Below are 257,010 nucleotides of genomic sequence, written 5' to 3' on the forward strand. Positions count from 1 at the left end.
AACAGAAGGCACTCCTACACCTGGTGGTCACAATTTTGAGACCTGGGGAACTGACTCACAGACTCTTTCATCCCCAAAGTCCTCCTTCTTCTCATGAGCCCCCCAAGTCCTGATGCTGTGAACCTTTTAATACCTCCTTACCACGCTTCTCCCTCTCTGGTGGACAGAATTGCACGTCCGAGTGGAAGCACCAGCCATCAGCTGCCACAGCTGTACCGCATTTGCACAGGAAATCAGTCTCAGCAAAAAGAAGCTACCTTGTGCCAGAAGATGACTATTCCCCCAGGGCAAGCCATCCAGTGGCTGAGGAACATGAAAACAGAAATGCTTAAAGCCTTGCTCTAGGACAGCTTAGTGAAGACAGCTGAGATGTTCCTGAGATTGGATGTTGCACATGCTCAGCTCTTTCTTCCTCTCAGGCCCCCACAAGTGTTCTGAAGAGTACTTCCCAGTAAACTTGTCACAGAGGAGTCTGAATTTCAGAGTTTGCTTTCCTGAAGCCTGAACTACAATGCTCTCCTATCAATGACATAGAGTTTACCATGGTGATAATTTGATTTATCCATCCTAAAAATCACTTCATATACAAACATACCGCTATCTGTCCCTTTTAGTGAGGATGAAGGTTTTCCGCATTGCTTCTGTGTCACAGGGATTGCTGCTGATAGCATCAGTCTTCATCTTTTCTTGAACAAACCAAAGTTTCTCCAAGAGGAGGAGCTTCAGACTCAAAAAGCCTGTAGACCTCCAGTTTCACAGTTTACTAAGTATAATAAGTCTTTCTCTGTCCTGCGAGCTCTCAATAATGGCAAAGAAACTTCTTATAAGGAAAGCTCAGCCTTAACTTAGGCTTGTTTTTAACTAGCTCTAATAACTTAAATTAACCCATTTCTATTCAGCTACATGCAGTCTTGTGGCTTCTGGCTTTTACCTCTCCTCTTGCATGTCCTGTTTCATCTGTGTCCAGCTGGCCATACCCCTTTCTCCTTCCCAGAGCTTTTCTCTGTTCAGAAGTCCCGCCTGTACCTCCTGCCTAGCTACTGGCCAGTTAGCTTTTTATTAAACCAGTCACAGTGACATATCTTTACACAGAGTAATCAAGTATCTCACAACAACCAAGTTGCTCATTGAAGCTGCATTATCTACCTGCCCTCCACAAAACACACTACATCATGTAGGAGCCCCGTTCCAACAAGGTCAGCTAGGGTTCCTGGATAGGGGATTCTCAAGGCCAAAGAACAGTCAGAAGAAACAGAAAACAGGATAGACTCAGGAGGTCTGTCTGGTCATGCTAAAGCAACCAAACAACCCAGAGTTTATTTTAGAACTTGCTTATATACAAAAGCAGAACAAAGCACAGCACAGAAGGTCAGTCAGTATCTAACCACAAGACCATTCCTGTCCTTGAGTGAGCAGCCTCCTCTCCAACATGTGATTCTCCTCGGAAGCAGCCTTACTTCTATCTTGATGTTCCTGAGGTTTGTTGTCAGCAAACTGTCTACTAGTTAGAGTGTTTTTTTTCTCATTGGGCTAAATCAGAAGTCTCTCAGAGCCCTCAAGATTATAAGAAAACATAGAGCAAGCAGGTTTGAACTCAAATGACTTCTTTAAGTCAGAAATGACTCCAGATGGAGACTGAGTCACAAGTGCGCTCCCACACCATCAGAGAGCTGCTTGTTACCTCTGGACTTCTAAGTGCCAAGAGGATGATGGGAAGCAAGTGGAACTTGCCATTTTCATTGTGATGGCTTTGGTGACCAGCACTGTTTTAGCTTTGTGGGAGGTGGGAACAGTTTTCCCATGGGAATTGCCTTGCCCATTCTTATCTGAGGTTGTTTGGGATTCTTACTTATGTGAAGAATCATGTGTATTGTGTCATTCTCTCCCTTTCTCTAGCTTCCTTGTTAGTTGACACTTTCATATCTGTCAGGATGGCATGGACCTACTCATATGGACTATCTTAATGTCAAAGAATTAAGTAATCACATCCTGTGTTGGGACAGACAACTAAGCTTGTCAGTCACTTGGAGCAACCTCCAAGTCTCTGACCCTCAGACATGTGGAAATAAGCTCACACTTTGGGCCCTCCCTTTTTATTTTAATAAAGCCTGTGCTTCTGCAACAGGACAGATGATCATGTTTGTCTTAGGTGAACACTTTCCCATTTCCCAGACTTACCTGTCTTTGGTACATGTATTCTAATTATTCATATCCATGTCTTAGGTGCCTGGGAAGAAAAAGATCTAGCCCGTCTATGACTGCCGACCTCTTTAAGCAAAGGGTTAAGGGAGGAAATACCTCTGGGCTCTGTGTCTCTGAGCCAATTTTTTGTCGAGAGAGCTCATCTGCACGTAGATAACGTTTTGTGAATAATCACCTTCCTAATGACTACAGTCTCCTAATTAAAGGAGAGGAGGGTCACCAGAATTGGGAATGCACGTTTTAATTGGTCTAGAGTATTCCTTAACAATTTTTAGTTGTATCAGCATCTAAATATTTCATCAAACATGTCAAATTTAAGCACTCATAAGGAATGTCAAATTTTTTCTTACTGTCTTATGGTGAACCAAAGCAGTTACAAACATTAACTGGTCAATACCATAATTCTAGAGTGGAAATTAACAACAAACACACAATTTGTCAAACAGGAAAGGTTTCTCTGAGGAGTCAGAGTCCAGTCAGCCCCACTGCTGCTTTTAAGTAATTGTCCCAGTCTCTGAGGCACAGCAAAAAACCCTCCGTGTTTGAAGAGGGGCTTCAGTCACCGCTTGTAACCGAGATCTTTTTTCCCCTTCTCAGGCTCTCTGTATATTTCAACAGCAGATTGAATACCATACTGGCACAATGAGTTTTCTGTCTCACAGATTAAAACAATCAACTGTTCAGTTAGTGTTTCTGGTCAGGCTTCAAGGTAAACAGGACTTACTAGGTCTGGAAGTCTGTGTGGCAAGTCCATCAAGAGGCTGGAAATCACCAGTCATCACCGCAATCTTCTTTCCCTTGTCAGACTGCAGCAAACTGTTGTCAGGGTCCTCGGTTCAGGTACCCCATTCATCAGCCTGCAGCACGGTGGGATGAGGAAGTCGGGATCATGGATTCAGGAACCTCTTTCTGCTTCTCCTATGGAGTCATCAGCGGCTACAATATCATCAGGGCTGGCATTTTTCTGTTGGATATACAGTCATCTCATACAGCTTTATTGTTTTCCTGTGAAAAAAACATTAGCATATTCTTGACCCCAAATTGATACAGGGTCAGATCTTTTCCAAAATCCAGTGAAAGGGTTTTGTTTGTTTTGTTTTTTTTTTTACCTTGCCTTAGCAAAGGTCACCTTGGTGTCATCATGCCAAAATCTGTCTGAAGCAGATTGCTGGTGGGCATCCATAAAAGGTGTATAACTTAAGGCATTATGTGGCAATTTTTAATTTTTTTGTTTTTATCCTTTTAAGTTGTTTTCAAGGAGCCATGGCCATGCTCCACAATTTCTTTTTACCATTAACAACATATGCTGTTCTTTTATTGGAAGAACCAGCTGTAAAATTTAGCATAACATCTTTTCAGGGATCTTTTGCTACAACTTTAGAAAAAATAAAGGAATGTATTTGTGCAAATTGTGGCAACAGATCATCTGGAAAAAGATTATTTATCTGGCCTTTAAACTGAGCAAACACAATTGCCCAAGAATTACTATTTTGAAATAACCAATCAATCTGTTGTTTAGTATATGGAGCATTTATCATAGTTGGTTCTCTGCCAAAATATCTCTTAGATTTTGTTTCTTTTATGTGTGTGTGTTAAAGCAAGTTGCTGCTTCAAAATAAGGGCTTAATACCTTAATTGGTGAAACAGGAAGGTGCAGACATAGAAGCCGGCCATTTGCCCTAACACTGCTGTAGGAATAAGTTTTGTAGGTAATATACACGCTTGTCAAGGCTGACCATAACTAATATAATGTTTTTGCTGTTTCTGTATAGTATACTCTACCTGGGTAAGTACCTGTCTGGCAGCTTCTGTAAGCTGTCTACTGGAATTTGGAACACTGATCCCTTTAAGAATTTTACTTAGTGACCCAAGGTCTCCTATAGGACATTTTAAATAAGGTTTTTAAATCATTGGATGTTTTATTAAAAGTTTGTAACCTATCTTTCTAATCCAAGTTGTAAGTCTGCCTTGCTGACAGGAAAATGGGAAAAAGGAAGCATTTTCAACAAATGATGTTGGTGTAATTGGATATTAACATTAGAAGAATGAAAATAGATCCATATCTATTGCTATGCACAAAAGTTAAGTCCAAATGGATCAAAGATCTCAACATAAAACCAACCACACTGAACCTCACAGAAGAGAAAGTGGGAAGTACACTTGAACACTTTGGCACAGAAGACCACTTCCTAAATATAACCCCAGTAGCACAGACACTGAGAGCAAAAATTAATAAATGGGACCTCCTGAAACTGAAAAGCTTCTGTAAAGCAAAGGACATGGTCAATAAGAAAAAACAGCAGCCTGTTTGTGTGGCAAAATATTCATTCTAGGATATTACCTTCTCTCTGTATAAGAATTCCTGTGGGAGAATGAGTATATGGCAAAATAACTAAAATACAATCAAGCAATAAATAAATAACTAAAATACAATCAAGCTTTGGATCTAAGTGAACCACATGTGCATCCTTTAATTTCTGCACTGCAGAGCCAATTCTCTCTCAGACCCAGCTGATAATTTTCTTTGACTATTTACATCCTTTTGTAAGGTTTGAAATAAATTACTTAGTTCTTGAGTTGTTACTCCAATTGTAGGACATAGCAAGTTACTATCTCCCAGAAATTTTTGAAAATCATTAAGAGTTCATAATTGAGCTCTTGATTTGTACTTTTGATTGTTGATTTTTCTGAAAACCTATCTTATATCCTAAATAATTAACAGACTCTCCTCTGTGCTTTTTTTTTTTTCAGGAACAATTTGTAATCGCTAGCAAGGTAAATTTTTCTTTACCTCTTCAAATATTTTTTCTAATGTATCTGAGTCTGGATCAGCCAGTAAGATATCATCCATATAATGGTAAATTATAGATTCAGGGAACTGTTTACAATTTTCGTTGTTGTTATTATTATTATCGTTTTTCGAGACAGGGTTTCTCTGTGTTCTAGCTGTCCTGGAACTAGCTCTTGTAGACCAGGCTGGCCTCGAGTTCACAGAGATTGGCCTGCTTCTGCCTCCCGAGTGCTGGGATTAAAGGCGTGCACCACCACCGCCTGGCTTACAAATTAATTATAATGGATGTTGGTGTTGTATAAAATATTGACAAAAGGTGGGGCTATTTAACATTCCTTGTGGAAGAATATTCTAATGGCATCTTTTAACAGGCTGGGAATTTATTATAAGTAGCAACTGTGAAGGCAAACTTTCTTCTGTCCTGTTCTTGTATAGTTATAGTAAAAAAAGGAAGCAATCTTTTAAATAAATCATTATAATAGACCATCCCTTAGATAATAAAGAATGCAAGGGAATTCTAGCCCATTGGCTGAACCACCTTAGTTTTGGCTCTTAAATATGTAAACATTCTCCATTTTTCTGCTATTTTTATAACAAATGTAGGAAAATTTCAAGGACTGGTCAATTCTTCAGTATGTTGATCATTTAACTGCTCTTGTACCAGCTGTTCTAGTGTCTGTAATTTTTCTGATGTCAAATGCCATTGTTTCACCTTCACAGGTTTGTCAGCTAACCATTTTAAAGTTAGGAGTATTCATAACTTTGAAAGACTAAGAGCTGCTGTACCCTGCTTATGTACAACTTGAATAGTCTGTGGCCATTCTTGATAATATCTTTTACTATTTCCTTAGAAGCATTTCCTACTTTATAGTTTGTTTCTGAGATTGGGGAAATGTTAACTGTGTTTTCCACTGTTGCAACAACTCAATTCTCCATCATTTAATTGTTATCTTAGCCATACTTGGTTTTAACTATACACTCAACCTGCCTTGCACTTTGTTTTACTTAAGACAAACTGCCAGTCCCTAGAAGCTGAACATTGACTTCCTGTACGCCTACACAGAATTCTGTACCCAGATTCTAGGCTCCTACAGTTTAGAATGCTGGAAGTGCCTCTCTCCCTGTCTTTCTCTTCTCTCTCTACCCTCTGTCCTCTATGTCTTTGCTCTCTCTCTCTCCTTCCATTGTCTTCCCTCTCTCCACCCTCACCTCTATTACCTCTTTCTCTCCATCTCTCCCACACTCTTCTCTCCTCTCTCTCACTTCTCTTCATTTCTCTCATAACTTTCTATCCTTTCTCTCATCTGTCGCTCTCCCTGGTGACTCTCTCCTCTCCACTTTCTCCCCCTCTGCCTCACGTTTTTCTCTATACTCTCTCAACATGATCCCTCACCTCTCATTGGTCTTTCCTCTCTCTGTCTCTGTCTATTTCCCTCTGTCTCTCTGTCTCTCTGTCTCTCTCTCTCTTTCCCCTTTTACTCTCTTCCATCTGTCTGGTCTTATTGTCTCATCACTTTCCTTTCTCTTCTTCCTTACCCCTTTCTTCTCTTTCTTGACTTCATCTCTCATCCCTCTTTTCTCTCTTACTCTCCCTGTATTTTCTCTGTCTCTCATTTTCTCTTTCTTCTCTCTCATTTGTCTATCTCCCCTTCTCTTTTTCCCTTCTTTTCCATCTCATCTCTCTCATTCCTCTATTGTGGATTATTCCTTTACAGTCTGTGAATATGTGTCACTGTGATTGGTTTAATAAAGAGCCTATGGCAATTAGGTGAGCAGAAATAGGTTGGGTTGGACTTCTGGGGACAGAGAGCTCTGAGAAGAAGAAAGGAGGAGACATCAATGGAGACAGAGGGAGCAGATGGATGTGCAGGAAGAAAAGTAAAAGCTGTTAGTCACATGGCAACACATCGGTGTATAGAAATGAATTAATTTAAGTTATAAAAGCTAATGAGACAAATCTAAGTTAGAGGCTGAGTTTTCATAATTAATAAGTCTTTGTGTCATTTCTTATGAGCTGGCAGCCCAAAGAAAAATTTATTTACACCTCTCTGTCCCCGTCTCCTCTCTCTATCCCCTCTCCCACATCACTGTCCTCTCACCATCACCTTTCTGTGTCCCATCTCTCTTCTTTCTCTCTTCTGTGACCTTCCTCATGCTCCTGTCCCGTCTCTTCTCTCTCCCCTCTCTCTTTCTTTGTCATTATTGTTGTTGTACCATAATCTCTATTTACACTGTGTACTTGAATATTCCAGGGAACTACACTATTCAAAAAATGTGACCTGATGTTCTACCTCATGTATTTGCAGATCTGTACAAGTATATCCTTCTGCTATGTTATCAATGCACATTAGATAGAGGGGATAGAAAGAGAGAGAGAGAGAGAGAGAGAGAGAGAGAGAGAGAGAGAGAGAAAGGAGAGGGAGAGGAGATAGAATAGCAGCAAGAGAGGGGAAACAAGAGGGGTGATATAGGAGAGAGAAAGAGGGGAGAAAGAGAGGAGAGATACAGGAAAGGAAACAGAAACAGGAGAAGAGAAAGGGAAGCATACGATATAAGTGAGAGACAGTTGAAATAAGAGATGAGGAGAGAAGGGTTGAGGGTAAGGGCAGAGAAAGGTAATAGGGAACACAGTGAGAGGTGAAAGAGGGGTGGGAGGCAGGAGAATGGAGTAGGAGAGGAGGAAAATGGGGGATTGAGGAGAGAGTGTGTGAGAGAGGGAAAGAGAAGAGAGTACAGAGGGAACAATAATGAGAGAGTGAAAAGAAAATATGAGGGGAGAGATGGGAGAGAGTGAGGAGCTAGAGAGGAAAGTGGAGAGGAAGAAGATGTGAGATAAGGGAGAGAAAGTAGAGGCAAGAGGGAGGATTAAAGGGAGGGGGACTACAGAGAAGAAGGCAGGGAGAGATGAGGTATGCATAAGAGGAGGAGGGAGGGAAGAGAGAAAAAGGTAGAGAGTGAAGATAAATGGGGAAAGAGAGTGGAGACAAAGGAGACAGAGGGGAAGGAGAAAAGAGAAAAAGATGAGAATGTGATGAGGAAGGAGTGAGAAGGAAAGATAGAGAGGAGAGACAGGGAAGAGATGATACAGAGAGGGAGACAAGGCAGAGAGCAAAGTGGGAGAGAAGAGGAAGGAGAGTTTGGAGACAGAGAAAGGGGAAGTGGAATGTAAGGAAGAGAGAAAAGAGTCGGGAGCGAGAGAAGGAGTGGGGGTAACGGTAGAGAGAGGAGAATAAAATGGGAGAAAGGGGGAATAAGAGGAAATAGAAGAGAGAAAGGAAAGAGATGGGAGAGAGGAGAGAGAAAGAAGGAGAGAGTAGAGGGGGAAAAGAGGAAGAAATGGAAGAGGAGAAAGAGCAGAGAAAGGGAAGGGGGAGTGCAGAGGGAGAAAGGGGACAGACAGGAAAGAGGCAAGAATAGAGAGAGAAGACAGAATGAGAGAGTGAGGAGAAAAGATGAGGGAGAGAGGGTGAGGAGATAGAGGGGAGAGATACAGAAGAGAGAAGAAAGGAGAGTGAGAGATAAAAGGGATAGAAGGAAGGTAGGAGAGGAAGAGAGGGGAAAGAGATAGAGATGGGAGGGACATAGGAAAGTGAGAGAAAGAATAGAAAGGAGGAGGGGAGAGACAAGGGCGGAAGAAGACAGATGAGCAGAAAGAATGAGAGGTTGAGGAGTGAGAGGATGTAAGAGCTAGGAGAGAGAAAGGGCATGCAGTGTTTCTGAGGATGACATCAGGCTAACCTCTGGATGCCTGCAATGCATGTGCACACAGATGCAAGCACACAACATGCACACAAAAGCTTTGAAAAACCCAATAGAAAGCCAACCTGACAAAGTAACATACTCATCTCTATTCTTTAATTTTTTTCCCAGACAGGATTTCTCTGTAGTTTTGGAGCCTGTCCTGGAACTTGCTCTGTAGACAAGGATGGCCTTGAACTCACAGAGATCCTCCCAAGTGCTAGGATTAAAGGTGTGCACCACCAACTGCTTGGCTATTAATCTCCATTCTTGCTGAGTGTTCTTAGACTGCATGCAAATGCTCTTATTACACTAGTTTGTTGCGGGGGGGGGGGGGGACATTTCCCAACATTTGAAAAGGGTTGCTTGCTGGAGTTTGTTGATCTAAAGAAAGGCCTTATAGCAAGTGTTTTCTAAACCAGTTGATTGAGCAAGCTTTCTGTAGGCCATTTCACTGTATTGGACTTCAATGGAATAAATGTTTGAAATATAATCTTCATGGGTCAGTCAGGTCGCAAATGCTGATCATACCTCTGGGTGGTCCTTCATAGGTCCTGTGTGGGTGCTGGCCGTGCCACTGGGTGTTCCTTCTCAATGTCGGGTGAAGACTCTACCATGTCGCCAGGCACCATCAGCGAAGGACCACAGGTTTTACTTCACTTACGACCTCCCCCCTCACTGAAGACAAACATAAAGTCCTGCGGCATTATGCTGTTTTTCCTGATGTTTATGTTGTAAGTATGGATATCATCTGATGTGGAGGGGTTATCATCAATAATAATTAAAACGAGCATCCCTCATAGTTAGAACTATCAATCGGTTCTCTGTCTTTATTGTTCATTCATTGTTTTTACATAAGTGATCCATGACAAGACTATTCATGCTGGAGCAACTTTTTAACTGTCAAGTATTAGATAATTTTCTCCATTAAAATGTGAAGTAGAAGTTGGATGGCGTTGAAAAAAAATGTATTAAACAAAACAAGCATATCTTATAATGAAAATAATTCTTAAAATAAAAAGACGTTTCACAAAATTTTTCTTAAAGAATTGTAGTCAAATAGTTTATGAATGAGAATTTATAGGGTATTTGGATTAAGATTTGAGTTTTGCTTTCCCTGATGAGGCTTTTATTTTATTTTATTTGTTGTTGTTTTGCTTTGATTTTAGCAGATTGCAGCTCTCCGAAGCATATGATGTCATTAGAAACAACCCCTAAGTTCTTAAAGTTTTTATGTCACTATCAACAAGACTGATGAATTACAATTCATGGACCAATAACTAAAATTATTTTGTAAAAACACATTTGTTACCCTTCAAAGAAAAAAGTTTTTTTTTTTTTAAACTAAAACCTTCTTGACGCCAAGAATGAAATGGTCATAATATGGAACCACAAAGCTCTGGGCATTTCTCTGGCATTCTGTTTCCCAGTGATGTCATAATGTCCTACTGAGTCTTTGGGCCTCCTGGGCCACGAGAAGGAAACCCTGAGGAGACAGTAGATTGCTGGATCAATCACATCTATTTCCCAATGTATTTTTTATTGTTTATCTTTTTATTTGAGGTTTTTCTCCCAGACATAAGCAATCTACAGCTCAGTGCAGGACGTAAGTAAAAAAAAAACAAACCACACACACACAAAACTTTAAAATTAGCAAATTAGCCAATCAGAAGGTTGATCCTCAATTACAGAAAGTCAGAAAATGGCCGTTTTTTTGCAGGAGGATTGAAAGTTGGAGGTGTACTATAATTTAACTTTTAAATCTCATTTGTCCCATGGCGTGTCCTGTCTTTTGTATCAGAGGACCTTGACGATACGCCGTCAGATGAAGAACAATATTACTCAGATGATGAAAATCTGAGCAACAATGACCCTGGACATGAAGATGACAAAAATGCAGAATCTAATCCTGTCATACACAAACTAAAAGAAAATGAAGGTGACATTTCTGCTAACGAGAAAAATGAAAAATACTTTAAAGATGTGAAACAATGTAAGTTTTTAAAGCTCTGATTGCACGGGTTTGGTTTTTCTTAGTCCTGTCTTTTAATCTCTCGTCATCATTTTATTTCCCAGTTTTGAAACTCTAATTTACTTTGTAGACACTTCAGTGTGTAAAATTACAGTCTTATTTCTTACAACTTTTCGCGTGAGACATTACAAAATTGCATAAGACTATCTTTGCTACTAATTCTGTCTACTGTGGTCCATCACGGCACTGTGATACACTCGCTTTAGTAAAAACTAATCTAATTTGATGGTAACTAGCCAAAACTTATTTTGAGGTGTGGATCCATTTCTTAAAGCTTCTGAAACAAATTAGGAGCATAAAAACAATAGAACACTATTTTCCTATAGCTCTAGGGGCTGGAAGTCTAAAAGCACAGAAGAACCAATCAAGTCAGGGCTCCATCCAAAGCAAAGGTCAAGAACCTTTCCTGCTTCCCTCAGCTGTGGTGGATTGGGTTTGCTTTCACTTGTGGAAGCCTGTTTGTGCCCTCCCCCTCTTCATGTAATATCCTTCCTGTTTCTGTGTGCAGTCTTCCCTCTTGTATAATAACATTAGTCAAACCCATTTGGGAGCACACCCTCCTCCAGTCTTAATTATATTCTCAGCAAACCTATCTCTACTCCTGTCTCATTTTCTGAAGTACTAGGGTTAAGATTTAGTGACATTTTTCCCTCACAAATTGATTTTGACATCTTATATACATATGTCCCATGAATGTCCTCAATAATTGTTTCTCAAAGTTGTTTATCATAAGAAAACTAGTTTGACTTTTTTCCTTATGAATTTTCAGCTTGCCCCTTGCTCCACTTTCTTTGAAAAAGTCTCATTCTTTTTTTAAAAAATTATTTTTTCATTAGTCAATGGATACTTTTTAAAGTTTAAAAATACACTACGAAGAAAAAAATAAAATGGACAATTGGTGATTGCTAAAGACTTCTGATTTTCTGTTTGTAGATGTGTTCACCACACAAAACTCGAATGGCACAGACTCTGAAATATCTGTGAGTACCACCACGAACCTGAAGTTCGCGCTGAAGAACTGTAAGTACTGAATGCACTGTCGCTAATCCACGTGCAAAGACCTTAGGACAAGGTCCCAGAACAGCACCAGGAAAAGGGGTGAGGCCTCAGGGTGCCTCTCTGGAGCCCATCTTGTGCTTCTGGAAGCCAGCAGAATTATGGCATCTCCTGGTTTGTTTTTTCCTATGTTTTCTTTCACACCATTTTCTGTGACGCCCCGTGACCACCATCACAGTGAACATTCCAGAAGAGGCAGACGGTCTCTCATTTCCAAACCTCCTGTTCCCCTGTTTACATGGAAAGAAACATTAACTGAATTTAGGATTCCAGGCTGCTACTCATCTTTAGTCGACTCATATTTGTGGGATTATTTTCTCTTTTATACTTTGAATATAGTGTGTGAAATAGCAACAAAGGTGACTCTTTCTGGCTATGGCAATTTTAGTACTGGGGCAGACTCATCAATTACTAATAAATTTCCTTGACAATGATGGAGCATTTGAGCATTTCCAAGTCGTATGGCAGTCCCACATTTAGGGCAAACTTAGGTAAACCACCAGGCGTATCTTGCTTGTGTAGAGCAAACGTCTTGAGTGGTGTGGGACAAGTTACAGTTCGCTGACTCTGGATGTTCCCAGACACCTCAAATTGCCTACACAATGGGTTAGTGAAGACCATAGTACCCAAGCGAGAGATTCCAAAACCCCATAACTAGAGGATGGTCAACAAAGTTGGGTAGAAAAAACTTCGTGCTTTCTACATATGGGCCTTGTGGAAACATTCCAGAAGAACTAGCCTATCAAATAAACAGTGAGCCCCAGGATAGCTTTCACTAACAATAAATTGCTTGAGCGTTGTTACTACAGCTCCGTGGACAGTGGGGATAAACTGAGGCACCTGGATGTTCTTAGGATGCATGGTTGCTTTGTAGCTTGGATTATTCACCTGTTTTGAGTTCTGTCGGAATATTTCTTTCAGAAATACATTCCCTTTTCTATTCTTTGTTAGTAACAAATACCTGTAACGGATTTGTGGACTCTGTGGATTAATTCTGCCCCTCCTTGGAATCCCCCTTTGGTGGGGTGGTGTCCCATATGGACCTTATGCTACTATTTGTTAACTAATACAGCCCAAGCACTCAGTGGTAGGACCACATGGACACACCATAAGCTGAAATCTATACTAAGGCCTGTGTAGGGAGCCTGCCCAAGCCAGCTAGCTTAGCCAATAGCTCACCATTGCCTCTAAAAGGCTGGGTTCTATGCTTTATCTCTCTTACATGGAGCACAGACATATTGGTCCTATTTCAGATACTCCGTAACCACAAAAACACTATTTTCTGGTGTCTTCCTTCCAACTCTTCATTTCTGATAAAAATGATATTCTCTTCCTTTGTTCTCTCCTTGACTTTGTTCCATTTTTAGTCTTAAAGCATGGAAACCCCAGTATTTGGTCAGTGTTTTAATATGCTGAAAATGCTTTATCTCTTTTCCTAGACAAACTCATCAAGACAACGGGAAAATCGTCAGAAAAATCCATCAGTGAAGAAGAAGAAGAAAAAGAAGAAGAAGAAAAACCTAATGAACCCCCTCGTAAACATATACAAAGTATTAAACCAACTACACTGTATTGATATATGGAACATATTGTTATATGACTTATGCAATTAGCTTTCACTGCTCTGAACATGACATAAGTGGCTAGCATTCCTAAAGAATCCATACTACTCTCATTTAGGGTCATCCTGGAGTCTTTTAAGTGGCAAATATGTAAGAGTCCCTTTTCAGAGGTCCCTGACAAACCATGGGACTACATATATTTGTGTTTTATATATATAATACAATTATAAATTCTTATATCTAACTAGGATAATTATATGGTATATATGGGGTATGTTTTAACATTTTTGATGACAAATGTAAAATTTTCTACTTGATTAAGGAATAAATGTATCTCTGGTCACGACAATTAATGTTTCCTAAGATTATTTGAGGGAGGGTCTTGGGAATGGGAGGCTACAAACTTAATAATCACAATTTTATTTTCTTCCCAAGATCAGACCACTGTTCCTTATAAAGTATTTGTGAAGCTATGACAACCCAGGATAATTCTCCTACGGTTTTTGAGGTAGTACGTATTTGTAGACAATAGATTCTCACTCATTACCCTTGTTATCTCTTTAAACAGCATCAACCCCCAATGTGCCTGCATTTTGGACAATGCTAGCTCAAGGTAAATCCATGCAGTTAGGTGGCTGGGGAAATGTTTCTAACATTTATATTGATGTTATTTTTCTAACATTTTATATAGAAACACAAGACCGTCCTAAATATTCCTAGCAATAATTAATAAGTTCATGTTTACTGCCCCTTGCAATAGCAACTGTAATATGCAGAGAAATGATCAAGTTGCAGTTCTGATTCTTCTGCACCCAGACGTATATCCTCCTACAAATATTAGAGTCTAGAGCGAATCTTAAAATCAGAGAGGACACTTGCTGTTATAATGACGTTGGTTTTCTTGTCCTTGTATTGTAACTATCTTGACATTCCTATTTTAGAGCTTTCACTCCAGAAACAGATGAGCCCAGATCAAAAACCATTCACCTAAGTGCATGATGCAGCATCTTTAGCAAGGCGTTTACCCATTGTGGTCCCTCCATGTTTGGAACAGCATGGGCAAAAACACACAGACACGCACATCTAAGCAATGCACATAAAAGTGTAAAGTATCAATGTATATTTGTGCATGAAGATGATGTGTGTAGCATGACTACACAACACACATGCACAATACAATACAAAGATCCACCTATGCATGCATGTATTCTGCACAGATACAGAAGGACATTATGGAATGTAGGTGTCATATATGTACATTATAAAATGAAATATTCATCATATTCACTCAATTATTATTTATATATTGTGTATTTACAATAAATATTATCTACTCAAGACTAAGGTTTCTGTTAACCTAAAATCAATATTTGTAGAACCTGCAAGATCATTTGTTGATATTGGCACAGTTTCAAATATTTTTAGTTGCCTGACAGGTGCCTGACAATCATACCTTGAAATGGCCCCTAAGTATAGTATTAAATGGTTTGTTAATAAATACTATGTTAAATAAGCACTAAGTATTTAATATATACTAAATACTATGATGAACCTTACAGGAAATAGGAGTGTATTAGATAAGCTCTTTTGAACGTAAGTTATAGAGATGTTCCCTTTACAAAACAATACTACAATGAATAATAACAGCCTTCAAATATTATACACACACTTTTACACATTTGCAAAAAATTTAATAGTGAGTGAATGTTACTTATAACATCAACATATTGTCTTTAACAGTTATAAATGAAACCCCCGTGAACATGGATGATAAAGATCAACTCTATCAAGCAATTCCAAGTAAGAACAAAGTACTTCAATTAACAAATACATAAATATCACCTGAACTTTAGTGGTTGCATTGTGAAACAATTTCTCATAGCAAAGGGTAGTGAGTGTATGTGGGAGACTGGAGATAGTTAATGCCACATCAAAGGGACATTGACTCCATTAGACAAATTATGCTTCTCAAGTATTCTTGTTGCCCCTTTACCAATGACTATTATCATCTCTTTGTCTTCTGACTTAAAATGTTGAAACAGATTAAGATAGGTAAGTGAATAATACATACAATATATAGTCTTTTAAAAATGGGCTTTACTTTAAAGTTTTAAATGTAAAGAAACAATAACAAAAGTACAGAGTGTCCTTATCCCATTCATTTTTTATGTTAAGATTTAGTGTGTGTGTGTGTATGTGTGTGTGTGTATGTGTGTGTACCACATGTGTGCAGGTGCTTGTGGAGACCAGAAGAGGGTGTCAGGTCCCCTGGAACTGAAGTTACGGGTGGCTGTGAGCCTCCTGACTTAAGCATGAAGAACCAAACTCCTACTTTGAATGAAAGTTGTATTAAAAGGCAATGTTTTAAATTTTGTGATGTCTGCACCACCTGGAACTGTGATCAGGCAAGGGTCTTGGGATTAAAGAATACACAGAGACATGGGTCACTCTTGAAGCAAGAATGCCTCTTTTATTGTGTTCCAGGACAGCCTGTATAGTGCTCTCCTTGAATAGTGGCCATGCCCTAGCTCTCAGGACTTTCTACTGCCAGCCCATCAGAAGGCACTTCTTTTTTATCAGGAACTCATGAGGGTTTGGTGCTCAGAGCAGCTGCAAGCATAAGAAAACAAGTTGTTTACTCCACCAGGCAAGAGGTCATAGAAAGTTCAGGGTCTGAGGGTCTGCAGTCCCTAACAAATGTTTCTCAAACCCCTTGTCCTACAAATAAATAATTGGAAAATAGATATATTTGGTGGCATATCTGGCATCCATATGCTCAGTTCTGTAATGAATTATCTGACAAATGTAGCTCTTGCCTTGAGCTGCTTGAAGAAAATGGAAAGTCTTTTATATGCAGGGATGACAAATAGCAAGTCACCTTAAAAATATGTTGTCTTCTCTCTACTTGGCATTTAAATGATTGAACTTGGAGCTGACTGGTTTTCTACCATTTATTGAGGACACACTATATATTGGGTAATCTAGTTGTTTTAGCCACGTGTCAGTTCTCCCACCAACTCTATTTTATGAAGAAATTGGGGCATAAAGCAAAAGCCACCCCAAACCTGCAGTTAACTTTCTGTAACTTCCATTGGTTAGATATTGTAAAGGCTTCTCTGGTTCTGACCTTGACTTCTTTGACTTTGTGCTGTGTTAGGAAGAGTAAGGGATCTGTAGAAAAGGGAGACTGAGGCAAACTTCAAATATCCTTTGGATGTTTCCTGTCTTGATCAGCCCATCCCAAATAACCCACACAGAGGCATAATACAAATTATAAATGCTCGGCTGATAGCTCAGGCTTATTACTAACTCTTACATTTAAATTAACCCATTTCTATTAATCCATGTATTGCCACATGGCTTGTGTCTTTACCTGTCCTCTATCATGTTTTGCTTCCTGGGAGGCTAACTGGCATCTCTTCAAACTCTGCTCTTCTTCCCAAAGTCCTCTGTGTCTGCTGTTCCACCTATACTTCCTGCCTAGCTATAGTCTGTCAGCTTTTTATTAACCAATAAGAGTCATACATATTCACAGTGTAGGAAATGATTGTTACAGTCCTTTGTTAGGAGAGACCTAGGCAGCCATGAGGAAGTCCAGACAGGGGATGTGGCTTGATTTCTAGGAGATACAACAGTAGCTAGAAAATCTATGAGTTAACTCCAAGAGCATACCTACTTATAAAGACTTTTGGGAGCTGAGTTTCAGGATGACCAGAGCTATAAAGTTAGATCCTACCTCATGGGGAAAAAAAGACTTTAGGAGGGCAGTTCATTTGAATATTATCTACTTGATTATTCCAAAATGGGCCTCAAAGTCATATAACATTCATTGATAACTACACATTTCATTACACTTGGTTTGAAATCTCTTTGTTGGTATTAGACCTTTCAACATGCTAACAAGAGCTCTGCTTGGCTATATCCCAATCACAATAATTAGAATATTTAAAAGTCAGAGAACATTAACATGGGAATCTATACCTGTCATTGATTATTACCTAAATATTACCTAGAAAGTAATGAAGACCCTTGGAACACTGAGTGGGTCCGGGAGAACTGTGAGAAAGGAAGTTCAATATTAAATATATTTTAAGCCAGATGTATTCTCATGAATACCCAAAATCTGACATTAAAGAAACATTTCAGGGGGCTGGAGAGATGGCTCAGAGGTTAAGAGCTTTGCCTGCTCTTCCAAAGGTCCTGAGTTCAATTCCCAGCAACCACATGGTGGCTCACAACCATCTGCAATGGGGTCTGGTGCCCTCTTCTGGTCTGCAGGCATACACAAAGACAGAATATTGTATACATAATAAATAAATAAATTTAAAAAAAAAGAAACCTTTCAATTAGTTTTTATTAGATTATTAATGCCTCTGGAGCCAGACATGATTTTGTGATTTAATTCATTTCAGGAATCTAAAGAGTCTATTCTTTTTAAAGAATTTCTACTTCTTTTTGTAACATCAGGCACACTAAGTTTAATGGTCTCAGTAACAAAATGGCAATCTTACCTCTGAAGCCTTTATAAAGAAAACCACCAAAACTACAGACTTCTAGTTTAAAGTAATAACCAGTGTGTGCCCAACAGTAGGGCATGAACCACCTTTCCTTTCTGAAGAACCAGTGCCTTGCAAATTGTTCCAATAACCTTTTCAGAGACAATATGATACTTGGAAAGATTTCTAGCAAAGCCAAGAAGAAAGGCTGGGACATAAAAATTTTATCATGGGTAGGTCAGGCTTAAAACCATATTCTTATTAGTAGAAGATTTGCAAACTTTTGGGAGTGTATAAAATGAAATTAAGCACAGTTACTCCAAGATTGCTATGAGGACTAGAGAAAAAAAATCTGTGTATGTGGATGGAAATAGAGTGGCCTTCTCTTTGCCATTGTCTGGTGTAGGAAAGGTGAGCTGAGATTGCTGCAGACAGATTTTGTCATCCTTATTCCTCAAGGAAAACATGCATAACGCTCAATTTTCCATTGCGTTTTCTTTCTCTCCTCCCAGGCTCTGATTTGAACACTACCAGCAAAGACAAGCTGTCTGAGATAGAGGAGGCCAAGTTCAAATTAATGCTGGGGATCTCACTGATGACCCTTATCCTCTTAATTCCCCTCTTGATATTTTGTTTTGTCACGCTGTACAAATTGAGAAAACTAAGGTAAGCCCCTGGCCTTAGCAGTTTACTGGTCCATGGTGTCATGGTATTCTCCCTCCAAACTTTAGTGGGTTGGTAGGAATATGGATCCTCCTCAGTAATGTATAAGACATTCAGCTCGAATCCACTTCCTCTATGCATTCTAAAAATGGGCCCTATTTCAGGAAATGTCTTACTGTTTTTACCCCCAGTATTTTAAATAGTCATAAATAGACTCACAGTTGATTAGGAAGGACATACAGACTTCAGACAATGCCTCCTGGCTCTACATCCCTACCAAATAACCCTGGAGTACAAACACCATTTATTCTCTTCTAAATTAACTCATTTGCTTGGGATTTAACATTTTAAATTTTTATAGCCTTGCTTCAGACCTTGAAAGAAACATAAAATCTGCTACTTTCACACCTTGAGGCCTAGATATTTGTCTTAAATAGTCATTTCTCTTTTCTTACAAAAATATGACTACTAACAGTGAGACATGGGCATCCCTGACTCTTTTGCCCGCTCTTGGGATCCTCTTCCTTCTACTGGGTTGCTTCATCCAGTCTTGATAGGAGGGTTTACACCTAGATTTGTTGTAGTGTGTTATGCCATGGTTGCTGTCCCTGGGAGACCTGTTCTTTTCTGAAGGGAAAAGGGACAGTGGATCTGAGGGAAAGGGGAGGTGGGGAGAACTGGGTGGGGTGGAGTGGGGGAAGACTGCACTGGGATGTTTTGTATGAAAGAATAATAAAGAAAAAGAATTAAATATATTTATTATATTGATATTTATATAAATAATTATACACATACATAGAATATATTATATATAATTATTGTATGAAAGAATGTATTGTATAAAAGAATAATAATGGTTGTATTGTATGAAAGAATAATGAAAAAGAATTAAATATATTTATTATATTAATATTTATATTTATATAAATAATTACACACACACACAGACACACACACACACACACACACACACACACACACACACACACACACATATATATATATATATATATATATATATATATATATATCCCTTTGAACACTTTACAACCTTTTTTGGACAGTATCATAAATTAAAGCTCCACAGAATTACTTTTTAATCTTCACCATTATCATTAATTTTATTCTTTGACTATGGTGCTTTGATGAGCTACTTCTCCGACACATTAAACCTGTAATACTAAATGTTTATTTCCTTAATTCAGCTCATTTTATGTTTCTTGTTAAGCCTTTATTAATTAAATCAACCTTTAGTGTTGGCTTTTAAATTCTAATATTGAAGTTTGAGACAAGCTGCATACACCAGGCATTCGTGGTTCGTTTACACAAGGACTGAGTACAATACAACTTTACAATGGAAGAAACGCTGTACTTTCTGCATTCCTTAGCTAATACCTTGGCCGCATCCGTCTCTAGTTAACTGCTCAAATTTGAGTTGCAAGTGTGCGTGTCTAAAGACGACTCCTGATGTGTGTGCTCCCCTTTCTAGTGACAAAAGCTTTGGCAGTCAATACTCTGTCAACCCGGAGCTGGCGACTCTGTCTTACTTCCACCCGTCGGAAGGCGTATCGGATACATCTTACTCCAGGAGTGCCGACAGCGGCACCTACTGGACCAACACAACTTCAGACTTGAAACAATCCAGCACAAAAAAGCCAAAATTGAAACATATGGATTATTCTGCAGATTCTGATCAAACACCCTTAAACGAGGAAGAAACAGCTTTCCTTCTGCCCGAGGAGTCAGCCTTCCTTCTGCCCGAGGAGTCAGACTTAATTCCGCCCGAGGATCCAACCTTCCTTCCTCCCCAGGAGCTGGGTGAGCAGCCCATCAGTGAGAATGTCCCTGTGAAGGAAAGAAATGAGGAGCCCATGGTTGATGAGACGACCACTGAGGCGCCTTTGGTTGAGAAACAGCAAATCACTGAGTAAATAACTTTTAATTCTTTGGTTTTATATATATATATATATATATATATATATATATATATATATATATATAAATATATATGAAGATCTTTGTGTCTCACATAAATATCTTAATTTTGAAACTACAAATTTCCGAGACATCTAAGTTTTCTGACGGCCTAAGGGCATGTTCAATAAAAACTATCACACTTATTATTTGTTATAAGAATTATTTAAAAGGAAATGTACAAGGAAATAATTTAAGGGAAACTCATCAAATAGAAACAATGCTGGAGACTAGGTTATGACAGGTACTCACGCGAGTGGCTCAGTGATAGACCACTTGACTAGCACACCCAAGACCTCCTTGGAGCCATCAATCCACCCATCCATTGTTCAATAAAAATCCATACTTAAGGTGGTTCATCTTTCCATGAGGGCCTTTCCATCTTTACCGTCACCTGTGCCTGGATACTACCATCTACACCAGAGCAAAAATCATCTGGCTTGTTTCATTAGCTACACGGTGGGACCAAGTACAGATCAAACTAAGTTAGTGGTCGAAACTGCTAGCCGTCTTGAGAGGTCTTGAAGTTACGCAGCTGCTCTCATGGATGAGTAAGACAAACATGGCCAGCAAGACAGCTCAGCGCCGTCCACAAGCCTGACAGCCTGAGTCGGATCCCCTGAATGCACAGTGCAAGGAGTGAACCATCACTCAGCTGCTGCTTGTTCTCTGACCTCCCCAGGCCTACCGTGGTAGGGGCTGCGTGTGCCCGCCCAGGCGCGAGGATGACAATAAATAAATCGTTTCCTCCATTTCTAAAGTACTTGTCATCTTTTGGGATAACACGCTGTGCCAGAAAATTCGAAGAAGAGATCATTGTAGCAGGTAATTTCCTAGAGAGGGCAGCGTTACCTAATTCATTCACAGCTCTTGCTCCCACCAGCCCCCAGGCACCCAGAATCACTGTGCTTTAACGGGAACAAAGTCTCAAAGGCTAACTCAAGTTTATTAGTAGCCGTAGAGGCTGTCTATACCAAAACTATTTCAATTTACCTGGGCATAGAAAGTAGGGAGATTATTGCTTAAGTGGGACAATTTTAGGGCATGTACCAGATCATGCCCTATGTGGGTGTGGGGAGAACCCAAGGCAGTTGACATTGCCTTTCCTAGTGTTCTTCATGCCAACAAGCGTTTATTTACCGGCTGCCGGACACTCTGTGTCACCCTGAATTATCCTACCCCATGAAAGATGTGTTGATTTTACTAATCAAGTTATGGAATCTCATAGGCTGTGGGTGTGGTTTAGTTAGTAGGATACTTTCCCAGAATGCAGCAGGCCCTGGTTTCCATCACCAGTACCAAATGAATCTGTATTGGTAGTATACACCTGTAATGCCCACACTGGGTGTGTAGAGGGGGAAGGATTAGAAGTATGATTGTCTTCAACTACAAGGGAGTTCAAGGCCAACCTGGGATACGTGAGACTCTGTGTTAAACAACTTGGACTCTCAGGCAAGCCAGATAAAGGCCTTGCCAAGTTCATTTGCTTGACAGTGGCAAAGACAGAATATGCTTCTAAACTGAGTTTCTGGCCATGATCCACAAAAGGTCAAAGGACCTTAGGAACAAGGTAAGTCTAAGACAACAAGTTTCTAGGTGTTATTTCCATGAGTGAGAAGCTGTTCTCACTATGTTTGGCTTAGGAAGAGCTTTCTTTTTCCCTATGGAGAACATAAGACTTCTCCTACCAGGCGCTTTTGAGAGTCCTTCACTCTCGCTCCCCCTTTTTAGACTCCAGCCTATCTCATTCACCTTTGGTTGAGAGAGCAGCGGAGTTCCACCTCTGAGTAGCTGTGGGATGTATATATCCCTGACCGCGAGGGGAAAGCCTTGTCTGGATCTCACCCAATAGTGGACAGTTTTGAAGCCAGTGTGAGTGGCCTTGAGCACCAACTCTCTCTGCCAGTTCCTTTTGCCACTTTCCGTGCCCTTTGACAGTTCTAGGGCTGGAGTTATGTCTCCGTACTTGCAGCTCAGGCATCTGAAGCAGTGGAGATGGGTGAGGGCCCAGTGAGCAAGGTCCTAAGAAATCTTGTTGAGTCCCCAGGCATGGAAGGGCTTGTGGGAGGATGGCGGGGGGTGATGCTAGGGTACCCATAGCCCCTTGTTTTCCCTCTGGTTCTCCACCCATTCCTTAAAGGTGTGAAGGACTTTCTTGTTTGGAAACAGGTGCAAAGGCCACTTTGAAATAGAAGCATTTCTAGTTCTGCCTTATAAGGAAAGTTAATGGGTATAGTATTATGCTTACTAAAATGGGCAAAAAAGAAACATGTTAACTATGTTTTAAAGTCAGTTGAGTATGTAGGGTTCCAGTTATGGAACCTCAGCCTGGCATACCAAGGTCGTAGGTTCAATCCCCAGAACCACCACAAAAATAAAAGCAACAGCAAAAAACAAAATAAAACAAAAACAAACAAACTAACAAATTAAAAAAAAACCATCACCACCACCACCACCACAACAACAACAAAAAAACTAAAACCCAAACCAACCAACTAAACAGCCATGTTGCTTCACAGACTCCTGAAACAGCTTGTAGATATTTAAAAAGGACACTCAGAATATTCGAGGGAGCTGGGTGAAGGTTCATGAAGGAAAGTGGGCAGCCTGCCTTTTTCTACTCCGGAAGGGAGGAGACAAAACACAGACCATGCTCACTTGGCCTCCATGCCATTGCCGAACCTGCATTTCCGGAGCAGGTTTCCTGGACCCCAGCCTCACCTCTCTGCAGCAGTCAGTGAGTGTCTCCCTGTTCTAAAACACCCAGGTCTCCTCAGTGCTTCCTAGTCCGCTGTTCCCCCAGCCTTCAAGACCTGCTTGAAGTTCTCCCTTGAAATACCTTGGGTATTTCATTTATTAAGAGTATGAAGTATCCTTCCCTGTCGTTTTGAAAACAACTTTGAGATACCATCTTACACCTGTCAGAATGGCTAAAATCAAAAACACCAATGATAGCCTTTGCTGGAGAGGCTGTGGAGGAAGGGGCACACTCATCCATTGCTGGTGGGAATGCAAACTTGTGCAACCACTTTGGAAATGAGTGTGGCGATTTCTCGGGAAATTCGGGATCAACCTACCCCAAGATCCAGTAATACCACTCTTGGGAATATACCCAAGAGATGTCCTATCATATGACAAAAGCATTTGTTCAATTATGTTCATAGCAGCATTATTTGTAATAGCCAGAACCTGGAAACAGCCTAGATGCCCTTCAATGGAAGAATGGATGAAGAAAGTGTGGAATATATACATATTAGAGTACTATTCAGCGGTAAAAAACTATGACTTTGCGAATTTTGCATGCAAATGGATGGAAATAGAAAACACTATCCTGAGTGAGGTAACCCAGTCCCCAAAAGAGGAACATGGGATGTACTCACTCATAATCAGTTCATAATTAATGTAGACCTCTGTGTGATTTCTTTGGGATTTAACGACTGCCCGGACCGGGCGGGACAGAAAACCTTGGTCAACATAGACTGAGATGTTTTTATTATAACTAATTTAATATGTGAGTAAGGAAACCCAGCCAGCATCCTTCTCCTAAACCATGCTGTGCTTTTGCTGTCTGGTGGATTCTATTCCTCTAGAAACATGAACATGAAATAAACATTTCATTCCTTAAGTTGCTTTGGTCATGATAGTTTACCTTAGTAACAGAAAACTAATTAAAAAATGGTAACAGGAGTGGGGTATAGTTATAATGAGCCTGACCCTGTTATTTTCTTTTGGAGGAATGTTGAAAGCTTTGGAATTTTGGAATAGGAAAGCTATTGAATGATGTAAACAGAGATAACTGTTATTCTGGGTAGTATCTAGGAAGACAGTGATGCTGAAAGTTATGTGCTGGCATAAAATTTTGGAGGAGAAATGGACTCTATTAGTTTAAGTTGAGTGATCATGAAAAGAGAAGATGGTTTCAAGTTAGGACCCACCGTCCTGTGTGCTGAGCTTCATTTTGTGGATGTGCAGAGTTGGAACAATGAGACCATGTTTTTGTTGAACTCCTGAATTTTTCATTTCCAGTTTTACTTCAGTTTGGGCTTTCTTTAGTGATTTTATTTCTAATTTTGATGTCTTGACCTTTTCTCATAGGTCAGCCTTTATATGGTAGTTCTTCTTTTTTCCCTTGCATCTTTTAATAGTCTTTCTTTGTTCTATACATTTAGTGTATAGTATTCTTTGTCATAAAATATTTCTTTTCTGGTCCAGTCTATTTGTTGTTCTGTGTGCTTCTTGATAGGAACCTCTTTAGGTTAGAGAAATTCTACTCTATGTCATCTTTTGTGCCTTTGACCTGGGTTTATTCTCTTTCCTATATGCCTATTATTCTTATATTTCATCTTTTCATAATGTGCCAGATTTCCTAGATGTTTTGGGACTAGACTTTTAAGATTTAACATTTTCTTTGACCGAGGTATTTTTTTCTTCTGTCTTCAATGTCTGAGATTCTCTCTTTCATCTTTTGCACTCTGTTGGTGAGGCTTGCCTCTGATGTTTTCGTTGAACTTCTAAATTTTTCATTTCCAGTTTTACTTCAGTTTGGGCTTTCTGTAGTGATTTTATTTCTAACTTTGATGTCTTGAACTATTTTCATCATTCATTTCACTGTTAGGGTTTCACAGGCTTTGTTAAGGGATTTATTCATATCTTCCTTAAGGTCCATGAGCACATTCATAATAGCTGTTTTGAATAGCTCCTTGTCTTGTGCTTCAGCTACACTGCATTTCTCAGGGCCTGCTGTAGCAGGGTTGCTGAGTTCCGGTGAAAATATAGTCTCCTGGTTGTTTAAATGCTAGTGTCTAGGCATCCTGGTTGGGATGATTGTGATTCTGGGTGTTGATGTCATGTCTCGTCTTTGTTTGCTGGCTGCTCCATTCCTTGGTTTCTGTTGCCATCTCTGGATCTTAGGAATGTTTGGTGGCTGTGGGTTGCCTGGTAGCGAATACTTCTGAGTCCCTCTGAGGTTTGGCCACTGGGGGTCCTGGGTAGAATGTGCTGCTAGTTATTGGGAGCTGACAGGGAAAAATGAAGATGCATGGAACCACAGGAAGGAGGAAAGCTAGGTCTGCCAGGAGGCTTGGTGGAGTCCCTAGGGAGTAGAGGCAGAGAGGGGACAAACCCCTGCAGGTGGTCTACTTCAGGCCTGGGGATCAGACTGGGGAATTGGAATTGGAGGATAGGAAGAAGAGGGAAGGGAAATGAAGACTGCCTTCCAATTCCCAGGTTGGAGTGACTAGCTGGACCTCAAGTTTAGTTCCTCTTGGTACTGATAACTGTTACAGCTGGAAGGGGTGATAGAGGAAGGTTGTATCCCTTTGGGATCTGTGGCAGGAGGGAGGGCCCTGAAGCTTCCTTAGTTTCTTTTCATTCTACTTACTTCTGATTGTATATTCCTTAAAATATCAGTTTGAATTCTCTGCTAGGAATACATATATTTCTTTGGAATCAGCTACAAGACACAGTAGTGTTCCTTTGTTAATGTTTGGTCTCTTTGAACTTTCATGTTTCTTGTTGCTTATGTCAGCATTTAGCAGAAAAGATAACTTTTGCAGACTTTATAGACCTTCTTTGCTGTGGAAAGACATTCCCTGCGAATGGTTACAGGGGTGCGTGGTGAGTGGGACACATTCCTAACATCAGTGAATGCGCCACTGTCTTCTGGCACTGAGGAGAGCCTCAAGGATTCTCAGCAGCTAATGTGAACTTGTACAATAGGGGATAAGGTTACTGGCGTCTTGGGTGGTAATGCCTGCTAATGCTTGACTTCCTTCTCTCCTATGGGTGAAGTGGAGAAAAATATATAGTACAATAAAAACAATAAAAAAAATCATTAAAACAGAATGCATTTGGAGGTATACTCTCTTAAGAAAAGACAATGAATTAAGAGGTAGAGTTGTAGCACTTTCTGGCCTTGTGTGTTTTGCATTCCTGTCCAGGGTCATACACTCACTTACTCCATGAATCTTAAGACATCTTCTTAGGAATATATTTCCAATACCTATGAGATATTGATGTGGGAGTGTCATATATAAATCTGCTGATTTCATTGGTTAAGCAATAAAGAAACTGCTTGGCCCTGATAGGTTAAAACATAGGTGGGAGGAGTAAACAGAACAGAATGCTGGGAGAAAGAAGCTGAGTCAGTGAGTCGCCATGATTCTTCCACTCCAGACAGACGCAGGTTAAGATCTTCTCTGGTAAGTCACCTCGTGGGCTACACACATTATTAGAAATGGGTTAGATCAGGCATAAGCTAGCCATGTGGGCGGCCGGGTGCCAGGGACGCAGCCCGCCACTCTTAATACTACAGAGTAAAAGCTCCCTATTACAACAGAGTGGCGCCCGACGTGATTGACTAAATCCACTTAAAAAACCTGAGAAGGCTTAAAAATAAGGGAGAGAGAGTTTAACACAGATTTTTGCTGTTTGTTGGTGGCATGCTGTAGAGAGATTTCCTGATTTGGCATCAGCAGCAGAAAAAAACACTGCGTCATTTTAAAGCACGGCTTCTTGGGGCTGTGCTGCCAGTGTGAACTCTGGCTTTAAAGCATTTCAATGGCTTTTATGGGACTGGATGTTTGTGTTCCCACTTGGGATCGGAAGGAGAGTGCTCTGAGACCTTGCCAATGGCTCAGTGCTCCCCGCCTGCACCTGGGCAGCCGGCTGAATCAGGCTTAGGCAGGCGGAAGAGCATGGCGGATTCTTGCCGCCACAAGGAGACGTGTTTTCAGACTGCACAGTGCTCTGCCTGTCAGATTTGGCTGTAACTTGGATGAAAAGAGTTTCTGTGCTGCAAGCTCAGTCTCAGAATTAAAGTGCTGAGTGCGGCTCCTACCTGGCGGCCCCAGAGCTAGCACAAAATGGTACGTCGTCCATTTTGAAATTTTCCTGAGTCAGCAGCAGGAAAAAACTGGCTGTTTTAAAATGCCGGCTTTCTGGGCTGTGCCGCCATTGTGATCTCTGTCTGGCTCCTGCAGGAGACAGAGCTTTTGAATGGAACATTTGGAGTAAAGCTCTACGGCTTGCTTGATGGCAATGTGGACTGCTGTGTGCCTGGAACTGTGTGTGGCTCAGGGGCACCAAATGGCTCTGAGGCAGGAGCGGCTCAGATCTGCCATGCTGAACTGTGCTGGTCTCAGGCAGGAACTACCATAATTACTGTAATAACAGCGCAGTTAAGGTTTAGACTGGGCAGGAAACAGGGCAGGAAACAGGCTGTACCTTATTACCATATTACCTCTACATGGCGCAACTTAAGTTTTTAAGTACTGCTTAACATTTTAAGAAATGCTCCTGGATAGTAAAAAAAAAAAAAATGACAGATTCACAATAAAACAGATTTCAGACATAAAAGACCACTAAATGAATCACAATGTTGGATGAGTGTGCATAGGCTTGAGAGAGAAAAAAAAATAGAGAGAATAAAGTTAATGCCCATAAAAAAGGGGTAAAGTCTTTAAAGAGACAGAGTACAGATAGTTAAGAGATTAAAAGAAATAAAGAAAAATAAGCCACATAAAAATGGAAAATTCACAAAGAGTCTGGATTCTTTGTATTATTGTGTTTTCTTTAAAATTTTTGACTGTGAAGGAGCTAAGTACAGAGAGACATTTCATTACATGGGCTGCCAAGTGGAACCAGAATGGCTATCATGAGGTTATGACTTCAGAATTTGGGTCTAAGGATATGATGCTTTGGAAAGTGTCTTCTTTTGTTTTCACAGAAGATGAGACCCTGTGGATTTCTTCTATTCCAATATGGTATGATAGACCTCGCCCTCCTGAAAGGTTGCTGTGAACACCCTCAAAAAATTACTTTGCTCAACTGCCGACTGACATGAACCTAGAAGACAGGTTATCCCATAAAAGACCTGAATAACAGCGCCCCCATTTAGCAGGAAGCTGTTTGGAGAGAAAAAACTGCGCCCATGTTCCCAAAATATTGTTTATAAATGTTCTTTTACATTTAAAGGGGGAAATGATATAGGTATGAATAATTTGCATTGGTATGGATTTTAAGGTCAATTTTGTTATATGTATATGTATTTCTGATCTTGATTAAGGTATTGTGATTGTGTAGTTCATTTTAAAAGTATAATGTATAATTAGAAAATATAGGCTGTTAATGGATATTCATCAATAATAGTGAAGCTTGTAGTCATGTTAGTTAGATTTTCTAGATATATAGAGATGTATTTCAATTAGATAGACATTCTTCATATCTTTCAAAGACTGCAGAATATGGCATTTAAAATATTTTAATAACTTAGGGCTTTTCATGACAATGAGACACGTCTGCTCCTGACAGCGCCAATCTACTTAAAGAGGAAGATGGGCATCGAAGAGGATCCTTATGGAGCTTGATAGCCATGTGGGCAAGAAACTGCTCTTGCCTGGACTGATGCATAAACTGGACACAAAGAACCCACAGAGAGGACTGCTGAACTTGCCTAAAAGTGAGATGGTCTTTCGGGGTTCCTGATTCATGAAAGAGTCTGCGAGACATTCTGCAGGACACAACAGATAGTGACTGAACTGTCTTTGAAATTTCCTGCTTCACTGAAATGTCTGCTGGATACTATGGGCCTGAAGGCTGAAGATGGACGCCCCAATGGTAAAGAGGAACTTTGGGTGACTGTACAGGCAGCGAGATGTCTCTGTCATTTCTAGAGCTTTAGATTTCTTGTTTGCTTAGGTAATATTATATCCTTCTGGAGTCTTTGATGGAGTTGAAGAATGATTAGTTATAGTTATAGTTTTCCTTAGTTATGATAAAAGATAAAATAGATATAAATATTATAACTGTAATTCTTGCTTGATAACTGTTTTGTTATATGTAATCTTACTATGTTAAAATGAAAGCCTTTCTTTTTTGTTTAAACAGAAAAAGGGGAAGTGATGTGGGAGTGTCATATATAAATCTGTTTATTTCATTGGTTAAGCAATAAAGAAACTGCTTGGCCCTGATAGGTTAAAACATAGGTGGGAGGAGTAAACAGAATAGAATGCTGGGAGAAAGAAGCTGAGTCAGTGAGTCGCCATGATTCTCCCACTCCAGACAGATGCAGGTTAAGATCTTCTCTGGTAAACCACCTAGTGGGCTACACACATTATTAGAAATGGGTTAGATCAATATGTAAGAGCTAGCCAATAAGAATCTGAAACTAATGGGCCAGACAGTGTTTAAAAGAATACAGTTTCCGTGTAATTATTTCGGGCATAAGTTAGCCATGTGGGCGGCCAGGTGCTGGGGACGCAGCCCGCCGCTCTTAATACTACAGAGTAAAAGCTCCCTATTACAACAAGATATACTCCTGGACAGGATGTGGGTAGATGAGACATTTATTCACCTACAGGAAGAACCAATGCAGCAGGTGGCTACTGCCCCAACAGTAAATTCACAGATGATCAAAACTACAAACTTTTACAGTGTGCAATACACGTAGGGATACGTCAGTGTGTGATACATGTGGGAACAGTAATTCCATGTCCCAAATGTCACACATCGTTCCTAAATTCCTAGTTTTACTCCTTAGAATATACAACAGATTATTAGAGAGACTAAAAGTCCCACCAATCTACATATTGACCTTGCTTATATCTCTAAATGTTCTTAGTCTCCTAAGGAAGTTTTCAGGTGATAACAATTTGGAATAACTTGTGTGCTGTAGAAACACAGGACAAACTGTCACCTGACCAAATGAACTGGATTCTGTAGGTGAGGGGCAAAATGGACCCTCTTTTCAGCCTCCTGGGGAGTAACCCACATTCTAATATAATCTGTACATTTCTCTCACGTTTCTTCCTGTGCCGTCAAGGGAATTGTTAGGCTTATTAACAGTATTCTATGTGCACACAGCAGAGCCTTTTTATAGCATTCAATTATAGAGGTAAATATAAAAAACACATCTAGGACAATAACAAATTCTGCGTTACAATATCTGCACTCACACCTTCCTGTGCAATCCGTGTTTTTAGAAAAATATATTCTCTGAAACCACAAACAGGCATTCCGATCTCTGAGCAGTATATACAGTCACGTTAGAGTCAGGTCCGCACGGGCTTTACGTTGAGGGTCCCAAACACATAGCACAATATATACAGTTCTATATCACATCTCTTGGCAGTGGGCTGCTCGCTTAGCGCAGGTTATCAAGACACTCTCACGCCATTGAAGGGCAAACAGCAGCTGAAGATGAAGGGCTCCGCTCTAGGCTGCTTCTTCAGCAGAACAGTCGATTCCCGCATAGGTAAACTTCTCATAAAGTGTAGTATTCACATACGTCTGAAAGAATGAGAAAGGATCAGACCCACGCTGCACTGCTTCTGCCTCTGCCAGGGCCAGTTAGGTCAATGCCCTTTGGTTTATCTTTCATAGCTGGGGGGATACCAGGTCTCAATTCCTCTGTGTAGTTGACAATGTTTTTTCTGGGTGTATCCCATGACTTCTAAATAAAGATTCCCTACACCCCGTAGTTTCTGAGTATCTTTAGTATCTTTTTTTTTTTTTTTGGTTTTTTTTCGAGACAGGGTTTCTCTGTGGCTTTGGAGCCTATCCTGGAACTAGCTCTGTAGACCAGGCTGGCCTTGAACTCACAGAGATCCACCTGTCTCTGCCTCCCGAGTGCTGGGATTAAAGGCGTGTGCCACCACCGCCCAGCTTATCTTTAGTATCTTATTGGCCTCTCCTGAAACGATCAGCTGGTGTAGGCTCCTTCCTCTAACTACACTTACTCTTCATCTCTCCTGGTAACCTAGATTTTTCTGCTGACCCCTAAAATGGTACAGGCAATCAATCACCTTATAAAATGTTTCAATAGACTTTCTTACCCTCCAAACAGTACTATAGGCTGACTTTGCTGTCTCTGTTTTCTTGATCAGATCACTTTACCTATGTTTCTTCACTGATACAACTAAAGGACAGGCTACATGAATGAGATTTCTTCCAGTTCTAATAGACTGTTTACAGGTTGTATTTTAGTGTATGTGTGAATGACTGTATCTTACAGAGAAATCTTATTTCCCCCTAAATTCTATCTCCTCAAAATTAGGGAGCACATCCGTCATGCTGTAACACCTAAGGCTCTTCTCAGAATAGCTTGTTGAGTTGTTCCAATGACTTTTTAATAACAGATCACCTTGGATACATCAGAAATTCCAGGGCGAGGGCATCTGCATCAAACTGTGCTCACCTTTCGCTCTTCTAACATCCTGTTTAAGGACACCAGTATCTGGGCAAAGGATGGTCTCTCATAAGGCTTCTCCCGCCAGCATTGTCTCATTAGGTCATACCTTTGAACATAAGAAATGAAAGATAACATCAGCTCCAACTGTGCTTCAGACATGGCTCTGCCTTAGCGTGGGGCAGGAGGGAAAGGAAAGTTAGTCACTGAGGGATGTATGGTCATGATACTGACAGGCATAATCTTTTCAAAGAACCAACCCTTTATTACATTGCATCTTCATATTTTTATTTGCACTGATTATTTGTGCATGCTTTCATTTATATTTTATTGATTTCAGCCCCTATTTTTAGTATATGTTTCTAGATGTGATTGCTCTTATTTTTACAAGGACATCAGATACATTGTTATTAATCTTACATTTCTAAAGCTTTTTTGTTATTGGCACTTACTGTTATAAATCTTCTCCTTTTGCCCACCTACATTGTATCCCATAGATTTGTATATATTGTGTTTTTATTTTCACTTAACTAAAAAAAATTTTAAATTTTATTCTTGATTTCTTCCTTGGCCCAATTACCATTCAGAATTGTGTTGTTTAATTTCTGTAATCTCTGTTGTTTCAATTGCTGTTAATATCCAGCTTTATTCCATTGTGGTCAGATAGAATGCAGGACGTGATTTCAATTTTCCTATATTTGTGAGACTTTCTTTGTGTGCTAGTATGTGGCAGGTTTTCCAGAAAGTTGCATAAGCTGCTGAGAAGCATGTATATTATTTAGTTTGTGTGGAATGTTCCGCAGGTATCTATTGGGTCTATGTGACTTAAGATGTCTTTTATCTTCAGAATTTCTGAATGACCTGTCTACTGATGACAGAGAGGTATTGAAATCACCCACTGTCACTGTGTTGTGGTCCATTAGTGGTCTTAAGATCTAATAGTATTCCTTTTATGAGATCAGGTGCTCTTATGTTTGATGTAGATATGTTTAAGACTGTAGCATTCTTCTGTAGGTTTTCTTTAATGTGTCAGTTCTCAACCTGTGGCTTGCGACCCCTTCAGTGGCCAAACGACCCTTTCACAGAGGTTGTCTAAGACCATCAGAAAACACAGATAAATATTAAGGTTCATAATAGTGGCAGAATTAGAGTTATGAAGTAGCAACAAAATAGGTTTATGGCTGGGGGTCCCCACAACATGAGGAACTGTATTAAAGGGTCGCAGCAGTAGAAGGAGTAAGAACCACTGTTCTAATGAGAATAAGTTGTCCTTTTCTTAGAACTATTTTGGTTTTAAGAATATTTTGTTGGATATTAGAATAGTTATTCCTTCATGGTTCTTAGTTACATTTGCTTGAAATGCTTTCTCATAAAGTAGTATTTATTGTTGATATTGAGTATTTTTTTTTAAGAAAACAGCAAAATGATGGCATCTATTTAAGAAAATAAAGGTTTTGAGTATTTTTCTTTAATGTCTGGGCCATCACTTCAACCCTAGATGCTGTTTTTAAATACAATCTGTTAATCTGTCTTTTTTATTAAGGGAATTGATACTGAATTACTAGTTATTATTAAGCAGTGTTTATTAATTCCCCTTATTTTATTGCTTTGCAGTGTTTTGTTATATTTATTTTTATTTAACATTCTGGAATTTGTTATTCTCTGTGTCTTAGATATGTTTAAATCTTGTCTTCTAAGATCTTCTGTAGAGAAAGCTTAGTCATAAATTTTTAAAATATTTTTATCATATAAAGCTTTCCTCTATCCTCCCATTTTCACTGACAGTTTTGCTTGCTGTAGTCTCTGGTAGTAACTCTGTTCTTTCATAACTTGTAGAACATCCATCCAAGCCCTTCTGGCTTTCATAGTCTCTATGGAAAACATCAGCTGTTATTCTAATGGGCCTTTCTATATAGATGGATTGATCTTTCTCTCTTACACCTTTCAATATCCCCTTTTCCCTATGCATTTAGTGTTTTGACTATTATATGACATGGGGAGTTTCCATGTTTTATTTGATGTTCTAAATGCTTTTTGTACCTCATAGGCATCTCTTTCTTAGATTTGGAGAGCTTTCTTCTTTGATTTTGTTGAAAATATTCTCTGTGCTTTTGACTTGGGTCTCTTCTACTTCCAATCATTTAGTAGGCTCGGTCTTTTTATAGTATTGCATATGTGTTCAGTCCTCAGTTATTGTTTTTGTTTGTTTAAGATTTTACATGTTTTTTGATTGAGTTATTTGATTCCTCTACCCTGTCTTCAAGACATGATATTCTGTTTTCCACTTGATCCAATCTATTGACTAGACTTTTCTCTGTACTTTCATTTGAATTCCTGAAATTTTCATTTTGGATTTTCTTCAAAGATTATCATTTTATAAAATTACATTTTCATAGCTGAACTTTCATTTTTCATTCAACTGTGTTTTTACAACTTTCATTCCAGAATTTATTCACATCCTCTTGGAGTCTCTTAGTCATTCATGTCTGTGCAGAGTGACCTACGTTTATTCCTCTTGTACCAGGGGAAGTAGTAGCATCTCCTTCTCTCTTAAAGTGTGCACAATGTCCTGCTTGTTCAACCTATGACCTAGTACTCTTGAAATCATGTCACTCAGGGATGTCTGCTGACTAGTTCTGAAAGGGAAGCATCACTAACATGAATCGTTCTTCCTTGTGGAAATTATAAAATCTCAAAAGAAGCAGGAGTGTGATCAAGCTGTTGCTTAATGAAGTAACTCTGAAATCTCTACTCCAACCTGAATAAAAACTCTGCATGATTTTGTTCATAAACAATTTTGTGTATTTCATATTCTTCCATCCTTGTCCTTCCTTATCTCAATCTTGTTGAGAGCAGTTCCTTCACAACTTTCCTAGAGGTAAGTAGCAGGGACAATTGCTACTTATTGCCCATCACATAGTGGTCTTCCTAGCACCTATCTGAGATCTCAATACGGGTGTGTTAATGTATCTAATGACTTCTCCATTACAGTCACATGGAGAAGGGAGAGAGAGCCTCAGCAAGGCCTGACTTACACCTCGTCATCGCAGTTCAGGGGCTTCTCCAGCCTGTAGCCCTGGGGCAGCTTCTCATAGAGCTCTGCACAGGTCATGCCACAGTAGGGGGTGCCTCCTGGAACACAGGAAGTAGGACATGTGAGTCCCACGGACACAGAAAGGTGTGCTTTCTGCCCAGCGCTAAGCAGGAAGAGGAGGAAGATATAGATAAGGTGGGCACCCCATTGCCTCCCTCCACAACCCCACTGTGCAACAGGGTTAGGCTTATATCAGCAAACACCCCACAATGCTGCCACCGCGTCGGTGGACCCACCAAGGCTTCATTCCAGACAGTGCCTTTTCCCTGAGTCTACTGTGCAGAGCACATCTCAGGTACCAAGGACATTTACTTTTTCATCTTGAAAGTGTGTATTTACGCAAATCCTAGTTTATCAGCAATAGTTACTGTACAGCGTAAATTAGAAAAGCTATGTACTTATCATAGAAAAACTTGGAATATAAAACCCAACTAAGAGAAATCCTATAACACCACTCATTACTTTTCAATATAGCACCTTACGGTTTAAAAATATTGATTTGTAAAACCAGTTTCATGTTATACATGAAGTGTTTGGTTTGGGGCATGTGCTTTACCCTGTGCTATTAAATAGCCTTTAAGATGGGGTTTCTACTGACTGCCTAGCACCCATCTAAAGTTATGAGAAACTTACTACAGCTCTCTGACACGTATGCACAGACAGAAACAATTTATAGTGAAGCTCACAGCCATGAGGTCCTTCATGTTAAGTATGATGTCAATACACAGCTTTTAGAAAGAGAAGTGTGCGCGGCTGCACTCATCTTCGGAAACACTTATATTATCAGGTTCCACCTGGCAGCATTAGCAAAACTAAGTAGTGTTCGGTGGAATTAGGCTACAAGGAAGTTCTGGAGGGTTCGCGCCCTTTGCACGGTGTTTCGACGACTGGGTAAATTAAATACTCACCTAAGCTGACAATCTCCCAGAGTAATACACCGTAGGACCATCTGCGGGAGGCACAGCATAAGACAAGTGATCAGCTAATAGGATGACCTCAGGTCTGTGCCCCCCTCCCCAGACCTGGCAAGACAGGAAATGCTAATAGTATGCTGTCTAGGGTGAGGTCTGGCACGCAGCATGAGTTCCTCTGGGTCAACAGCGGACTGCAATGAGAAAGTGACTCACGTCTCCCATCCCTTAGCCCAGGAAGCAGAGAATGCAAGAAGTCCATGGATTCCACCCCAGACAGCAGGGAGTTGTGTCCCTTCTCTCCTGACTGATGTTTAAATGGTCATTATGAACTACTGAACATGTGGAACCCTAAGAATGGTCTTCGAAAAGTGGGGAGACCCTCGTTATGTGCTTGTCTGTAGTGAGGACGCAGTGAATGACAGGTTCCTTCCTCCCTCAGACCTCAGTAAGGCTTCCGGGACAAACATCCCCACCCTCCTGGCTTCACTTTCTCCTCCTGCAAAGAGTGTCCAAGGCAAGGCGACTTGTCATGCAGGCTGCAGGAAGACAAGGCCCTACTATTATAGGGCCAGGGAGTGGAATCGTGGGGAGGCCCCTGTGCCCTTTCTCTCTTTAGAGGTCATGAATTCATCACCTGAAGTCTGTATGTGGTGGGTGAAGATACCCTCATACTGGACACCTGTGATTTTTCACTAGAAAATTCCACTCTGGGTCTTTATTTCCTTTGATTCTCTTTCCTCCTCGGGGTACAGGCTGTCCCTGCTTCTCTATAGAACTTCAATATGTACTTTTCTAGAAAAAAACTCCTTCGCAGTAAGGCACGTACTTACACATCACTGTTGGTTGTATAGACACTGTAGTTCAGCGACTCGATCGCCATCCAGCGCACTGGGAGCCTTCCCTAGAGAGAACCAAGTGAGATATCACTTACGCAGGAAGGGCTTTGTGTTTAGAATTCCAGACGGAAGGCAGAGCAAACCCATGAAGAGTTGGTGTGAATTTCTATCCACAGGCATGTTTTCAATTTCGAAGGAATGCAGATAGTGTAAGCCTTACCCCGGGGAGTCTGACGTGGGCCAATCTATGTGAATGTGCACGTTTGATAGTCATTCAGCTATTCACCGATTACCTCGTGGCTTTCAGGGGCACCCACGGGTTTTTACATAGGGACAGGCACAGAAACAGAATATATAACTGTAATATGAAAGGGGATAACAGGAACAAGGGGTAAGGGATGAGCTGAAGAAACCACCTTAGGACAGGCCATGGATTTTTTTTCCAGAGGTGGACATGTCTGGGCTCCCTTAAGCATCAGATGACAGGGAAGGGAAGTGTTTTAGGCCACAGGTAATAGACCATTTAGTGTCTTACTGTGTTCAGGTTGGGTGAAATGAGATAGAGCCTGGATACTGGGGACCTTTGAAGGCTTGTTGCTACTTCCATCAAATTCTCTGTGGTGTAGGGGCTTCTAACGCAACCCAATAATCATATGGCTCACTATTAAGAGATCTACTTCTCCTTCTTCCCTCTCCCCTGTCCAGAGATATGCCCAAACTTTCGATAGTGAACATCAGCCTATAAATCAGAAGACTCTGGGGATCTTCCACAACCTGCCTCTGCAGGCATTCTCCCAAGGTGCCTTCTAGAGATCACCTCCTCGCATCTCCAGGGTGGTTCTAGCTATACGGTCTTTTCCCAGTCCTTTGTGGAATGGCTGTGAGCCCCAAGGGAGAATTCTGTATTTTCAGCTCAGGTCTGAAAGCATCCTCCCATCTCCCTGCTCACTCGATAGTCTCCCTTGCACTTACACCTCCCTTCCTTCTGTACCACCCTGAGCCCACCTCCCTCGGGCTCCTCTTGCATTGCAGCCATGGAACGGAAAGTACAGTCACACCAACTGCTCGCTCTTCCCCCGACCTCCAACCCCACAGGCTTTGACTTCCTTACTGCCAGGCTCCACATGGGCTTTCAGGTTTTCTGTATTTGGTTTCTTTGGGCTCTGTCCTCTTTTGCTGTCCTCACCCCTTGATTCAGCCCCTGCCTAGTGTTAGCATCCTCTTCAGTGAGCTCTCTACCTGATAGACCTCACCCTTCAATGACCTGTTCTCTATTCAGAATGATTGTTATAAATGACTCTTTTAAGCATGTGTATCTTTTTAACCTTAAAATACATTCTTTCGCATCCATGTCCTAAGATCACAAGTCCTTCCCTGAGTTTTACGAGCTTTGACTAGAATTCAAGGATCCTCAAGACATTATCCCTGCTGTCTCCTCCAACCTTGAACTTGAATCCCCATCCTGGTTGTATTATCTAATCCCCCAAAGTCAATACTCTCCTTTGACTCTAGACCTCTGTATGAGCCCTATCTTCTAGCTCATGCCGTTCGTCTTCATATCCAGTATCCTCTCAACATTCACTACGTCACTCAGGAGCTGACCTCCTCCAGGAAACCCTCCATGACTGCCCCCTGAGGTTGGTTCAGGGAGACTTCTCTGTGCTTTCACACATGTTCCCGTACCTGGGGCAATTCAACTGTTGTGATTGCTAATTCTGTTTCTGTCTGAGGACCTTTGCCTGAAAATATCAACTAAGTATCATTGTTACTTACTCGAACTGACTATAATTATTATAAATGATCTCACAACAAATCAGTGAGGTGATGGCTGTTGTCTGTTAAAGATAGTGCAACATAAAATTGCTTAGTGCAGTTCATAGTAATGCTTTCAACAGTATAATTGCTATGAGAGTTGAGAAAAAATAATAGACCCAGAAAGATAAACACCTGGATCCTAGCTTTCATTTCTTAGATTTGTGTGTTTAATCTGGAGTGTTTGTGCAGGACGGGAAACTAAAACTGGCATATGCAAGTGGGGACAGGAAAGGGCCTTCAAATAGGGAGGAGGGAGTAGAACCCATGTGATTATGGCAATAGAAGGGAGGAAAAATAGAGAGGGTAAGGTGTAAACAAGGATGGGGGTGGAGGGCATGGGATCAGGCTAACCAAAATAAAAATAGTTATGGAAATACACTGTATTGTAAGCGAATTAAAAGTGTAATTCAAAAGGACTTTGAACAGAGCCACCTGCATGGGAAGACAATGCTCTTCCCTAGAGGACTTGTGTTATTAAATGAGAATCTTAGTACCAAGCATGGGATACCTTCTTATGAGTTATTGGTCAGTGAGGTCCTGGACACTCCTAAAACAACATTGGCTATTGCCATTGTTCCTAGTTGTTCCCATATAGCTAAACTGAAAGACCCTATTGCTGAAGATGCAGCACGCTGGCTGTACGACTTAGAGAAAGCTAGAGCTGAGCAGAGAACTTCCCTAGTTTTCATAGTACTGAAAGGGAACACAAAGGCTGCTGGGGGAGAAAAGGCGTCAAGGGACTTACCCTGGTGTAGAACCTGCATTGCTATAACCCTGACCTTTCAATAAGATACTAATCAGTGCGATAATAATGGGACTGTGGAGTGACTTTCTAACTGGATTTGAGTCTTAGGACAAAGGAGGGAATTACTACCCGATACTGTAAACCTAGCCGATGTCTGGAAGGTAGGACTCAGAATCTATTTCTGAAAGTTTTGCTGATGATTGTAAGGTTCAAACCACTGATTTCGCAATTGGACCCGAGAAAGCAGCCATTCTGCCATGGGGTGGCATCTTGATGTCCAACATCTGGTTTTTTTCCTTTCCAACCCCCTTCCTTCCCTGCCACCATCTTGCCTTCTGTTCCCAGTCTGTGTTGCTGCTAAACACTTTACCCTGCCTCTGAGAGACTGAATTTAGTCCTGACTGCTCTGCCCCAGCTGCATCCATTCCTCCTGAGCCCTGAGAAAACCTTTGCCTTTATGAGATGTCAAGCCAAGAAGTACCTTCACTGAGGATCTAAGAAAGGCATCCAAATGGCATTTCAGGCCATGAAACTAAACATCACCCAACAATACCCTCTCAAGCCCTCAGCTGGGACTACAAACCACCAAATGCCAGAGTGAGGACAGGAAGGGAGATTCTGCGGACTAGGGTGAAGAGCTGGGGAGCTGGCCTATGTGGACAAGTGACAGCTCCCCCTTCTTTAAGGAGGACACTGCACTGAATGGGGTCTTCTGGGACCAGGAAAGAAGGTCTTGTCCAGAAGCCTAGTCACAGGGAGCCACCTGCATCTCCTGAGGATGCAAGACAAAGGGCCGTGTGGGGACACGTAAGGCTCTGCTTTCCATGGTCCTCAAAATCAGAAGTGGCAGATTAGAAATGATGACAACATCTAAGCTTATAGCTATATAGACGTAGGGATAAATAGCAAAGGGGTCATTTATAAGAAAATGTATCAGTGATACGTCAAAGTGACTACTTAGGGACCCTTTCCTTTTTAGAAAGGATTCAGTATTTTCTGCTCTGTCAGTAACTGAAACAAGTGTTTTGCAAGGGAAGGGAAGCATGTTTAGGATGATGCAGAGTCCTGAGCCTTGTTAAGAGGCCAGAGGCACAGACTCAAAGACCTTCTCAGGACCAGTGGGCATGTCCCAGGAAGACTGAGTCCTAGAGATGGTCATCAGAGCCAGGAGAGGCAGAGCCAAGCCACTGGAGACGACAGCCAGAATGGTGGCCACGGCAGGGCTTGCCCCTGCACTACCCACCCATGTTCTGCCCACCTAGGGAATGTGTCATCAGTGTGATGGGTGGTTAGGGACATGGCATTCAGGGCTTTTTTATTCCCTAGTGGGCAACGAAGATTGATCAATCTGATTTCTCTCTGCTTTAAATACTACATGTTCCATTCTGCTCAGATCTTGTATTCGAATGTAAAATCTTGTTTGGCAGAGCGAATATCACAAGGAAAGAGTGCTTTAATTAGCTTTGATTTGGGCTGACTGGATGTATCTTCCACTGAGAAGACAATCATAGGCAGGCCTTCATAAGTTACAACTTCTCTAGAGGGCCTTCTTGTCACAGCATACTTCTCTTATGGGTTCCTAAGGTTTTCATTTCTCTGCCCTGTTAGCTGTTCAGGCTTGGGGACTGGCAGCTCATCAGGTCTAGACTGGATACAGACAGAACACCCTGACCACTAGGCTTGAACATTCTATTGCATGGCTACGTGTGATGAAGCCTCTTTATTTGAGAAAAGAGGCCATGATAGAAGAATGGGCAGGAAGGAGGGGGTAAAGGCTTCTTCAGTCATCTGCTTCCCAAGTACCCTGAAGATATTCGAGTAGCCTTTGAGACACATGGCATGGCTGGTGATCAATAAATTATCGTGATAGATGAGAGATTAAAGGTAGCTATCAAGCACTATAGTAGGAAATCTCTAGGTTCCTTGTAACTCCAGTGAGTAATGAACACCTATCAACGGCTTGCAACAAACTGCCAGATAAAAGCAAGCCAATGGCAGGGCTTTACCCAGGCCACATAGCTTAGCGTAAAGTGAATACAGCTGTTAGTCCCCAGCTCAGCCGTGTCCTCAGTGCCGGGTCACCCAGAGCCGCTCTGAGATGGCCACAAGGCTCAACGAAAGAAACAAAGGCTTACATATTTCCTGACAGTGTATTTACTAAGTGTATTTATTACTTTCATTTCCAAAAGTCATGCTACCTTAGAGAAGGGCAATTCTCTGCCCTGTCCAGTAAAAATGACAGGAAGCAAAGTCCTAGGTACCTGACTCTCTCTCTTGGGATGCCCACCCTGCCCTCTAGGGGTATCTTTCACTTGAACACATTAAATACGTATCCTTTTCCCTCGTCTTCCATTTCCTTCCTCCAACCCCTTCTCCCTAACACACAGGGCCCCACCCATCTCTTTAATTTAATGAGTTGTCCTTGAGTTACCTTCTGGATCCACTTTAAAATTACTTTATCAACAAGACCAAGAACCTTGTAAGGGGACTAATTGTGTATGTCCTCAGTGATAACAGTGTCATGTGAGGAACCCAAATGTGAAAGAATGCTTACGGGGCCACACAATACCCATAGGGACACTGCCAGATGCATCAGACACCACAGCGATGGCATTCGAGAGGGACACGGAGGTCCTCTGTGTTCAGAACTTACCATTGTCTTCTTCACGTAGACCTCTTGACCTCGTGACAATCCAAAATCTGCTATCTTGGCTATGTAGTTCTCACCAACTAAAATGTTTCTGGCAGCCAGGTCCCTGTGGATAAACTAAAATTTCAAAAGATCATGTATCCTCAGTATAATACTTGGTCTAGTCTTCATTTTGTTAGCAGAATGTTCTGGGTCAAGGACTTAGAGAGATGCACAAGAAGCAATCGCACGAAAATGGGTCTTCAGAATCCAAGTCCTTTAAAGTATCCAGGTCCCTCCACAACTCCAAAGCAGTAGATTCTGCCGAGAGACTCCTCACATTGTGTAAGAATCATTTTATAGGTGGGAGGAAGTACAGGGCTTTGCACAACAATTAGAGTCCCTGCGGTTGGGCATTATTTAGAGGCAGACCTTAGTATGATAAGGTGAGGGCACCTCACTAAACACAAGGTTTGAAAGCCCTTAGGGAAATATGCTGTCAGTATTGGGAACTGGATTCTTTCTATGCATGTGGAAAGTATCAGTTTCCTAACTCAGAGAGACTGAGAAGGAACAGAGAAGAAAGGTAATGGAAAACTATCTAGACACGTGGGAGCCCTCCAGAGAGAACGCCACAGAAAGGTGTCTAAAGCAAGGTTCATAGGACAAACCTGTTTTTGGCTCAAGTAGTCCATCCCGCGGGCCACATCGGCAGCAAAATGTAGAAGCTGCTGGGAGGACAGCGTGGAAGCTGTGCTGTTGGCGATGGCAAAGGCGGGGTCTGTCTCTAGCACCCGGCTCTTCCGCAGGAAGTCCAGGAGGTTGCCGTGCGGGGCGTACTCAATAGCTAGGTACAAGTAGCCTGCAGGCCAGGGTTGAGCGACAGTCATCTTACACTGACTGAGCAGCCGTGCAATCTTCAAGGTGTGTTACGCTATTGGGGACTGGCTAGCAAACTCCATTCTGATCGACAGAGACATATCTAGTAATGATGTTAGGGACGGGAGGAAGATGGGGGAGACTGCCCCACAGCTGTCTAAGAAACCAGCCCTGAACTCAGTCTTTTTCCCCCACTCCTCTGTTGCTACAAATGTGAACTCATGTGCTGTTCCTGAAATGCTTCCACCAACTCCTTAACACTGGGACAGGGAACCCAAGGCATTCTCCTCCCTAGGGTACATTCATCAGAGTGTCATTAACTTCATTCAATATTCATCAAGAAGCTAGCATCGGCCAGGAACATCATTCTGGTCTGTATCTCCAGCAACAGTGGACCAATGGCTAAATGCCCACAGAGGACAGAGCCACAGCACATAACTGTTTCCTCTGCCTTCTCTTCCCATGAAAACTGCACTAAGTGACTAAGTGCTCCGTAGGCAACTGCCTGACAGGGTTCTAGTCTTTAAATTATATTTTGGGAACTAGTCTTTACATTATATTTTGCTTCCATACATCAGAAAGCTTGAATTTAGGAGAATAAAGCAAAACAACAGAGTTCCTAGAGAAAGCCTGTCTTCTTGTTTTTCCTAATCTTTCCTTGTTGCTAAAAAACAGTAAAAACGAAGTGACTTTCTTGCTTTGAAGGATATTTGCGTACACGTGCACATGTGTGTCACACGCTAGAGCCCAAGCCATCATTTTAAAACATCAAGTGGATTTGAACTTAAAGATATTTTTAAGAAATTGAAATTCTTCCCACCCTTCCTGCCAGAAAGTGAAAGACAGAAAAGTATTCCCACGTGAACCCCATTATACCATGAAGAAAGGAAAATCCTGAGTGTGCTTTCTTTACTTTCTCAAGATACAAGCAATTATGTGATAATGTGATAAAAACAATTTTTTTAAGACACATTTCAGTTACTGTCTGATTCTTATTTTAATCTTATGCTTATGTGTGCCTAAGTGGGAGCATGTATGTACACCACACTGGAGTAGGTATCCATGGAGACCAGCAGCGGGCATCAGAATCCCTCTGGAACTGGAGCTACAGGTGGTTCTAAGAGCTACCACGTGTGTGTGGGAAACAACAAACCCAAGTCTTCTGCAAGAGCAGCAAGTGCTCTTAATCATTGAGCCGTTTCTCCAGCCCTGGACTTTTTTTTTTTTTTTTAATGTACTGCTGTCCCACACCAACTATTGTTTTCAGGAAATAACTCAAAAACAAATGTCACTACTCCATTATTTAATCTAACGGATGTGATCTGGCTTTCAGAATTACACCCTTATTGGATCATAGGATGATATATTGCTTAAAACACCCATATTTTTAGCTTGAGAAATCTAGGAAATAGAAGTCATCTCTTTTGTATTGTGGATGTTTTTGCCGAGAAAGTCAGCAAAAGGTTGTCAGGTTTATAAATAAGTACAGCATGGAGCTTTTCTATTTTGTAGGAGCAAACTTTTCCATGAGGAATTTTGTTGAGACGCAGACGGGGAACCACAAACCCATGAAGCATGGAGGGAGAGGCAAACTCCTGAAAGACTTTTTGCTGTGACCCCTTTTGCAGCTGATTACATACATTTCAGCAGCCAACGCTGGAATCATCCTAACTCCTAGGTTTGAAACTATGGGAACATCAAGCAGTTGTAAAGCTACAATATAACTGAAATAAAAACACTTCGGCTAAAGCCTGAAGTGTCACATATGAACTTGATATTATATTTATCCTAAGCATTATGGGCGCTTCACGTCATGGTGCATTATTGATATTGGTGCCTTCAAAATTCAGAACACCAATTTCTTGGTGTTGGAATTCTGGGCTACAGAGTGAGTTCCGTGTCAACCTGGGCTATGGTGAGACCGTAACTCAAAGCAAAAAAATAAAAATAAAAATTTCAGTTCACAGGAGCCAATGCACTCTGCTGTTTCTAATCCTAAAGAAGACTTCCTGCATTTGTCTAGTAATAATTTCAATTTTTAAATACTCCCTTGGTTAGTAAGGATAAGGGTGAGAAGAAGCCATGGATGGCTTGTCTATTCATAGCTAAGTCACTTCAGCTACCTAATGATTTAGCCTCAGCAGCACCCCCTAACCATGGGACTAGACAGATACTCAGCTTGAAACTGTAGCTTTAAAATAAGCAACGTTCTCAAGATTATTATCTTTCCTCCTTTTGTTACGGAATGTTCCTATCTTATCTTTTCAAATCTGCCAGGGTGGGAGCATCTTACCTCGGTGTTCGCACGCTCCCAAGAGATTGATGATGTTTGGATGGTGTCCGAGTTTACAGAGAACCTCCAGTTCTCCCGCGAAGTCCCTGTGATCATCTTTGGAGGCATATTCTGGAAAGGAAGACAAGGGTTGTAATGTCGCTACATGGCACCTTTCCAAAGGGAACTGTCTTGTCTTGGACCCCGGGGCTGCTGGAGCAGTCACCATCAGGGATTTGGTAAACTCTGTCTAAAGCAGAGTTTCCCAGACTCACTGCAGATGACTGGACCGGTACGAGTTACTGGGATCTACTTTGAGCATGGGAGGATGTTCAGTGGCATCTCTGGCCTTCACTTGCTAGATACCAGCAATCCAATGGAAGATGTATCCACAAACTAACCCATGTCCTCTCCCAAGCAAAACCAGCCCAGATGAGCACTACCGTTCTCATGGGGACTTATTCTAAGATTGCTGAAGAGTCAGGAAATTGAGCTGCAGCTTCTCTACTCCTCGTGTCCTGTCTTTTCCGTAACACTTGGTGAGAAGAACTATCAGGTTTGGACCGGAGGAAAGACTGTTGGTTGATGCTCGAGCTGACTGGTCAGTGGTTTTCGAACAGGAGCACGATCAGGGGAGGGGTGTTGGTGGATGTGTGGAGACCAGAACAGGCTTAGAGAGTGTGCCAACTGGTCAGGTGGGTCAGAAGCATCTGTAATAGGGATGGACCGGACATCCCAGGCCCACTGTCCTGCTCCTATCACAGGACCCTCACAGTGTAGCTTTGGTCCTGAGAGCCAACGCCTCTTAAAAATCAGTGTATTGTCAGTGGCTGATCTAGAATGTATAGCTCCACCTGTGAAAATTTTCTGCAGTGGCACACAGTTAAGCTGCTTTACTTTTTCACAGTACATGAAATAAAAAAAAAAAAACAGGTTGAAGCAGGATCCCAATAAAAGCTGATTTCCTAAGTCTGTATTCCAAGTCCCCTTCCTCCTTACTGTTTTCAGTGTTCCCTAAACGTTTTATATTCAAAACAGAACAGAAAAAGGAACTATGACTAATAAGCAAATATTTGTTTGTGTGTATTTATTTTAAAAATATCACTCCTCATGCCTGTACATTAGAGCTAGGAGAATTACCCTAAATTTTAGGTTAGTTACAGAGCGAGTTCTGGGTCAGTCTGGGATACACAGTGAGACCAGTCTCAAAGCAAAAGAGGGAGAAAGGAGAGAGAGAATAAGAGAGAAATAAAGAGACCCATGGACAGAGAGAAACTATCTCTAACTTTAGATAATACTTTGATTTAGTTCCTGGTGCCTTAATCCTACCATGGCATGCAGCAGATTTAAAGTCATTCCTCACTGTTCAGTAGTTCGGTCAAAAACCATGAAAACCCACAGAATCAGCCTCACACAGAAACATAGATGCAATTCTCTAACCTTGTCCAGACTTACAAATCAAAAACTGAGACTATACAAGGGAGATGGGGTGGGGGCAGGGCACAAGCCTGTCTTTGAGCAAGTTATCTAGGTAATTCTGATGCACACGCAATTTCAAGAATGAGCCTTGTGAGAAATGACGACACTTCCCCAAAGGAGCAGTAAGTGACAGAACACCCACATTCCCAAATCCCCATGAGCCACCTTATTGGTATTTGAATGGCTCCTACCTCTGTCCTCCATATCCACATCCTGATGCTATCTACCACAGGCTTCATCGTAAAGGAAACACCACCTTCAACTGCACATACAACAACCACATCTGCTACCAGGGCAACCTCTGGGCTGAATAATATATGGCCACAAAGGGACGATCTCAACAGGAAATGGTTGTCTCCCACCTCAGGGAAAGGCTGTCTTCCAACCCACCCACCTTTCATCCTCTTGATGGCAGCGTCCATCCGTAAGCCATCCTTCTTGATGCGTGCCTTCAGAACCTGGCCAAAGTTGCCCTCTCCGATGACATCTTGAAACTTGATGTCATTCCAGTCAAGCACAGGATAAATTGTGGGATCCGGATTGTTTTTGGCCTTCCTGTTTAGGGCCAGAGTTCCTGAGTTGAACTGCACAGCTGGTTCTTCTCTCTGGAAATATATATATATATATATTCTTATCATTTCTGTGTCAGGCCATTTGTTATCCTAAGGTGCACAAGATCATCTACTTTGTATCTACACAGGTAGAAAATAAATTGCATGTCTAATTCTACAATGGGAGTGCAGACAGTTTTCACCTTGCAAGCCCATGCCAACGGAACTGCGGCTTCTAGTGCTGCGTGTGCACTGTTGCCCATTAGCAGTGTCTTAAGGCTGAAGAAGGAGAGGTCAGCCTGAATGACATGTTTGCATCCCACCCTGCTGTGCAGAGATCAGTTTGTAGTTCTAGTGGAAAAGTAACTCATAGCGGTCCCAGGGCATGCCTCACTGAGGCCCTTCTAACACCCCTTGCGCCTGGTCTCTCCTTGCTACTATCACATGCTCTTTCATTCAAGCCTGAATTCTAGAGCCTACCATAGCCCAGAATGGCTGGTGCTTATGGCAAAATTCAGCACATCTCTTGTTCTCCTGAATTTAAGTGGCAACTAACAGTCTCTTGACCAATCACTGGCACCACGACAACCTTCAGAGTATCCCTCCTACCCCCACCCCCATCCTTTCTCTCCAGTAATAACCAGAGTCGAACAAGCTCTGGCATGGAATCAGACACTGAAGTCCCTCTGTCCTCCATGGAAGAGAATCTTGAGGACTCAGGCACATGAGTTAGGTTTCACCAGAAGCACAGCAATGTGCTTGGTGTTTCATATACAAAATTGGCAACATTGGGCACAAATGTATTCTCCAGACCTTGAAGCTATAAGCTTCAGAAATGCCCAGGCTTTGGTATTCCAAAATTACTGCTGGTCAAGAGCAATGTCATGTGCCACAAATTCCAACCACAGATTGTTCATAGGAAAAGAATATTCACACACAACTCTTACACATAGGAGGGGATGATGGCATCGAGGGAGATCTGAGAAACAGGAAATAGGAACTAAGGATAAGAAAATGTGTGGAAAATCATTTAATGCCACACATAATTAGGAAATGTGGTCTGGTTATCCTCATGTCCTTTATCAAAAAAATGAGCAGTCCATTCTACCGAAATATTCTCTCAGGCAACTGACTTATCACACTTTGAGGAGGAATACTGTTTTAGTTTTAGCCCTCTGTGAAATTATCAAGTTTATCTTTTTCACTTGCAAACTCATCTGGTATGAATAAGAAATTCCAGTCATTTGCCTCCCATTGTATGATGGAAGAAAAACTTGTAAAGCAAAGGTCTCCCTCTGGGTAAGCCTGTGTTTATTAGCTAGAAAGAGGATGAGATATTACCACGTTCTGGAAGGCCTGAGCCATTCTCCTTTGGACGTTTGCTCTCTTCAGTTGGAGCATGATCAGAAAGGCCAAGAGCACCGTGAGGCAGGTCATTCCAGCCGACCCAAGGATGGCTATGAGCAGCATCTTCCCCCCTCCAAAGTCTGTGGATGCTGTGCAGGAGAGCAGAGGGGAAGCAGCTGAATTAGCTTAGGTGATGGATTTAGATTACACAAGAAAGGGAGAAAAAAATCAGAATAGCATATTGTCATTAAAAAAGAAGAATTCATCTCAAGAAAAAAAATGAAAGGCAGGGAACGCCCCTCCCACTGAAGTATCTACACAGCTGCTTCCCATAATCAGTTTCTATGTACGTCTCTGTCCGTGAAATTGAAATTTATATTACTCACATTTTTCTTAGACTGTTTAATGGAATGTACTTTGAGGCTAATTAATTCTAAGTTTAATAATAGAAAATGGATCAGTAAAGAGCCTTCTCAAGAAATTTTTGATTTTTCAGGATTTATATAGTGATGATAAAGTTTACTAGGACAAATGAATGACAACCCATGGCAGATATATGGAGCAAATATCTCAAGACAGGATTCTCTGATGCTGTCCAAAAGTTCCCTATGGGGATATCAGTCTTCTACCAACCTTGGGATTGTGGAAGCGTCATCAGTTCATGAGGAAAGGTTGGGTTGCTTGATCCTATGTTATTCTCAGCAAAAATATCCACCTGGTATGCAGTCTCTGGCTCCAGACCCTTGAGCTGGTACTGAGTGATGGTGACATTCTTGATCTTCACGTCAATGTGCTGGTCTTCATTTTTGCCCTGAACCTTATAGCGGATGATAACGGAGGAGATAGAATAGCCATCCACTATAGTCCACGAAATCAGAGCTGTGGAGTCAGTGATGTTGGATATCCTGATGTTTTCTGGTTGAGGAGGAAGAACTGGAAATTTAAAAAAGAATTTACTTAAGATCTCCTGCCACATTATAGATTAGCATGCTTTTGAGAGAGGACTTATGTCCGCCTGTTTACTACCATCCACCGCCATGAACAGAAGCAGCTCTCCCTAAGTGCTGACTCCGGTCCGCTGGCTGGAGTGTGGCTTCTGGAGATGTGAGAGACTGGCCCAGAGATGGCGATACGATACATATATCACGTGTTTGTCTCCTTCCAGGAAATGAAGGCCTGGGGAATTCTGTCGCTTCCCTTACCTATCCACAGTGTTCTTGATTCTGGAGGGAATGAAAAGACTAGGAGGGCTAACATTTCTATGGTGCTTAAAATATGCCATATATTCCTCTAATTGCTCCAGGTTTTGACTCATTTTCTCTTCCTTACTGTAAGGACTGAGACACAGAAAGATTTGGGACTCAGTCAGGGTCACACCACTGTTAAAGAAAAGATGTGAGATCCATCTCTGGTAGTTTTGCTCCAGATTCCATTGCCTTACCAATAGTGTTGCATGTTTCTCTTTACCCCGAACACAGTTGTAGATAGTACGCACACTAGCGTATGTGCAAGAAAATGTGCTAAGCCCTTATAGACAAGACTCCAGAGATTTGAGGAAATCATTCCACATTCCATTCAGGAATCCAGGCAGGGTCAGAGGAACATGTTCTGAGGTTCCCAGGGCAGAATCATCCCTGCAGTCTCCCTGAGACACCCTCCAAACAACCATGAACCCACCGTGGGCTTTTAAGATCTGTAAACTAAACCTGGATGTCAACACAGGGAGCGCACATGGAGGTAGACAGAGGGAGCAGTGTTTTATGCACTCCTGGGCCCAGTACACGCTCCCTCGGTTCTTTTAGAAGCACTCTAAAAGATATTCACTTCTGGATATGTTCTCTTAGCACAGCTGTCAACCCTGTGCACACGGAACATGTATAAGAACGGGTATTACATTTTTTTGTGGTAGCAAACATATAAATAAATAAAGGATAAGAACACAAATGTTAAAAGAAATTGATAAACGGCAATGCTAAAGACCCCTGAGTAAAAGGGCAGATTGGAAGCTGCCCCTGTGTAATAGAGTAATGAAAGAGTCTGGATAAAAGAGAGGACGTGATTTCAAACTTCCCATCTTCCTTTTAAATTAACCTTTTTGTATGTCCTTCTGGTTTTGTTTATTATATAGTTTTTATTATTAAGCAAACTCGTCTTTTTTTCATCTTCCTTTTACCCTTTGTGCCTCTTTATTTTACTACACTTTTAGTCACGTCTGACTTCATCCGACTCTTCAGGGCTTTTATGCTTTCATCGTTGTTCCTTTCTTACATTTATCTAATTTTGTTCATGAAGTTTTGATTATTGGGCAATCTTTCAATTAAAAACATGTGTGTATGTATTTGTATGGGGTGTGCACATGACTGTGTGTGCCTAAGTTTATGGAGGCCAGAGGTTGGCATCTGGTGTCTTCCTTAAGTTTTGAGATGGAATCACCCACCAGTGAAGTCAAGTGATCCTTTTCCCTCTACCTCTCCAGTGTTAGGATTACCGACGCAGCCCGCCACACCCAGCTTTTATTGGATGCTAGGGCTCTGAGCTCACATTTTCAGACAAGCACATGATCAGATGTTCCGTCTCTTCCACCCCTAAAAAATGTTTATGCCTTTCTCTTTCCATGCTGCCTTAATAACTTCATACTTCCTTTTCTATTCTTTCTTGGCCTTTGCTTGTTTAACTGTTTCTCTACTTTCCCTTTTACTGGCCTCTCCATTTATATCATTCATTTACTATTTCTACATTTACACTAATTTTACATAACTTTGAATATGTAGTACGTTCTTAGGGATTTTTGCCATTCTCTCTATTAGGGTAACTGTCTGTCTGTTGGATGGTATCAGTTGCCTCTAGTTAATCTAAGATGCATTTCTATCCCTGTCCAGTTTAGCACTGCTGCTATTACAAGTAGTTGTTTTTCTCTCTTCTGAGGGTTACTGCTCACTGAAAGAATCCCATATAAATTGAGAAGAGGCATCCCAACCACTAGATAAATAAGTAGTAACAGTAACAAGAAACCTAAAAAGTAAAGGTGACAAGAATTCTTCAATCATAATGTTGCTACTGCTGAATTCAAAAACACTGGAATGGGTAAAGTATTGGGTAAAGAATTCAAAATTTACTTGTAAAAATAACCAGTGACCTCAAAGAAGACACAAGAGGTGAAGGAAGTAAGGAGAACAACTCGCAACCAAAAATATCAAAATGGTTGAGAAAATCAGCAATCTGGGAGGAAACATCAGCAATGTTGGATAGAAATTCAACATGAAAAGCGAGACTGGCAGGAATTTCAGGAATTAAAAACTCAGCTAATTAAAAAACCCCGCAGTGAGAAGGATTACCAACAAAGTAGACCAAGCAGACAGAAGACTACCAGGGATGGAAGGAAAAGTAAAGAAAATATTATGTTCAAATATCAACTTAAGAAAGGAATCAGACTAGAGAGATGACAAAAGCAATTGCAATGTGAGCAAGAAAAACTAAATATAGATCCTAGCACCCGTGTCAAAAGCCAGGTATAACCACACACTTGAATGTAACACAGTGCTGTGAACCAGGAAAGACATGAAGATCACTGGGGCTGGCGGCTACCAGCCTAACTCCAGCTCAATAGGAGACCCTTTCCTAAAGGAATAAGGCACAGAGTGAAAGGGCAGAAGACCCAATTTTCCTCTCTGGGTTCTTACACACGCACAGCTACTTGCACCTATAAGTATGTGTGTGTGTATTCACACACACAAAATAAATGAGCATCACTGCAACATTAAAAACTTTGTAATGTAATTAAAAGTTCACACCTAAGTAAGGATCCATGGAGTAGAGAAAGCTGAAATTAAAAACCAAAGGCATGAAGACATGTAATTCATGAAATTTGAGTAGAAATTGCATCAAATCTAGGAAACGAATAGATATACAAGCACAAGAACCATTTATAAAAGAATCTTTCCACAGCACATTGCACTCGACTTGCCAAAAGGACAAAAAAGAATGCTAAAAGCTGTTAAAGAAAAATCTCTAATCCACTTCTTCTATCCATTTACAAAGACATCATGAAAACTCTCAACAGAAGCCCTAGAAGTCCCTGAAAGTAAAGATCTGCCAACCGGAATTATTCTATCCAGCAAAGGTATCTATAAAAACTGACAACAAAATAAGGGCAGACGTTTCAAGACAAGCACACACTAGGGCAGTTTGTAACTACAGCGCTGCAAAAGATGTTTAAATGAGTACTATGTACAGAGGAGGAAAGAAGGCATCCTCAATTGAGAGCACAGGAAATAATAAGTTTCATGAGAAGAAAAATTGAATCAAAGAGAAAGAAGAAGGAATCCATCATGTCTGACACTGTATACCAGGAAACCACTAATATGAATAGAGAAGAGAGAAAAGAGTGAACAAGAATCCAGCTAACCAGAAGAACACTTGACTAAGTTACAAGTTTTAGCAAATCTCAATAGCCAAAACTATAAGTGGTCTTAACTCTCTAATTGAACAGAGTCAGAACTCCTTAATGAATTAAAGACAAGATCCGACTATCTGTGGTCTCCAAGAAGCACATATCAATGGCAAAACAACAGTAGAATGAGAGAATGGAGGTTATAAATAGGAATCTAAAAATTAAACTATCCCCATTTGTAAACAGCATGCTCTTCTACTTAAAGTGGCCTAAAGGTCCCAAACAGAAACAGATATGACAACCACTTTCTAACAAGTAGCAAGATACAAAATTAACACACAAACTAAACAAGCCAGGAACTGGGAATGTAGCTCAGTTGACAGAGAGCTCACCTAGCACGCATGAAGCCCTGCATCCCATCCCCAGTGCTGCACAAGCTGGGTGTCATGGTGAATGCCTGAATTCCATAAGTCAGCCCAGGAGGAAGAGGCAGAAGGATCAGTAAAATGAAGACATCTTCAGCTTTATAGCAAGTGCAAGGCCAACCTGTAATACATGAAATTCTGTCTCAAAAGAACAACAAAACTCATTATTTCCTACTCACCAATAGTCAACTTGCCAAGAAAAAAAACCCCACTCATGGTAGCTTCAAATAAATAATCTAGGAATAAACCTAACCAAGAGGTGAAAGATCTCTACAATACAAACTTTCAAACACCAAAGAAGTTGACAAGACTACAAAATCAAAAGACTTCCCATGCTCACAGATTGGCGCTGTGAAAATGGCTATATTACCCAAAGCAGTCTACAGATGCCACACAATCCTTTGAAAGAGTCTGTTAACATTTATCGCAAAACTATGGAAAATCCCTACATTTATATAAAAGCACAAAATCCCCAAATAGTCACAGAGCCACAGTCACGCAATGCTGCCCCCAAAAATAGACGCATGAATGAATTAACAAGAACAGAGAACTCACAAATAAAGCCACATACCTACAACTACCTAACTTTTGACAAAGTCATAGAAGACACACTGGAGACAAGACAGCCTCTTCAGCAAATGATGCTATGAAAACTAGATATCCAAATATAGAAATATGAAGCTGAATTCCTATGTCTCACCCTGTGCAAAAAGTCATTTCAAAATGGTTATCAAAGATTATCTGAGGCCTGAAACTCTCAAACTGCTACAGTAAAACAGGGAGAAACTTCAAGATATAAACACAGGTAAGGGCTTTCTTAAAATGATCCTAATAGTGTAGAAAACCAGTCTAAAAGTTGATTAAAAAAAAAACCTTCTGTGGACCAAGGGAAGCAATCTGTCGAACACAGAGACAGGTTAAGAAATGGGAGAAAATCTTTGCCAATCACACATTTGACAATTAACCAATTTTCATAATTTATAAATAATTCAAAACATTAAACATTAAGAAAACCTCAAATACCTAATTGTCAGGTTGGCTAACAAAATGAGCAGGAAATCTCAGATACACAGTTGGTAAAGAGGCTAATGAGATGAGCAGACATTTCTCAAAAGAATAAACTCAAATGGCCAGTGAATATTTAAAAGCATGTTCAGCATCCTTAGCCATCAGGGAAATGCAGTTTAAACCTGTGTTGGGATCCTACCTTACCCACTCAGCAGAATGGCTGCCATCAAGAAAATAAATGATAAGTTCTGGTGGGGATGGAGAGAAAGAGCAACTCTTATCTACTGGGGACACGGATGCAGCTACTGTGGAAGTCAGGATGATGGTAGAAAAAGACAAAATCTCCTGAGTAAATTGGGAGCATGGGAGAGGGTAGAGGGGAGAGTAGAGGAAGGAAGGGGAGCAGAGAAAAATAATAAATAAATAAATAAATAAGTACATCTGACAAAGCATGATAGTTGTTCAGTCTCTATGTCGTGTTACACGACATACTTATACTATTCTATGATTTCTAACTTTCACACAATTAAATATATAGAATGTATCTACATATATAAATATAAATGTGTATATATACATTTATATTTAATGTATGTGATTGTATATATATATATATATATATATATATATATATTGTGAATGCTTGTTCTGGTTGTTTGTTTTTTCAACGGACACAAGCTAGATCTATCTGAGAAGAGGGAACCACAATTGAGGAAATGCTTCCAAAAGGTTGGCTTATAATTAACTGCTGCTTTGTGAAGGCCTAGCCCATTGTGGGTGGGGCCACACACCTGAGCAGGGGCACCCCTGAGCCCCTGAGGTGTCTAAGAAAGAGGCTGAGGAAGCCTGGAAATAACTGTTCCTCCATGGCCTCTGCTTTCGTTCCTGCCTCAACTTCCTACTTTGGTTTCCCTTGGTAGACTGCAACATGGGGTGTGTGAGTCAAATGAGAGGGGTGTGTGAGTCAAATGAACCCTTTCCACCCAAGCTGCTTTTGGTTGTGGTGTTTTATCACTACAGTAGAAACTCTAACTATGGCAATGATGAATAATCGCTAAACACTTGCAAAACCGTGCAGACTTCCATGAGTCGCTGGTATAAGAAGGTATTACTGAGGAAATACGGAGCTGTTTCTCCTACATGTTCCTGAGCAAAGAGAACCAGCTGAAGCAGACAGCCTTGACTTTGGGGTTAGTGAGGATCACGTGGCAGGTGGGATAGCCAAAAGGGATCTCTTGGCTATCTTTCCAAGGCTTCAGATTGCAAAGACAGAGTCCTCATTCCATGAATCAAGTTAGACTCACTTTCCAAAGTCAAAGAAGTTTCAATATTACAAAGAACCTTGGGGTTTCAAATAACCAATCTAAATACAGAAGAGCTTGGACTACAAAACATTTTTAAAGAAAAGAGATTTTTACTCCTCTCATAAATACTTTTTAACTCTGATAACAGTATGTTATAAAAATTTCCAAAGAAAATGATTTTGTTTATAAAATTAGGGAAGACTCATTCATCGTGGATCAGCATTCATGTATATAAAGATTTATAATAATAAATATCCTTAAAAATTATCTTATAGCTGTTAAAGCCCTAGAGAACTTTATTATTGCTGCTGATGATCTTGTTACTAATCACCAAGTCCATAGCAGGGACAGAGAAATTGCAGCAGGGTCTTGCCCAAATCCCAGTGGACTGTCCAGTATAATAAATACTAAAGGACATTAAGATGATTCCATGAATGCTAATTAGCCTTCATCCACATAATGAATGTCCTTATGACCTCTAGGGACTCATGCTAGAAGTTGAGTTTAAGTGACAGCGGGCAAACGTTGCCGGATGAGCAGGGGCAGCACCCGTTACTTACTGTCGCTGAGGGTCCAGGCGATGAGATCTTCACTCCACTCCCCCTGGGCCTTGGTGTTGACCCTGGCTCGGACAATGTACTGCTCCCTGGGGCTTAGGTTGTTCAGCAGCACCGAGGTCAGGTTCCCTGGCACCTTGATGTTCTGCTGATCACTTATTTTCTGCATGGACCTCCTCTCAACTTCGACATAGATTTCGTCTTTTGAGATCGGAAATATTGGTTGCCAGGTCAAGTTCAGAGTTGTCTGGCTCTTTGGCAGGAGACTGAGACCTCTTGGAGGAGGCAGTCCTAGAAAATCACCAGAAGATGGTTATTTTCATTTTGGAGAGAAGTAATGGCAGCTCCAGAGGGCATCTGCAAAGACAATATTGGCTTCTAGAATTACATAAAATACCCACAAGCTACCAAAAAGCACAAGCGAGCAGCCTTGACCCTTCCCCTCCTAACACAACAGCAAATTTTTGTGGTAATTTTTACATATACTTTGGGTAGTTTTAACACAGAACTACAGCCTTCTTGAGAACAGCTTGCAGCATGGGTAACTTTTCCAAGAACCTTAAAAATGTCCATATCCTTTGGCTTTAGCTCCTGACTGTCAGAAACTTATCCTGAAGAAATAAATATTCCAAAGGAAGATGAAAGTATCTGTGCATGCAGATATTCATTACAGTATTACTTAAAATAGTAAATGACTGGGGGGGGGACAAAGCATCAAAACTCTTTAATGAAATTATAGAGCCATCCCAAGGGTTACTAGAAATGAAAAAGAGCAGGAGCTCAACAAAAAAACTTATAGTGTTATGGGTAATGGAAACCCCCTAGAAGTCAAGTCCACAACTAGAAAGGAAAGCAGAGAAACTGATAGAAATGAACTCAGGGTTTTGATTTGTTACCATTTTGAGAAAGACATTTCCAAGCTATAAATGTCTGGCTGCTTCCTCCCAGCAGGGGAATTTCAGGTATCACATCACCATGGTGAGGGGTTGGCCCTAGCCCCATCCTAACCCCATTATGGTACCAACTACAAACACCTCTTGCCTGGCCACACTTACCCAGGAACCTGGGGTACCAGAGAAGTTGCCAAAAGAAATAATGTGAGTTTTTAAAAATAGAGAAACAGGAGCATCCCACTTCTACCTTGTAATCTGGGCAAATGCATAACCTAAGTTCACCTGTAAAATGGCACAGCCAGTCTCGTCTTCCAGACACAGGAGCATGGATGAGACAATGGTTATGTGAGGGTTTGGGAAGTCTTAGGAATTCTGTCAATATTTGTTCCCTCCCTCCTTTCCTTTCCCGTCTCACGTCAATAAATAAAGGAAGAATATGTCTACTTTTAATTAATAACAGTAATTGATTTATAGGTTCCAAATAAAAAGTCCCTTTAAAGTGTGAAAAGAACCTTCCTTCCTGATTTCAGGACAGTGGCATCATCACCCCTGGTGGGGGAAGGCCTGATTTGCACAGCGTGAGAACATTTTAGATCATGACAATGCTTTACAAATGGTGGTCACAGCGCAAGAATACACAGATAGTGTCCCTGTGGTGTTAAACTCTTGCATGCAATATAGTGTAATAGGACTCCGATTTAAGGAAAAAAGCCCCCAACTCTTTATGGTGTAATTTAAAAAAGGAATTTGAAAAACACTTCAAACTCTCCTTCAAAGGAAGCAGGAAGAGAGATTCCCAAGAGCTGTTTATAGACTAAAGAGACTAAAGGTTGGGCCCACATCTCCTTGGCATCTTTCTGAAAATCTTACTGATTCTATCACCAGGATCTAGGAAAATGAAGAGAGGTGATGTCTACTCCTTCTGCTAGCCTGAGGTTGAATCCCTACGGAAGCCATCCTCAGTCAGCTTATAAAGACACAACACAGGTGAGTGTCGGAACACTTGTAAAATTCCTCCACCTTCGCTTCGGGTAGTGGGAGGATCTTTAAAGGCAGCCATCTCTATGTTAGCTTCCCTTTGGCGACATAGTTACCTTCACCCAGATTTAGTTGTTTTTTTCTCGGCAATGAGCTCAGAACATGTTCACTGCCCCCCTCCAGGCATCCCTCGCCTTTCCCACCTCAGTTAGAACAAACAGTACTGCTGCCAGACAAATTGAAAAGCAAGCATCAGCAGAATTCACTTGGTGGGAAAGAGGCACCTTCAAGAGTTCCCTTTCCACTGACCCCACAAGTGCTTTGAAATATTCCAAGAGGCCTCTGAATGCATCCTGGCTGGAATGCATTCTGAGGACGGGAGGGCAGAGCTGCAGGTCTGGCGAGATTTTTTTCATGTTCTGTCCCATGAATACTTTCCATTTGAGTCAGATTGTGGCCTTCCTCCTTGGATTCAATACCAAACTATGGGAGAATTAACTGCCACTTGCCTCTAAGTGCAGTGTAATGACATAGTAGGGGTGTGTGTGTGTGTGTGTGTGTGTGTGTGTGTGTGGCGTGTGTGTGTATGTGAACCTTTCATATATATATATATATATATAGAGAGAGAGAGAGAGAGAGAGCAGGGTTTGTATATATAGCATATATATGTAGCAGGTTCATATACATATATGTAGAAGGGGTTCAATGTAATCAAAAATATATCACAAACTCTGTAGGGGTGGGTTGCCGATTCTTATTGTTCCCTTAGAAGTTACTAGAGAGTTTACAGAGAAATGAATGTCAGAGTCTATACGAAGGGAGGGCAGTGGGAGTATTAAGAAGGTGAGAGAGATGGCGGGGACTCTGGGACTATAGAGGACTATGAGACATGTTTTTAGGAGCTGGGGGTGAGAGCTGTGTTTGCAAGGACTACAAGTCGCAGTAGATAACTATTAAGATGAAGGCTCTAGGAACCAAACAGCCAAAGTTCTAGAGCTGTAACTTAGGTGCTAGGTGTTGGTTCATTAAGCCCTGGGCCATAAGCCTTTAAGGGTCTAGAGCAATAAACCTCTGACTCTAAGCTTTGGGGCTTCAAGCTAAAAGTTTCTTTGTCTGGAAGCTATTGTAGTTTGGATGCCAATTGTCCCCTGAAAAGCTCATGTACCAGAGACTTGACTCTCAGAGGCTGGGGCTGCTTTAGGACATTCTAGAATACTGAGACATAAAACATACGTAGATGATTAACTTACTGGATGCAGAGTGGTCTGGTGCCTGGCCCTGTCTACTACTCTGCTTTTCATGTCTACCATAAGAGGAAGAAGATCCCTTTGCCATGGGCTCCCTCCACCAGTATATTCTGTCTATACAGATAGAATAAGTGACCGTGGAGCAAATCCTCTGAAACCTCTGAAAACACACCTTCCTTCCTGTGTCTTGGGAACTTGTTCTGAGTGACAAGGAAGATAAGGCAGAGCTAAACTACTATGCCCTGCTATACAACACAGGGTACTGCAAAGAAAACACAGAACATGCTACTATAAAACGCTCATTGGGAGATAGGGAAAGAATGCTGGAACACACAGAACAAGTCAAAGGACAGGAAGAGAATATTACACATGTCACTCCAGGGTTTCAGAGGAGCATCAAGTAGCAGGAAACTGGAATGCAGGTTAGCATCAAAGAGTGTGTACACATCGAGAGCTCCTCCTCCATCCACACAGTGCAAGGCTAGGAGATGATGAAAAACACTAATAAATCAAGAAAAGCTCCGTAGGTGTGACTCACTGTGACCAGCACTGGAGAGGCTGGGAGGTGAGGATGACCTCAGCTAGAGGTCAACACGGGCTAAGTTGTGAATGCCAGGCCTAGACTGTAGAGTGAAGCCCTCTCTGGAAACAAAGAAGAAAGAAAAGAGAGGAGATGACAGGAGAGGAGAGGAAAGCAAGAGAGAAAAAAGAGAAAGAAAGAGAGAGAGAGAGAGAGAGAGAGACCCCTAACTGTTGAACCATAACCTTGTTTCAAACCTATTGTATCAAAAATTCAGGGTGGGTGAGGGCTGGGGAGATAGTTCAGGGCTTAAGAGCACTGACTTATTTCCCAAAGGTTTGGTCTCCAGATCCCACATGATGGTTCACAACCAGCTGTAACTCCAGTCCCAGGAGATCCGAGGCCCTCTGGTTTCCACTGGCGCTGCATGAATGCCTTGCAAAGACATGCATGCAGGCAAAACACTCAAACACACAAAATAATAAACAAAAAATTTAAAGATTCTTGGAGTAGGGTCCGGCATTTTTTTTTTTTAAACAAACTTAAAAAAGAAGAATTTGGGTGATTCTGATGGATACTAACCTTAGAACGACTGGCTTAGCAACATGAAGGTAAACACTGAAAGAAACAGCTTAACATGGAAACAGGCTGATAGATAGGAAGCAGGGCCGAAGGAGGGGGCGGGTGGAGCCCAAGGAGGACTGTTCTTCAGACAAAAGCCTTTCCTTCTATTTGATGTTTGAACTATGGGCATGGATTACTTTGAAAATAGAAATTATTTTTTTTAAATAAATAAACTTGTATTTCTGAAGTGTGTTTGTGGCAGAAGCCTGGTATGGTCCCTTGGGATGGAAACAGGAAGCTGGGGGGTGATATACAGAAGTCAAGGCTCAACACAGTGGCTGCTAAGTAAATCTCAAGTCCTCAGGGATGGCCTTGCCTTCCTGCAGGCTCATCTGCTTCCTCCTCTGTCCCCGGGATGGTCACAGTCCCCCTCCCCCAGGGAGACAGACCAGCAGTCCAGCCCAAATAAAGGATCTGCTTGGCTTGAAGTTTTGAGCCTTCCTGTCACTTTCCCACCCGTTCCACAGCGAGCTCCTTCCACCTCCGTCTCCACCCACCCACTCAGCAGACACCACCCTTCCTGGTCTTCCTTCCTCTTTCCCCTTCCTACCCGCTCCCACCCAGCTCAGGAATAAATGGCTGTTGGCTTCAACTGACCGACAGACGTTGTTGTGAATCGTCTCACAGGTCCAGGATGCCCTTCTCCGCCCTCTCCAGGACGGGCCAGCTGCACACACAGCTCGTAGTCAGTCTGAGGCTCCAAGTAGTTGAGTGTGACAATCTCGTTCATCACTGGCAGAGAGAAAGTGCAGAAACCTTCAGTTTGGTCCCTGTAATGTTCCTTAAACCAGAGTGACTGCTTCTGCAAGGGGAACTAAACCAGGTTTTAAAAAAGCAGTGCCTTGGTGAAATACAGAGGTAATTCCATCTTCAATGGAAGGGAATTTAGGCCTTTGAACGGGTATGTCCAGATTTCAGGGTAGACATTAGCACGTATATTTCTAGGCCATGTCTACATTGTTACATTTTCAATTGCAAAATTAAGCCTCACAAATCTACCATACAGGATGCCAGACTTGGGAGGGTCGATTAACATAATATAAAATAATGCTATTTTCATTCTTTTCAAGGACACACACTGATTGCAATCAAGCTGTCAAGAGAAAAAAAAAGGCTCAGAAGGTTTTTGTTTAATGTTAGCAGACAATGGATCTCTAATAGCCGTATCCTCACAATGAGGGTTCCAGTTTCCACAAACAGCCAGCATGCACTTTGCTCTTAACCATTAGTCAGTTCATCTCTGTCTTCATATCTGTGGATGTTGCAAAGTTTAACTTCTGGTTTACCTTATGATAAACTGCTTATTGGTTAGAAAAACGTGAACTATCTTTAACAGTTCTTAGAAGATCATTTTTATTATTAAAACCATATTACACACACACACACACACACACACCAACTATTGATGTTGAAAACAGAAAAGCTACAAAGCAACCTTAGATCCTTGAGATTCCATGTTTGGGCCAGGTCTACAATGGAATCCAAGGAGTTCAGTAATAAACAACGCTGTCTGTCTATTCACTGTATCAAGCTCAGCTGCGTTATTGAGCCAAACCCCTGTTTTTTTTATATCTTTAGATGTGTGTGTGTGTGTGTGTGTGTGTGTGTGTGTGTGTGTATGGGTTTGTTGCCTGCATATATAAGTGTACCATGTGGGCTCCTGGTGCCCTTGGAGGTCAGAAGAGTGACTCTAATCCCCTGGGACTGGAGTTACACACAGATGTGAGCCACCATGTGGGTCCTGGAGATTGAGCCCAAGTCCTCTCTCTGCATCAGCAAGACTGTTCTTAACCACTGAGCCAGCTATCTGGTCCTCTTTGTCTTATTTTTATAACTTTCTCAAGTGTCTATATCAATAAAACAAAGGAAATTTAAGAGACGTGTAGAGCATAACCTGCTGAAATTAGGAGTGGCCGGATCCACATTGCCCACCAGCAGGGCACTGATGATTGGCTGCCTGCAAGATGGCCCAGTTAGGACAGCATGAGCAACTGGTAACGCTTTATTTATTTTTTACTTACTTTAAAAAAAATTATTGTTTTACATTATTACACAGCAAATAAAAATTACATGTTTTAAGATACATTTATCTTTTTCATGACATTTATCATCTTTTGTCTGTTTGCTGCATTCTTTTTTTCCCCCCAGAAACAGGAAGGGGCAGGCAGCTCTCACCGCCACTGCCTCTCTTTTTCCTACCCCAAGTACAATCCTGTCCGCCACAGACTAAACTCTTCCAGGTTCAAATTTTTATAAAACCTTTTGTGTTAGGAGTCTTCAGGATAAAACAAGGTAGGAAATGAGAAGGAAGAAAATCTAGCAGAGCAGAAACAACTGTGCTCCAGGTTAGGGCAGACTAAGCACCTCAACTTTCCCAGCGTGGCCCTGGACTTTCTTGTTCCCATGGTAGAAACACACACTTTTCACCACGGCCAGGCATTATATCGTTCTTAAACCACAGCTGGAGGCTCAGGGGCCTGGAAAGGAGCGCAGATACAGATAGTAACCCACGATATGGCTACATCTGTATCCCAAAGTGCTCAGCAGCATTTGGGAAGTCATTTCTGGAACTTTCATGGCCTCTTCGTGTACCAAAATAGTCTTAAAGGTAGCGTGGGCTAATGAGGGTAGAAGGAGATTTTCATATGTGAGGGAAATCTTTTTCCTGGCATACACCTCCTGCTGGTGCCTCTTGTATGCAGACCTTACCTTGAATATGTCTCCAGGCCTCATACTGATGAACAGGTTTGTAGAGAAGTTTCTTAGATTTGATGGGTCCATCCCCAAAGTAAGGCTCAGAGCTGATGTTGATGATGGCAAAGTTGTGTCCAGCGTCAATCACGTTTGGGGCATGCAGGGGCTTTGGAAGAACTGAATAAAAGGTTAGCAGTCAGATTCATCCTTGCGTTTTAGGGGTTTGCTATTGTTGTCAAGTGGGGAAGGAGGATCTGCCCCTTGAAGCTCCCTACTGGATTTAATCTCATAGTTACCTCTCTAAGAGCTCTGATTCGGTTCTGCCTCCTTACTGCTATCTACACTAAAAGTAATTCTTTAAACTAGCCACAGCCACAACCCTTCAGTGGGTTCTTATTTTGGGAAGGCTTAAAATCTAAAATTTATGCCATGACCCGCCAGGCCCTATCACTGCTTCAAGAGCATACCCTTACCATAGCCAGTGAAATGTACCTTTCACGGAAATGTTGAAAGGCTTTTCCACCATCCCAGCCACCGTGTTCACACTGCAGACCCAAACTCCTGAGTCCGGAGGGAAGATTCGGTCAATGGTGAATATGGCCACTGAGAAAAGATCTGTATGGTTGAAGTAATTTGGCTAGAAGAGTCGAACACAGAAAAACATATTAACATTTCTTGGGTTACTTAAACACAAAGGTCCATAACATACTCTCCAGCTCATTGTTTAGCAGGAAGTTTTCTAGGAGAGACTGAGGAGCCAAGTACAATGCTAATATAATCACTGGCTTATTTCCAAAGCTATTGTAGCAGCCCCAAAAGTTTATACTGGACTGCTGCCCTCCCAGATCCTGCTGTTGTATTTGTGTTTGGAAGTGTGGAATAAACACTTACCAGCAAGGAGTTTAATTCTTTTAAAAACTGCTCTGCATAGCATTTTTTTCTCTTCTAGTCTAATACGGAGATGGCAGGATGGAAGGACCAAGTAGTCTCCTGCGTATTTGAGGGGCTGTTGCGTATGGTACAATGGGAAAAGACACACGAATCTAAAGACACATGTGTCTCTCTTCCTTTTGTCTACTTCCTCAATTACCCATCCAGTTCCCTACTGTGTAGACATGAGGCAGACAATGATAAAATGTTGTGGGTAGAAGACCAGGAAAACAGCTGAATTAGACGCTCCAGCCCTGGTCTCTTCACAGAGCAATAAACCCAAAGAACTATTCCTTCTCCAGATTGCCTTCATGGGAGCTGAGGGAGTCAGCTGCGGGAAACCAGTGTCTGGCTTTACCATGAAAATATGAAAAGGTATACTATTGAAGGTGGGAAGTAAACTTACTCTGAGTTCCCTCAACTCCAAGCAGCACACTGTGGAAAGAGATTCCTCCCACTTGGGTGGGGGAATCAAGTTCAAACCTTAGACTTGAGTTAGCAACAGGCACATCACAGTGAAACTCAGCGTCAGGCAGAGCCTCATGGCCTCTGCCAGTATGTTCTCTGTAAACTAAATTGTTGGACCATTGTTCTTCAAGAACTGCCTCCATCACCCAACCTTTGGGCCACAGCAAAGAGCAAGATTCCATCTACTGATGAGCGGGGAAGGAGCGTGGGCATAGGACCTTGCCTTGGAGCCCAGTGCTAAACAGTGTGACCAGGCACTAGGTGGATCCCAAATTCCCATACCTAGAGATCAGTGCTTAAGAACAGGGCCTCTATACCAGTCTGTAGGACTGCATGTCCCCTGGTGAAACAGACTTATGTTTCAGTTGCATCATTTATAGCCAGAGTATGTGCCTCAAACAAATCCTCAAGACTGTGCAGACCCTTGAAGTTATACCAACCAGATGCTGGTCCAATCGAACATCTGTCTGCTCGAGCAACCCAGGGATTTCTTCCACCACCCCTCCCTTGACTTTGCTGAGCACATTAGACAGTAAGAGCCCTCCCATTGGAGATGGAATTGTGGCTTGGAAATCAAACTTGGGCCCGTCCTCAGGCTACTGGCTGCAAACAAAGCCTCCAGGCTTACCCTGTTTACCAGGTGGGGATCCATGGCTCCAGTTATTTGGAGTTCACTTTGGGCCAGTATCAACTCTGAGGGGTTGCAGTGAGCTGAGTGCACCCCAGCACTAGCTCACAGCAAAGTGTGCCTTGGCCCCGCCCCTATGATATCCTGGTCTTAGATGGCTGTGGGCTCCCAGGGTGACCCAGCATCGCAGTGCTGATGGCTACTCATACCCTGCTGTTCTCTCAGCCAAAGCATCACAAGATCACAACATAGACCGTGTGCTGAGAAGAAAGAGAGAGATAGGTGCCAAGGCATTATACAAAATAAGGGGACCCCCACAGTGAGGCTCAGAACCAAAGAGAACCCTTTGGTAACCAAGGCCCAGAAGGACAAACTTCTATGTTCTCTCTCATACGTGAGTCTCAGCTTCAACTCTTTAGTTCTGTTTGCTTTACATGGAGAACTTACAGAAGCCAGGAAACAAAGAAGAGGAGGGAGGTAGTCGGACACAGGAAAAAGGAAAAGGAAGAGAGAAACTACTGAATGGTAAGATTAAAGCAAATGAGGTGGGAGGATTAGGGAAATGAGCTACAAGGAGAGACAAGGTTAGCTGGGAATAAAGAGAGTATAAAAGAAGTCATATAGGAGATGCTGTTTTATTGTAACACACATGAAAAAAAAATCAAAACGCAATTGAAAGAAGTTGCCCTGCATGACTGGACACTGCTGCCCTTGGAAATAGTGGAATATTAACTTGGATCCCAATTCCCAGTATGAAACACCTCCACAGGAGTGAGCCTGGGAGGCCCCCAAAACTCCCAGACAACACAGTTCTCGTCCTACCAGAACTAGAGAAAATACCTCATAGCTTGGTTATAAGACACAGAGTGGACAGGCTGGCACTGAACTAAAAACCTCCTCCATGCTGGCTTGCATTCAAGCCATGTAGGTGCTGAGAGGCAGCTGGAGGTATGGATGGGGTAAGTCATCATTGGCCTTGCCCAGATGTGAGCCCTGTGAAACAAGGTCTAACCTTTCAGCCAAGACACGCACATCTGTACAGACGTGGCTTCTCTGTGTCTGTGTTTTTCTCTCCCTATTTCTTTTCTTATATTTATAAACAATGTTAAGTTGACAACATTGAAAACAGACACTTATACAAAAATATCACCAAGTCTCATTGTAACCACAAAGCAAAACTCTATAATAGATAAACAAAAAATAATTAGGAACTATAACATGTCACTGAAGAAAACCACTTTGCTACAAACAAACCAAAACAAAAAACACAAGAAAGGAGAAAGAGAGAGATCTGTAACAAAGATGGAAAACAAGTAGCAAAATAGTCACTGAAACCGCTCTGTGTTTAGGACTTCTGGAGACTATGGCGAGGTAGAAGCGTCATCATTTAGAAGCGTCATCATTAAAACTCAGGGAAAGAAAACAGTGTAAAGAATACACAGGAAGATGGAACCAAATGCAGAGATCCACAACCAAGCAGCAGGCCGAGTTCCAGGAACCCAGTTGAAGAGAAGGAGGAGGGAATGTATGTGCAAGGGAGGTCAAGGTCAGGATGGAGAAATCTACAGAGACAGCTGAACCAAGCTCATGGAAACTCATGAACTCTAGACCGACAGCTGTGGAGCCTCCATGGGACTGAACTAGGCTCTCCATATGAGAGACAGTAGTGAAGCTTGGACTATCTGAGGGGCCCCTGGCAGTAGGACCAGGATATATCCCTGGTGCATGAGCTAGCTTGTTGAGCCCAGGGTGGGATGCCATGCTCAGCCTTAAAGCAGTGGTGAGAAACTTGGTCCTGACCCAACTTAATGTGCCAGACTTTATTGACTCCCCATGGGTACCCTTACCCGTTGGGAAGAGTAAATGGGGGGTGGCCTGCAGGGGAGGCGAGGGAGGACAGGAGGAGCGGTAGGAGTAAAAACTGTGGTTAGAATGTAAAATAAAAATTTAAAAAATAATTAATTTTTTAAAAAATATTCTAAATTAAAAAAAAGTACACAGTAAGTTCTTAGTCTGCAAGAGGTGAAGTTTTCTAATGAACTTTCTAAAGCCAGGGACATCCCTGCAGGAAAGCGCACATCAGAGTCCAGCTACAGGCCCTGCCTACTGCCCAGGAGAGAGCTGCAGAAGCCATGTCTCACACACTGACCTGCAGGACCAGAAGAGACCCTGCAGAGGGCTGGAAGAACTAGCAGGAAGGGACCTACAACCTCCTTCCTAATTCCCCTTGCTCCTCCCACTTGCGGTACTGTCTGGAACCTGCTAGAGCCAGAAGAGTGTGAGAACTTCATCTTTCACCTCAGGGCAGCTCTGCCAACAATTTACTCCAGACATATTCTTTCTATTTCTTCTTTTCCTTCATTTAGTTTCCACTCTTGTACATATGCCACATAACGGTCATGCTTCTGACTGTATATTGCTCATTTAGGTTTCAGGCCTGTTTGATGTGGGATTTCCCTCTGGATGCTGTGATTACCATTGATTAATAGAGAAACTGTCTTGGGCCTGCACAGGGAACAGAGGTAGGTGGGGAAAACTAAGCTGAATGTGGGGAGAAAGGAGGTGGAGTCAAGAGAGGAGCCACGTAGCCCCGCTGGAGACAGACGCCGGAACTTTAGCCAGTAAGCCACAGCCATGTGGAGATACACAAATGAATAGAAATGGGTTAAATTAATATGTAAGAGTTAGCTAATAAGAAGCTAGAGCTAATGGGCCAAACAGTGACTTAATTAATGCAGTTTTTGTGTGATTATTTCAGGGCTAAGCGGCCAGGAACGAAACAAGTGGTCTCCTCTAACACCTGTTTTTGTCTTCCCACATAGCAACCTTTTTGACATTCTTCATTATTCCCTTCAGCAAGACCTCATGAGCCATGCCCTCCTTATTTCTATGATTTTTCCTCTTTCTCTCATCCTTATCCTCTATTCTTTTCCCTTCTTAAACACAGCTTTCCATAGCTCTAACAATCTCTGAAGTCTCTGTGTAGGTCCTGGCAATATCTAACTTTCCCCTCCTAGCTTCTTTATCAACTTGATTGTTTTCTTTTCAAAGTCGATCTAGTTGACTTCTCTTTATCTTCACTCACCATCCCACTCCTAATATTATTAAATGAAATTCAAATACACCTGTGTTAATCTTGGTTACATATCTCCAACAGCTATTGAAGTAAAAAGGGGCAGGTATTGTGCATTGACTAGTATAACATTTGCACAGTGGAGATATTCAGGTGCTGCGGTTGTTCTCACAGTTAGTAACCTGCTCAGAAATAATTTAGATTTTAAACCAGACACTCCAAAGAGCTATTTTCTACATCTCAATTCTATGACATCCAAGTACTACTTGAATATTATAAATACTTAAACTGAAGAACACAGCTACTTTTAAAAAAAGGCAGAAAATAAAATAAGACAAATTTGTAAATCATAACACAGTAAAATAAGAAACGTGAAAATAAAAACAATGTACCTTCTCCAAAATACAACATCACTAATCTTCCAATAATGGCTATCAAGTGGGAGTGAGCTACAAAATTCCAGATAAAGAACTCAAAATAATGATTATAAGTATGTTCAAGGACACAAATCAGCAGATCTTGAAACAGTTTTTGATTGACAGTTTTGAATTTTTGATGACTGGTGTGAAACAGGAATTCAAACAAAGAAATAGGAAAACAGTCTGAAATGCTGGAAATGAAATCAGGGTCAAATAAAAAAAAAACCGTGGAAAGTCTCAGAAATGGCCTGGGACAAGGAGTGACAGAATATCTAAAACTTAAGGATGAAGACTGTAATAATTGAAATCAAACAAAGACAAAGATAAATTAGTAAGAAGGTAAAACCAGGAATTCCAATACACTCTGATAAGGCCAAATCTGTGGTTTATAGGCATGGAGAAAGAATCTCATTCTAAAGGCATAGAAAACATTTTCAAAAGAATTATAACAGAATAATTCCCAAAGCTAGGGAAAGAGATGCCAGTTCAGATACGGAGGTCATTCAGGCACCACACAAACAGATCATAAAAGAACCTCCTTGTTCTGTTATAATTAAGAACACTAAATACTTAGGACAAAGAGAGAACATTGAAAGTAGCAAGAGAGAAACACCATGTCTCATATAAAAACAGACCTATTATAATAATAACAGCAGATATTCTACTGAGACTAAAGTTCAGAGAACTTGAAATATTTCAAGTCCTGAAAGACAACTACCAACCCAGAAAACTATACTCAACAAAGCTATCTGTCATCAAAGAAAATTTAAACTTTCAACAATAAGAAATAGATTAAAGGAATTTATGACCACTTAGACAATTTTACAGAAAATACTTGAATTAACACCGAATACTGAAGGAATACTGAAAAGAAAAACAAACCTACCCACAAAGTGATAGGAAAGACTTAAAGTCATACTAGCATAATATTTAATCAAGAGAGAAGAAAAATACCAAACATTACAAAATCAATGAAATGGCATCAATCAATACACACCTTTAAATACTAACTCTGAATATTCATGGTCTCAATTTCCCATTTAAAGAACATAGACTAGTAGATACTATAAAGAAAAAACCCAGGAACTACATCAGGTGTAGTGGCTTACACTTTTAATCCCAGCACTTGGGAGGCAGAGGCAAGTTGATCTCTGTGAGTTCGAGGCTAGCCTGATCTACAAAGGAAGTTCCAGGATATTTGGGGCTGTTACACAGAGAAACGCTGTCTCAAAAAACAAACAATCAAAATCAGGAAACATGTATTTAGTATGAACAAGAAATGCACATCACCACAAAAGACAATAACCCCTAGCTTAATGATACACCCTGAAGTTATGGAAAAACAAGAACAAACCAGACCCCCAAGTCAGTAGATGATAAGAAATCATTAAGATCAGGGCATTCTAATGAATAGAAACCAAGAACAACAACAACCCCAAGTCAGTAGATGATAAGAAATCATTAAGATCAGGGCATTCTAATGAATAGAAACCAAGAACAACAACAACAATACAGAGAATGAAAGAAAAACCACCAAGAATTGGTTCTTTAAAAATATTAACAAAATAGCCAAATTAAGCAGGAGAACCCAAATTAATAAAATTAGAGATAAAAGAAATATTACAGTAGATACCTAAATGAAGAAAATTATTATCTTACTTTATATATTCTACTGTGGTGGTTGAATAAGAACAGCCCCCATAGGCTCATACATTTAAATGCTTAGTCATCAGAGAGTGGCACTACTTGAGAAGAATTAAGATGTGTGGTCTTGTTGGATAGGTGGTGTGGCCTTGAAGGAAGTGTATCACTGGGAGTGGGCTATGATGTTTTTAAGAGCTTAAGCCAAGCCCAGAATCTCTCTCTTCCTGCTGCCTATGGATCTAGATGGGATTTAGAACTGTTCCATGCCTATCCAAGTGCCTCCTTGCTTCCTACCGTGATGAGAGAATGGACCTCTGAAACTATAAGCATGGTTCAGTTAAATGTTTTTCTTTATAAGAGTTGCTGTGGGCATGTTGTCTCTTCACAGCAATAGAACACTGGCAAAGACATCCACTCACCTAGCAAATCTAAGAGAAATATATGAATGTTTATATGTATATGATCTATGAAATTAAACCATGATGAGATTAATAGTTTAAACAGATCTATAACAAGCAGTTCTACCACAGTAGTAATCAAAAATCTCCCCCCTAAGGAAGTCCAAGTCTAGATGGATTCACTGATGGATTTCATCAAACCTACAAAGAATAACTAACACCAGTATTCTTTCAAACAGTCCCATAAAATAGACAAGGGAGGAACATTACCAGAGTCTTTTGCCAAGCTAGAATTATCTAATACCTAAACCATACAACATCACAACAAAGTAAGAAAATTATACATCATGGACACTCAAGAACAGTCATCTCCAGACGCAGAAAAGAATTACCAAAATCCAACATCTCTTATTTTAAAAGTCCTGAATAAATTCAAAATAGAAGAAATACGTACCAAAATAAAAAAGTTATACATAAGAAATCTAAATTTGGTATTATATTAAGTGGGGAAATATGTAAATCATTTCCATTAGAATTAGGAAAAAGACAAGGGCATTCAATTATTTCCCTTCTTATTCAGTATAGAACTAGGAGTCTTAGGGGTGAAAGACTGTTATAATGGAAAGAGCCAAATATTGGTGAAGATGTGGAAGGACAGCTTGTGCTCACGATTAAGAACAAGCACTGTTAAAAGGTTCATACCATCCAAAGCAAACAATGCCATCTCTATAAAAATACCAACGAAATTCTTAACAGAGCTAAAAAAAGAAAAAGAAAAAAACCCAAATTTATATTTGAAAAACCCACAAATAACAAAACTGCAAAAGGGGATGGAGACCTGGAGAGGTTAAGAGCATTATTGTTCCTTCAAATTGCATGAGTTCAGTACACAGCGCTCACACAGCAGTTCACAACAAATTAGAGCTCCAGTCCTAGGGGAGCTGATGCCCTCTTTGGCCTCCACGAGCTCCTGTGTTGCAGGATGTTCGGTCACACTATGAACACTGTTTGTGTTTGTGCTAATGAAATAAAGTCAACCTTGGGTCAGGGGGCTGAGTTAGCAACTAATTGACAGAAAATAATCATGTAGAGTCAGAGGGTACCTGGAAGACGACAGAGTGCATAGGAAGTGGTAGGGAGGGTCTTTGAGTGGGGTGGGGCTTTATTATTATTTTTTGTTGTTGTTGTTGTTGTTGCTGGGTCTTGGTTTTTTTGTTTTGGTTTGTTTTTTTTTTTTTGGTTTTGTTTTTTGTGTTTTTTTTTTTTTTTGGTTTGACCAAATGAAGGATGATCTCTTTCAGCTGGTTGCCAGTCAGCCTCTCTGAGCTAACAGGTTTTCACCCTAGCCTCTAACTCCTGGGTCCAATTGATAAATAGAACAATAGACAGTTAATTAAAAACCATATTTGGTGGCAGTGACAGAGTTGGTGCCTACGGGGAGAGAATTCCTGCCAGACATGGCCTGAGCCGTTGGGCCGCTGCCAGAAAAGCAGACAGTAGCTTCAGAGATGCAATTACTGCTAAAACAGCAGTAGATTAAAGTGCAGGCTCTGTGCTGACAGAAAATAATACTCCTGAACCTATACAGTGCACATATTCTCGTATACTCACGCGGACTCACACGTGTATTAATTGGCAGCAAAGAAAAATCAAGCAAAAACAAAATGTAGGAGTCCTAACAATTTCCATCTATACTGCAAAATGATAGTGATCAAACCAGATCCAGTGGGGATGGAAGACACCAAGGAAACAGTGTCTTCCAGACACAATGGAACCAATGCACGTATAAACTCACAGACGCTGAGGCAGCATGTACAGGGCCTGCACAGGTACAAACCACTGGGGTCCCAGTGCTGGGAGGGGAAGAAGACACAATCTCCCATGCCCAAACTAGAAGTTATCACCAACAGACAGCCACTTTCAAAGGAAAAAATCATTTTCACCATTGGAGTCTCACTGTGTATACAAACCACACTTAAGGGAGGCCCTGTACCCAATGATACAAGGACAAGTTGAACTCAATGGTATTTCTTGGAAAAGCTTTGCTCATAATGCTTTTTGTTTCGTTTTTCACTTTACTTGTCTTTTACTTTATTATGGTTTCTGATTTTGTTTTTTTGGATTTTTTTTTATTTTGGTTTTTCAAGACAGGGTTTCTCTGTGTATCTCTGACTGTCCTGGAACTCACTTTGTAGACCAGGCTGGCCTCAAACTCACAGAAATCCATCTGCCTCTGCCTCCCTGAGTACTGGAATTAAAGGTGTGCACTACCACCCCCTGGCCTGATTTTGTGTTTTTCTGGGTTTTGTGTGGGCACATGTGTCTGTCTCTGAATGGATATGTGTTTATCATGTTTTTTGTTTGTTTTTATCCCTCTGTTTTCTTTGTTTTATTCTGGTTTGTTTGTTGTTTCATGTCTGGGATGGGCATATAGCATCGGGAGAGAACTTCCCTAGGCTCAGGCCTTAATAGTACCAGAATGCTGCTGATTCATGGGTTTAAATATTTCTGTGTGGTCCCTAGGCCACGCTGCTCTTTTTGATATTGGGTTTAGACACATGGAGATAACGTGAGGGCAGGGCCTCGCATGGCCTGACATGGTCCATAGTTCACCACACACAGCTGGACATTTATAGGACAGGGGCTATCCTTGACAGTTAGCGCTAACAGCCCCAATGCGATGGCAAATTCTCAACATGGCACTGCAGCGCTGCCCACACAGAGGAAGTCTGAGTGATTGCAGCGAGTGGACTCTGCACCCCAGGAACATGTCACCTTATCACAGCTGCCAACACACCAGTGAGTCAGGGACGGGTTAAGCCGGAGTAAAATCTAGCTTCCGGAGACAGATGACTGCATTGAAGCCATTTTAGGATGCTAAGCGGGCATACTGGGGAATGGATGGTGCTTACCTGGAGCACTGTCCCATCCGGCTTCACCAGCGTCATTTCTTCACTGGTAGGCAGTGGCCAACCAGAAGCTTTGCAGATGGGGTTAAATTTTCCACTGTTTACTTCTATGTGATCTGGCAAATCCTCTATCTGTGGAGTCAGCCTTGGCCTGCCTAAATCAAAAAAAAAAAAATACAGATATTAGATCCATGTAGTCTAATCTTCAACGTAACAGCGATGACTGCTCCAGCAAGCACTCATTGTAGCTGAGGTAATCTTGACAAGATTTACAATCACCAGGAGATGGGTCTATGAGCTTGTCTGCAAGAGACACTGCAAGAGACGCTGCAAGAGATGAATAGGCTGAGGTGGAAAGACGCGCTCTCTGTGAGTGGCACCGTCCCTGTTAGGGATCCTGAACTGGAGAAAACAAACCGAGCGCTACCATTGGCTGATCTCTCCATCTTGACTGGGGTTCGGTGCAGCCATCCTCTTCAGCTCCTGATGCCTCGACCACGCCTCCATCATGGGGACCTACCTCGAACTCTGAGCCGAAATAAAACCTTTTTCTCTTAAATTGCTTTGTCAGAGTAGTTTACTACAGCAAGAGGAAAAGAGAGAAAGAAAGAGAGTGAGAGAGAAAGAAAGAAAGAAGCCACTGTGCTCGAGAACTTTACAGCTATTTTTTTTTTAAACATTGTGTAGTACACTTGAGGGCCCTTCTGTCATCTCCACTTTAGAGAAGAAGGGACTGAACCTCAAAACTCATCCTCAAGCTCAGGGCTTCCTGAAGCCATGGTGCACATTCTTCTTTCACAGGGCTGTGCTCCCTCAGTGGACTTGGAAGGAAGGGAAACACCTCAATATTAAAATGGTCATCATAGCCACACACTCCCCCTGAGCTAGCTTTCAGTCCCCATCTTGCTTTTCAAAGTGTACCATTACAAAAAGAAAAAATAGACAGATAGTGAATGAGTGAATGAATGAATGAGTGGATTAGCCTCAGGAGACAGCCTCATAACCTTGTGGTCAACAACATGAGCCTCAGTGTGGAAGTATGAGGGCTCTTTCATTGGTTGGGAAGTCTGTAAGTGACATACAAATAAGAAGAAAGGAGTGATTTAAATTATACACAATTGCATCACAAAAGCGACAGGGACAAACTCCCCAAAGCAATATCTAGCTAGTCAAATAAAAATGGCACTGCCTATATTGAATGAGAATAGAAGACCCCCATGAGCCTACTCTCTGTACTGCCTCCTGCTTGTGGATCAAGATGTGAGCTCTTTCCTGAAATTCTAACTACCTATGGCTATGCCTTTACTCTGCCATCAGAAACAGACTCTAGCCCCCTGGAGTCTCTTTTAATTTAACCATAGGCTAGATTAAACTCCTTTTATAAATTGTCTTGGCCATGGTGTCTTATCACAGCAATAGGAAAGAAACTAATAAAGATTCTTAGGAAGAATTAGAATGGTGTTTCTTGTTGTTGTCTTATTTTGGTGTATATGCATGTGTGTGTGCGCCCGTGTGTGCGTGCATGCGTGCGTGTGTGTGTGTGTGTGTGTGTGTGTGTGTGTGTATACATGCGCACAGCGTATAAGAAATAGCCAGAACATCCCCATTGTCTTAGTGTGTGGGTGCACCCCTCGTGCTCCTGAGTTCCTTGCTCGTGCTCCGTGCTCCGTCTCCTTCTGCTCCTGATTTGGACCTTGAGATTTCTGTCCGGTGCTCCCGTGTGGGTCTCTGTCTCTGTCTCCTTTCATCGCCTGATGAAGGTTAATATTCCTGAGGATGCCTATGTGTTTGTCTTTGGATTCACCTTATTTAGCTTCTCTAGGAACATGAATTATAGGCTCAATGTCCTTTATTTATGGCTAGAAACCAAATATGAGTGAGTACATCCCATGTTCCTCTTTTTGGGTCTGGCTTACCTCACTCAGGATAGTGTTCCAAGGCCAGCTGGCCTAGGTCTGAAAAAGCATGGGATAAATCCAGACTAGCTGAACATAGCGGACAATGAGGAATACTGAGAATTCAAGAACAATTGCAGTGGGTTTTTGATCCTACTGCACGTACTGGCTTTGTGGGAGCCTAGGCAGTTTGAATGCTCACCTTACGAGACCTGGATAGAGGTGGGCAGTCCTTGGGCTTCCCACAGGTCAGGGAACCCTGATTGCTCTTCGAGCAGATGAGGGGGGGGGGACTTGATCGGGGGAGGGGGAGGGAAATGGGAAGCGGTTGTGGGGATGAGGCAGAAATCCTTAATAAATAAATAAATTTAAAAAAAAAAAAGAAATAGCCAGAAGATGTTAGGACGCCAGGGCAGGAATTGCACCAGAGGGGCTCTCCTCAGATACGCTGAGCACCGCCCTGACCACAGGTTACCTTGCTTTACCTTCTTTCTCACACTGCAGCCCTTGCCATCCTTGAGAGCAGAGACATCCTTGGAACCGATCACACCTCTCTGCGTTGGTACAACGGCACCTGAGCTTACAGTCTGGTCCATAGTAACCTGGTGGGCATGCTGGAAACAGAGGTGTCATAAACCAATGTTAGCATAGAGGAAGGAAGAAAACTAAGGCCCTCAGTGGCTAGTTTTGGTTTCCTTCCACACTATCAACTTCTCTGACTTGTAGACAGCAGTGTGTCATTTGTGAGATGTACTGAGATTTAAAGGCTAAGCCGTTTTGCTTCTAGAGAACTCAATAATTTCCTACCAGGACACTCTTCTAAGTACAATATTCAGAAAACGATTACTCTAGATCACTGGAGAAGGTATATAGGGCAGAGGCAACTATAGAACTTCCAAAGGGGAATTGAAATTTGGAAGACAGGAATGGTGTGTTTCTCATTTTTCAGCTTTTTGCCTAAGTGTTGGGGATAACCCTATATGAGACATACTGACACTGTGTGAGAGAATAAAACACAAAAATATCTGTCATCTCACTGACCTGACAAACTAGGGGAGAGAGTTGGAGAAATCGGTAGCTGGAGAGAAAAGGGAAATCAGAAATAGTGACTTAGAAAGAAAACTCAGCTCTTTGGCTAACCCTTGAACCACGCATGCTCAGCCTAGCGAGAGAAGCCCAGACAAAGTGAACTAACAGAAGAGTTTGACCTGATGGCCAGGAGTCACAGCCTGTGGCTTGAGTCCTACCTCAGTAGTTGCCTACTAAAATAGAACAAAGCAAAATGAGCATTCCCCCTAAAGGACGTAGCATACTCCAGAATCCCTACAGTGTAACATTAGGTGCTCATGGTAAAATTTCAAATTGCTCAACATAAGAAGCAATAGAGAACTGTGTTCAATTTTTTAAAAAAATAAGAAAAGAAAAACTCAATGACAACTAACTGCAAGGATCTAATATTAAAAAGAGAAGACACGATTTTTAAATATAAATAACTATGCTCAGTGAGGTCACAGAAAGTATACCCACAACAGTGAGAAATTTCAGCAGAGAAATGTGAAAATACCCCTTAAAAAACTACAATGAGAAAACAGTGATTATTAATTGATTATTAATCTCAACTATCAATTTGATGAGACCTAGAACACCTGGGGAATGAGCCGCTCAGGGCGTGCCTGTGAGGGAATGGGCTGCTAAGGTGGACTGCGGGTGGAGGACCAGCCAGTCGTGGGAGGCTCCATCCTAGGAGCTGGGATCCCAGGACAGAAAAAGGATCAAGCGTGCTGAGCAAAGGCATCACGACTTTCTGCCTTCTGACTGTGCGGGCCATGTGACCTACTGCGGCCAGCTCCTGCTGCCTTGATGTCCCCACCACACGGAAGGTACTCTTCAATTATAAGCCAGAACGAACCCTTTATTTTTTTAAGTTTCTTTTTTAGGGTATTTTTTTAAAAGAGCTATAGGAAAGCAACTAAGATAACTTCCTGTATCTAAACTACAAGAAAGCTATGTGAACTCAGACACAGTGGAGATGGAAAAAGAAAACATCAAATTTGAAGCTATATCCTCAGACATTCAACCTGAAGAAAAGGAAGAAAGGAATGGAAGGGCCCTTGGAACAATAGCTTAAGATGAAACTCCTTAGTGTGGAAAGACCACTGTAGAAAAACAATTGCAGAGACTGTGCTGTAGGACTGGATTCAGTGGTTCTCAACCTTCCTAATGCTGTGACCATTTAACATAGTTCCTTATGTTATAGTTTCTCCCAACCATAAAATTATTTTGTTGCTACTTCATAACTGTAATTTTACTACTGTTAGGAAATATAATGTAAATATCTGATATGTAGGTTATCTGATATGTGACCCCCAAAGGGCTCACAACCCACAGGTTGAGAATCATTGGGTTAGGTATCTCAGTGGGCAAAGGCACTTGCTGCTAAGACTGACGGCTTAAATTTGACCCCGGGGCCCACGTGGTAAAAAGAGAGAATTGATTCTCGGAAGTTTCCCTCTGATGTCTACGTGTAGGCATGCCCACATTCACACACACACATACACATATACAAAAGAAACAGCTTTAAAAAACAGAAATAGTGCTTTAGGTTTCCCCCAATCTGTTGACATTTACACATCTGATATTTCAGGAAACAGCAAGGAGGGGCAAATATTAGGAAAAATATCTGTTAAACTACTAAAAACTACAATAAGAGAATTTGTGATACTGTTGGTTGTCTTTCCTTGTTCCTTATTTTCTCCTCACAACAGAGTATTTCTGCCCTTGTTTGCACTCCTGAACTTTGCAAGCTCCTTGGAGGGGAGCAGGAACTGTACATTTCCTGTGCGGACCGTATTTCCTCGGACAACAATGGTAGACGGTGATTGGCTTCTGCTAGTGGGCTGGTCTTATTTTGGTCAACGATAGCATTACTTTTACTTGTCAACTGATTTAAAAGCAATATTGTCCCTTGATTTTTTTCCTGGTGGATAGTTTTAACTTGACAATGTGTTCAAGGAGCCAAGAGGCAGCTTTGCATTTTCAGCTCAGTCAGCACAATCTATATCAAAGTTCCAACAAAAGAACTTCTTAGAAGATGCATAGATGACCCGTATGTACATGGAAACATGTTTGATAACACTGGTCATCAGGGAAAGGTAAGTGATCCAACTCAACATGCACATGGCCCTGGTGTGATCACTGGCAGCCCACAGTCAGAAAATTTCAAGGAAACACAAATTAAAATCTCAATGCAACATGATCTTGTATCTGTTAAAATGGCTGTTATTGATACGACAAAAGTTAGCAAATGTGGGTGATATAAAGAAAAGAACACTCACACACTCATGACAGGCATGCAACTATCAAATAATACCTGGAAGCTCCCTTAAAACAAGCAAGTAATCACACAATTACCATACAATACAAAAATTCTAGAAATAAAATGGATTGTGTGTGCATGTGCGTGTGTGTACATTTATGAGAGAGAAAACCTCACAAGGGAAGGAAATTCCAAGACTAATTTTGACAACATGGATGCATCTAGAGCACATTATCTGAGTTAAATGAGCCAGGCAGAAAAGAATAGATATTGTACGCTCTTTCTTATAGATGGAATCTAAAAAAACAGAAGCATGGGACAGTGGTTTCCAGGGATCTATGGCGGAAGTGGGGAGATGTTAGTCAAGGGTACAAAGTTTTAGTTGTGCGGCTTGAGTACCTTCTTAGAGGTGTGGTGTTACAAGTACAGGCAGGCATACAGCATTGTATACCTCAAATTTGGTGAGCATAGATCTCAAGGGTTCGCATACACACAAAGAGGAGTCTGAGATAATGGATTTGTTAATGAATTTGGCAGTAGCAATTATTAGTTCTTGAGTATGGTCCACGAAGTAACAGGGGTTACCTTTACTTCTGAACTTTGAATCTTTTTTTTTTCTTTTATTATCAGTCAATTTTTATTTATTTATTTTTTAAAGCAGCAAATCAACATGACAACTCAAGCCTAATCTAAATGGGCACCTGACAGGGAACCCCATCTTTGTGGGGAGTGGAAAAGGCTTTCAGAAAAGCCCATCAGATCCACAATCTCTACACACCCAAACAAACAAGCACTATAGTAAGCCTTGTGTGAAGTGACTCACAGGGAGCTGAGGAGTCACTGCTGGGAAATAAATCTGGAGGCAGTAGAAGGAGTTTTGGGTAGTAAGACAATCAGTTGAATCAAGTTGAAAAGTTGAAATTGTGGCAAGAAATTGGGTGAAGATGGGGAGTCAGGGTAAGAGAGAGAGTCTGTAAGCCAATTGACCCAAGAGCAACTGAGATGTCTCTAACTTTTCAGTCAAGACCAGGCATGTTAAATCTCCATTTCTTCAAAAGAAGGCAATTAAACAGCCCACAAACCACATCAAAATATTGTAAAAAGGAATCAAAACTATATTCAGAGTTCCACCGCCATCTCATTTTCTGCACCCCAAGGAAAATAAAGACCTCTATAGGTGATGGGCATGAGAAACACCTACTCCCAGGTCCAGAGTCTCACTGTCCAAATAATGTCTTTTTCTTGAAAACTCCTGGGATTGCAATCCCTGCACCCAGGAATAAGTAAATAACCAAGCAATGTTCCTATTTGGTGATGTCCGCTAACTGTATGCCCTCCCTGCACCAGCTGCAGCTTCCCCTGTCCCCAGGGTAAGTGGGGCCTACCTTCATTGCACTGCAGTCCCCTCCAGCCTGTGGCACAGGAACACCCATAGGGGTCTGGGAGACAGAACACGTAAGACTTGCATCCCTCTGGTCCACTACACCTCTCTTTACAGGTCCTGCCAAATGTGTGTGGCTCACAAGCTGTGGGGGGAGAAGACACAAAGACTGATTCAAAGTCAAACTGCAACCCCTTGAATCGCTGGACTCTACTATCCTAGAGAGGGAGATTCCAGTCTGGGTGCTGGTGGGGGCCGGGACGAGCCTGCCATCATGGTCTACTTCACAAAAAAGAAAACTGCTTCACTGAGAGGGGCTCAGAGCCAGCACTGTTTCCCAGGTCAGGGACCTTCACTTTGACTGTAGCACCACAGGTTGGTGTTTTCTGTTATGAGTTTCAGTGGCCTGCCGTAAATAACTTTTAGAAAAAGTATCTAATCCACAAAGATGGCACCATAGACCTAAGGAAAACCACTTAGCCCCTTCTCATCTCTGTCCAGACTTAAAACTTCACTCGGTAATGACGGTTCTTTCAAGCTACGGTTCAGTCACCACGTACATTCCCTTACCTTTCTCACACGTCCTCCCCATAAAGCCAGGAGGGCAGATGCATTCCCCAGTATCCTCATGGCAGACACCATTGTTCATGCATTTAGTACAGGGGCGGTTGCAGTTGGGCCCCCACTTCTGAGCTTCACATCCTGTGGTTAAGAAAGACATGGGGGTGGGATGTTAACATGTTCACTGAGCACACTGTTACTCAACAGCTAACACATGACAGTCATTTCCGTGGGCAATGGGGAACGGAAAGGAAATACACTCTCTACATGCAGAAAACTCATACTGTAACATGGGAGAAAGAGTTAAACAGTAAATAGTGACAGAAGCAGAGACAAGGAGTACCAAATCCTGCCTTGCTAATAGAAAGGGGCGTAAAGGAAGACTTTCTGTGGGAGTGGGATGTGCATTGGGTGTGCAGGACCACAAAAACGGCAAGGAAGAGGAGGCTAGAGGATGTGTTCCAGGCAGAGGAGCTGTGAGAGAAGAAACTTCGGCATGTCCATGGGATGGTTCAAGACTGAAGCATTTCCAATACAGATCAATGGCGTCTCAACCACCAAGGAACCTGGCGAGAATCCAAACCTCAGACTCACAACACTGGAATGAAAAACTCTTGTGCCAGGAAGTTGTACCCAGAATGCCTGCACATTGACTCTACATGGAGTAGATGAAGGAGGGCTAAGGCCAAGAAAAAGAAATAGCCAGGTCTATACACTCTTTCAGCGGGACGCTATATAAGGAACAAGTGAAAAAAAAAAAAAAACACCAAGACAGACAAACTCGACTCAAGGGGGTAAAACTGCTCCTAGATTAATTTTCCATGATTTCTTCCAATGCTTGGTAATTTTAGATTGTGGATTAGACTCAAGAATAACTTCAAATATACAGAAAACTTGGGAGCGCTGGTACAGCCCTCTGTGGTTGAAAACTTAGTTTCAGTTTTCACCAATAGCTCAGTAGTTCATGTAGGGAAGTAGACTCCTTGTCCCCAAGCACTAGTCCCACAGCTTGGATACACGCCTGCAGCTGATGTAAGCTCCAAACCTCTTTGGCAAGAACTCCTGGCTATCAGTATTTTCTCTAAAACAATCAGGAGGACTATCAACACCCACCATTTCTTACAGCTTTCCACTTATTAGATAAAATTACAGATGGCTGAACGCTAACAGCTAGGTTCCCTGGCGTACAATAGGAGAAAGGAACCTAGACAAATAGTGAGAACCGGGCCACCAGGCGCTTACACACGCTAACCAGAATGGCAGATGATGTAAGTTGAACAGGATCCTCCTGCAGAGACTGTGTTCCCCAGCCGAGTGCCTACCTAGAGCTCTAGCCCAGCTTCATTCCCAATCCCAGGACAGAGGAAAGACTAACTCTAGGGGATAACAGGGTGATCTCTTAGGTTGAAGAAACTAAGAGCTGCTTACGTGACTTAGTTTTTATTTCAAGCTTTGTGATTCTATGTTTCAGAAATCATGTATTCATGGCATGCAAAGGAAAAAAAAACAATGTTGTAAGAAATCTTTTGTCAAGGAGAAAATTTATGCTGACATCTATAAATACCACCAGTGGGATTCCTAAGACAAAATGTTAAAGTCCAATCTGTTTGTATGCTTGAGTTCACACAGATGAGATGCCTTGTAGTTATGGGAAAAAAAATGCCTCCAGCTTCCCTCTTAAACACCAAACTAGTCACTTTGTGGGTTATTGTTAAATGGGTGATTATAGCTTCCTTTGAGTGTTTCTAGACACTAGCAGTACTTCTCAAGTAGCTTTATTAAATATGCGAGCACAGAGACATGACATATACGCCAACCAGAAAACAGTATGGAGATTAAAGTGGGATCTTCTGCTTTGTGAGAAAAGACCAGCTAAGCTCCAAATTCTAATCTCTACTCATGTTTTGAAAATTTACAAAAAGCTGAAAATGAGACATGGTGACTCAGGTCTGTAAGCCTAGCACTTGGGAGTCTGAACTAGGAGACTCTTAGGAGACCGTCTTACCAAAAAAGAAACACACACACACAAAGATTTAAAACATTTTTACAGATGACAATGTACTATATTAAGAAGTAAAAATTTTGTTCCTATACTTAGTTCCTGGTACCCTGTTTCTAGAACCTTCAAAGTGATGAATATCTTGTGTATGCTAACTATGGTGGTGAAGGGGCCCTTAACCAACATTATGACAAGGGTCATCAGAAACACCAAGGCATGACTAGGGAGTTGGGACATTAGTCCCACCTGCAATCTCTAGGAAGAGCAAGGGCTGAAGTTTGGCCAATGATTTGCACAAAACTGAGAGAGCTTCTGGATTAGAAGGTTCTTACAGAGTGTCTGGAGGGGCTACCTCTCCCATCCCTGCACCTTGACCTGTGCATCTCTGCCCCGTGGCCACTAATCTGAATCCCCTGTAGTGTTCTCTATAATAAACCTGAATTATTTCCCTGAGTTCTGAGAGATGGTCTAGCAATTCACTAAAGCAGAGAGAAGCTAGAGAAACCACGATTTACAGCTATTCAGTCAGGAGCACCGTGCGACCTGTGGTTTTCAGGTATCTGTGGGATCTAACAGTCTCTCAAGGCAGAGTCAGAAGAGTCCCAGGTGACATCTTCTGAAGACTTTCTCGGTGTTGGTGGTACCCACTCACTTGTGCCAGAAATTGTGTGTCCGTGTGAGAGTTTAGAGTAGGAAGCCCTTTTGATTTCCCCGTTCTCAGGCAGACATTCACCAGTTTAATGTCTGGTCCAAGGCAACACACCCATTTGTCCCAGATTCTGAGGCCTCGAGTGGATAGCATTTTATCAGAAAAGAACTATCTTTAAAAATGAATGCAAATTGCTCCTTTACCATCTGAGCTCTCCTGTGTAGTGGAATAAAGGGGACAGGGGGGAGAGGTCAAGAAGAAGTAGTGGAAAAGCTAGACATCAAAAGCTGAATCCTGCAGGTTTACTAACATCCTGTCTTATGGCTTTAAAGATTGACTTGACATGAGCACTGCACAAGAAACCAGTTTGGGGAACATGAGCAGGTTTCTCTTGAGTCAAATTCAAATTATCCCAACTACAAAATACTTTATATCTCTTGAGGTGTCATGGCATGGGGCATAAATGAGGTGAACCACACTTTCCATATTTCTTCTAGTATATTGTAATGCTGACTCATCTAATTATTTACATAACTGCTCTGACTGGGAATTACCCAAGGGATAGGGGTTTATTGTGTTATTCTCTGTCTTTAAAACCAACACAATGCTTTTCAATACCATTATCGTTGCACTTTATTGAATGAATGAATGATGAACGAACACAAGGCAAAGCAAAATAAATCATCTTTATGAATTAGAGAGTTCTATCACCAGAGAAATGACAGTGATTTAGACCCAAAGACCTGAGTGATTAAAAGCCCAGATCACTTGGCAGGACTGAGGGGAATTCAGGGCAAGTCTCTTGCTTTCTATAAATCAATTTCTCCATAAAAATTACTGTTTCTGGCCCCCTCTACCTTGATGATGACTATATCACGGTGAATAGGAAAGTCCCCTAGTTCTAACTCTCGCAGTTTTCAAATGTAAAAATAAAGATCACATTAGAGGGTTAAATGATCTAACACCCATGGGACTTGGAGGAAATGTTTGCCTAGGAGCCCAGATGGCTCAACAGTCACATCATAGGACGCAGTGAGACCATCCTCCTCAGTGCAACGGCCCATTCTAATGAGAATGGTCCTGCAATACTGTCCTGACTTCTGTTTTATGCCTCTACTCTTGCCTGTGGCTCCCTGGTTCAGGCTGGTAGACGTCTATGTATTTAGACCACGCTAATTCTTTCTATTGGGAATATAAAACCCAGAGGTAAAGAAATGTAGACCCGAGCTGTGGTAACAGCAAACTCCTAGATGAAAAGCTTAGTCCAACTCCACTATCTCTGAACCCCACATCTTCACTAGAGTCTATCTTTTCTGCAACTTGGTTGTTAGCCTCTGCGCCAAATTCCGCAGAGTCCGTGGTATGCTGCCCCTCTATGCCTCCCTTTTGTTTCTGTAGCAACTGTCAGTTTCCACAACTCACAACCACAAATCCCAACAGCTACACCAGTACAGAGCGGCAACCTCTCCATCACTTACTCCGGACTATTAGCCTGGTGAAGGCCGAGGTGAACAGGTTTCCTCCTATGTACCTGGCCGAGTACACGCCAGCATCCTGGGGTTGAGCATGAGGCAGGTTCACTTCTAAAATCTCAGGTACTTCATGCCGGGGCACTGAATGGATGAAGGAGCCTGGCAAGGGAGAGAAGTGGAGGAAAACAAGCTATGTTTAAACATTCCTGTTCGTCTTTACAATCAAACAGCCGCTCAGTGCGACAGCCTCACGTCTTACCTGGATGGATTTGAGACTTCACTTGTTCTATCACAGCTTTTAGTGTATGCACCCACAGCCTACATGTGCATGCATGCACGCACATGGACATTTGAATCCCTGTCTCCATTTTCTCAACTAAAGAACCAAACACACTGTCTAAGAGGGCTTCTGTCATAGACAAAATTTGACAAGGTTGAATCACAGCAGCTTTTTAGGCAACTCCCATTGAAATAGCACTATGACAATGTCTAATGGATTCGGGGTTACCCAGGGTCTCGTACCACGGGGATGGAAGGGGATGAAACAGACTCACCATTTTTATAGATCACTGCATCTTCTTCTTTAATTAACACCTTTCGGAAAGATATGTTCACGTTGTCTCCCCTGTCCACAGTCATAGTTAAGGTGGCAGGTAGGAAGGAAGCTTTGAAAAGAGAAAGACAGTGAGTAAATAAACACATACACACAAAAATGAGTTCCTACATTTTCCTCTGGAGCTAATAAACACCGAAGTCCGGAGGATGAGACCCAGCACATGGCAAGCATTACCCGGCTTTTCCGATAGGAAGAACAAGAGTGGATAATAGACTGTATGAGCCTTTTAAAGAATCGAATGAAAGGAAGGGCCATTTCCTTTATAAAAATACAAATACATACACACAATATACTTATGGCAATTTTATCATGAAAATTACTGGGGAAGTAGGAATTTAATGATGATTGACATCTGCTCTTTCACTATATCCTGATAGTAACTATAACTATTAACAATTTTAACTATTAATCTGCTCCTTTCCCTCAATTATTACCATGTTAACTCAAAGTACAAAGGGTTCTAATGGGATATGAGTGTCCTCTATGTGGAAACGACGGTAACGTTTGCCTACTCACTTTCCCTTTGCTCTTTTTACGTGGGGTGATTGCTGCTTTAAAACATAGCAAGTGTAACTCCTCTAGAGCATCCCAAACAAGGGGAATGAGTAGAAGGCTTCACTTGGTTATGACATAAAGGCTGAAACACTGAAGAGGGAAGACAAGGAGAGACACTAATGTCTCACCCTGTACCCCTCAGTTAGCACGGATGAGCTGACTCAGCTGTGGAACTGGCCAATACTAAGGGGGAATAGTGGGCTTCTGTATTTGACTTATAGTGCCTCCAGTTACTGAAAAGGCCTGCCTCTCTGTCAATCTGGGAATACAACATTGCCTCAGTTGCTTGGCATACTGAGAAGATGTGAAATTGTCTAACGTTCTTCCAGAAGCAAGTGTCTGAATTCCTTTAACATACGCCTTACTCGGCAGAGAACAACATTCCTTGGGATAAGATAGGGATGATCTTTAGGTAGTGTTAAATCAATGTAAACTAGAAATATTCACGCTAAGAGGAGACAAACAACATATACAACCTTCTTAAAGAGATAATGGACGTCAACAGAAGACGAAACAGAGAACAGGTGAGGACAGAGAAAATCATGACACCAAAAACACAGACATAAAGTAACAGAAAGACACACCAAATACATTGAAAAAGATAAGGGATCCCAGAATGCATTAAAATACATACACATAACTGGCACTCTTTTCATACACTATATATGAAACTATAAATGGATACATCATCTTGAGACAAAAGCAATCAAAAAATATATACTAAACTAATTAAAAGAAACTAATTTTGCAGTACTTAGACTGGAAAAGTATTTTTAATGCCAAAAATATTTACGGATCAAGATAGTCTTTTTATGGTGATTAGGAGCCATCAGGAAATCTCACTCAGATGGCTTTCCCACGGAATAACATTAGTCTTTTGAAGCCCATGAAACAAAACACTAACAGTAAAAGGGAGAAACTGACAAGTCATCAAGTCCCAAACACTACCAAGCAAAAATACAGAAGGCTTGAAGAATACTGTTAAAGGTCTTCAGATATTTGTGGAACCCTAGCCCCAATTATATGAATGTTACAAAGCACAGCTCCATAAATAGAGTTTTCTGGTCAGAATACACCCAAATCAGAAATCAACAGCAGAATATTCTACCCTTGATGACAAAATCACAAAATTCCTATAGAATTTCAACCCAGGACCAAGTATTGAAATCAGAGCTCTGTTAAGGACCTCGTGACCTGGTTAGTATCTTTCATTCTTGTTTTGCCTGTGTCTTCTGCATGGGGGCTAGCTTGAGAGACCCGCTAGCTCATACAGGCACCTTGGGGAGGGAGGAGAGGCCTCTGAACCAGGCTGAGAAGACTTTGGTGATCTGCTTACTTTGGGGTTATATGCAGCGGCTGTTAACGGAAGAAGAGTTCCCTGCCAGGTCGCCCCTAGATGGCCAGGAAAGTGAATGTCTTCAATGTATTTGATGTCCAGGGCAAATGGGAAGGCAACAAGGTATAGATTAGAAGGAGGAATGAGCATTGGAAACAGATGACCTTGGGCCTGAATCCAGCCTCTGGCTGTCACCAAGTCATTTCACCTCTGCAGCATTCTCATCTAGAAAATCTTCCATGAATTTGAAGCAGTAGAAGCCAAGCCTCAAGGCGCTCACGGTGTCCTTGCCAAATATAAGTAGATGACATCGCTGATGAATTTGTAATACGGGTATGAGTGGCAGGAACTGAAATGGATCATGTGCGGAGAGGGCAAGCAGGGACAGAGGACATAGGTATGGAGGGCAGGCTTGAGAGCACTCGCTCGTTCTCATGTTGACAATTTGGCCACCCTAACACACAAAGCTTTTCCTGACTGGGAGAGGCTCCTGTGAGAACTTTTCTGATCATTTCATCTTGGTGACTTTCCCTGCAGTTTGTTTATATTTTCTCCCCTTTGTGTGGAGATTGTTTAGCTGAGCGTGGGACTTCTCCCTGGGCATTGTATTCGGAAAGGAACTCAGATTCCTCCGCAGGCTCGACTCCAATGTAGCTTTTTCCCTCTACTCTGTGGCTTTTTATTATTTCAGACTCGGTCTCTCAGCTGGCTGTTTTCTTAGGGGCACCTTCACACTGAAGGTCTGTGGCTGCCATTGGCAGGAATGTCTCTAAGCTGGTCATTCTTTGCCAAGTACTAGCAATGGAGTCAAGTTGCATGCTCGACTTCAGGCTTCTTATGGCATGGGTGCTTGTCATATATTCAGTGTGCATTTACCAAAGCCTGGATCATAACAACAAGCACCATTTGATAGAGCTGTGGACCAAATACTGTTCTAAACACAAGAGTTTACTTTTCCATAATATTCATATGATATAAGCACTGTCATTATCCCCATTTTACAAATGAGAAGACTGAGGTACAGAGAGTTTAAGTAACTAGATTAAGGTCACACAGCAATTCCAGGAAAGCAGGATTTTTTTAAATTAGGGAGCTCACAGGTTATATATCAGTGTTCATAAGACTTCGAAGGCCAACTGCTTTATTTTATAAATGTGATTGCTGAGCCCTGTACTAGAAGCTGACATGCATAATATCCCTTGGATGGGAAAACTACAAGCATACTTCATTTGTTCACTTTGGGGCAGGAAGAGAAGGCCGATGAGGGCGAAGTTTCAAGCAAAGTTGTTTCTCCTGGATGCATACTGCTGAGCTCAGTTTGGGTCGTCAGAGATACAGACTCAGGACCACTCTCATCCTACTCAGCTTACGATTCACAAGGCCGCATCCCTACTCTGATGGCTCTGGTCTAAGACATAGATGCTATCCCCTCTCTCATTCCCATAGGCCTCACCTGTTCCTTGTGATTCACATGGCCGCATCCCTACTCTGATGGCTCTGGTCTAAGACATAGATGCTATCCCCTCTCTCATTCCCATATGCCTCACCTGTTCCTCTCCCATCCATGCATCCATTCTGTAGCTAGATAACTGCAGGGGCCTTACACACCCCTAGACCTCAGGCTAGGGGACCTCACGGTGACGCTTTCCTTGTCACAGCCTTGCTTATAGTATATGTTTCCTGCTGCTCCCTCGAGGTTCCAGAGGGCAAGACCACATCTGTCTCAAAAGAGAGCACTGGATGGGAGCTGCAGCCAGGCCTTGCTTGCATCAGGCTGAATTTCACCCTCGTGGGTCCAACACTCACTAGCTAGTGAAGGCAGCTGGGTACAAGAACGAAGAGCTGCACATATTAATGGGGGACTTAGTAGCCCTCATTAGCATTTGGAAAAGATTAATTTAGATAGAAACATTTGTAAAGTTGCCAGAGGAATGTCCTGCAGGGATGTCTCCTGGAAATAGTCTCCAATATATGACATACTCAAAAATAATTGTAGGAAAAAAAATGAATGTGGGCTGAGGCTGAGGCTGAGACCCCTTCAGTGGGGTGCTTGCTTGTCTTGCATGCACAAAGTTCTGGTTCCACCCCCAGCATTGCATAGCTCAGACATGGTAGTGTGCGCTTGCAATCTCGATACTCGGGAAGTGGAGCCCAAGGTCAAAGGTACATACTCTGCTGTATGCATCCCAAGGTGCAGGCCAGCCTGGGTTACCTAAGCCCCTGTCTCAATGAGAAGAATGAATTGGGGGCATTTGATTTCAACTTCTTTCCTGTTTTTTGTTTTGCTTTGTTTTTAATATTCGTAACATATTTATGTTAATTCGATACAGAAGGCTCTTCCTCTCAGTATTATCATCATGATTAGGCAGTTTGATGTTCTACTGTAAAGTTAGTTCTCAGGTGAAAAAAAAGTAAAAAAGGAAAGACTTCCATCTCTTCTCCTGGTTCCTTCTGGAACAGATCTTCGGACCTAAGACTGGTAAAACTTTGATCTGTAACTCACTACCCAGAAATGAAATCTCCACTGAGATTTGAGCAAACTGCTCTTGATAGCTTCAGATTTCATTGATTAAAAAGAAGAAGAAGAAGTTGAATTGTTGGGGTGTGTAAGCCAATTTAAGCTGTGTTTGGCACATCTCAAACGAACTTTCTACTTCTTCCCCAGGTGTATGATTCAGCAGCAAGGAGGAATAGATTGCTGCTTGTCCCTATCATGTTGTGTTCCTGGACGGGCATGTGAGTTCTCATGATGGTGTGTTCTGGTATGCATGACTAAGTGTGGGCTAATGTGGAGGCCAGAAGACAACTTCTGGAACTGTTCCTTAGGCGTTCCATCTGCTCTCTTTATTAAGACATGGTCTTTGGTTCACCTGAAGCTTTGTCACTGGGGTAAGTTAGCTGGCTAGCCATCCTCAGGGTTCCACCTGGCTCTGCGTTCCCAGCTCTGGGATTGCAAACTTGTACTTCCCACAGGAGTTCCAGGGATCCAATCCAGGTCCTTGTAGTTACAGGAAAGCAGCGCATCGTTTTTCTGATTGCACCGTCACCCTAGCCCTCCCAGGATGGTTTACTCTGGAGCACATAGTAGCGGAAGAATAACGATGTAGCTTTGAAAGTCTTCCTGATAGCACAATCCATATTACTCTCTGTAGAAGTCCTTCCTCCACTGAAGGACCAACAGGAAAGGCAGACCCTGTCACCAGTGTTAGATGCTCTTACTGTCCGAACCCTAGAGAAAATGTGTCACCTCTTTGTGTGTGTTTCCACAATGAGTGTACACTTTACAATTCTGAGTAGGAGAACTAATCCCCCTAAAACTGGGTATGGTGGTTCTCACTTCTAATCTCAGCATTTGGGAGGCTGAAGTAGGATAATTACCAAGAGTTTGTAGCCAGCCAGGACTACAGAGGAGGACATTGACTCAAAACAAGCAAGCAAAACACACACACACCCCGCCGCAAAAAAAAAAAAAATCCCACTAAATTACTACTCTGGTGTCCTATGATAGTGATTAAACCTTTGCTGTGAACCAGATAAGGTTATTAACCTGTGGGTGCCTCATTTGATTTTCAAAAAAAATCTAATAAAAAAATCTTTATCTTCCTTAATTTTCAAATAAGGAAAAGCTATGATTTCAATTAAGAGTAACTTGTCCTGAGCCAGGGCTCCCATGCTCAGACCACCACTGCCTTCCACTCTCATGTCTCCCTCCTTTGTTATGGTTCCTGCCTGAGGCTTTAAGTAGAGACCTTGTACTTCCAAAGCCAATGCTCAGAGCTGAAGAAAGAACTGTTACTACTGAGGCTGCTATACAAAAGGCTGTGTAGAGCCATGAACACAATCTCTGCAATTGGGATCAAAAAAATTCCATTCCTATTGTTCATGGGTACCTTATGTTGAATTGTGTTGTTTTATACAAGCGTTTGAGAGCACAGCTGTGTAAATCAGTGTGCTTCTGGAATGGAGCTTCAATGTGTGTGTGTGTGTGTGTGTGTGTGTGTGTGTATGTGTGTGTGTGTGTATACATAATCTTACTCAAAGTTGAACATAACTGTGTAGTGTGGGTGTAATACCCATTTCACAGATAGTGACAAATGAGACAAATGGAAGTCAGCTAGCTTGTTTCGAGCTGAAAAGCTGGTGAATGGTAGAGAAAGAATTCAGATTTGAGGGTAAAAGTGCAAAAGCTACCCCATTTTACTGTGGCTCACCAACTACCTGCCTTGCCTCATTTAAAATACCCATTATTTCTGTGACCCAGCCTCTTCGTCTGGGTAGCTCATTAGTGATAGTTTTAAGTCCAAACACTCCGTTTAGTATTCTCTACATATTATCATTTATATTCATTAAGGGTGACCTCGAGACAACCCCACGAGGGAATGTTGACCCTCCATACTCTAAACAAATGGGGCACAAATCTCTGATCATCTTCTCTAGGAATGCGGAGACTCAGCAAAACGACACACCGCTTTACACAAATCAAACGCAACTGACATGTGAAAAATAACAGAGCTGACCATCAGCCATGATAGCTTTGGCACACCTCATATCCCTTTGTTCAACCTCTGTTCCCTCAGTGGAGAGCTGCATTCCTGGGAATGTCTGCCCCGTGCCTTTCCCACTTACCCCGATGTGAACAGTATAGTTTTTCTAGGAAAGTCCTTTGTTTGTGAGGAATACAGATATTTATCACTTTTGACCTCTAATTGAGCTTGCCCCCTCCAAATATTTTACTTACTGCAAATTCAAAGAAATGATTTCAGGTGGATGTCAGAGAGGGGCTGCTTCTAAACTCTCACTACCCAGGGTACAGTCAGTGGTAGAGTAGGCACTTGTCTCTGGGCCCATTGATACAAACGCAAAACCTCAGGGCTTGCTCAGCAAAATTCTGAGTCAAGGTCTCCAAGGAAAAAGGACCACAGGTGGTTTGTCAATACCTTTAAGGATCTAAAAAGCCCGATGAGAGCCAGCAAAGTGGCACAGCAGGTGAAGGCGCTTGCTCTCAATCTGGCCACCTGAGTTTGATCCGTGAATACCAGATGAATGTGGAAAGAGACCAGAAACTTCACAAAGTTGCCCTCTGACCTTTACACCCTTACTGTGGTCACACACACACACACACACACACACACACACACACACACACACCACAAATGAAAAATAATCCAAAGTAAAAGAAAAATAGTAGAAATAAAAACATAAAAGTCCTGCAGGTTCTTACCTCAAAATGTGCAGAGGGACTCAGTTTACCTAGATCAGCTTTAGCTTCTAAAATGAAACCCCTGAGGGGTGTGGAAATGTGGCTCAGGAGTTAAGTGTTCACCCTGTCATCCTTTCATGAAATGGCAACTCTTGAGCCCTAGGCTTAGGCAGCAAAAACTTTAAAAGGAAGTCTTTATTTGTCGGGTCAGCCGTTCAGAGAAGGTGGCTGAGGGGTGAGGGGCCAGATCACTCCTTGAGATCAAGGCAAGGTTACCACATTATGAGATCTGTGCTTTCTTCATAGAACACAGCACCAAATTCATCAGACAAATCAAAGCTACCAGACATCTATCTGCCTGCCTGTCCAAGTCCAGGGGCCTCCGAGCACAACACTCAAGAATGTTGCACACCATCTACTCCAAATGCCATTGCACTAAAACTTCAATTTTGACAGAATCATACCCACCCCATGGAGAAAGAGACAGGAGCAGAGTCACAGAGTCTTTTGGGTTTTTTGTTGTTGTGGTGGGGTTTTTTTGTTTTGTTTTTTTGGTTTTTTTTTGTTGTTGTTGTTGTTAAAGGAGGTTCTCAAAATTTTCCATCCGTGTTCTAATATTTTCTAAATGGAGCCCGAGTCCTCAACCACTAAAAGTAAAGTGTGTTCTCCTTCCCAAAATGGTAGCTTACAAAGAGGGTCACAGTTCCCCATTCTTTAAAATCTTTCTCTTTGCTGTGTATGTTTGTAGCAATCCTTGCTCTAACCCTAAGCTCAGCTATTTGACTTCTCTGGGACAATAAAATGAGGCATAACTAATAACATGCAGGTCCTGGCTTAAAGTTCAAAAAGTCTCAAGTTTGCATTTGTTCTTTTCTTCCTCTTCCATCCCCATGAGAACATACCTAGGTTAGCCTGCTGCAGACAATAGACATACTGAACTGAGCCAAGTTCAGCCAAGGTCAGTCCAATATACTACATATTTTTCAAGTCTAGTTTTTCAAGCTATAAATGTATACAGCGGTATATCTATTTGTGATTATGTTAGACAATATCATTGTTCAAAAAATAAAAATAGAAGAAACCAACTTAATCTGGTTACAGATAGATAGTTCCCAGTGATTTTGTCTGTTCTTAATTAATTTGTTAATTTCTAAGATTTTTTAGATTACTTATGTACATGAGTGTTTGCATGTTTGTCTATGTGTCTGGTGCCTGGTTCTCTTGGAGGTCAGAAAAGCGCATCAGATTCCCTGGAACTGTATTGTGAAGGGTATGAGACAGGAGGTGGATGTTCGGAACTGAAGCCAGGTACTCTGAGAGAGCAAACAAGGACTCTTAGCCTGTGAGCTACCTCCGCAGCCATGAGACTTATTTTATTTGGAGTATGAGTATATACGTGTGTCTAAATGTGGGTATGTGCACACGTGAGCAGGTGTCCTCAAAGGCCAGAAAAGTGGATCTGTTTTCTAGAGCTCGAGTTTCAGGCACTGGGAGCCTCGTGACATGGGTCTTGGGAACCACACCCAGCTCCTCTACCAGAAAAGTGAGTGCTCTAAAGTCCTGAACCATCTCTCCAGCTACCGTTTTGTAATTTTTTTAGAGCATATTTATTTTTTAAAACATTTAGTTGCTTTTAGGAGCAATGATCAACAGGCCAAACAAGATATCAAATAAAGAAAATATGTAGGCAATAATTTTGGCAGGGATATTTTCATATTTGCAAGCAACATAATTACATGCTCATAATATCATGAGACAATTAGAATGTATAACATATTTCATTTCAAATTATGAAGTAGACATGATGTATAGCATTGGCCTGACTGGTCCCAGTCTAGGGAGGGCAGTCACCTGGGTTATACCTTTCATCTCTAATGTGTGGGTAGAAGAGCTAAGCAATGCTGAGGAACACCTTGTCTTCACTCTTTACACTCAGTTAGTGCAACCTCAAAAAGAGCAGCTGGTAAAATACATGTGTCCCCCGTGGACACAACCTGTCCATCACTGAGAGGCATGTTACCTTGTTGACGCATCTTCATGGTTCGTATCCTTATTGCCTGTCCTCGAACGCGGCCCTCACAGAAATAAGCACCATTAATCTTACTAGCCTTTTCTCTCTTCCAAACAACTTTTTTTGCCCATTCTCTGGTCACATCTTGAGTAACTTCCAGTGGATCTTGGTGCTGGTTCATTAAGGCTTCGAAGTCCCTTCCTATGGTGATGGGCTCATGGGGGTGCCATCCCGAGGCAATGCAGGTGAGGGATGTTTCGGCATCAGACACAAGAGGTAGGGAATTGATCAAGATCAGGTCCATGGCTCCTTCTGCTATTCCTAAAACGAGAGAACATGACGTATGATGATGACATTAACATGGCTTCGCAGGTCAAGCTCCTCTTGCCTATGGCTTCATTTAAAAATAGGCATATGAACAGTCATTTAAAATGCTCTGATATTAAAATGTGGCCATATTCCACTGGACAAAATCAAAACTCTTTACCAAGAAATCAAATTCCTTCATTTATTACTTCCAGTTCCCTGCTACATATCCTAACTGCAATATACTTGAACTATTATTCCTCCCAAACAATATTTGTGTGTATACCTGTATATATGCATGTATATGCCCCCATACCTCTCTAATATAATGCCTGAGACATAGTTAGACATTCATTAAATGTTTGCTCAATTGAGATAAGTAATTAAAATCATATAATATTATCATAGTTAGCCTTTAATTAATAAATTTATGCCATTATACTGCCCACTAAGCATACTAAATGTATATATCATTTTAAAAATGAAAATGAAGCTAGGAGAATAACGCAGCGGTGAAGTGCTCACCTGGCATACATGAGGCCCCGGGTTCAAACCCAAGCATGGTGGGGAGGGGTGCTGGTGTAGATAGACAGACTGACAGGTATAGAAGAAAATGAAATCTTATTTTGTTTGCTTTCATTGTTTTCCTTTACCCATCCATATGTGATACATCTACCTCCCTCTCTTCCAGTCCCTCCTCCAGCTTCTCTCTTCCTTCAATACTTGAATTACAAGGGGACAAAACCAAATGTCATCACTTTGACAGAATGTCACAGAAAGGTGGCTAAGGATCTGAGGCTGACTGGAGTTTATTTACCAGATCTCAGTATTGCTAGCACACTTTGTTGTCTATGCAAGCTGCCAGTGTTTGCTACATGCCGTGGTGTTGTAAGGATGGTCTTACTGAGAGTTACATCCTTATCTGATTCCTTGGGAAGAAGAATGTCAAGGTTAAGTCAATGTAAGTAGGAATTATAGTTGGTTGCATCTTATCTATAAGAATGAGAGGGGTATGGGTGTAGCATAGTTTTCCAAGCTTGATCTCAAAGTATCCCTCTTGCTTCTAACCTCAACAGTAAGATCTCAGGAAAATGTGAAGTTGGCGATAATGCCTTAGCTTCGTTTTGTCGCCATGCTATAATATTCTGACCAAAAGCAACTTAGAAAGTTTATTTAGTTCCTACTTCCAGGTCAAGGTTGATCATTAAGGGAAGTCAGAGCAGAAACTTAAGCAAGAACTCTAAGCAGAGCCTGTGAAGGAATGCTGCTTGCTAGCTTGCTCTCTCACTCAGCCCCTGCTTGTACTTAGTTAGCTTTCCTATATAGCCAGCGCCACTCGCCTCAGGAGTGGTGCTGCCCCAGTGCTGGACCCCCTTACATTAATCAAGAAACAAGACAGCCCTCCACAGACAGAGCCATGGGTCAAGCCAATCCACGCAGTTCCTCTATTGAAATTTCTCTTTTCAGGTAACTCTGGGCTATATCAAGTTGACAGCCGAGGCCAACATAGACAGATCATAAAATTATCGCAGATAGGATGAGCCAGAAAAACCTCAAAGGGAAATGACAGCCTCCAAAAATAGCTCACACCTCCCATTCCATACACAAACCCAGCCAAGCCCCTGACTGAACATCACCGCACCTCCTGATGTCCTCATTCCAGGCGCGTTCCACAAAAGACCTTCCTCAGGAAGGAAGCACGCTTATTCCTCCAACTGAAGTTCCATCCAGCCCGTTTTCTAGGCCCAGTCAACTGACTTGCCAAAACCATGACGTCTGATCCCATCTCAACCTGAGCACTGGGCTATGGCTCATTTTAAAACTTTAGGAAATACAGGACAACACAGTTGGTTTGAAAAGACTAACGAGTCAGGAATCAGGTTTCTTTATGATCCAGTCCCTTTAAGCTACATCTTACTTTCAATGATGAAAAATGGAACTATATGCTTGAGAGTCTGAACTTGGTCACGTTTGCCACCTTTTTCATTATATCAATTATATCAGCCCTCCTCCATCAGTGAGCTCTGCTTTCAGTTTTTTAACAGGAACCATTTGCAACAGAGATAGACCATTTATGACAGAAACAGGATTGCATATATGGGCTCTAGGTAACAAAATACCTACTTGATTCTTAGAAAATATATTTAGTTTTCTTAAAATAGAGTCTAAATCTGTATGTGTCTCAATAACTTTTAAAAGGTGATACATGAGACTAAGCTCAGAGGTGACCCAGCAGGGTGATCAGGAGGAAATGCTAGCAGGAAATCTTTCACCCTCTACTTAGGTGTGCCAAGTTAAAATGTCAATGTAAATGTAAGTGCAAAAAACGTACATGTCATTGCCCTTCCCTTGGAAAAAAGTGGGTCAAGAGCCACAGTGGGCCCTTCTGCAAGAGGCCAACACCACAGCTGTTGCTGCCATGTCTTTAGAAATCCTTGGGAAACCACAGCAGTGTTTGGGTGTACAGGTGTATGCGCGTGTAAAGATGTAAACGCATATGGATGTCGGGAATGTAGATTAACCTCAGGTGTTGTTCCCGGGAGCCATCCCCCCTTGTTGTTTGAAATAGGGTCTCTGACTGGTACTTGGGGGTATTGATTAGGCCTGTCTCTGCCTTCCCAGGTCTGGGATTACAAGAATGGATCAGTACACGTGACTTTCCACGGGCTTTGAGGCTTGAACCCAGATCTCCACGCTTACACAGCAAGCACTTTACCAACCGAACTACCTTCCCAACTCCTTTTCTTCGTTGTTGTTTTTAATGAGGCTAGGGTTGAACTCAGGACCTTGAGCGTGCTAGACAAGCGCTCTACCACTGAGCTATGTCTCCGGCCCTTAATGCTTGTTTTCACACTTAGACCTTCCTCCAGCTGACATTGCTGTGGATAGTAATATATTAACAACATTGAAGAAATGAAAACACTTTTCTTTAGAAGTCATCACAGGATGACTTTAGACCTGAATCAACACCTGTTCACAAAAATTAAATTGAATTCAAAACTAGAGGAAGAATTGTGCTTTTAGCCGGGCGGTGGTGGCGCACGCCTTTAATCCCAGCACTCGGGAGGCAGAGGCAGGCGGATCTCTGTGAGTTCGAGGCCAGCCTGGTCTACAAGAGCTAGTTCCAGGACAGGAACCAAAAGCTACGGAGAAACCCTGTCTCGAAAAATCAAAAAAAAAAAAAAAAAAAAAAGAATTGTGCTTTTAAATGTGATTTCAAGGAATCATTATTTTTCACTTTCTTAAATGTATTTTGAAGTTTCTGAGAATAAACAGGAAAAAATCAATAGAATGGACTCAACCCCTCTCTCCTCGTGCCACCCACACATTCAGGTCTTTCTGAGCTGCTCAAGTTTGGACGGTTTTTACATTTAGACCCTACATTTGATTTTATTTGACAAGAAAAAAAATGACTTTTAATTAAATGTATTCAAAGGTCATCAATTTTTAACTCATTTTTAAACAGATGAATGAAAGCTTTGGTCATGAACGTCCATGAGACCTCGCCCAGTGACAGACAGCAATAGTATGCTCCAAATGGTATACCCCAGAGCCAAGTGACACATGGCTCCAATGAGCAACTGCTGGCTAACCTGGGTCCTTGGCCTTGAAGGACTGACAAGTTCAGAGGAAAACAGGGTTAAACTGTCCCCTCGCTTTTGTAACAGAAAGGGATATCTTAAAGTCAGGTGCTTTTGCAATGCCTATCGGTTCTTTCTTGGCCCAAAGCACTTCAAAATCCAGGTGAAGGGCAGTGAACCCCAAAAGCAGGCCTGGAATTTAGACCCTTGTGATGAGCCAAGGAAGCAAAGATAATGCAAAAGCTAAGCAGAATAGTTGGCAATTGTGGGAGTTGGAGTACAATTATAAGAGGAAAATTATCCTCTAAAAACTGTTATTTTATGTCCATTAACTAAATACTGTTTATTCATTGTTTATTTATTTTATGGTAAGCCCTGGGGATCTCAAATCTCCCATGGCTTACAACAAAGAAGAAAGACAGATATAGAAAATTAATCACACTGAAGAAAATAACATTAGTACCATGATGGGGATTGCATAACTCTAATAGTCAACTTAACAAGATTTGAATGGCACAGGAATGGAAAGTTTGTAAATATTTGGCATAAAAGAGTACTGGGGTCAGGGAGGTGGCTTGGTGGCCTCTGTTTGATTCCTGGGGTTCATGTAAATGTGGGAAGGGAGAACTAACTCCATAAACTTGTCCTCTGACTTTGATGCGTGTACTGTGGAACACATACACGCACACACACACACACACACGTACACAAGGACACACACACAGACACGGATGTAGATACACACACGAACAATATAAATAAACACATTTCTAAAATAAAACAAAAGAGGATTGGAGTTATTGAAGCTACTAAAATCGTGAAAAGACAGAAGAATTTTCCCAGAAGGGTAACTACTGGTCAGGTTTCTAAAAATAAATGACTAAATACTTAGTAGGATTACCTTCTGGTATCTTCTTAAATTCTTAAATTCGTCCTAAAGTTGCCATTAAAATCTACTTGTTGCATCATAAAACCTATGTTAAATTACCTTTAGGAGTTTCTGCCTTCTCATCTCCAGAGAAGGAATCCAGTTTCCTGACCCTGTTTGCAACAGGGTCACCCCTTTCCCGTTTGTTCCCCCATGATTCTTTCATGTTCTCAGCAAGTGTTTGAGCAACGGCTTCATGCTCAAGGTTCCTTCTAAAAGGTTAGGCAGCTAACAAAATGATACCAAAATGCACAAGACTGGAAACAACGAAGGAAGTTACTGTTTTATTGAATAGCGAGGCGTTGAGAATCTGGCAAGAGCATCCTGGATATGAGTAGGTTATGTTCCTCCCACAAATTCTTTTCATGCAGGTGTTATGCCAAGCAGGTTTCTTCGGTTTCTTCCCGGGGCATTCCCACTTCCCTTCCCCGCTTTCCAGCCAAATGAGGTCCTTGTCTGTCTGATGGAGGGAAAGACATTTTTCCCCATCTTCAAATGCCAGAAATTTCCATAGAGAATAAATAATACAGGTTAGTTATAATTAGGCCCAGACAACTGGTGGCAACCTTTTTTTTTTCCAATGATGAAGCTGAGCATCCAGCCAGTTAGATTTTGTTAGACGTTTGGCACATATATGCAATTGACATGCAAACTCTACCCTGGGGGTGTCAGAAATGGAAGGAGTGCGGTACCATCAAGCTGAGGACTTTCAAAAACTGAGGCTTGTCTGATAGAAGCCGCACATTTTACAACAACAACAAAAAAGAGATCAATAATCATCGTCATATAAAAGGTAATGCCAGTCCTGAAGTTCTCACTTTTCTCTGGAACCCTTTCTCTCAGTCCAGGGTAATAATATAAGTGACCTAATGGATACTGGATGTGGGGGATTTAGAGCATTTATGACTCTGTCTGGGTAGCATCGAAAGAAAGTAGAACAATGGAGAAAAGACACTGAAGAGAGGCAAAAAAAAAAAAATAGGCAAAGAGAAAGAGAATAGAAATACCCAGGGTTGAGGGTTGAGAACTCTCCTACCCAACTCTACCGGAAGAGGCTTTAACAGTTTGAGTATGCACGCCACAGCCTCTTGTGCTCACTGTTTAGACCTCCGCTCGCCATGCTATTTGGGGAGGTATTAAGAGAAGGTAGAGTCTTGCTGGAGACAGCCAGTCAGTGGGCGCTCGCTTCAGAAGGCAACCTAGTCTCCTCTCCTCGCTTCCGCTTCCTGTGGCTAACATGTGAGTAACCTCTGCCACCGACTTTCACCATGTGACGTGCCACTTCACGGCAAGCACAGAGTCAACAACGATGTGAATCATAGACGCAGACCTCGAAAGTCACGAGCCAGTTGAAACCCTTCCTCCTTATGTCGTTTTCTTACGGATTTGGTCACAGTGATAGGACTAACTAACACAGAGGCGAATTCTCTAACTGAAACCTTGTTTATTCATTACCGGGAAATGTGTCTGGTATGGCATGACCCTGTCCTTAAACTCAAGCCGCTTTTTCTTTCTGGCCTCTTCTGCTACCTAAGTAGACTTCCAAATTCCCTATTCTTCTATGCTGCCCCAAAAGGTATATGTCATCACCCACAAAAGGACACCTCTCTTCTCCATGGCAGCAATAAACAAGACTCCTTATCTCTTCAATGCCCTGTTCTTTAGCTCCTAATAAAGAGAACAGTTTGATGGGTTGTCCTGAACACACTCAGAAAGAGTGTCTAGGAATCGTCCACTGAAAACCAAGGAAATATGGTTACCATGAAAGCAATCCAGAATCATGACACCTCCTGAGATTGACAAAAAAAAAAAAAAAAAAATAGACCACCAAGAGTTTACTATTACGCCATTCAGGTAAGAAAACTACTATTTGTATTATACACTGAGCAGAAAACACTGTTACGGCCTTTACAAACCCTGTGTATTTTAAGTCTCAAAATGTTGAATAAAAGGCATCTGTAGTCCATTTTGTAGGTTAAAAATTTAAAATCCCAAGCCAGATATGGCAGTACATAGCCTATAATTTTAGAATTAAGAAGAGAAGGATCAGGAGTTTACAGCCAGCCTAGGCTCCATAGAAAGGATTCTGTCTCAAAGAGAAAAAAAAACTCACTATAAAAAAGCTCAATATATCCAAGATCCATTGGTATAAATATGAAATTTAAACTCATATCTTACTGATAATATATCTACTATGATTTACCATGTTTTGTTGCAAATACCATGAAGAAATCTACTTTTCCCATCATTCTACCGCTAACAATTAATAGAACGCTTGGGACCTAATCGATATAGACCCCACATTCCTAAATGAACAAGACTAGATGCTGGGGGAGATAGCTCGGTCAGCCTAGGGTTTGATGCTGAAGCCTGGCACACTGGTATTCACTTGAAATCCCAGAACTGGAAAGGCAGAGACAGGTGGTTCCTGGGGTCTCAATGGCAAGCCAGCCATGTCTAATTGGTGAGCCCCAGACCAACAAGGGACCCTGTTTCCAAAATAACAAGATGCATAATGACTGAGAAATGGCACCCAAGGGTTTTTGTTTTTTTGGTTTTGGCCTCCACAGGCATACCCACAAACATGTATGAGCACCTACTCACTTATGGGTACACTAACATGCACATATATACACAAAAATGAGACTGTAATACATATAGTCAATAAACATGTAAGTATTGTGTTTGGTGCTACATTCTGTGGTGAAGAGAAGAATAAAATATAGTCTCTGCCTTCAACAGACTCACAGTCTGTTCGTTCAAAGGCATAATCAAATCCTGAAGGGAAACACTGACGGATTGGACTATAGAAAAGGCCAAAAACATCTCCACAGCTAAAGAGTGCTATATGAATAAAGTTTTTCACTTGGTGGAAACATCACTACACATAACACTTAAGGATAACATCTATAACATATTAAAAATCATAGAAATCAACAAAGCAATGACTACCTGTGGCTGATAAACTGCGAGGCACATGGACCAGTAGTGAGGCAGAAACCATGTGGTGCTCGCTTATGACTTGCACATGCGCACTTACTACTCTGTTTCCTTTATCGTTTTAAGTTTTTAAAAAATTATTTAAATAGAAAAGAACACACAACGAACCAAATTAACGAAGAGTTCCAATTTGTCAGAGACTTGTCTATCCCCTTCCTTAGAGAGTGAAGAGATTGAAAAGAAAAAGGACTCTGCTTGGCTGGCCTTCACCTCCCCAGTGCCCAGGCCCTGTGTGTGCAGACTACCGATATGTCTAATATAATTGGGTTGAGCTGGAAGAACTTCAGCAGCAACCGAAGGTAATTCACCTTAAACCCTGGGAGTTGTTTTGTGATTTGCTAGTTGCCTCAAACAGGCAGCCACTCAAAGGACAGTAAAAAAGCCCATACCGAACCTTTATCACACCGTCCTCACTTTAAAATAGGAACTAATTTATAAAAGAATTGATTCTTGCATTAAGGGATGTTTGTAATAGCATGGCAAAAGGTTGTATTCTATGCATGCTGCACGAAACCACAGTCTCTGTTGACCCCGCAGATAAAGATAACTGTTTCACTACGAGGTCTGAGTGCTAAGGTGGCTCAGAAAAGAGAACTGCCAATGCTTTGTGTCCTGCTGTGCGCCTGTGCTCCTGTAAATAAACTTCAAACACTCATGCACAGGAAGCAGGCCCAGGCCGAAGGAGAGCTAAGGAAGATGGTGTGTTTCTTTCTGAAGCCCTTTGATTCTTGCCCTCTTCTTGTAGGGTTGACCTTAATAGGAAGCCCACTCTCTGCACACCAAAAAGCCGTTTGACACACTTTTGGGCAGGACAGGATGAAGGTTACTGCACCTGAGACATTGTCATAGATATCTGCATGGGCTAAACCAAAACCCAGTGTGTCCTGGGGCCTCGTAGCCCTCCCTGACATTTCTTTTTGATTTTTTTAAAATTACATTCTTTTCTTTGTGATGTTGTGTGTGTATGTACAGACACACACGCATGCACTCACATGCATGCATACCTGCATGCCATGGGATATGAACATTTTAAAGTTGGCTCTGTCCTTCCACGTGTGATCAAACTCAGGTTGATCAAACTCATGTTGTCAGACTTTGATGGCAGGTGTCTTTTTCTGCTGAGTCCTTGGGGCAAGAATTACAGATTTTGTTGTTTTAAAATCCAGGAACAAAAGTATTTAGCATTTTCCTAAGAAAAAAGTACCAGGCACTTTCATGTAGATCTCCTGGGTCCTCACAATGTTCTTATTACAAAGACATGCTTGACTAGCATTTTAACACTAAAGCAAGGGGGTGGAGGATGGATGTCAGTTTGATTTTAAATTCCACAAAACTGTTGGCAGCTGTCTCTTATTAACTAGTCAGACTTTTTAAAATTTATTTTTTGAAAAAAAACTACCTTTTTTCATTTTACATTCTAATCCCAGTTCCCACTCCCTCCCCACCTCCCATTCCCTCTACCTTCCCCTTCACCCACCCTATCCACTCCTCAAAGAGGGTGAGGCACATTGCTTTGGGGAAGGTCCAAGGTCCGCCCTACTATATCTTGGTTGAGCAACTTATCCATCCAAAGAGAACAGGTTCCCAAAAAAGCCAGTAGGGATAAATCCTGGTGTCATTCCCAGTGGCCTCGCAGTCTGCCTCAGTCATGCAACTGTCACCCACATTCAGAGGGTCTAGCTTGGTCCAATGCTGGTTCCTTCCCTCTCCAGCTGGTATTGGTGAGCTCCCATTAGCTCAGGTAGACAGCTTTAGTGGGTGTCCCCATCATGGTCTTGACCTCTTTGCTCGTTTTCTCATTCCTCCCACGCTTCAACTGGACTTTGGGAGCTCAGCCCAGTGCTCCACTGCTGGTCTCTGCCTCTGTTTCCATCAGTAGCTGGATGAAGACTCTATGGTGACATTTAAGATATTCTTCAGTCTGACTACAGGGCAAGGCCAGTTCCAGCACCCTCTTCTCTATTGCTTAGGGTCTTAGCTGGGGTCATTCTTGTGGATTCCTGGGAATTTCTCTAGAGTCAGGTTTCTTGCTAGTTCCATAATGGCTCCCTCAATCAAGATATCTCTTTCCTTGCTCTCATCTCTGTCCTCTCCCTTCTCAACTATCCCATTCCCTCAAGTTTTCCTGCCACTTCCCTTTCTCTCCTCTTCTTCCCCTTCTACCCTCCCTTCCCCCCACCCCCATGTTTTGTCAGGTGATCTTGTCTATTTCTCTTTTCCAAGTAGATCTATATTTTTTTTTCTTAGATTTCACCTTGCTACTTAGTTTCTCTTGGGTCATGGACTATAAAGTGGTATATTTACACAATGGATTACTACTCAGCAGTAAAAGACAATGACATCTTGAAATTTGCATGCAAATGGATGGAAATAGGAAAAAAAAATCTGAGTGAGGTAACCAAGACCCAGAAAGATGAACATGGTATGTACTCACTCATAAGTGGATACTAGCTGTAAAGCAAAAGATATTGAGCCTACAGTTCATGATCCTAGAGAAGCTACGTAACAAGGTGAACCCTAGTCATAGATTTTTAAAGATGGAGAGAAAGTGGACCGGCAACTCTCTTGAGGGAAAGCCATAAAAAAAAATGAAAATCAGAGAGCTTCATTATACATTCTAATCAGGCTATTTTCACTTTAAGCCAAATGTATTATGCCAATTTTTATCCACTATCAATGTGTGAGATAGGCTCTCACCATGTTGCCCTGGATTTCCTATGCCTAAGCCTCCTCCCACCTCAGTATTCCAGGAGGCTGGGACTACGGTCATGTACAACCACACTTAACCAGTATACCATGCACTTGCCCTTCTCCAGCTACTTCCCATCCTTCTCCACCCAGCTCTAGATCCATGGAGGATATTTGCGACTTCCCAGGTCTCAGCTACCGGATGATAGCACCAGCAAGAGCGAAAGATGGCAGAAGAAGTTTGCCGGGGTAGTTGTTCTTGCAACCCCCTTGTCCCTGAGCCTCTCTTGCCACTGCTCTCTCTAACTGCTACCCTGTGCCTGTGGGTCTATCCTGACAATAAGCAATACCTATGAACAAATAAACCATACTTTCTGTGGATTGGGAGTGGAGTGGAGGATGCTGGCTTTGCATTTATTCCCCCAGCCCTGGGCACCTCCCTAGAGTTCCCATTTCTTTACAGAAAACAGTTTGCAGATCATTGCTATAGAGTATCTGCTAGTTCTGTTTTTCAATTATACATCTTATTAAAATTATTTTAACAATGCAATAGCTGTACATTATTAAGTACCTATCTCAGATGATAACTAAGTGCATTGTAATTCTTGCTAGCACCACATGATTTGGATAGTGTATCTTCATATTACAGACAAGGAAACGGGCTCAGACAAAGGAAGGACTAGAGGTGGCTGCATGAGACCTCCAGTGGGACACATCCTGGAATCCCTCACCTTCCTCTTCTGACAGTCTCTCCTTACACATTGTGTGACACCGCTCGTTTGCCTGAGTTCTTTACCTATTCTAGTAAGAACACATGTGGCTCTATGCTCCGTGCAAAAGACCATGGATCGTCAATAGCAGGTTTCTCTTGGATCTTTTAACACTCAGCAAGTGGCATTGCCCTCACCCCAGAGAAAAGTGCCTGCTAAATCCCAGCATGCATCAGAGATGTAGAATGGCCAGGCTGAACTCAGCCTCTTCTCTTCTCTTCTCTTCTCTTCTCTCTCTCTCTCTCTCTCTCTCTCTCTCTCTTTCTCTCCTTTTTCCTTTTTTTTTATTGGTTTTTCGAGACAGGGTTTCTCTGTGAAACAGTCCTGACTGTCCTTGAACTCACTCTGTAGACCAGGCTGGTCTCGAACTCACAGAGATCCGCCTGCCTCTGCCTCCCAAGCGCTAGGATTAAAGGTGTGTGCCACCACTGCCCGGCTCTTTTCTTCACTTAATCTTCTCTCCTTCCTTATTTATTCATTTATTTATGTGTGCAGATATGTGCCTGGATATATACATGTGCACTATGTGTATACAGGTGCCCATGAGGCCAGAAGAAGGCATCAAATGCCTGGAATTGGAGTTATAGACAGTTGTGAGCCACCATGTGGGTATTGGGAATTAAACTTGGGTTCTCTGCAATTTGAACAAGTGTTCTTAACCACTGAGCTGTCTCTCCAGCTCTTCATCCTCATTTGTTAAAGCCCACTTTTCTAAGTTCAGGTGGTTGAAGATGATGTGCCATTGTCAATAGCTTCCGCCCTAACTTCAGAGCCCAGAGCCTCCGTGTCCTATATCTACCCTAGGCCACTTCTTCTCATCCTCCATTCTCCCTCACGGGAACCACTATAAAGTTCCAGTGCTGGTGATCGAACTTCCTTCCCCCTGTCTTTCCAGCTACTGCTGCTCCTTCTACCAGAAGGGTTCTTCCCTGTGCACATTTATCCATTGAAGTCTAGCTAAAATACCAGAGTTCAAAAGGATTTATGTTCTATTACTTTGCACAACTCAAAATCTACAGATTGATAGCAAGTTGACCAGCAAGGAGGCACAGGCAGGAATGAACGAGGAGGTTGTTTAAAGTAAACTACACCAGCCCCAGAGCCCAAGCTCAGTGTCAGAGGAACAGTGAGAATGTAAGCACTCCAGGAACACTCAAGGAATGCTTACAGAGGGCAACTGACTTCCAAAGAGAGGGCTATAAATTCAACCTTATCTAGAAAATTCTAACAGTAGCTATGTCTGGATGGCAGTATTGTACACAAAGAAAAAAAGATAAATACAGTCAAAACTGAATTCTTGTGAAGAAAGGGAGTAGTGTTCTGCATACTAAGCCATGTGTGATTCTGAACCATTAACAAGTTATTTAATTTAGCCTCTACACTTCACACTGGTCTTCTATAAGAGGAGGTCAAGATACCTATCTCTAAGCATTATCCTAAGGATGGATAAATGAACTCATATGCACAAAAAGACATCTTTTGCTTTTGTAGATTTTATTGCTGCAATATATTAAGTGTGTGTAAGGTTCAGTTGAGATAGCAGGGTCATGAAGGGATAGGAAATGTTGGTAAACAGACATGGAGTTAGATAAAAGACAGAAGTCTAATATTCTACTGTACAGTAGGATGACTGTGTATAGTGATAATGCCTTGAATGTTTTTAAAAGCTAGAAAGGGGAATTTTGTATGTTTAACATAGCTGGACATGCTAGTACTTACTGCAACCCCAGCACTTAAGACGTGGAAGTGGGAGGAGAAGTAACTTAAGGTTATCCTCCGCTATGTAGGGAGTTAGATGCCAGTCTGGGCTACACTGGAAAGAAAGAAGGAAAGAAAGAAAGAAAGAGAGAGAGAGAGAGAGAGAGAGAGAGAAAGAAAGAGGGAGGAGGGAGGGAGGGAGGGAGGGAGGGAGGAAGGGGGAGAGAGGAGGGAGGGAAAGGAGAACAAAGAAAGAAACAAAAAGAAGAGAATGAATGGAAGGTGGGAGTGAGGGCAAGGAAATGGAGAGGGTAAGAATACTTCATCACAAAAACGATAAATGTTTAAGATAAATTTACCCTGAACTGACTAGTATACCATGTATTCATGAGTTAAAATATCACATGGTACCCCATAAATGTATACAATATATATTCGCTGATTAAAAAAGAGTATTGCCAGGCATAGTAACATACACCTGTAATTCTAGCACCCAAGAGACTGAGGCAAGGCTAAGACTAGTGTGTGCGACATAGAAAAATACTACAAGACCCTGTCGCCAAAATAAGAAGACAATGTGGCACACAGTAGAACACATAGTAATTATGATAATGATTATTGTGAAAGAGGTGACAGTGATTTGTGATTCTAGGTATACTGATTTATGATTTCCTGATTTTGTGAAGCCAATACAAAGAAAGTGGGTTTTGTTTCCCTCCAAAACTGTGACAACCAGGCCCTCCTAAGTGACACCCTGCCTTCAGAGCCCATCACAAGGAGAAGTAAATGTTTAATCTTATGTCCAGGGAACAGAGTTCTAGAAAATAAGCTAATAAATAGCTCCCAGCTCAATCACACTAGACTAAGACAAGAAACTTTTTCTCTTTATTCCCAGCTCATCCCTTACTTCATGAAGCAACAGCCTAGTGAAGAAACATCAACCCTGGTTAGACATGAGGCTTGGTTTCCATGTTCTTCTGGAAACTTGGCAACTCTGCCCAGTGCTGGCATGTGGAGGGGTGTCACAGAATCTTACACCTACTATATTTATTTTTAATGCATATTCCTTCTAGCAGTAGATCTTGAAAATAAGTTTTACTTAGCAGGATATACACTGATTAAATCTAATTATACTCTAAAGGTGACACATATTTATATGTAACAAGGGTGATTACAACCCTTGTGCTCTAAGAACTGAAATCTAGAATCGTTTGATTCAGAATTGTAGCATGACTCACTACCCAGAGTGCTGGGAGACTCAAATTAGGTTAAATTTATTTTAGTGCTTAAATTGTGTAATGTTGCATATGTTCTAAAAAAGCCATAGTTTTGCTTTATTTTGTATGATTGAAATTTAAACTTGGCTACTGAGGTGTGTGTGACTGATTTCAAAACTGTAACATTTAAGAATGAGCAATACCAAAATGTCAGCAAAGAAGGAAATAACCTCACATTCCTCATGCTCCTCAGATTCCTAAGCAAGTCACAGGATATCTGTCTACTCCAAGGTTGTTGCATGCTAATTATCAGTACAATGACGGTACCAAGAACAAGCATACCTCACCATATCACTATCAAGAAGTCGATGTCATATGTGCAGAGAGTAACACTGGAGTACTAAATGGGATGTCTTCATCTCTCCTCAAGATTCAGGAATGTATGTAGGAGAAGAAGGAGGAAGACTGTAAAAGCCAGAGGTGATGGACGGCTCCCAGAAAATATTGTCTACATCCACAGCAGGACTGGTACACAAATGAGCTCGCAGAGATTGTGACATCATGTGCAAAACCTACATGGGTTCAGACCAAATGGGGTCCCATACCTAATCAAGAGGCTGTCTATAATTGGTACCCACTGGCAAAGGAAAAATCAGTTTTCTCCAATGGAGTTTTCCTGGATGTATTAACCACACTCATACCCAGGAGTAGTTGGCCAATGCAAAACTAACTCAATGGTACTTTAATGCTAGATTTTTTTCTTTGTTTATACAGTTTTTGTCTTAGTAGCCCTTTGCTATTTATTTTGATTTCCTTGCTTTGGAGGGGGGGTCTTAGGTTTTTTTTTTTTTGATTGTTTCAAAGATAGAAAAAACCAAAGTTGATTAGGTAGAGAAGTAAAGGAAATCTAGGAGGAACTGGGGGAGGAAAAAGCATGATCAAAATATATTAGGTAAATTTTTTTCAATAAAGAAAAATTCAATCTCATTAACTCATTCATCAAAACAAGTCCTATTAGAATAGTCAACCCATCAAATTATTGCTTTGCATGTTATCTGCTTTGAGCCTAGAGAAAAAGAAAGATGTGAATCAACTTTCCATACCTCATCATCTAGTTGCTAATACATATTTCCACCCTTGCCTTGGCCAACAATTCTTCAAGAAGAACATGCATAGCCTACTTCAGGTTCTGGACTTTGTTTGCCAGAGCATATCCTGTAGTATGTATCAGAAGAGGGGTCTTCCTAAGTGCAGGCTTGCAGGCAGGGTGTCACCAAAGAGGCAAGCACCCAGAGACTCCCAGACATGCCCTTTGCCCTGACCAGCATGACAGCTCCTGGAGTGCCTTATTGCAAATTCTAGATCTCTATCAAGCTAGTATAAAAGCCACCCAGTCAATCAAAGCTATCATAGGGGAGCAAGGACTAGCAGTTGATTTGATACAAGTATGAGCAGGCAGCAAGCTTAAAGTGAGACCACTGGCTTCCAACGCTGAATGAATCACCAGGTCATTGTCATGACAAAACAGCCATGGTGGAAGATTGAAGATCAGCTCTGGGATGCGGTCATCTGCCCTACACTCAGTTGATGAAGTTTCTTTATATGGAAGAAGGAAACAAAGATGAATAAGCAGAGGCAGGGGTACATATTACTCATTAAGCCAGGAATTCTGGGGTATTCCCAGTTATCCAGTTATTTCATGACCCTAAAATAAGGCATGGCCTGTCCAACTGCTAAGTAAAAAAAAAGCCAACAGTATTGTATATTTGAGATTCTAATCCCATTTCTGGGATTTACCTTCAGTTCAATACTTTCCTCATCTTCCGTCCTTCCTTGGGGTAAAGATAAAATGCTAAGAGTCTAGAGTTAGGAGGGGGCTGTATGTTTCAAGCACTGCATTGTGGTAACATGGTAGCACCAGAACCAGAGCTTACTCTGTAAGTTCACCTTTTATGGAGCCCTTTCTAGTTTATGGTCAATAATCTTGTGGTTAAGACCCTGATAATTCTCTCTCCCAGCTAGGTTTTACAACATAGCAAAGGACAACTGTGCTTGTGTTTAAAGACAATGTTTAACAAAGGTTGCCGTTCAAACATTCAATCCTGTCTTTGCCTTTCTTTTGCTATCTGTGTGTAGATAGACATTCTTAAGGAAACATTAGTTATTGCTACTGGCTGGATTATTCAAAATTCTGCATATCCAATTCTTTGTGTGAATGAAAATTATCTTGTAATTAGAAAAATATCACAGGCCCATCAGGCACCGTTTGACCCAGGGAGGATGAAAGACACTCTCAGGGCCACCCAGAGCCATTACAATGAATTGTGGAGAAATGGTAGAGAAAGAGGAGCAGAGAGGTCCATGTGCCATGGAGAGAGGGGCAACTGAAAAGGCAAAGGTGGTGAGGAACAGGCTGATATGGGTGACCTGTGTTGCCACCCAGAGTCATAGTGGCATCTGAGGCCTCGGCCAAGGGCCTTGTGTAGGTCCATGGTCCTACCGCAACCAGAGTCTGTATTGATATCTGTAGCTCATGTTACTATCAAAGGCCTGAAGGTTCAGATGCCCAGGGTACACTCACACATACACACACACATATACATATACACACACACACATGTGTGTGTACACATGTGTGTATATATATATATATATATAATGTATGTATGTGTGTATATATACATACCTTTTGTCCAAAGAGCTTTACTTGCAAATGTTCATTGTAATGAGTTGTTGGTCAAGTTCAAGGTTCATCAATACTGGACCCTCACTGAGACTCTTCTTGTACATCCTGCTATGGTCATGCCATGGAGATCTTGTGACTATGGATCTACAGGACCTGTCCCTTCACTCACTCCAGGAAGTAATAGATGGGGTAGATGTTGGGGTGGACAACTCAAGGCACTGGATGTGGGCCTGGGTAGCAGATGAATTAGTTGGTCAGTCTGGGCCTCAGCTGTGCCCATGTTATCGGGGGTTAGTTCTCCTGTGTCCATGCTGAGGAGTGGAACCTGCTCTCCCAAGTGTTGAACCACATGAGGGGTGATACCAACTCTCCCAGCACTGGTGAAGGGTGAGACCAACTCTCCTATGAGATGAGTGACAGGGCCAGCTCTCTCGCTGCAGAGGCCAGTGAGGGCCAGGGCCAGCAAAGGGCCAGCAGGCCCCTGCTCAGCATAGCCCTCAACTTCCAACACACATGATTTGCATGCCTCCCCCACCTCGTAACATGGGCCACAGATATCAACACAGACCCCAACTGCAGTAGGACCATGGACGCAGATATCAACACACACACACACACACACACACACACACACACACGTGACACACCACAGCCACAGTGCCACTAAGACAAATGGAGAGGTAATGGAGAGGCAGGAGAGATGGAGGAGTGAGTTGGGAAAGGTTGCAAGGGTGAAGGATGGATTTGGAGGGACTGGGAAATCAGTGTGATTGGGTGCATAATGTGAGGGTCCCAAAGATTCAATAAAGAAAATTATGTTAAAAAGTTAAAAAGAAAAGATATCTACTTTAACAACACTAACACAAGTGCTATACTCTAAAATGGGTATCTAGAGGCCCAAGGGAGGGCTCAGCTGTTAAGAGCACTTGCTGCTATTGCGGAGGACCACGTTCAGCTCCCAGAACCTGTAATTCCTTCCAGTTCTGAGGGATCAATCGCCCTCTTCCGACCTCCGTGGGCACTGCACACTTGTGGTGCACATGAAGACAAGTAGGTGCCCCCACACACAAGTAAGTAAATGGTTATTTAAAAAGAAAAATCACTGCCTAGATTACCACTGTCAAAGTTTTTATTTCCAAACTTCTGAAATCAACTATATATTATGAGAGAAACACTTCTCACTGTTTTTTGCCTTATTTAATTGTCTATTAGAATAATTTAATAAAAATGTCCAGGAAACCTTGTCTCTGAACACACCATTGTAACTATCATATTGATAACCTGATAAATATCACAATAGGCATCAGCGTTTTATGTACTCAGAATAGACAGCAGTCATGATAAACATGAGTACTTGGTCATTGTCTCTTAGCTTATTTAGGTGATGGTAATTTTAAGATAAAAGCAAGTACAGCATTTTTAAAATTATAAGAATAACATATCTCACAACTTTCTAAAATTTACATAAAAGACATAATCCTTCTCATGAAAAGCCTTTTTTTAAATTTATTTTTTGAAAAAGTCTTTTTAAACATTAGCTCTGGCTTACCAAGACAGTGAGAGGAAATGGTTAGAGAAGAATATTTTGGTGCTTGCTAACATGTTGATATATAATGTTCATTTATGTAGACGGGGCAAATGGCAGAAAGCACTGGAGCCCCTACCTCAGCTGAAATGAACAGTCTCATCTCCTGAATGTTTGTCTAGCCTTATCACAACATTTAAAAGTTTCTTGCTCTACATTGGCAGGTTGCTTCTAAAGGGCTGTGGTCCATGAGAAAGGCACCGTTCACCAGCCTGGCCTGCATTTGCGTTCTCTCGCTGATTTCTAATCTTTTCTGTTATGACTTTAAAAAAAATCTCTTGTTTTGAATCAACTCTTCATACCTTTTTTTGACAATGGACTTCCCCTTTCATGCATTTTGGGGTTTTTTTTCCCCATTTTTACTTTATTCTGCTGATTTCAATGACTTTTTAAGATAAATGTTATTTTAATGTCTATCTATCTTATTTGTTGCAATAGTTTTCTCATTTTGTTCTTTATCTCTAACTTTAATGTGGGTATTGTAGCCCATATTAAAACCTAATAGAACTAGTCCCAAAACACTATTCTTTTTTCAGAATTTTCTCTGTTATTTATCCTGCTAAAGACCATATTCTTATTCTTTCATATAGAAGTACATAATTATTTTGTTAAGTTTCAAAGCTAGGGGATATGATTTGTCTTTTGGTATTTTGTGTAAGTTTCTTTGTGTAGTCTGGCTCTCCTGGAACTCTCTACAGACCAGGCTGGCCTCGAACTCACAAAGATCCTCCCGCCTCTGCCTCCCAAGTGCTAGGATTAAAGGTGTGTGCCGCCATGGCCCAACTCTTAGGAAGCAGTTTTTAGAACACATAGCACAAAAATTATAAAACATTATTGTATTACGTATAAGAAAAAAGTGATTGAAATTACAGGGTAGTTTTGTAAAAGGTAAGATTACAAGTCAGCTCTTTCCCCAAGATCATCCATTTAGTGGGAATCTAATCGCTTTCGCATGTCTCATGTAGCTTGGGACTGGATGGGCTGCTTAGAAGCTGCAGAAGTTCAGAACCATGCTTCCAAGATGAGAGAATATTCTGTGTACAGCAACAGGCTGAGGCAGGAATACGGAGTGGCAGCCCTCTCCCCCCCAGGACCTCACTCTTCTTGAACACTCAAGCCAAAACACAGAAGATCCTGCACTGGATGGACATTTGGATACGCCTCTCAGAGCAAACATGGAGAACAGTGTGACAAGAGAAAGCCGTGCTTCTGCGGAAATACAGGATCATGCTAAGACTTCTAGAAGGAGCTGGGTAAAGCGGGGTGCCTACCTGACTCCCATTCTACAGAGCAGTCTGTGCAAAGGGGAGGGGTCCTGATTAGTTACAGGTGCTGTTTCTATGAATGTGCCTACTACCTAAGGTTAACTTTTGTTCTCAAAACTCATGTTGCAGTATTTCCCAGGCAGGTAGAGACCACAGATTCTTAATTCACCAGCTCGGGTGGAGCAGGTGTTCTCCCACTCCGTTCTCACACTACAAACTACCTCTTTTAAATTTATTTAAGGATTTTTTTTTTTACATTTTTGTACTTTTGGCTTACAATTTCACCTTTGAAAGAGCCTCCAAGCACTATCTAGTTTCCTAGCAAAAGAAGACTGGGGTGTGTTAGATAAGGTTTTCTCCACTTAAAAAAAAGTATGACTTGGTGTAAACAGTTGAAATAATGTATTAATCTGCTAATGAAAATGCTGTGACCAGAGCTTTGCAGGATGCTAGTCCTGTGCCCAGGGCTCACAGAACACAGCAACCATGAACATCCACCCACTGAATGCCTAGCGACAACTCACATTGCAAAGCAACCCTTTCTATAGCAAGGTGGATGTTTTGGTCATTATTATATCTGCAAAGACTCTGGCCCACATGGTGGAACGAAGAGGATATAAGATGTCATCTATGCTACACTCATTTACTAAGTAAGTAAACAAATGAACAGCAGTCTTGGGGGAAAAAGCTCAAGAATAGAAAGGGCTGGGGTCCCATGAAGTGTGCTGAGAGGGAATGGTATGAACTAGAATACTGTGTACAGCAATCTCCTTTATCCACGGCGGAACGGCCCATGTTACACAGCAAGTCTGAAATCACAGAACGTCCCAAACTCCATGCATGCTGTTTTTGCTATCCATGAACACTCACCTAATGAATACACTCATTTAATGCCTTTATGAGCTAAGCATTTGTCAGATGACAAACAACGGTGAAGTTAACATGACCTCTTGTTTCTTCACAGTTCCACAGACTCACACTATAAACCTTGGCAACCTCAGCATATACTTTCTCTTTCCCTAACAAGTTCACATCTTATACTGCCTTGCCCGTGGAGTCTCCTTAGTGCAGGCACATTGATGCCGTGACTGTTTCAACACCTTTCAACCACTGTTTTCAAATGCTGGCTATTTGAATATGAGCACTGTGACGCCGCAATGGTTAGTCTGGCATCCCAGAGAGCAGCTCCAGTGACCAGGGAGCAGACAGTATGTACCACATGGACACACAGGACAAAGGCCTTTGCGAGGCAGAGCAGCTGAACGGGAAGAGATTTTGAATCACAATGGTGAGCAACTGAAAACGTGTGATTACTTCTGGAGTCTCCTATGCAATATTTTTGGCCTGACATGAACAGATAACCAAAAAGAAATGTGGAAAAGAAAACCACAGATAAGGGAAGAGTAATGGCTATAGAATCTTAAAGACAGAGGCTTTGAGGAAAATTTAGCCTCGTTGCGCAGAGAGATGGGAAGTAATGACAGCTAATAGTTTTGAATATTTGTTATTAATTTGCACTTTGCTAGGCATTGGCCATGCTTCATATCACAACTTGTTAGGGTGGGTGACATTGCTATCCTTGTTCCACACAGGTGACATGACCTGTCCAAGGTCATATGTAGTGGAATAGGGCTCTGGCCCAGATCCGTTTGCCCAGTTACCTGTGTTCTTAATCACCTTCCATAAGGGGGAAAAGTGGGCTAAGTGAAGGTTATACACTTCTGAGTTTTGTCAGAACTTAAGCTAATGGAGACTTTGGAGATGTCTAATGGAAGGTAGCCCAAGTCACTGGCTCTCCCTAGAGAGAGCCATCCCTGGGAAAACAATGATGCAGTCAGAGGGGATCCTTCCCCCGGGCTGGCAGCAGCCCTGCCTTTGTTTGCTTCCAGAAGCAGCTGGGAGGACTCACATGTTACTCATGCTGGAATTAGTCTGGAGTCACTCTGTGGTCAGGCTGTGTCAGGCCTGTTAGATTACTCCAGGCCTCTGGATGAGCAGAGCTTCTGCAGCTGGCGGCTGTTTCTGGCTCCGGTTCCACACCTCTTGGCAGGTGGTTTGTGTGCCTTGCGGTGCTGACACTGGCTGTGACATACACAGGATGGAGGGGGCTGGGAAGCCGGGCAGAACAGAGCAAGCCCAAGCAGGGGCGGGAAGTGGAGCCTGTGGCTCTGAGGTACTTCCAAGACCGAGAAAATGAAATTACAATTAATTCTCTGAGGGTTCTTTAGAACGCTTCTCCTTGGGGTCCTTTCTGCTGATGGAAAAGGACTGAGAATCCAGACAAATGAAGTCAAACCTTTCTGTTCCAGTCTGTGCGTGCATAGTCATCATGTTAGGTGGATAAATTAGTGACAATACTAACATTTCCTTAATGTCTTCTATGGTCAAGCCCTGCTCTATGTGATGTCTGTAAGAAGTAACTCATATTCTTCCCCCACATAGCACCTTAATGTGGATGCTGTTATGGTGGAAGCTTTACAGATGAAGTTTCTTGTACTCAAAGCTAACAGCAGGTGCTTTAGGTTGAACTTTCGGCCCCAACTCTTCCACACTCTTTACAGCCATGTACAAGTTTTAGCCTTTGCAGGGTCTAATATATTTCCTAGTCCTTGAGTTTAGGCTAGGCATGGCTATTAACAAGGCCATCTGAAATTGAGTTCTTAAGGAAATCGCACTTACCAGTTTCCACTTAGCCCTCATGAGTTTCCAATACCATCAGGAAAATAAATACCCAACCTAATCTGCTGGCCCACAGAGGCGGTGTATGAGCTGAGCCATCCGAACAACCCACACCCCACACTAGCAGCAAGAAGCTGAGCTGCCCCAGCTGCTGCCATTTGCAGCAGAACCCCCTGATGTGCAAGCACATGCAGCCCAAGACACAGGTGAGGAACCAAATCCTAAATCAGTTTAGCCACTGAGTTTGGGACATAGCCTCTTACACAGTGCTAACCAATGGAACCATTAAGCAGCACTACGATTTCAAGCCAGACAACCGCACGGGACTTGTTTTAAGTGCTTATGTACTATATATAGTACTGAAGTTTCTGTCCTGCCCAGTCCGGCAGCCGCTCAGTCCCAAAGAAACACACAGAGACCTACATTAATTATAAACTGGTTGGCCTATTAGCTCAGGCTTATTACTAACTAGCTCTTAAAATTTCAATTAATCCACAATTCTTGTCTATGTTTAGGCATGTGTCCTGCTATCTTTTCTCAGTAAAACATTTTCATCTTGCTTCCTCTATGTCTGGCTTGAGACTGTGTCTCTGCCTTTCCTCTTCCTAGTATGGTCACCCTGCCTAGACTTCCTGCCTGGCTACTGGCCAATCAGCATTTTATTAAACCAATACAAGTAACAAATCTTTACGGTGTACAAGAGCATTACCCCACAGCAATGTCCTCCACACTCTCTCAAATGAAGACATTTAAACTCTCTCTCTCTAAGGGATTCAAGCAAAATGCCGAGCTCTCTGCATCTCTGTCGACATCTATCAAACGAGCAGGCTGAACTGAAACAGCATTTCTTACAATGAAGAACATTAACACCACATGATCTCTAGCTTTTAAAAGGTTGGCCAGATGCAGCAGCACACACCTGTAGAGTCAGGTGGCTTAGGCAGGAAGTGGACAAGCTCAGAAGTTTGGGGCTAGCATGGACACATTGGGAGTCTCTCTCTCTCTCTCTCTCTCTCTCTCTCCCCTTCCTTCCCTCCCCTCCCCCACTGCTCTTTCTGTCTCTCTGTTTTGTAAAGGCAGTAACTAATAAAGTATTTCCGAGGATTCTAGATTTTCAGCAGTTAATTGTTGCCTGAGGGAAGACTCACAAGGCTCTGCCTACCCTGAAGAACTGTAGGCAGCTCATGGTTGCTGGAGGAGGGAGAAACATCTTCTCCAATCATGTAATCACTGGTAAGTTGTTCATGCTCCTATAAAAATACCCTTGCCCAGGGTCCAGTAAGCAACCTAATTAAACTCATAGAGCCACAACCCCCTGCCAAAGTACGTGAAAGTAAGAGGATTAATTGCCAAAAAAATTAAAGAGATCATTGGGGGTAGGGCAAGAGAGGCTAATGAGAGTGGACATGAGTCACATATAGTATACATATACATGCATGAAAATGCCAATTCGACTATTGTACTAGATGACAGAATGTCACACATACACACCTCAAAAAGCCACCCATCCCTATTATGATGCATTCACAAACCTAAAAGAATTCCTTGCTTCAGAGGCAGTGGACAGTATCTGTTATGCGACAGCCCCTCCCTACCTCCTTCAAACTCCTGCACAGCCTTCCATCATCCTGAGTCGATGATGGTAGAGAGAAGACCCTGGATCCTTCTCATGATCAGTCCACCCCCTAATCAAGCTCACAGAAAAGCCTATGGAATTGGGGAGCTGCCAGACAGGAGACACCTCTCAGAAAGCAATCTATGTTTACCCGATATATTTTCTTAGTTCACAGCCCAACCCCTGTCCAGTCACTAAAAACATTTTGCAACAATGACACCTAATAGCCAGATTCTCTAGATCTTCTCCTCCGCTGTTAATGCCTCCACCGTTTTTCATCAAAGTTCCTCCTTTCTGGGCTCATCCTCTTAGGTGGGACCCTGTGTTTCCTCATCTGCCCATATCGCCCCTTGATGCAGGGGCTCCTGGACTTACTCTGATCTTTTTTGCATATGAATACCTAATATTGATACGACATAGCCCATTGAACACTCACATATATATAGACGTATGGGTACTCTAATTAAAACATTCTCCTCATCATAAATTCAACTTTAATGTGAGCGATTCTACTGTATAAAACATTCCGAGGAACAAATGCTCAGAACATTAAATCTAAAGCAAACCTGCTCAGTAAGCATGGCTCTGCTGGTACTTGTGTGAAACATATGCCTAGTGCTAAGAATATTTAAATAACAAATAAAGATAATAGGCAAAAAAATATAGCCAAAGCTCCAAATATAATAACAGAGGCAAGTATCCTATATCTGAAAGTTCCTAGCTGCCAGATTGAAAGGTTCCCCAGTCAGCAGCCACTTCTGAACTTTGAGCAGGTTCAGGCACAAAGTAGCTCCTCCAGGGCCCATACACACCGCCCCCACTGCTCACCAGCTGTATTTTTCCAATGAAACTCTTAACTGATGATGGAGGATGACCACAGTGGAACCATGCCCCTCCTTTTCATTCCCATGTGAGCCAGAGGGAATATTGTTTCTTAAGACCCCTCAGTCAATTGACAGCACCAGTCTTGCATGGCTGACCTGACCGTTCCTTCTGTACGATTCTGGCCCTTTACTCTCAGACCATGTGATTACATCCTAAGTGACTGCCTTTGCCCTTGGCCCCCCCCCCTTTTTTTTGCCTCAATCTAAGGCAGGCCCCTAACTTATGCATGAAGATTAAGACCGATTTCTAGGAATAACAGGTGAGCTCAACCACTAATTTTGAATATGTCTGACAGGTGAAGAGGTTAGTCCAAGCAGAGGAAATGATATATACATGTCTCAGTCAGGTTTCTGTGCTGTGATAAACACCATGACCAAGAGCAACTTGGGGAGGAGAGGGTTTGTTTCATATTTACACTTCAGTCCATCACTGAGGAAAATCAGGACAGGAACTCACAGCGGTAACTGAAGCAGAGGCCATGGAGAAACACTGTTTACTGGCTTGCTCCGACTGTTTTCTTATAGCGCCCAAGACCACCTGCCCAGGGGCAGAACTTCCCACAGTGGGCTGGGCCCTCTCACATCAATCATTTATCAAAAGGCTCCACAGACTGGCCTGTAGGCCAATTGGAAACAGGCATTTTCCCAACTGAGGCTCCTTTTCCCAGATAGCTTTAACTCCTGTCAAGCTGACAAAAACAAAAACAACAACAACAACAAAAAAAAAAACTACCCAACAAAATGCAAATGCACAAAGGTTTGAAGGTAAAGGTTTAGAAACTGAAAGGAACCCAGCAGGAATGAGCACAGCTCCATCATGTGAGGGACTGAGAGCCACAACAGGTTGATGCAGTGGGCAAAACTGGCACCAGAAGTATTTCAAACAACCTACTACAACCCCCTTCGTCCTCCTTGATTCTGAAGTTGGAGGTTCAGATAGAAAACTAGGAGGAGGATGAGATCCACCCAAGAAGAGCACTGTGTTCTCAGATGTAGGCGGCGGGACACAAGACTGGAGACAGAGAAAAGGGAGCAACTAGGAGGAGGAAGTGGGGAAACGTGAGCAGAGCAGGGGCAGCCACAAGCTTCATCACAAGTGAGGCCGACTGTCAGGGTGTGGCGCTCAGTGGTCACACTCTGGACCTACACACATAAAGTCCTAGGTTCAAAACCCCACAAGCAGAAAAAAATAGTGGCAGATTCTGCGTGAGTTCACCAGCTGTCAACTAGATAGAAACAGGCTGAGGGTAAGTGAAAGGAGGCCGACACTTACAGGTGAGAAGTCATCCGTAAGAGTCTCTGCTAAGCCAAGAGCCAGAGGACAGAAGAAGTTGGGGACAGTAGTGGCTCCATCCTGCTAGCTGGATGAGTCACCAACAAGGAATTTCCCTACCTGACAATCCAGACTTTTCGCAGATGCCCAAGAACCCAGAGCTTTAAGCCCCTCTCTCCTCTTTTTTCTGATAAAAGAGTGGTCTTAAGGCAGACAAAGAAGCCAGAGAGTCATCCCCATATATACATCAACAGATTAGCTGAGGAATGAAGGCCTGCTCGGAACAGACCAACATCGGGCGTCAGAAGAAGGTCCTGCTTTGGACGTGAAGCAGTTAAGAATATCTGATCATTTGGATGCTTAGCACACGCTGACACTGTAGCAAGTCCTGCTAAGTAGCTTTCCTTTGAAAATTTTCCCCAGATCACATGAATGAATGTCATTAGCCTTGTCTGGGATGCAGCCTGAGGCGACCTGTCAGAAATCAGCCCAGAGGCATGTTGTAAGGATTGCTCTGCTTAGCATTGTTTCCCGTCATTCCCAGGCACATATGTGGTCATTAGGGATGCTTCACTTTCAGAAGACAGAAACCAGGTCAAGGTAGTCGTAGCAAATAACAAAACCCCACATTATCACAAGGGACAGGGATGGGTCTCTGGTCCCACAGCGCTGGACCCAGGCATTGAATACTATCAGTGCCTGTCATGGTTCTGTTCTGCTCACAGGTTAGTTCTCATCCAGATCACCAGCTTCCCCGAGGGACCACAGACTCTGATCTTGGTGAAGAAAAAGAATGAACTTCTTACATTCAAAGTCCTCGTAAAGTCCCAGGCAAATTCTAAACTCCTATTGGGTTGTGCATCTTCTGAGTGAGCCAACAGCTGTCCTTAGATGGAAAGGACACTCTGTGTCCAGTGACTGACAGTCCCCATACGAGTCACAGTGGGAAGGGATGACATCTTTTGAATGCAGATGTTAGGAAGTTCCAAATATTTGATATCTGCAACGCAGTTTAGATTTTGGCAAATAATTTAACCATGTGAGCCTTGGTTACCTCTGGGCTAAAAAACGAGTAACAACACCTACTAGACAAGATGTTAAAAGTTACTTTAAAGTCCTTGGCACATAGGTGTTCACTCTACACCACTCACTTTTGTTATTCCTGGTAAGACTATTGTTTTGTTTTGGTTGGATTGGGTTGGGTTTTTTGTTTGGTTTTGTTTTGGATTGCTTTTGACATAGAGATCTGAATTTAAAGCCCATCCCAGATTCCCAGATGTCTAAAACACTCCTGTCCCTAGGGCGGAGTCCTCTTTGGCTCCGCAGCCAGACGCCTTGTACGAGCCAGGCCTGTGTGCCAAGGTTACGCTGGTTCACCATCTGATGGCCGCAGAGCAGCGAGTAGCTCCTGGGCCCCAGCAATGTCAATACTACCTTCCTGACTCCGCCTATTGTATCTAGAGGAAAGTGGCTGCTCATTGTCTTCCAGAGCTCCCCCCAGGAAGCATGATATCACCCTCTAACAAAAGCGGGAAAGCTGACAGATCTGTTGAGATGGGTGTGGCCACCACGCACGCCTCCCTGGTCAAGCCGTGACAGGCGGGGAGCAAACAGCAGCAGCCCACAACCTCCCTCAGCCCTACGGACTCCTGTGACTGATCCTTGGATGTCTCCATCTCTGTCGCTTACACACCAAGTCAGTCCTAGAACCACAGAAGCTCACTCCCCATGATCAGCAGATGCACCAGAGAGTAAAGACTCTGCCCATCTGGCAGACCTTGATCCTCATCGCTACTCCCACAGCCTTGGGGAGGGAACATGGTCAGACTCCTGAAGAAACAGGGGAGGCAGCCAGGTGCTTGCTCACAAGACTAAGCTCACAAGGCCTGAGCTCTCTAAGACTCACATTGTGGAAGGGGAGAATCAAACTCTGACCTCCTTGTGTGCGCCATGGTGCATGACCAGGCGCGCACACACACACACACACACACACACACACACACACTAAATAAATAAATAAATAAATAAAATAAATCTTGGAGATGGAAGGAAGCAAGCACGACTCCATCTAGAACTCGTCATGTATTTGTGATGTAAGCTAAGGAAGAGCCTGGTCAGACTGGTGGGAACTGGGTTATCAGTTTAAAATACCAGAAACACGGGAGGCAGCTTTAGAAGTTGTCTTTCCTGGAGGCTGGGAGTAAAGCCAGCTGATCTCCTGACCCCCTCCCAGATCTGGTTCGGCCAGGGCAGCTGCCTGGCTCTCTGTAAAGTAACTCATCTGTAGGCTAATGCCGCAGGCCTGGAGGCTGTCACCCTGGTACCTGCGTCTTAGCTGTCCTCCCCCTGACAACTCCTCCTGTGGCCCGCGATTTCACGAAAGAGATCTGACTGGCGTTGTTCTTTCTATCGTCCCCGGCTAGCTCTTTATATAACCCTTCACTATCAAGATTTCTGTGTCTCCTTTGCCTAATTCTCTTCTTTTCACTTTCAGATCTCAAAAAACAAGTTTTGCTCAATGTTTTCCTTCAAATGCAATCTCATCGTCAATATGTACAAAATCGTCATTGACTCTACCTAGCCCTTCTTCCTCCAGTTACTTCTGCCATACTTCCCGTATTTTCCAGCAAACCGAATGGCACCACCTCTACGCAAACCAGAATGCTGCTCCCTTCTCCCCTATGCAACCAGTCACCAACCCCACATTTTCTTCTCCTAAGCCTCTTTCGAACTTCCTGTTCATCCCTGCTGCCTTCTTGCCTATGAGGCTGAGAAGCCATATTGGACCCAACCTACAGTCTCCACCATTTTAATCCGTCTTCCACACAACTATGACAGTGAATTTTCCACACGGATGTGTTATAAGGGGACTATCATTCTGCTAAATTATAACATATAGAGAACAAAATCCAAGCTATTTAAAGTAGTCCCCAATGCCCTTCCCAGCCTGACTCCAATCTTAATACTTTACATTTCAACTCCACTCCACGTCCTGCAGCCTGACCCGCGGTTTCATACCGCCAACCACCTTTTGGGTTGCTTCTGCTAACAGAAAGTCTTTGTTTTTCTTCTGAGTTTAAAATAATCTGGACCAGACATGGTAGTTTCCTCCCGCCATCTCATCACTGTGGAGGCAGAGACAGGAGGATCTCAAGTTAGCTGCCTGGCTACACAGAGTGATGAGTCAATCCAAGAGCCAAGTTACACAAGTTATGAGGAGACTGGTCTCCAAAACCTTTACCTCTGCATAACTCATAAAAAATATTTGTGACTATTTAAAGTTCTTAAAGAGAAAAAAAAACTCAACCTGCAAGTTTCTCAGTGTCATTTTCTTTTCTTTTTTTTTAAATAAGCAGTCGGTGAAGTCATTATAGTGGTTAACAACTTTTAATTAAATGTTTACTTACTTTTTATTATAATTTTAACTATTTATCATGCTGAAGACCAACCAGAGGACTATGTAAACTCTAAGCAAGGACTCTGCTACTAAGTTACACACCCAATCTTTTGTTTTTTGTAACAGGGTTTCTTTGTGTAGCTCAGGCTAGACTTAAATGTTTTATGCAACCCAGTTTGGTTTTGAATTCATAATCCTCCTGTCTCCACCATCTAAATGATGGTATTAAAGATGCATGTGTCTACATGTTGCTAAAGAGTTATGTTTAATAGTTGTGGAATCAGCTCACTAATAGAGTGATTGCCTAACATGCACCAGACCTTGAATTTTATCCCCAGCAAAGCAAAAACCAAAAAGAAATATTTATATAGAATTTAGATGTTGTGGTCTCATTTTGTATCACCAAATCTAATAAATACTTCTATCACCTTTGTAAATACTTTTTGTATGAATTTTGTATAAATTACAATTATATCATTTATCACAAAATCTTACAATTCATTGTCTATTTTCCCACTAAAATATGAGCTTTGTGAGGTAAAGAGGGGGGATGGATCAACCTTGTTTATATTCCTAGTTTCCAGTGCTGACATGGCCCAAAGTAAGTCTTCAGTAAACCACTACTGACTGAGACCAAAGACATACAAATAATGGATATGAAAAGGCTTGCAAAAATGTGTTAAATGTCTATCGAATAAAGCCTGTGCATATGTTATAGGAATCATTCAACAATTATAAAATACCTAATACTAAGTAAAAGTCTAGCTAAACATCCTTTCACGTTTATCCTTTATTTTTGATGCCCAAAGAAATAAATTTTCTTTTTATATGAAAATTAACCTTTTAAGATAACAATAACTATTACTTTCATTGTTTATGAACTTGCTCTACTATAAATAGTGTTTGAATGTGGCTTCAACCCTGTCTACAACATTCCTTTTTTTTTTTTTTCCAGGTCTACTATAGAGTACCAAGTGTTCTTTACCACAACTGTCAAAATCTATTTAGTTAACAAAAAAATCACTAAAAGCCGAATGAATGCACTAATAATAATAGAAAATGAATGGCATCAGCTGTAAAAGATTTTAATAATCGAATTGAGTTAAATCTACTTGCCCCAATCTCAAAGAGACGTCTATGGTCTGTATGGGATTAGGAGAAAAACATGAAAAGGAAGAACTACCTAGGGAAAGTTGCAGTGTTTGCAGGGTCAGGGGGTTAAAAATGCTATTTCTGTGGGGTTGGAGAGATGGTTAGCAGTTAAAGCATCTCGTCCTAAGGACCCAGGTTAGAGTCCCAGCCCCACATACTGGTTCACAACCATCCATAAGTTTTAGGGGATCCAGTGCCCTCTTCTGTGCCCACTGGCACTAGGTACACACATAGTACACAGACATGCATGCAGCCAAGCAACTCATACAAAATCTAATATTTTAATTTTAAATTGTTGTTTCTAAATGGGTAAGATTCTACAGGCAAGAGCCAAGACAAAAGGATGGGTAATTTTTGTTGCTATTGTTGTTTTTAATAATTTAGCTTCATTTTATGTGTGTGTGTCAGATCCCCTGGAGTTACAGACAGTTATGAGCTGCTCTGTGGCTGCTAAGAATCAAACCTGGGTCTTCTGGAACCACTGAGCCAGCTCTACAGCCCCAGGATGTGTAGATTTTGAAGGAAGTCTTGCTATGTTCCATAAGCAGGGATAACTGGATGGAACCTTGAGGGGCCATGTGGAAAAAGATTATAAGTGATCAGAGCTTCACCTAGATGCTGGAAGAGATGACATCACTGTTGCTTCACGCAGCGATGCTGGTGGCAGACTTCTCCTTTGGTTAAACAGGTTTCATTGAGGTAGGTCTTACTAAGCACTTGACATGCAGAGTCATATTTGAAACTATAGCAACCCGGAGAAATGGATATTCTCATCCAAAAAGACAAATGATTAGTGTGCTGTCGTTATCTATGTGAGCTTTGATGTTATATAACTCAAATATGTGATTCCTCATCTATATTTTAAACTGTGACATCTTCCCTGTCAATTGGTTGTCAAGTTTCTCTGTGTCTTTGGTGTTTAATGGGTACACTCTACGCAGCACATTGAGCCAATATCATTTCTCATTTGCACCTAATTTAGGCATCATATTTCACATAAGCACAGCTCCTATTAATTTTGTGTCTTATCAAAACCTACTTATGATTCTCAAGAATTTTAAACTAACCACTTCTCTCCAACAATGAACATTCATAATGTGTTTTTAACTCAAACAACAAATTTAACTATTTTTGAAACAGTATCTTCTGCTTTGGGCCAACCCTTCCAGATTAAAGAAATTTCTTGAATCCTAATTCTATATGGTAACTAGAGAGCCACCCACGAGGAATCAAAGGCAATGTGATAACACCCATCTCTGACAGGGGGAACCACAAGTAACAAACTGATATTTTCAGAAGAATTCAGAACCATCCTATCTAGAGCAGTGGTTCTCAACCTGTGGGTTGCAACCCCACTAGCAAACCTCTATCTTCAAAAATATTTACATTATAATTTATAACAGTAGCAAAGGTGCAGCTATGAAGCAGCAACAGAAATAATTTTATGGTCAGAGGGTCATGACAAGTGAAGAACTGTGTTAAAGGGTTGCAGCAGCAGGAAAGTTGAGAACCACTGGTCTATAGGACACAGCTTAGTCTTTTGAGAGGGAATTGAACAACTCTTTTCCTGCTGGACAGACATCTTAGAAGATTTGGACTCTTCCCGGAAGTTCCTCAGGGCAGGACTGAGGGAAGTGCTAACAACAGCAATGGCTGGAAAGGAACATCTCTGAAGAAGGCCAGCTCTTCCTTTGGAAAACAACTCCAAGAGGTGTCCTGATCCCAAGCCCAAAGGAGGAGGCGCCACCTGGGTCCACTTTCCTGACCTAACTTTTGCATTTCCTCTGCCACCCCAGACAACATCGTTGCTATCTCCGAACCCAGTTGTTTAAAATGTCAGACAGGACAGGAAAGATAGCTTAAGATGTGTGACCTAAAGACTTCAGATTTCCCACCAGTGTAAATCATGTGAGACATTTATGATCAAACAGAAAGGTGATTTTTTTTTTTAAGTGCATCTAGCTCTTTAGAGCAAGCAGCTAGGTTTGATGAGATAGTGAATTAAGAAGTGGGCAATATTACGAAGTTATAAGAACTTCTTTGCAAGCTGAATTTGGCAATAATTCTCAAGTAGAAGGAGCAAACCCCAGAATCTTGAGTTGTTGAGCTACAGCCCTCTTTGAGGTTATGTGTTAGCAGGCTGCTTTGCCATGCAGAGCAACCTTTATTCAAGCAAAGATAGAATCTTTATTTTTCAATTATGTTTGTTCCCCCAATAAAGGAACATGAGGTCACCAAGCAGACCACAAATATATTAGCCCCACATCCCTTACCACATTAATGAGGTCTACTATAAGAGACTGGCTTGAATAAGGGACTCCTGTGGCTATTGCTGTGGTCACCGAGCCTCAACAGTCACATTCATGGAGGCTTAGAATTGGAATGAAAATTAGGAATCAGTACAGACCTTCCCCAGAAACTAACCTTTCTGTATCCTACCTTCTAACAAGAGCATGGCCTCCTCCTGCTTGTCACCTTCCCGCCAGAAATTCCTTTCAAGGAACTAAAGTCAAGCAGCAATGAGACAACTATTTTGGTCACAGAATTTTTCTGTTTGATTTTATGACAATCTTTCTAAACTTTTATTTCAAAATGCCATAATGTCACTTAAGGGGAAATAGTAAGTTAAAATCAGGTGTATTTATGTGTGTGTGTGCATGCACGTGTGTGCACGTATGCATACTACCATTTTATTTAACTTAAAACTACATCAGAGCAAAAGCTGGTACCTGGGCTTTGTACTATTATAATCTCTGGTGTAAATCAGTTCCAGATTATGTCACCAATAAATCTGACACTTGGAAAGCAAAAGTAGACATTCTTGATAATTTATTTTAAAGACATAATAATGGAGAAATCAACCTATTTCTACATTAACATTAATAGTAATATAGATATGTAGTAGCTTATACTAGTTATAAATTACTATTTAAGTAGTTGACACCATCGTAGATACTCATTCCTTTTGGCAATTTGTGTTACTCTTAAAATATTACATTTCTGATACATTGGTTGTTGAAATAAAAGTTAAGAACTAGTTGTAAGGCAAATTATGCATCCTTATGTTATAACAAAACATTTAAGCATATAGAGAAATACAAAAATAACATCACAAGCATTTCTATCCAATTCTATTGCTATATAAAATCCTCACCAGTAAGTTTGGTAAAATTTCCCAAACTCATTTCCTGTGTTAATTCCATTTTCATTATAATAATTAGACTATTTTCAAACCCACTAGGGAGGAACCCATGACAATAATGCATCTGTGATCCGCAATTTGGGTCCTGATGTTTCTCCAGCATGCTTTGCGTATGCTGGGTGAGTTACAAGGCTGCCTACTATATAGCATCTGTGATACACACACAAAACCCAAGCTTATTCTTACCAGCTCTTCCCTGTGGCCACTGCAGGATTTGGTAAAGTCCTGAATCCAGCGACCTTGGTAACTGCTAAGTTTTAGTTAGATCGCGCTGTTCTTTATGATTTATTCAATGTGAAACATCAAAAAGACTAAAGTCAGTGGCGTAGCCCTAATTTCCCTGACTTCTACCTAAAAGAAAGAAAAGCCTCGAATTGGAATTAGTAGGATTGAAATGAACAGAGATATGAAATTTTAACATAAAAACACTTTTTGTTTTTATTTAATAATGACAATCTGTACTCTGATAGGTAAGAATTTTGTTGCTACAAAAAAAAAACTTTCTTTGAAGTAATTACAACCTTATTTTTGCTGTTATCGATAAGGAAACACACCAGAATGAGAGGCAAGAAAGAACACACCTAAATAAGCAGAGCCCTTCAAATAAGGTAGCTACTCCATCCTGGAAGGGCCCATGGCAACCCAGGAGGCAGCATCCACAAGGGATGGCTAGGAAACCCAGCTCAAGCCGCCCGCGGGGAATCCGAACTTCAGCCTTTACGTGTGTAAACTGGAGAGTCACAGAAAAGCAGTGTCAGCATCACCAAAATGAACGTTTGGTGAGAGAGAAAGCTGAGCAGTCACTGTGTTTTAAAATACGACATACAAGTAAATAAATAAATAAATAAACATTGAGCCAAAACTTACCAGAAAGGAGCAAGCTGACCCCACAGAGAACTAAGCCGGCTAAAGAGTCCATACTTCCCCAGATTTCCCCATCCAGCGTCCAGAGATGAGCATGAGGTCCCTGGGAGCCTTTCAAAAACCGACAACTTTGTGACTTCCCACTCGCATGGTCTGCTTGCTCTTGTTTACAAGTCGGAGGCAAGAAGGAATCGCAGAGAAGCAGGCGGTAACAGTCTCATTTCTGTCTGAGCGCAGGGAGTTTTAAGTTCCTTTTTCCTGTTTCCTTTGTAGATTAGGATGGGAAAGGCTGTATCTTAAAGGCACTTGGTATCAGCAGGACTGGGGGCACTGCGAGCCCTATCCATCTTGCCCTTCATCCAAACACTTATCTTTCCTGCTTCGGCTCCTGCCTTGCCTGGATTGTGGAGCAGAGGGATCTTTGTTACAAGTGAGGTCCTGGTCAGCGTTTTCAGGAACAATAGGGGTATCCTCTCATAGGCCAGGAATTGAATAACAAGCCCTCCACCTATGTATGGTATGCGATGAGGACCAGCCCTTCTCGGACTGAGCAGTTCTCTGGGGTGCACTCGGGATCCCTGACAGAAGGGGTCCCGGGGATCTGCATTTGCTCTGTGTTTGAGTTTAACTCACGGAGTGTGAATTGGGCAAAGAAGCTTCCTGTGATGAGGAATCATAACCTGGAAAGCAATCAATTTGAGTGAGCAGGGCTGAGGTCAGCTCTCAGTGTAGCCACGGGAGACTAGATTCCACAACCATTAGCCTATTTTCTTACACCCGGACGGCTTGTTTGTTGGCCCCAGCCCAAATATACGCATGCTACTGGCTACAGCTTTAATTTTTATTAGCATTTCATTTGACGGTGATCTAATTTATTGCAGAACTTGGCATGGGAAGATTTTAGCAACGTGAATAATTTCATGGTTATTGGCAGACAGTATTTCAGAAGCAGATTGAGAGAGGCATTTACTCTATAGCCTTGGTAAGCCAGAAACAAACTCTATAGCCCAAACTAGCCTTGAACGCATGATGCTCCTTCCTCAGCTTTTTGAGTGTTGAGATTGCAACTGTAAACCCCACTCCTGGATTAGTCCAGATCTTCGAAAAATATCAGGTAGATAAGATAGCTCAGCAGGTAAAGTCATACCTGAGTTTAATCCAAAGCCCATATGATGGAAAGACAGAGACCTGGAAATGTGTACCTCATATGTGACCACATACATACATAGAAAATATAAACAAAAATTAAGGTATTAAGGTTTGTTATAAAGAGCAAACAGAAGTGATTATGTCTGTAGGAGCAGAGTCTATGGGTCAAAATCTCTCCCTGATGGATAAAGCAAGCATCCCACTTCACCCGACTTTGCACGAAGAAAGACTTGCCCCTCCCTTTCCCATGAGCCGCAGGAAGAGATCAAGCTGCTGGTCTTAACTGAATTCTGCCCTAGGTGTCATCATTTCAGAAATGATCTTTAGTGACCACAGTGCTTCCAACCTGAGGGGGGAGATTGCTTAGCTCTGTCCTCAAGCACCCCCGAGTCCTCTCAAACACTGATTCAACCTTAACAGTTTGCTAGCTGTTCCTGAGGACCAGGAATGCTTCCAGCCTGAGGGGTGGATGGCTGAGTTCAGTCCCGGGCACATCTGAGGCAGACACTGGCTAAACTAATCACTCAACTTTTCTATTTGAGGGAGTAAAACTTAACTCTGTTGGTACAGAGAGGGGGCAAAACTTAACTCTCTGGGGCCAGCGAAAAAGGGGAAAAACACGCACACAACTTTAGGGTCTATCATCTTCTCTCATCTCTTTATTTCTTTTATTACCTCTCTCCAGATGTACCCCTTCTGTACCTCTCTTGATATCTTCCTTCTAACTACCCTTCTACATCTCTCCTGGTATTTTCCTTCTCCAGAAAAATCTTTCAAGCAATATAAAGATTATAATGTGGTTATATCCGATTTTTCAAGTCAGTGATTAGTGATTACAAAGAATACGTGTAAAAAGCGACATGTTTCCCATTTCCCTTACGTGATTAGAGATTTTATGTATTACAAGTGAAAAATTATTTCCAAGAACCCACATAAATTCGTGTCCAAGTAAGTTGTTATTGATTAACAGAGTGTAAGCAAGCAAGGTATTTTTCTCAGCCAGTTCTTTTACTGGTAGGCTGCATTTTGCAGTTACAAGGATAGGATCAATCATTTTATTATTTATCTTAAAAGGTAATCTTATAAAAATTCTTACAGGAATCACAAATCTAAACTTTTATATATGAAAAACAACCAGTCAGCTCTACTTTAAATCCTGAGTGCATATCCACTCAACAGTTTTTTATATCAGGAAACCGAGGGCAGAAATGGGTACAAGGAATTAATCATCACCTTTGATCACCAACCCATCCCAGCAAGAAACGTACGTCAGCCAGAAATAGCCAGGCTGCCATTGTTCCTGCTCCCAGAGTCCCTTGTTCAACTATGAAAACTGTGTCTTTCTAAAATTTAAATTGTTCCCCAAGATTTTCTACCTCAAAGTCATTAACAGAAATATCTTAACCTAACCTTAAGTCATTATTTAAGGCTCTGTTTCAGCTATGATGCACACAGAAACCCTGTACACATCTCTCAATATTAAGGTTAAAAGAACCCGAGCAATGCCGGGCGATGGTGGCACACGCCTTTAATCCCAGCACTCGGGAAGCAGAGGCAGGCGGATCTCTGTGAGTTTGAGACCAGCCTGGTCTACAGAGCTAGTTCCAGGACAGGCTCCAAAGCCACAGCGAAACCCTGTCTCGAAAAAAACCGAAAAAAAAAAAAAAGAGAGAACCCAAGCAAGCTTAGCTTCTGGGGCTCAATTGTTTTTTTTTTTTTCTTAATCATTAAAATCATTAACCTAATCCACAGTCTACACAGCTCCTCAAGGAAAACTCCTAAGTCCTAGCTGCACGACACTTCCTTGTTTTTATTTTCTATCCTCTGCAGTCCCTGCTTTATCAGGGGTGGGGGCAACGCTGTGTCCTGCTTTTTACCTATATTAAGTTTCCACTAAACTTCTATCACAGTCCCTTAATATAATTATTTAAAACCCTCAATCATCAAAATCCTATTTAAGCAGACACTATTATTGTATAAAATCATTGTTTCAGTTAAACAGTGTAGTGTAAGAGGAAATCAACTTCATAATAATCCACAGGTAAAAATGCCCTGTAGAATGGGATATTTACATGAGATAATCACACTACATTAAAGGCAGTGGGAATCTCCCCACCCTTCCCCACCCCATCACCCATTCACACCATGACAGATACCAGAGAAAAATGGCAGCAACAAACAAGTAAAGACACAGCAGAAGCAAGAGACATTCTGGAGCCGAAGCCCTCAGGGGCCTTGCCAATCCGAGATTCACTCATCAGTGCCTTGCATTCTGGCATGTCAATCTCCTGAAGTCAATTGCCACCTGCCCCTCCTCTGACATGGCCACAGCCAGCTCGGACATAAGAATCTGAGTGCTGTTATCACTTTTTAGCACCTTTTAAATGGCAACAATATCTCCTTCATGGAGCCCTGCAGCCCTGACTGACTTGAAACTTGTATTGTTATAGCTAGCCTGCAACCACCCATCTTGGGGGTTTCCCAAATGCCGAGGCCCGAGGTGTGAGCTGCCATGCCGTTCTCCACAGGTGTTTTAAGATCAAATATTTGGGGAAACAGCAGTGAAATAAGTGACACCAACACTTTGGAATGGATTGAGTTCAAGGTCATCTTTGACTACATAGTGAATTCATCCTACGCTACAAGATGCCCTGCCTCAAAAATGGAAATAATCATATTAATATGCAGAATTGTCTGGCACTGTGACTGAATTTTGTTAGATTTAAGTATGTTTCTTTTCTTCTTTCCAATCTGTTCTTAGTTAAGTCCAAAGAGCTCTGCCAAAAAGGCATTCTCTAGAATTCCTAAGAAAGTTCTGTTTTGGCAATATAAAATAGACTCGGAATCCGACTTACTGGGTTCTAATCCCAGCTCTGCTGTAGTCATTTCCGAATCATCCTGTGTCTTCAATCTATCATCTTATAAGTATGAAATGATTAAATCAATGGTCCCACTTTCGGCATTCCCAGGCTGGGACCAGACTCTTTCATCTGGGCAGTTCTTCGTGCCAATGTCACAGTGAAAGCCTGTGGTCTGGATTTTTTCTTTGTCCATTTGATTTCTGGTAGAACTGGGAAGGGGATGAGACAGTCTCACACCGTAGCTCAAACAGGGCTGAGGCTCATGACAATCCTCTTGCCTCAATCTGTCAAGTGCCAGGATTATAGGCGCAAGTTACCACACCCGGCTAATGTGCTCTGTGTAAGAACATGGCGGCTGAGGCTTTCTGAAGTCCACCAGGTTCAAGCCACATGAGGCAGTAATGGAAGGTCTTTGAGACCGTTTCCAAGTACCTACATTCGCAGACAAGCTTTCCTTATGCTCGGTGACCACTCAGGTGGTCTCTGTTGCTCACAGCCTCCCCAGGTAGCTATTTTCTTTTTTGGTTAATTTTTATTTGAGAAAGGGCCTTGTTAAGCAGGCTAGGCTGGACTGGGATTCATGATCTTCTGCCTCAGCCTCAGTGTTGACATTATGGGCATAATGAATGATGCTTGAACATTCTCAGAAACGATCTTTAGAAAGTGACTGTGGTCATCATTTCCGCATCTTCATCCCTGAGGAGCCTTGCTGTTGAGATGGCATAAACTGTGCCCTCATCTGCTCCATCCGCTGTGGATATGGGCATCAACTGTGCCCTCAGCTGCTCCATCTGCCATGGAGATAGCATCAACTCTGCCCTCAGCCGCTCCTTCCACTGTGGAGATGGGCATCAACTGTGCCCTCAGCCGCTCCATCCACTGTGGAGATAGCATCAACTGTGCCCTCAGCTGCTCCATCTGCCATGGAGATAGCATCAACTGTGCCCTCAGCCGCTCCATCTGCTGGAATGGTTGCCCTCACCTGGCCATTGGTCGTCTAGCTCTCAGCCTCTAAACCACCAGTCCTTAACCTCCCTAACGCTGCGACCCTTTTAAACAGTTCCTCATGGTGTGATGATCCCTAACCATAAAGTTAACGTCAGTGATACTTCATAACTGTAATGCTGCTACTTTTAGGAACCATAATGTTAATATTTTTGGAGATAGAGGTTTGTCAACTCTAAACTTTAGTGTCTACTGGGCCTTTGAAGAGCACCCCATCTAAATTAGGTCTCCACAATGGTTTGCTCTATTCCTCTTCGTTTCTTTCATGGTACTAATCATACACTCGTGTCTATCTTTTTGATGTCTTCCTGGGCCCCCTAATTGACTGCGTCATCCACAAAACTGGGAACATACCTAATTTCTTTGCCACTAAATCTCCAAGACAGAGCACAGTGGGGAACATATAATGGGTCTTTTGTAATTTAGGTTTCATTATGACATATTCAAACAGAACTAGTTTTTGTTAATTCTCTTTCCTCCCACCTTTTCCTGTTTCCATGACTCCATCTTGTACCCTTCTATCTCCCTTCACAGTAAGTCTTACAGAAATATCCAGTGAACTGATAAAAATTAAGGTACCACCATTGTTACTCATATGTGCACGTCAAGAAAAGGGCAGAGAAAAATGTAGAGCTCAATAAAAATAAATAAATAAATAAATAACAAGAAAAGCGCTTTGAAGCCAGGCAAGACCAGGCTTTCTTTGCCATATCTGTAATATACTCTCTGTGTCATGTGGCTGCTCCTATTCAGGTGTCTCAACTTCAGACTCCACATCTTTGAAATGGGAAAAATAATCATTTGTATAAATACATATTGAATAAAAGCACTTTACGACTTCCTGCTCGACCCACAACCACTACCACCTCTGGGTTGTTTTATGATATTTGCAAGCAAAAATAAAAACTCTGCTCTAAAATTTATGTTCTATTGTTATTATTGGTAATAATCAAAACCAGGAAACAGCCTGAGGAACAACAAAATGTATACCTTATCCTAGTACAGGTTAAAGTGCCCAAGTGTTAGACTACAAGGTGGAGCTGATGACCAGGGAGGGGCGAAGGTGTTAGGGTATGCTGATTAAGAAAGAACTGGTGAGAACAAGTTGAAGTGTTTGCACATTCACACGAATATAGCAAACTTACTGAGACTTTCAAGTGCCTGCTGATTGTTTTTGTGGCATAACAAAACAAAATAACCATCGTTACTCTACTCTTCGTGTTTTCTACAAGCCCAGTACCTCCTAAAGCAATGGTTCTCAACCTGTGGTCCGCGACCCCTTTGGAGTTGAACAATCCTTTCCCAGGGGTCGCATATTAGATATCCAGCATATCAGATATGTCCATTACAATTCATAACAGTAGCAAAATTACAGTCATGAAGCAGCAATGAAATAATTTGATGGTTGGGGGTCCCCACAACATGAGAACCTGTATTAAAGGGTCTCACCATTAGGAAGGTTGGGAACCACTGTGCTAAAGCAATGAGAAAATACATGAAAGAAGCCAAAAGGGAGTCCTTGCAGCTGCTGAGCCTTGGCAGTAGATGTATTTAAAACCCTCGCTGGCAAAACGGATTGAATACAAGTGACCCTTGCCTACAGGTATCGAATGGTCAGATCAGGTGTCCGTGACTTGTACCATAGCCCAGGCATTCTGCTTTCTGCTGCTCAGTGGCACTGAGCCTTCACGTCATCCCCTCTGACTTCTTCCAGGCGTCCATGAAGCTTTCTGTGAACCTGCTGTTCTTAACACTTAGCAGCAGAGGAAGGGCCCTCAACAATCGAGCCCTGGCCTTCAGCCAGGCCGGCACAGCTGAAGCGGCAACACCCACTCTGGGGGACGGCTGTGGAAAATACCTAATCCTCTCCCCACCGCTTTCCTGAAACCCTGTCAGGGGCCGTTTTTCCTTTCCTTTCTCTTTCTGTTTTACTAATTCCTTTCTTTGTCGTAAGCATCTAACTGGTAAGTGGACAATAAGTCCTTAGAAGAAGAGACACGCAGTAGCTGATGCCGTCTGCTTTTGAAGTCCGTAATTACACAAGCACTGGCAATGCATCATAACAGGAAGGTTAAAGAACAAAACCAAGCATTGTGTGATTAAATGCCTTGAGTGGTACCGGCAACAAGAGGTTCCGTAGCTCTTTGCTTTGGTACCCTTTGGGCCATAAATCACCCGTTAGCATGTTTTTTTTTTTTTTTTTGTTGTTGTTGTTGTTTTTTTAATCCTCCTGATATTTTCTAGGCATAGGTGGCATCTTCTCAGATACACTTAAGTCCCTTAAGGCCAGAGCTATGTACTTTATTTCTGATGAACCTGTGTTGTTAAAGCAAAGAGGGACCAGAATACCTTCAACTATTAGGAGAAGGAAACCTTCAAAAATTAGCCAGACTTCATTGAGCAAGCCTGTGGTCCCAGCTACTCTGGAGGATCACAACTTCAAAGCATACCTGGACTGCAGAGTGAGCTTAGAGCTAGGCTGGAGGCTTAGTGAGATTCTTCTTGAAAATAAACACTGCTTAAGGAGGGGGAAGGAGGGAGGTGAGGAGGCAACAGTGTTTGCAGTGGTAGCTGGGATGGGATGGGTACCAACCAGCTCAGTGGTAGAACCCTTCCCGAGTTCATGTGGCCTTTGGTTCAACTCCTAGTAAAGAAAAATGGAAGGAAGGAAGGAACGAACGAACGAAGGAAAACTCAAGCAGAAGATGTAGTTTGGTGGCAGAGCTCTTGCCTAACATGTACTATCCCTGGGGGGGGGGGGGGGGTCAGTCTTTAGCATAAGAAGAGAAAATGTAATAAAAATACTCACAATGGGGATGGAGCAGATCCCGATATTTTCTTTTTTTAAAAAAAGCTTTAAAATAAATATAAACAAAAGGAAAAGGTGAACTTCTACTCATCTTTGAGTTCAGATGTCCCCTTATCTGTGAGCCATTCCTGCAGCAGTAACTGACGGTATACCAAACCACTCCAATACTGAACTACATCTGCCCAGTTCATCCACCTTGTAGCCAGCTGACATGTGCTTCTTTTGAGTGCATGTCTTTCCTGATGGGTCTCATTTCTCTGTTGTGAACTCCAGTTGTTCTGCGTCATTCTGTCTCAGCTGGGCTCCAGTGTCCACACTAAAATGTGAGTTGTTTAGCTAACCCAGCTTCAGACACGAAGATCAAGAAGGACGAAGCCCCAGACCTCTTGTCTGCTAGCAGGTCAGCCTGCCTTTTTATGTGGCAGGCTCAGAAATCCAAGAATGAGTGGAAATAAGAAAGTTTCCTTGAAGCATAGGCTAAACATTGGTACGCCATTGCTTCTGAAACATTCTTTTAGTGAACTACACAGCTAAAACTAGATCCAAAGTAGAAAAATGGATTTACCCTCTGCCCCACACCCAACCCTCACTGTTGAAGACCAAATTCAGGGCGTTGAGGAAGCGAGGCAAGTGTTTTGCTACTGAGCTATATCTCCAGCCCCTTGACTGTTGGATATGAGGGCTTACAGAGTCATGATACAATGAAAGCCAGTCAGGTAAAAGTAAGAACACTGATTACTTCTTAAAGTCATGTTCGTTCAGATTTAATTCATATATAGTAATATCACTGCTGTTGAAAATTCAAGTAAAAAGCACGTACAATAGAGTTGACCATCATAACTACTTTAAGTGTCCAAGCGCATGATGCTAATCATACTTACATTGCTGAGCCACAGATTTTAGGATTTTTCAACATGTCTATCTGTGATTGGCTATTCTTCTTACCATGAAGATCATTAACCCCATCCATTTTGCTGCACATGGCAAGGTTTTATTATTTGTTATTATTATTTATTATATGTATCTATATATTACAAATTCTTCATTTGATTACCCTTTTGATAGGCACCTGGGGTGATTTCCTTTCTTAGTCATTGTGAATACTGCTGCAGTAAACCTGAGTATTAAGGAATCTCTTCTCTATGCTGATTTCATTTATTTGGGTATTGTGCTGGCTAGTTTTGACTTACTGGTGTCATCTGGGAAGAGAAAGCATTAATTAAGAAAATGCTTCTAGAGGATTCCTGGGGGCGGGCATTTTGTTGATTAGTGATTTATGTAGGAGGGCCCAGCTTCTCGTGGTTGGTGCCACCCCTGGTCAGAGGGTCCTGTGTTGTTTAAGAAAGCAGGTTGGGCAAGCCATGAGCAGCAAATCAGTAAGCAGCATCCTCCATGGTCTCTGCACCAGTTCCTGCATCCAGGTTCCTGCCTTGAGTTTCTGTTCTGACTTCTGTGGGTGATGGATGACAAGCTGTAAGATGAAATAAACCCTTTCCTTCCCAAGTTGTTTATGGTCATGGTGTTTGATCACAGCGATAGAAAGCAAACTAAGGCAGGTATATACACAAGATGGGCTACCTGGATCATATGGAAGTCTTAATTGTACTTTTTTGAGAGACCTCCATATAAGCTTCCCCAGTGGCTCTACTAAACCACCTTCCTACCAATAGTATACTGAGTCCTTTTTCCTCTGTAGCCTTGCCAGGATTTGTTACTTGTTCAACATCGTTTTAGTTGTTTGTGTTTTCCTGTGTCCTTCTGTTTGTTTTGAAGTTAATCTGTTGTTTTCCAGTCTATGTAAGGGGAAACATGATGGTAATTGGCAGCATTTCTTTTTTCTTTTTCTTTTTTTTTTTTTTTGGCAGCATTTCTTTAACATAATCGTATAATGCTATCCGTCAAGATGGTGGCCTAATGAAGACCTGAACAAGGATGACGCCATTTGACATCCTAACACGGAAGGAGAATCCCATGGGGTCCCAACCCATAGACAAAGAGTTATAGGTAACTCTATAAGCGTTATAGGGATGCTGAGAGTGAGAGATATGTTTTTCCCTGGGAAAAGCTCCACAATTAGTTATTCAGTACCAAATCAGCAGTCCTAAAGTCCTATGTTTATACAGACTGAGCAAGTTTTGTGTGTGTGTGTGTTCATGTACAAAATGAAAGGGAAATGGGGAAATAATGTAACTGTGCTTTAATTTTTAAAAAATTTTTAACAGAGAAAGGGAGAATTCCTTTAGTTTTGCCCATAATTTTGAAGTGTTAGATTTTATTTTGCATTTAATTCAAATTTTCCCTTTATGCCATGAATTTAGAAAATTGTTTTGTTTCCAAAATGTTAGGAATTTCCCAGGTCTCTTCTGTACATGACTTCTAGGTCAGTGCTAGTGTGATTAGGGAACATAAATTGTATGCTTTAGCCGTGTTAAATTTGTTAAGGTTTATTTTATGGCCCACAATGTGGTCACTCTTGGTAAACCCTGAGTGCTCCATTGTTGCTGGAATGTTCTGGAATCTTCAGATTGGCTTGATTGCTTCTAGACCTTACTGACTTCATCTTCAGGGTTTATGTTTCCAGTTTCTAAGAGGAAAAAGTTAAAGGTTCCACCTCTAACTACAGATTGACTGTTACCTTTTTAGTTCTGACAATTTTTTATGTATGTAAGCCATTTCTTAAGTTTTTTCAAATTTAGAAATTTGCTTTTGTTACTGATGTTGTTAAAGTTATCCATTTATCCTTATTAAATATTGTTGTCTTCAGAGTTCCTTATTTGGAAGCATTTTTAAAAAAATATTAATTATGAGGGGTGTTTTTTGTTATTGTTCTTTAATGCAGCAGACTTTCTATTCTTCATGGTTACATCTTCATTCAGACCTCACCTTGCAAAAAGTACATAGAGAGAATCTGGAGCTTGAGACCGAGGTATTTGCTTACCAGGGGAACCATGGTATTAGAGAGAGGAAAGGCTAGCATTTCTGAGTAATGGGTCAATAATATAAGTCAAAATACCTAAGTATGAAATAATATATCACACAGAACAAAATGTAGGTGTTTGACAGAGGATGAAATATATTGGAAAAGGTGTTTCCAGAGACAATTTTCATTAAAAAACAAACGAGCAAACAACAAAAAAAACAGCAAGAACAAAACTTGGGTCCACTTGTATCCCCACAAAAGTTCTAACACCTGGAAATAAAACGCTTTGAGTCAGGAAGTGTCATGATCAGCGTTTCATCCTGAGATCACTTTGGGAGCAACGGCATGCTAAATTTTTAAAAACTGAAGCCCAGAAAACTCATTGATAGATGAATATTGAAATGTTGCATCTAAATACACAAACTAAGAGCCTAAAGCAGCAGCGAAGCTGGAGAGCATTGGAGCTGGAGAGATGATGGCTCGGAGGTTTAGAACACTTGTTCTCCCAGAAGGCCTGGGTTCCTCTCTAGAACCCACATGGTCGCTCACAACCAGCTGCTACTTCAGTTCCAGAGGACTGACAGCTTTTCCTGGCCTCAGTGGGACAAGCCATGCATATGGTACACAAACATGCATGCAGGCAAAATACTCATATGTACAAAATAAAGAAATCTTTTTAAAAAAAATAAAGTCGGAGAGAATTGGACGTGCTAAGGTGAAAATGCTGATTTTAATGATGGCGAGGTGGTGGGCGAGCGCGAGGAGACTAGAGCTGGTCTGAGCTTGCGACCATGTCAGTTGTTGTAAAGCACCAATGCAGTGCCTAAGAATGATAGCTGTCACCATCATCATCACTGAACACGATTTCCTGTAGCCCTCACAGGCAAAGTTGAGTCAGGGTCCGCTGTGGCACCTGACCTTGTAAGGCAGAACACTTGCCTCCCAGACCTTCATTATTAAACTCTCTCTTCCCAATAGTAACAACTCTGCTCCATTTAACTCTGTCTCCTACAGTTTCTTCTGTAACTATGTCTAATGCTGCGGCACGAAATGCAGAGACTTGAAGCTGTTTTGGACTGGAGTTTATTTTGATACTTGGAAAAGCAAAGGAAGGCATCTCAGCTAAAGTCACTGAATCTGCAGGAGTTTGTTCAGTTCCGTGTTGCTATCCTGATGGCTTACATGTCCCGGGAAGCTCAGAAGATAGTCCATCTTTGCCACAGGATATATAATATCCGTGTGTGTGTCCACAAATGATAAATGGCTCATCACCATAAGAATACATTGCTGGAAGAACACAGGCTCCTCACAGTAGGAATAAGTAAGCAGCATTCCTCTGAGGACCAGGTACCACCCCAAACTACTAGAGACTTAGCCCTAAATCTCTGCCTTTTGATTTCTAAGGGATACAAGAGTAGGGGACTCAGTGTAAGACCACACAAGTCTCCTGCCTTTCACAACTCAAGGGCTCCTCACCAGATCTGTCCTGAACTGTTGGCCTGGCCTGCGGAACCCTCCAGAGGCCATCGTGCCAAGCTCTCCGGTTTTATCTGGGGCCACCACCCTTTGCCCTCTGCACTGTGGGTACAATAGCCTCTTCTCTTTTCCTGGCGCATTCAGGCTAATTTCCCACAAGACATCCCGCCCTCCTGGAGTTATGGTAACTTCTCCCTTTGTCTTAACAACTCTCTGTTTATCGCTTTGGTGACAGGGGCAGAATGTGGAGAAGGAAAAAAAAAAACCCTGAACCTGGAACCCTTAGGCTGTGTGGAGTCTCCTCAAGCACAAAGTGCTCCCAAGGTGGCCATCAGCTCTTCCCCTTGAATGCTGAGACAAATGGCAGTTGGAATGCGGAATCGAACAAAGACACCCAAATTAGAAAATAATTAGAAAATAAAAGAGGTCATTTTTTTTTCTCTTGTGTTTTGCAGAATACTTCTTCACAAGCTGGGAGTATCGATCCTGTGCTTGTCATTTTCTGCTGTCAAAGTCCTACCTGAATCACCATCTATGACTCTGCCTTCTAGCTTCGCGTTAATAGGGTTAAGTAATAAATTCTGTAGCCTTGAACCTGTGTCAAAGAACAGAAGGCCAAGGCTGGGGGTGTGGTGCACCTCTAATCCCAGCACTCAGAAGCCAAGAAGAAGGATCAGAGTCTCCTAGCCAGCCTGGGCCCCATAAAGAGACCATCTCAACAAAACAAGAAGAAAATAAACAACCCAGAAAATCCACATATAGGAAAATGTATTGAATCCTTTCTATATGTTTAATTCAATATGTTGGTGACAGATCCGTAAATAACTTGTAAGCATACTGCCCTGATAGATTTAGCCAAACTGGCCAGGCTACAAACTAAACAAACCAAGGTCTCCAGGAACTACAGTGTAGAACTCCAGTAAGACAGAAAAGCCTAGGATCTGAAAAGGTAGACATAAACACCTATTCCCACCCTGCCCTAGCATGTTCCACAAGATACTAGGGGCTTGGCCTCCTTGTGTAATGTTACTCTGATAGGAATGGACTTACAAGGCTGTTAAAGCACCAAGCAAGATGGTGCAAGCACAGTGTTTAGCACACTGCCTGGGTTCTGTAAAAAAAAGAGTAGCACTATTTGGTTAAAGCATCTAAAATGAAGTCAGCGGCCATCCGTATAGCACAAGAGACCCAGTCTCAGTGACCAGTCAGTTTAAATGACGAACGCAACAACAGCCACATCCATAGAAAATGTCAGGGATGCCAAGAGTAAAGACTACCGTCAAGGAGTCAAGTCTGTTTTCGTTTGTTTCCAAGAGCAACGGCGCAGTCAGTGTGCCTTTTGCACCATTACCTCCTTCAGCAACGGGAAACACTCACTTTGCCTCTGTCCCCTTACAAATAAAAAACAAAAATCTCGTTACAGTGTAAATATCAACGAAAGCAAACTTCTGCTGGAGGGATAGAGTTGTGATTTTACATATTATCTACTTTCCCCTCTTAAAATTCATTAAAAGCAAACTTCTGCTGGAGGGATAGAGTTGTGATTTTACATATTATCTACTTTCCCCTCTTAAAATTCATTAAAAGCAAACTTCTGCTGGAGGGATAGAGTTGTGATTTTACATATTATCTACTTTCCCCTCTTAAAATTCATTAAAAATAAATGAAAGAGAATTGATGGGCATGAAAGCAAACAAGACAAAGGAAATTGCAAAATTTGGGAAGCTAGAAACTCCCAGACCAGTTAGCTTGTAGGTAGAAATGTGAGGACCATGAGACCAGCCGGAAGCAGTAGACGCCTCAGAACCTCGAGCATCATAAACTAAGGTGTGAAGGGGAGAGACAGGGTAAGGTGGGACTGAAGTGTCTGGGAGTCTGTCAAGACTAGTGAGACAGATCAAAGTGTCACACATGCGAGAAAGGCTGTCGTGAAAGGTAAGTCGTGTCACACAGGCGTGCTGAACTGGAGCCCTCGAGTGCTGTTCTGGGAACATAAATAAATAAACCCTATGAAAAGCACGGATTCTTCTCCCGATGATTAAGCACAGAACTATTGTATAATCTGGAAATTCTACTCCTAAGTAGGTACTTAAGGAAGACAAAAACATGCTCATGGGATAGAGAAGCATTGTCATAATAAACCCCAAAGGGCAAAACTCTCCAAACCACCAACTGACAAATAAGAATAAAATGTTGTATTTATACAATGGACTTGATTTGGCAGTTAAAAATGAAATGCTGGCGTGTGCAGCAACAGAGATGGATCTGGAAAACACGAGGCTAAGGAAAATAATTCCGTCACTAAAGGCCACATTGTATCACTCTGTTTATATAAAATGTCAGACAAGCCAAATTCATAGAAAGGGAAAGTAGGTTAGAGGTCAGCTAGGGCAAAGGTGAAGGAATGTGTCCGAGAGACTGCTCAGAGCACCTGGGTCATTGCTAGGTGAGGAAAATGTCCACCTGAAAAAAGTAGCAAGGGACTCGGGAGGCAGAGGCAGGCGGATCTCTGTGAGTTCGAGACCAGCCTGGTCTACAAGAGCTAGTTCCAGGACAGGCTCCAAAACCACATAGAAACCTTGTCTCGAAAAATCAAAAAAAAAAACAAAAAAAAAAAAACAAAAAAAAAGTAGCAAGGGAACACTGCAGATGTCCAAAGACTTGCACACCAACAATGCGTTTGTGGGTGTGAGCTACTTCGGAGAGGCTTTCACAAGAGGGTGGGCCTTCTCTGGATGGTGTCAAAGCTGGGTTTTCTGGTGCATACAGACCGAGCAGTAGGATCAGGCTGAAGTTTGGAATTGAATTTAAAATGGGGCCTCCCACCTTTCTGGCTTATGGGCACGACAGCTGGCAATATTCCCCTCTGATAGGGACCAACTCTGAAGAGACTGAGCAGCCCAAGGGAATGTCCTGCTGCAGTGGGTGTCCCTGTCAGCAGAGCAACGGGGCCTTCAGGTATCACACTCCTCAGCAGGCAGCCAGCACAGATGTTTCTACTAAGGCAAGAACAGATGCTTACAAAAACAGCCAGAGAAATTGCCTGAAAAAAATGGTACACAAACAGAAGATAAAGACATGCAAAAAGACTAATATTAATATCAGAAGTTTGTAAGATACCCTGTGCATGAAACAAAAACATTTCTTGAATGTCCGTGATGGCTAACCAACTTGACACATCTGGGAAGAAACTGCCGCCACTGGTTTGGCCTATGGGTACGTCTATGATTAGGCACAAAATTATTGTATAATCTAGAAATTCTACTCCTAGGTATGTACTCAAGAGAATTTTCTTAATTACTAATTGCTGTGGAAGGGTCCAGCCCACTGTGGGCGGGCCCACTCCTAGACAGGTGGGCACGGTCTCTATAAGAAAGCCTGTAAGTGAGCTAGCTGTGAGCAGCACTCCCCCATGTCCGTGCTGTTTTGATTTTGCTTCAAGCACCTGCTTTGAGCTCCCGCCCTGGTCTGCCTCAATGATGGACTCTGAACCTGTAAGCTGAAATAAACCCTTTCCTCCCTTGTTTTTGGTCATGGTTTCTATTACAGCAATAGAAAGCAAACAAGAGAAGCATTCAAATGCACTCACCCAATGAAATACTAGTCGATGATCCAGAGGATGCAGTATCAAGTTGAACATAGATATAGATGACTCTTAAAAATGCAAGGCCATATGAAAAAAAAAACCTAGCCTGATGATTCCAGTTATACAGCATTCTGGGAAGGACAAGACTATAATGACACAAAAACTATTATAATGACAGTGAATAGAACTGTGGTCGCCAGGGCTTGGGGGAGTAAGTATTACACCAACAGAACACAGCAGACTTTCAAGGCAATAATGCAATTCTACCTAGCACCGCAATGATAGGTAAATGGCATTACACATTTGCCAAGCCAAAGAAGTTTACAAATAATAAAATCGTACGGCATGCAAAATTTTAGAAATTAATGCCTGAGGATGGAACCAAGTATGATAAAGAATCTAACTGTAGTACAAATGTCTAAAAGCCTTGCTGTGGTAGAGAGAAATAGAAGAATCGAAGAATCTCTCATGTCCATTTCAAACATCTGCCCATGGGAGTCTCTTAAAATAAATGAACAGAAAAGGTTCATATTTCCTAGATATGAATACCTAAAGTTGCTAGTTAGTTAGGAGACATTTACTGGCACCGGGAAATCTTCATGCTAGGATAACCCTAGTTCTTTAGAACAAATCAAGCATTTCATTCGCCCCTTGGTTTTCAGAAACCTGTTTATAAAAGAGACAGTAAGCAATCATTTTTCTTAGAACCCAGGACACGCGCTGACTGCCGTGTTATCTTAATCTTTCACAACCACGAAAGACAGCAAGTTCCATTCCTGTTTTACAATGAAACATTCCATAAATAACGTCCGAGATCACAGAAAGTGTGGCCTATTTTCAATGAGTACTTACTGAAAACAAGTTAGAGAATGGATAATTTAAGCTCTACAGGTTGTGCATACCAAACAGAGGCCTTCTTATTAGTTACTAAGCAGGGAACACCCCATGGATTGAACACTACTCATAAAAAAGGATCAGCTACTGCTCACTGTCCAGCAACACTCTGAGAGCTGCTGAGGGCTTTGAGGTGTGGAGAGGATACAGGACAAATGGATGAAGCCTGCAAGGGGTGAGACTACGGGAGCAGGCAAGACGTGTTAGGCAGAAAACAGAAGGAAATTTAAAACACTTTCCCAACATGTGCATGCATACGTGACTGGGGCAAACGGATTGCCGTGTTTGTGTATTTGTGTGTTGAGATAAAGTTTCATGCTATCGCCCACGTTCTGTTGGAACTGTGTAGCTTAGACTAGCCTTGTATTCATGGCAATCCGTTTGCCCCAGTCACACAAGTGCTGGGACTACAGGTGTGAACCATTACACCCTGATCTCTCTCTCTCTCTCTCTCTCTCTCTCTCTCTCTCTCTCACCCTAAAGTACACAGATTCTACAATCTATGCCTAGTAATTTTATAGTTTTATTAGTGTAAATGGTAACAAAAATGGAAACATAATCAAGAGCAAGAAGACCATTAATATTTCCAGATACCACACGGCACAATGATGGATTCACTTACAAGTGATAAGCTCCTCTGTAGAAGTGTGATTACAGGTTCTTGGTTAAAGAGTTACTTTAGCGGGTTCTCTGTTTCGGTTTCTCCATAAGTACAAAGTATAAATAGCACACAGCTACCAGCTTCTACTTGTCCAAAACAAGTATCATAGGTAGAGAAGCAAGCCTGGTTTGTGTTGGATTTGTGAATCTTGTGCTAGAGAATCCTTGGGTTTCCTGAGCACCCTCCCAGAAAACTCTCTCAATAATGGAGAACCCACTTAGAACTTGAGCAGATCTCGTAAGCTATCCACATGCGAATTTTATTAGTAGTAATTCTAAAGATTTCTTTCTTCTTCCAGTTGTGGAGCAATGTTATGAGTTGCTTCCATGTTAGCCAGGTATCCTCCATGTGTTCCTTGATTGACAGCTTCAATTCTTCTAGCCATTACTCTCTTTGAAGATTTGGACTTAGAAGAGTCAGGTCCTTCTTGGTACCATGATGGAAAAGATGCTGGCGCCTGCCTTCTCCTCTTCTCTTCAGTGCACTGGGGGCCTGAGGAAAACCAGGCCCAGGGTGTGAACAAACTGAGAACTGACGACAAGAGCCAACTTAGTGCTAATGGAAAAAAAAAAAACATTCTGTTTTCGATAGGGTTTGAGGAAGGGTTTCTTTACCTTCTTATAAATGCTCTGCTCACCTAAATGGGATTGGTGCTATTTAAAATAACTAACTAAACAGAGTCTGTTTAGCTCTTTCAAAGGGTATCAAATTCCTTTCTAAAGTACATATAAATAAATGTTCTCAAAGATGCCCTTGTCTCAGGACAATAGTTGTGATGCAAAAGAAAATGAAGGTAAAAAGAAACTAAAGTACCCTTCTCGCTGCCTAAATTTCCCCAAGACCCTAAACAGTAGCCTAATAAAAGCTTCTTTTTCTGTTCAGCGAACATATTTGTAGAACAGCTTCAACTAGTCTTAAGTTGTTTGTTAGTCTGTATGTGCTTTGTTTCAGATTTTATCTTACAGTTTTGTTTTGTGTTTTGGTTTTTCGAGGCAGGGTTTCTCTGTGGCTTTGGAGCCTGTCCTGGAACTAGCTCTGTAGACCAGGCTGGTCTCGAACAAACAGAGATCCGCCTGCCTCTGCCTCCCGAGTGCTGGGTTTAAAGGTGTGCGCCACCACCACCCAGCGGTGTTTTTCATCTTAGTTTAGTTCCCTGGATTAATCCGGGTGCTTCCCTAGTGGATGAAGGAGAGATTTCTAAGAGTTTTGTTTATGGCATCTTAAACAACTTCCTGTTAGCCAATTTTTAACAATTGCCTCTTTAAAGACAGTCCTACTGAGCAACCAGGCTGGCTCCAAATGGACCTTCAGCTGCACCACTGTGCTAGGCTGTCTATCAGATTTGGAAAATAAAAATAAATGCGCAGATTAGGTTAATCTTTATTATATATTATACACTATATAGAAAACTCATATCTCCTAATACAAATTAGGAGACATTTTAAATATAATTAGCCTCTGTTAATGTTCCTTTTGACACAAATATCTGATAAATATATTTTAGAAGACTTTTTTATTCTACCCTATGGCATCTTAGTACTTTTATTTATTTATTTTGAGACAGAGTCTTCTATGTAGACCAAGTTAGCCTTGACCTGTGATTTCATATCTCAGCCTCCCTAGTATTGGAGTGACAACCATGTACTCAAAAATCAAAATATTTTATTTTGCCTCTTTCAAAGATGCACTATAACCATGTAAACTGAGCAGTTAACCCTGGAGCATCTAAGCATACCATAGGTTTGGATCAGGGCTCAGCATTATCCTTGGTGCTCTGCCTCCTTGCTTCACCACTGCAGAAAAGGTGAAGATGCTTTGGTGGGATGCGCTTGTGTGCTGCACCTACAAAACGCTTAGCTGAAAGAAGCCCAGGAGTCTGAAAGGAAAAGTGCGCAGTGCCACGTGACTCTTAGCACACTGCTTTGACATCCTGTTTCAGGACAGTGCTGCCTGCTGTGGAGGGGAAAGTCAACTCTGGATGAAAGTGAACTTGAGAACTTTGCTATTGCTGTAAGCTTTCTTCCCCAAGTCCCCTGCCCCTGCCCCATCCCCCTGCCTCACTCCACTTCCTAGTTACAGTAATAAAAAGGAGGATGTATCCCAGTGGAGTGCTCCTTTGTTTGGAACTTCCTTACCACTGTTTATCGTCACCATTGCCATGCAAGCGATGGTTGTGTGTGAGCAGCATTCTCTACAGAAGACGAATTCTCTCTATTGCTTGCTGCTAGTGATCAACCTTGCTATTAAAACTAGTTATTGAATTAAAAATACAAAAAATTTTAAAATTAAAATGCAAATGTATTCCTAACTGGCAACCCACTCCCAGGGATCTATCCCACAGCAATAAATGCAGAGGCAGAAAAGGATATATAAGGGTGTGTATTATAGCATAATCTACAGTGCCAAAATGAAATGAAAATGATGCCCAGTACTCAGGGAAGCAATGACTGGATAATGCCCTCTCCAATCCCAGAACACTCTGTGGCCATTAAAAAGATAAACTCAAGCTGGGCAGTGGTGGCACATGCCTTTAATCCCAACACTCCAGAGGCAGAGGCAGGTGGATCTCTGAGTCCGAGGCCACCCTGGTCTACAAGAGCTAGTTCTAGGATAGGCCCCAAAGCTACAGAGAAACCCTGTTTCAAAAAACAAACAAACAAAAAACCAAAATAAACAAAAAAGATGAACTCAAGTTTCATGCAAAGAACTAGTCCTTTCTCTCAAGTAATTTCAGGGAGAAAATATGGGCTATTTTTAACTAATAACGTTTAAAAAGCCTTTGTTTATATATAAGTACATATAAAAATATACCTACATAAAATTTAATGACTTTAGGGGAAAAGCAGATGAAGAGATATTGGGCTTTTTCCATGCATTGACATGGGAAAGAGGCTTAAGGGGATTTAACAATTTTTTTTTTAAATAAAAGGCTTAGGCAATAATACTTGAAACTTGCCCAACTACGATAATTCACCAGGAATAATGATGGAAGTGGGGCTGGAGATATAGCTCAATAACAGCACCGGCCTCTGCAAAGCCCTGACTGGGTAACCAGCAGCACCCCAACCCAGCAGGGAATACATCATCTGAGGGCATCCGCTCTCGTGTGGAAAGGTGTTACTTGCTGTAATGATACTAACCTAAATGTCAATCAAAACTGAAATCTAGGGGGCTGTGGAGATGGCTCAGTGTTGAGAGTGCTTACTGCTCTCCTGGAGGACCCAAGTTCAGCTCTCAGCCCCAATGGCAAGTGCCTCACGACTGCCTGTGACTCCAGTTCCAAGGGATCTGATGTCCTCTTCTCACCTCTTAGGTCACCAGGCAAACACGTGCACACACCCACACACAGACACACAGCACACAGAAAATTTTTTAAATCTTAAAAAATATTAAATATACATGTTTCCATTATATAATACCTGGTGCTATATAATAACCTTCATCTCAAAATGTGAACTGGAACATTCATTGAAAACTATGTTATGGCCTCAGTATATCAGCTCAGACTGAGGGAGATATCATTTTCCTATTCTATAGTTGCTGAAACTTGAGAATCAGTGAAGACTGTTGGTAACATGTTACACAGCTCACAGGTAGCAGTGCAGGGCCGAACAACAGACTTTATGGACCCCCAGAATCTCTTTTTTTTTTGAGATGAGGTATCCTGTAGCTCACCCAGGCTGGCCTTGAACTTGCTACACGGCTGGCTTGTCCTTTTGCTGTGATCCTCCTGACACTAGGCTTTCCAGGCAAGGACATCACACCCAGTTATAGCTCTTCACCTTTCTGCTCTATGTCCACATTGTTTTGGAACCCAAAAGAGCACCGCAGTGTCACCATGGTCTTCCTTACTAACGTAAGCGGAGTTGTGGGGCTCCTATGAGGTATGGTTTACCTGAAAAGTGGGACATTCCATCGAGAAGAGTCTATGGGAACTCTTGCTCATCTAGTTTTGATCACTCTTAAAATTCAAATTTTGATTAAATCAACCTGGGATTTAAGCTTATTATTTCTAAATGTTATGCTATTAAGACAAATAATCGTTACTGGAATGGTAGTGTAGTTCATTGGTAGAGTGCATGTTTAACATGCCCTGGGGTCGTGGGTTTAATCCACAGCACTGAAATAAAGGCCATTCACTTATCCATCAACTAATTGTTCTTGTTTGTTACCATGTGCTTAGTAGTACAGGAATGGTGAGACCTGTGTGCCAATACCAGTTTTGTATACCAATACATACCAGTTACATTGAATTTTGATATGGTTACTATTTAAATTTCAAATTTAAATTATTATTACTGTGCATGTGCGCGCGCGTGCGCATGCGCGTGCGTGTGTGTGTGTGTGTGTGTGTGTGTGCAGGTGTGCAGATACAATGGTGAGCATGTGGTATGTATAGGTAATAGGATAACTTTTGGTTCTTTCCTTCCATTTTGTTGAGGCAAGGTTTCTCTTATTGCTTCTGGCCCACTGCATACTCCAGACTTCCTGACCTGTGAGCTTTGGGCCAATTCTTCTGTCTCCACTTCCCCTCATGCTGTAGCTGCAAACCTGGCTCACAGATGTTTATAGTACTGCATCTGGTTTTTACATAGATTCTTGGCATCCTAACTCAGGTGCTCTGGCAAGTGCTTTTACTCATTGAGCTGTCTTTGCAGTCCCCCGTTTGCATTCTTAAAGGCACCCCTTTAGAAACAAGAGTTGAAGCTGGGCAATGAAGGCACATGCCTTTAATCCCAGCACTTGGGAGGCAGAGATGGGTGGATCTCTGTGAGTTCAAGGCCAGCCTGGACTACAGAGCAAGTTCCAGGATGGACAGGCTCCAAAGCTACAAAGAAACCCAGTCTGAACAGGAGTTGGATGGATAGGGAATTGGTACGAACCTAGGAGAGGATACGGGAAAAGAAAGAATAGTATCAAAATATATTATTGTATGAAAAAAAACTTAAAACTCAATAAATATTAAAAACACTTTTCTGATCAAAAAATGAAATGACAACCACTACCTTATCCAAAAATAATGGAACATCCTGAGAAAAGGTACTTACAACTAATAACATATATGATCAGGATATAAAACTGTGATTTAAAAAAACTCAAATAAAAAGAAATGTAGCAGAAAATAGGCAACATATAGAGGAACCGATAATTCCAGAAGGAGAATTAATGTCCAACCCTGACACAAGACAGTGCTGGACTTCAACAGTCATCCAAGAACCAGGTTAAAGCAACACTTTTTTTAAAATATTCAAGTTTGAAAATGCCAAGTTCATCACGGACTCTTTAGGGAAAACTGACTGAAAACCCATGTTCTCTGTGAGCTTGCCCATCTCCAGCCATGTTTTAAAAGGTGTATATGAATGCATGGGAAGCGCCAGAGCACATGAATGGGGAAGCTAGGAAGCAACTTATATGCCAGCTACTAGGTCCGTTCAAAGAAGTTGTCCACACATCATTTGTACGGTGAGATACAGAACAGCACTTCAAACAGATACATAAAACAACAGGCTAGCTTTCAATAAAATCGTATCCAGTGGGGGAGGGGAAACAAGGATATAAAATAATTCTCTTTTGTTAATATGATGCATATGATTGCAAAAAAACTTGAGAAACAAACACCAAATTTAAGGAAATTATTAACTGCTGACTTGGGGGTTGGGGAGAGAAACCTATCTTATTTGTAATGTCTGCTTTTTACATTTTTTTAAGATACTCTCCCCATGTGTTCCAGACTAGCCTAGAACTTCTGATTCTCCTGTCTTTGCCTCCCAAGTGCTGAGTTACAAGTATGCACCAATATGCCTTTCTGTGGTCATATTTTCATTGTCATTTATATCCATAAAGACAAAATAGCCACAACTTGCTGTAACCCCAGGTAACAAGCACACTGGTGTTTGTTGTCACGTTCTTTGTGTTTACAGAACTTTGACTATTTTCCAAGACAGTAAGGTATTACTGTAAGAGCTCTGAAACAATGGTGGGTAGGAAGAGGTCCATTAAATGACCATTCAAAACACAGCAGCGTGCTGTGCTGCACCGAGTGTCATGATGGAAATGGGTTCCAAAGATGTTTTGGAGATAAGACTTTCAAGCTGCTCATAAACTGGACGTAAAGAGTAAGAAACAGATGGGGACAACTCGGAAGTTTAGTTCGTAATTGGCACCACTCCTGGCTTCGGCTCATTTCCTGCTTGAAGTTCGAGCTTACTAACACTTCTTCATTTGGCTAAAGCCACAGCGAATATAAAGCTTCCTGTATCATTCCATCAAACACCCCTTTAGAACAACTTACCAATCACCCCAGACACAAAGAAAACCACATATTGTCTTATGTTATAGAGGGGTTCTCTAATGCCAAGTAATGGTTAGTAGGTTTCTGCTATGTTGAAAAACACAGGATGTCTGTGACTCATTCAATCTATCTGAATATTACAAAACAATCTGGCCATCTAAAGATCTTTCACTAATTTTGAGCAATCTTATTTTAAAAGGGTAAGATGTTTGCAGCCTTCAGGGCCAGGGTGTGGCCAGCTTTGGGAACATTGTTCTTCTCACAGATTTTCAAGACTGTTCCTTGCACTGAGCTCTATACTCTTGTTCCTTTGGTGTAAAAATTTTTTTTCCTTTGGTTGTTATTGTTGTTTCTTTAAGTATAGAAATTTGGAAATTTCTGACTTAGCCTAGAAATGTTCAATATCTCTTGATATTTGTCTTTTATCAACTGTTTTAAAGAGTCAAAATTTAAGCTATGATTTTCAAGTTAAGAATGGGCCTCATTCCCAGACTTAACTTCCAAGCATACTGAACTCTTTTTTTTTGCAGCTACATCCAAATGTGTGTGGTACTTCAAAGTAGCCTACCTGGTAAGGCAGGCGCACAACCATGGCCAAGAACACTGCCTTTATTCTCAACATTTTAAAGCCTCTTTTTTGGAATTGTCTTTAAAGACAGCTCACCAGACACACAGGAAAACCCAGCTCATTATTTTAAGGTCACAAGGTACTCTGCCTACTCTGTCTTCTTCCCCTCTCTATTGTTTTAATACACTTAGCTTCATCCCCACTCCTTCCTCTGCTGAGATTAGTGCCAGAGATCTGGGAGGTTCAGAGGAAGACCTGGAGAGCTAGCACTTGGCTGAGAAGGGGGCAGGGAGAGCTGCACACAGTTCCACAGTCCCAGGCAGCCAACTCTAGCGTCGGTTTATTTGTGTGTGCCAGCTCATTTCATATACTGCAAGAGGACATTCCATCAATTGTGACTGTCAAGAACTAACACATTGCTATTTACAAATGCAAGTTACAGAATTAGTCTAGCTATTGGTAGGTAAAAATGTGGCATATATGCACAATGAAATTTTATTTGGTGGAATATGTTAATTACAGGGAAAAGAATGAAACTGGGGACCACCATGCTAATTGAGATAAGCCAAACTCAGGAAGACAAAAGTGGCGTGTTTTCTCTCATATGTGGAATCTACATTTATATTTACATATTTATGTTAAGTTTACGCATATCATGAAAGTAGAAGGGGAGATAGTAGGAAAAGGAGGGGGGCAAGCAGGAGAGGGGTAATGTGAAATAAGTCTATCATATACCTGTTTGAAAATGTCTTAATGAAACTCACTGCTTTGTTCAATAAATTTATGTCATGAAATAAGTATGTTGAGAAAGTTTATTGATTGTATACACAGATAAATACAATATTGATAATGGAATTCTATGAAATATGAGTATAATACAGGCAGATTATGATGATTAATATTGGAGTTGCTAAATGCAAACATGATCATAAGTCATCTAATACTTTTAATTATTGAATTTACATAATATTTGTCATAACCTCTTAGAGGTCTCATTCAGAATAATATGTTTCTTACACCACAGTGTGTGTGTGTGGGCGTGTGTGTGTGTTCTTGGACTAATTAAGGTTTCTCCTCAATAAAATATGTCCATATATGGAGAGTAACGAAAGGAAACACAAAATGTCCTCTTTAGAATGCAATGTCACATAGGAAAAGTGTTTTCCTCCTTATAGGACAGACTTCCTCTTCTACACACAACTGCATTCAGCCTCCTCCAGTGGCTCATCCTCTTGCTGTCCAAATAAAAAACTAAATTCTATGGGCAGACTTCCAGTATTAGTCACTCCCATGTGGCCACTCATCATTTAAATATTCCAAATCTGGATTAAATATACTTTAAGTATTATATGCATAACATCTCCAAGACTTAGACTAAAACACCCCAAATTATTTCATCAGTAATTTCCTGTCAGCCACATGTTGAAATATTCAGGTGAGATGAGTTAATATATTTTGAAAACTAATCTCACTGCTTCCTTCTGCTCTGTAAGCGTACATCCTGAGAGGTTTGCATCTGTGTATTTGGCTCCTGTTTTTGCTCAGGTTATTCTTCTGCTGGATGGTGGTGGTGCTGTGTAAAGTCATCAGGGAAGTATTTCTTCCTAGAGGACCAGATGGTTCAGCCTCTGAACAAATATGCTGGAATGAGCTGTGATATATGTGTGCATGAAAATACATTTGACTAAAGCATTTCAAAGCATCAATCACTACTCTCTGAATCAGTTATGTTTCCATTTTCCCAATAAAAATATTAATGATAATTATCGCAAACTGTGACGATGCTTAGAATCTACACCCAGACTAAGCAGCAACACCGAACATTTTACAGTTTGTCATGTGAGCTACCTCCTGAGACCCTCCTTAGAGAAGAAACAGTCATTTAAAAGTTTGGAAAATGGGCTGGGCGATGGTGGCGCATGCTTTTAATCCCAGCACTCGGGAGGCACAGGCTCCAAAGCCACAGAGAAACCCTTTCTCGAAAAACAAAAAAACAAAACAAAACAAAAAAAAAAGTTTGGAAAATGGCCGGTAAATGTAAGTTTAAATAATATATTATTTATATATATATGTGTGTGTGTGTGTGTGTGTGTGTGTATATATATATAAAAAAAATTTTGGCTATAAAAAAAGACAAGAGCTGGGCATGTCTGACACATGTCTTTAATCCCAGCACTTGGAAGTCTAGGATTACAAGAGAACTACAATGAGCTAGAGGCCAGCCTAGACTGCACAGTGAATTTCAGGCCAACCTGGGCTACATATCAGGACATTGTCTAAAAAAAATAATTAGAAAGTGAGGTGGGGGAATAAAATGAAGGAAGGGAGGAAGAAAAGAAGGAAGAAAAAAAGACCAGGAGGGAAGGAAAGAAAAAAAACCAAGATGTTAGAATCAACTGCTACAACTGTCAAAATAATAGAAAAACACTACTAAAATTCTCACCAACTCAAGCAGCACACACAAAAAGAGCGCTCACAATTATAGTCTTATTTATTTTTCTATTGCTATGATAAAACACCATGACAAGCAACTTGTAACAGAAAGGGTTTCATTTGTCTTACAGTTTTAGAGGGTCCATGATGGCAGAATGGAGGAATATCTGAGGGCTCACATCTTGATCCATAGCCATGCGGCAGAGAGATAAATTTGGTACTGATTTAGTTTCCTCTGTCCCTCCCACCCATCCACCCATCCACCCATCCAGCCATCCAGCCATCCAGCCATCCAGCCATCCATCCAGCCAGCCATCCAGCCATCCAGCCATCCATCCATCCATCCAGCCATCCACCCATCCATCCATCCATCCATCCATCCATCCATCCATCCATCCACCCAGCCATCCAGCCATCCAGCCATCCAGCCAGCCAGCCACATGTTCCAGAGGAACAAAGTGTGACTTTTTTGGAATTAACTTCCAAACATCTACTACAGCAACAGCAGTGGTGACAGGGTGTTCTGCAGACATTTCTGCTTCCAAGTAGAAGCTGAGGGTATTTAGAGAAGCCCCAGTAGCCTAACAGAAAAGGTACTGGCCTCCTAAAGCACTCTGAGTCATTTTATGCCTGCTCTAAAATGAAGAAGAAGAGGAAGAAGAAGAAGAGGAAGAAGAAGAAGAAGAGGAGGAGGAGGAGGAGGAGGAGGAGGAAAAAGAAGAAGAGGAGGAGGAGGAGGAGAAGTTGTTGAAGAAGAGAAAAGAAACTATCTTTTTTCATTATTCATACCAATCCAAGTTTCCACTCCCTCCCCTCCTCCCATTTCCTCCATATACCCTCCCACCCCACTCCCATCCACTCCTCAGAGAGGGTAAGGCACATCGCTTTGGGGAAGGTCCAGTGCCCTCCCTACTATATCTAGGCTGAGCAAGGTATCACCCAAAGAGAATAGGTTCCCAAAAAGCCAGTTCATGCAGTAGGGATAAATCCTGGTGCCACTGCCAGTGGCCCTCAGTCTGCCCCAGCCATGCAACTGTCACCCATATTCAGAGGAACTAGTTTGGTCCTATGATTGCTCCTTCCTAGTTTGGTTCCAATGCAACTCCTTCCCATGTTGGTCATTGTCATGGTTCACAGGTGTTGCAGCTGGGTAGGACTGTTGAATAGTTTCCCTCCCTCCCTTGGCAGCTCACATAGTACTTTCTAGTACCATAGAGGCTAGATCACAGGAAAGAGGCTTTCAGCTCGAATCCAGCTCAAATCAACACAGTCTTATGTACCACACTCAACCACTGAGAGGCAACCAAGGGATACATCAACGATTTGTTCAGGAAGTCGCTTGAACTACCCTAACCAACCATTCAAAAAGAGGCTTTCTGTTTCTAGTACTGGAATTTTTGTTAGTTTGTGATTCTTACGGTTCTTACTATCAGCTCAAGGGGCTTTAAGTCACACACACACATGTGTATATACACATGCATATATGTATTGTGTACAATTGTAGGTAAATATAATTTCTCGAAACCTTATCAAACAACCATGGTTTACCTGTCATCCTTCCCTCCTTCTGTCTGTATTGACCTCTCTCCCTTTTCCCTAGCTGGAGGCCTTCTTGATTTTGTTTTCCACTTCATATCACCTGTATCCTGCTAGTCTCTTCTCATGCCCACCCCAGTACACACACACACACACACACACACACACACACACACACACACCTATGGTTCATTTATATTTTACAGATTTCTGTGGCTACTCCATGCTCTTTATTCAATCTCAGGATTTGGAGTCAGGAACTGCAGATGAGAACAAGCAGCACTTGTCCTTCTAGATCTGTGTTACCTCGCTCAATATAATCTTTTCTAGATCTATTTACCTGCAAATTTCATTTTTCTTACAAGTATATTGTGTATATGTACCATATTTTCATTATCCATCAATCCACTAAAGCACATTTAGGTTGTTTCCATTCCCTAGCTACTAGGAGTAGGGTAGCAATGAACATTGCTGGGCAAGCACCTATGGAGTAGAAACAAAAGAATGGGAGAGACTCTTTGCCAGCTTTAAATACAACAAATGATTAATATCCAGAAAATATGAAGAATTAAAATAACCAAGAGTCAAAAAATAACTTAGTTTAAAAATTGACTAGGGGTCTAAATAGAGAGTTCTCAATAGAAGAAATCAACATGGCTAAGAAAAATCCCAAAAAGTGTTCAACACCCTTAGCAAATTAGGAAATACAAGTAAAAACAACTTTGAAATTCCACCTCATTCCAGTCATGATGGCTACGATCAACAAAACACCTGACAACAAAAGCTGGCAAGGTCGCGGAGAAAGAAGAGCCCTGATTTTTAAGGCAAGGTCTCATTATGTAGCCAAGGATATCTTTGAACCCTCATCCTTGCCTGGGATTACAGATATGTTTACAGAACTTTTAAACTCTTGTCCAAAGCAGCCCCCAACCTCTTTCCTTTAAATAAGCATACAATAATTATATAAAATACATACAGGTTTCATTGTGTCATCTTCAACTTATGCATAATACATACTTTGATCATATTCATCCCCCTGCATTTTCTCTTGTACACCCTTCCATTCTTTTAATTTGGTTTATTACTGTAATACTGGCCCACAAACTAGTTCAATCCAGTGAGCACTCCCTGTGAGCTTTCCTGCCAACTCATCGACTAGCAGAGAGGAAGTGAAGACATCCAACCTGTCTGCAGAAAGCCCACAGTGGTGAAAGACCTCTGCGTTAACAGAAATGAGTATGGAATTCTTGCTACTCCCTGGTACCCATCTTAAGGCAACAAGCAGCAGCCCTCTGTGGTGGTGTTTACCTGTAAGCCCAGCACTGAAGGAAGGCAGGACTGTGAGCACAGCCCATATGCACTTTGGGAAAGAAGTCAACAGGTCTTCTCCTACAACTCCCCAGATCTCCTTCTCTGACTTAGCTATTTCTGGCAGGAAAGAACTGAGTTGACAAAGGGCTTCAGGGGTAAAGGGCTTCAGGAGGGGACCACTATTTGGTTTTCTGATAACCACAAAGAGTGAAGGGCAGGAGCCTGTGACACCTGGAAGGCAGTGACTCCAATCCATTTCAGGGACACAGGCTTTAGCCATCCATCTCCTGTTGGCATTTTTGTTGTTTCCTCCCAAGGGATGCTTGCTTTTTCTTTGTACGCTACATGGGAAGCCGGAGAAGCTGGAAAAGCAATTTTCTTTTCCTTCCCTTAACCATTTCCCCTAATCCTGAGACACAAGTCCTGCTTTGTCCTAGGTGGGGATGGGGAATAGGGATGAAGCGGGTCAACAGGGAAGGGGATGGTCAATCACTAAGGGAAGGTTGATTTTAACAAAAAAATGGAAGGTGATAAATCTTTTTAAAGGAATTATATTTTTCCTTTGACAGAGACGTAGGATTAAGTGTGGACAGTATTGAGCATTTTCACCTTCATGTCGCTCGACCTCCTCTAACACGGGGAGGTTATCTGCTGAGTGTGGTAACAGAAAATGGAGCACTTCGGTGTGGGCTTAGCTAGTCAGCTATTGTCTTCTAATGGCCAACAGAATAACAGCTTCTGCACTTCTACCAAACACAGTCTTAACTGATTGTCTTTCTTCCCCAGCATAATAATGTTGCTATAGTGCGTTGGCTAGCTTTTTCTGTCAATTTAACACAAGCTACACTTGGGAAGAGAGAGTCTCAACTGAGAAAATGCCACCATAAGATTTGCCTCTAGGCAAGTCCATAATGCATTTTATTGATTAAATGACTGACATGAGTGGACTCAACTCACTGGGATGGTGCCGCCCACTAAGGGGGTTCTGGATGGTATAAGAAAGCAAGCTGAACCAGCCACAGTGAGCAAGCCAGTAAGCAGCACTCTTCCATGGCCTCTGCCTCAGTTTCTGCCCTGATTTCTCTGGAAGATGGACCACATGCTGCAAGAGACAACCCTTTTCTCCCCAAGTTGCTTCATAACAGCATTTAACTAAGACCAAAAAATTGGTACCAGGAGTGGGGTATTGCTGTGATGTGATTTTGGGGGAGCATGAAGGCATTTGAACTTTGGACTGGAAAAGTCATTGCATTCTCAGAGCTCAAGGGGCTCTTCCATGGGAGTTTGAGAGCAAGGTTAAGAGCAATGCAGATAATGAAGACTTGGTTCATGAAATTTCAGAGGGAAGTTTGAGGATCCTTAAAGACTATACCTGAGTTCTCCGGTATTTTGAAGAATCCGTGATTCTCATCAGCTGAGAGGGAAGAATCAGCTGTGACTAATTGAGAGAACAGAACTATTCAAATGAAACCTTTGATTTCCTGGGGCAATTGATATTGTTTAGTTGGAATTGAAGAAAACACTGTGATTAAGAAGAGACTAACACCACTGAGGCAAAATCTTCTTGGAATGTTCCTCAGAATCAGCACATAAAAGCTCTCTTCTGGAGGCAGCCAAGGTTGTACCTCGTGCTGGCAGTCAACCTTGGCAATGTCTAAGAGCTCCCTAGGTGGTACTGGTTTTGAAGGCATGAGGGGGTCATGGGAAGCAGCTGAAGTTTGGCACCAGGAGAGGCCAGGAGAGGCCACTGGTGAATGTGGAGCCTCAACTGGAGCAGAAGCACCAGAATTGAAGAGGTCATAGAAGCTGAGGCGTGGCACAATGTGGCAGGGTTAGAGTGCCTGAAGAAAGACCATGAGAGGCTACTGGTGAAGGTGCAACAGTTGCAGTGAAGACCCCAGCGTTGTGGAGATGGCATACCATGGACAGCAGGAGTCACAGAGTGGAGCCAGCCTGAGCCTAGGAGAGAAGCTGTGGATGCAGAGGATAGAGCTGAAGAAGTGTGCTAGGCCCTTGGGAGTACAGACGATGGTGGCTGGGTGCCACAAGTCTGACCCCAAGTTTTACACTGGTGAACTTTGGTTTTGCTTTGATTTGTGACTGTGCTATGGTTCTTTCCTTTTGGATAAAGAAATTATTTAAATTAATTTTTAGTTTACGGAAGCCTGCAGTTAAGACATTTTGAATTTTTACAAAAACTTTGGATATCTTAGATTTTAGAGAGATGTTAGGCTTTCTGAATACTCAAATATTTTAAAGAAACAACTTTTGAAGTGTTTGAATTTTTAAAGGCTGGACATTTAAAATGATGTACTGTTTTATATTGTTATATTACTATGACATCTTGGGGACAAATGAGAAAGGAAAGGTTTAGGTGAATATTGATGTTTGTGTGTCAAGTTGACAAGGTGTCAGCTGTCCTGGCTGGATTTTTGTCAACTTAACACAAAGTATAGTCATTTGAGAAAAGAGAATCTCTACTGAGAAAATACCTCTATAAGATTAGCCTGAAGGTAAGCCTGAAGTGCACTTTCCTGATACTGAGTTGAGTGGCCCCCGCTTACTGGGGGTAGTGCTACTCTGGACAGGTGATCCTGGATGGTCTAAGAAAGCAGGCTGATATGATTGTGTATCCTTTGGGCATATGCCTAGGAGTGGTATTGCTGGATCTTGAAGTAGATTGATTCCCAGTTTTCTTAGAAACCACCACACTGATTTCCAAAGTGGTTGTACATGTTTGTACTCCCACCAGCAGTGGTGGGTGTTCACCTTACTCCACATACTCTCCTTCGTAACATTTGCTCAACTATGTTCACAGCAGCATTATTTGTAATAGCCAGAACCAGAAAACAGCCTAGATGCCCCTCAACAGAAGAATGGATAAAGAAAATGTGGTATATTTACACAATGGAGTGCCACTCAATGGTAAACAAACAAAAGAAGACAAAACAAAAACAAAACAAAACAAACAAAAACCAACATCTTGAAATTTGCAGGCAAATGGACCAAACTAGAAAAAAATCATCCTGAGTGAGGTAACCCAGATCTAGAGAGACAAACATGGTATATACTCACTCATAAGTGGACTATTAGATGTAAAGCAAAGAATAACCAGGCTACAATCCACAACCCCAGAGAAGCTAGGTAAAAGGGCCCTAAGAGGAACACACATGGAGGGCCCCAGGAAGTAACACAGTTAAGATCTCCTGGGTAAATTGGGAGGAGGTAAAAGGGAGGGAATGGAGGATGGGAACATGAGGGATCAAGAAGACCCAGCTGGAGGAGGGATGAGATGGGGGAGAGCAATGAAAGAGATATCTCACTAGAGAGAGTCATTATGGGATTAGGGAGAAACCAGGTACTAGGGAAATTCCCAGGAATCCACAAGGATGACCTCAGCTAAGACTCCTAGCAATAGTGGAGAGGGTGCCTGAACTGGCACCCTTGTAATCAGTTTGGCCACTACCCTAATTGTCATGATAGAACCTCCATCCAGTAACTGATGGAAGCAGATGAAGTGATCCATAGCCAAGCACTGGGCTGAGCGCCTGGAGTTCAGCTGAAGAGAGGGAGGAGGGATCATATAAACAAGGGATGTCAAGATCATGCTGGGTAAACCACAGACACAGATGACCTAAGCTAAGGGGAGCTCACGGACCCTAGACTGACAGCTAGGGAACCTACATGGGGCCGAACTCTATAGGCCCTCTGAATATGGGTGACAGTTATATGGCTTGATCTGTTGGGGGAGGAGAGCCTTGGCAGTGGTACCAGGACTTATCCTGGGTGCATGAACTTGTTTTTGGAGCCTATTCCCTAGGGTGAGATACCTTGCTCAGCCTTGATACATGGGGGAGGTGCTTGGTCTTGCCTCAAGTTGGTATGCCAGACTGAGAAGTAGATGGGGGGTGTAATGGGGGAGGTGTGGGAGGGTGGGAAAAGTAGGGGAGAGGGAAGTGGGGTTGGCATGTAAAATGAAAAAATAATTTTAATTAAAAATATTTCAATAGCCATAAAATATAGACAAATAAAGTAATATCATATGCAATGCATTATATCAAACAAATCAGGTAACTTTTTCTTCCCCAAGACTCCCTGCTTGAGCCTGCCCTGTTCTGATGCACCGCGGAGGAAATAATCAACTATAGCTGACCAGTGCAATCAATCCCCACAGGAGAGCTTGGTTGTGAAACAGATGTGAATTAACACAGAGATCCACAGTGGACAATGCACAGAGAGTGGGAAAGTTTGGAGCACTCGGTCCTGAATGGGATGTCTCCATCCAACCCCCCCTGGAGGCTCAGAGATGCATGCAGGAGAGGAGGCAGAAGGACCCTAAGAGCTCTCAGAGGTGGTGGGTGACTCCAAGGAAACAGTGTATGTTTATCACAATAACAAACACTGACTTGGGTTAATAAAAACCCAGTTCTTGGTGCTATCTAGAACTCAGCCAGTATTTGCCCAGGAAGAAAAGGGAAGACTGGCATATTCCATAAGGTAAGGGTGTGTTTATGTCTGAGTATGTGTTTACTCTCACATTACAACAATAGGGAGTTCGACAGGAAAAAAATTCTTGAAAAAAAAAAAGCAAAGTTTCCAGCTTCCATCATAACTTACTCATATGTGATATTTGGGGAAACACAATTGAGAAGGTTTTCTTTAAAACTAAAACATGTGTTATCTGAGGGAAATTCTCACTAATGTCTCTTCCTTCCTGTCAAAGCCTTTCAACAAATCCAACAAGAGTCTTCTTTTTGCTGGGGAAGAACTGGAGGTTCTATCTGCATGAGCCAGCCCTTCCTTATTCAGTTCCATCATTCTGAGTTCTATTTCTATTACAAATAACGCCTTGAAATTCATGTGGAAACCAACAGCAGACTGAACAAACCCTGGTCACCCTTACTAATAAAGATCAACATGGGAAAGCTAAATAGTCTCTCCTGTTTAATTTCTCAGTAAACAAGCAGAGGTTCTTCAGGGCTTTGAAACAGTCCTGCAGTATCACCCTGCCTAGCCTGGCACTCAAACTCCCTCAGCCTCCAGCTTCCAGGATTATAGATGATCGTTATCATGCCCTGTTCTAGACATGGGAGCTTGGTACTCTACAGTACTGTATGGAGCATGCCAACTGGCCAACAGGGTGAGGTGATATTCAGGGTATGATTAATGACATTGGCACTAAAGAGAAGCCAGTTGGTCGTAAGTGCACAGATGGCACAGTGCCCCTGCCTAGTCTCTCCAGAACACTTTCTTTGGCTTCATGAGTCTGATATAAACAACCTTGAGAATGCCCTACCTCCTTTCTGTTTTCTTTCTTTAACATAAGTTCTTCTATATCACCCAGCCTTTGTTCTCCAAGTACTGAGTGCTGCTAAGATTGCAGGCCTACACCATCAAACCTGGCACACTATGCATTTAAAAGCAAACCAAGCAGACTTAATTACTATCGATAGACAAGTGGGCTAATTAATGTGCAGAGTGTTTACATATCCCAATCACATGAAGAAGTTTAATTTAAAATATCCTCTTTGAAAACTTTACCCACTATAGATTTATGCTATACAACAAAATTTTAACACTACTAATTTTACAAGACTTTAGATGATGTTTTGCTGCCTCAAGTCTCTTCTCATGTAATAGACTGCAACTCTGCAAAACTTTGCTGGCCTGTATCAAAATGACCCACTTGGCTACCAAGAATGTTCTGCAGAGTAGACATTTCTGAGTTTAATTCCTTGATTCTAAATGTTACAAGAGAATAACTGGCTGCCAATTGTCCTCTGACCGTCACCCATGGCTCGCTCACACACACACACACACACACACACACACACACACACACAGTCATAAATATAAAAACAAAATAATTATAAAATGAAAATAATTTTAAAGAGAGTTTCAAACATACCAGAGAGGCCTTCATAAGAGAAAGGGCTAAGGCTTTTAACTAGGAAGGCTCACCAGGATCCCTAGACCCTGCACACAGAACCATGTGCTAAAATAACCAAGCCACTGGAAAGAATGTAGCAAAAGATACGGATTAATCTTAGTTATAAGAGCTAGTGGGACAAGCCTAAGATACTGGCTGAGCTTTCAAATTATTAAGTCTGTATGTTATAATGGGGAGCCGACAGTCCCAATGAAAAAGGCCAACTACATATACTTGTGATTGTTGCTATGCAGAAAAGGAACACTGCTCAACATTCAGCATTCACAGAAAAGTTTCTAATTACCAAACTAAACTAGCACTTTACCAGTGAGCAGGTGGCTTGGCAAAATGCCACCAAAACCCACTACTTGATATTTCTCAATTTCAGAGTTCATTTCTTTACCTCTCCAAGGAGTGTTTTTTAGTGGATTTAAATCTGCTACCAATTTCCAATGGAAAACTCCAGGCTACCATGGTGAAAGAAATGTGTAGTCACTATACTGTTCTGGCAAAAAGCAGATACTTAGGAAGCCAGCATAGAGAGCAAAAGCCCATCCCAAAGGACTTGAGAAGAAACTGGTATACAAAATCTGATGCATATTTCTTAGATAACAAATTCCATGCGAACGAGGCTCTGTGAAAACAAGAATTCTGGAGACAAACATCTTTGAGAAATGCTTTCAGTATACATATTTATTATATCAGATTTATGGCTCTTAGTAGTCAAGAAGAAATGATTTGCCTTTGATGCAGTGTTTCCAAACCTCTCTGACCACAAATCCTTTGGTGGTAGAATGTTTACTGATAATCCAAGAAACTCAGTCTCTGAAGAACATATTTTATAACTGTCACTTACAATAGTTGTCCAGGATCTTCAGCTAAATTATTAGTAATATAGAGCAGTGGTTCTCAGCCTTTGAGTTATGACCTGTTTCGTGGGGGTCATATATCAGATATCCTTCATATCTGATGTTTACTTTGCAAAATTACAGTTATGAAGTATCAGTGAAAATAGTTTTATGGTTAGGGTCAGCACAACATGAGGAACTGTATTAAAGGGTTTCAGCATTAGGAAGGTTGAGAACCACTGCTCCATAGTAAACCAAGTTCAATCAGAGTCAATCTTCTACTTAAACTTACACAAACTAAAGAAATACCATTTATAGTGCCTGATGTGGTGATTTCAACTACTTGGGAGGCTATAGTGGGAGGACCAAAAGGTCATGGCTAGCCTGAACACTAAACACTGTCTCAACAAAAAATTAAGGAGACTAATTAGGAAGAAAAGGGGTTTAGCAATAGAATAGGATAAGCGAGGGTAACTGACATGGAGTGAATACGATTCAAATATATTATTTACAAGTACAAAAACATCATAATGAAATCTATTATGTATAGGTAACATATGCTAATAGAAACATGAGATAACTAATAGTGAGAAGTAGAAAAAATAGGTCTATTTGGAAAAAGGAGTAAGAAAATGAGGCCCAGAAACTCCGAAAGCCATTTTGGGATCCTGACAGGTGTTTAGGTTTAAATAGAGGAAATAAGGTGTGTATAACTGGGTCTAGTCAAGATCTGGTCCACTCATTACTGAGCTATCACTGAGCTGGGTTCTGGTCTGTTAAACAGTTTAAAATCTTTCCCTGGGAGACAAATTTCTTCTCTGGGAAGTACCAGAGAAGTACGCCTTTCTCCTCCCCCAGCATGAGAGTTTGGGGAAGTTTTTTAATCCCGTGGAGTCTCTTGTTTCAATAGTTTGACTTTGAAAGGGAGGTGTTAAGTATCTCTTTAGAATGCCTCCTCTCCTGCACCCCCATCAAGCTACTTCTAGGAATTCTAGATGCAGCCCACCTTGTACAGTGTGAATTAAATTCCACTTAGTGCTGTCTCCAGGACCCATTTTCACGACATTCCTTTCCTAATCCCAAACAATGTCACATACTATATATACAGAACATGGTATTTAAACTGTTTTAAATACATAAGGCTTTTAGTGACAATGAGACATGTCTGCTCCTGGTAGCATCAATCTACTTCATAAAAGGATAATAAGCATTGAAGAACCTTTGATTCAAGTTTACTTACTTCCTTTGTGGCAAAAGCTAGTCATTTGGACAAGAAATTGCCCTTACCTTGACTGCTGACTGTATGCTATCCAAATTGGAAAAGCAGGACACAAAAGAAAACTGCCCAATTGCCAAGATAAGGTGGGATAGTCCTTCAAAATTCCTGCTTCACAGAAACGTCTTTCAGATATTCTAGGCCTCTATACCAAAGATAGATGTCCCAACCTTACAGAGGAAACTTGGGTAACTGTCCAGGAAGTCAGATGTGTTTCTGTCATTTCTTATTGTCTTGAAAGTTGCCTGTTTACTCAGGTAATATTATATTCTTCTCGGGTCTTCGAAGGGATTGAAGACTAGATAGTTAAAGTTGTGAAATTTTCCTTGCTACCAAATTCAGAAAAAAAAAACTTATATAAGAGATGCAAAGTTTATAAGGTGGAAAAACATAAAAGCATAAAAAGTTGTTTGTCTAAAAAGATGTCTTACAGTCTAAAAAGATATTTTAGGATGATAATACAAGTTATGGTAAAAAATGGTTTAGGTATAAAAATTTTATATTCAACAAGATATGATAGATAATCCGGTCTACAGAGAAAGTTCCAGGACTGGCTCCATATACAGGTGAGAAACTGTCTCAAAAAAACAAAATAAAACAAACAATAGAGTATTTTCTCTAAATATGCCAAATACAAATGGACTGGACATGTGAATATAATTCTTACCTGATAATGGTTGTTGTATATAGCTTTACTGTGTTAAGAGTTAAAACCTTTCCCTTTTATTTAGACAAAAAGGGGGAAATGTTGTGGAATAATCTTTTTGTACACTGTGAAGCTGCATCACCCTGACTGGTTTAACAAAAATCTGAACAGCCAATAGCTAGGCAGAATTTCCAGGCACAGAAGATACTCAGAAGAAGAAGGGTGGAGATGCCAGGACACAGAGCAAGCAGCCTGGGCATTACAGCGTAAAGGTAACATAGCCACATTAAAAAAAAAAAAAAAACATAGATTGGAAGAAATAGGTTAATTTAAGCTATAAGAGCTAGTTAGAAACAAGCCTAAGCTATTGGCCAAGCTTTCATAATTAATAAATCTCTGTTTCACGATTTGGGAGTTGGCTGACAGGACAGAGAAAGGCACATAACAGTACACCTTTTATTGAACTATTTACTATGCAAGATGTCTCTTCTTAAGGAGATCACAAAACCATGGCATTCAAAAACCTGGGGTTAAACTCTTCAAAGGGAAGCTAGTTTACTTTCAGCAAGCTTGAGGATGTGCTTCTACATGCAGTCCATCAGTCTCAGCTTCTGTTGGCATTGTGTAGAGCATCCATGATGGTTTTATTGTACTCTGCAATCTGCTTCATCACATTTTTAATAACTGGCTGGTAATCACTCTCTTGACTCTTGGTTGCTATGACTAATTACACAGTTAAGGAGGAACAATGTCAGTAAAAAACAGTAGTCTGTGACTCAGAAAGGAACTGAAGCAGACTGGGTATTTATCACAGTGAATGTAGACAGTACATAAAAAGTAAAAGTATAATAATTTTAAGATATAATCTTATTTTAACAAAGCATAAGTTGAAACAAACAGACCAAATAAAACTTGTTTCAAAAAACTTAACTTGCAATATAAACACTTTTGATTCTTTAATGTCAGGTTGCTCAGTCTAATTCTACTCTCAGAACAATCGAGCATTTGGAAAAACTATTCTCTGTAATGTCACACAGAATTTCAGGCAAGTCTCTTAGACTTCACTGTTTCAGAGTCATATAGATTTATGTTGCATAAAGCTGGAATGCTGAACTTTTAAGCACCCCATGAATACCAAAGTCTGCCTTTCAAAACCGAGCTGTTTGAAATAGTATGACTAGAGTTTCTAGAATATCCTAACTAGAAGTAAGCTGAGGTGCTTGCTGCCCCTGAGGTAAGTTCAGTAACACTCTAAAAGAGTGCCGATGGTACCACTGAGTAGGATTTTGTTCTGAGGACAGATGTCCTTGAATAAGTCAAAGGGAAGAGGAAACAAATTCTGGAGAGACTGTTTTGTGATGTCACAATGTCTACCCTTAGCAACTGCTGCCTGCCCCTTAGATAGAACATGAAAGATAAGATATAAATATCATCTTGGTAGAAATATAATAAAGTTGAATCAACTATAACACGAATGAACTCAGAGGTCAAATTTCTTATGATCCTAACTGGTTACCACCCTTTGCCGTTCAGACAGCCAAGTTTTAGCATTATAAACAACTAACACCTATGACTATATCTAAACTCTATGAGTACAAACTGTTTTAGATATGATAAAAATTAAGGCTTAAGCAGATCAAGAGAACTGTCTAAAAAGACGGTAGTTTAGCTGGGCAGTGGTGGCGCACGCCTTTAATCGGGAGGCAGAGGCAGGCGGATCTCTGTGAGTTTGAGGCCAGCCTGGTCTACAAGAGCTAGTTCCAGGACAGGAACAAAAAGCTATGGAGAAACCCTGTCTCGAAAATAAAAAAAAAGGGGGGGGGGGCGGCTGGAGAGATGGCTCAGAGGTTAAGAGCATTGCCTGCTCTTCCAAAGGTCCTGAGTTCAATTCTCAGCAACCCACATGGTGGCTCACAACCATCTGTAATGGGGTCTAGTGCCCTCTTCTGGCCTGCAGGCATACACACAGACAGAATATTGTATACACAATAAATAAATAAATAATTTAAAAAAAAAGACCGTAGCTTATCAATGATAGAATCAAACATTCAGAATTTGATCATCTGACTCTATAACCACTACCCTATATGATGACTTCATATGGTGGGTAATTTCCAAAATCAGTTTTCTCATAGACACTGTGACTAAACAACCTCTAGCGACTACAGAACAGAAAGGGATGCTAGTCTTTACAACCCCATATAATTAGTTCAAAGTTCTGTACATATCAAGTATTTGTAAGGACATATTAAGCCAGTTTAAAGGATACACTCTTTCATCACGAAATTATTTTGCTCGAGGTGCTGCCACTTCCTCTCCAAATTTGTAAGCTAGAAACACACAAAAAAAATGAATGTTAACTGATTCTCATATTCAAAATTATTGCACATTCCTTTGAGACGGTATGAAAAAATAACACACAATTTTAAACCATATCAACTCCTTGCATTCTATCAAATAAAGTGAGAGTTGCCAGAGAAGAAACCTCAGTTAGATTAGATCATACAACAGCTATATTTAGGACAAAACTAAATTCTACAAAAGGTTTTACATCATTTATTTTATCTAAAAATAGTAAAAATGTCTATCATGCCAATAAGCACAAGACAAGTTATTTTACAAAAAGTGATAAACTAAGAAAGAAAAACGTGACACAATGGGAATCTCTCCCTGAATTCTGGAAGCCTAAGGCCACAAGGGTAATATATATTCTAATATTGTCAAAGGTTCAGTCATATAGGAAAAACTTCCTTATTTCCAGAGCTAAGCTTCCTGTCTCATTTCACAGGCTACGATAAGGGCAGAGCTGCAGTGTGAAGATTGTAAGAGTCTGTGAAAAGCTGGCCCTGCTACAATAATTCCTGCATCAACAGGAAACGAATGTGAATATTACATTGATGGTTGCTTCCTCAGAAGACAATTTCACTGTTACAGAATTAAATTGTTTTTCTGATTTAATTAACCTTGTAACTCTGGGTTATGGTTTTTCTTTTTTGGGATACACACAGTTTTCCCTAAGCAAAGGACTGTCTGGAAAATGAAACACTAAAATAATATTCTCCACAGACATCTCAAAGAAGTAATAGACATTTAAAAGAATATGGTAAGTGAAGAAGCAAGAAAAATGTTTCTTCTAATTCTCACATAAAGATTATTTTCAGGGTGCTCCTATCTATCCTATTGTTTCCTCTAGAGAGATAAATTTGGATATCAGAATGAAATCACGGCTAACTGTGTAAAATATGTGGCCCCTGAGCTAGAACTTATTAAATCAAATCTATCTGTCACAAGTAAGACCTCGAAGTTAGGACGACCCTTAGGGAAGCAGTCAGCACATTTTGGCAATAAATCTTTAATAATCTTTTGCAAAGTCAAGTACCAGACATGTTCCTTTTTGTTCTCATATGGCAGCAGACCTTTTAAGTGCTATACAACTGATATAAAACAACACCATATCAAATGCCTTTTACATCCACATTACTGACTTGCTTTGACATTCACCATTAAAATACCATTTTGAAAATCTGTTTTATCTCTATAGTTTATTCAAATAATATATTATATAAAATTATTTATAAATATAAAACTTTTAAGAAAACAGTAATAAAAGATTTAGAGACAAGGGTTTGGTTTAATTAGCCAAGATTAACAAAATACAGAAATATCTTTAAAATTGTGGGAATATACCCAAGAGAGGCCTTATCATACAACAAAAGTATATGCTCTACAATATTCATAGCAGCATTGTTTGTGATAGCCAGAACCTGGAAACAACCTAGATGCCCTTCAATGGAAGAATGGATGAAGAAAGTATGGAATATATACATATTAGAGTACTACTCAGCAGTAAGAAACAAGGACTTCTTGAATTTTGCATACAAATGGATGGAAATAGAAAACACTATCCCTGAGTGAGGTAAGCCAGACCCAAAAAGAGGAACATGGTATGTACTCACTCATATTTGGTTTCTAGCCATAAACCAAGGACATTGAGCCTATAATTAGTGATCCTAGAGAAGCTAAATAAGGAGAACCCAAAGAAAAACATATAGGCATCCTCCTGAATATTAACCTTCATCAGGCGATGAAAGGAGACAGAGACAGAGACCCACATTGGAGCACAGGACTGAAATCTCAAGGTCCAAATCAGGAGCAGAAGGAGAAAGAGCACGAGCAAGGAACTCAGGACCGCAAGGGGTGCACCCACACACTGAGACAATGGGGATGTTCTACTGGGAACTCACCAAGACCAGCTGGCCTGGGTCTGGAAAAGCCTGGGATAAAACCGGACTCTCTGATCATAGCAGACAATGAGGACTACTGAGAACTCAAGAACAATGGCAATGGGTTTCTGATCCTACTGCACGCACTGGCTTTGTGGGAGCCTAGGCAGTTTGAATGCTCAACTTACTAGACCTGGATGGAGGTGGGGGTTCCTTGGACTTCCCACAGGACAGGGAACCCTGATTGCTTTTCGGGCTGAGGGTGGGGGGACTTAATTGGGGGAGGGGGAGGGAAATGGGAGGCGGTGGCGGGGAAGAGACAGAAATCTTTAATAAATAAATAAATTAAAAAATTAAAAAAAAATGGAAAAAAATTGTGGCTTACATTATAATTTAGGGAAAAAGCAACTAAGCAATGGTGTCTGCCCAGTGCCTTAGATCATCTATGTAGTGGAAGAGGAATGCCAACAGTTGAAACAAAAAGGCAGTCCTCTTCCTACAAACCATTTCCAACAACATAGCGTGGTTACAAAACTTCTTGGGTTTTCCCCTAGCACTCATCCTCACTCAGCAAACTTATACAGTGTCAAATCTATCTGTAGGGTTTTAGATTATTAAGTAGAGAGAGACGGACAGAGAAACCAGATACTAAAGTTCAGTGATTTTTAAACTTTAATGGTTACTGCAAACTCTTAAAGATTCTATTTCTTTCTGTAGAAATGTAAAGTAAATCTTTTTAAACTCTATGTCCATACATTGCAATAGCTAAGAGAGACATTTTTTAAAAAGTTAAAATGTTTAAAGACTGTTTTAATGGATTTATTTTATTTTTATAAGAATATGATATGATGAATTGATATAAAAAAGAAAATGTCTGCCGGGCGGTGGTGGCGCACGCCTTTAATCCCAGCACTCGGGAGGCAGAGGCAGGCGGATCTTTGTGAGTTCGAGACCAGCCTGGTCTACAAGAGCTAGTTCCAGGACAGTCTCCAAAACCACAGAGAAACCCTGTCTCAAAAAACCAAAAAAAAAAAGAAAAAAGAAAAGAAAATGTCTCCAAGTCTACACACACCAATGTATTAGAAATGATCATTTCCAGGCGGTGGTGGCACATGCCTGTAGTCCCAACACTCAGAGGCAGAGGCAGGCAGATCTCTGTGAGTTCAAAGCCAGCTTGGTCTACAAGAGCTAGTTCCAGGACAGCTAGGACTGTTACACAGAGAAACCCTGTCTCAAAAAACCAAACCAACCAAACAAAAATCAAGTAATGGTCAATCAAGAAATGGTCATTTCTGGGTAAGAGAGAATAACATGACCTGATTTTGGTTTTTGATGACCTTGATCATACTACTACAAACACTGGGAAAATTCATGCATTTACAGTTTTTAGTCACAGCCTGATTAGACATGGCTGTTGCTAGAACTTTCTTTGGGCTAACAACCAGCTCCCAATAAAGACATGGAGACTTATTAATTATGAATGCTTGGCCTTAGCTTATGCTTCTCCCACTAGCTCTTTTAACTTAATTTAACCTGATTCTATTCATCTACATTTTCCCTCAGAACTTTTTACCTTTCTCTCATTCTGTATGTCCTACTTTCCTGCTTCCTCCATGTCTGGCTGACTGGTGGTCCCTGGCACCTCCCTGGCATCTCTTTTCTTTCTCCCCGATCCCAGACTAAATTCCTCCTCCTCACTTTCCTTACTTGTCCTGCCTATACCTCCTTCCTTGCTATTGGTCATTCATCTTTTATTAAAACAATAATTAGGCAGGCAAGGTAAAATAGCAACACATCTTAATTAAACAAATGCAACACACCTTTATACAGTTAATTATTCCACAACAGAAACAAATCCAACACAACTTTATGTAGTTAAACAAATACCCTGCAACATAAACAAATGCAACATATCTATGCATAGTTAAACAAATATTCCACAACACATGACCATAACCAATCCTTTCCTGACTGTAACTACTCACACAATGCTTCATTAGGTAATTAGAAAACACTATAGATCTAGCACATGCAAACTAGTAACGTGGTGCCAGAGACAAAGTAAACTGATGGACAGTGTACTCTCTGAGAGTCCATAATCTATAGACCTCAAACACTATTCAGATTAAGTACCACGATAATGAGTAATATGAAAAGTGTAGTTATGTGTCTATAGGGATATGAATCAAGAGCTTCAACAACAGAACTGCTCTACGTAGTATTATTAGAACAGTTGAAGACTAGAAACTACCTAATGTCCATTAAGAAATTGGTTCTGCAAACTATGCTTTATCATGTAGTAGTATATTATATACAAACTCCAAACATACATAGTGGCATGCATACACACATACACACACACAAAGTAGATAGACAAACAGATGCCAGGGGCACTCTGAGTTTAGTGCTGCTCTCAGCCTTTATCAGAAAGGCTTCTGTTTGCACAGGGCTGCAGTTAAAGACTTACAGATGAACACAGTGAGGAGGAGCATGAGCCCTAACAGGACATGTATATCACAAGCCTCAATCCATCCCCTCAAGGCTCAGGGAATATTGTGGAAAGAGTGGAAATTAAGTAAATGCAAAGGTTGTGGATGAGTACTGAAAAACAATGTTTTCTGGAAATGACACAGCAATTGACTCATGGACTCAATACAGCTGTGTGCACAAGACTGGTCCCATCAACAAGGGTTCACAGGGCCCCACCCCAGGGAATGTGGGCAGTCAGTGGGTACTGCAGGAAGGATTGTCATTTTGCTCAGTGGTGGAACAACTAATAAGATGCCCATGCCTCAGGGAGCTATGCCAAAAAGGAGGCGTAAAGATTTTAAGAGTCAGTGGGGATAAAAGACACCAAGGCAAGAATGCCTTCAGATACAACAGGACTGAGGCTGATACGAACTCAGAGAAACTGTGGCAGCATGCACAGGGCCTGCACAGGTCCCAAACCGGTGGAGTCTCAGCGCTGAGAGGAAAAGCAGACATAAGCCCCCATTCCTAATCCAGAAGCTACTTCCAAATGTCAACTACTTGCCAAGGGAAAATTGGTATTTTCCGATGAAGTCTCTCTGGGTATATAAACTACACTTAACATCAGGCCTGAAGTAGATAGCCCAAACCAAACAAACTCAACATTTTTGGAGAGTTTTGGTCTCATAATGCTCTGTTTGGATATTTTTTTAACCTTATTGATCTTTTGCGTATATATAATGGTTTCTAATTTTGTGATTTTATGGGGTGTGGGGGTGTGTGTGTTTCTCACCCTTTTTCTTTGTTTTCTCTGTTTTCCTGTTTTATTCTGGTTGTTTGTTTTACTTGCCTGTTTGTTTTCTAAAGAGAGAGAGAGCAGGTGCAGAGCTGGGTGAGTGGGGAAGTAGGAATGACGGGGAAGAAAGGAGAGGGGGCAAATCAGAATCACAATTTATTGTTTGAAAAACAATTATTTTCGATTAAAAAATAAGTTTTCCATGCTGTAGTAAATAATACCCCCAACACCCCCACACAAGCAATCTTAAGCTTATAAACACCACAGTGGGACTGGGGTTGCTAGGGCAAAGGGTTTCAGTGGGGGAGGAGGAAGAAAAGAGGATGTGTGAAAGCTCCAGAGAGACATGTATGAAAGTATCAAAGAACAAGACTATATGAAAACAACAAAAGTCTCAAGCTAAACACACAGGGAATGTGTGTATATACATATGTGTCTATACATAAAAGTGTATATGTGGGTGCCTTGTACAACGTGCTTTATTCATTTCAAAAAGACAAGAAAATTTGTCATTGGCTTTATGTTATTTCAAGATGTTGTGGAGTTTCAACAGAAGTTAAAAATTTTTGTTTACTTTTGATAAATTTTAAAGCTATCACCCAGAGTGGTACAATGGCCATGCCCAAGAGAGCACCGGTTTGTAAAACCGGTCTTTCAAGCTCCACCAGGAGCAGAAGCCAGGAGCCAACCCAGTCCTGGGATACTGGCTGATCAGGATTGAGCCAACAACCTGACTCAGAGTCTGCGGTCTCTACCGGAACTGGAGTGGGACTGAACCAGCTACCTAGGACAGAGAGAAACCAAGCTCCACTAGAAGCAGAAGCCAGGAGCAAATCCAGTCCCGAGACTCGGGCGGATCAGGATTGAACCAGCGACCAGATCCAGAGTCAACGATCTCCACCAGAACAGGTACAGGGGAGTAACTGCTGAGCAAGTGAGCCAGAGCCAGAGACTGCTGAGGGTCCGGGCGTGAATCTGGGACTTTCAAGAGAGTAGACCTAAGCCAACACCCTGGTGGGTCTGAGCTAGAGTCTAGGATCTTCCTAGGAATTAGGCCTGAGCAGGGGCCTCTGCCAGTCTAAGCGTGAGTGAACCTGAGTCCTCCGAGGGAATAGGTAGGAACTAGAGATCTCAGTGAGGCCAGGCTTGTCTGGGACCACAGAGAGAGTAGGCCTGAGCCAGGACCTCTGTGGGTTCGGGAATTAGTCTGGGACATCAAAGGGAATAGGCAGGAACCTGGAACCCCTGGGGGTCCGAGTGTGAGTCTGCAGGTTCGGACGCACCCTGGGACCTCCGAGGCAGTAGACCAGAACCAGAAACCTTTCCAGGTCCAACTTAAACCCAGGGACTTCTGCAGGAGGGAACCCAGACCAGGATTTACAGATACAGGTCAAAACCTAGGCCAAAGCTGCCCTGAGGCAAGGAACTCCACCTAGGACAACAAATTCCCTGTGAGTGGGACTAACTGAGACACTAAGGACAGAGAGAGCCTGAGGAAACAAGCTCTACCAGAAGCAAATCCAGTCTTGGGAGCCTACCCAGTCCCAGAACACTGGCGGATCAGGACTGAGCCAGCAACCAGATCCAGAGTCAGTGATCTCCACCAGAACATGTCCAACTCCAAGCCAGGGACTTCTGCAGGAGTGGATCCAGACCTGGATTTACAGAAACGAATCAAAGCCAGCAACCTAGGCCAAAGCAGGCCTGAGACAGCAAACTCCAAGGGAGCAGAACAAAGCACAGGAGCGCAGAGCTACCTCCAGGAACAGGAGTAACCAATAGGGGTAACTAGAACTTACTAGACCTGGATGGAGGTGGGGGTTCCTTAGACTTCCCACAGGACAGGGAACCCTGATTGCTTTTCGGGCTGAGGGGGGGGGGGGGACTTAATTGGGGGAGGGGGAGGGAAATGGGAGGCGGTGGCGGGGAAGACAGAAATCTTTAATAAATAAATAAATTTAAAAAAAAAGAACTGTAACACTGACTATACCACAAGGAACAACCATCTGAGCTTTGGATTCACTGGCACCTAGAAGATTATTCAACAAAATCTCAGTCAGCCCCAACCATACCTATTAGAGGAAAAGATGAGTAGAAAAGGTAAGATCATAAGCTATACCACAAAGAACAAGACAATACCAGTAAAACCTAAAGACCCTAAAACAGCAAGACCTGAACAAGGAAATATGGATGAACCAGAAAAAAAAATGAACTAAAAAATAACTTCAAGCAAATGTTTGAAATTCTTAAAAGATGAAATAAGAAATTCCCTTAAAGAAATTGAGGAAAAGAGGCTGGGCAATGGTGGCGCATGCCTTTAATCCCAGCACTCGGGAGGCAGAGGCAGGAGGATCTCTGTGAGTTCGAGACCAGCCTGGTCTACAGAGCTAGTTCCAGGACAGGCTCCAAAGCCACAGAGAAACCCTGTCTAGAAAAACAAAAAAAAAAAAATAAAATAAAATAAAAAAGAAATAAAAAAGAAATTGAGGAAAAGACAAACAAAAAATTGGAAGATATCAGCAAATCACTTAAAGAAAACCAAGAAAAAGAAATCAAACATATAAAAGAAACTATCCAGGACTTGAAAACTGAAATAGAAACAATAAAAAAAAAAAACACAAGCTGAAGGAACTATATAAACAGAAGTTATGAGAAAAAGATCAGGAACCACAAACACAAGCATGAACAGCAGAATACAAGAAATGGAAGAGAGAATCTCAAGCGCTTAAGATAAAATAGAGGAAATAGACTCATCAGTTAAAGAAAACATTAAATCTAACAAAAGCTTAACCCAAAATATCCATGAAATATGGGGCACCATGAAAAGGCCAAATCTTAGAATAATAGGTATAGAAGAAGGAGAAGCTGTTCATCTCAAAGGCACAGAAAATGTATTTAACAAACTCATAGAAGAAAATTTTCCCTACCTAAAGAAAGATATGCCTATGAAGATACAAGAAGCTTACGGAACACCAAATAAACTGGATCAAAAAAAAAAAAAGTCCTCCCACCACATAATAATCAAAACACTACACATACAGAGTAAAGAAAGAATATTAAGAGCTGCAAAGGAAAAAGGCCAAGTAACATATAAAGGTAGACCTATCAGAATTACACCTGACTTCACATTGGAGACAATGAAAGCCAAAAGGTCACGGTCAAGCATTATGCAGACATTAAGAGACCACGGATGCCAGCCCAGATTACTATACCCAGCAAAACTGTCAATCACCATAGAAGGACAAAACAAGATGCACAAATTAACATCACCAACAATGAAAACTAAATTAACAGGAGATAGCAACCACTGGTCATTAGTATCCCTTAATGTAAATGAACTCAACTCACCTATAAAAAAGCACAGGCTAACAGATTGGATACGAAAACAGAATCCATCCTTCTTCTGCATACAAAAAATGCATCTCAACCTCAAGGACAGAGATCGTCTCAGAGTAAAGGGTTTGAAAAAAATATACCAATCAAATGGACCTAAGAAACAAGCGGGTGTAGCTATCCTAATATCTAACAAAATAGACTTCAAGCTAAAATCAGTCAAAAGAGACAAAGAAGGTCATTTCATATTAGTCACAGGAAAAATCCATCAAGAGGAAATTTCAATACTGAACATCTATGCCCCAAATACAAGGGCACCCTCATATGTCAAAGAAACATTTCTAAAGCTTAATCATATATTAAATCCCACACACTAATAGTGGGAGACTTCAACACTCCCCTCTCACCACTGGATAGGTCAATCAGACAAAAAATTAACAGAAATAAGAGAACTAACAGATGTTATGACTTAAATGGACTTAACAGACATCTATAAAATATTCCATCTAAACAGAAAAGAATATATCTTCTTCTCAGCACCTCATGGAACCTTCTCAAAAATTGATCACATACTTAGTAACAAAAAAAACCTCAACAAATACAAAAAAAATTTGGAATAACCCAATGTATCTTATCAGATGGCCATGGTTTAAAACTAGAAGTCAACAGCAATACTAATTCCAGAAAACCCACAAACATGGAAATTAAACAACGCTCACCTGAATCATCAATGGGTCAAGGAAGAAATAAATGGAGAAATTAAAGACTTCCTAAAATTCAATGAAAAGGAGCACACAACATAACCAAATTTATGGGACACAATGAAAGCAGTGTTAAGAGGCAAGTTCATAGCACTAAATGCCTACATAAAGAAGCTGGGAAAATCCCACACTAGTGAATTAACAGAACATTTGAAAACTTTAGAACAACAAGAAACAAACTCACCTAAGAGAACTAGACGGCAGGAAATAATCAAATTGAGAGCTGAAATCAACAAAGTAGAAACAATACAAAAAAATCAATGAGAAAAAGACTTGGTTCTTTGAGAAAATCAACAAAACAGACAAATCTTTATCCAAACTAACCAAAAGGCAGAGAGAGAATATCCAAATTAAAAAATCAGAAATGAAAAGGCGGACATAACAACAGACACGGAGGAAATAAAGGGGATCATCAGTTCATATTTTGAAAACCTGTACTCCACAAAATTAGAAAACTTAAAGGAAATGGACAACTTTCTGGATAAATATCACTTTTATCAAAATTAAATCAAGACCAGATAAGCAAATTTAACAGAGCTATAACTGCTGAAGAAATAGAAACAGTCATCAAAAGCCTCCAAAAATAAAGCCCAGGACCAGATGGTTTCAGCTCAGAATTCTACAAGACTTTCAAAGAAGAACTAATACCAATATTCCTCAAATTATTCCACATAATAGAAAAAGAAGGAACATTGCCAAATTCTTTTTATGAGGCTACAATTAGCCTGATATCCAAACCACAGAAAGACATTACTAAGATAAATAATTACAGATCAATCTCACTCATGAACACTGATGCAAAAATACTAAATAAAAAACTGGCAAACTAAATCCAAGAACACATCAAAACAGTCATCCACTATGATCAAGTTGGCTTCATCCCAGAGATGCAGGGATCGTTCAACATATGAAAATCTGTCAATGTAATCCACCATATAAACAAACTGAAAAATAAAAACCACACTAGATGCTGAAAAAGCTTTTGACAAAATATAACATCTATTCATGATAAAGATCTTGGAGAGAGCAGGGATACAAGGAACATACCTACACATAAGGCAATATACAGCAAGACAACAGCCAACATCAAACTAAATGGAGAGAAATTCCCAGTGATTCCACTGAAATCAGAAACAAGGTTGTCCACTCTCTCCATATCTATTCAATATAGTTCTTGAGGTTCCACCTAGAGCAATAAGACAACAAAGGGAGATCAAGGGGATAAAAATTGGAAAAGAAGAAGTCCAACTCTCACTGTTTGCTGATGATATGATAGTTTACATAAAAGATCCCAAAAATTCTACCAAGGAACTTCTACAACTCATAAACACTTTCAGCAATGTAGTAGGATACAAGATTAACTAAAAAAAAAAAAAAAAAAAATCAGTACCCCTCCTGTACACAGATGATAAAAGGGCTGGGGAAGAAATCAGAGAATCAACACCCTTCACAATAGCCACAAATAGCATAAAATATCTCGGAGTAACTCTAACCAAACAAGTGAAAGACTTGTATATAAGAACTTTAAATCTTTGAAGAAAGAAATTGAAGAAGACACCAGAAAGTGGAAAGATCTCCCATGCTATTGGGTAGGTAGAATTAACATAATAAAAATGGCAATCTTACCAAAAGCAAACTACAGATTCAATACAATGCCCATCAAAATCCCAGTAAAATTCTTCAAAGACCTCAAGAGAACAGTACTCAACTTGATATGGAAAAGAAAAAAACCATGATTGCCAAAACAGTCCTGTACAATAAAAGAATTTCCGGAGGCATCACAATCCCTGACCTCAAACTCTACTACAAAACTACAGTACTAAAAACAGCCTGGTATTAGCATAAGAACAGACAGGAGGACCAATGGTACCAAATAGAAGACCTGAATATCAATCCATACATCTTCGAATACTTGATATTTGATAAAGAAGCAAAAAATATCAAATGGAAAAAAGAAAGCATATTTAACAAGTGGTGCTGGCATAACTGGATATCAACATGTAGAAAAATGAAAATAGACCCATATCTATCACCATGCACAAAACTCAAGTCCAAATGGATCAAAGATCTCAACATATAGCCAGCCACACTGAACCTTATAGAAGAGAAAGTGGGAAGTACACTGTATTGGCACAGGGAACCATTTCCTAAATTAACCCCAGCAGCACAAACACTGAAAGAAACAATCAATAAATGGAACCTCCCGAAACTGAAAAGCTTCTGTAAAGCAAAGGACATGGTCAACAAGACAAAACAACAGCCTACAGAATGGGAAAAGATCTTCACTAACCCCACATCAGACAGAGGTCTGATCTCCAAAATATACAAAGAACTCAAGACATTGGACACCAAAAGATCACATAATCCAATAAAAAAAAAATGGAGTATAGACCTAAACAGAGAAGTCTCAACATATGAATCTAAAATGGCTGAAAGACACTTAAGGAAATGTTCAACATCCTTAGTCATCAGAGAAATGCAAATCAAAACAACTCTGAGATTCCATCTTATACCTGTAAGAATGGCCAAGATCAAAAACACTGATGACAGCTTCTGCTGGAGAGGTTGTGGGGTAAAGGGAACACTCCTGCATTTCTGATGGGAATGCAAGCTGGTACAACCTCTTTGGATGTCAGTGTGGCGATTTCTCAGAAAATTAGGAAAAAACCTTCCTCAAATTGGGAGTATGGGGACCTTGGGGGAGGGTTTAAAGGGGGAGGAGAGAGGCAGGGAGGGAGCAGAGAAAAATATAGAGCTCAACAAATATCAAATAAAAATAAAATAAAATAAAAACCCGCTTTTCATACGGGCTTACTGAGAGAATAACATAGACATTAATTCATACTAAAGAGAGATTAGCACAAAATCTCACTGTTTCAAAGCGAAAAAAAAATCTGGAAGGCTTATAATACAAGAACAAGAACAAAAGCAGTTTGGAGTAAAAAAAACACAGACTAAGAACAAGACAGACAACATGAAAGGGAACTGATTTCAAAGTGAGCTCTGAATGTTCTTACCTGAGCATGTGTCTCATTTTCTTGCAGTTGTGTTTTCAGTGCCTCATAATCTGTCGTCAGCTTTTCCATTGTTTTCTTAAAGGCATTTCTATAGGTTGATAATACTGTTCTTTCTTGATGCAATTTCTAGATAGATCCAAATAGTAATACATAGAAGTTATAGCAATTGTCTAAAAAGTCAATATAGAAATCACATTGGCTTAGAAATTTTAATGATTTTACTCTGTGAAATAAAACTAGAGTTATAATTTCTTTAAGACTTATTTACAAAAATACTCTTTGAATAAGTTACATGAACAGTAACTGCATTAATAACTCAATAAATACTTCCACATCTATCCTGACCCTAAAAGATTTACTTTAAGGCAAAGGGCAATGGAAAGAAATTGAGGAGTCTGAAGTGGAGACCTATAATTCAAATCTGGAGTTGGCAAGTGCCACAGATTGGAATGCTCTGTATTAGGGTGTAACATGAACGGTCCTGTTTGTTGTTCGGGTTTTTGTCCCGCCCAGTACCCCACAACTGTTTAGCCCCAAAGAAAATCACACAGGTCTCCATAAATTATAAGCTGATTGGCCCATTAGCTCTAGTCTCTTACTTGCTAACTCTCACATTTTGATTAACCCATTTTTCTGATCAATGTCAGTCATGTGGCTCAGTACCTTTTCTCAGTGGGGGCAGATCACATCCTGCTGCTTCGGTGGTCTAGGCAGGAGTGGGAGGAATCAACTTCCTCCTTCCCAGAATTCTCCTGTTCTCATTACATCATTTCTACTTCCTATCTGGTTTTCCCGCCTATATTTCCTGCCTGGCCAATCAGCGTTTATTTATAATATGATTGACAGAATACAGACAATTCTCCCGCACCATTAGGGAGCAACTTACAATTTGTTTTTTACTTTTTACCTTCTTTGAAAACCTCCAAATCTCTTTAGATTATAACTATACATATAACAAACCTTATTACTTCTTAGTTTGCATGTCGAATAATATGCTGAAAGTAGTAAGTCCTATAAAGTACATATGAATTAAAGTCTATCAAGGAAAAACAACTGAGACCCTGGTTTTTGCCCCAAGTAAACCATGCATAGTAGCACAACCCTATAATCCCAGGATTTAGAGATGAGGCAGAAAGATCAGAAGGCCACCCTTGCTACAGAGCAAGTTTGAGGCCAATCTGAGATACTTGAGAGTCTGTCTTAAGCAGATAGATGAGGAAGGAAGGAAGGAAGGAAGGAAGGAAGGAAATTATATTATTTGGGTGATAACTTTCAAAGATTCCGTTGTGCATTTACCTTCTTCTTTTCTTCAGCTGATGATTTTAAAGCTGCCAGGTCACTGTATGTCTCCAGGTCAGCAGTCAGTTGCTTAATTTTGTTTTTCAGAGACTGTTGTTCCTCTGTCATCTTACTTTCCAGAAGTTCCATTTTCTGTAGATCCAGCTGCAGGCGCTGACTATCTGAAGTATAAGAATTTAAGGTAATAATTAAAATTCTACTCCTTTTACATGACTAGCCTTGGGTTTTTAGAAGTCTGGTCACAACATTTTAGTCATCTGACCAATATATAATTTTACTGCATATGTTTTTTTTAAGGGCATTTTATTTAATGTACATTCTTGAGTGTTAATAATTAACTTGCAGCAAACAACAATATACCTTATTTGTGCATGGGGCATATTTAATGTACATTTTCTTCTTTTTTTTTTTCTTTTTTTTTTTCGAGACAGGGTTTCTCTGTAGTTGGAGCCTGTCCTGGAACTAGCTTTGTAGACCAGGCTGGTCTCGAACTCACAGAGATCCGCCTGCCTCTGCCTCCCGAGTGCTGGGATTAAGGTATGTAATAAACTTCTTGTTTTTAAGAACACACTAGACAGCACATTAGCACTTTGAATGCAGAACATTTAAACAGTGTGATTTGGGAGTGGGAAGAGGGAGGGAAGGAAAATCACATTTTTTGCAATACAATGGAACAAATGAGAAGGTGAATGCTCTAGAAAAAATAATGTGTAACTTAGGAGGCAAGAACACATGGCATCCCAGAACAAGAACAGAAATTCAGTATAATGGATATTAAATTCCACTTAGTATACAAACAGTTCTTTAAAAAACTCCCTGATTTTAAAAGGGAGTTGTGGTTTATGGAGATGGTTCAGTAGAGAAAGTGCTTACAACATCAAAGTGTGGATCCCCCAGACCCTCAAAATTGGTGGGCAGGCATGGCAGCTGCTTCTAATCCCAGCACTCAGGAGACAGAAACGGGGGATCCCAGAACAAACTGATTACTTAGAGGAGCCACAGTTGGCAAGTTCAGGGTCCTTTGAAAGACCTTCCCTCAAAAGTGGAAAGTGATTGAGGAAGACACCTACCATCAGCTTTGGGTCTCTATATGCACACATGTGCACCCACACACATGCAAACACACAAAAGTAATTTTTAAAAAGGGTGGTTATACGACCAAATATTTTAAAGTTGGTATAATTAAGCTAGTATTCATTGAAGGTTTCATTTATCCCCTTCAGAGTTTTAAGCTTAACCATATTACGACAAGATTTAAATATTATCATAGTTTCTATTTCAAGCGAGGCACATACTTGTTATCCTGGCATCCGGAGGCTGAGGCAGGGAGGCTCTGAGCTCAAGGCTAGCCTGGGCAACATAACTATCTCAGAAATCCAAAACCATAAAAGTCTTAATTTGGATTCATATCTCTGCTAAGGTTAGAAACAGCTATAAGAATAAAATGCTGAACAAGTTATTAAGGCTTATTTTAGGACATAAATTTAGGACATTTAATAACATAGATAGGAAACATGCTTAGCTAACTGAAGTAAGCAGTTGCATAAATTTAATTGCAAATGTAATTTGGATACATACTCAGGAAATACATTTAAGAACTATACAAACTGAGAAAAGGAGCAAACGTTTGGTTGGTATAGAGTAAAGTTTATCTCTGTTTTGCATCAGGTCCCCATGAAAAGCTAAAAGCTTCTCCAAGGGAAGAGACAGGAAGAGGAAGCAGTCGAGTTCCTTCTGATATGCTATGAAGTTGCAGAGTTTACCAACCAGTGTGTACAGAGTAGCAAAATCTCAGGAGGAGCCACTTTGACCTGGGGAAATGTTTCTGAAATATTCTGCCATCAGCACATTTGTTTACTCCCCAGAGTTTCCTTTCTAAAAATATCAATAAAAACTAGTGTTAGCAAGATTCCTTGCCTCCACGCTGCAGTCTAAGAGCTTCTCAACTTGTTTGTATTACTAATCCCATAGGAACCCTTTGTGGGCTTGTGTTTCCTTTTACTCAATCACAGTCATCTCACCGGTCTGATAAGGTTCCTGTCAACCTTCTCTAAGAAGTAATGCTGCCCCTTGAGAGTGAGAGGACTCCATTAAGAGACAGAGTGGGAACAAAAGAGGCGGGTGGGTTCCAGTGATAATCTCAAAGACAGAAAGAAAGGCAATTCACACACGACCACTGTTAACATACACTATCTCAGAACAGTTAAGAAGATTATCATAAACTTCTGGTGATTTCCAGATAAAAGAAATGTCTTAAGTGTGGGCAATGATATAAAGAAAAGAAAGGTTAAAGAAGGAAGGCTTAAATAAACAAACAAAAGAAACAGTAGATGAAATAAATTACAAAGTCAGAATTCAAATCTTACTAACGAAATTTTCCAGAAAAAGAAAAGCTTTCCTGTAGTGACGGACGGATTTTTCATCTCTGTTAAAGTCTGTTCTCATTCTTTCCAACTGCACAACTGAAGAAAGCACAGTGCCTAGTTTTTAAAAGGAAACGTAAACACAAAGCATAAAGGCAAGTAAAAAATACAACCCTAATCACTGACTGTGTTTCCTGGCATTTATATTGCCTTTAAGAAATGTTTCCAATGGCTGTTGCACTGAGATAACTTACAGGAGGAAAAAGCTTGTTGAACTAACATCAACCTTAGATGAGTATATAGATGAATTAATGTAATTTCTTAGTTTATAGAAAAGAATAAAGGTTTTAAAATACTCAAATCAACTCAAGAACCTAAAAATAAGACAGATGCATTGATGAATAATGTAGAGTATATATGAAATTATTACTCAGCTGTCATACAAAAAAGAAATTTTGTCCTATGTTACAACCTTGAGTCTGCTACACTAAGCAGAACAAGCCAGTCACAACACACCCATCATGAGAGCACTCATATGCAGCATCCTGATGAAATTTCAGTTTTACAAGATGAAAAAGTCCTGGAGCTCTACTGGAGAATCATGTGCATACAGTAAACTCTACCAGATTATACATGCAAAACTGGTTAAGGTGGATCATCAAGAAAATAAACCACAAACACTGCTGGATGGAATGTAAACTCTTGAAGACAGGACAGAAATCAGTGTAGAGGCTCCTTAAAAATTTTAGAATTAAGCAAGGCAATGATGCATGACTTTAATCCCAGCACTTGGGAGGCAGAGGCAGGTGGATCTTTGTCAGATGCAGGCAGATCTCTGTGAGTTCGAGGCCAACCTGATCTACAAGAGCTACTTCCAGAACAGGCACCAAAGCTACACAGAGAAACCCTGTCTCAAATATATATATACATATATAATAAAAACCTTAGAATTTCACTGAAGGACTCTGAGTCAACAATCACAGAGGTACCTGCACATCCATGTTTTTTTTCTGTGCCATTTATAACAACTAAGAAACAGAACCAGCCGGTGTCCATCAATAAATGAGGAATTAAAGAAAATATGGTGCATATGTACAGTGAAATTTTAACTAGTGGAATAAGAGACAACTACCACGTTTGCTTAACTTAAATTCATGTATGCTGAACTTAAATTTTGTGTATATAGAAGTCTTAAAAGTATAAAGGGAACCATGAAAAGGAAGGAGGAGGTGAGGGGGAAAGGAAGAAAGAGAGGAAACTGGAATGTACATGTCATGAGAGCAGAAGTGGTATTTCGTAGGGAGGAAGGGTACCAACTAAAGTGAGCTAGAGGGCATTAGAGATTCATTAAAAACAAAGTACAATGACATACATGCATACATGATGAGCACACCATTGTGACACCCATTTACTTTGTATACAAACTTAAAAAATAAAGTGAATAACAGCTAAAATGATAAATTTTGTGTATTTTTAACATACTAAATATACAAAGTAATATAGATTTAGGTCAAGACTGGAATGCACCTCTTCTAGTTGCATTCAAAAGAAGTAGTAGGGGCCGGGCGGTGGTGGCACACGCCTTTAATCCCAGCACTCGGGAGGCAGAGGCAGGAGGATCTCTATGAGTTTGAGGCCAGCCTGGTCTACAAGAGCTAGTTCCAGGACAGGCTCCAAAACCACAGAGAAACCCTGTCTCGAAAAACCAAAAAAAAAAAAAAAAAGAAGAAGAAGAAGAAGAAGTAATCCTACAGAAAAAAAAAAAAAACCCTGAACAAATTAAAGTATAAAATATTCTTTAACATAGAATAACAGAACTTGTCTATTTTGGCATAACTTTTAGTTAATTAGCTATAGTGGTATAGTATTTGTGTTTTAATAAATAAAGGTTGCCTGAAGATCAGAATGCAAAGCAACCTCACTAGTCAGTCATACAGGCCAGGCGGTGGTGGTACACACCTTTAATCCCAGCATTAAAGAGGAATATAAGACGAGAGGCAACAGGTCTCATCTCTATCTTAAGTCTGAGGATTCTTGGAGGCAGGACTGCCCATTTCGGTCTGAAGTGGAGGTAAGTGTCAGTGGCTGGCCGTTTTGCTTTTCTAATCTTCAGCTTGAACCCCATATCTGTCTCTGGGTTTTTATTATTTGTGCTACAATTAGCATCTTAGTATCATTCAATATACTTATAGGCCCCTAATTCCCTACCTAATTCCTGGGCAACCATGCTTTCAAACATAGATTTCTCTGAATGTTAAAATGATAACATAATATAGTAACTGCATAACTCACACAGCAAGATCTGAGACAGTACTGGCTATCAAGTACATGAATATTTCTACAATAAAAAGCATAAATAGTCAATTCAGGTCAGAATAAGTTTTATTGCCAACAACATTTCAGATTTCGGGGATCCCCATATGTTGTAAGGAGGGCCACTTATTTGGTTCCTGGCTGCCTGACTAGTTAGACCCTAAACAATCACACAGAAACTGTATTAATTAAATCACTGCTTGGCTCTAGCTTCTTATTGGCTAACTCTTACATCTAATTTTACCCCTTTCTATTAATCTGTATATCATCCCAAGGTCATGGCCTACCAGCAAAGCTTTAGCACATATATTTCCAGTGGCAGATCCACGGTGTCTCTTCTCTGCCTTCCTAATTTAACCCATCTCCATTAATCTGTGTATCGCTTACTGGGTAATGTTCCCAACATCTGTCTCAAGCGGAGGATACATGGCGTCTCCCTGACTCTGCCCTTCTTCCTCCCATGCTATAGGCCAAGCCAGTTTTCTTAATTCATTAACCAATAAAATCAACACATAGACAGAGGTCCTCCCACACCACCCATAAAGTATAATTTTTCTATTTCTAGTATACTTAAACATTGTGTGTGTGCACATGGCATCTACTAGATATGCATGTGTCTGCACATACATGTGGAGGTCAGATATTGACCATGGTTATCCTCCTCAATCACTCTCCACCTTATTTTTGAGACATGGTTTCTCACTGAACCTGGGGCAAAACAATTTGGCAAGGCTAGCTGACTTGTCAATAACTCCAGAGATCTCCCTGTCTCTATCGCCTTAGCATTAAGATTATGTGTGTGTGTGTGGGCAATAGGGATCCAAACTCTGGTTCCCCTTGCTTGCAAGCACCTTACTGACTTAGCCATCTCTCCAGTTTGGACCCTTAAATACACAAATAAGCAAAATTAAAAAAAAAAATACACAAGTAAGCTAACAATTAAATGTTAAACTCATTACCTGGCAGCGCAAATCCGAGCAGACAAAAACAGCTAATTCTGTCACCACACACCACAACACTCAGAGTCTGCCAGTACAGAAACCCAAGATTCCGTATGAAATTTTTTAACTTTACAGTTTATATCTCATCTCAATCTATGTCACTTGACACATAAAGCTTTTTGATCACTTGAAATAGGTTTAATCTAAATTAAAATACTATATAACTAACAAGCCCACCATTTTATAGAACACAGGTTGAAATACCAATTTCTAGGATATATTGATTAATAAAATTAAAATTCATCTGTCATTCTTCAGTTTTTAAAATGACAACAAAATAACTATAATTAAGCAAGTGGTTTGCTTGCCATTTTCCTTGGTCAGTGCTGTGCTAGTGAGCACAGCTAAAACTATTCCAACACCACTGGTTCTCGACACTAATTATCAAAGACTGATATGTATGACCAGGATGAATTTCCACACCCTCTTCTATACAATCATCTCACTGCCTTGAAACTGTCCTTCTACCAGGATAAGAGTTCCTTGGGGAAACAGATCTGACCTTTTTTTTAAACCTTTGAATACTGAGAGAGTCTCTCCCTGGCCAAACTCTAGCCAGAATCTCAGAACTCTTTTCATCTAAGCCTCACTCTAGGGACTGACTGCTTAGCCTCCTAACTTCATTGCTCACTGGAAGCTATGGCTGTGGCTAGTGCCGAGCACTGTGAAGAACACCACACTACACATACTACACACCATCACCCTGCGAAAAGACCAAACTTCAAAATCTGAAACAGAAGTCTCAGTTCTGCATGTTGATTTCGAAGCACTGTAAAGTCAGAGAATGTACAGACCAGGGCCTGGGATTGTAGGTCAGTAGTGGAACAGATATCTAGCACCACACACACATACATACACAAAATGATACATCAAAGCCTTCATAAGCTGGCAACTTACTGCACTCAGTAAATACTGTTAAATGAATGAGAATATGACAATGTCCTACTAGTAAGTTCCTGGGTAATATTACATAGAATTCTCAGATTGCAATTAGATTCTTCCTTATGGGACTTTCAAAAGAATTCAAAAAGAATGAAGATGAGTTTTGAAGTTTTAATTTGCTAGAGAAAAAATAGAAAATATAAACTCTTAGCTATTGTTCTTACCTGAGGTCAAGTTCCTAGCTGTTGTCTGTGACTTCTGCATTTCAGTTGATTTAAAGCTGAGGTCATCCTGCATCATTTTCAGCTCTTGGTTGGTGATGGAGGATATCTGTTTCATACGATTTATATTCTGTATATGAAGAGAAATAAACAGAGGATTTAGCTACTAAAACCACAAAGGATGAGATGCTTTGAATATTATTTTTAAATATATATTCAATTTTGATGTTTTATAGAATGCAGTAGGATTTGGTCATGTTTTCATACAAGTTCATTTTTTTACTTGTTTTATTAAACTGAATTAAAAATTAGCTACAAATTTTAAAGAACTAAATGCAGATTTAATACACTAAAAATACTAAAGAGGGGTCATACATTTTCCTCCTTTAGCATGGTACATAGTAGATCCTTAATAAACAATTTCTGAACTTTTGTATTCATTGGGTTTATCTATAAGAAAATATTTACAATAAAAATTACAGTATAAAACATATTTCCATTTTCTAAAATAATGTCTAGGTTTTGGAATAGTAAACCTAGATAAGTTAGTAATGGAAGGAAATCTTGAAATTTATTCTAATCACAGCTTCATGTACTGCTTAGCACCGATCATGTACCCACCCCCCTTCCCACATTACCCTGATTAGCTAAGAGTTTGTTACAGAGATAAACAGTAGGCTGAAGAAACAAGGAAATTTAAAGGAAACAGTTTAAGTGGGCAAATATACTAGTGAATCTTCTACTTTTCTGTGATATTTGAAAAGTTAGCAGCCTGAGATAGGCACACAGCACTTACCCGACTGCAATGCTCTAAAAGGGCGACAATGCTGGCTTCTATCTGTGCCTTCCGTTCCAGTTCCTGACTCTTTGTTTCCTCAAAAGCCTCTATAAAAGCTGCCAATTGGAAACATGTAATACAGACTACTGTTGGCAGAGTTAGCACTGGATAAACTCAGGGCTGTACAACTTCAGACTGCTCTCCACAAATTCCAAGTAAAGACAAATTTTAAACTAGTAACCTACTCTACATACTTTCAAATATTTAAAACCTGTTATGACTTTAATATAAGTAAAACTAGAAAGTTATACAGGCTCAAAAGAAATAGCTGATACCTCAAAAATAAGAAAAACTTCACTTTTATATATGACTTACTTGATACAGCTATAATTACTAACATTTATAGTTAGCTGATGATTTTATTTCTGAAATTAATATTACTAAATTCTAAAATATTACTATTTCATCTAAAAATACCTTTTCATTAAATGAATCAAATACTGACTTACTGATGGATTTTATCATTTATCCAGATTATTAATAAATATTCTAAGAAATTACCCATATGTCAAATCTAGAACTCATATATACTTTTGCTCTAATTCGAATTTCTTCAATTATTACTATGAAACCTTCAAAATTAAAAATAAGTAGTTAAAATTTTACTATTAGTAAGACAATAGCATAAACATTGCATGCATTCTGTAATGTATTTCCATTATAATTTTTCTACTAATTCTTTTTGGTAGCTCAATGGTATAGTATATATTTTTAATTTTTAAAAATCATATTTTATGTATAGCAATCGAATTTGCATATTAAAATCATACTATAATAGATAATGGTTTGACAAGGAATTTTTTCTCTTTGTCCTATTTTATTTTTTTTTTCCATTCAAAGATTTACACTTTGTCCCCTCCCCCCCATCCTCCTCCTACTCCCCCACTCCCCTTTCTCCCTCCCTGCTTAAGAGACAGCAGGGAACCCTGCCCTGTGGGAAGTCCAAGGCCCTCACCCCTACATCCAGGCCTAGGAAGCTGTGCATCCAAATAGACTAGGGTCCCAAAAAGCCAGTACATGCAGTAGAAACAAGTCCCAGTGCCTTTATTTGACAAGGATTTAAATGAAAGGAAAAAGGAAAAAGAAAAAAGAAAAATTCCAGGATATAGAACCCATCCACTCAGAACCAAATTTTATTTAAAACATCACTTTTTCTCAATGGGTCAATGTGGCAAATGTCTTAAGTGCCTAGTACAAATGAATGGCAATCTAAGAGTTACATAAGATCATCACTTACCATCCATATTTTCCTCTCTTTTTTTAAGCTCCTTGTATTTTTGATTCATTTCACCTACAAGAAATACAAAACAATACTAGCTTTAAAATTCCAATCATTATATTCTAAATTTGAAGTATTTCTTGGGTTCTCTTTATGCCATCAGCCGCTGAATATTCAATAGTCAATATCTAATTGAATTTTAATTTGGAGAAATTTGTTTATATTTTATTACAAAGTCTTTTAAAGCAGCTAATTGTACTTTTACAATTAGTGGGGGAAAGACTGGAACGGACTTACAGGCTTTCCATTCCAAATTTGAAGCTGTTCAGCTATACATGAACACTCCTGGTGACAGAGAGAGAAGTTCGTGCAAATCTAGCCACCTAGGAACAGTTTGCAGGCATGACAGCAGCATTCCTTACCTCACAGAGCTTAGCATCTAGAAATCTAACATGTTAAATGCTGTCATATGAAAAAAGATACTATACAAATATACAACTAAGTTAACTAAGGTACTGTAGAAAATTCTCTAAATAATATCCACGCTACATTATAAGGAATGAACAGGAAGGAGTTACTTGGTCAGATATAAAAAAGTCAATGTCAAAAAATTTGACCATTGATGAGATCTGGGCAAACTGGGGGTGTGGGTGGTAACAGGGGAGGGGATAGGGGAAATGAGAACAAAAGGGAACAGGATGGGCAAATTGGGGGAGGGACGCAGAGGGAGAACAATGAAAGAGATATCTCAACAGAGGGAGCCATTATGGGGTTAGGGAGAAACCTGGTGCTAGGAAGATTCCCAGGAATCCACAAGGATGACCCCAGCTAAGACTCCTAGCAATAATGGATAGGGTGCCTGAACTGGCTTTCCCCTGTAATCTGATTAGTGACTACCCTCATTGTCATGATAGAACCTCCATCCGGTAACTGATGGAAGCAGATGCAGGGATCCACAGCCAAGCACAGGGCTGAGCTCTGAGAGATCAGATGAAGAGAGGAGAAATTATATGAGTAAGGGGGTGGAGGTATCAAGATCATGACAGGAAAACCACAGAGACAGCTCACCCAAGTTTGTGGAACCTAATGGACTCTGCACTCACAGCTGGGGATCCTGTATGGGACCAAACTAGGCCCTCTCCACGCGGGTGACAACTGTGTGGCTTGGTCTGTTTGTAGGTGTTAAGTCCAGTCTCTGGCCTCCATCTTTGGAGGCTCCACCCCTGTGCTTGCCAAAACCTTGGCCCCTTTCCCAAGGAGGAATGAGGCAGCCTCCTGTCCGTGTCTCCACCCCCCCACCCCCCGTGTCCCCCTCTCCGTCTACTCTGCCCCCCCCCACCTGGATATCCTTAAATTTGGCTCATTGTCATTTGGCTTGATTGGGATTTTTGTATCAGCAGAGAGCTCAAGTTAAGAAAAGTTCCTAACAGTGGGCCCAGGATCTATCCCCAGTGCATGAGCTGGCCTTTTGTATATCATTCACTATGGTGGGATGCCTTGATCAGCCTTGATGCAGGGGGGAGAGGCTTGGTCCTGCCTCAATTTGATGTGCCAGGCTTCAATGACTCCCCAACTGGGAGGCCTTACCCTTTCTGGGGAGTGGATGGGAGGACGCAGTGGGGGGGGGGGGTTGGCGAGCATGAGGAAGAGAGGGAGGGGAAACAGTGGTTGATAAGTAAGTTGAATAAAAAAAAATTAAAACTGAAAAAAAAAAGAAAAAAAATCTGACCAATACATAAATTTGGAAGTGGTGATGTGATGGAGGAAGGTCATTGGTTAAATAAAAAGAAACTGCTTGGCCCTCATTGGTTAGAAGATAGGTGGGAGGAGTAAACAGAACAGAACGCTGGGAAGAAGAGGAAGTGAGCTCAGACTCCACAGCTCTCCTCTCGGGAGCAGACGCCTCAGAGAGATGCCATGCTCCGCTCTCCCGGGCAGACGCACGCCGATGAAGCAAGCCGCCAGGTTAGACATGCTGAACCTTTCCAGGTAAGACCAGTGCTCACAGATTATTAGAGATGGGTTGATCGGGATGTGAGAATTAGCCTGTAAGGGCTAGAGCTAAAGGGCCAAGCAGTGTTTAAATGAATACAGTTTGTGTGTTGTTATTTCGGAGCATAAGCTAGCCAGGCTGCAGGGGTGCTGGGGATGCAGCCCTGCCGCCCTTATTACTACAATGACTATGAAAGTATAATCACAGAATCAGTTGCCAAGCTTGGCTTCTTGGGACACAGATGTTAATCTCAAGTCTGGTACCAACAGCACAAGGAATTAAGAGTGGCATGGCTAACACAGAGAACAGGAAACAGAAGAGCAACAATAAGATGAGAGGCCGAAGCCGGGCGGTGGTGGCGCACGCCTTTAATCCCAGCACTCGGGAGGCAGAGGCAGGAGGGTCTCTGTGAGTTTGAGGCCAGCCTGGTCTACAAGAGCTAGTTCCAGGACAGGCTCCAAAAACTACAGAGAAACCCTGTCTCAAAAAAAAAAAAAAAAAAAAAAAAAAGATGAGAGGCCGACTATAAATACATCTAAAAACCATGTCTCAGAATTTGGGCTTAAGAACAATTGTTGCAAAAACTACATGTGCATGTGTATCCATGTGTGTACATAAGCGCAGATATCCACTAAAGCAAAAGGCCTGGGGCTGAATTTACAGATGACTGCTTGCCAGTCATCCTGGGCACTGGGACTGGAACTCTCAACCGCTGAGCCAGCTCTCCTCCACCTGCTGAAGAATTGAAGCAGGAGAGTAAAAGTAAAACTACTGAGAAGTATTTTAGCCTAAAGAACAAAAGACTGGAAGCTGGAAGGCCAGTTACATGTCTCGAAAATCTGGGTAGAAGATCAAAGCTGCTAAAAGTATGGGGTAATTAGGAGAGAAGTTTGTGGATTTTTATCTCGAATATCAAGAGCCAGAGTGAAAAGGTAGAAAGTGGAACCAAGGGTGATTCTCAAGATTGAAGACAGCTGCATTAACTGCAAAGGGGAACAGATTGAAGAAAAAGTTGAACATACTAAGTGTAATGAATATGAAAGTCATGTCTAAAGGAACAAAAATTCAAAGCTGGAAAGGACATAGCAGCCTCAAAAAGGGGTGCGTTATTTCACCGTGACAAACACTGAGCTACGGCAGTACAGATCTGTTCTCAGAGGAAGACTGTTACAACTCCATGTTCTAGGGCATCAAATAGAAAAAGGGTAAATTTGAGCTTGCTTCAAACCAGTTTCTTCATACCAGTCCATCAATCCCTAGCTGCCTCGAACAAAGCTAGTGACACCAATAGGGATGGAAAGAATAGCAAGCTATTTCTACGGGGACTCCTGGTTAAAAGCTGGCATTAAAAAGGACCTTTAGGAACAGGAGCTAAAGGGCTAAAAGGGTGTAGAAGCAGAAGGATACCAGACACTACAACTTCAACATCTATGTTCTTTTTTTTTTTTTTTTTTTTTTTTTGGCTTTTCGAGACAGGGTTTCTCTGTGGTTTTGAAGCCTGTCCTGGAACTAGCTCTTGTAGACCAGGCTGGTCTCGAACTCACAGTGATCCACCTGCCTCTGCCTCCCAAGTGCTGGGATTAAAGGCGTGTGCCACCACCGCCCGGCTAACATCTATGTTCTTTATCTTACTATATGGTACAGATAAACTTCACAGATCTGACTAAAGCAGTTTTTTTTAAAAGATTGTTCTTTGTCTTCTCATGCATTCCTCCTCCTTCCTTATTTGAACCTGAGTCTTCTCAATCGATTTTTTACATGTATATTTGTCTGTGTGCATTCATGTGTTCTACAACACATGTATGAAGGTCAGAAAATGACTTGTGGGAACTGGCTCTGTCCTGTGGGATCTGGCTGGCATGCCTGCTGCCCTGCATGTGCTCTCCCTTTATTAACATGCAAGGCTTCCCCCACCCTCTCACTTCTCTCCGCTCCCGAGAGGTAGCCAGGGCAGCTTTGGACTCTCCCCACCACCTCCAGCTATTCTCTACCACGTGAGAGACAGCCACGAAGCAGTTCCATCTTTACAATAAACCTTTCTCCTTTATGGCCATAGAGCAGTCTAGTTCAGCATCCCATCGGTTTCTTTCCGTACCGTTCTCTGAGGCACACCTCCTCCTAGTCTTCTCACTTCTACTGTTCCTCCTGTGGAGCAGCTTCTCTATTACCATTCTCATCCTACTACGAATGACTTTTTGCTCATTATCTTTCAAGAAGACCACTACTTCCTACAGTCCATATAACCAATTTTTGTTCATGCAAACTGTTGTTTTAGAGACTTTGGGGGTGAAACCCCATTAATTTACATTGAGTTATTATTTCAGACCCCCCTCTGACATTTTCATGCATATAGTGAGTCACGACAGTTTTCCTATTTCAATTTCAGTTAGCTTGGATATCCTACTAAATTACATGTGGTGCGGGAGAATTGTCTGTATTCTGTCAATCATGTTTTAAATAAACGCTGATTGGCCAGGCAGGAAGTATAGGCGGGAATACCAGATAGGAAGTAGAAATGGTGCAATGAGAACAGGAGAATTCTGGGAAGGAGGAAGTTGATTCCTCCCAGTCGCAACATGTGAGCTGCCCCACTGAGAAAGGTACTGAGCCATGTGGCTAACATAGATAAGAATAATGGGTTAATATGGGCTACTAGAGCTAATAAGAAGCCTGAGCTAATGGGCCAATCAGTTTTATAACCTAATGTAGACTCTGTGTGATTTTCTTTGGGGCTTGCCAGCTGTGCAGAACTGGGCAGGACATAAACCCCAACAAGCTTGCCCCTCCATGTTACATTTTTATATTTAGTCTCCCCTCCACCTATGTCTTTTATGTCAATGTAGCAGTAAGCAATGAATGCCGGTTTCAAAAGCTTTTAAATTGCTATGAGCACATAAAAATGAAAGCACACACGTTTAATCCCAGCACTTGGGAGGCAGAGGCAGGCAGATCTCTGTGAATTTGAGGCCAGCCTGGTCTTCAAGAGCTAGTTCCAGGACAGCTAGGGCTGTTAACACAGAGAAACCCTGTCTTGAAAATAATAATAATAAATGATTTAAACCAACTTTTCACTTTAGGCATCATCCTACTTGCAAAATAATTTAAATTTTGGCAGAGATGTTTCTCTTTAGCCCTGAGTTGTTACAAAGTACACATTAAAATATATACTAAGAATTGGCAGTTTCTGAGAGGTTAAGGCAGGAAGGATTTTGCATATACTAATTACTTATGTCACTGCTGCCTTGCATTAGTGAGGGGCAATTCCTACATACTACTCAAGGGTATGTAGGAAGGATCCATGAAGCAAGAAAGTTATGGTGTGACTCAGGCTGACCCTGAACTGGCTCCAAGAGCTATGCAGAAATTGTAAGTGATATACCATCCCTTGCCAGTTCCATGGTTGGCCTCAAACTCACAATCCTTTTGCCCCAATCTTCTAAATGCTGAGATTATAGGCATGTACCCCCATGAATAACTTTTATTTAGGCAGCACTGTGTAGACTCAAGTCAAGACATGTTTAGTTGTGGGATATAAAAATTCTGCCTTAATTTTTTATTTTACCTGTATACTGCTACGAACAAGACTCCTAAAACAAGCCTTATGAACTATCTGTATAAGAAATATCTAATATAAGTTACAGGCTAGACAGAGCTACACAGATAACCTGTAAAAAAAAATGTAGTATCCTACAGGCAAAGTGTGTATATTTTGATTATTCAAAGCTACATATACATTATCGAATAAGTTATAAGTAATTATCTCATGTTAGAAGAGTGATTCAGAGGCCCTACATACTTCATGTGCGTGTCTATGATATCCACCACACTTCCATATCAGATATTTATGTCTAAGACAGATTAGTAATCACATGATATGTATCATGCTGTCTAATCCAAATCTGGGGTAATACTGGATTCTACAAATGAAGGCATACCTTTTAGGAACTATGCTCAAACACTCTTCTTGCAAAGTGTGTGAATGTGGCTGTACTTTGTTAACTGTGTATGTTAACTTGAATCTACAGAGTCTCAGAAAATTAGCCCCACCTTATGGACCTTGGTAAAACTGCACATTCAGGCCTTGGCAATAGTCACAGGAGTTTGGAACTGTCATGGAGTGGGTACCTTACTTTAACAAAAACTAGGACATTTATATAACTTGCATTGGTGAGAAACAATGTCCACATACTACTTCTAGCTATAGTAAATGGCTCAAGCCTTTGAGAAATTATCAAAATTAAAAGTAGAAACTCTGATTTATTCTGACTAAAATTTCACTGTAGAAATTTAATCTGTGGAGTACACATGTTAATAAACATGAATGTACAAGAATATCTATGGCGCCACTATTTGTTTTGTTTTCAGTTAGGGTCTGACTACATAGTCCTTGTTGTCCACTGACTCACTACGTAGACCAGGCTGGCCTTGAACTTGAAGTCACCTGCATATGCTTCCCAAGTGCTGCGATTAAAGATATGTCATCATGCATTTTTGATAAAGAAAAATTAGATGCAACCTTAATGCTAACGTTGAAACAATGAATACTACACAACCACAACTATGATGGCAGCTGATGGTTGTCAGTGCTTACTATGTACCAGGTGCCATTCCTGAGCCTTTCAATCCTAATGGTAAATGAAACACACATCTTCATGTGGAATGATGTACATTATATAGGTTTTGTGCTTTGAGTATGAAATATCCCCACAAGGTCATATGTTTGAAAATTTGGTCTCCAGCTAGCAGCACTGTTTGGGGAGTTGTGGAACCTTTGGGAGGCAAAGCTGTGCTAGAGTAAGTAAATGCATCGGGGCAGGCTATGGGGGTCGTATAGCCTGGTCCTAGATCATCATGGCTCTCAACTGAAGTAAAATGTAATTTCTCTGCTTCCTGACTGCCAGGCTAGCCCCATGCTCCCACTACCATGATTGAGTACATCCCCTCCACTAAACCACAATCAACTCTTTCTTCCCTAAGTTGCTTTTCTCAGGGTATTTTGTCACAGCCACTAGAAAGGAAACTAATGTTAAAAATAAAATACTGGCACAGAGGCGGAGCGGCGGCGCGGCCGGAGGCACAGAGGCGGAGCGGCTGCGCGGCCGGACGCACAGAGGCGGAGCTGCAGCGGCCAGACTCGGCGGAGCGGCAGCGGCCAGACGCGGCGGAGCAACACCGCATACAGAAAGAGGCTTTCGGGGACCAGCGCAGCAGCAGACCCAAGCGGCGGGGACAGGCGTGCAATAAGGAGAGCAGATCGCCCTACTACAATTGAATCAAAGAGGTAGGCCTTTGGTTGGCCAGGTCACTGGCACAAGGGGAGCCTGGTCCTGTCCGGAAGATCCTTCGGAGGGGTGAGAGGGTTCTTGGCCTGCAGCAGGAACCACGAAAGAGAGTGAGGGCATTTTGTAAGCGGAGCCCTTGGCCAGCAGGGAAACCTGATCCGGTTTTTAAAGGACCCATTGGATAGGATCAATAGGAGGAGATGGGCAGGCGCCAAGGCAAGAATTCACCCAATAACCCGAAAAACAACATGAAAACATCAGAACCCAATGATCTTACAACAGAAGTATTTGAACAACCTAACACAGAAGAAGTGGAAAAAATTGACTTTATGAAGATAATAGAGTCCCTTAAACAACATGTAAAAAATGCCCTTATAGAAATGGATGAGAAGTATAACAAAAAGTTTGAAGAAATGAGTAAATGCGTACATGATACCCTGGGAAACCAAGAAAAAACCATCAAACAGGTAATGGAAACAGTTCAAGAATTTAAAACTGAAATGAAGGCAAAGAAGAAAATACAAACTGAGGACCAGCTGGATATGGAAAATCTAGGCCAACGAGCAGAGTCTACAGAAACAAGCATAATCAATAGAATACAAGAGCTAGAAGAAAGACTCTCAGATGCTGAGGACACCATAGAGAAAATAAACGAACAGATCAAAGAAAACAGCAAAGCCAACAAATTCTCAACACAAAACATTCAGGAACTATGGGACACAATAAAAAAACCAAACCTAAGAATAATAGGAATAGAAGAAGGAGAAGAGTCACAGCTCAAAGGCCCAGAAAATATTTTCAACAAAATTATGGAAGAAAACTTTCCCAACTTAAAGAAAGATATTCATTTAAATATTCAAGAAGCATACAGAACACCAAACAGACTGGATCAAAGAAAAACATCTCCTCGCCATATAATAATCAAAACACAAAATATACAGGTTAAAGAAAGAATATTAAGAGCTGCAAAAGAAAAAGGGCAAGTAACTTATAAAGGTAAACCAATCAGACTTACACCTGACTTCTCGATGGAAACTATGAAAGCCAGAAGGTCCTGGATAGAGGTTCTGCAGAAGCTAAGAGACCATGGATGCAAACCCAAACTACTATACCCAGCCAAGCTATCGTTCATTATCAATGGAGAAAACAAGACATTCCAGGATAAGAACAAATTTAAACAATACGTAGCCACAAATCCAGCCCTACAGAAAGTAATAGAAGGAAAATCGCAACCCAAGGAATCCAACACTGCCAACACTGCCTACAATAACCCAGGCATCTAATGACCCTTCAAGAGCACATCTCAAAGAAGGGAGACACACAATCTCTACTACCAAAAGCAATAAGAATAACCGGAGTAAACAACCACTGGTCATTAATATCACTTAATATTAATGGGCTCAATTCACCTATAAAAAGGCACAGGCTAAAAGATTGGATACGAAAACAGGATCCAACATTCTGCTGTTTGCAAGAAACACATCTCAACCACAAAGACAGGCACCTACTCAGAGTAAAGGGTTGGGAAAAGGTGTTTCAAGCAAATGGTCCTAAGAAAAAAGCAGGTGTGGCCATACTAATTTCTAACAAAACTGACTTCAAACTAAAATCAATCAGAAGAGACCGAGACGGTCACTTTATACTCATAACAGGAACAATTCATCAGGAGGACGTCTCAATCCTGAATATATACGCCCCCAATATAAAAGCACCTACTTATGTAAAAGAAATATTACTAGAACTCAAGGCAGACATCAAACCACACACAGTAGTAGTAGGAGACTTCAACACACCTCTCTCTCCAAGGGACAGGTCAATCAGACAGAAACCTAATAGAGAATTAAGAGAATTATTGGAGGTAATGAAGCAAATGGACTTAACAGACATCTATAGAACATTCCACCCAAATAGGAAAGAATATACCTTCTTCTCTGCAGCTCATGGAACCTTCTCAAAAATTGACCACATACTCGGAAACAAAGGAAACCTCCACAGATACAAAAAAATATCAGTGTCCACCTGTGTCTTATCAGATCATCACGGATTAAAGTTAGAAGGCAACAACCACGCTGCCCCCAAAAAACCGACAAACTCATGGAAACTGAACAGTCAACTACTGAACCACACCTGGGTCAAGGAAGAAATCAAGAAAGAAATTAAAGTCTTCCTTGAATTTAATGAAAATAAAGGGACAACATACTCAAACCTATGGGACACAATGAAAGCAGTGCTAAGAGGAAAGTTCATAGCACTAAGTGCCCACTTAAAGAAAACGGAGAATGCATACATTGGGGACTTAAAAACACACCTGAAAGCTCTAGAAAAAAAAGAAGCAGACGCGCCCAGGAGAAGTAGAAGACTGGAAATAATAAAACTGAGGGCTGAAATCAACAAAATAGAAACACAGAAAACAGTCCAAAGAATCAATGAAACAAAAAGCTGGTTCTTGGAGAAAATCAACAAGATCGACAAACCCCTATCCAAACTAATTAAACGACAGAGAGAGAACACGCAAATAAATAAGATCAGAAATGAAAAGGGGGACATAACCACAGACACAGAGGAAATTCAGAGAATCATTAGATCTTACTACAAAAGCCTGTATGCCACAAAACTGGAAAATACAAAAGAAATGGACATTTTTTTAAATAAGTATCATATACCAAAGCTAAACCAAGACCAGGTGAATGATCTAAATAGACCGGTCTCTCGCGAAGAATTAGAAATGGTTATCAAAAATCTCCCTTCGAAAAAAAGCCCAGGACCAGATGGTTTCAATGCAGAATTCTACCAGAACTTCCAAGAAGAAATAATACCTATACTCCTTAATGTATTTCACAATATAGAATCAGAAGAGTCATTGCCAAATTCCTTTTATGAAGCTACAGTTACCCTGATACCAAAACCACAAAAAGACCCAACCAAGAAAGAGAATTACAGACCGATCTCACTCATGAACATCGACGCAAAAATTTTCAATAAAATACTGGCAAACCGAATCCAAGAACACATAAGAAAAATTATCCATTATGATCAAGTAGGCTTCATCCCAGAGATGCAGGGCTGGTTCAACATACGCAAATCTATCAATGTAATCCACCATATAAATAAACTGAAAGAAAAAAACCATATGATCATTTCACTAGATGCTGAAAAAGCATTCGACAAAATTCAACACCCCTTTATGATAAAGGTCTTGGAGAGAATAGGGATACAAGGGTCCTACCTAAATATAATAAATGCTATTTACAACAAGCCAACAGCTAACATTAAATTAAACGGAGAAAAACTCAAAGCCATCCCACTAAAATCAGGAACACGACAAGGATGTCCACTCTCTCCATACCTCTTCAATATAGTGCTTGAAATTCTAGCAATAGCAATAAGACAACATAAGGAGATCAAGGGGATTCGTTTTGGAAAGGAAGAAGTTAAGCTTTCGTTATTTGCAGATGATATGATAGTGTACATAAGCGACCCCAAAAATTCTACCAAAGAACTCCTACAGCTGATAAACAGCTTTAGTAACGTGGCAGGATACAAGATCAACTCCAAAAAATCAGTTGCCTTCCTATACACTAAGGATAAGGAAGCAGAGAGGGAAATCAGAGAAGCATCACCTTTCACGATAGCCACAAATAGCATAAAATACCTTGGGGTAACCCTGACCAAGGAAGTGAAAGATCTATTTGACAAGAACTATAAGTCTTTGAAGAAAGAAATTGAAGAAGACACCAGAAAATGGAAAGACCTCCCTTGCTCTTGGATTGGGAGGATCAACATAGTAAAAATGGCAATTCTACCAAAAGCAATCTATAGATTCAATGCAATCCCCATCAAAATCCCATCAAAATTCTTCACAGATCTGGAGAAGACAATAATCAACTTTATATGGAAAAACAAAAAACCCAGGATAGCCAAAACAATCTTATACAATAAAGGATTGTCTGGAGGCATTACCATCCCTGACTTCAAACTCTATTACAGAGCTACAGTATTGAAAACAGCTTGGTATTGGCATAAAAACAGAGAAGTCGACCAATGGAATCGAATAGAAGACCCTGACATTAACCCACAAACCTATGAACACCTGATCTTCGATAAAGGAGCTAAAAGTATACAATGGAAAAAAGAGAGCATCTTCAACAAATGGTGCTGGCATAACTGGATGTCAATCTGTAGAAGAATGAAAATAGATCCATATCTATCACCATGCACAAAACTCAAATCCAAATGGATTAAAGACCTCAATATCAGTCCGAACACACTGAACCTGATAGAAGAGAAAGTGGGAAGTACTCTACAGCACATGGGCACAGGAGACCACTTGCTATGTATAACCCCAGCAGCACAGACACTAAGGGCATCATTGAATAAATGGGACTTCCTGAGGCTGAGAAGCTTCTGTAAAGCAAAGGACACTGTCACTAAGACAAAAAGACAACCCACTGACTGGGAGAAGATCTTCACCAACCCTGCAACTGACAAAGGTTTGATCTCCAAAATATATAAAGAACTCAAGAAACTAGACCGTAAAAGGCTAATCAACCCAATTATAAAATGGGGCACTGATCTGAACAGAGAATTCTCAACAGAAGAACTTCAAATGGCCAAAAGACACTTAAGGTCATGCTCAACTTCCTTAGCGATCAGGGAAATGCAAATCAAGACAACTTTAAGATACCACCTTACACCTGTCAGAATGGCTAAAATAAAAAACACCAATGATAGCCTTTGCTGGAGAGGTTGTGGAGAAAGGGGTACAGTCACCCATTGCTGGTGGGAATGCAAACTTGTGCAACCACTCTGGAAAGCAGTGTTTCGGTTTCTCAGGAAATTCGGGATCAACCTACCCCTGGATCCAGCAATACCACTCTTGGGAATATACCCAAGAGAGGCCCTATCATACAACAAAAGTATATGCTCAACTATGTTCATGGCAGCATTGTTTGTAATAGCCAGAACCTGGAAACAACCTAGATGCCCTTCAACGGAAGAATGGATGAAGAAAGTATGGAATATATACATATTAGAGTATTACTCAGCAGTAAAAAACAAGGACTTCTTGAATTTTGCATACAAATGGATGGAAATAGAAAACACTATCCTGAGTGAGGTAAGCCAGACCCAAAAAGAGGAACATGGGATGTACTCACTCATATTTGGTTTCTAGCCATAAATAAAGGACATTGAGCTTATAATTCATGTTCCTAGAGAAGCTAAATAAGGTGAATCCAAAGTCAAACACATAGGCATCCTCAGGAATATTAACCTTCATCAGGCGATGAAAGGTGACAGAGACAGAGACCCACACGGGAGCACCGGACAGAAATCTCAAGGTCCAAATCAGGAGCAGAAGGAGACGGAGCACAAGCAAGGAACTCAGGACCACGAGGGGTGCACCCACACACTAAGACAATGGGGATGTCCTATTGGGATCTCACCAAGGCCAGCTGGCCTAGGTCTGAAAAAGCATGGGATAAATCCGGACTAGCTGAACATAGCAGACAATGAGGAATACTGAGAATTCAAGAACAATTGCAGTGGGTTTTTGATCCTACTGCATGTACTGGCTTTGTGGGAGCCTAGGCAGTTTGAATGCTCACCTTACGAGACCTGGATAGAGGTGGGCAGTCCTTGGGCTTCCCACAGGTCAGGGAACCCAGATTGCTCTTCGAGCAGATGAGGGAGGGGGACTTCATCGGGGGAGGGGGAGGGAAATGGGAAGCGGTTGTGGGGACGAGGCAGAAATCCTTAATAAATAAATAAATTTAAAAAAAAATAAATAAATAAAAATAAAATACTAAAGCTTAAAAGAACTATATGCTTTTACTTCATTTAAAAATAGATTTATAAATTGAGAGTAAATCTAATTAAAGACTAAACATAAACAATGATAACCTCTGAAGACTTAGATGAGTTTGAAAAAACAACTCTTTACTATATATGGTTTTTTATTGTTTGAATCCATTACATCAAACTCTGACTCCTGGCCTCAAGCTATCCTCTGGCCTAGCTTCTTTGGACCTAGTCTTCTGAGAAGCTGAGACCACAGGGTCATGTCACCAAACCCAGATTAGGCACTGTTTTGTTTAATAGGGTTTCACTTTGTACCATGTCCTTTGAACTTGAAATCTTGATTCTCCCTCACAACTGCTAGGATTATAGGAGTTTGCTACAATATTATGATAAAAGAAATAATAATTTTAAGAGCAGGAAAGGGTGACTGAGGCTAACTGAAAACTCAATAAAAGTTTATAAGAATGGTCATTTGCAATTAAACACACACACACACACACACACACACACACACACCTACAAAAACATTTAAAACCAGAAGAAGTTCACTCAAGGTGACTGAACTCTTAAAGATTCTAAGTCAATATTCTAATTAGTGACTTCCTAGTAAAGACAGTAGTTGGACACACTTCCATCCTGGAACTCACTATGTAGACCAAGCTAGTCTCCAGCTCACAGAGATCTGCCCGCCTCCTGAGTGCTGGAACTGAAGAAGTGCATCGCCATGGTCAGCTAAATACCCACTTCTAATAATTACTCTTCTCCAAGCCCTCTTATAGCTATAATAAAAAGCTGTTGATTTTTGTTTGCTTACTTACATTTAAAGTATAAACTCCCAAGAATGGGAAAGAGAAGATAGTAGATATAAAAATTTGGAAAATAAAAACAGATGGACAACTGAAAACCAATTTAGCAGACCTGAAAAACCTTCAGCCTAAGCTAGCAATGTAAGCTGAAGACCAGATTTCAAAAGACCCAGTAACCCTGCAAAGAAGGGTAATTACTTGTTTTCAACACCTATTCCACAAAAGGTTTGGGCATGCATTATAATGGGAACACTGTTATTATCAGAATTTATTTAATGTAAAAGAGTAAAGAGAAACCTAGGACTAAAGCATGGAATGTAAACTCTGAAGTACTAATTTATAATGAAAATAAAACATTTCCTAGCAATTGTTTCCCCAAAAGCAAGTGACTATCATGAGGCCCTGATTTCCTCCTTAGCACCGGGGGGGGGGGGGGGGGGGGTGAAAAGGACTATGGTATATATATCCCTGAAAGAAAGGGTTCTATTAATACTCTGCTTTGTCATTTTATTATAGTCTTGCTGATTGTCTTACTCAAGGAAACAATGATTTTTCCATACTTTCCTTTGCTCAGACAAAAGTAACACTTTAAAAAAGTATTGTGGCCGGGTGATGGTGGTGCATGCCTTTAATCCCAGTACTCGGGAGGCAGAGGCAGGTGGATCTCTGTGAGTTCGAGGCCAGCCTGGTCTACAAGAGCTAGTTCCAGGACAGGCTCCAAAGCTACAGAAAAACCATGTCTCAAAAATACAAAAAAACAAAAACAAAACTTAAAAAAAAAAGGTATCTGGTTCACAACTGGGGAGGTTGAGTTATTAGCAAGATCACCAAGATTCTAAGGCCAGTGTGGACTATGTAGTAAGCACTTAATTAAAAACAAAAAAGTAACAATTAAAGATACATTTACTTGGTGGTTCAAGCTGCTGTAATCTCTTCAAGGGCCACAGTTTCCTTGACCCTAACTTTACATGCTATTTTGGAGACAGGGCAAGTTTTCAAATCTTTCTGCTCTGCTTTTTGCTCACAATTTTCACTGTCAATCTGACAAAAAAAAAAAAAAGCAGCTAGCATAAACTACACAACCACCTGGATGCTGATCTCCCCTGAAATTCCCTCTCCCCAATTAACTAGTCAGTCCTTTCCAATTCAGCATCACACACAATCTCAGGATACAGACAAAGCACTGCCAAGTTCACTGCCAGAATAAAACATGCATGATCTAAGTCCTGTTCCTATCTAAAACATCATGAGTTCACGAGCGTACTCTATTTGCATCCCTGCTCTCTGGACATGCTGCTCTTCTTAGTTCTTACCAGAATTATAGTATCCCTGGCCTTCTCTAGATCATGTCTTCAAACTTTTCTAAATCCCTCCTACAAACAAATTCCAAAGGCTTAAGGATCACTTCTATTTCAGAAAGTTTTTTTGGTGGGGTGGGGAGTGGGGGGAGGTGAGTAAAAAGGAACTTGAGACACTGTAACCTAGGTTGTCCTTTAACTGAGTATGTAGCCAAAGTTATCCTTGAACTTGCAGCAATCCTCCTTCCTCAGCCTCCTGGATACTAGACTATCAACTTATACCAACACACCCAGCTTGGTCCCAATTGTCTATGGCAGTTTTTTTTTTCCTTTTTTTTTTTTCACTTCTAACAACAATATAAGAGACAAAAGATTTGTTTTGGCTTATTTTCAGAGGTGTCCACCCATCATGGTAAGGAGGAGCAGAACAGCACACATAATGTAAGCCAGGAATCACAGAGAAACATCTATGCTCTTTGGGTCCCCATCGTATGGGACGGGACTGTCCACATTTCAGCTGATCTTGCCCCTAAGATGGTTACCAGAGAAAACACTCTCCTACATACACTACCAATTTAAGTGCTTTGTAATTAAATCAGGTTGACAATCAAAATTAATTATCCTAGGTGAAAATGCAGACATAGTCAAAAATATACCACTTTATTGTACAACATGAATCCAAAATAGGGATCCTCTGGAAAGTAATAAAATCTTTGTAGTCAAGCTTTCTCTGGAGAGAGCAAACCTATATCCTAAAATGAGAGGACCCAAAGAACAGTGTATAATTCCTTCGCTCTTAAATTATGGATTGTTTAGGTTATCCCCACAAGCATTTACTTCCCAGATAGAGTGTTGATGAACTAGATTACTGACATAAGTTTAGAAGTCCCTGCCCTTGAGGGCTTACAGGCTAAGAAGGAAGACAAACACGTAAGTAGGCAACTGTATCACACAGTGTGGTCTAGAACATGGAGGAAAGTTACTCAGCTAAGCCTAGAAACTAGTTAGGGAAGGAAGTTCAGAGTTATGTTCAGTAAGAGGATGCCTGCGCTAAATCTTGTAGGATAAGTACTTAGTCCGGTGAACAGAAGAACAATTAAAAAGAAAAAAATGAAAGCAAACAGTTAAAGTCTAATATAGTTGAATGAATGATAATGAGAAATAAAAGGTAGCAGAGGAGACTGTCATTAATAGATTGCTACAGAGTTGTGCATGATGGTTCATATCAGTAATCCTTGCCTTGGGAAGCTGAGGCCAGCCTGGGGTATACAGTGAGTTCTCAGCAAGCATAAATCCTATAAGACCTGGTTTAAAAGGGGACAGAGCAGAGGTGACTATGGGATGAACAGAAGGCTGACAGAATCAGACTTAAGTAGAACAAATTTGACATACAAAAATTCTGTTATCTTGTACATCAACGTGAACCATATTTAAGCAGGAAAGAATATTGAGCCACATTTTACATAAATCATTTTGCAGAATTATATTGTAAAAACTGAGAAGGGGTAAGAATGGAGGTGGGGTAACCAGTGAGGAGGCTACTGCAATAGTTCAGGCAGAAAGTAATGAGGTCCTGAACTAACAAGTAACCTTCTAACAAGTCACCTTCTACAAACCCCCAAGTTGTTGCAATAACCAAGGAGGATCACAGCAGAGCAATGGGAACTAAAATCTTGGAGACATCAATACACTTACCTGTGAATATACATACATGCATCTATGTTTATATTATACATTTACGTATACTTATATATGCTTTTATCACTATTACATAATTACGGATTGTTTTATTCTATATTAATAAAAATGACAAATGTTTGAAACAAAAAAGGAAAACAAGCAAAAAGCAAAGCATTACATATTCCATTTATTTTACAAATTCAGTTAGTAATAAATTTTACCTCCCAGATACATCATTTTAGTAGAAAGAAAACTATATAGTTTAGGAAGGAAATTATTTAGGATGTAATCTGTAAAGTTTCTAAAATTGAAAACATCAGATTTCTCAGAATAGATGTACAAATATAAAAAGCAACAATAAAATAACATAGACAAAATATATAGCATTTTGTGAGATAAGAATCAATTGAAGAGATCCACTGTAAGACATTAGTATAAATGTAAGCCTCCCGAGTTTTGAGATTTAAGGTGTGTGCTACCATGTCAGGCGACAATGTAGTATATTCTTAAAGATCATGAAGAGTGGATTTTGAGTCACTCTCATTACCTAATATGTGAAGTAAAATATGTAGCTTGACTGAGCCATTAAATATACATACTTCAGAACATGCTACAAACAATAAATATATATAATCTTATTAATGAAAACAATGAGTAAATACATTTTAAATTAACAGGACCTTAGTATTAATTTATTTTATAAGCCTTTCTTTATCACAAATGCCATTTAATACATAAACCTTAGTGAGACATTACTATTATACTCACTTCCCAGATCAGGAAACTAAGGCATAGGCAAGTTGACTTACCTAAACCAATGTTTTCCTGCCTTTAGAAACCTTATTAAGACCATTAGTGACCACATGTAGATAGAACTATGTGTTTCTAAGACCATTGTAATTTCACAAATGAAGTACTTTGAATAAGAAAATCAAACTTAGGCTTTGGCAATGGAACTAAGGCTTTCGAGTCAGTAAAACTCTGGTTTAAGTCTAGTCTACTATTTTCTAACAGAGAATTTAGCAAATTGCTAATTTCTCAGAGCTTTCACAGGTTTAAAATGGACTAATTAGGATTCAAAGGTTTCTGAGTGTTCTGTCCAGGTACTGAAACAAATACCATTTCTATGACGACAAAAAGGTTAAATACTATCTTTAAAACCAAAGTAAAAACGATGCTTAAGAAGAGGCACTCTTTTCCCTCCTGTGACTGTCTACTGTCATTTAGTGGTGAATTACCCTGACATTCCCCACTAACTGGTAAGAAGACACAGTTAGCCATTGTTACTACAAGAGAAAAATGTTCTAGTTTGCAGCTAAGACATTTACTAGTTTGCAGTTAAGGGAACTGTTTAAAACAAGAGTAAGCTGGTTAGGAATCACGGCCCCCACACCTCTTCTCCCACACACATCTCCCACCACAGAATTTCTACTATTAAGGCCTCAGCTGGGGGAAATCGGGACAATCAGCGCTTGTTCCCTCGTAACTGTGCCCTACCAAAAAATCAAATTTCTCTGGGCTGCTTGTGAGATTTGTTACCTGTCACCTTCTTTACTAGAAAAAGAAAAAAATCCTTTGAAAAATTAAATACTTGCCTTACACAATCAGTAGGTTACTTAAAATTTTAGTCAATTAGAGTAATTGTTTTAATACTACTTATAATACTTGGTAAATATATTTCAGTAGTTAAAGTTAAAAATAATCACAGAGAAATAATAAAACTTAAGACAATGAGATCACAATTAAAAATTAATCTGTATAGATACATGTTAATTACAGTTTTAAAAATTCAAAAATATACCACATATATTACCTTGGTGTTCCTCTAAATCCATGTCAAGTTGCCTAATTTCTTCACTAAACTGATTAATTTTTTCCTTTATATCTGTTAACCTGTTAAAAATATTAATGAACTTTAGAAGCAATAAAAGAAAAAAACATAAATGAGCATTATCAAATTAAAAACTTTTCTCCTACCAGAACTACAACAAAGAAATACATCTGATAGAATATGAGTATTTTTTAAATCATGTGTCTAGTAAGTGGATTGTATTTTGAATATATGAAGAACTCACTTTACTCAATACCACCAAAAATAAATTCACATGAGAATGAACAAAGGGCATTAATAAGCACTTCTTCCAAGAAAATATACACATGGCCAACAGCACATGAAAAGAAACTCAACACCATGAGCCACCAAGGATTTGCAAGTGAAAGTCACAGAAAGAGTAATTCGCATTCAATGGCATGGCTGTAATGAAACGACAGATAATTTAAAAAGACAGAAAAACTAAGTGATTTATAAAGTAAAACACAAAGTAACCACATAAGCCAGCAATCCTGAACATTTATAATTCCTGAACATTTACACAGAGAAATAAAAGTAAAAATCCCCACAGAACTAATTCATAAATGTTCAAGTCAATATGATTCCTAACAGCCACAAAATAGAAATAAGCCAAAGCCTACCAACTGATGAATAAATAGCACATATCATATGCATACAACAGAATATTAACTGGGATTAAACCACAGATGAGCCTTGAAAACGTTAGGCTAAATGAAAGCATGTAGCCACAGAGGACCAACAGCTGTATGATTACACATACCAAACATCCAGAACAGGCAAATCTATGGTGACATAGAGTAGGAAGGGTAAGGAAAGCAATGGCTAAAAGCTTTGGGATTTTGTTGGGAAGACTCAAGTGGTAGTGCTGGTTGTCTACCTGTAAATATAACAAGAGGCTCTGAATTGTATGTTTTAAATACATAACTTACATAAGCTATCTCTTAAGGCTATTTTTCAAAGCAATTATATCAAGCAATGACTGAGAATTAAAAGCTGAAAATTGAAAGTTCAATAAATATTAAATCATTAGTGTGAACTACAGGAAAAATGCCTGTAATGCATGTACTATTAAAGCTTTAGGAGGTAATCTGAAAGATGAATGAATATAAAATGTCCTGGTTCAAAGGTACTTACTGTCTCTCCATGCTGGCTATTTCCTGATTATCTTCTTTAACCTATACAAGCATAAAAAGAACAGCATTTAAAGAATAACTCATTATTAGACTATCTGAAAGAAAACATCACTAAGAAACTATTCACAGATTCCTGCCTTCTCCCTCACACTCTTACCTATTGTCCTGGCTAGTTTTATGACAGCTTAATACAAGCTAGAGCTTATCCAAGAGGAGGGAACCTAAACTGGGAAAATACCTCCACAAGATCAAGCTGTACAGCCTGGTGTGACTACACACACCTCTAATGCCAGCTATCAGGAGGCAGAGGGAGGTGGATATCTGTGAATTCAAAACTAACCTGGGCTACATAGTGAGTTCCAGGACAGTTGGGGCTACAGAGCGACCTGTCTCTAAACAAATAAATAAATGAATAATTTTTAAAAATCAAGCTGTAGGCAAGCCTATATGGCATTTTCTTAATTAGGGATTGATATAGAAGAGCTCAGCCCAGTGTAGATAGGGACATCCATGGGGCTGCTGGTTCTTGGTTCAGAACGCAGACTGGGAAAGCTGTAGAGAACAAGCCAGTAAGCAGCAATTGTTCATGGCCTCTGTATCATCTCCTGTTTTCCTCCAGATTTCCTGCCCTGTTTTGGGTTCTTTCCCTGCCTGCTTTCGATGATGAACTATGTTATGAAGCCTAAGTGAAATAAAGCCTTTCTTCCCCAAGTTGCTGTTAGTAATAATGCTTCATCCTAGCTATATAAACTCTAAGTAGGACACTGATCTACCATGTTCTATCAGGATAACATATCTTTCAACATGTGTGAGTTAACAGTAAGTATCTCAAATTCCTCAGACTCTCCTACACCCTAGGGTACAGCGACCATATTTGGGAAACCCTAGTAAAATCAAATTTCAGAAAAACTATAAGTAACTTTCAGGGCACATTTATACCATGCAATGTGGTACTTGGGATACACATAATGTTGTATGTATGTATGTATGTATGTATGTATACACACATATATGCATTTATTAATCCTAAATTATCTTAAACTCAATTTTTTTTAGACAAAATTTCTCTATGTAGCCCTGGCTGTGCTGGAACTCACTATGTAGATCAGGCTTGCCTCAAACTCACAGAGATCTACCTGCTTCTGCCTCCCAAGTCTTGGATTAAAAGTGTTTGACACCAAGTCCCATATAAACTCAGGTTTAACTAGCAATCCAACTAAAGAGTACTGTCTCCTTTCCTGCCCCAAATCTTTTCTTTGCAAGGAATTTCTAAAGTTTTAGACTAAAGATTTTTAAATTTTATTACATTGTAATTTATTTACTATTATAAATAATACTATAGTGCAGTATAGAAGTCAGATAACAGCTTGCAGAAACTAGCTCTCCCTCTACCACACGGGTTCCTAGGATTAATCTCAGGCCACCAGGCTTAGCAGCAAGAGCCTTTACCTGTTAAGACATCATACAAACCAAGATTTAGACCATTTTAGAAAGATTGATTCTCACAGTCACTGAACTGATCCATAAGTTTCCAAAAACACACAAGTCACAAGGCACAAAAATAAAAATAAAAATAAAAGACCTCAAAGGAGTTCCTGGAGAGATCTCTGCCCTATATGAAGATAAAGTTCTTCAAAGGGTCTTAGACTCAGCATATCTCAGCATAAACGTGGTAATTGTAATTTACAGCTAAATTAAAGCAACCAAAAAGTAGGGGAATGCTACAGAATACATGACACATGATCATGTCACATATAATTTCATATGACGGTTATATTCCATTCTTTTCACAAAGACACTGATACCACTGAGTCATCAGGTTTGGAATACTTCTTTTTGTAGAGATAAACATAAATAATAGAACCTATTTCCACTGAGATTATCTAACCACTTAAATCACTAATAAAGAAGTATCCATGAAACAATGGCTAAAATATGCACCAAAAAATAAAAAATGAGTATTTACTTCAAAACCATGTTATTTAAGAAACTAAGATTTTTTTGAGATTTTCTTGGCTCAATATTTCATATTGAGATGAAGCTAACTATTGTTTTTTGATAATAATCACATTGGTTTTCTGCTTAATTCAAAGCTCTTAAAACAAATAAACGTCTGGGAGATGGGGTGCACGGCTTTAATCCCACACTTGGGAGGAAGAGGCAGGCAGATCTCTGAGTTTGAGGCCAGCCTCGTCTACAGAATGAGATCCAGGACAATCAGTGCTACAGAGAGAAATGCTGTCTAAAATAAATAAACAAACTTTCTCCCCCTACCTGCTTAAGCAATCTCTCCCTCTCCTCCATTGGTGATCCCATGCTCTTGTCTTCTGCAATCATTTGATCGCGATGAGACTCTAACTCATAAAGTTTTTCATGTAGTAATACAGCCTCCTGTTTTACCTGGGAGTGTGCTATTTCCTGAGAATAAAAAAAGAAAACTTCAGTTGGTCTTTTGTAGAGGCAGAAAGTTAAGATAAAGTCACGAGGCTGTCTAGTCCAACGTGCCTGGTGTCCTCAGACAGACACTGGAGGCCAGGCTGAGAATGCCAACTGACAGCGCAGGCACAACCGCAGGGAATGCACTGCCTTAAGGAATACTGTCAGAGACTGGTGACCAGGAAGAAACTGGGACGTTGCAGAGTCTCAGAGGGAGCAGACTCTGCTGGCACACAACTCTAACCTCCACAACCACAAGAAAATAAATGTTTATAGCTTTATTAACCCAGACTGAGACCGCTTGTCACAGGAACACCGAGAAAACGAATGCAGGTACAGCAAGCAGTTGCTGTGTGTTTACCACAGTTCCGCTTTCACACACACACACACACACACACACACACACACACAACACTAAAATAAAACAGATGCTATCAAATTCTTTTAGATAAAAAGAACTAGAGTGACTGCAGCAATAATGATGAATATATTGACATTTGAACCTATTGTTTACTGAGCAACTGATCTGTGGAACTATATACTCTGCTTCTGGCCTCTGCAGGTAGCAGGCATGCATGCACATAGATTCATTCAGATAAAACACTCCTACACATAAAATAAATATTTTCTTAAAAATGTACATTTTCAATGGAGATTATTAATAACCCCTGAAAACAACTAATCTGTTCATTTGCAAGGCTGTTTTAATCATAAATATTATACAATGCTCTAATTTAAAATAATGAAGAATAGCTCTAAAGTTATGCAAACACAGTCAAGAAGATGGTATTAATGTGTGTGGGGGGGGGAGGACAGGGTCCCCCACAGGTGCCATATCACAACTCCAAACATGAAACCCATTTGAAGTTTTCCACAATTAAAAAAAATAGGATTACAAGATAGCTGTGAAGATTAAATAAACATACTGGTGATATGCACAAAGAGTTCACAAAATTAGGTAAGGAAGAAATAAATGTCAAGGTAGTTCTGCCTGAAAGGGGTAAGAAACAAAGATTTTTATGCCATATTTTTTTTTCAGTTTTAAAACCATATACATGCCTTTATTTTGTGAACTAAAACTTTTTTTTAAAAAAAAGCAGAAACAAGGAGATAAGTGGGATAAGAATGTATGACATGAAATCCACAAAGAATCAATAAAAATTAAAAAAAGAAAAAGGAAAATCCACTGTTAAACCCTCAAATGATTTACCTCCCTCCTCTTTATATGGCTTTAGTCTCTTATAGTGTATCTAAACTGCTGTTATATATATATATTTTGCATAGTACTGTAGGGCAGTGATTTGCTTTGTATACAGTAGTTACTAAAAAAAATAATACAAAAATAATGTATTTCTTGCCCATCTGAGACCTCTGTGGTCCAGAATGGGAAGAAAATACACTGAACTTTTGTTAGTAAACTGCTGCGTGCATGAGTGCGGTCAATGTTGCCCTGAATTATCTCTCAGAGCTCGGTGGCAGGAAAGTGCTCCCATGACTCATACTCACGGTTTCTAGGCTCTCCTTCTTTATGTTCAGTGAATCTAGTTGTTGCTGCAGTGTATCTAATTCCTAAGGGGAAAAGACAAATGTAAAGTAATAATTTTTCTTCATTTTTTTAATAACTCACCTACAAATGTAATAAATTCTGTAAATATATTCAATTTCTATCTTTTCATATTGCCTACAGCTTACCAAGGTTTTATCCTATTTGGAATAGTTCTTTTCATTAGTTCTACAATCCTTCCCTCACACTACGAATAACTTCCTTAGTCCATCACAGTTACCTTTTTATTGTTCTGATCACAGTCATCATCACACTGTCAACAACTTCCTAAGTCCATCACAGCTATCCTATCAGTGTTCTGATCACCGTCATCATACAGTCAACAACTTCCTAAGTCCATCACAGCTATCCTACAGTGTTCTGATCACAGTCATCATCATACAGTCAACAACTTCCTAAGTCCATCACAGCTATCCTATCAGTGTTCTGATCACAGTCATCATACAGTAAACAACTTCCTAAGTCCATCACAGCTATCCTATCAGTGTTCTGATCACAGTCATCATCAGAAACCTTCAAACTCATGCCATCACTTAAAATCAAGATTTAAAATTCTAATCTTTAGCCACATTTTCACCCCTTTTGCCTACATGTTCTTATGCTCAAGACTTACATATACATGAAATGGAGCAAAGGGAGAAAGATGGAGAGAGGGAGGGAAGGTAAGACTGGAGGAAAGACAATTGACACCGTCCAGGGTAATATTACCTGCAGCAGTTTCTCATTTGTGGTTTTCATTTCTATGTACTTGACTTGTTTTTCTGGAGACATATTTTTGATAATGCCATCTGCTGCTTGCTTTTCTTGCTCAACTTCTTCTTCTACACTTCGGATTTGTTTTTCTTTCCTGAAATCAAGAGCATGAAATGTTCCTGCTAGTATATCGAGGGGGGAGGGGAATCAAATAATTTTATTTAGAGATACTTAAAAAGAAAATCAACCTCAATGTGTGAAAGTCCTTATCTTGTAAAAAAAAAATGTATATAAAACTTGATCCCCTTAGCACAGACTTTTCTCTTCTGCCTCCCCAATCCAGTTTCTTTATTCTCCACTTAAATGTATGAATGAAAAAAAGATTATCGCACACAATCTCTCAGGCCTATGTACATATGAGGTTCACAATCTTTTGGTGATCATACTCGTCTTACAATGGTGACTTTCAGTCATTAGTCACAGCCTTCTCTGATCAGGCCAAGCTCTGTATAGAAAGTTACTACATGAATCATTTAAAGCAAGGCCGCTCTGACTGAACTGGCCAATATGGAGAGCTACAGTGCAATATGAATACTTTTTTGGGATTTATTTATCTTACATGAATGAGTGTTCTGACACATATATGTACGTGCTCTATGTGTATGTCTGGTGCCCGCAGAAGTCAGAAGAGGGTGTCAGATCACTGGAACTAGAGTTAGAGAGTTTGAGTCAGTGGGTGCTGGGAATCAAACACCAATCCTCAGTAAGAACATTGCTCTGAACCACTAAGCCACTGTGCAGCCCCACAATTTGATCTTTTTAAAAAAAAGAAAATCACAGGTTGAATGAGATGGTTCAGGGAGTCTAAGTGCTTGCCGCACATGTCTGATAATCTTTCAATCCATGGAACCCAAAGAAGGGCAGACCAAATCCACACTCTCCATGTCAACTGAGCACTCTTACACACACGGACACACAACAACAACAACAATAAAGTTCTAATAAAAACTTAAAAAGAAATTATACCATAAGATCAGTAACATACTTTGCCTAAATGTGCTTTTACCTATTGCTTTAAATACAATGGTGTGGTGGTTTGAAAGAAAACGGCCCGTTAAGAAAGGTATGACCTTGTTGGGAAGTGTGCCACTGTGGGGACGGGCTTTGAAGTCTCTTTTCCTCAAGCTTCTCTCAGTGTGACAGTCAGTTGACTTCCTGTTGCCTGCAAGATGTAAGACTCTCAGCTCCAGGCACCACGTCTACATGCATGCTGCCATGTTCCCCATCATGGTGATAATGGACTGAACCTCTGAAACTGTAAGTGAGCCACCCCAATTAAATGTTTTCTTTTAAGAGTTGCCATGGTCATGGTGTCTCTTCACAACAACAAAAATCCTAACTAAGACAAATGGGTATTTAACAAGCATATTTGGCACCATAATACATTAATTTCCTGAAAATATAACCATTGTTTAATAATAGCCACCCTAATAATGCAATAATATAATCACAAGAAATACTAGTGTACCCTGTATCTTATTTTCTACACAGTCAATTACTAATAGGTTACAGAAAGTTCCTTTTTAAAAAAATAGTATTTTTATTAATTCTTTGAGGATCATATACAGTATTTTGATCCCTACACTATTCCTCCCATATCTGCCCTCTCTACTCTCACATAGCTCCTTCTCCCCAACTTCTGAGTTCTCTCTCCTGCCCCCAGCCCAAGGCAGTTTGTACTGTGCAATTCTCTTGGGAGTGGAGCCTGTCCTTCTAGAGTATGGTTGACCTACCAGGAGTCATTCCGTTAAATAAAGCTGACAGAATTTATTTGTTAGGTATAGTGGCCAATGCCTTTAATCCCCAGTTTAAGCAGCAGAGGCAGGCAGATCTCTGAGTTCAGGACCAGCCTGGTCTACATAGGGAATTCTGGGCCAGACAGGAACGCACAGTGAGAACCTGTCACAAAAGGAAGAAAAGTCGAAAGAGTAAGTTTGATCAACATAAATTTTTAGTGCCCAGATCATGAATTTCTCACTGGTTTTCAAAAATCTGATTAACCTATCATTATTTACGGCCTTCACTCATAGATAATAATTTGTACTGTCTTTAATCAATTAATAGCTAACTGCATTAGATCCAGATACCTTCTGTACACTCATGTCCTACAACTAGCAAAAGGACCTAAACTTAGAACATTTCCTACAAACGTCTCAGAATAACCAAATAAAATATGAAGGTAATGTAACAGACAATGGGAATTCCAATTTACTTTTGCCTCACTGTTGAACAGGCACTGATATTTTTCCTTAAAATGTAACAATGGGATTTCTACTGCCAAAATTTAGGTGAGTACACATGAGTTCACAGAAATCTGAAGCAGAAAGTGTCATTTATTTCAACCTTTGTTTTTTTTAATTTACTAAGACACCAACCAAGGAGCTATCTTTTTGGAAAAACTTATTCTACATTTCATTACTCAACAAACACTGTTTCTTCCGCTGTCCACTGTAGTGAGATGAAAGCTAACATTGTATTTTATTTATAGAGGGTTAAGATTGCATCACAAGGAAGGCACATATTATTTTCTGAGGGCATATAATGGCTGTCAGGTTTCTAGATGGCTTGAGCACTTTGCCCCTGCTATAGCCTGGCAGTAAAGTGACAATAAAAGCAAGGTGCCATAAAAATAAGCAAACAACAATGTTGAAAGGCAGTGGAATATAAAACTTGATGGTATACTTGAATCTAACAAAATACAAAATAGCTTTGCCTACACTGCTTTAGAAACGTGGTTCAAAATACTCTCAATATTATACTCTTTAAGTCATGAAACAAAATTGTTAATATTTTGATAAAATTTTAAAACAAAATACAAAAACTAAAAAAAACTGCTATTTGTTACACTAAAAAAGTCAAGGATGTCTTTAAGAAATTCTAGTCAATCTTTTGCTAAGGAATACCAGCTTCTTAATCACCTGTTCACTGGGTACAAAGGTTAAGACAAAGTGAAACGTGATCATGTGACACAGGCTTTTCTGATGGCGTAGAAGAACCAGAATAGATGTCTTGAGCACACCCGTCTCAGATACAAAAAAGACAAAGGAAAGGTAAGATCTTATATACTTAAGGTCTGGTTGTTGTTGCTGAACTAAAGAAATTCAGTTGGTTAAATCTGCAGAGCAATTCTTGCCTTTAGTGACTAACATGATCATATTTTCACACTGTCTACTGCAGAAATAGTATAAACCTAGGAAGTGGCCAACAGCACTTTACAAATCAAGTTATAGTGATATACAAAGCTTTCATCTACTAATCAAATTTTTAATAATTTTATTTTAAATGTTAATTTAAATGTTAATCTAAAGTAATTTTAACCTTAAAACAAATTTACAAGATTAAAAAAATTACTAGCTGAAACTTCTGAAGTTGGGTGACTATTATTAAACAGCTTTTAAATATAATTTCCAATGTAAGTTATTTATTATTTAACTTTTAAAATTCAAAAATCACACAGTAGTTAAGAAAAGAAACAAAGTTAACTGCTAACTGTTGATCTCTCACTTTAAATGTACTGTATTGTGGTATAAATATCTAAAATATTGAAGGACAAAATTACTTCTGGACTTTATTTAACAAAACCAAAATATGTACAGCATACTTTTATCTCACTGCCCATAATAAGCCAAAATTCCTAAACTTGTACTGGAAACTTCTTATAAGAAGAACATGAATTCTGTAACAGCATCATTGCTTTGTGTTCAGATTTGGTTTTTCTGTGTAAAGGTTCTTAAATACATACACCAGCTAGTGGAAACTCTATTTCTTCCTGATGTTATTAATTCTTTCAAAAGACAGAATTCAAAATAACCTTCAAATTGAGAAAAAAAAAAACTAAAGAAATGGCCTTATTTAACTGCCCCCCCCCCTTTTTCTGTCTTCTTCTTCTTCTTTTTTTTTTGGTTTTTCGAGACAGGGTTTTTCTGTGGTTTTGGAGCCTGTCCTGGAACTAGCTCTTGTAGACCAGGCTGGTCTCGAACTCACAGAGATCCGCCTGCCTCTGCATCCCAAGTGCTGGGATTAAAGGCGTGCGCCACCACCGCCCGGCTTCTGTCTTCTTTTTAAATCAACAATGAAAGACATATTTTTGTCTGGGGATTTGTGTGACATCACAATCTTAACATTCATTCTCTGTTGATCTCCCCTAGCTAAAAACACACATGTGTGGAGAGACCTGTAGACAGTGTGGGCTACAACTTTAAACATAGTAACACTGCAGATAGGTTGAAAGGAGAACCTGTACTATATGCTGCTTTTAATTCTACAATTCATTAAGAAAGATATTTCTAATCTTTGTAATTTCTTTTAGTACACTATAGAAAACAATTACTAAGTGATAAATATAACATGACCCCTAGCTCCTTCTCCCAAATGGCTCACAGCTCTACCTTGACTCCACTTTATTCTTCATCCGTATTTTGTTTATTGAGACAGGTTCTTTCTATTTACTCCTGGCTGTTCTGGAACACATGAGGATCAGGGTGACCTCAAACTCATACAGATTCGCCTGCCTCTGTAGAGCTGGGATTAAAAGCATGGGCCCTCATTTGCTTCTGGTTCAACAGCAACTCTTCACCGATACTAGTTAGTTTTGTGTAGCCTACTTCCTTTCTTTAACTATCCTTATCCCATATGGCTGAAAAACTAGCACTTCTCCATTACTTAGCCCTCCTCACTCATGTGTGCATACCACTGAGGACATCAGTACTAAGAGTACCAAAGAGGCTGCCCAAGTGTTCCTAGAGATCATTAAGTACAGGTAAGCTAGCTTTCATAAATAACCTAGGCATCCCCTTTTTATAGCTAATGATGTGGAGTACATTGTAGCTTAATTCAAATTCTGGCTCTAAAAGAGTGATAAAAATGTATTTCATATAAAACTTATAATGCATAAAATCTAGGAGGCAAGTAACTTTTTCTAGCAAACATGAAAAGACAAAAAGAAGAGAAATAAAGCTAAACATATCAACAAATTGAAAGCAATGAATGGGTGGACAAGAACATACCAGCACTGAAAAATAATAAATTCTTATCACCGAAGAGCAAACAGGCTTCAGTAACTCGAAAAGAATCTTACTCTACTTGGCTTTTTCCTTCTTGCTTGGATGTAATAATCTTCTCTTTAAAAATCTTAATAAGTATAACAACTGCTTAGAAAGGTACAAGTGATTAAATATTAGAAGACCTCTAAAAATGACAGGAAATAATTATATCCTTTCAAATACGTGATGACTTTGAGAAAACAGGTAGACAGAATATGAAACATCATCATGAATAAACGATGAAATAGAAAATAAATACTAAGAATATTACTTTTCAGTAAAGGGCAATTTCTACTTTGAGCAGTATGTCGAATACACCTATTAACTTTGGCTTCTATTCAAAACCTGACCATAATAAAAGTTAAAGGTGAAGGGGAGTATAAACTCACAAGAGCAGAGAATACACGAGGAAGTAACAAAAGTAAGATTTACAAGTCTGAAAGTTAAGTGGTAACTGAAAAAGTAAGTTTTTCCCATGTTAGCAATGGAAAAAAAAAACACTTGATTTCTATTACAGGAACTTAAATTGTTCAGAAATTACCATTATCAGCTATTCTGGAAACAGGAGGAGGCACAAAGTCCTCCATATCTCTGCTCTGACATGTGATGTTCCTTCTTTATGGAAGCTAAGAACTTGCTTTTTCTGTGGAGAAATTTGGATACTAGGCCCAAGCTAAAAGAGAAACAATGCTTAGATGAAGCTATATCTGATACACCAAATATTAATATTAAATCACCTTTTACCACTCTGTTCTTGAAATGATTCCTACAAGGCCTTGTATGTATAGGAAGTAATTTAGATTTTGTGAAATACAACTAGCGTGAAAGAAAGGTAATGACATTTGAGAATGTCCTCAAAAGTTCAGCACATTCACTCTACGGGAATGTCAAAAATGCAAACACACAGTTTTCTGTCAGGCACTTAGTTTCACACTTTACCCCCAAGCAAAATAATAACATTCATGAAGAAAGCTTCCATAGCTGGAAAAAAATAAAACTGGGGACACAAAAGCTATTCATTTAAAAAAAGAAGAAGAAGAAAGAAAAAAGAAACAAGCACAAAGGCCTTTAATTCCAGCACTTGGGAAGTAGAGGCAAGCAAATCTGTGAGTTCGACGCCAGCCTGGTCTACATAGTTAGTTCCAGGACAGCCAGTATGGCACATAAAAAAACCTGTCTCAACAAACAAACAAATAAAAATACAAGAATGAAAAAAATGAAGGGAGGGAGGGAGGAAGGAAGAAGAAAATATATCAATGCAGCAGGATCTACTGAAAAAAAATAAAAGAATAAAAAAGGTCTAGAATCTAAAGAATATTTGAAAAAACTTGAAAGATAAAGTTGAGATTGTCTCCAAAAAGTAGAGCAAACTACAATATACACAGGAAAATGAGGATCTGAAAAATGAAGGTTATTCCAGATGGGATAATACTCAATTTAGGCAGTTCTACAATTAGTATTATCAATCAATGGAATAATTTAGAAATGAATTTTCTCAGAACTGAGTGGTATAACTTCCAGATTGGAAGGGAACCAGGTATCCATCTGACTGATGAAATCAAACTTTAAAAGGCACAGGATCATGAATCTGAAAATACTGACTTTAGTGCTCTGAGGACTAGAGAGAGGCAAGGTAGACAAGATGACAAAGACTGAGAAAAACATAAGTACTGAAACTTAAAACAGTAGAACAATGGCCATCAGCATTTTGAGGGAAAAATATTTCCCAACTAGAATTCAATTTCTAGCCAAAATCACTCAAGGTTAAAAACAGCAAAAACGTCCTTCCTGTGGTCCTTGGGAGTTATGATGCCCCACCAAAAAAAACGAAACAATAAAACAAGACAAAGAATTCTTAAAGGCAGGAATCTGTAATAAAGACTATGGAGAATCTGCACATGAAAGTCAGACATGAACAGTGGAAGCGTCATCCACTGGTCAGCGTGTCTAGACTAAGCACAGCAACAGGCTCCAGGAGAAGTTTTTCATGTAGTTGAGAGGGAAATATTTAGTACACACTACTTACTGAGAGATTTGCTATAGGACAAATTCATGACAAAAAACATGAAAAAATAAACACGTTTTAAAAAGCTCAGTTTAGCAAAACAAAAAAGTCTAAAATGGAAAGAGTAATCATGCTACATGGTTCAGTAATCAATAATTTACATATGATCATGACATTATAAACCCTGAAAATTCATCGGGTAAAATTCACTAAGTATTTGTTAGAAATGAACAGCCAATGTACTGGAGGTTACAGTAGTGAATACTTGAAAGAAACAGTAATTTTTATATTCCACCATTACAAATCAATCTACATTATCAATACAACATTCCAAATTGAATTATCAAAAAGCATCAATTTAAATATATACTTAGGTTTGCACATAATTGCAAATATATATTCCTCTGGGCTTTTTATCTATATATTTACTGAAAATCTTTAACACAAGTATTTAAATTATTTATAAGAGTTTTTTTTCTTTTTGTTAGCTCTGAAGCTAATAACACATCCTAGAAAAATACTGCGTCTTGGTGTCCACAGGGACTGTTCAGTCTGTTAAGGTTAGTTAGTATACAGGATAATGAAAGGCAATGTGATTGCTTCATATTTTCTGTATTTTAAAAGAAAAATATATGTAAAGGGGAAAAGGGAAATCAGTATGTCCTCAACCTCTAAAGTTTATCTCTTAAAATGGAATTATTCTCTTTTCTCTTAGGCCTTCATTATGAAAATCACACACTTCATGACCGTGTTTTGGCCACTCTCTATGCTACTATTTGACAAAAGTCAGGCCTCTAAAACAGTAAGTTTTTACAAACAATAGTTAAAGACAACTGATGAACTATTAAAAATTAACTCTTCAGAACCACTGAAATGTCTTCACAGCTAAAGGTGTTTGCCAAAGCATAGCAATCTGAGTTCCAGCTCCAAAACACACTATAAAAAGTAGAGCTGACTCCTGAAAACTGTCCTCTGCTTCCACATGTGCTATGACATGCATGTGCATGGACACGGGAACACACACACACATAACCATACACAAACATAAATAATAAAAATTAAATTTTACTTATCCATATATACTAAAATTCTGTAACCTTTGAGCAAAAGTATTATTTGTTTTATAAAATGAATTCTTTTTCAAAGCTAACCAAATGGGAATAAAAAGTTGGTTCGGGAGTTAAGAGCACACTCTGTTCCTGCAGAGGACCCAGGTTCAATTCTCAGAACCCACATGTTGGTTCATATGTATCTGCAACTCCAGATCCAGGAGATTCAAAGAACTTTTCTGACTTCCACAGATAGCAAGCAGATACATGGTACACATATTTACGTGCGGGAACATACACATACACATAAAAATAAAAAAAAAAACTTTAAAACTGAATAGAGTCCTGTAAATTTTCACTATAAAATCAGAGATTAGTTTCAAGACAAAAAAGTCAGTTCAAATCGTAGAATGGGGCAAGAGAGCTGAGGAAATGATTTAGTGCAAGCAAGAGGATCTGGTTACATCCAACATTGACCTCTCCTCCTTCTCCTCATGCACAGGCAAGCACATACTGTACAAATACAAAACAATAATGTAAAGAAATAAGGTATAGCTTAGGGATAGAGCTTAGTGGGAGAGCTTTTGTTTAATACCCTGGGATCAATCCCAATTCTGCCAAAAAAAAATTTAAGCAACTAAGTCAGTTGTGTTGACATATACCTGTAATCCAGAGTGTATTAGCATGAGGCAGGATGATCAGGAGTTGGCCAGCTCATGCAATATACTGGAACCCTATTGCAAAAAAAACCAACATCAAAACAAACAACCCCCCATGTCAATCAACAAAAATCATAAAATGTAAGAAAAGCTCACTGATACAACCACCATGTAACTGCATTGTTTCAACAGCAGGGCCTAGCAAGAACTATTTATTCGATGTATAGTTACTAATATGGGAATCATGTCTTTTATTATAGCTCATCGATAATCATGATTTTATTTTTATATTGTTTTGAGACAACAACGTAAACCAGGCTGTCCTTGAACTTATAGAGAGCCATTTGCCTCTACCTGTGCTTAAAACTGTGTATCACCACATCCAGCATGGTTCTGTATTTGATAGAAAACAATTATTTACTTTTAAAATATCAAAATGTTGTGCTGTCATACCAACAGAGATTGTTGGGCATTGATTTATCTAATATTTCTAGGTATGTGATGGTATCTCCACAAACTTCCAAATTTCCCATATATATGTATCTTGCATGCTAACCTCAAATAAGGTTTTAGTCTGTTTTAATTTAAAAAAAAAAAAGCATCGTTGGCCTTGAACTTATCAGTATCCTGCCTCAATCTCCCCAAGTGCAGGAATGACAGGCATGTGCCAACATTCCTGATTAAGTAAGTCAACAAAACTGCTATTTCCTTTATAATTCTATAAAAGAAATAGAGAAATACTCTTTCTGTAATACATGTAACAGGTGGAAGACACCTATGGAACAAAGTACTCTCCTTGGGTGGTTGTACCAGAATTCCTTAATCTTTAGTATTTCATCTTCATAAAGAACTACGTTTGTTCTTTATTTTTCAGATTAAAGTATCATTTTTTTCCAGAATTTTTTTTTTTTTTGAGACAGGGTTTAAAGGCGTGCGCCACCACCGCCTGGCTCAGAATTTTTTTTATTCAATATCTCATCTTGGATATGTTTCTTGTTTGGGGTTTTTTTTGGTTTTTTTTTTTTGTTTGTTTGTTTGTTTGATATTTTGAGACAGGGTTTCTCTGTAGCTTTGGTACCTGTCCTGGAACCAGCTCTTGTAGACCAGGTTGGCCTCGAACTCACAAAGGTACTCCTCCCTCTGCCTCCTGAGTGCTGGAATTAAAGGTGTGCGTCACCATCACCCGGCTAACTTTAATCTCTTCTGTTAGAATTTTTCCTGATTAAAACATTTCTATTTTTTTTTTCTTTTCTAGGAAGTCAAATGTAATTTCACCAGAAGAAATTATTCCTTTATTCCAGAGGGTATCAGTAACAGTGTTACCATCCTTGATCTCAGTTCTAACCAGATCACTCTGAATGCTTCAGACATCAGGGTGCTCCAGATGTATTCTTTACTTACTGAGCTCTACCTGATGGAGAACAGCATTACTGCCATACACAATAATAGTTTCAGTAATCTCTCCAATCTAGAAATTTTAAACATCTGTGGAAATTCCATCAGTGTAATTGAACAGGGCTCATTTGTTGGCTTAAATAAAGTAAAACAGTTATATCTTTGCCAAAACAAAATATTACAACTGAATCCCAATACATTTGTACCTCTATTCAACCTGAGAGTTCTGAATCTGCAAGGCAACTTGATAAACCACTTTGATGTGCCACAACGGTTCCATCTGGAGCTGCTAACGTTGGATGGAAATCCATGGAACTGCACCTGTGGTCTACTCCAGCTGCAGAACTGGCTGAACACGTCTAATGTGATATTAGGTAAGCAAGAAGACAATGTGACGGAACTTTGATGGCTTATGTCAGAATTGGAATAGATAAAAGAAAACGGCTGGGCTGGAAGTACTGCTCATTGGTAGACTCAGGCCTTGAACTTCATCTTTAGCACAGTTAAAAATAAACCAATATCAAACCAAACAAAACAAAAAATTAAAAAAAGCAAAAACACCACCTGAAAGAAACTGCAGAACAGACATGAGCTAGCCTACCTGGCAGAGGGTGATAATTTAAACAATGGTATGTGCAAGTAGTATTAAACATGCAGAGTCATTACGTAATGTTATTTTTACGTGTCAGGTGTGGTAGTGCATACCTTTAATTCCAAAGCTTGGTAGGCAGAGGCAGAAAGAATTCTTTTGAGTTCCAGGCAAGCCAGGATTACACAGTGAGATCCTAGCTTAAGAAAAGATTAATTTTTCTTCAAGTACTTCCTGTCTATTCTTTAGGATACTGTACCACAAAATACACAAAAAGAGGTCCCTTTGGTTGGTTAGTTATTTGTTTTCCAGCACAGGGGCTTGAACTGAAGGTGTTGTCTGATTTTGCTAACCGCACATCATACTCTGCTTGGGATCCAGATTATAACAATAATCTTAATCATAAAACTTCTAACATACAAACTACAAAACTTCAATTAACCTATATAACAGGAATATGCATCAACACTCATGTTGTCATACAAACTCATCTAGAGTTCTTTTCTTATAATAAATTTTTTTGTTTCATTTATTTTATATTTTGTGTTTAAGTGTTCTGCCTAAGTGTTATGTGCATCATGTGTGTACCTGGTACCTGCAAAAGTCAGAGGAAGGCACTGGATCCCCCAGAACTAGAGTTAGGATGGTCATGCACAACCACGTGAAAGCTGGAAATTAAACACTGATTCTCTGCAAGAGTAGCAAGTACTTTAACTATGAGATACCTTTCCAGTCCTTCTTATTATCTATGAAGCCTGACTTATCAAAACTTCTATATCAACATTATGTTATGAGCCGCTTCTATTGTCAATAATACATCTTAATTTACTTCTTTACCAGAAAATGAGAACATCACCACGTGTAGCTACCCAGATGACCTAAAGCACTACAGCATTAAGTCAGTACCATTCACTGCTGAATGCCACTCTAAATTTATTTCCACTATAACTGAAGATCTGTATATTGATTTTCCATCCATTGGGAATTCAACTTCTAATAGCTCTTTAAAAAATTTAACACGGAACTCAGGTAATGTACTGGTTTTGAGCACTACTATTGCTGAATGTGTCAGACTAACCACACAGCTCTCCTTGTCTTTCACTATTTTGAGCTTCTATGAACAATGTAAAAGAACAATTCATCTCAATGAAGCTTTGCAAAATACTGGAATTCCAACTGAGGCTCTACTATATATCATTCACATGAAACTGTGTATTAGCTAACTATTTTACTACTCAAGACACCACACTTCACAAGTATGTTAATGGTTTCATGTAACAATACCTGGTTTTTAGTATGGGCTACTGCATAAAACATGAGAGGATATACAAGTCTATATGCAAAATTCATTTATGTGTCAAAAATACCACATGCATGTGGTCTGAAGATAATTTTAGACAGTATTTTGGGGCATCTGCGTTTTTACGGTGGCCTGTCCCTTGAGGACTGTTATGGAATTTCCACCTGTGAAATCACATTAGTGCTCAATGAGTTAGTTTTAGATTTTTGAGCATCTTGAATTTTTAAACTAGGATTTCTCAACCTTTAGCCATTCTGAAAACAATGTTCTTTGACCATAGTTTTCTTTAGTGTATTAGTAATTTTAATTAAAAGAAAACTGTAAAGTATGTTCCTTTCTAACACTGTTCGACTTTTGTCAACAAAATCTCTCTCTCTCTTTTATTTAAGAACATGAACCTCTTGGAAAAAGCTGGGCTCTCCTTGTTGGTGTTGTCATCACTGTACTGCTAACGTCACTCCTCATCTTTATTGCTATCAAGTGTCCAATATGGTATAATATTCTGCTTAGTTACAATCATCATCGCCTGGAAGAGCATGAAGCAGAAACCTACGACAATGGCCTTACTAGAAACCCAAGCTCCCTTTCACAAATAACAGATACAAACTCTGAAGACATTACAGTAATATTCGAACAACTGCATTCATTTGTGGAGAATGATGATGGTTTTATTGAAGACAGATATATAGATATCAATGAGGTACAAGAAGAAAAATAATTTATCATGTTGAAAATTTGAAAAAATATTTTTAGTCTACTTATAGCTTAGACAAAAAGATTTTTATTTGCAAAAAAACTTTAACAAGCAGACCGTCATATTAATCAGTACCTTATGTAAATATCATACAATTTTTTTTGCTGTATTGCATAAGCAAGTCCAAATGCAGTAACTTATACTCTGGTTAGCTAAAGGCTGAATAATTTATCTACACCACCACCACTTACTAGTGTCAGGAGTATTCGGAAAACCACAAACTGGTAAAAACAAAGCCCAAGAATGATTATTTACTAACTAAAATGAACAGATGCTGGTATTAACAAATGCATGTGTTGCAATGTCTGAGATTATACTAAAATTTTAACCAATAAAGGAATATAAAATTTAGATTTATATCATCAAAGTGAGGATCTTTGACTACAGAAATTAGTCTAATGCTCACAAATGAATCCACTGAATGGAGACTATTTTTTAATGCTGCCTGAACCTAAAAAAACAGTTTCCTTAAAAACTGGCAGCAATTTAAAGCACAGGCACAATGTTTAGGAATAATCCCTAATAATCGCTACTGATTTTGACAGTGATTTTTAGGAAGGGTTCCACATACAATTGCTATACTCAATATTGCAATGGCTTCTAAACTGGCCATCACAACTACTCATGAACTTTCTTTTAAAACACACATTTCTGTATCTCTTTTGGGAGATTATTTTTCAAATCATTGTGAGCTAGAACTGAGGAATACTTAGGTAATCTACACATATCTGTTTGTGTTTCAATAAACAGAGCAATGCTTCCCAAATTGTTTTCTAGCCGGGCGGTGGTGGCGCACGCCTTTAATACCAGCACTCGGGAGGCAGAGGCAGGCAGATCTCTGGGAAGCTGGCCTCCAAGAGCTAGTTCCGGGACAGGCTCCAAAGCTACAGAGAAACCCTGTCTCGAAAAACCAAAAAAATTTAAAAAAACCAAATTGTTTTCTAAAACACTGATTTTCCACAATGACACTGACAAGCATCTACAGAAAAAGAAAAAGGTACCTAGTCAACTTACCAAAAGAATCTAAATTTAAACAAGGTGAACTAAGAATCTTTCCTTTAGTATTGATATAGATTTTACTAAACTGAGGTGTTCTCTGAGTTTTGAAGAGCATTTACATAGCATGTGGAAGACCCTGGGTTTTTACTCCCACATATACATACATATGTACACACACACACATACCACAAAGAAACTTTAAAATTTACTTGACAATCAAACCCTTCCTTGGAAAAATAGCTAAAAGCTCACAGCACATTAAAAGACCAAAGGACATATTCTGGAAACACTAGCCCTAAATAGAAAGGGTCTATCTAAAGCAAAATGGTTACCAATCCTCGTATAATGGATTAGCTGCAAATATAATTTGAACCACTTACCAGTTTAAAGAGTGCAACCAAAAATTAGCAAAGTCTGTGATTTACCATTCTATATGTGGGAAACTCAATGTATTTATCTGATTATTTTAGAGATAAGGCTATGGCAAAACACTGAACTTTTGAACTTTACTTGTGGATGAAATATGTAACATATTTTCTATGATTTTCATCATCCGCATACACAGAAGAGCACAGTGACTAGACTTGAAGACGGAGCACAGCTGGAAATGTGCTGACAAAACTTGGAATTAGATACATGGGCATACAATGCTCCGATTCTGATGTTCCAATTTCTAGTTAATAAAGATATTCCAAAAATGTACATGATAACATCTTACAAAAGACTAGTAATGTAGATCGGTTATATAAACAGTGCCGATAAGATAGCTCAGCAATTCAACGTCCATGCACCAAAGCCTGACAATCTGAGTTCAATCCCCAGACCAACATGATGGACAGAGAGAATCAAGTTGTCCTCTGAGCTCCACATGTACACTATGTTACAAGTGTACCAACACACATATACATACATACACACACACACAATAATAAATTTAAAAATTTTTAAAGGTTATATAAATAGTACATTCAATTGGAATGTTCACAGATGGAAAATAAAATATATCCCTTGAACCAAATGACTTATTTGTGTTAATACATATTTTATTATATTTATAGTAACACAAAGAATATAAACATATCTAATCTTATGAATTATAAATTATTTAAGTATCAATTTTAAAACATAAAGCATCTTTTCCTAAATAATCTATCACTCTACTTAAATAACATTTCCTGCTTAGAAGATCTAAAGATTAATTTTTGGGAAATAGTATAAAATTATAAATAAGCCCAGATTATACCTGATCTCTTACATCCAACATTTTATTATTGGGTAGTTAGTAAATATCTGACTGAGGAGGAATAAATGAACATAAAATTGTGACTAATATGCTTTTAAAGGACAATTTTGACTAATGCGAAACTAGAAAGATAACTCAAAATCATATATTTACTATGTAAACATTGTTGCAATCATTTGCTGATGCTATACCTACAACCAGCTTATAGTAGACAGCTTTTCCATAATAAATCAGAGAATCAAACCACACTAAATGATGGCAAAAGTGGGAGCTTTTTCCATATGTTGTCAAGATGTATGGCCTTCCTTAGTTCCTCTAAATACATAGTCAAGATTAAGCTAGTGACCAAATACTTTTCAAATCTTTTATTTTTTTATTTCTAGAATATATACTTTTAAATCATATAACTGTAAAATTTATATATACAATTTGGGTATTAGCATAACTTCTGAGATAACGACATAGGGACACAAAGGTTTTAAATTCTATGAAGCATTCAGAGCTACAAACTTATATGTTTGCATATACTTTCTTCATCAGGTTGTTTACTGCAGAAGTAACATGGGAGTGTATTTAGTGTTAATAAACTTCAGTAATTTTGGTTAATAACTAACCTTGCTCTCAAACAAATTAACAGTAGTAAGCTTCTGGAACAGAATGCTATACATATGTTTATACACCATAGCTCAACTTTTATATTTACCTTACCATATGCTGAAGTATTTGATACTGGTCAAAACTAATTTTAAAAAATTATTTTAATTCACATTTATTATCTTTGTAGGGATTACTGTTACATTTTATTATGGAAATCAAAACTAGTTCATATTTAGTCTTTATAAATAAGTTATGTATAAATTCACATATAATCTATAGGCAGCATAGAGTATTATATATTGTGAGAATTATATTATCATAGAGAATATAATTACCATAATGTCAGTTAATGTACAAAGCCTACTGACTAATAACTGCTTTCATTAAAGTAGAACTAAAATGTCAAAATTAGTTAAAAGTCTCAGTCAAACTCTAAGAGTAGACATAAAGACATAATTCACCTTACAGTTTAAGTTGTTGGAAACAGAAATCATATTTATACAATTGGGTAGTTCTTTCTTTTGTATACTATTCCGTTCCTTGACATTAAAATAGATTTTGTATTGAGATGTTATGTTAAATCAAGAAAAAAATGACACATTTTCTATTACAAATATATGCTTGTAACAGGTCAGTAAGATGCCAGTTGTGGTTCTTTTTGTTTGTTTGTTTTGATTTGCTTTGCTTTATTGAAATGAAGTTTCTCTGTGAAACAGCTCTGGCTGTCCTGGAACTCACTCTGTAGACCGGGCTGGCCTTGAACTCTTACAAGATTCACCTGCCTCTACCTCCCAAGTTCTGGGATTAAAGTTGTGCACTAACACGCTCAGCCCAGGTGTGAATTTTATCTGTAGTCCCAGCACTCAGGAGGCTGAGCCAGAAAGATTCTTGTCAGCTTGAGGTAGCCTACACTACAATTAAGATGTTGCTTCATAAGAATCCAACAATTAATTAATTAAGAGCAAATTAAGAAAAAGTTAAATTTTATAAGGAAATAAATGACTCACAAGTTAAACCATCAACCAAAACTCATTTATGAATCTGAACTTACGCTTGTCTTTCAGTAAATATGACATCCATACTCTGTGTTTCACGATCATTTTGAGCTTTAAGCTGCGCAAACAGTTAACATAGAAGTTAGTCATTAAAAAAGATAACCATCAAACCAAACTCTCTTTGGAAAGGTTACTCTAGTTATGAACTACATGAAATTATTATAATAATACCAAATACAAAAATTAGAAGAAAAATGCATCTTTCATCTAACAAAGAACACTACCAGTTAACTTAGTCCTTTATATTGGCGTAAGTTCTCATCAAAATAATTCATTTTTCTTTAGTGATCTGTCCAATAATTAAAACTAATTTATGTAAAAACCATTTCAAAAACACACTATGTTCAATAAATACTTGATTAGTTATATGCTGAATTTAGAATCAACATAATTTTGTTCTTAAATCTTTCACGATTTCGTAAGTACTCCTAGATGACTGTTATGTACACAGACCTGAATCTGGATCCACCCCAAATAAAAAAACAAATAATTTTCAAAGTTTCCTATACCTACAACCAGCTTATAGTAGACAGCTTTTCCATAATAAACCAGAGAATCAAACCACACTAAATGATGGCAAAAGTGGGAGCTTTTTCCATATGTTGTCAAGATGTATGGCCTTCCTTAGTTCCTCTAAATACATAGTCAAGATTAAGCTAGTGACCAAATACTTTTCAAATCTTTTATTTTTTTATTTCTAGAATATATACTTTTAAATCATATAACTGTAAAATTTATACATACAATTTGGGTATTAGCATAACTTCTGAGATAACGACATAGGGACACATAGGTTTTAAATTCTATGAAGCATTCAGAGCTACAAACTTATATGTTTGCATATACTTTTTCTAGTACTTAAAAGAGAATCTTGTAAACAGTAAGTAAATGGCATAAATTTGCTCAATAGTTTCAAAGAACGAAGGAAAAGGGAGGAAAGGAAGCAAGAAAACATTTCAAGAGTTTGGTATTCTTTGTATAAGGAAGAGGCTGCCATATTTGAGAAAGTTATATAGAGAAGTATTAATGATAGGTGGGGAAAGATACTCCTTGGTTTCTAACTAACAGAGGAATTATATTTCTCTTCCAAATATTTCATTATTATATTTGACAAATAATTTTCAAAGTTTCCTATATTTATTTCTAGCAATAAAATTTATTTCTAAGTTTGTAAAACTAAAAATAATTTAATTATTGTAGAACCCCAAATTTAGAACTCATTTTAAAAATCCTGGATTTTTTATAGCCAGGATGATGTGGGGCATGCCATTAATCCCAGCACTTAAGAAGCAGAGGTAGGCAGAGTTTGAGGTGCTGGAGAGGTAGCTCAGCAGTTAAGAACACTTGCTGTTCTTCCAGAAGACTTGTGTTCATTTTCTAGCAACCATGTGGAGGCTCAAAGTCATCTGTTACTCTTGTCCCAGGCAATTTGATGCCTTCTCTGGCCTCTGAGGGCTCAGGGCATAGACATATAGGCAGATAAAACATCCCCACACTTTAATTAACTTAAAAAAAAACTATAAGAAAACTTTTAAAGATATTATTTCCATTGAATTTTAATTCCATTTGTAAAAAAATTAAAACATAAGGAAACATTTTTTTAAAAAAAGAAATTATGAACCAAAATATTATTAATATATATCCAATCAATATAGATGGTTCTTCCCTAGCTTTATTGACAGATGTTAAAATATTTACTCCAACAGCAACAGGGATATAAAAAACAATAAAAAGTGCTTAATCATAATTGTGATACTTATGATCAGAGTCATAACCACCTTTAATGGCCATAAAAGGTTTTACCAAATTACTTCTAGATAAATGCTTTATTTTAGAGGATATGATTTATATACAATTATTACTTATATTTGTGTATTTTCTTACCATGTTGTAATCATTCATAACTTCTTCCATTTCAGTATTGGTATTGAGTTTATCTACCAACTAAAAGCAAAAATATAACAAAAAAAAGCACCATTTGGTTAGCCTTAATAAATTTTAGGTAAGTTTTAATATACATACCTATTTTCATAAATAGCTAGTCATTTCAGTGTTAATACTATCAAGTGTCTTACTTTCCAAAAAAAAAAAAAAAGCGAGCCACATTAAAAAACAATATTGAAAACCTAACATACTCTTCATTTGGCCAGTAAATAAGAAGTGATGAATTACTGTTCCTTTAAGAACACTGAAGAGTTTTCTCTGCTTTGAAATGACCAAGTTTATAAAGGTCTGAAACAGAAAAAAGCAGCGTTGGAAATTATCTGCCACTTGAATTTTTCTCCTCCTGGAAACATTAACTGTTTTAGAAATTTATAGTAGTGAAAAGGCAAAACAATTTTATTTCCCATAAATTTATTTTATAAAATAGAACACTAGTAAATCTAGTTCTTAAGTCAGAGAATGTCCTGCTCTTACAGAGGATGTGAGTTCAGGTCCTAGCACCCACACCAAGCAGCTTTAAGTGCGTCTAACTGTCTCCAGGGAATCAATATTATCATTTCCTTTGGGCCTCTGCGGGTAATGGCACTCATGTGCATACACATATACACATAATTAGAAGTAAAGCAAAATCTTTAAAACAATAAACAATAGAAAACAACACTTACTAAAAAAAATTCTAATTAATATTGGTCTCAAGGTGTTTTTATAGAGCATGTGCTCAGAAAATTTAAGAACTACAAAATACTCTAATTAGCAAAATTTGACTGGTAAGTATTAATATTAACTAGTTATATCATAATTTACCTAATCAACAGCGGAGACAAAAGCTAGTCATGCCATAATTGTTTAATGTGCCTCAGAAATTAGAAAGAAATTCTGATGCTAGAAACTTCCTGGAGGTAGCATTACTCCAAGGACAAGGAGTTAACAGCATTGACAAGGTGATAGTCTGCACTGGGAAACATCCTCAGTGGAACTATTTTTATGAGTGTACTCTATTTTGACAGAGTGCACACAAAATTGAACACTCAGATGGAGGTAATCTGTATGCTAGGTAAAGAATTTAAATTTCATGATGACAATGCTCCATAGCAAGGTAAAGGTGTTTTTTTAAAGCAATGGAATCATTCTTACCTAATAAATTGTAATGCTTTAAAAAAATATTATTCAAACATTTGTAGGGGAGAAAAGCTTTTGTGTGATTTATAAGTGTCTTTAAAAAAAATGAGGCTAGCAATATGGCTCAGCAGGTAAAGCTTCTACCAAGGCTGGTGGCCTGTATTTGATTCTTGGCGGACCCATATGGTAGAAAAGAAGTAACTTACACAAGTTGTCATCTGACTTCCATGAATGTACCTGCACGTGCGCGCGTGCGCACACACACACACACACACACACACACAAAATTACAAATAAATAAACAGTAGGTAAAATAAATATTTTTTCTAATGCAAACAAAATTGGAAGAATTCCTATCAATCTGTTAAGCCAAGTTATTTCTGGGTTAGGAAATGAAGAAGAAATGAAAAGAGCAATTTAATTTTTGTATTTTTATACTTCCAACTTTTTCACAAGAAATATATATATATAGTTGTGTATTACTTGGTATTTAAAATGTATTTTTAAGTGTCAAGAGCACAAAAACAAACATCAGGAGAAATTCTCTGAGGAAAGAGACAATACCATGTTGTAGTCTGCTAGTTGTCCTTGAAAGTCTTTAATTTCAACAGCTAATGTCTCTGCCCTACAAACAAAAGCAAATGCATTCATAAATACATAAGCAGATCAATATAAAGAACCTTATGGATGGTGTCATATTTAATAAATTATGTTCATGATACTGAATAAATACTGAATTGATATTCAGTGGGATAAATTCCTAATAAAGATCTTGCATGTCTTAATTGTAAAATTACTCACCTCTTTTCATATGACAAATACACTGAATTTTCTTGGTTGTACATTTCTATTTCTTTCTGAAGTTTATTAATTTCAGTTGTAAGTTCACTTATTTTGCTCCTAAGTGAAAAAAAAAGGAAGTTTAGAAATACTTCTAACTCAGAAAAGACTTCTAGTTAAATAAAATAAACTTCGTAAATATGTAACAATATGTATGGCTTTATCAAATCCATTTAAAATGAACAGTTTCAGGGGGTTGTGTCACTAAAAATGATGAGCCAATGAGAAAAATGGCTGACACAGAGTCTCTAATCAAGGAAGATGAAACAGGCCAGGCGTTGTAGTACACACTTTTGATCCAACATGGAGAAGCAGGAAAAGAAATCCAAGTCTGGGGACAGCCTGGTCTGGTCTATACAGGAAGCTCCAAATCAGCTAGTGTTACAGAGGAGGGCACAGTCTGAGAACACTGGGTCTGGACTGTACAGGGAGCTCCAAATCAGCTGGTATTACAGTAGGGCACAGTCTCAAAGAACAGAAGCAAAACCAAAAACCAAACAAAAGAAAATGGAGCTACATCACTAGGACATCTGAAAAGAGAAAGTTATTAGGTGGAAAATAATTAATATGTCTTAGTAGGTAAGACCAGGGATCAGTTCCACATGGCAACTCATAACCGCCATAACTCCGGTTCCAGGAGTCATGGAATCCAATGCCCTCTTCTGACTTCCACAGGCAAAGGGCAAACATGTGTCTTAAAACATACATATATGTATAACATTCATATACATAAAATTAAAAGAAAGTATTTCTTTTAAAATTCTTCATTTTAGAGACCTTATTAAAAGGCCTGAAGCCAGACACAGTGGTGCACACCTTTAATCCCAGTACTCAAAAGGCAGAGGCAGGTTGATCTCTGTGAGTTGAGTCTAGCCTGGTCTAGATGAGTTCTAGGACAGCTAAGGCTATATATACAGTGATGCCCCAACTCAAAATAATTACAAAAAAAAAGTAGGAGGCTTATAAATTAGTGAAAATTAGGGCAAGCATGTATCAAATGACCAAATATACTTACTTACATAAAAGTCTATGATTAAGTATAAATAATTAAACAAACACTTATTTCCTTTCTTAGTACAATCAGTGATATTTCAATTATATGAGTAATACATTCCGAATAATACTAAAAAGCATAAAAGATTATTATCACTCCAAGAAAAAAGTGAACTTCATGATATGATTTCAATGTTTGCCTTCCTTCTAAAATTCACACTGAAACTTGTTAGGCAGTGGTGGTGCAGCCTTTATCCCAGCACTCAGGAGGCAGAGGCAAGACGATCTCTGTGAGTTGGAGGCCAGCTGGTCTACAGAGTGAGTTTTAGAACAACAGGGCTATGTAGAGAGACTTTGCCTCAACCTGCCCTCTCCACACCTTTCCCCCCAAAAAAGGAACTGATTCTTCTGGTTTGTAACTAGGCCACGAAGGCTATTTCATGGATGTTAGTGCCTACCAAAGGGCTGGTCCTGCTTTCCTTGTCCATCACAGAACTTCACAAGACCATAAACTCTCAGCCTAGGGCTGGGAAGAAATTTAGTTGTTGATAAAGAACTTGCCTTGCAAGCACAAAAACCTGAGTCCAAACTCCAGAACCCATGTAAAACAGCTGGGTTTGGTGGTTCATGCTTGCAATCCCAGCCCTGGGGAGACACGAACAGGAGACTCAGAAAGGTTCAACAGTCAGCAGCCTAGCCTACTTAGCAAGCTCCAGGGCAACAAAGAGATCCTGTCTCAAAAACAGGTGGATGGTATCCGAAAAGTGACACCCAAGGTCACCCTCCAGCATCCACATGCACCCACACGACTGTATGAATACTAACCCATATGTGGGCACCAGGATGCACCTCCATGTACCAGATTTCAGCCTAACTATATTATCATGCAGTACAGTCAATTAACCAGAAATTATGTGAGAATATAAAATTATTCTTAGAACTCAAAAGATAACTAATTGTTGAAATAACTACAACTAAAACTCCAAGGTCATGCATAAAAAAACATTTATTTTACATACCTAAGAAGTCCAAGATAGTAAGATTTGTCTAAAATTTGCCTCTGGGGACCTAAAAAATGTTTTAATGTGAATATTAATACTCTATTATAAAATGACCAAAATAACAAATCCAAAGCACAACCACCATTACTTGCCACAGTTCTCAAACATTCCTCATGAATGCCTCAACATATGGAGAAATACTAAAAGCTAGTATTCTAGAGTCATGACATAAAGAAGGCTGAATTTAGACAAGAATGGGACTTTTAAAAGTGAGGCTGTTAAGAAATAAGAATCTGGTCTGGAGAAATGGCTCAGTGGTTAAGAGCACATACTGCTTTTGCAGAGGACCCAAGTTCAATTGCCAGCACACACATTGGGCAGCTCATAACTGCCAGTAACACCAACTCCAGGGAATCTGACAGTCTCTTCTGGCTTACACACTGTACTTATTTGCACAGACCCAGACACAGATACACACACATATATTCATAATTTAAAAAAATAATAATCCAGTATTTTTTAAAAGAAACTAGATACTACAGGACAGACTAGCTAGATAGAAACTAGACCTATGGAAGCCTAGAACAGAGCAGTAAAAAGGACTTTTAAAAAAATGCAATTTCGGGGCTGGAGAGATGGCTCAGTGGTTAAGAGCATTGCCTGCCCTTCCAAAGGTCCTGAGTTCAATTCCCAGAAACCACATGGTGGCTCACAACCATCTGTAATGAGGTCTGGCGCCCTCTTCTGGCCTTCAGGCATACAGACAGAATATTGTATACATAATAAATAAATAAATATTTTTTAAAAAAATGCAATTTCTTTTTTTTAAAGATTTATTTATTTATTATGCAAACAGTATTCTTAGTATTCTGCATGTATGCCTGCAGGCCAGAAGAGGGAACCAGATCTCATTACAGATGGTAGTGAGCCACCATGTGGTTGCTGGGAATTGAACTCAGGACCTTTGGAAGAGCAAGTAGTGCTCTTAACCACTGAGCCATCTCTCCAGCCCCCAAAAATGCAATTTCATTATCATTAGATTGTATAATATGAGGGCATGTATGTGCCATAGCACACATGTGAGGGTCAGAGACAATAATTTTGACTCATTTTTTATTATTAATATTAAAAAAAATTTCTAAATAATAAATGGTTTTTCTACTTAGTAAGCAATATGGTATAAAAAAATTAAGTCTCCTGAAAGGAATACTATACTCCTAAAGTACAGTGGTTAGGACTGTCAAGATGGCTCAGTGGGTAACAAGCCTGACAACCTGAGTTTGATCCTGGGAACCCACAGTAGGAGAGAACCAATTCCAGAAAGTTATCATCTGGGACATCCATACATGCACTGGGGCACATATGTGTCTCTTCAATGCCGAGAGAGAGAGAGAGAGAGAGAGAGAGAGAGAGAGAGAGGAAGAAGAAGAAGAAGAAGAAGAAGAAGAAGAAGAAGAAGAAGAAGAGGAGGAGAGAGAAAGAGAGAGAGAGAGAAATAATAATAAAAGTACAATTCTCTCTCAGGACTGCAACAGCCCCTGAAATCCAGGGACGCTCAAGTCTCCAATAGAGCTCTGCAGCATTTTCACATAATGGAGCTACACTATCTCACGTGACTTAAAACCATCTGGATGACTTGTTGCTGGGAACAATCTTTGTACACTGTGGATGTGTATTGCTCTCACTGGTTCAGAGGGAGCTGACTGGCCTATAACAGGGAAGGAAGAGATTGGGTGGGAGAGCCAGAGTAGGAGGATGCTGAAAAGAAGGTAGAGTCTGAGGAGTCTCCAGCTAGACACAGAGGAAGCAAGACATGTAGAAAATGAGGTAACAAGCAATGAGCCACATGGTATTACTTAGATAAGAAAAATGACTTAATTTAAATTGTTAGAGCTAGTTAGTAAGAAGCCTAAGCTATCGGCTGAGCATTTACAATTAATATTAATTCTCTGTGTGGTTATTTGGGAGCGGGCTGATGGAACAGAGCTGACAGGCAGTCCCAACAAAAAATTTCGCCTATAACTTAGAATGCCTTATCAATGTTATACAGTTATATCAGTATTGTTATATTTATATTGTAATTTACCTTAAAATTAATTTTGCACCTCAAGAGTAGCTTTAAGCCCTCAGAAATCACTAGTCACAAGAAAAAAAAAGAAACCTAAGAATATTAATCATGGTTTGGTTTATACATCACATTAATCAAACTTCTGAAACAAGTACAGTGTAATGGTGCTAGGGATATGACTTAGTAGTAGTGCATTTGCCTAGCATACACAAGGTCCTAGGTTCAATCTCTGGTGTTGTATCACAAAGAACTTACAAAACCAATTTAAGCCACGTGTGGCAATACCAAAACTTGAGAGAGTTGAGGTAGAAAGATAGGAGGTCAAGATTATTCTCAGTTGCATAGCGAATGCAAGAACAGTAACTATTTTTGAGACTGTCTAAAAAATAAAATATATTATTATGCCTTAGAGAGAAGCATGTCAGTCTCATTTCTTTTTTTAATCATTATAATGGAGGAAAAAAGGAATTTTTAACACCTAATAAATGTTTTCAATGATATTATTTAATTTTTTTACTACATGAAAATTTTTAAATTCTATGTATATGGGTATGTGCCGTGGCACCTGTGTGGAGGTGAGAGTACAGCTCATAAGAGTTGGACCTCTCCTTCCATCAAGGCAGTCTTGGAGATCAAACTCAGATAATCAAGCCTGGGACCTTCACGTGATGAGCCATCTCACATGCCCAAATAAGTGCCATTCCAAGGTGAAAGCTATCAAAAAGAATTTCAAAATACTTTTATGTAGTAACGAAAACCTAATTCTCAGTCATAAACCTTTCAAATTTCTTCCAGTTGTAACAAAACTCCTTGATAGTCAGAAAATTTAAGCTCAAAGTGAGCATATATATATATATATATATATATATATATATATACTTAAACCTTTCTAATTCACATATATTCTATTATTTCATAATAAATTTTATAAGTCAAAGAATAAGAATGACATGCTATATTTCTCATTTATTAAGATATGCTGTAACAGTTTTGAAACAAAATATATTCATCTTCATAAAATAAATACCTTTCATCCCAGTTTTCATTCCACTCAAACCTTGCTGAGTTACAGGACGATCAGCAACTTTGATTTGAGATGACAAAACTCCACCAGTCCCTAGGGGACCACCACGAGAACCTGGTCTTGCTGTTGCTGGTGGCATCTAAATGACAAGTAAGATTTTACATTTATTAAACCAGGAAAAATCAAGGCAATTTTTCTAAAAATTGAAACTATACACAATTTATAAGTTCAAGACCAGTTAGAACTACATACCAAAAAAAAAAAAAGAAAACTACCTGAGAAATAATAATAAAAAAACTAGGGCCAATTAGATAATGCACATACTGAGAAACCTTATATCTAAGTTAGATCCTGGGCTCCACACAGTACTTATCCACCCAGATAAAATAATAAATGTTAACAAAAAGTTTTAAAGTATCATATTTCTACATAATGATGTTATAGTTGATTTTCTCCTTTGTAAAATCTGGTGCTTTAAGCATTATTATGATGGGTATATATTTTCCTTAAAATTAGGAAAAAGAAAACTTTCATTTTGAAAAAAAACATTACTATTACATGTCCTGAGAAAAGTCACAACTCTCTCTTGTCAACTATGCACATAAGCATGGAAAATTATAAAAGGCAACATGAAACTCTTCCAAAATCTCTCTGCATCTTCTTTTTTTTATCCTTTTTATTTTATCTGTCTCTGCCAAAGACTAACATACAGTAGAAGATTCAATGTGGGGTAGAAATTTTAGATTAATAATTTTTTGCCATTTACTTTGTTGTTTTTATTTCTGTTAGCTGGTAGCCTTAGCACTATCAAAAAACCCAGTTCTCAGGTGACTCAGAGAATTCCTTGCAAACTTACTTAGTTATATTGCCAACACCAGGACACATTCCAGAGACTATGCTGAATACAAAAACAAATGCAACTCAAATAAGAGTTCAGGGCTACCCACAGTGGTTTCTAGGAGAGACTGAGAAGTCTTTGCTTTGGAAACTTTCTAAACCATTCTTTTTTCTACTTTATGCAAGCAGATTTTGGAAAACTACTTGAATTACCTTTCTTATTTATGAGATGAAGTATAGAGGCTAATAAAATGGAATAATGTGTGAGTATATGTATTCACTTGGAAGAATATTCAAAAATCTATTTCTGAAAGGGACAAAAAACCCAACAGATTACTACCCTGTTTTGAATCAGACTACAAGCTACATATGCATATGTGTTTTGTGTCTGTAAATGCACAGGAAAGTCTTATAAGATACATACCAAACAGCTGATAATTACCTTGAATAGAAAAAAGCTCTCAAAAAATCTGCCAGTTTATTTTACAATGAACATCACTCACTTCAAAATCAGAGACATCACACAAAGTACATGACAAATAGAAGCTGGTCAATAATGTCAGATAACTTTTTTAAGTATTTAATCAACAATCATCAAAAGAATCAATTATTACTAGAACAAGAGAAAAAAACATTTATAAGAAGACTTCAGAAAAATCATCTCCATTTTAGGTTATAATGATATAATCTGAAACTCTAGAAAAACCATAAACATTTAAGAAAACCTGACTATTATTTATTGCCTAAAAAAAAAGTGCTGTCCTAAAAACACAAGACTCAGCATTACAGCTTCTCTACAAGTAGAGCCTGAATACCAGCACTACATACTTTCTGCTACTCAAGACCAATGTAGGAAGAACAGAAAATACTGTATCACAGAAAAAGGGTTCACTGTTGTTTTTTGAGATCCCCTATTGCTGTTGTCCCAGCCTGGCCTGGATAGGATCTTGCTATTACCCCAGGCTGACTTGGAACTATGTAGCCAGTCTGGTTTTGAATTCATGGTTCTGCTTCAGCCTCCAGAGTGCTGAGATTACAGGCATGTCACTATTCCTAGCCCACCATTTCATTTCTAGCAACATGTAAATGTATATGACTATGCTAAATTAATATTACATTGCTTTTTAAATCGTGTATTACACAGCACAGTTTTCTCAAGTATAATCGTCATTCATCACCATTTATGCCCTGGCAATACCTAAGCATGCACGGGAAGCCTGCTTATGGTGGTTCTCCAGCTGTTCCGATCCTAGGCAGTTCTATAATTAAAAATAATTTTAATAATAGCCAGACATATTTTTAATAGCAGATATAGTTTACTTAAGATTTGCTTATGGGACTGGAAAGACGGTTCAGTGGTTAAGAGCAATTGATGCTCTTTGAGAAAACTGCCAATTCATTTCCAAACACTATATCCCAAGGCTCACAACTACCTGTAACTATAGCTGGAAGAAACTGTACACCTTCTTCTGGCCTCCACTGCTAACTACACTTTCATGCATGCCCACAGACACAAATGCACATATACACAATTAAAAATAAACCTTCAAAAATGTTTATAATGTCATTCAATTTGTTCCAAATTTTTATTATTATTATAATGAAAATGTAATAATCTCTGTAGTTATAATTCTTCTTAGAATGATCAGTTTTTAAATTTTGTACTTTCTCAAATATGGTGGTTCTCTTACTGGCTACATTGACTTATACCATTATTTTAATAGTTACTAAAAATATTTCTCATTTTCTGAGACTATATATATATAGTGTATATATATAGTATATATAGTATATATATAGTATGTGTGTGTATATATACATATATATATACACACATATATATGTGTGTGTATGTATATACACACACACACACACACACACACACACACATATATATATATATATATATACACACACACACACACATATACTTTTTTTTGTTTTGGTTTTTCGAGACAGGGTTTCTCTGTGTAACAACAGCCCTAGCTGTCCTGGAACTAGCTTTTATACACCAGGCTGGCCTCGAACTCAGAGATCAGCCTACTTCTGCCTCCTGAGTGCTGGGATTAAAGGTCTGCACCACCACCACCTGGCTCAAAATATATTTTTACTCATACTATTCATTACTATTATGCCTTTTGTTCTTTTTATCATTCTGAAAGGTTTCGAGCCCAATTTTTTAATGCTATTCTTCCCCAGTATCAAAAAAAAAGGCCTCACAGAATTCTACTTGAACATGATTTTATTATAACTTTAACACAGAACAAACGCATACAAATTAGTAAAGTGAATAACTGTGGGTTCAATACCAGCCTGATCTACAGAACAAGTTCAACAGAACAGTCACGGCTATCCACAGAGAAACCCTGCCTCTAAAGACAAACAAACAAACAAGATTCTGAGTACTGATGCGTGTGGCAGCACGGTCTGTAATCCTAGCCAGCCCTAAGGACACTGGGGCATGAAGATTCTCAATTCAAGGCTAGTCCAAAATATATTAGAAAGACTCTGTCTCAATTTTTTTAAAGTTATGAATGATCTATACAAAGAATTACCAGTTTGTTGGGTTTTTTCGTTTTTATGGTATTTTTAATTTTTGTAAATTCAAATATAAAAATTAAAAGTATTTTCAAGTACTTGGTTTTTCTATCATTATTAGAAAGCCCTCAGAGTTTATTAAGTTTATATTAAATAATTATGTATATTTTCCTCTGCCAGTTATATAAACTCTTTAAAATATCAAGTTTATATACTCTTTATAAGTCTTATAAATGAATCAAGGGATAAAAATTGCTTTAAGAAGTAATTTATTAGGTTTGGAGCAAGGCCTCAAGAATATTCTATGTATTTTTTGACTAATTTGAAAAGTCACATTACTAATAAAATTCTTACAAATGCTTGATTCTGGTTTTAGTCTATTTTATCTCATTTGTTTCTGATTCTGAAATACCGTACAATTTTAACTAAAATGGTTTTACCTTACCCTTGCCTAATAAGTACAAGGACCTGTGTTTGATCTCAGCACCACAAAAAGTAAACTGTTATAGCTTTAAAATATGTTTATGGGTATCACTAAACGTAATTCCTTGATAATGGTCTTATTCTTCCACATTGTATTTTTACATATTTTAACATTTTTCATACAATTAATATAGTCTACAGAATTAAGGAACAACAAAGTAAAATCTGTTATTGCACAGATTCCCAACTTACTGCAGTTGCCACCCGAACAGTCCCAGATGGGGGTCTTACTCCAGAAGGAGGCCTTCCTGTTAGCCCTATTCCACCCCGAGAAATAGGGCGAGGCGCTGAAGATTTGTGGTTACTGGCCATTGTTCACTTTAACCACTGTTTGGAAACAAAAACATAATTCAATTTTTCTTTGAGGTCTTATACACCTGAACACTAGTAGCTCATTATACCCTTCCTTCAAATACTTAATTCATGATGATTTTTTTTTTCTTGCCAACTGCCATTCCCAGACACTCTTACAAGGCTAAGTTGGCTGTAATTTTATTCAAATTTAACTTTAAAATTCTATTTAGAACTATGGGATTAGGGCTACTGAAACGGCTCACTGAGTAAAAGCACTTGTCATGCAAGTCTGGGAACGTGAGTTCCGTTCCTGGAACCCTCATAAAGGTGGAAGAAGAGACTGACTCTACAAACTTGTCCTCTGGCCCTCCCCCATGTACAATGTAGCACGGACATCCAGCACACACTCACATCGTGCACTTACACATACAATAGTAAATAAAATATGTGAGGAAATGAAAATAAATAAGATCATTTATTACAATATTCCTTCCTCAATATCCCACTCAGCAAAGGAGTGGCCACGAGTCCTTATTTTGCAGAGTTGTGGAGCTCAGTTCAGAAGTTTTTCTTTACCGTTACTATCATTATCCTCCCTAAACCAATCATTCTGACTTAGGGTAAGCAGAAAGTTGCTAAGTCCCTTCCCCCTGTAACCGCTGACGGCCTCCACCTTCAGAGCAGTGATTTTCCTGAGGGTCAGTGTCCTTTTTGGAGCGTCCACTCTATAGTCCACGCGTTGGGTGAACGTCCCAGGCCAAGCCTCCGACCCCAAGTCATAGAACAGCCAAGAGCCCACGGATTCGAATTTGTTTTGTTTGGAGCTCGTCAAAGTCTCCAGAGAACGATAACCCGCGCAGGGAGAAGGCGCGAAGCTGAGATGGCTCACCTTGCCCGGTGCGAATGGGGAACCCCACAACACGAACCTCTCTCCGAGGAGACGGAGCGAGCCACACCGCTCACCTAAGCACGGCCTGGGCGCCAGGCCTCAAAGCCCTGCGCGACGCCGCGTATCCCAGCAACGGCCACCGCGCGGAAACGTCCCCTCGTGATTGGCCGGCGCTGCGCCTCTGATGGGGGGGGGGGTCTCGCGAGATTTGAGGACAGCCTTTCTTTCTCTCGCCCCAAAGTGGTGTCTTTAAGCTTTCTTCTACCAGAGGTCTTTTTTTTTTTCTTTTCTTTTCTTTTCTTTTTTTAAACCTGTAGGCTGTGTAATTAATTGAGTGTCCTTAAAAGATCTGTTTTTACAAGGTCTCACTTTTAGGGCGATGTAAATCTAAATCACTACGTAGCCCTGGGTGACAAGTATCTTTTTAGAACGGAACTGTTTGTGGTGGGAATTTGGTTTGTTTTGTTTGGGTAACTAACGTTTAAACGTTTGACAGATTCCTTGCCTTACCCCGGCCAGCTCCCCTATCGGGAATGAGAGTGACTACATTGGCTGTGCCAGTCTTCCTTAATAGCGGGATCTGAGTTTACTGCTTGCTAGCTCCAATCTAACCCGATGCACACACCCGAAATGTGAATGTAAGCCGTAAGGAATACTTCAGGGGTCTATTTCAGCAAGAATGCCAACTCCAGCAACTATGTCCAGGATTTAAGACTGATTTTTGTTTTGTTTTGTTTACTTTAGATAGGGTTTCTCTACGTAACCCTGTCTGTTTTGGTAACTCAAGTAGACCAAGCTGGATGTATACATCCTCCTGCCTCTCCCAAGTGCTGGTGTTAAAGACTTGCACCACCACATACCCAGTTTAATAAACCTTAATAAGCCCACTTTCAGTTTTTAGTTTAAACATAGTTTCTGTGCCTTCCAATTAAGAACTCTGACAGATGTGACGACAACTGAAATTGGCAGGACAGGCGTTCTTGACCCAATTTTGGAGAGATTAAGTAATTTGTTTTAAATCATTTGAGTAATCAGCAGTGTTCCCTGTCCCCATATCTTTTATGTGACGAAAACAATTCAAAACACCTCACTTAGGGGCCTCTCAGCTTTCCTAAGGAATGCAATCCACTTTATTTGACTTTGGTCATTTTCATTTTGTCTTTTGCTTTATTGCTTTGGTGTGGTCTTCTGGGTGTCTCCCTCCCACGTACTTATAGTACATGAGATCATGCCCCAAGTGGGCCCGGTATCTTAAAGGCTATTGGCTGAAGTAGTTCCTACAACATGGATGCTAGGCAAACTCTATACCACTGGGTTACACACCCACTGTCCAAGATTTTGCTGTTTCTTTATACGAACTTACTTAGGCTACATCAAGTAACTGAATTGTATCAAGCTTTCTGTCTCAGGACCTTCTTAAACTGTAGATCATAAACTGTAGATCAGGATCTTCTTAAACTGTAGATCACGAACCCTCATGGGGTTTAACTGAATGTGGGGTTTCCCCCAAATTTACAATAGTAAAAAATGTCTGAACACCCAGTGAACAAAAATTAAAGAACACATAGTAACAAATCGGAGGTGTTTCTGGCAACACTCACCCGTGTTGCATCGCATGGCTTCACTAAAGCTTTGGTTCTGAATCACTGGTGCACTCTGTTCTTCTAGTCCCCTCCCACCACACCACACCAACCAGTGCTGCCTCAGACACCTTGGCTCAGAGTCAAGACTATTGTTTGCTATGAACTCCAGTGCTTTTACTATATAGTTTTCTACTGTTATAAAAACATGATTAAGGGACGTGAGAGACGGACGGCTCAGAAGAAGTTAAGAGCGCTGGCTGCTCTTCCAGAGGTCCTGAGTTAAATTTCCAGCAGCCACATGGTGGCTCACAGCCATCTACAATGAGATCTGATGCCTTCTTCTGGCGTGAAGGCAAACATGCAGACAGAACACTGTATAAAAAAATTATTTGAAAAACAATGAAAAAATTAAACTTTTGGGATATTAAAGTAGCAAGAAACTTCTTTGCATTCCAAGAGAATCTAACATATATTATTTTCTTTGTTTTGAAAGTTGGGTTTTCATTTAATTCCATCAACAGAAATTAGACTTGACTAGTCACAGATACTCTTGTACATTGACTAATTTTAGAAAGATTTTTGTTTGTTTGTTTGGGGGATAGAGGATTTTAGAACCTGAAATATTTTTCAATTTTCTTCTATTTAAAACTGTATCAGATCATTCCAATATAATGGTTTTTAATATGTAAATTGGATTGTTATACACATGGTATGTTTGTTTTTTTAAAAAAAAATATGTCAAAGAGAAAAATCTTAATTACAGAAAATAAGAGCTCAATATTTTTATATCTTTATTCCTTAGTATGCAAGTATCAAATTGGTATATTACTGGGTTTTATTGCATTCGAATGATTGATTTAAAAAACTGTTTAAGGGGCTGGAGAGATGACTCAGAGGTTAGGAGCATTGCCTGCTCTTCCAAAGGTCCTGAGTTCAATTCCCAGCAACCACATGGTGGCTCACAACCATCTGTAATGGGGTCTGGTGCCCTCTTCTGGTCTGCAGGCATACACACAGACAGAATATTGTATACATAATAAATAAATAAATATTTTTTAAAAAAAACTGTTTAACCTTCAAAAAATATTGCCAAATGAATTTTGGCTTGAATCAGGATAGATATTCTAGGGGAGCCCTGAACATATTTTTATCATTTTGTATAATGTGTTTATGCAAAATGTTATTCTCTGCATTTGGTGATTATTAAATCAAAAATACTGCTCCACTCTGAGAAACATTGAAACTGAAGATGCTGCAGATCCTGAGTTTGGTTCCCAGCACCCTTACCCATTCGCAACCATCTGGAACCCTACTCTGGGGATCCGGTTCCCTCTTCTGGATTCCAGTGGCACTGCATTCATGTGCACCTACCCACACACAGACACATACACACTTAATTTAAAGGAAAGCAAATCTTACAGTTATTCATCTGAGCAGTATTTGTTATAGGAAAATTAGTTAAGGTCATGCTGGGGTCCCTGCAAGCTCTACTGTTGGCAGAGAGACAATCTGCATGAAGAGAGGAAAACTTCGTTCAGCTTGACTTAGTCAGACTGGATCAAACTTCTAGTGAGTTTGACGCCAGGCAGTCTATTGTAATATAAGCATATTTAAACACAGTACAATTTGGAAAGAGTTTCCAAGCAACAATTTCCAATCCCGTGCACGATGAAGCTTAATGGGTGACTACAAAGAAACTCCTTTATATAGTACGTTGCCATGAAGATAGGTTCTACAGCTTAAAGGCCTAGGATCCAGTGCGCTCTCTGAGATAGCATGCAAGGAACAGGTTTTAAAGTACACGTGGCATCTTCCCTCAGGATGGGTTCTATTAACTGAGAGCTAAAGATAAAAGACGAGGGAGGGAGAGTACGGGATAAACATTCTGGGGGCTTTGGGTAATGTCTGGCTCTATAGACAGCATAGGTCATCAGGTCATTAACAATATCCATTCTCAGCCTTCTAGGAGGAAAGCAGGCATTTCCTCCTTTAAGGAGGCAACCCTGCATGGTTAACATTCCTGATTTCCCCAGTGATCTGTTTCCCCAACAAGGCAATCGTCATAAAGTATATACAATTTGGCCATTAAAATGACTGTCCCTGAGCTGCGAATACACCCTTTAGTGTTGACGTTGGGGTGATAAACTTTAGAAGCCTGGAGTTAGCACAGACGAAATTAGGCTGAAGAAATGTGAGATTCACCAGATGAATGGGGAAGGGACTTCTTAGAGCTTTCTTGTCTGAAAACATCACAGTGGAAATATAGAGGAAAGGAGATGAGACCATTATACGTCCTTGAATTGTTACCTTGCAGAAACTGCAAAGGCACACCTCTATAGGGGAACACTAGCACACTTGCTCATCTGTTCTCAAGAATACATACTTGTATTTTCCAAATAATCAATGTGTATTACTCATTAATACATTTTTGCATCATGCACCCACTTTTCTTTACTAAATTGGGTCTACAAGCTTTTAACCATTTGATGAAACAGCTGTTTCTTTTATTAATTAGCTCAATTTGTGTAAAAACTGACTTTTTTCTCCTCTTTTTATATGTATTTTGTTAGTTATTACATTTTTGGAACAGAGCCTCTTGTAGCCCAGGCTGGCCTTAGACCTGCTATATAGCTTCCTACCTGCGACTCCCAAGTGTTGGGATTACAAACCTGTATCACTATGCCCACTTTTGTTTCTGTCATGTTAATTAGTAAGATCCTAAGATACTGAACATGATGGGGTAGATGAAAAGTTCTTCCCCAGCAATATGGAAAGGTATTCAGGATATATGGTTAAAGCAAGGTGAGAAGTAATCACAGCTAACATGTTCTTACACCTATGTAAACAATATGCTTTGGGAAGCATACAAGAAAGTAATGATAACTGTCGCCTCCAGAGAAGAAAACTGGGTGGTTAAGATTTGAAATTTTTTTAAATTTATTTATTTATTAAGGATTTCTGCCTCCTCCCCACCACCGCTTCCCATTTCCCTCCCCCTCCCCCGATCAAGTCCCCTTCCCTCATCAGCTCGAAGAGCAATCAGGGTTCCCTGACCTGTGGGAAGTCCAAGGACCACCCACCTCCATCCAGGTCTAGTAAGTTGAGCATCCAAACTGCCTAGGCTCCCCCAAAGCCAGTACGTGCAGTAGGATCAAAAACCCATTGCCATTGTTCTTGAGTTCTCAGTAGTCCTCATTGTCCGCTATGTTCACCTAGTCCGGTTTTATCCCATGCTTTTTCAGACCCAGGCCAGCTGGCCTTGGTGACTTCCCGATAGAACATCCCTATTGTCTCAGTGTGTGGGTGCACCCCTCGCGGTCCTGAGTTCCTTGCTCGTGCTCTCTCTCCTTCTGCTCCTGATTTGGACCTTGAAAACTTGCACCCTATCTTTTTAAAGCCTTTGTATCTGAATGAAATGTATCATTATTATATTTTAATGTCAAAGAAAACAAAGACCATGATTAATTTTCATCTTTGTTAAATGAATTAAGCAATTATCTGGACAATGTTTCCAAAGCTTATGAAAAGATATGAGTTCCTCGAAGTTAAGCAAGAAAAAAGAAGCTGTCAGGAAAGTGTCTTCATTCTTTCCCAGCACAAGCTTGGAAACAGCTATTACCTGATGTAGCGCCCTGTAAAGAATGTATTGAATTGCATTTGCTTTGAAAGCTCTTTAACATTCTGCAGTGCTGGTAAGTGCCACATGATTTATAAGCTGTAGAGAGTTCAGGATGGACGCTACACTGCATCCTACAAAACAGTAGTTTTCAGGCTCTATTTTAGAAGACAACAGTTTGACCTTCTGACCTTCTTTTGCTTTTCTTCCCTCTCAGTGCTGGGAGAAACTTTTTACAAAGTTACCTTTCCACCCGACCAGAGCAGCCAAGAGAAACACAAAGCCGAAGCCTTTCTACTGAAAATATCATTAACCTGGCCTCTGGGGCCGTGGCTCTGCACTCTGATCTTCAGGCAAGCTTTATTTGTTAAATTGTAACCAAAATATCACTGCATTAACCAGAAAAAATTAAACTCACATTGCAGAAACAAGGCTGAAGTCTGTCAACACAGCTGGACAGGCTTGTGTCACATACCACTGTCCCTTAGAGAATCATTCACAAACTAATGTGTGTTCTGTGAGTCTGACTGTCTTCCAAACTTTGCATGTTTTCCAAACTTAGTGACTTTTTACAAAAACTGCTTATAGCCACTTTAATATTTTCCATAATTCCCAATTTCCTTTTCCTTTAGACATGAAGGGAACTGGGGATATAGTTTACTATGTGCTTAGCACATTCACATGAACCCTGGGTTCAATTCCTAGAACGATAAACAAAAATTTCAACACACCTATAGACCTGAAGTATATCAATATCTATCATGCATGACCAACATGTGCCCATAGGCCACAGGATAACTATGAATGTGTCCCAATACATTTGAAGATGACAATGTCATATAGTAATGTCAAAACATCAGACACTCCTGAATCTTTTAGGGGTCATGAACATTTACACTATGTGATTGCTTCTATGTATGCAATCTTTGTACTTTTGTTCATATTTAATGTTTTTGTCAGTTTATGGCGGCAAATAGAGCAGAGGCCATAGTTCCCTATATACCTACATTCTATTACCACAATTTTATTCACATACATGGACACACCAAATGTCATTATTATTTGTTAAAATTTCTAGTTTTCAACTTGGCAAAATTTGTCCCAAGTTACCAGCCTTGGGCCACATTGACCCCCACTTTATATCCTTATTTTTAACATTAGGTTTTCTATAATGAATTTAGGCTTCTGTTGGTTATGAGATAGGTCTTTCTATGCATCCCTGGCTGTCCTGGAACTCCCTATGTAGATCAATCTGGCCTTAAACTCAGAAATTCACCTGCCTCTGCCTCCTGAGTCCTAAGATTAAATGTGTACATTTCCCCTGAATCATGTGATCATGTTCCCCTGAATTTAGGCTTTTTAAACAAACAATAAAAATGTCACACTGAAAGCATCATACTGAGAACAAAAATGATATACCTTAAGTCTATTTTTTTATTTAGGTCTTGTTTATTTTGTTTTTGGAAATAAGGTTTCTCTGTGTAGTCCCGACTGCCCTGGAACTTGCTCTGCTGGCCTCAGACTCACAGAGATCAGTCTCTCTGCCTCCTGAGTGCTGGGATTAAAGTCATGTGCCACTATGTGTTTTTTGAGTCATGTAGACCTGCTGGTCTCAAACTCAGAGATTCCCTGCCTCTGCCTCCTGAGGGATGGGATAAAGCTGTGTGACACTGCATCCTGCCCTGCCTTGTCCTGCTCCACTCCCTTGCTTCCCTTATTGCTATATCTGAAGATCAAACTCAGGGTCTCATAAATCTAATGAAAAAAATTCTACTATGGAGCTGTATCTCTATCCCGGTGTGTACAAATTTAAATGACTGTTATGGATGTTCAACTATCTCATCTATTGTCTTTGAAAGAATTACTGATACCGTGGAGGTTTCTACATGCCCTCCATCATGGGACAAGGAGTTTATGAAAGTGAATAGTTAGAAGAAATCATTAGTTTTTAAACCTTTGAGTCCTTGATATAAAATGTAATAATTAGAAAAAAGTCTCAAGAATTCATTCTTATTCTTCATAGAATTTAAGTTCAGTCAAGTGTTCTTGATGTGACTTTAATGTAGTTCAGTTGTTAACTAAACAATTAAGCCAATGAAAACTACACACACACCCATGCTATTGAAACATTAACTAGTAGAGCTATTTTGAGTCCAGGAGTTCCAACATTTTGGGTTCTACTTAGGAACCATGAGGGGAGAACTTATATCACATGTTCTACGAAGAAAACTAAGAACATGTACTTGATTCTTTAAAGTCCCAGAGGAAGGTTTGGCACGTTTTATGTTCTTTAAAGTTTTAGTTTGTAACTGGAAGTTTCTCTTCTGCCTGCCAGTTCCTGAATAAACAATAAGAGGCTTCTATTAATTATAAAAGTTTGGCTGATGGCTCACGCTTATTACTAATTAGCTCTTACTTTTAAACTAACCCATTTCTAATAGCCTATATTTTTACCATGAGGCTCATGGCTTGTTACCTCACATCTTGCTTCTCTGGCAGTTTCCTCCTACGCTGTCTTCTATCTCCCTGTATCTGTTTGGATTTCCCGCCCAGCTATATTTGCAAAGCATTTTCTTTATTAACCAATGGTAATAAAAAATATTTACAGCATACAGAAGGGCGTCCCACATCACTATTTATTGGAGCTAGAGAGATGGTTCAGAATTTGCTCTGGCTGCTTTTCTAGATGACCCCCATTTGGCTCCCAGAACCCACATCATGGCTCACAACCACCTATAATTCCAATTCCAGGATATCCAATATCCTCCTCTGACCTCCACTGGTACCAATCATGCAAGTAGTGCACACACATGCAGGCAAAACATTCATATAAAACCATAAAATCGCCGGGCGGTGGTGGCGCACGCCTTTAATCCCAGCACTTGGGAGGCAGAGGCAGGCGGATCTCTGTGAGTTCGAGACCAGCCTGGTCTACAAGAGCTAGTTCCAGGACAGGCTCCAAAGCCACAGAGAAACCCTGTCTCAAAAAACCAAAAAAAAAAAAAAACATAAAACCAATTTAAACTTAAAGGATGCATTGATGTGTATGAGTGCCTACACATATTTACATGTATCATGTACATGTAGTGTCTGGAGAGGGCAGAAGAGGGCACTAGATCACTAGACCCAGAGTTAGAGATGGTTGTGAGCCATGATGTGAGTGCTTGGACCTGAGCCCAGGTCCTCTGGAAGCCAGTGTGATGCACGATTAACAAAAACTCAGGGACTGAAATTGAGGTTCAACCTGAAGATCCGAGAAGCAAAGCAGCCAACCACTGGCTCTTACCTCGACCTCAGTCTGAAATAGTGATCCTGCTTCCAGGAATCTCAGAATGCAACTGTGTGTTGAGAGCTTTTCCTCCTGTTTTATAATCCTCTCTATGACTGAGATTAAAGGCATGCACCACCCGGTTTCTATGGAAAACTAGTGTGTCTATTGGGATTAAAAATGTGTTATTGCAGCCTGGTCTGTAAGGCTGACCAGTGTGGCTGCTTTATTCTCTCAACTTCAGGCAAACTTGATTTATCAAAATACAATTGGAAGTACGTGGACTGATCGCTGTTGAAATGGTGTCACGTGAAGCTGCCCATTCCGCCGAAGTTCTGAGCTCTTCATCATGTAAATAATTTCTGTGCCTCCTTTTATAATAAACTGATGATTCCTGCACCAATGAAAAAAAATACAATTGAAATGTCACTACACCAGTGCTCTTAACCACTGACCCATCTCTTCAGACCCCCAGTTCTGATTTTGATTAGTTAAGTTTTAGTTTCTGAGTACTGCTCAGTTGGGCTCCATAGCTAGGGCCATCTTAGCCTAATGACCACTTTTGGGTTTTGTTCTATAGGCTTTGTTGTTGTTTTGTTTTGTTTTCAGTCAATGCAAATCTTTTATCTGTGAGATAGAGATTATATTCCCTACTTCGTAGGATTACTGTGAGGACTAAATGAGAAACTACATGAAATTTGTATTTTAGCTGATATACTATAGTGAGGAAATTTCCATTGAGAACCTATTTGTTATGGGATATTTGATCATATTGTGAAACCCCAAGACTGTGTTAATAAAATTAACCTTGGACTGGGGCAGAGCCAGTGACTAGTTGACAAGAATTAGCCATATAGAGTACAGAGGACTCAGGAATATGGAAAGAGAGGAGCACAGGAAGGAACAGAAAGGAATTTAGAGATTTGCCGTCCTTTTGGTTTGGGAAGAGTGGAGAGATGCTTCTCTTGTTGGTCTCCAGCCAAAAAGGAAGATCAGCTGGTTGCTTCGCAGCTTCTCTAATCTAGCAGGTTTCTACCCCAACATCTGACTCCCAAGTCTATTGGTAAATAGAATGATAGAGACTTAATTAAAACTACAACCAAGCCAGCTGGACCAGATCCTGCTAGGCTGCGATCTGAGCCGCC

The 257,010-nt window shown here is 40.2% G+C and overlaps 4 protein-coding genes across 7 annotated transcripts; 2 read left to right on the forward strand and 2 right to left on the reverse strand.

Moving 5' to 3' along the window:
• The first annotated feature begins 9,325 nt into the window (after positions 1-9,325).
• Positions 9,326-20,471, forward strand: Eqtn (equatorin). Its single transcript, XM_041651153.1, has 7 exons — positions 9,326-9,332; positions 10,533-10,724; positions 11,697-11,783; positions 13,950-13,994; positions 15,122-15,181; positions 18,390-18,543; positions 20,030-20,471. Exons 1-7 carry the CDS (start codon positions 9,326-9,328, stop codon positions 20,469-20,471), a joined length of 987 nt encoding a protein of 328 aa, XP_041507087.1.
• A 9,369-nt stretch (positions 20,472-29,840) lies between these two features.
• Positions 29,841-129,552, reverse strand: Tek (TEK receptor tyrosine kinase). 2 transcript variants are annotated; one of them, XM_041651784.1, is made up of 23 exons: positions 129,154-129,552; positions 94,370-94,681; positions 85,197-85,307; positions 84,649-84,801; positions 80,532-80,663; positions 79,966-80,106; positions 75,750-75,878; positions 73,373-73,524; positions 63,393-63,537; positions 62,916-63,077; positions 60,804-60,938; positions 55,948-56,235; positions 48,894-49,193; positions 48,258-48,409; positions 46,757-46,967; positions 44,905-45,015; positions 42,404-42,594; positions 41,757-41,870; positions 36,538-36,608; positions 35,702-35,742; positions 34,735-34,831; positions 31,709-31,808; positions 29,841-30,801 (listed from the first exon to the last, which is right to left on the reverse strand). In XM_041651784.1, the coding sequence occupies exons 1-23, from the start codon at positions 129,203-129,205 to the stop codon at positions 30,727-30,729; spliced, it is 3,375 nt and encodes a 1,124-aa protein (XP_041507718.1). In that variant the 5' UTR covers positions 129,206-129,552; the 3' UTR covers positions 29,841-30,726. The 2 variants fall into 2 exon arrangements, with proteins under 2 accessions (XP_041507718.1, XP_041507717.1); XM_041651783.1 differs by having other exon boundaries at positions 48,255-48,409.
• A 37,813-nt stretch (positions 129,553-167,365) lies between these two features.
• On the reverse strand, positions 167,366-247,502 carry Ift74 (intraflagellar transport 74). Of its 2 annotated transcripts, XR_005974374.1 has the most exons (21): positions 247,399-247,502; positions 246,408-246,542; positions 242,361-242,496; positions 239,284-239,332; positions 237,233-237,331; positions 236,996-237,056; positions 235,253-235,312; positions 233,365-233,426; positions 216,637-216,775; positions 215,871-215,933; positions 214,203-214,346; positions 211,930-211,970; positions 210,757-210,836; positions 192,104-192,157; positions 190,825-190,922; positions 190,032-190,158; positions 183,246-183,409; positions 181,950-182,075; positions 179,117-179,155; positions 169,620-169,680; positions 168,021-168,073 (listed from the first exon to the last, which is right to left on the reverse strand). XR_005974374.1 is itself a non-coding variant. In XM_041652733.1 (20 exons), exons 2-20 carry the CDS (start codon positions 246,525-246,527, stop codon positions 167,955-167,957), a joined length of 1,803 nt encoding a protein of 600 aa, XP_041508667.1. In that variant the 5' UTR covers positions 246,528-246,542; positions 247,399-247,502; the 3' UTR covers positions 167,366-167,954. The 2 variants fall into 2 exon arrangements, 1 of the variants encoding a protein (XP_041508667.1); XM_041652733.1 differs by lacking the exon at positions 179,117-179,155 and having other exon boundaries at positions 167,366-168,073.
• Lrrc19 (leucine rich repeat containing 19) lies at positions 219,628-232,953 on the forward strand. 2 transcript variants are annotated; one of them, XM_041652734.1, is made up of 5 exons: positions 219,628-219,731; positions 224,444-224,530; positions 226,692-227,205; positions 228,261-228,449; positions 229,110-232,953. In XM_041652734.1, exons 2-5 carry the CDS (start codon positions 224,453-224,455, stop codon positions 229,436-229,438), a joined length of 1,110 nt encoding a protein of 369 aa, XP_041508668.1. In that variant the 5' UTR covers positions 219,628-219,731; positions 224,444-224,452; the 3' UTR covers positions 229,439-232,953. The 2 variants fall into 2 exon arrangements, with proteins under 2 accessions (XP_041508668.1, XP_041508669.1); XM_041652735.1 differs by lacking the exon at positions 228,261-228,449.
• Positions 247,503-257,010: the final 9,508 nt, after the last annotated feature.

The sequence above is a fragment of the Microtus oregoni genome, unplaced genomic scaffold, assembly GCF_018167655.1.
Source record: "Microtus oregoni isolate MIOR12 unplaced genomic scaffold, Mior012 000005F_ref0000423, whole genome shotgun sequence".
Classification (NCBI taxonomy): Eukaryota; Metazoa; Chordata; class Mammalia; order Rodentia; family Cricetidae; genus Microtus; species Microtus oregoni.

What these genes read in the sequence shown, in the direction of transcription:
- Eqtn (XM_041651153.1), top strand. An exon ending in CTTTAAAGATGTGAAACAAT is followed by an intron (nt 10,725 to 11,696) that starts GTAAGTTTTTAA and finishes TTCTGTTTGTAG; the next exon opens with ATGTGTTCACCACACAAAAC. An exon ending in ACTCTATCAAGCAATTCCAA is followed by an intron (nt 15,182 to 18,389) that starts GTAAGAACAAAG and finishes CTCTCCTCCCAG; the next exon opens with GCTCTGATTTGAACACTACC.
- Tek (XM_041651783.1), bottom strand. Translation starts at nt 129,205, where the DNA reads ATGGACTCTTTAGCCGGCTTAGTTCTCTGTGGGGTCAGCTTGCTCCTT. An exon ending in CACCAGGCTAATAGTCCGGA is followed by an intron (nt 80,664 to 84,648) that starts GTAAGTGATGGA and finishes TCTTAACCACAG; the next exon opens with GATGTGAAGCTCAGAAGTGG. An exon ending in GGCCTGGAGACATATTCAAG is followed by an intron (nt 60,939 to 62,915) that starts GTAAGGTCTGCA and finishes TCTCTCTGCCAG; the next exon opens with TGATGAACGAGATTGTCACA.
- Lrrc19 (XM_041652734.1), top strand. Translation starts at nt 224,453, where the DNA reads ATGAAAATCACACACTTCATGACCGTGTTTTGGCCACTCTCTATGCTA. An exon ending in AAAGTCAGGCCTCTAAAACA is followed by an intron (nt 224,531 to 226,691) that starts GTAAGTTTTTAC and finishes TTTCTTTTCTAG; the next exon opens with GAAGTCAAATGTAATTTCAC. An exon ending in AAATTTAACACGGAACTCAG is followed by an intron (nt 228,450 to 229,109) that starts GTAATGTACTGG and finishes CTTTTATTTAAG; the next exon opens with AACATGAACCTCTTGGAAAA.
- Ift74 (XM_041652733.1), bottom strand. Translation starts at nt 246,527, where the DNA reads ATGGCCAGTAACCACAAATCTTCAGCGCCTCGCCCTATTTCTCGGGGT. An exon ending in TACTATCTTGGACTTCTTAG is followed by an intron (nt 237,332 to 239,283) that starts GTATGTAAAATA and finishes TTTTTCACTTAG; the next exon opens with GAGCAAAATAAGTGAACTTA. An exon ending in AGCTAGGAACTTGACCTCAG is followed by an intron (nt 183,410 to 190,031) that starts GTAAGAACAATA and finishes CTTATACTTCAG; the next exon opens with ATAGTCAGCGCCTGCAGCTG.